The sequence below is a fragment of the Giraffa tippelskirchi genome, chromosome 1 (genome assembly GCF_054371585.1).
Source record: "Giraffa tippelskirchi isolate mGirTip1 chromosome 1, T2T-mGirTip1v1.2.pri, whole genome shotgun sequence".
Classification (NCBI taxonomy): Eukaryota; Metazoa; Chordata; class Mammalia; order Artiodactyla; family Giraffidae; genus Giraffa; species Giraffa tippelskirchi.
The window spans coordinates 216,613,698-216,899,049 of NC_137275.1; the positions used below are offsets into that span (position 1 = coordinate 216,613,698).

The 285,352-nt window shown below is 43.3% G+C and overlaps 10 protein-coding genes, 2 long non-coding RNA genes and 3 pseudogenes across 47 annotated transcripts; 7 read left to right on the plus strand and 8 right to left on the minus strand.

Moving 5' to 3' along the window:
* Positions 1–6,274: 6,274 nt before the first annotated feature.
* ZFP37 (ZFP37 zinc finger protein) lies at positions 6,275–20,916 on the minus strand. 4 transcript variants are annotated; one of them, XM_081527266.1, is made up of 5 exons: positions 20,767–20,916; positions 17,669–17,671; positions 16,616–16,697; positions 16,171–16,305; positions 6,275–9,668 (listed from the first exon to the last, which is right to left on the minus strand). In XM_081527266.1, the coding sequence occupies exons 1-5, from the start codon at positions 20,896–20,898 to the stop codon at positions 8,161–8,163; spliced, it is 1,860 nt and encodes a 619-aa protein (XP_081383392.1). In that variant the 5' UTR covers positions 20,899–20,916; the 3' UTR covers positions 6,275–8,160. The 4 variants fall into 4 exon arrangements, with proteins under 4 accessions (XP_081383392.1, XP_081383382.1, XP_081383372.1 ...); XM_081527256.1 differs by lacking the exon at positions 17,669–17,671; XM_081527246.1 differs by lacking the exon at positions 17,669–17,671 and having other exon boundaries at positions 16,616–16,742.
* A 5,091-nt stretch (positions 20,917–26,007) lies between these two features.
* LOC145516557 (uncharacterized) lies at positions 26,008–28,208 on the minus strand. The gene is made up of 3 exons (XM_081517789.1): positions 28,013–28,208; positions 27,421–27,582; positions 26,008–27,104 (listed from the first exon to the last, which is right to left on the minus strand). The coding sequence occupies exons 1-3, from the start codon at positions 28,206–28,208 to the stop codon at positions 26,680–26,682; spliced, it is 783 nt and encodes a 260-aa protein (XP_081373915.1). The 3' UTR covers positions 26,008–26,679.
* A 6,917-nt stretch (positions 28,209–35,125) lies between these two features.
* Positions 35,126–43,777, minus strand: LOC145520578 (uncharacterized). The gene is made up of 3 exons (XR_014064606.1): positions 43,662–43,777; positions 42,094–42,622; positions 35,126–41,129 (listed from the first exon to the last, which is right to left on the minus strand). It is a non-coding gene; the product is annotated as an uncharacterized LOC145520578 (long non-coding RNA).
* On the plus strand, positions 42,509–60,424 carry LOC145520576 (uncharacterized). 2 transcript variants are annotated; one of them, XM_081527318.1, is made up of 6 exons: positions 42,509–43,173; positions 43,673–43,966; positions 45,049–45,125; positions 58,342–58,469; positions 58,903–59,064; positions 59,381–60,424. In XM_081527318.1, exons 2-6 carry the CDS (start codon positions 43,922–43,924, stop codon positions 59,803–59,805), a joined length of 837 nt encoding a protein of 278 aa, XP_081383444.1. In that variant the 5' UTR covers positions 42,509–43,173; positions 43,673–43,921; the 3' UTR covers positions 59,806–60,424. The 2 variants fall into 2 exon arrangements, with proteins under 2 accessions (XP_081383444.1, XP_081383434.1); XM_081527308.1 differs by lacking the exon at positions 42,509–43,173 and having other exon boundaries at positions 43,778–43,966; positions 58,175–58,469.
* A 20,491-nt stretch (positions 60,425–80,915) lies between these two features.
* Positions 80,916–81,491, plus strand: LOC145516563 (heterogeneous nuclear ribonucleoprotein A1-like 2; annotated as a pseudogene).
* A 7,019-nt stretch (positions 81,492–88,510) lies between these two features.
* On the plus strand, positions 88,511–98,136 carry SLC31A2 (solute carrier family 31 member 2). 2 transcript variants are annotated; one of them, XM_081527612.1, is made up of 5 exons: positions 88,511–88,614; positions 89,600–89,797; positions 93,853–93,919; positions 95,835–96,024; positions 97,088–98,136. In XM_081527612.1, exons 3-5 carry the CDS (start codon positions 93,853–93,855, stop codon positions 97,254–97,256), a joined length of 426 nt encoding a protein of 141 aa, XP_081383738.1. In that variant the 5' UTR covers positions 88,511–88,614; positions 89,600–89,797; the 3' UTR covers positions 97,257–98,136. The 2 variants fall into 2 exon arrangements, with proteins under 2 accessions (XP_081383738.1, XP_081383727.1); XM_081527601.1 differs by lacking the exon at positions 89,600–89,797.
* A 2,310-nt stretch (positions 98,137–100,446) lies between these two features.
* On the minus strand, positions 100,447–154,954 carry FKBP15 (FKBP prolyl isomerase family member 15). 12 transcript variants are annotated; one of them, XM_081527347.1, is made up of 28 exons: positions 154,873–154,954; positions 148,979–149,094; positions 143,166–143,250; positions 142,557–142,626; positions 138,758–138,832; positions 138,280–138,378; positions 136,220–136,369; positions 135,270–135,338; positions 132,996–133,142; positions 130,364–130,506; positions 129,749–129,806; positions 126,755–126,862; positions 124,654–124,756; positions 124,048–124,151; positions 122,340–122,454; positions 120,524–120,633; positions 119,785–119,892; positions 119,255–119,349; positions 118,343–118,415; positions 112,309–112,480; positions 110,213–110,349; positions 108,447–108,602; positions 107,626–107,778; positions 106,549–106,671; positions 105,692–105,799; positions 104,739–105,397; positions 103,589–103,685; positions 100,447–101,084 (listed from the first exon to the last, which is right to left on the minus strand). In XM_081527347.1, exons 1-28 carry the CDS (start codon positions 154,923–154,925, stop codon positions 101,007–101,009), a joined length of 3,564 nt encoding a protein of 1,187 aa, XP_081383473.1. In that variant the 5' UTR covers positions 154,926–154,954; the 3' UTR covers positions 100,447–101,006. The 12 variants fall into 12 exon arrangements, with proteins under 12 accessions (XP_081383473.1, XP_081383479.1, XP_081383467.1 ...); XM_081527353.1 differs by having other exon boundaries at positions 112,309–112,474; positions 118,337–118,415; XM_081527341.1 differs by having other exon boundaries at positions 118,313–118,415.
* Positions 154,955–155,270: 316 nt separating this feature from the next.
* Positions 155,271–190,376, plus strand: SLC31A1 (solute carrier family 31 member 1). 6 transcript variants are annotated; one of them, XM_081527575.1, is made up of 6 exons: positions 170,208–170,306; positions 173,911–174,061; positions 183,473–183,629; positions 184,481–184,553; positions 186,020–186,188; positions 187,093–190,376. In XM_081527575.1, exons 3-6 carry the CDS (start codon positions 183,522–183,524, stop codon positions 187,292–187,294), a joined length of 552 nt encoding a protein of 183 aa, XP_081383701.1. In that variant the 5' UTR covers positions 170,208–170,306; positions 173,911–174,061; positions 183,473–183,521; the 3' UTR covers positions 187,295–190,376. The 6 variants fall into 6 exon arrangements, with proteins under 6 accessions (XP_081383669.1, XP_081383691.1, XP_081383701.1 ...); XM_081527543.1 differs by lacking the exons at positions 170,208–170,306; positions 173,911–174,061 and adding an exon at positions 155,271–155,358; XM_081527565.1 differs by lacking the exons at positions 170,208–170,306; positions 173,911–174,061 and adding an exon at positions 155,271–155,358 and having other exon boundaries at positions 183,508–183,629.
* A 1,401-nt stretch (positions 190,377–191,777) lies between these two features.
* On the minus strand, positions 191,778–207,597 carry CDC26 (cell division cycle 26). Of its 6 annotated transcripts, none has more exons than XM_081527643.1 (4): positions 207,524–207,597; positions 200,511–200,620; positions 199,916–200,009; positions 191,778–192,211 (listed from the first exon to the last, which is right to left on the minus strand). In XM_081527643.1, exons 2-4 carry the CDS (start codon positions 200,561–200,563, stop codon positions 192,035–192,037), a joined length of 324 nt encoding a protein of 107 aa, XP_081383769.1. In that variant the 5' UTR covers positions 200,564–200,620; positions 207,524–207,597; the 3' UTR covers positions 191,778–192,034. The 6 variants fall into 6 exon arrangements, with proteins under 6 accessions (XP_081383769.1, XP_081383752.1, XP_081383775.1 ...); XM_081527626.1 differs by having other exon boundaries at positions 207,409–207,597; XM_081527649.1 differs by having other exon boundaries at positions 199,916–200,037; positions 207,409–207,597.
* Positions 207,598–207,677: 80 nt separating this feature from the next.
* On the plus strand, positions 207,678–228,293 carry PRPF4 (pre-mRNA splicing tri-snRNP complex factor PRPF4). Of its 8 annotated transcripts, none has more exons than XM_081527449.1 (14): positions 207,678–207,783; positions 208,489–208,666; positions 210,256–210,442; positions 217,311–217,398; positions 217,807–217,886; positions 218,056–218,149; positions 218,654–218,748; positions 220,160–220,218; positions 220,667–220,790; positions 223,137–223,226; positions 225,975–226,097; positions 226,208–226,315; positions 226,406–226,524; positions 227,403–228,293. In XM_081527449.1, exons 1-14 carry the CDS (start codon positions 207,751–207,753, stop codon positions 227,594–227,596), a joined length of 1,572 nt encoding a protein of 523 aa, XP_081383575.1. In that variant the 5' UTR covers positions 207,678–207,750; the 3' UTR covers positions 227,597–228,293. The 8 variants fall into 8 exon arrangements, with proteins under 8 accessions (XP_081383575.1, XP_081383596.1, XP_081383586.1 ...); XM_081527470.1 differs by having other exon boundaries at positions 210,259–210,442; XM_081527460.1 differs by having other exon boundaries at positions 207,678–207,777; positions 208,486–208,666.
* On the plus strand, positions 212,765–213,289 carry LOC145520655 (U6 snRNA-associated Sm-like protein LSm3 pseudogene; annotated as a pseudogene). The gene has a single exon (XR_014064698.1). The product of XR_014064698.1 is annotated as a U6 snRNA-associated Sm-like protein LSm3 pseudogene (transcript).
* Positions 228,294–230,200: 1,907 nt separating the features above from the next.
* On the plus strand, positions 230,201–230,660 carry LOC145539318 (small ribosomal subunit protein eS19 pseudogene; annotated as a pseudogene).
* Positions 230,661–233,394: 2,734 nt separating this feature from the next.
* On the minus strand, positions 233,395–233,961 carry RNF183 (ring finger protein 183). The gene has a single exon (XM_081575039.1). The coding sequence runs from the start codon at positions 233,959–233,961 to the stop codon at positions 233,395–233,397; it is 567 nt and encodes a 188-aa protein (XP_081431165.1).
* An 18,995-nt stretch (positions 233,962–252,956) lies between these two features.
* Positions 252,957–258,263, minus strand: LOC145520689 (uncharacterized). The gene is made up of 2 exons (XR_014064724.1): positions 257,446–258,263; positions 252,957–254,383 (listed from the first exon to the last, which is right to left on the minus strand). It is a non-coding gene; the product is annotated as an uncharacterized LOC145520689 (long non-coding RNA).
* Positions 258,264–261,086: 2,823 nt separating this feature from the next.
* WDR31 (WD repeat domain 31) lies at positions 261,087–280,139 on the minus strand. 2 transcript variants are annotated; one of them, XM_081527754.1, is made up of 11 exons: positions 280,046–280,139; positions 277,462–277,556; positions 271,709–271,852; positions 271,132–271,261; positions 267,906–267,980; positions 266,824–266,968; positions 266,618–266,718; positions 265,422–265,489; positions 264,294–264,435; positions 262,734–262,896; positions 261,087–261,291 (listed from the first exon to the last, which is right to left on the minus strand). In XM_081527754.1, exons 3-11 carry the CDS (start codon positions 271,822–271,824, stop codon positions 261,131–261,133), a joined length of 1,101 nt encoding a protein of 366 aa, XP_081383880.1. In that variant the 5' UTR covers positions 271,825–271,852; positions 277,462–277,556; positions 280,046–280,139; the 3' UTR covers positions 261,087–261,130. The 2 variants fall into 2 exon arrangements, with proteins under 2 accessions (XP_081383880.1, XP_081383869.1); XM_081527743.1 differs by having other exon boundaries at positions 271,132–271,264.
* Between the last annotated feature and the right edge of the window lie 5,213 nt (positions 280,140–285,352).

Genomic DNA, 285,352 nt, shown 5'->3' on the forward strand with positions numbered 1-285,352 from the left:
TTCTGCTTTATTGACTATGCCAAAGCCTCTGACTGTGTGGATCACAATAAACTGTGGAAAATTCTGAAAGAGATGGGAATACCAGACCATCTGACCTGTCTCTTGAGAAACCTGTATGCAGGTCAGGAAGCAACAGTTAGAACAGGACATGGAACAACAGACTGGTTCCAAATAGGAAAAGGAGTACATCAAGGCTGTATATTGTCACCATGCTTATTTAACTTATATGCAGAGTACATCATGAGAAACGCTGGGCTGGAAGAAACACAAGCTGGAATCAAGATTGCCGGGAGAAATATCAATAACCTCAGATATGCGGATGACACCACCCTTATGGCAGAGAGTGAAGAAGAACTAAAGAGCCTCTTGATGAAGGTGAAGGAAGAGAGTGAAAAAGTTGGCTTAAAGCTCAACGTTCAGAAAACTAAGATCATGGCATCTGGTCCCATCACTCCATGGGAAATAGATGGGGAAACAGTGGAAACAGTGTCAGACTTTATTTTTGGGGGCTCCAGAATCACTGCTGATGGTGACTGCAGCCATGAAATTAAAAGACGCTTACTCCTTGGAAAGAAGGTTATGGCCAACCTAGATAGCGTATTTAAAAGCAGAGACATTACTTTGCCAACAAAAATCCATCTAGTCAAGGCTATGGTTTTTCCAGTGGTCATGTATGGATGTGAGAGTTGGACAGTGAAGAAAGCTGAGCGCCGCAGAATTGATTTTTTTGAGCTGTGGTGTTGGAGAAGACTCTTGAGAGTCCCTTGGACTGCAAGGAGATCCAATCAATCCATCCTAAAAGAGATCAATCTTGGGTGTTCATTGGAAGGTCTGATGTTGAAGCTGAAGCTCCAATACTTTGGCCACCTCATGCGAAGGGTTGACTCATTGGAAAAGACCCTAATGCTGGGTAGGATTGGGGGCAGGAGGAGAAGGGGACGACAGAGGATGAGATGGTTGGATGGCATCACCGACTCGATGGACATGGGTTTGGGTAGACTCCGGGAGTTGGTGATGGACAGAGAGGCCTGGCGTGCTGCAATTCATGGGGTCACAAAGAGTCGGACACGACTGAGCGACTGAACTGAACTGAACTGAACAACCCTATTGATGGCAGCAATACATGTAAAGAAATATGGATCAATCAAAAGTAAAGTGACGGGAATAGAACACAGAAAAAAAGAGATGCAAAAAATGGAGTCTGTTACTATTCATACACAACCTGGAGGAGAAGAGATGAGCATCAAATATTAGCTAGATCTGTTTATCTCAGTAAGCAGGTAGAGTTTATTGTGGGGCTAGAACTAACAAGATAATATCTAAGACCTTCACAAATTTGCATCCCACAATTAACTCCCTTTAGGATAATTTCACTCTTGCCAAGCAGTATTAGGTTTTGCATCCACAGATTTAGCAACCATATATCAAGTAGCATTTACTATAGAAAAAAGATCTGCATATAAGTGGACCTATGCAGTCCACTGCAGTCTGCAAAGAGTTGACTCACTGGAAAAGACCCTAATGCTGGGAAGGGTTGGGGGCAGGAGGAAATGGGGATGACAGAGGATGAGATGGTTGGATGGCATCACCGACTTGATGGACATGGGTTTGGGTAAACTCCGGGAGTTGGTGATGGACAGGGAGGCCTGGCGTGTTGCAATTCATGGGGTAGCAAAGAGTCGGACATGACTGAGCGACTGAACTGAACTGATACAGTCCAAATCTGCATTGTTCAAGCTGATATATATATCAACTGATGTTGATATATATGTACACATATGTACATATATACATATGTGTATAATTTTGGACTCCCCCCCCTTTTTTTTCCTACTAAGCTACTCCTATGCCAATACTATACTATGTCAATTACTGTTATTTTTGACATAAGTTTATCAGGTAGATAAATTCTCTGTGAGTGTTCTTTACAGAAATTTTTGGGCAATTTTTTGTATTTTAAGTATCAGGTGAAGTTCAAAATAAATGTGACCACTCCATTCTTAAAAATCCTGTCGGGGAGTGGGGTTGGAGATTAAGAATTACACAACCATCCATGATGGAATAAAAGAAACTGGATTCACCCTCTTATCTTAAAGAACTCAGAAACTGGACAACAACATATAAAACAATGGTTTTAAGACACTGAATAACAGTACAGAACCATGATACTTGAAAAATAGATTCAGTGAGCTCTACGATTGCCCCAGTCTGCATCCTGGAGGAAGACTTCAGGATAAAGTCTCAGGGAGGAATATTTCAAAGAGAGTCCAGGGGCTCACTGACTTGAGGAGAAAGAGATCAGATAACAGGAAGGCCGAAGAGTTTACAGTATTCAAACCAGATTACTCAACAGGAATGAGCTGCACAACAACATATAAAAATAATATATGAAAAAGCAGAGTTTATGTCAGGAATGTAAGTTGGATTAATGTTTAAAAGTCAGGAAATAAAACTACTAAAAGAATAAAAGGAAAACCCACATGCCACAGATGTAGAAAAAAAGCACTTGATAAAATTCAATATGCTTTCATGATAAGAAAGCAAAAAGAAACCTCTTAGACTAGGGATAAAAAGGATTTTTTCAAACTAATAAGGGATATCTTATTAATAGTGGCGGGTGGGCTCAGTAGTTGTGGTGCATGGACTTAGATGCTCTGCAGCATGTGGGATCTTCCCAGATCAGGGATCAAACTTGTGTCTCTTGCATTGGCAGGCAGACTCTTTACCAGTGAGCCACCAGGGAAGCCCTTTAAAATAATAATAATAATAATAATTTTATTTATTATAAGTTTTGTTTTAAATAACCCTAAGTATTTTAAGGAACTTAACAGGTTAGAATAGTCTTCTATATTTGCCATTTCTGATGTTCTTTAATGCTTCCTTGAAGAACCAAGTTTCCATCTGGTATTGTTTCCCTTCAGTCTAAAGAAATTTATGGTATTTGGGGATAAATTCTCTTAATTCATTTATCTAAAATGTCATTATTTCACCTCCATTTTTTTAAAGGATATTTTTGCTGGCTATTGAATTCAAGGTTGAGGTTGAAGGTTTTGTTTGTTTTTCTACAGCATTTTAAGGATACAGATCCACTGTCGTCTTCTGGCTGCCGCAGTTTTTGATGGTAAGTCACCAATCATTAAAATTGCTTTTATCACATAAAATGTGTCATTTTTTCCTCTGGGTTCCAAGATTTTATTTCTATCTTCAAGTTCCAGAGAGTGTTTAGGATGTTTCTAATCATGGTTTTCTTCATTTTTATCCTATTAGGAGTTTGCCAAGATTCTCAAATCAGTATATTTATATCATTTACCAAGCTTGGGGAAATAGCCATTATATCTTCAAATATTTAGTATGTCCCATTCTCTCCTCACTCTCCTTTTGGGACTTCATCTACATATATGTAAGACATTTTTTTTTTGTCCCACAGGTCACAGGTTAATGACTTGTCATCATTTTTCTCTCCCTTGTTTGATCATTTCTACCGATCTATTTCAAGTCAATGACTCTTCCCCTGTAACTTACATTTGGTACATTTACCTTGTGAATTTTAAATGTCAGACATTGTGTTTTCAGTTCTAGAATTTCATTTTGGTTTTTCTTTAGTTTCCATTTCTTCCCTGAGTTAAAAAATCTTTATTCATTTGGAGCATATTTTATTTCATTAAGCATAGTTATAATATCTATAATAATATCCTCGTTTGCTATTCCAATTTCTGGGTTGATTGTCTGTTTTCTTGAAATGGGGTCTCATTTTCCTAATCTGAATTTTCTTGTATCCTAGATATCACGAGTGATAAATCATGGCAATTCAGGATTCTGTGTATTTCTTGGAGAAGTGTTAATGCTTTTGTTTTATCAAGTAATTAACATTGTTGAACTCAAACTTTAAACTCTGTCTCTGCAGTAGCAGCACAGAAGAAAGCTCAGTTCAAAAGACAAAAAGATAGTAGTCATGCCATACATGCACGGTTTAGGTGTCAGCTGGAGACTAGGGCAGAGTTTATTCACTTAATTTGAGGTCCCCCTCTTTGTGTCTCTTTTCTGGGATTCTCCCCTCATTTTCCAGTAGCTGTGGTTGCTATAAACTCAGTCTCGTCGTTTTTCATATTAAACAAACAAAAAAACTGTGTGTTTTCTCTCAAATTATCTTCCTCTGCCACATCAAATTCTATCTTATGAGGGTGTCATACTTTATTTAATCAATTAATTGGCAGTTAACTGCTTTATCCAACTTCTCTGTGTTCTGTGATCATTATAGCACACCTTAACTGTGTATCACAGAACAGATCCCTGGAACTTGGAGTGAAGGGTATACTGTCAGATTTACATTTAAATAAGTTGTACAGACTTGACTATGAAAAGCAGTGTATGAGAGATCTTTTTTTTTTTTTTTTGCAAACCATGTGTCTCAGCCAAAAAAAAAAAAATTTTTTTTTTTTCAAATGTCTTACTTGGAAAAGGAAATCCTTTAAAAAAAAATAAAAATGAAAATCATCTCTTTACTACACGCCTCCTCACCAGAGAGGATGCCCATACCCTTTTTCTCAGAGTATGTATTTCTGCCTTGCTTCTGACTTAAATAAATAAACTGCTTGTCTGTGTGCTCTCCCATTAAAAAAAAAAAAGAGAGAGAGATCTTGCTTTCTACCTCTCTTGTAAACCTGATTATTTAAAATTTTTGATTTAATAGAAAATTTTCTTACTTTTTCCTCTTCTGTATGTTCAGCATCTTTCTCTTTCCACAACTTCAGATTCTAAAAGATATATGTCTGGAAAGCTCTTTCATCATATATATATGACTTGCCTTTGCTCTCTTCTAGACTGTGTCACCGCTAAGTGAGATTGAGCTCACTCCATCACCACTACCATCAAATTTAAAATTGCATTCTCTTACAATTGCATTCCCCTTCTCTGTTTTGCCCTTTGCCATACCACTTGTCACCCTCTGTCATGTTCTGTATTTCACTTACGGTTTGAACTGTGTGGGTCCAATTATACATGGATGTTTTTCAATAAATATATACAGTATTACACAATCCATGGTTGGTTGAGTTCTTGGATATGGAGGATTTGGAGGGCCAACTATTGGACTTAAGCATTCTCAGATTTTGGTAACTGTGGCTGGTCCTGGAACCAATCCCCTGTGGGGCGACTATATTTAGATTTACTGCCGGTCTCCCACTCTAGAATTAAGCTCTCTGAGGACAAGATTTCTTTCCTTCTTGTTTTGTTGACTGCTATGTCCCTAAGATTTCTAACAGTGCCCAGCATATAATATATACATGATCAAAATTTCATCAAGAAATAAATGTTTGAAAACTGTTAATATAATAACTAACTCCATGGATATATGCCCTTCCTCTTCTTTATATTGAAGAAATATTTCAGGAACATTTTTAAATATTTTAAAATTTTACTTAAACAATTATTCAGATTAGTGATTCTCAAAGTGTGGTCCCCAGACCAACAGCATCAGCATCTTCTGTAAACTTATTTAGAATGCAAATTCTCAGGCCAGATCACAAACCTACTGAGTCAGAAATTTTGTGGGTGGGGCCCATTTCTAAAGTCTTTCTATTAACAAGCCTTCTAGGCCATTATGATACCTGCCCAACCAACTGTATCACTGATTTGGACTCACATCTATATGTCTATTTTCTTTCACTGTTTGCCTCTAGTCATTTTCAAACATTATTTCCTCATTCATTGATGCTAAATTTTAATTCGTTTTTTACTGCACAGGATGACTTTCAGCATTCATTTTTAATATTCAGGCACACTATACTCTTGACCATCCCAGGTGTGGCACTAAGAGTTCTCCAAGAGATGTAGGAAAGTTAATCTAGTCATACATGCAACTGCTTTATTCTTCTAAAAAGTGAGAGTTTTTACAGCTCTAGACAGTGATGAATTCATTCTGCTTATAGTGCCAGATTTTCATTTGGTAATAAATTACTGATGGAAATGACTTTTAGATTTCATTTTCTTCACCTGAGAGTAAATAAGTTACTTGGTAATGAGTGCATAATATTCATGAGTTGATCTTTCAATACATGCATATGCACATGTACACACACAAACACAAGTTCTATTTTAAATATGTATACCTTTTAATTCTCAAAAAAAATGAGGTCAGTAAGGCAGCCGCTGGGACAGGAAATATTTGCAAAGATAGCATTTAACCACATATTATTAAGGGTCTATAATTATGCTAGACCAGTACCTATTTATTTGAAATATTTATTGAGAAGTATTGACCATGACTAGAGAAGTCTTTCTTACCAACTCATGTTTATTCTGAGGAACAAATCAGGTAATGTAGTGAATGTGGTATGAAAAATGTAAAAGATGACATATATACCAAATATTATTATTATCTTATATTACAAAACCATTTTTTGTCCTTATGTTACTGTTTTTAATGGAACAACTTACATTTCAGAACAGTTCAGCTGTATTTTTTAATCTAACTCATGAGGAAAAATAGGAAAACAGGTTTCCTGTGCAAACTCAAATTGATTAACAGTACCTTCTGTAATGCATGCTTGAGAATATTCTGAGGCCAAGTCTAGATTCATTCAGAAAGAGTGCACTGATCCATTCACAAGGTCTGCTATTGGGCAAGAACAGGAAGTAGTGCCATTTGTTGCAGTACATCTGAAATCCCAGATTGAGGTATTTGTGTAAAAGCACTTTGAATATGAGATAAAGTGGAGTGATTGTTCAGAAAATCCCTTTTATTCAGCTGCAATCATAGTTCATCTTCAGTCTTTAAAATTATAGTAAATAAAAGAAACAGCTCCAAGTAATAGAGTCATTATTTTAATGAAAGACTATGTTTGATAAGAAAAGCCTTTGTGAATTCAATATCAAATTTAATACCATATCCTCATTTATGAATAAGCCTAGAAACTTTTACTTAGTCAAATCACATCATAGAGTAGTTTCAGTGAAAATTTTCATTAGTGTTGATTTATACATATTAAAAGGATTTTAATTGTGAAAATAATATATGTACATGATTTTAAAATTTAACCAGTATACAATAAAAAGGAGGTCTCTCTCCCATCCCAGACCTCATTCCTATATGCCTGTGCCCAAAGGCAACCCCTAAGTTTCTTCTGTGTTTTTTCAAACCAATCTATTTACATAAAAAATATGTATATACACACATACACATACATACACACAGATAAATATATGTATACAAACATATTAATACATACATACACACAGACAGACATGCAAACAGAAACACCCTTTGTACACACATGGGAACAAACTATATACATAGTTGAGCAACCTGCTTTTTTCACTTAACAATGTATCTTTGATAGCATTCCCTATTGGCACCTGTGTGTCCTCAGCTGATTTCTTTCATTTTCTCTTAATTTTGCATTAACATTTTTATATAAATAATAATCCTCTTATAAAGTTTTCTGATAATACAAAGACCTGTGTGATAGCATCAAAGATGAAACTTATACCAACAGTCACAGATGTTTATACATGGCACTAAACAGATATGCAAACTTAATTCTCATATACGGTGCTTAAGGACACAATACTCAAGCCACTGAGGAATTGTCAGAATATGTGATCTGGTTCTCTAGTGTCCTGATTATTTAATTTATTAACAATTTTTAAAGCTATATATTTCAGTCTGAATATATAGATCATTTATAACAATATTTTATATAAATGGTTTAGTATCAAATTTAAACTCTCCATCCATTTCTTCTATGTGAAGATTCATTTTCAAATTCTCTCATGTGTAACAAGGTGTGACTTCTTATTAAAGGCTTTCTAACATCCTTTACAGAGAAGGCAATGGCACCCCACTCCAGTACTCTTGCCTGGAAAACCCCACGGACGGAGAAGCCTGGTAGGCTGCAGTCCATGGGGTCACGAATAGTCGGACACAACTGAATGACTTTACTTTCACTTTTCACTTTCGTGCATTGGAGAAGGAAATGGCAACCCACTCCAGTATTCTTGCCTGGAGAATCCCAGGGACGGGGGAGCCTGGTGGGCTGCCATCTATGGGGTCACACAGAGTCGGACACGACTGAAGCGACTTAACAGCAGCAGCAACATCCTTTAAGTTCAGATACTTATAAGTTTAAATAAAACCTTTTGTTCAGATTTCCCACACTAATTTCACTCATGAGATTTCCCTTCTGAATGAGTTTTCATATGTTTGGTAAGGGATGCATTTTGTTTGAAGGCTTTTCCACATTCATTACATTCGTAAGGTTTCTCTCCAGTGTGGGATCTCTGATGTATTACAAGCTGTGACTTTGCATTGAAGGCTTTTCCACATTCATTACATTCATAGGGTTTCTCCCCTGTATGAGTTCTCTGATGTACAATGAGGTGTGACTTTTGGCTAAAAGCTTTCCCACATTCATTACATTCATAGGGTTTCTCCCCAGTATGAACTCTCTGATGTTGAGTAAGACCTTCAATTTGTTTGAAGGCTTTCCCACACTGATTGCATTCAAATGGACTTTCACCTGTATGAGTTCTCATATGGTAAGTAAGAGATGAGCTATGCCCAAAGGCTTTTCCACATTCATTACATTTATAGGGTTTCTCTTTAGTATGAGTTCTTTGATGTATAATGAGGTGTGACTTCTTGCTGAAAGCTTTCCCACATTCATTACATTCAAAGGGTTTCTCACCTGTATGAATTCTCATATGTTTAGTAAGGGATGAACTATACTTAAAGGCTTTTCCACATTCATTACATTCATATGGTATTTCACCTGTATGTGTTCTCACATGTTCAGTAAGAGATGAGTTATACCTAAAAGACTTTCCACATTCCTTACATTCATAGGGCTTCTCCCCTGTATGAGATCTCACATGTTGCATAAGGTTTGAGCTATGTCTGAAGGTTTTCCCACATTCAGTACATTCATAGGGCTTTTCCCCAGTATGAACTCTCAGATGGTCAGTGAGAGCATGTTTATGACCATGGGCTTTGCCACACTGAACACACTCATATGGTTTTTCTCCAGTATGAGTTCTCTGGTGTACAACAAGGTGTGATTTTTGGCTAAAGGCTATCCCACATTCATTACATTCATATGGTTTTTCCCCTGTATGAATTCTCTGATGGTCAACAAGTCCTTGTTTATGGCTGAGAACCTTCCCACATTCATTACATTCATAGGGTTTCACTTTATTCTGAGTTTTTTCATGCTTAGTAAGAGATGAGCAATGGCTGGATGATTTCTCATGTTCTTCTCCAGTTTTAACTTTGTCCTGTTCAGTACATTTCTTGCCAGTTTGAGTTTTGTCAGGCCCATTAGATGAGCTATAGGTAGATGATTTCTCACATTTTTTTCCAATTTGATTTTTGTCTTTCTTTGTATCAGATAAGCTACGACTGAATGATTTCCTATGCTCTTTAACTATATCAGATTTCTTTTCTGCACAGTTTCTTATGTCGCCAGGTAAGTCTAAATTCTTTCCATGTGAATCAAATTTAAGAAGCTTTTTTTTTGAAGGAATATATTTTGTACTCACATTTTTTTTCCGCAATGAACTATGTTCATGGCTCTTTTTCTTAGTTAGAGCTGTTTTCTTGAATGCAGCTTCCCTAAGGATTTTGTTTTGAGATTTCTGGTGGTTCTTTAGCTGGTCATCATCTTGATGGACTTCTTCTAAAGTGAAATTCAATGAGACACTCTTGTGAATCTTTGCACTCTCATATTTTGGAATATAACTTATAAAGAAATGCCCTGTTGTGGAGTTGAATCTTTATTTGAGCCTAGTATCCTAAAGGTCTTGGAAAAGACCTTGATCCTGGGAAAGATTGAGGGCAGGAGGAGAAGGGGATGACAGAGAATGAGATGGTTGGATAGCATCACTGAATCAATGGACATGAGTTTGAGCAAACTCCAAGAGATAGTGAAGGACAGGGAAGTCTGGCATACTGCAATCATGGGGTCAGAAAGAATCAGACATGACTTAGCAACTGAACAACAACAAAGTTTCCTAAAGTGAATGAAATATCAAGTGCAAATATTCCTGTCATTTTGGACTTGAGGGGGAAAGTGCTATAGTAAAGACAGAAAAAGAAAATTGACAATAGTGATTAGAAAAAACTTTGACTGTTTATAAATATGACCTTGCAACCTGGGATAAAAGATGAAATAAACACAAAAAGCAGTGAATAAAAAAGAGATGAAGCTAAAAGAGTTGGTAATTTTAGCTGACACTTTTTGAAGTCTCTCCTCAGCCCAAACTTCCCAGCATTAACAACTGCAAATCCATGCATAGTGCTTGTCTCCAACAGCCTATACTATATTCATCCAAATCTCCACAGTCACAGTCAGGGACAGCTGGCTCAAGCCAAGATGTCCAATAAGAGTATACCTTGTAAAAATCTGGACTCTAGTCAGTTTCCACTGGGTGCTAAATTTTAAAAAGATATAAGACAAGTGTTATAAAGCCATATCTTTCCTATGTAAACAGAAAGTTCATCAGCACAAAGAATAAAGCATATATCCACAGAAAAGCAGAGATGTAAGATCATGTGTCCTCAAAGAGACCATTTACATAATCCAAATTCCTAATGGCTTTCCAGTACTGGCTCTAGTCCCTGGCTGAAGTACCATCCCTTAGGTTACAAAAAGCCTTATAATAAATTCCTCCATTTACTTAGGGTAGCACAAGTAAAATTTTATCATTGCTCCCCAAAGAGCCAAAATAAGAGAAAATAAGTAAGCTCATCAAAGAGTACTGAATATAGGTGACTGAGGGATTAAGTAGAAAAGGATTCTACTGCTCCCACCTACAAATCTGATTAATATAATGACACTCCTGTACTAAAACACATCTGACTCTTATGTTAAAGAATGTCTGACTCTTTGCAACCCTATGGACTGTAGCCCACAGGCTCCTCTGTCCATGGGATTCTCCAGACAAGAGTACTGGACTGGGTTGCCATTCCCTCCTCCAGGGGTTCTTCCCGACCCAGAGATTGAACCCATGTCATCTGCATTTCCTGCACTGCAGGCAGATTCTCTACCACTAAGCCACCGGGGAAGCTCCTTCTCTGAGTTACCTGAAGCTTTTACCATATTATAAAATTCACAGTAATGAGATTGGCAAATAAACTTTATGACACTGGATTTGCAGTGTACACAAACACTTGTTTTCCAATAGTTTGCTCTGGAGCACACCTTCCTGTTACTCTAATTGTCAATTATTAATTTTAAGCTAATTCCTAACTCTGAGCAATTGCTCACATTCTTTCCTCCATACGCTATACAAGTATACGTTTTGAGCTATCTTCTCAACCCAGGCTTCTGTTCTCTGAGACCACTCAAACTGACAGATGTAAGCAGCCATGTTTTTAGTATATGATCCAACTTCTGGTTGCAAGCAACTGATTGGACAACAGTAAACGTCAACCCTAGCTATCCAACAATTTTCCTAAGAACTTAGAATTGAAGCTTGAAGACTTCTGTTAGCTAGATATGGACATTACATTTGTAAAAACCAAACAACTTAGGAGCTAGGACCACCATTTTGGGGTGGCCTTTATCAACTATGGACATGGAAAAACAGAAAAAGTTTCAGGATAGGGATTAAAGAGACTCAAAGGGAGAAACAGATATAAGAGTCCCCATGATTTCAGGGAAAAAAAAAAAAAACAGATATAAGAGTCCCCATGATTTGCATTCCATGGGGTTGCAAAGAGTCAGACACGACTGAGCAACTGAACTGAATTGAATAGCCCCCAAATTAGCAGAATATCCACAATATCTTTTTAAGTTTCTTCCAACTCTGAATTTTCAAGACTCCATGGATTTCTCAAGGCCAGAGGAACCAGTCTGTCAAGTGACAAATGAAGACAATTCATAGTTTTTGATTCATCCATTCAGGGCTCCAGTTTTGGCTATCTTCACTTTTCTTCACTTTGCTGATGCTTGGTGTTACAACTAAAAAATATTCCTAAGTCATTTAAATGTGCATTTTTGTCATTGCTACAGTGACTCTATTCTTGGTTCAAATTCTCACTATTATCCTCGGAGGTTCTTCAAGGAAGGACTATTTTCTATTCCCTCCAATGATTGCTTGTTCTAGTGAGTTCTATGCCTTGGTTTCTGAAGTTACAGTCATCTTAGCTTAAAATTTATGTCTTAATTACTGTCTCAAATTCAGGACAGGCTTATAGCCTTAAATACATGCTCTGCCAGACCAGACTCCCCTAGTATTATCCTACCATTATACCAGTTAACTAGTTAAGAGTCTCCTCTCCTCCCTCATGGTAAATTTCTCTTGTGGTGATACATATCTTTTCCAACTGTCAATTGGGACCAGCCAAATCATCATTATAAGAGGTTCTTATAATGTTACACCTCAAGAGGAAAGGTTTGAGTTTTGATCCCTTTCTTCCCAGGAGGTGATTTGCCTCCATCTCTCCCAGCATCTTTGGGCATTGGAAGATACAGCCTTTGTCATGCTACAGAAAAGTTCTTGTTATACTTTTTCTCTCAGGATGCTTGCATCACTTAAAATTTCCTAAATGAAAAAACAGCTGGCAACTCCAGTTCTTCCTACTATATCTATACCACTACTTTATGCATACTTATAAAAATTGATCTACTCTATGGGAACAAATCTCTTAAAAGTTCTCCATAAAAGTAATCTCTTAAAAGTTCTCCATAAAAGCAATGGTATTTCCCAGCCATATATTCAAACACAACTCCTTTCTGTTTGAACCCAGTTTTTACTTTGTCCATGTAATGTTCTTTCACTACTAAAATGACTATTTACTTTTTCCTGAAATAGTGACAGACTTTATTTCTTTGGGTTCCAAAATCACTGCAGATGGTGACTGCAGCCATGAAATTAAAAGACACTTGCTCCTTGGAAGAAAAGTTATGACCAAGCTAGACAGCTTATTAAAAAGCAGAGACATTACTTTGCCGACAAAGGCAAAAGCTATGCCTTTTGCTAGTCAAAGCTATAGTTTTTCCAGTAGTCGTGTATGGATGTGAGAGTTGGACCATAAAGAAAGCTGAGCGCTGAAGAATTGATGCTTTTGAACTCTGGTGTTGGAGAAGACTCTTGAGAGTCCCTTGGACAGGAAAGAGATTCAACCAGTCCATCCTAAAGGAAATCAGTCCTGAATATTCATTGGAAGGACTGATGCTGAAGCTGAAACTCCGAAACTTTGGCCACCTGATGGGAAGAACTGACTCTTTGAAAAGACCCTGATGTTGGGAAAGATTGAAGGCAGAAGGAGAAGGGGATGACAGAGGATGAGATGGTTGGATGGCATCACTGACTCGATGGACATGAGTTTGAGTAAGCTCTGGGAGTTGGTGACGGACAGGGAAGCCTGGTGTGCTGCAGTCCATGGGGTCGCAAAAAGTCGGACATAACTGAGCGACTGAATTGAACTTAATCGAACTGCAAGGGTTAGGGAGGAAATGGAAATAATGATGGTGGTATAGACCATGGGTCTAGAGCATTTCACAGAGAAAGTGGGGAAATGGAAAGTAATGAGGGGCAGGAGCATCATGCCAAGTGATTTGGAAAGAGGACAGATTTAAGAATGTCTGAATACCTAAGGAGAGAAACTTGATACTATGGGGTCTCAGAATGTGGGTGAACAAAGGGAGAAAAGCTGAGGATATTAGGAAAAGGGGGATAATTTTAAAAAGCATTGCTTTAGAGAGGTAAAGGCTCCCTTCATAGCTCAGTCAGTAAAGAATCTGCCTGCAATGCAGGAGACCTGCTTTCAATTCCTGGGTCAGGAAGATCCCCTAGAGAAGGAAATGGCAACCTACTCCAGTATTCTTGTCTGGAGAACCCCATGGTCAGAGGAGCCTGGTGGGCTGCAGTCCATGGGGTCACAAGAGTAAGCAGAAATGGGATTAGCTAAGAAAACAGTTAAAAGGGTTCACTGCTCTTTCTCAAAACTGAGCAATGGAAAGCCTAGATGAGGAAAGATGGCTATATATGGATGGGTCAGTTAGGCATCTGATTGTCTGGTGCCCAAGGTTTAGAGCTCTGTTTTTCACCATTTTTCCTAACATAACCCAAGTAGTGTAGCAGACTGCATTATTGTTCCTTGTGGATTACTCCTCCCAGCCCCACTGCATGACCATTTAATCCTCCCATTCCTACCCAGTTGAATTTGGGAGTGGAAAGGTGACTTGCTCTGACTAAAGAACCAATAAAATGTTAAGAAGAAAGAGATATCTACCACATCCAATGATTTTTAACTCATCATATGGTTCCACTCCTTTTTTCCCTCTGTAGTGAGATCAGAATTTGCCAAATAGGGACTGATCTTTCAGTGTAGGTCACAAGATAATGTGGGAAAAGACTGCAGCTTGAGCAAGAAACAAATCTTTCTTTTTGTAGGCCACTAAGATTTGGGGGGTGGGGGGGTGGGGTCTTTCTTTAATGGGGCATACCTTAGCCTAAGTTGACTGATACAAGTGGTATAAGCAAATTCCCATAAATCACACTGGCTCACAGCTATAGTGAATCTCATATGAGGACCTCTCATGTGAACAGGGTCACAGAAGGAAGAGATATTAGAATCTTAAGGTTAGAGAATCTTTGTAGTTTGAACTCCTATTCCCCCGGGAGATTTTGATATTTTTCTACTGCTACTTCCTGGTTAAGAAAGAAGAGTCTAGGATCTTTAAGAAGAATTTCAGAATAAATTTTCTTTGAAGAATTCCAAACCTAGGCACCTATGGTTAATTAATGTATGACAAAGGAAGAATGTACAATGGAGAAAAGAGAGTCTTTTCAATAAGCGGTGCTGGGGAAACTGGAAAGATACATGTAAAAGAATGAATTTAGAACATCTTTAACACCACATACAAAAATAAACTCAAAATGGGAAGAAAACCAAATACTATAAAACTCCTAGAGGAGAACACAGGCAGAATACTCTTTGACATACTGCAGCGATCTCTTTTTGGACTTTCTCCTAGAGTAATGGAAATAAAACCAAAAATATAAACAAATGGGACCAAATTAAGTTTTAGCACAGCAAAGGAAACCATAAATAAAACAAAAAGACAACCTACAGAATGGGAGAAAATTTTTGCAAATGATGTGACTGACAAGGGCTTAATCTGAAAAATATACAAACAGCTCATATAGCTCGATATCAAAAAAACCAAACAACCCAATCAAAAAAAATGGACAGAAGATCTCAATAGACATTTCTCCAAAGAATACATACAGGTGGCATATGAAAAGATCCTTAACACCACTATTTACTAGAGAAATACAAATCAAAACCACAATGAGGTATCACCTCACACCAGTGAGAATGGCCATCGTCAAAAAATCTACAAACGCTAGAGAGGATGTTGAGAAAAAGGAACCCTGCAACACTGTTAGTGGTAATGTAAACTGGTACAGCCATTACGGAAAGCTATATGGAAGTTTCTTCAGAAACTAAAAATAGAGCTACCATATGATCCTGCAGACCCGCTCCTGGGCACACATCTAGAGGAAGACATAATGAGAAAAGATACACACACCTCGTGTTCACTGCAGCACTATTCACAATAGCCAAGACATGGAAGCACCTAAATTCCCATCAACAGACGGACGGACAAAGAAGATGTGGTGTATTTATACAACAGAATATTACTCATCCAATAAAAAGGGTGAAATAATGCCATCTGTGGCAACATGGATGGACCTAGAGATTATCATACTAAGTGAAGTCAACCAGACAGAGAAAGACAAATATCATCTGATATTGCCTATATGTGGAATCCAAGAAAAAAAAGATACAAATGAACTATACAAAACATAAACAGACCTACAGACCAAAGGGGAAAGGGGGGCGGGGATAATTTAGGAATTTGGGATTAACATAAATATACTACTCTATATAATATAGAAAACCAACAAGGACCTACTATATAGCACAGGGAACTTGACTCAATAATTTGTAATAACCTATAAGAGAAAAGAATCTTTTAAAAAAAGATATATATATATATATGATACCTGAATCACTTTGCTGTACACCTGAAACTAACACAACATGGTAAATCAACTATACTTCAGTAGAAAGAAAAGATATATATTTTAAAAAATAATAATAATAAAAGTGTGGGGGAAAGAAAGAACTCCAAATTTATCATCAAGAAACTAGGAACTTACTTCCATTGGCTCCTATTTCCTTGGTTCTTGCTATTTCACTTGAGCCACCTTGTTTGGGTCTTTTTCCCTTCCCTAGCCATGGCTCTTCTCCTTTTTCCAACTTGGATATCATGTCTGGTTTGAGAGCCTGATACCCTACTCATGAGAAAAGACAGAAATTGAGTGTTAGAACAACAAATATTCCAGAAATCAATCCCTAACATCTGAGTGTCAGAGCTTGTAAAGGATAAAAGAATATGTGGCTTCAGAAATTTCACAGTGCAATGCCCATGTACCCCATCTGGGTAGATCCTCCATTTTCAAGGCAGGAGCACATGTATTCTGCCTAGTACCCAAAGGGATTACAACTCTTTGATTCATAAAAATCAAGGATAAACTTATCAAGGGCATCAGAGAGAAGGCATCACACTAAGTATAGTTTGAACTACAAAGGAACTGTCCTTACCCATTGAGGTTAGGTTGCTGTAATTCTCCAGCATCACATCCTTGTACAGGCTTTTCTGAGCAGGATCTAGTTGCTTCCATTCCTTCCTGGTAAAGGCCATAGTCACATCATTGAGTGTTACTGATCCCTGTAAAATAGCACATTCCTAGTTCAGTCTAATGCTATCCACATCAGTGAGAGATTTGGACAAGATAATAATGACTTGTTCTTACCTTGTCCATTCACTGTTGGTCATAAAGTTATTTTTTTACTCATTTTTGTTTTTGAGAGACAAAAACCACATTAAGAAATGTCCCTATAATGGAATGAATGCTTGTGTCCCTCCAATTCATGATTGAAACCTTGCCTTCCAATGTGATGATATTAGAAGACAGGGCCTTTGGGAGAAAGTTAGAATTAGATGAGGTCATGAGAGTGGGGTTTTCATGAATGGGAATATTGCCCTTATAAGAGTTATGAGAGAGCGTGCTTCCTCTCTCTGCTCTTTCTGCCAAGTAAGGATCTAATGAAAAGTCTGAAACCTGGAATAGGGCCATCACCAGATCCTAAAGTGCTCTCAGACATGTAGCCTCCAGAACTGTCAGAAATCAACTTCTGCTGTTTATAAGCCATTCAGTCTAAGGTACTTTGAAAAATACCATATGATTATCAGAGAGAAAGACAATTACAACAAACAAACAAACATATTAGAATCAGTCTTCATCTTTATAACTCAACACTACAGATATAGACTTCTGAGGCAGAAGAATTGAGACCCTCGGTTTTTATGAGCAGTCAAAAAATCAATTATGTTTGGAAGCAAAAGTAAGATATTTAGGCATGCAAGTATTTGGAAAGTATATTACCGATGAACTTTAAAAATAAAGGGAAGAAGGGAGGGAGAAATTGGGAATGTGGTAGGAAGAGGAGAGAGAGAAGAGGAATCATTTTTAAAAGAAGGAAAATTGGGTCAGAATAATTTAGAAATTGAGAAAGACTTAATAATACACAAGAGAGAACTATGAATAATAAAACGAGTAAAATGTCTAGTTACATCCAAGTCACTTGATAAACTTTCTTGTGCAATTGTTATGAAAATATCCTTGGACTTCCCTGGTGGTCCCATGGTAAAGAATCTGCCTGCCAATGCAGGGGACACAGGATCGATCCCTGATCCGGTAAGATCCCACATGCCACAGGACAACTAAGGCCATGTGCTCCAACTACCAAGCCCACACTCTGGAGTCAGAGAGCCACGACTACTGAAAGTCACATGTCCTAGAGCCCACGTTCCTCAAAAAAGAAAAGCCACCTCAGGGAGAAGCCCATGCACTGAAACCAGAGAGTAGCCCTGGATCACTGCAACTAGAGAAAGCCTTCAAGCAGCCATGAAGACCCAGAGCAGACAAAATAAATTAATTAATTAAAAAAAAATTTAATCCCTAAAATCAAGAGGTATGATATAAGAAAAATAAGCAGGCATATGATTGGTTGTGGGTGGGGAGAAGGAATTAAATAAAGCATGTTAAAGTTCTCCTCTTTTTAGAATTTTGAAGAATTTTTGTAGAATTTTGAAGCTAATAAATATGTATTCAAACATTTCTGTTTAACATTTAAAGATCACCCCCACTGCCATAAACCACCAATCAATTATCTGCGTGTGTCACCAATCTCTGAGCTCACAAACTTGCAGTCACTGATTCCTATAACTCCTGTCACTAATTGTTACTGGCTTCCCAATCACTGAGCCAGCATGGTCCTTCCTAATTCCAAAATGACTAATCCCAGCAAGCCTTGCATTACTAACAGCAAGACATCTCCGCAGTTACTTGCCCTCATAAACACTCTGATCATATATTGCCACAGGTTCCTCAACTATTGATACCAATGGAACATATTAATCTCCATCTCAGATATGACCCCCGAATACCATCAATCCCCAATCATTGACACCAACAGAACCCTCACACAGTGGCCTTTACAGAAATCCTAACCACTGCCAACAAACTGCAGTACACACTCACCCTTTTTAGCTATTTTCTTCACCTGCTTGCTTTTTTAAATTTAATATTTATTTATTTGTCTGCACCAGGTCTTAGTTGCAGCATGTGAGATCTAGTTCCCTGACCAGAGATCGAACCCTGGGCCCTTTGCATTGGAAGCATGGATTTATAGCCACTGGACCACCAGGGAAGTCCCGTCGCCTGCTTGCTTCAACCAAAACCTACTTGTCACCTGAGGATTCTGCTCCCTTACAGTGTTCCCCAATAGAAGTTGTTTCCCCACCTCCACCCCAATCTTAGAGCCTTAAGATGAAGTAAATTACACTTTCAACTGTTTTTCATTCATCCTTCAAAACCCCTATCTTGTTTAGAGTATCACCAGGCTTTAACCCATTAACATTCTGGTTCAATGATTCACTAGAAGGACTCACAGGGCTCAGCATATAGCTGTATTTATAGCTATGATTTAGAACAGCAAAAAATTCAAAGCAAAATAAGCTAAGAAAAAAGGGCCATGATGTAAAGCACAGAGGAAGCCAGGAACAAATTTCTAAGAGTCCTCTCCCAGTAGGGGGTTTCCCTGGTGACTCAGACAATAAAGAATTTGCCTGCAACGCAGGAGACTTGGGTTTGATCCCTGGGTCGGGAAGATCCCCTGGAGGAGGAAATGGCAAGCCACTCCAGTACTCTTGCCTGGAGAATCCCCATGGACAGAGGAGCCTGGCAGGCTACTCCATAGTGTCTCAAAGAGTCGGACAGGACTGAAGTGACTTAGCACGCCTTTCTCACTGACACACAAAGTTGTCTCAATATCATTCATCTGAGGAAAATTCTCTCTTAATCTCATGTCCCATCCAATATCCATTTCTTTGCTCCCCTTATCAGGGGATAAACTTTAAAACTCTTAAAGTTGTCCATACTTGCTGTCTCTACTTCATTACCTCCCATTCTTTAACTCTCCCACCAGATTTTACCCCTATCATTCCACTCTAAGAGCTCTAATCAATCGAAATAACCATGGAAGTACAACTTGCCAAAGTCAAATTCTCTGTAGTCATACTCTGGGGACTGAGTACTCCCATTGCCTTGAAAACCTTGATGCTTCTTTGACAACACATTTACACAGTTTTCCTCCTACCTCAGTGGTTACCTCCTACTGCCTACCTCATTCTTCTTCTCCTCCCCTCTCCCTCTCCTCCTCCTCCTTCTCCTCCACCAGAACTCAAAACATCAGATTGACCCAGAACTCGGACTTTTTGCCCTCTTTTCTCCCCTACCTGCCATCTCTTCCTAGATGATTTCATCCAATCTTACGACTTGAAATGCCATCTTTATGTTGATCCCTTCCAAATAAGGATTCTTCAGTCTAAGTCTCTCCTAAGTTCTAGATTCATATATCTAACAATTACTCAACATTTCTACTTGAACATGTATGTAATGGGCTTCTTGCCACTGCTCAAACAGAACTATGGCTTATCCACCCTGGCTCTCCTTTAAGCCATCAAATAAGGTCTTCTCCAACACAACTCTTTCTCAGGAAATCCAATCTACCGGTTCCAAAAAGCCTAGGTGTAAATTTTGATTCTTCTTTTCCCTCTTGCTCCATATCATCAGTAAGTCCTACTGGCTCATCTCCAGGCATATTCTAATTCTGATTTTTCATTTCACCTGTAAACCCCAATCATCATCTCTTACCTTTAACTACTGCAGTAACTACTAACTCACCTGCCTGCACCTCTGCACACAGACGGGAACAATTCCATCTCTAACAACCACAGACACCGTAATTGCTGACTCCCGTAGCCATTCCCATTTGCGCCCCCCATAGTCCTCCCCAATCTCCTATACATCACAAAGCCCTTATTTCTGATCCCCGCGGCCTTCCAAACTCTGACTTTTCGGTGACTGCCGCAGGCCCCTCCCTGCCACCACTGTCACCGCAGATCCCTCAAACAACGATTCCCTTAAACTGCACAGACAGCCCTCTAGCACTATTCCTTAGCTCTCTGAGGATGCTAAGATCATCCTCCCGCCCCTGTAAAAGGCCCTTCCGCATCGACTCCAATTCCCAAATCACCTATTTCACAGACTACAGTAACCCTCCAGCCACTGATGACCGATTAAACCACAGCTGACCACCAGACCACCCCGCCCCGTCATTGCGCTCACCGCAGCGCTGCCGCCGGGCTCCGACACAGCCATCTCCAGAAAACACTCGGCCTCTTCAGCTGTCCCGCCACTCCTCCTCCGGTCCACGGTCGCTGGCTTTGTCGGGAACTGGGCGCAGGCGGTCGCCGACATGGCGACCACCCGGAGCGCGGCCTCGGCGGGTCTGGCGGCTGCGATGGCGGCGCCCTTGGGTGTGGGCCATGGGCGCGGCCATGTTGACTGAGGCTCCGCCGTACAGCGGAGACGCGGCTGTCGCGGAGGGGTCAGGAGGTCGGAGGTCCGCTCCCGGGCTTGCTTAGCTCCTCTGGCGGTGGTGAGATGCGCGCAGGCAGAAACCGGGCTCGCAGAGTGCTACTTGCAGAGTGCTTCACTGTGCGTGACACCCCACTCCCGGTACTCAGAGGTTTCAGTTCTTGAGGACAGAATTTGGAGTTGCTTTTCCCAGTTAGTGCAGCCAGCTGCGGGGAAACAAGGAATTGCCCTGACTATCGCAGACTCCAGAGAGCTGGGATAATGAGACAAACTGGAGGGAGAAAAAGTAAATGCCCAATCGGGCAGATGCCATAGATATTTTATAGAGAGAGAACGCTAATCTTGGAAATATATTTCATTTATGGTATTAGAGCAATGAGAAAAACTGACGCACCAAATTAAGTGAGCACATCGCTCCTCAGTGAGAGCCGGAGCTCGACGATGATGTTTCAGTCCAATATTGTAATCAAGCAATTGGAGTAGAAATAATTTCTCATTGGGCCATTTCATGTACAAACGTCACTCATTTAACAGTTATGTGTTGCGCTTTTATCATGTATGCAGATTGGATTGCTTGGGTTTGCTAGGTAATGAGAAAACAGTGGAGATTGAGACACAGCGTTTATTCACCCTCTTGTCGAATTTACAGTGGGGCAGGGGGCTGGTAAAATTATCCCAAATATTTTATTCTTTATTCCTGAGAAATACATAGCCTGTTTTGCACCTTCCACTTATATGTGCTTTAAAAAAAAGAAAACCAATGGAGTAAATTTTAGAATATCTAATTGACTTTATTAAAAGGTTCATGAATGGGACAGCATTTCATTTAGCAAACAGAAACACCATCTGAGGAGCTGTGCAGAATGGAGTATTTTTAAAGGTAGAAAAGTGCTGGGACAGGGGAGTTAGGATTATTTCAAACGAGGTCACTTTCCTTTGAGGGAAAGAAGGGGATGTCCCCAGTCCCAGCAATGCCTTCCTAGTCTTCTGACATCAACTTAAGAGCAAATTATGTTGTAAATATTGTGATGCCTAGAATTCTAGCATGGGTCCCATTCATTATCTCTGCTCCCTAGTGTTATACCTTAGTGAGAACCCCTAACTTTCAGTGCAGAAGGAACCTATGGTTGCATGGAATATTACTCCCATGATTAGATCCCAAATCAGTTGACTTTAAGTTGATAAAAATGGAGATAATCAGAGGGAATATTACTCCCATGCTGCTGCTGCTACTGCTGCTGCTAAGTCGCTTCAGTCGTGTCTGACTCTGTGCGACCCCATAGACTGCCAGGCTCTGCTGTCCCTGGGATTCTCCAGGCAAGAACACTGGAGTGGGTCGCCATTTCCTTCTCCAGTGCATGAAAGGGAAAAGTGAAAGTGAAGTCGCTCAGTCGTGTCCGACTCTTAGCGACCCCATGGACTGTAGCCTACCAGGCTCCTCCGTCCATGGGATTTTCCAGGCAAGAGTACTGGAGTGGGGTGCCATTGCCTTTAGATCCCAAATCAGTTGACTTTTCAGTTCAGTTGTTCAGTTGTGTCCAACTCTTTGTGACTCCATGGACTGCAGCACACCAAGCCTCCCTGTCCATCATCAACTTCCAGAGCTTGCTCAAACTCATGTTCATTGAGTTGGTGATGCCATCCAACATCTTAGCCTCTGTCTTCTACTCCTGCCTTCAATCTTTCCCAGCATCAGTGTCTTTTCCAATGAGTCAGTTCTTCACATCAGGTGGCCAACGTATTGGAGTTTCAGCTTCAGCATCAGTCCTTCCAATGAATATTGGAAGAGAACCCCGTGAATATTGACTTGAAGTTGATAAAAAATGGAGATAGTTGTGGTAGGCCTAATTTAATCAACTGAACCCTTAAAAGTGGCTGGACCCTTCTAGTAGTCAGAAATTCCAAATATGAGAAGGTCTGTGGATGGAGCTACATAGTAAAGACCTGAAAGCCACATCTGAGAACTGAGAGTGGTTTTTGGTCTACCACTAGCAAGACAGTAGGAAATGGCAACCCACTCCAGTATTCTTGCCTGGAAAACTCCATGGACAGAGGAGCCTGGTGGGCTACAGTCCATAAGCTCGCAAAGAGTCAGACATGACTGAGCACGACAATAACTAGCAAGGAGTTGTTACTCCTACAGCTGCAGAGTAAATGATTTCTGCTGAAAACCTGAGGGAGCCTGGAAGCATGTATTTCTCTAGTGGAGCCTGAGATTAGGACACAATCACCCAACACCTGAATTTCAACTTTGTGTACCCTTGATGGGAATCCAGCCATATCATGCTCAGATTTCTGACTTGCTGAAACTCAGATAATAAATTTGTGTTGTTTTAATCCAGTAAAGTTAGTGATAATTTGGTCTGCAGCAGTAGAAAACTAAAGATTCAGCAAAAATTGAAGGATAAATTGCAATTGAGATTCCTCTTCATCTACTGGAAACAAGCCCCTCCCTCTGTGTCCCAGATAGAGCATCTTTGAGCCTCACCATCTGAGTATAGCAATTGCTGCCCCTCAGCTGGTAAAGAATCTGCCTCCAATGGAGGAGACCTGGGTTTGATCCCTCAATTGGGAAGATCCCCTGGAGAAGGAAAAGGCTACCCACTCCAGTATTATGGCCTGGAGAATTCCATAGATTGTATAGTCCGTGGGGTTGCAAAGAGTCGGACATGACTGAGCAACTTTCACTCCTCAAATAAAGTCCTGATTTTGTCCCTAGAGCACAAGCCTAAGAGGTCCACTAATTATGTTTAAAAAAAAAAAAAAAGCTCTCTGCTTTCTATCTCCTCTCAGCTAGTTTTAAAAGGAGACAGGCAGACCAGTTTCTCCAGGCTTTGCTTGAACATTAGTGTTTCCTCACAAGTCCAAACAAATTCCAACATATCTCTAAACAAAAGGCTGTTTTCAACTGTAACAACTCTCCAAGCCCTTGATTCTGAGTAATTGTCTAATTATCCTCATAGAGCCCTTGGGAGGAGGCAATATTCAGAGACAGAACTGGGTGGAAAAGTATAGGCAAGGCAGGGTATGGATATTCTCTGCACTGAAGAGGAGGAAGGGAAGCAAAGAGGAGAGGAGAGAAATGAAGAATGAAGGAGTTTGGTAAGAATAGGTCATGGATTGGGGACCAGGAACATTTCAATTTACCCAGGAAGTTCCATCCTTTCTCTACATGGAAGAGTCAGTCAGTTTCCTAATTCAGAATAAACAGTAAAAGAGTGAATTTTTTTTTTTCTTTTTTGGCTATACTCAGTGGCATGCTGGATTTTAGTTTTCCAACCAGGGATCAAGTGTGTGCGCCCTGCAGTAGAAGCACAGAATCTTAACCACTGGACCACCAGGGAAGTCCAAAAGAGTGAATGTTAAATGTGAATCAACTTTGTAAATATTACAAGGATCAGTGTGTGAATTAAATATTACATGTGAATTTTAGTAAATGTTTAGGCACTTTCAACAGAGTATGATAATTGTCAAATCAAAGAAACCCCAGGAAATTGTCTCTGCTTCAGATAATCTCTGTTACCTCCTCTTGTATCATCAAACTCTATCTTCTATACAGTCTTAGGTACCTGAGTTAGAAACTCTGTTCCCTCCATTAGCCTGTAGTTTGGCTCTTGACTGTGTAGACTTTCTTAGAGTTGTCTCTAGAAAATGTCCTACAATTGGCCTTCTCTAAGACTTATTCACAAAAATAAAGAGAACTGTGTGATCCCACATGCAATGTTTTCTCGTTCATGCATTCGGTAATTCATTTTCTACCTGGAAATATCTATTGCACATCTGTTATGTGCCAGGAACTATGCCAGGTAGTATGAATACAAAGTGGGAAAAATCCTTAACCATGGGTCCCATTTAAAGAGCTTAGGATCCACGGGAGGAGACAAGTATTATTCAAATGAGCACACAGAATTAAAATTAGGACTATGATAAGTGCTGCAAAATGATACATGGTGCCATGAAAGCATGGAGTCTAGTCTTAGAATTATGTAAATCACCCAGAAGAAAGGATATGTCAGTTGATATTTGAAGAATAAACAGCAGTTTACTTAGCATTTCAGATTGATGAATGGCGTATGCAAAGCTTACTGCCGCCTCCCAACCGTGATCTTCACAAAGAAGAATCTGGAACCTTCCTCATCTCCTCGAGAGTCCTCCTGGGTCTCAAAAACCTCTGGCTCCATCCTTGATTGGGTCTCTATCCTCCTCCATTCTCTTGAAGGGACAGGTTCCCTTGGAGAAGATACCTTCATATTTTAAGTTTAAGGACACTGACTGTCACGGTTCTCACTGCCAGGGCTCTTGCCATGCAGCCCATCTCTCATCATCCATATTTATCATTCTATATTATGAAGAGTAAATGATGAAGTGAGACTCAAGAAGTGTGAGTCAGAGCAAGTGGAAAACCTTATGGATAGGCACAACACATCTGGGGCTTCCCAGGGGCTCAGCGGTAAAGAAACCGCCTGCAATGCAGGAGCCGCAGGTTCGATCCCTGGGTCAGGAAGATGCCCTGAAGGAAGATATAGCAACCCACTCCAGCATTCTTGCCTGGAGAATCCCATGGACAGAGGAGTCTGGTGGGCTACAGTCCATAGCATGGCAAAGAGTCGGACACGACTGAAGTAACTTAATGCACACACACACACGATACGTCCAATCAGTGAGACACAAAGTTCAATACAATGTTAAAAAGAACTTCTTTTTAAGAAGACATGACTTCAAGTTTTCATATTGGTTGGTATAAAGGTTGCAAAGGCATGACAGAAATACTGCATGTCTTAACTGAAGTGTTGGTAACATAGGTTCATATACTTTTGTGAACATTTTCTTGATGTGTGCACTTACATTGCTGTGGAATCTAGCATTCTAAGTAAAATCTCTTTAAAGTTGATACAGTGAATAGAGGGAATATGAAAAGGAAGGCTAATGAAAGATTCCAGACCCTACAAGAACACCTGCAAGGACACTTATAAATACACAGACAAAGGATTGTAATATTAAATTATTTATTGCAGTACATGTAGAACATTGTAGTCCATAAGTAAAAATGTAATTTTAATATCAACACCAAAAATCTACAAAGTTCATCATATAACCCAGATAGCTCATTTGATAGAGTTGTTCAAGGCAGATTTCTAAGCATAACCTTGAAGAAACCCAATCTCTGGTAAAACCCAAAAAAGACAATTGTTCTTTGCAGTGGAACCCACCCCTAGGAATCTACCTATTTCTACATCTATCTCTACATCAATCTCTACCTCTATCTCTACATCAATCTCCACATCTAGCTACCTGTAAGTCTTCCTCCTCCTCCTCTTCGCTCTCCTTTCCCTCTCTGTGTCCCTCTCTCTTTCTCATTTCATTTTTTCAAATAAAACAGGAAAATATGGACGGATAAAAAGACACAAATCACATCACTAGGGGACCCAATCTGAACTGCGGGATTGAAGAAGTGTCCTCTGAATGCATCTCCAGCAGACTGACTTCTGGACACGGTGATACATCTCCCTGAGCTGGGATGCAGCAGGAGCTGAAAGCTGGTCGCTGAACACCTTTCCCGAGACAGGAGGATTTCTGTCCTCTGTGGGGGAAACTCGTCGCCTCAGGGTACAAATACCTCCCCAGAGCCTTGCACTGCTTGAGGAATGGCGGGGAGCGCCCCTAAGGCCCAGGCGCCCAGGGCGGGTAGGGCTGCGTGCCCGGAGGTCGGTGGTGCCCGGCGAGCAGGGAATCGAGCGCCGTCAGTGCCCAGTGCAGGGCCGCGCCCGCGTGCGTCAGCTGCCAGGTGAGCCAGGCGCGCTGCGAGGCCGTGGGCTCCGTGCGGTCGGTGGCCATCGGTAGGAAGGCGCCCCCGGGGGCCCGCAACTCATCCAGGACCACATCAAGGGCTCCCATCTGGTTGGAGAGCTGGCACGTGAGCGCATCCAGGGGCGCGGCAGCTTCAGGTGACTGGGTTCTGCGAGGGCGCTTGGAGGAGGTGGGCCTGGACTCCGGGTTGTACTGGCAGCGTCTCTGGCCCCGGGCCCACACTGGCGATCGGAACCGGGCCCCTCTGTGCTGGAGACCCCCGGAAGTATGGGCAGAACCTAGGTAGGAGACAGAACAGGAGGGGTTCCTGTGATGTGCGCTGCCCCTGAAATTTCTCCTCAAATTCAGCATCGCCCCTTGCCTGTCCCAACACCTCCACCCGGCCTCACACCGCACCATACTTGACTCTGCTGGCCTCTTCCAACATCTGCTGGCACCCCGGGACAAGTCCTGGGTGCTTTCCTCTCGGCCTGTTCCCACTTCATGGGCATCTCACCAGGGTCAGAGGCTCTCTCCGCCCTCTGGGGGTCCAGTTTGCCCCTCAGGGCCTTTGCCCACATCCCCACCTCTACCAAGCCCAGCCCAGAAACCTACCTCCTCTGTGGTAAAGTCCTGCTCTGCAGCCGTTTGGATGCTCCTTAGCTCTCCACTGGGCTGGGGGTGGTCGTCCCCTCACCTTCTCTTCTCCACGGCTGTTTCTCTTGTGACTCTCGGGGGAGCTATCCTGGCTTCTGCAGCGCTTGTGCCTGGTGACCTCTGTGGGTGGAGAGGACAGAGTGAGTGTTCCCTGACCTACCTCTGGAATCTGGGGAGAGTGGGTTAGAGAAGGTTCCAAGTCCCACTGCTCCTCCACCGCCATGCCATCCCCTCCCCCAACTCTGGTTTCCTCCAGCCCCCCTCTCCCTCCACGAACGTCTCAACTGGACAGAATAGTTTCTGAGCTGCCTGGCAGGCATGCCCCAGGAAACCCTCTCTCAAGGTCAGACCTCAAGATTGGCATAGCTGGTAGAGCCCCGGAGCATGGGGGATCGGGACTTCACCCTGGGTTTCTCTCCCCCTTTTCAGAGGTGTCAAGGTCATATCTGGCACCGGTTCCTCTGTCCCGCAGCCCAGTCTCTACGGTCTCCCAAATTCTCTCCAGGATCACTCAAAACAGATGTCTGCAAACAAGACTCTGGCATCTTACCTGCTTTGCTCTGAGAGCCCTCTTGTGTCTCCGTGCTTCGTTTCTCTCTCTGTCTTTCTGAGGGATGTCCATCTCCTCCCTTCTCTTTTACAGACAGGTTTTCCTTGGAGGAAATCCTTCCATTTTCCCTGTGGGAGACACCTTGTTTCTGCTGGCCAGGTCTTCTGTCGCTTGCAGCCCCTTTTATTGTGTCCATGTCTCCCATCTGCAGCACACGTCTGGATGCCTCAGAAGTGGACTAGGGAATGACCAGGTGAGCAGAGGGTGTGGCCTGGTATAGCTTCCGGACAGCCCCCTGGGAATCACAGATTGGTCCTCAGGAGGATCACACCCCCGAGGGCATTTGCATGATGAGGTTAGCCTCTTTGGTACATCCCACTGACTTTCTTGGTCCTCAGGACATTGTAACTGTTAATTTCAGAGCATTTTGATTCTCTGCTCTATACTAATGTCCGAGAAGGACAATTTTTTAAAAATTTAAGGTTTTTTGATGAGGACAAGTTTTAGTCTGGATTGAATTTGTTAAAATATTGCTTTGTTTCTGTTTTTTTTTTTTTTTTTTTTTTAGCTGCAAAGCAAATGGGAACTTAGCTCCCCATCAGGGATCCAACCCACACTCCCTTCATTGGAAGGTGAAGTCTTAACCACTGGACTGTAGGGAGATCCCATGTAAGGGCAACTTTGTCTTATTTGTTTCATGCTGTTTTTTATCTATTTGTTTTCAACAATTTTGTGTATATGTATGTCTGTCAGCATGGGTCACTCTATGCCAGGGGTCAGCAAGGTGTTGGTATAAAGGACTAGAAAACCTTTATGGTTTGTTTTACTTGCATTCCCTTTGGCCCCTACTCAGGTATGCTGTCCTGACACAAATGCCACTAGAGACTGCAGCTGAAAAAACATATTTAAGCTCCAAATTACTGTTGTTTTTTTTTTAAAAAAAAAAAACATTGGTTGGACCTCTGCTCTCCGCATCATATCGAATTTTGAATTTAATTTTTCTTATTTTTCTCACTCTTGTTTCTTCTTTTGTCTGGATATGGACATATTTTTCAACTGGGATCAAAAGGTACAAAAAGACATAATAGGTGAGTGACAAAAATAACCTAGGACACAGCTTTGAGAGCATTGGTTCATGAATAATTTGAAGCATGTGATGGATATATTCACTGTCTCTAATTGCAAACAGTGTACTTGTGGGTGGAATAATTTCTGTGAATGAGCAAGAGGGAGCATATGGAGGGAACCACATTGTCTTTTCACAGAGCTACTCTTGTATAAAAACCGCCTCCAGCAGGTCTATGGGACCTCTAGTTAAGGTTGTTACTGCTGATGGCTGAGAAAACCAGCAGAAGCCAATCAGAATCTATTCTTATTAGACTCAAGGTATCCAGGCCTCAGAGTAAAGAGCTGGGTCACATTGAGACCCAGAATGAGAATGTTCACTCTGCTATACAGCTGAAACTAACAACATTATTCATCAGCTATACTCCAATGTAAAATAAAAAGTTAAAAAAGAGAAAAGAATGTTCTGTGGCTGTTGGGGCTTACAGGGTCCTTATCTGTTCTGAGTCTTCATTAACTGATCCTTGGATCCTGAGATGTAGCACACTATTTTCACACTAGTTATCTTTGGACACATATTGATATAAAGTATCACATATTCCTGGAAAGGGTACATGTTACGAGAGTGGGAATTAATTCCAAGTGCTCAAGTGCATGGAAGGCCCTGATCTCCCATCATCCTGGAGTCACTGTTGGGATTGTTTAGGTTTCATCTTTGAAAATAAATCCTTCAAGTGTAATCATGCTGATTGGCCTGGTGCATGCAGACTTACTGAAGTTTTCAAATCCAGTGTGGCTCCCCAAATAGGTTCACACAGGGGAGTCTGTATTCTTTATAATTTTGTTCAAAATATACAAAATTCCTGTACCCCAAAGGCTTGCATTCAGTGGACAGAGAATTTAGATTTCTAGAGATGTTAGACAAAACCAGTATAATGATTAAGGCCTGATGTGCACTCAGGAAAGGTGCTATCCTGTGACCTGAGTGTTGTGATTTATAGTAAGAAATATGTATTTGGTGTTTGTCCTGCTCTGGCACAGCTACTAAAGCCACTGGAATTTCTTAAGTGTGAAAGTGATCAATGGGCTTTGTTATGTTAATGAGGTGACCTTTGGAGAGCATCCCAGTGACCAAAGAATAGGGGCTGCCTGACCTTATCAGAACCCCATGTTACAGGGAGGAGAGAGGAGCTGGAGATTAAACCCATCACCAGTGTCTAATGAGTTACTCACATCTCTGTAATGAAGCCTCTGTAAAAACCCAAAAGGACTGGTCTGGAAAGCTTCCAGGTTGGTGAACAGGTTGCAATTTGGGGAGGAAACTCATGCCCTTTCCCTTTACCTTGCTTGAGGCACATCTTCCATCTGGCTGTCCCTGAGGTACAGCCTTTTATTACAAAATGATAATCTAATCCATAGAAGATTTCTCTGAGTTCTATAAGCAAATTAATTGAACCCAAGAAGGGTCATTGGAACCTCCACACTCTAGTGGATCCACCAGAAGCACAGCTGCTGACCTGGAGCTGTGAGTGCATCTAAGGTGGGGGAGGGGCTGTCTTGTAACCCGGAGCCCTGAACCTGTGGAATCTGAAGTTTTCTCTGAGTACAAAGTGTCAGGATTGTCAGACACCGAACTAGTGTCGGAAATTGCTTAGTGGTGTGGGGAAAACACACTGTCACTTTGAACTTGTACTGGAATCTTACCACCCTTCCCTGGCTCCTGTCACTGCCCACTGCACGTGGGGCTCTTGCACTCATAGGACCCTCTGGGTTCAGAACTGGCAAGATGTCAGGCACTGTAAGGGTCAGGGAAAGCAGACCAATAGCAAGTATAGCCAGTACGGCTGACTCTTCTTTATTTACCATGAACTTATACTTCTCAAAGGAAGATAATTGAATTATTTTCCCATGACTCATTCTGGAATCTGGTGTCTTCTGATGTTTGATTTACTTGGTATCCACAGCATTGGGTCACTTTGCTGTTACTGGTAGCTCCTTTCCTTCAGCTCAACCACCCATCATGAGCAGCAGAAACCCTTTCAGAAGAAAATAGTTTTTGATCACTTTCTCTAAGGCAGTTATGTTGGAACACCAAGCGTTGCTTTTTTGTTTGTTTGTTTTAATTGTCCCTACTCAGAGCATTTCTAGGTAGAAAAAAGACCATCTAGTCTGTGCTAATGTGAAGATAGAAAAGTTTTATACTGGCCACTACATTTCCTATTGAGAGGCTCCCTGACCAGATATCTTGGACCATGTGAAATGAGTAACCTCAAGGAGAATACACCTTTGCCTTTCTTAAGTTTTTTTGTGGGGGCCACGCTGCTTGGCATATGAGATCTCATTTCCTGGATCAGGGATGGAACCTTGGCCCCATGCAGTGTAAGCCTAGAGTCCTAACTACTGGTATGCCAGGGAATTCCCACATTTCTCTTTCAAATTCTACCAAGTATTGGGTTGACCAAAAAGTTCCTCAGCTTTAAAAAAAAAAAAAGACACTTTTTTCATTTTTATCAAGAACTTTATTGAACAAGGTATTTGCTGTTTTGTTCCATTGCTGCTGCTGCTGCTGCTGCTAAGTTGCTTTCAGTGCATGAAAGAGAAAAGTGAAAGGGAAGTCGCTCAGTCGTGTCCGACTCTTAGCGACCCCACGTACTGCAGCCTACCAGGCTCCTCCGTCCATGGGATTTTCCAGGCAAGAGTACTGGAGTATGATGCCATTGCCTTCTCCACTACCTTCTTTCATTTTTCAGGTAACTTCATAATTTCATTTTCCCAAAACTTTTTATCTTTCTGAGCAAAGAACTATTCTGGGTGCCCTTTACAGTCTTCCAGGGAATTGAAGTTTTTTCCAATAAGAGAATTTTGTAATGACTGAAATAAATGTAAATCCAAATGTGCAATGTCTTGTGAATATGGCCAATGAATCAGAACTTTCAAGCCAAGCTATAACAGCTTTTGCAAAGCAACATGCAGTCTTGCATTATCCTAATGGATGATTGGCCTTCCCAGGTGGCTCAGTAGTGAACAATCCACCTGCCGATACAGGAGATGTGAGTTGGATCCCTGGATTGGGAAGATCCCCTGGAGAAGGAAATGACAACCCACCACAGTGTTCTTACTTGGGAAATCCCAAGGACAGAGGACCCTGGCAGCTACGGTCCCTGGGGTCTCAAAGAGTCGGGCATGATTGAGTGACTAAAACAACAACAACCAAGATTATGTATTTTCTGTGGACTAATTCCAGCCGATTTTCATTGAGATGCTGTTTTCAGCTGGACTGATTGGAAGCAGTGTTTGTTGGAATTAATGCTTTGGTTTTCTGAAAGGAACTCATAATAGAGGACTTATTCCAACGCCACCATATACATAACATCTCCTTCTCTGGATGAGACCAACTTTCATGTTGTTGTCAGTGTCTCATTTCACCGGCCCCATAATCTCTTCCATTCCACATTATTGTACAATAACTTTTCTTCGTCCACCACAATTTTATTTAAAATCAGAACAGTTTTATTACGTCTCAGTAGAGAATCACATGTGGGAATGATCAAGAAGGCTTTTTTCACCTAACTTATGTGGAACCCAAACATCAAAGCAATTAATATAACCAGGCTGGTGCAAATTATTTTCAACACTTGATTTGGATATTTTGAATGTGTCTGCTCTCTCCCAAATGGCATAACTTGATTGTCCTCAGTTAATGTCTCCATTTGATTGCTATCAACTTCAACAGGTCTACCAGATCATGGACCATCACCCAGTGAGAAAACCCCAGCAGTAAAATTTAAAAACTACTATTGACACATTTGATCAGTCACAGCACCTTCTCCATATACTGCACAAATCTTTTTTATGCATTTCAGTTGCTTTTTTATCTTTCTTGAAATAATAAAACGTATATACCAAAAATGCTGTCTTTTCTTGCATCTTTGATATTATAATGCCTACACAAAAATTCACCAATTTTGATGTTTTGTTTAATGAACAGTGATATGAGAGCTGTAACATACAACAAAATTGTTTTGAATAAAGTTAAAAACAGCCAGGCCCTGCAAGAGCCATCTTACAGAAAAAAAAGAAAAAAGAAGCTTTTGGCTAACTCAATATGTGAGCAGTTCACAAATTGTGGTCCCAGGACAAGGGCTATCACCCATTTCAGAACTTGTTAAAAATGCAAGTATTAGGCTTCAATCCAAACTTACTGGGTCAGAACACTGAAGGTAGGGCAATGCAATCTGTGTTCCACATACACCACCCCACCCCACCCCACCATGTGATTCTGATTCAGGTTCCAGTGTGACAAGCACTGAAAGAGAATATTCAGATCAAGAGGAGAGAAAGATGTCATTCATTTAAAACTGGTAATCAGCATTGTAAGGGAGCAGTCTGGATCAGGTACTTTTACTATATCTCCCTTTCAGTTCAATTCAGTCACTCAGTTGAGTCCGACTGTTTGCGACCCCACGGACTGCAGCATGCCAGGCTTCCCTGTTAATGTCAACATAAAATAATTTTGGGATGTTTATGCCATTAATGGTTTTAGGGGAAAAAAACAATTTTCTTGCTTGTACACATTTTATCCTGTTATCTTATTCAAGGTGTGAATTCAGAAATTAAACACAAAGGAAGGAACTGAAGAAGGCTCCATCATCGATGTCACTGAAATATTATGACAGTCAATATTTTCTAATCATTGCAGATTTTTAAGTAATAGTAATTTGATATTTTAAAAATTAAGACTTTCCTTAGTGCAGCTTAAGGTTCAGAGAAGAAATCAGGGCAAGCACAGAGATTTCCCAGATGCCTCCTCTCCCCCTCATATGGGCACACCTCCCTCCCTACTGTCTATAGTCCACACCAAAGCTGTACCTGTGTTACAGCTGAGGAGTCTGCACGGACACATTGCAATCATGAGTTCATTCTTGGTGTTGGACATTTTGTGGGTTTGGACCTTAATTTTTTGAAAATATTAATATTAGTAAAATATCTTTTTTTCAGTTGAAGTGTCGATTTAAAATCTATTAATTACTGCTGTACAGTGAAGTGATTCTGTTATACATGCATTTATATTTTTTCACTTTCTTTCCCATTATGGTTAATCAAAGGATATTGAATAGAGTCCCCTTGCTTACAACAGGATCTTGTTTACCCATTCTCTACATAATAGTTTGTATCTGCAGATCCCAAACTCACAGTCCACCCCTCCCCCGCCCACAGTCCCCTTTGGCAACTGCCAGTCTTCTCTGTGTCCACGATTCTGTTTCTGTTTCATATGTTCATTTGTGTCATATTTTACATTGCATATATAAGTGATATTGTATGGCATTTGTCTTCTTACGTACTTCACTTAGTGTGATGATCTGTATTTACATCCGGATTGCTGCAAATGGCATTATTTTGTTCTACTTTATGGCTGAGTAATATTCATTGTGTGTATTTGCCATGTCTTCTTTATCCATTCATCTGTTGATGGATGTTTACTTTGTTTCCATGTCTTGTCCGCTGTGAACAGTGCTGCTGTGAATATAGGGGTGCATGCATGTTTTTGAATTATGCTTTTGTCTGGATATATGCCCAGAAATGGGAATGCTGGATCATATGGTAATTCTATTTTTAGTTTTCTGAGAAAATCCATACAATTTGCTACAGGGGCTGTGCCGACTTAAACACCCACTAACCATGTAGGTGCGTTCTCTTTTCTCCACACCTACACCTGCGTTTCTTACTTGTGGACTTTTTACTGATGGCCACTCGGAGCAGTATGAGCTGGAATGTCATTGTACTTTGGATTTGCATCTCTTTAATAGAGATGTTGAGCATCTTTTCATGTACCTACTAGCCATCTGTATTTCTTCTTTGGAGAAATGTCTCTTCAGGTCGTCTGCCCACTTTTCCATTGTTTGTTGTTGAGTTGTGTCTAGACCTTAATATTATATAATATTACATTATAATATATATATAATGTATTATATATATATTATATAATATTATATATATATATTATATAATATTTTGTGATATATCCTTATAATAATTTAAAGACAAATATAGTTTTTAAAATGTTTTATTCCAAATTACCTTTTAAACATTTTAATTAGATATAACTTTTACTGTGTATAGTATTTTTACAACCATGGTACATGTGTATATGATAACTGAAATAACAATAAACATATCAGGTAGCTTTTCCAATTTTTCCAAAGGGGTACAGCAAAGGAGGATTCCCGGGTTCATGTAGCATCTAATATGCAGTACAGACACAACCCTCTATGAGTTCATTCAAGTTCAACCCCAACTGTTGTGGTCTTTTACAGACCGGAACCTGGGGACTGGAGTCAACGAAAAGAAAGAGAGGAAAAAGAGAGAGAGACAGAGCAATATTCTTCGGGTTACGTGGAAAACCAATAAAGCCCATACACGGGACTTGTACCACTCACGAAGGCACAGGGCGTCCTCTCAAAGAGGTCTTGAAAGCCCGGGTGAGAAAGTGAGCTCAGTAGGCTTCCATGCTCCAAAGAACTAGCCAGAGACAAACAGAAGGAAGCGGGAGACCCAAGTCTCTAGTGGAACAAGGGTATTTTATTAGCAGAAATGCATGCTTATATATCTTCAGTAAAATGATTACTCAGCCATTAAAAAGAATGAAATTCCACCAGTTGCAACAAATAGATAGTCTATTAAGTACAAGGCCACTGAAAAGAGTCGCTGAAGGGAGTCGCTGAAGGGAATCCAGGCAGGTGCTCTTTCCCATGATCTCAGTGCTGAGAACTGCAGGCAGCTCTACTCATTCCTGTATTCCAGGAACTGATAAGGAACAGAGAGTCCTTGACAAACGGCATACATAGGAGGAAAATGCAACATATTGGATCCGTAAAGTTGAACATCCCTTGACATCAACCATATGCAGAGGCAAGCCTTCTGGAAAGAGGACTCATGTAACCCCACCTTGCCACATTTCCTGCTCTCTTTCATCAAATGGAGAAAAAAATAACAGTCCCTCACTGGCCCTGGCTCAAATCTGACTCTGCCACTTAGTAGCAGTGGCCTGAGGACAGTCCCTTCCCTGCTCAGAGCCTCATACCTGCCAAGGATCCAAAGCATGCAGAGAGGAGAGAGTTCAAAAGTGTGTGTGAACCACCCCCAGTACTGCTGCGGGTCACTGCCGGTTTTCAGCACCTCTGCCTGCACTGAACTGGCCCGGTGTCCAGGCTGCCAGGCTATGTTCCCCAGCATAGTTAGTAGGTGAAGAAGATGACACTGCTGGGGGGTCCCTGTTTGGACCCTCGCCCGACTTGTCCCAAGTCATCACCCTGACTTCTCTCCTTTCGTCCCCTGTACTGTGGGAACCATCATCACATTGGTCTCAGCGGGTTAATGTGAGGTGAAAATGACAACACAAGAAAGGCATAAAGCTGTGCCTCTGGGATAACCAGTGCTGCTAGAGGTCAGGAGAGGTCACTGGGGAAGGCTCAGAGAGCTGGGCCTAGTGACAAGTGACTGCAGGGAGCACCAAGGAGGCGACCAGGGTTGGGGAAAACCAGTCTGTGACACACTTGGTAACTTCCAAGTGTGTTCAGAGTGTGAATGTCTGTCACCCTGTGCTCTGAAGATATGGGCACTCGGTATCTGGATTGTATTATCCAAAGCTGTTTTTTGTTAACATTCTCATGGGAATAGGAAAAATTCTGAAAGTTATTCAACCTCCACAGAGGAAAAGGAACCATCCAATACTGGACTTCGAGTGGACTAAGGAGAAACTGCACTGGGCGTGTGTGTGGGCTGTACATACATATACTGAAAGATTGCAGGTAGAAAAGAGGAAGCCACAGAGAAGGGAGAAGAACCAGGTGACCAGGAGGGTGGTGGCTGACAGGCTGGATGGTGACAGAGCGGCCTTGCCATCAGGGTCCCTTCTGTCCCCGCCCCTCAGTCAACCTTTGGTGCCTGTCCCACAGCTCTGTGACGTGGTCCTGGAACCGCACAGGGACACACATTCTCTAAGCTTGATGCCTGAGGAGAAGCGAGTGTCAGACAAGGCAGGACTATGCACCGTCCTCTGCCTTCAATCAGACTGGGGTACAGGGTTCTTTCCTTCATTTTTCTGTGGGCTGGGGATCTTCTTCCTGTCTCATTACGCAATGCAAGAACAGCTGCCTTTTCCAACACATGGGAAATAACCACAGCATGAGTGAGTGACGGGATCCTGGGCAGGACCCAAAATTTAGTGGCACTTGTTTTCCTTCTCCTGTTGCCTCTATTTTAAACCAACACTGGAGTCGGTGGGAATTCTCAGGAAGCATTAGATCCTGACTCCAGGGGAACAGCTTGGGTCCCCTGGCACAACAGTGGGAGGGGGCTACCTTCCAAATGCCCCAGGTCCTGAAGACTCCAGACAGAAGCCCTGCTCCTGCCTTCAGCACTGGACCTAGGCCAGAGCTTCCCTACCTGGACAGACCCCGAGAGACCCTAGGGCAGCACAGGATCAGCCTTCTCTGAGAAGAGCTGATCCTTCTCCTCCGTGACTCAGGTGTCCCCCTTCCCATCTAGACCGCAGGGTTCTGGTGCAGTCTGGCCTTGCCACCAATGGGAGAAACACTGGGAAGGGGCTGTGAAGCCAGGCATAGGGGAGGAATGGAGTGGTCATGAAGGCAGTGATGGGGGACCTGGGTCCCTGCTGTCCCCGTGATAAGGGAGGATGCACCCGGCAGCTCTTGTCTCCTGCAGGCACCTGCACCAGCCTTCTCTTGAAGGTCACTGTCTGGTGAACTTACAGCAGATCTCTGCTCTGAGAGTGTTAGAGCACCTGTGGAAGCAGACATTCCACTCTGGGGGGATGCAGGAGGGTGGGCTTCCTGTGTGCCTCCTCGCGCCCATGGCATCCTCACTCACTCTGGCGGCCAGCTCCCTGTCCACCCACCCCCTCATTTCGGACTCATCAACTCCACCACAGAAGCTCCTCTGCCCAGATCCATCGTTACCACTGAGTCCATGCTGATCAAGGACCACTTGTCACCCCACACCTGCCTGTTCCCTTCCACCCCCAGACCGCAGCCAGATTCTGAAACGGAGTCCTCATTTACCTCCACTTGATCTCTGGGGCCTCTCTCCTCACCTGGCCCCACACTCTCTGTGCGTCCAAATTCTCACAAACATGTCCCCGTCTCAGTTACTCCAACACTTAAATGGGTCACATAGCCAGGACAGGGACCCCGCATATTGGTCCAGGCTCTCAGAGGTCCCTCTGAATGGAGAGGACAGCAAACTGGACAAGAATCTGTCACCAATTCAAGAGAGAGAGACACCCCAGGAGACCCTCAGCAGGAGTGGGTCAAAGAAGAGAAGCAGGACTCGGGACCAGCACCTCAGGAAGAAGACACCCTGGTGCAGGACAGGGGATGAGAACAGAATCCTGGGAAAAACATCCCCCCCCACCTGACTCCAGATTGACTGAAGGGCACCTTCCAAATACCTGAGCTCTTGTCCAAGGGCTTCTCAGCTGGAATTTGGCGGGTGGGGTGGGCTCCAGAAGATGCACGTCACGGAGCCAAGAATGTGTCTGACTCTGTGCAGAGCCAGGCCCCCCAGAATCAGAGGTGTTTCCAAGACAAGGAGGGTGATAAAACTCTGAGGAACAAGTCAGTCATGGACCGGATGCTAAATTACAAAACTGGGGTAGCTTGTGCAACTAATGCAATGAGAAACGTCTTCCCAAGGATGTACTCACAGCCCAGGGGAGAACCAAATAAACAGAGATCTTGCGATTACAAGGCTCCCTTCTTCCCTAAACAGGGTAGGACCTCAAATCCACATCTGCAGACAAGAGCAGCCTCAAGGTCACAATCCCCGAATCTGCACAAGGAAGGTTAAGACAAGGACATGAATGGTGAGACCCGAGAGGCTCACCTCTCGGGATCAACACCTGTGCTGGAGGGAACCACCTTCTGCTCCCCGTGGGTCTCCTGCCTCCCAGAGAAGAGGCTCTGGGACCAGACTCAGAATCAGCAGAGGCCCCTGGGTCCAGCCCTGGTTCTCCTACAGGTACTGTCCAAGGGTAAAATAAATACAAAACGAAATCCTTTTTTAGGGGCTTCATCCACTGAGAAGAGGGAAAAATCAAAAAGAGCCATGGTCCAAACCAAGACAGGTCAGGCTGTGTGCAAAACTCACTCTTAGGCATCAGAGCTGCCTCCGTGAGCAAAGGGCCACGGCCGCCAAGTCCCTGGCCACTCCAGCTTTGCCTCCTGGATCTGGGGGAGGTTTCAGTCACCAGCACGGAGTCTTCCTCCCCCACCCCTCATTCCTCCAGAGGCCAGAATACCGTTTGCTCCATTTAGAGGGCTGTGCTGGGTATCCTTTGAAGAGGAATTTCCCCATGACCACGAGCAGGGAGGTGTGGAAGTATTTTTCCTTCGAATATCCCTGTGCTGTGCCCTGCCTGGGCTCAGGTTGGGGCTAGAGGTTGAGGGTATCCAGGGCTGGGGGCTCAGAGCCTGGAAGGGGCCTCTTCAGTCTTCCTGCAAATCTACTTTGGATCCTCACACTGGATCGTGGGGGTGGTGGCAGGGGACCTTCACACCACCCGTTTCTAGGCCTCCTCAGTGCACCTGCTCGGAGGTCCAATGACTAAATTTCATTGTTTCTTATTAAATGTACGGAAGGATTAATGAAAATATTACACAACATTGGAAGCTTCTACTGGTGAGAAGTAGCAGACTCCACCCAAAGACATAGATAAACCAGACTTTGTTCTGTTCCCTCACCACCTGGCATTCACACAGCTGTGGGTCAAGGTCCTGTGAGGAGGTCACAGCGGGCCCTCCTCCACCCTTGGGCCACCAGCACAGAAGGGACGAGAGCCCCAGCTCTGGTCTGGGCAGTGCGAGCACACAGGGAGGCGGCTGTGGCTGCTCCTCCCCGTCTGTCCAGGGGACAGGCAGCGCTTTCAAGGTTCCCAAACATTCTTTCCTCTCAGCGCTCCAGAGCGAGGTCTGGGAAGCCTGGTGTGCCTGGCACAGAGGGGTGACTACTGCGGAGTGAGCGTGGGCTTCCCGTGTGAGCTCCACACCCTAGGGTGCAGCTGGAGGGGGCCATCAGAAACCCCTGCTCCTCTTCCTCTCCCTACAAGGGGGCAGGAGCCTCTTATTAGCAAAATTGAGAAGGGAGATGCCCGGTACACTGACAGCTTCACAAAGATTTCCACCTGCCCCCAAGCAGATCAGGTGACCTTCCAGCCACTAGTGGGGACTTCCTTCGGAGCTGGGGACACAACAGTAGCCCTGTGCACAGGGCACATCTCCCAGCCATTCCTGCCCCACAAGACTGTCTGGAACAGGAACAATGTGCAGTGACGCTCAGATGCATTGCTGGGTCATGGTCTAATGACTCTGGTCCTAGAATCAGGCCAGGGTCCGAGGAAGTATCTGCCTCGTCTGTGGTTTATCTTGACCTTGACGATGAGATCTCCCCACTGAGAGTGTACCTTCAGGGAGGGACTCCTGCCCCACACAATCTTCACACTGGCTGGATGGCCTGATCACAGGTCAAAAGGACCCCGAGTGGTCAGTGGTGAAGACGTTCCCCTTGCGGTCCCACCTGCACTTGGGAAAATGAGGTGGAGAGAGAGAGAGCAAGGTTTTGGGGGGCCAAGTCCCCTGCTCGTGAGAGACAAGGACACGGAGGACAGGGCTCCATCCTGGCCAGGTGCCCCGGTTCCCTCCTCGGAGAATAAAGTCTTCAGGCTGGAGGATCCCGCGCCCTCCCTAACACTGTTCTTCATGACATCCTGCAGGAGTTCATCCTTGCTGCCAACAGCTGGCCTTCAGGGTGGGGGCGCCCCTGTGATTTTCCATCTGGGCGCAACCTGGAGAGACCTTCAGGGACAGGCACAGCTCGCGTTCCAGGTGGGCCCGCCCTCTGTAACAAGGGCAGTTCCTCTGGCCTTGGTCTGGACCACTGCCCAGCCCAGATGAGCGACTCACCACCATCCCAGTGAGCCTCTGACACCAGCACATCCTTGCTGTCTGCTAAGCGCCATGGAAGGGCAGCGGAGGCACTGTGAAAGACAAGAGTCATGGGAGTGAGTCAGTAAGAAGAGGCACAAGCGTCCTGGGAATCCCCAGGAAATCAGCAGAGAAATGGACCTAGGGGCAGCCAGAGAGCCCTTTATGCCACCAGCTGGGTGCAGCGTATGTTGTCCTAAGTTAGTTGTTACTAGGATAACATAGTATTATTATCTAATAATACTAGATGTTACTAATACTATTATATAGTATTATCGTAGTAATTACATATGATAATTGCAAGCACTAATTACATCATTTTGCACATTTTGAAGAAATTTTGAGGGATTGAAGAAGTTTGCACTGAGAAGGCAATGGCACCCCACTCCAGTACTCTTGCCTGGAAAATCCCATGGACGGAGGAGCCTGGTAGGCTACAGTCCATGGGGTCGCTAAGAGTCGGACACGACTGCGCGACTTCACTTTCACTTTTCCCTTTCATGCACTGGAGAAGGAAATGGCAACCCACTCCAGTATTCTTGCCTGGAGAATCCCAGGGACGGCGGAGCCTGATGGGCTGCCATCTATGGGGTCGCACAGAGCCGGACACGACTGAAGTGACTTAGCAGCAGCAGCAGCAGCAGAAGTTTGCAAATTACTGGTGAAATCTGAATTTACTAATTAACCCACGTGGTCCTCATCTCTATAACCCCGGTGTAAGGACAGAGAAGCTGTGTGTGTGTTGGAGGTGTAGTGGGCCCTCAGGGTCAGGCACATGGACATCTCCCAAAGGACACCTCTGGGAGCCGGGACCGTCTGGAGGACTGAAGCAGAAGGAGCAGGGCCCTGGTTCATGTAAGAAAGTCAGAGCCTGGCCCAGATGAGGAATTTACAGCACCTGGGGATGTTTCAGGGACTAACTGGAAAGCCCCATATTTGTGTATTTGCCGCCATTGTAGATAGGTATTCCCTTTCTCTGGGTTTTTGTCGGCATATCTCTCAAGAAACAATACTGACCTTGGAAATACCCACCGTCTGTGCTGATTTCCGGTGTCAATAAATTCATACTTTTATAAAATACTTTTCGCTATATTGCGCTATTACTGTTATATGAGGAAGCGTGGGAGTGAGAATGGGAGGTTCTACGCTCAACATCTCCGCCATGGCGGAGTTCCCCCGGGTGGTCCGGGGCCCAGGAAAGGTCACTTTTTAACTATTTCCTCAGCCCCCGGGATGTCACACAGGCGGAACAGCGACAAACTAAGTTGGCTTCTCACACTGGAAATCTCAGAATATCGGGGAGCTCGGGGAGCACGAGTTTCCGTCAACTGTCCAGGCGCCCGTTGATCCCAAGGAGAGTCGGGCGCCGTCTGCTGGCCGTTGGTGAAACGGCAAACGAAGCTGTGTCTCGCGGTTAAGGGACGGGCCCCGCGCTCCTCTCTGCATTCCTGAAATGAAGGATATTTGCAAGGCTCCGTTCTCTGCTGATGGCCAGGGGGATGCTTTGACCCAGCCAGGGTTATTCTCTCCATCATCACCGAGAAGACTAAAGAAAAATGGAGAGGGTATCTTGAAGAAAATATGCTTGTCATCAAATGGCTGTTTTGTTTTTAAGACTCATGATCTTCATTTATAATTTTCTTGCAGAGACATGGAAAACTAAAATGTATCTTTACATGAACTATCTTTCTTTCAAATCACCTATATCTGCTATATATGTTGGTATTATTCTTTTATTATTATTGACATGGTTATTTAAGTATATTGCTGCTGCTGCTAAGTCGCTTCAGTCGTGCCTGACTCTGTGTGACCCGTTGCCATTTCCTTCTCCAGTGCATGAAAGCGAAAAGTGAAAGTGAAGTCGCTCAGTCGTGTCCGACTCTCAGCGACCCCATGGACTGTAGCCTACCAGGCTCCTCCGTCCATGGGATTTTCCAGGCAAGAGTACTGGAGTTAAGTATATTGAGAGTCACCCAAATGGTATTTATGCACTGGATGCCAAGAAAACACAGACAGGTGAGGTATTCTCTCTCCCCACAGATATCTATGGAGTCTCGGGGAGCTGTTCTAAGGATTCATCAGATCAGGTCATCAAAGGTAATAATATCACTGGCAGTGAAGAGAGAGAATATAGCCATACTTATTGTATTAGTAAGAGTGAATGGATTAGTGGGCAAACAGAGTAGACCCAGCAACACTCATGATCCAGCTTTTCAAGCTTTCGGTATCTGGATTATTATATATAATTTTGGCAGTTCATATGCAAACACAGCCCAAATGCCACACCTTGAATGAATTCATAAGAACAAGAAGCAGTACCATCGTTTATTAGCTTTAAAAATATTAATAATTTGTTGAAGTACACTTCACAAAGCATACAAGTAATAGTTTTAAAGCATACAACTCAATGATTGGCATATTCACAAGTTGTACAATCTTCACAGCTATCTGATTTCAGGCTATACTCATCACCCCCCTCCCAAAAAACCTTACACCCATTAAACCATCACTTCTCATTCTTCCCTCTGTTTAGCAACAAACAGCCATTACTATAAATTCTATTTCAGGATTTGCTTACTACGTACATTTACTATAGATGTGATCAAAGGCTGGTTGCAGGAACGAGCAGGAACAGTCGGAGGGGAGCTTCCCTGGGGCCATCAGCAAACAAGCCGGTCTCAAGAATCTCGGTGATTCCACTAGACCGCCTCGAGAGGATGCGCGCACAGCTTCGTCCGCCACTCACTAACGGCCAGCAGAGGGCGTCTCAACCGACGCAGAAAACTCCCACAGCCAGGGTCCCTGCGCTCAGGCACCGCTTCCAGGGTGAGAAAACCATCTTAGTATGTCGCTGTACCAGCTGTGCGACACTCTGCGGGCTGCAGAAATAGTGAGTAAAATGTGGCCTTTCCTTGGTCCTGACCATCAGGGGAACTTAGCTGTGTGTGTTCAGTGGCTAACTTGTTTCGGACTCTTTGCGGCCCCATGGGGCTGCAGCCTGCCAGGCTCCTCTGTCCATGGGGTTTCCTAAGCAAGAATACTGGAGCGGATTACCACTTCCTACTCCAGGGGATCTTCCTCACTCAGGGATCGAACCCGAGTCTCTTGCATCTCCTGCATTGGCAGGCAGGTTCTTTACCTCTAGCACCACCTGGCAAGCTGCGGCTGAGATCTCCTCAATTTCCTGGAGTACTGAACGCACAACCTCTCGTTCCAACTTACTCTCAATTTCCTCATACAACATTTAGGGAGATTTATTTTTATAAAATAAAATCCATTTATTGAGATCTTTGGAGGCTGGAAGTTACCACATACTGTGTGATATTTCCATATTCAGGATTATTTCTTGAGAGATATGCCGACAAAAACCTGGAGAAAGGGAATACCTATCTACAATGGGGGCAAAATACACAAATTCCGGGGCCTTCCAGTTAGTCCTTGAAGCATCCCCAGGTGCTATAAATTTCTCATTCTGGGCCACGCACTGATTTCCCTACATGAACCAGGGCCCTGCTCCTTCAGTCAGCAGACGCTCCTCTCTCCCAGAGGTGTCATTTGGGAGGTGACCGTGTCTCAGACCCTGAGGGCCTCCTCCCTACCATCTGCACAGCCTCTCTGTCTTTGAACCTGGGTTGTAGAGATGAGGAACACTTGGGTAAATCAGTACCAAGGCCAGCTGTCGTTATTCAGATTCTCCCAAGTAATTGCAAACTTCTTCAATCCCTCAAAATTTCTTCAAAAGGTGCAAAGTGATGTAATTAGTGCAAGATAATTGTAGTTATCATATGTAATTACTAGGATAATGCTGTATTATCCTAGTAACTAACTTAGGTCAACATATATTGCATCCAGCATGTGGCATAAAGGGCTCTCTGGCTGCCCCAAGGTCCATTTCTCTGCTGATTTCCTGGGGATTCCCAGGACGCTTGTGCCTCTTCTTACTGACTCACTCCCATGACTCTTGTCTTTCAGCAGTGCCTCCGCTGCCCTTCCATGGCGCTTAGCAGACAGCAAGGATGTGCTGGTGTCAGAGGCTCACTGGGATGGTGGTGAGTCGCTCATCTGGGCTGGGCAGTGGTCCAGACCAAGGCCAGAGGAACTGCCCTTGTTACAGAGGGCGGGCCCACCTGGAACGCGAGCTGTGCCTGTCCCTGAAGGTCTCTCCAGGTTGCGCCCAGATGGAAAATCACAGGGGCACCCCCACCCTGAAGGCCAGCTGTTGGCAGCAAGGATGAGCTCCTGCAGGATGTCATGAACAACAGTGTTAGGGAGGGCGCGGGATCCTCCAGCCTGAAGACTTTATTCTCCGAGGAAGGAACCGGGGCACCTGGCCAGGATGGAGCCCTGTCCTCCGTGTCCTTGTCTCTCACGAGCAGGGGACGGGGCCCCCCAAAACCTTGCTCTCTCTCTCTCCACCTCATTTTCCCAAGTGCAGGTGGGACTGCAAGGGGAACGTCTTCACCACTGACCACTCGGGGTCCTTTTGACCTGTGATCAGGCCATCCAGCCAGTGTGAAGATTGTGTGGGGCAGGAGTCCCTCCCTGAAGGTACACTCTCAGTGGGGAGATCTCATCGTCAAGGTCAAGATAAACCACAGACGAGGCAGATACTTCCTCAGACCCTGGCCTGATTCTAGGACCTGAGCCATTAGCCCAGGACCCAGCAATGCATCTGAGCGTCACTGCACATTGTTCCTGTTCCAGACAGTCTTGTGGGGCAGGAATGGCTGGGAGACGTGCCCTGTGCACAGGGCTACTGTTGTGTCCCCAGCTCCGAAGGAAGTCCCCACTAGTGGCTGGAAGGTCACCTGATCTGCTTGGGGGCAGGTGGAAATCTTTGTGAAGCTGTCAGTGTACCGGGCATCTCCCTTCTCAGTTTTGCTAATAAGAGGCTCCTGCCCCCTTGGAGAAGGCAATGGCACCCCACTTCCGTACTCTTGCCTGGAAAATCCTATGGACGGAGGAGCCTGGTAGGCTGCAGTCCATGGGGTCGCGAACAGTCAGACACAACTGAGCGACTTCACTTTCACTTTTCACTTTCATGCATTGGAGAAGGAAATGGCAACCCACTCCAGTGTTCTTGCCTGGAGAATCCCAGGGACGGGGGAGCCTGGTGGGCTGCCGTCTATGGGGTTGCACAGAGTTGGACATGACTGAAGCGACTTAGCAGCAGCAGCAGCAGTCCCCTTGTAGGGGGAGGAAGAGGAGCAGGGGTTCCTGATGGCCCCCTCCAGCTGCACCCTAGGGTGTGGAGCTCACACGGGAAGCCCACGCTCACTCCACAGTAGTCACCCCCCTGTGCCAGGCACACCAGGCTTCCCAGACCTCGCTCTGGAGCGCTGAGAGGAAAGGATGTTTGGGAACCTTGAAAGCGCTGCCTGTCCCCTGGACAGATGGGGAGGAGCAGCCACAGCCGCCTCCCTGTGTGCTCGCACTGCCCAGACCAGAGCGGGGGCTCTTGTCCCTTCTGTGATGGTGGCCCAAGGGTGGAGGAGGGCCCGCTGTGACCTCCTCACAGGACCTTGACCCACAGCTGTGTGAATGTCAGGTGGTGAGGGAACAGAACAAAGTCTGGTTTATCTATGTCTTTGGGTGGAGTCTGCTACTTCTCACCAGTAGAAGCTTCCAATGTTGTGTAATATTTTCATTAATCCTTCCGTACATTTAATAAGAAACAATGAAATTTAGTCATTGGACCTCCGAGCAGGTGCACTGAGGAGGCCTAGAAACAGGTGGTGTGAAGGTCCCCTGCCACCACCCCCACGATCCAGTGTGAGGATCCAAAGTAGATTTGCAGGAAGACTGAAGAGGCCCCTTCCAGGCTCTGAGCGCCCAGCCCTGGATACCCTCAACCTCTAGCCCCAACCTGAGCCCAGGCAGGGCACAGCACAGGGATATTTGAAGGAAAAATACTTCCACACCTCCCTGCTCATGGTCATGGGGAAATTCCTCTTCAAAGGATACCCAGCACAGCCCTCTAAATGGAGCAAACGGTATTCTGGCCTCTGGAGGAATGAGGGGTGGGGGAGGAAGACTCCGTGCTGGTGACTGAAACCTCCCCCAGATCCAGGAGGCAAAGCTGGAGTGGCCAGGGACTTGGCGGCCGTGGCCCTTTGCTCACGGAGGCAGCTCTGATGCCTAAGAGTGAGTTTTGCACACAGCCTGACCTGTCTTGGTTTGGACCATGGCTCTTTCTGATTTTTCCCTCTTCTCAGTGGATGAAGCCCCTAAAAAAGGATTTCGTTTTGTATTTATTTTACCCTTGGACAGAACCTGTAGGAGAACCAGGGCTGGACCCAGGGGCCTCTGCTGATTCTGAGTCTGGTCCCAGAGCCTCTTCTCTGGGAGGCAGGAGACCCACGGGGAGCAGAAGGTGGTTCCCTCCAGCACAGGTGTTGATCCCGAGAGGTGAGCCTCTCGGGTCTCACCATTCATGTCCTTGTCTTAACCTTCCTTGTGCAGATTCGGGGATTGTGACCTTGAGGCTGCTCTTGTCTGCAGATGTGGATTTGAGGTCCTACCCTGTTTAGGGAAGGAGGGAGCCTTGTAATCGCAAGATCTCTGTTTATTTGGTTCTCCCCTGGGCTGTGAGTACATCCTTGGGAAGACGTTTCTCATTGCATTAGTTGCACAAGCTACCCCAGTTTTGTAATTTAGCATCCGGTCCATGACTGACTTGTTCCTCAGAGTTTTATCACCCTCCTTGTCTTGGAAACACCTCTGATTCTGGGGGGCCTGGCTCTGCACAGAGTCAGACACATTCTTGGCTCCGTGACGTGCATCTTCTGGAGCCCACCCCACCTGCCAAATTCCAGCTGAGAAGTCCTTGGACAAGAGCTCAGGTATTTGGAAGGTGCCCTTCAGTCAATCTGGAGTCGGGTGGGGGGGGTGTTCCCAGGATTCTGTTCTCATCCCCTGTCCTGCACCAGGGTGTCTTCTTCCTGAGGTGCTGGTCCCGAGTCCTGCTTCTCTTCTTTGACCCACTCCTGCTGAGGGTCTCCTGGGGTGTCTCTCTCTCTTGAATTGGTGACAGATTCTTGTCCAGTTTGCTGTCCTCTCCATTCAGAGGGACCTCTGAGAGCCTGGACCAATATGAGGGGTCCCTGTCCTGGCTATGTGACCCATTTAAGTGTTGGAGTAACTGAGACGGGGACATGTTTGTGAGAATTTGGACGCACAGAGAGTGTGGGGCCAGGTGAGGAGAGAGGCCCCAGAGATCAAGTGGAGGTAAATGAGGACTCCGTTTCAGAATCTGGCTGCGGTCTGGGGGTGGAAGGGAACAGGCAGGTGTGGGGTGACAAGTGGTCCTTGATCAGCATGGACTCAGTGGTAACGATGGATCTGGGCAGAGGAGCTTCTGTGGTGGAGTTGATGAGTCCGAAATGAGGGGGTGGGTGGACAGGGAGCTGGCCGCCAGAGTGAGTGAGGATGCCATGGGCACAAGGAGGCACACAGGAAGCCCACCCTGCATCCCCCCAGAGTGGAATGTCTGCTTCCACAGGTGCTCTAACACTCTCAGAGCAGAGATCTGCTGTAAGTTCACCAGACAGTGACCTTCAAGAGAAGGCTGGTGCAGGTGCCTGCAGGAGACAAGAGCTGCCGGGTGCATCCTCCCTTATCACGGGGACAGCAGGGACCCAGGTCCCCCATCACTGCCTTCATGACCCCCTCCATCCCTCCCCCAAGCCTGGCTTCACAGCCTCTTCCCAGTGTTTCTCCCATTGGTGGCAAGGCCAGACTGCACCAGAACCCTGCGGTCTAGATGGGAAGGGGGACACCTGAGTCACGGAGGAGAAGGATCAGCTCTTCTCAGAGAAGGTTGATCCTGTGCTGCCCTAGGGTCTCTCGGGGTCTGTCCAGGTAGGGAAGCTCTGGCCTAGGTCCAGTGCTGAAGGCAGGAGCAGGGGTTCTGTCTGGAGTCTTCAGGACCTGGGGCATTTGGAAGGTAGCCCCCTCCCACTGTTGTGCCAGGGGACCCAAGCTGTTCCCCTGGAGTCAGGATTTAATGCTTCCTGAGAATTCCCACCGACTCCAGTGTTGGTTTAAAATAGAGGCAACAGGAGAAGGAAAACAAGTGCCACTAAATTTTGGGTCCTGCCCAGGATCCCGTCACTCACTCATGCTGTGGTTATTTCCCATGTGTTGGAAAAGGCAGCTGTTCTTGCATTGCATAATGAGACAGGAAGAAGATCCCCAGCCCACAGAAAAATGAAGGAAAGAACCCTGTACCCCAGTCTGATTGAAGGCAGAGGACGGTGCATAGTCCTGCCTTGTCTGACACTCGCTTCTCCTCAGGCATCAAGCTTAGAGAATGTGTGTCCCTGTGCGGTTCCAGGACCACGTCACAGAGCTGTGGGACAGGCACCAAAGGTTGACTGAGGGGCGGGGACAGAAGGGACCCTGATGGCAAGGCCGCTCTGTCACCATCCAGCCTGTCAGCCACCACCTCCTGGTCACCTGGTTCTTCTCCCTTCTCTGTGGCTTCCTCTTTTCTACCTGCAATCTTTCAGTATATGTATGTACAGCCCACACACACGCCCAGTGCAGTTTCTCCTGAGTCCACTCGAAGTCCAGTATTGGATGGTTCCTTTTCCTCTGTGGAGGTTGAATAACTTTCAGAATTTTTCCTATTCCCATGAGAATGTTAACAAAAAACAGCTTTGGATAATACAATCCAGATACCGAGTGCCCATATCTTCAGAGCACAGGGTGACAGACATTCACACGCTGAACACACTTGGAAGTTACCAAGTGTGTCACAGACTGGTTTTCCCCAACCCTGGTCGCCTCCTTGGTGCTCCCTGCAGCCACTTGTCACTAGGCCCAGCTCTCTGGGCCTCCCCCAGTGACCTCTCCTGACCTCTAGCAGCACTGGTTATCCCAGAGGCACAGTTTTATGCCTTTCTTGTGTTGTCATTTTCACCTCACATTAACCCGCCGAGACCAATGTGATGATGGTTCCCACAGTACAGGGGACGAAAGGAGAGAAGTCAGGGTGATGACTTGGGACAAGGCGGGCGAGGGTCCAAACAGGGACCCCCCAGCAGTGTCATCTTCTTCACCTACTAACTATGCTGGGGAACATAGCCTGGCAGCCTGGACACCGGGCCAGTTCAGTGCAGGCAGAGGTGCTGAAAACCGGCAGTGACCCGCAGCAGTACTGGGGGTGGTTCACATACACTTTTGAGCTCTCTCCTCTCTGGGTGCCCTGGAACCTTGGCAGGTATGAGGCTCTGAGCAGGGAAGGGAGTTGCCTAAGGCCACTGTGGCCAGGTGGCACAGTCAGGTCAGGTGAGTCCAGGCCAGGTGAGCAACCATTGTTTTCTTTTCAATTTGATGGAGAGCAGGAAATGTGGCCTCGTGGGGTTGCATGAGTCTTATCACCTCCTTCTGGAAATCTTGCATCTGTACATGGTTGGGATTGCATTTGAATGTAGTCATAGAGGAAGCTGTGTCTTACTGCATATTAAATACTCTCTGAACCCTGTAATCCTTCACCTTTGCTGTACCCCTTTTGCAAGAAATGGAAAGGTTACCTCTGATATGTTTATTATTATTTAAATTACTATATACATATGTACTACAGTTGTAAAATACTATACATATTTGTTATATGCTAATTAAAATGTTAAGGTGATTTGGAATCAAACATTTAAAATTTTGTTTTTAAATTATTATAAACATATGTCATTTACCCTCAAAATATTTTGATTAAATATTAAGGTCCACATACAACTCAACAACCACAAAAAAATAAACAACCCATTGGAAAAACAGGCCAAAGATGTAAAGAGGTATGTCTCCAAAGAAAAATACAGATGGCCAATAGGCACGTGAAAAGATGCTCAACATTGCTGATTATTAGAGAAATGTAAATCCAAAGTAAAATGATGTACCACTTCATGCTAGTCAGAATGGCCATCAGTAAAAAGTCTACAAATAAGAAATGCTGGAGAAGGTAGGGAGAAAAGAGGAGCTTCCTGTACTGTTGGTGGGAATGTAAGCTGGTACAGCCACTGTGGAAAAGAGTACAGAGTTTCCTCAGAAAACTAAAAATAGAATTACCATGTGATCCAGCATTCGCATTTCTGGGTATGTCTAGAAGAAATTATAATTCAAAAAGATAGATGCACCACTATGTTCATAGCAACACAATTCACAGTAGCCAAGACATGAAGACAATCTAAATTCCATCAAGAGATGAATGGATGAAGAAGATGTGGTAAACGTACACAATGGAATATTACTCGGGCATAAAAAGAACAAAATAATGCCATTTGCAGCAACATGTATTCAACTAGAGACTATTTTAGTAAGTGAAGTAAGTCAGAAAGAGAAAGACAGATGCCATACAATATGACTTATAAGTGGAATCTAAAATATGACACAAATGAATCTATATATGAAACAGAAGCAGAATCATGGACATAGTCAAGGCTAGCAGTTGCCTAGGAAGAGAGAGTGTGGGGAAGGGATGGATTGGGAGTTTGGGGTCAGCAGATGCTAAATATTACATAGAGGATGAATAAACAACAAGGTCCTACTGTACGGTACAGGGAACTATATTTAATATCCTGTGATAAACCAAAATGGAGAACATGATAAAGAATGTATATATATATATATATATATATATATGTATAACCTGAAACACTTTGCCATATAGCAGTAATTAATACAACATAGTAGATCAACTATACTTCAATTGAAATCAATTGAAAAAAAGTACTTTATTAAAAAAAAATGAGATCCAAACACACAGGATGTACAACACAAGTGTGAACCCACGATCACGATGTGAGTGCAGGTCCTTCACTGGTGGCACTGGTGCCTCTTTGGTGCAGATACAGGGGAGGTGATGCCCGTGTGGGGAGGAGGCGTCTGGGAAATCTCTCTGCTTTTCCTCACTTTTGCTCGGAATCTTAAACTGCACTAAGCAGAGTCCTAATTTTAAAAATATCGAATTACTATTACTTAAAAACTTGAAAGGATTAGAAAATACTGACTGTCATAATATTTCCGTGACACTGATGATGGAGCACTCTAGGTTCCCTCTCTTATGTTTAATTTCTGAAATCACACCTGAAATAAGATAGTTATGGTCAAATGTGTACAGACAAGAAAATATTTTTTCCACCTAAAACCATTATGGGCACAAATATACAAAATTATTTTATGTTGAAATTAAAGGGAAAAATAGTAAATAACCTGATCCAGACCACTCCCTTAGGATGCTGATTGCTGGTTTTAAATGAATGACATCTTTCTCACCCCTCTATCTGAATATTCTCTTTCAGTTCTTCTCATATTGAAACCTGCATCAGAATCACATGGTGGGTTGGGGGTGGGGCATGAGGATCAGAGTGCACTGCCCCACCTCCAGTGTTCTGACCCAGTAAGCCTGGATTGAAGCCTAACACTTATGTCATAAACAAGCTGTGAAATGAGTGATGCTCCTTGTCCTGGGACCACAGTTTGTGAACTAATCACCTACTGAGTAGGCCAAAAGCTTCCTTCTTTTTTTTCTTCTGTAAGGTGGCTCTTGCAGGGCCTAGTTCTTTTTAACTTTATTCAAAACAATTTTGTTAGATTGTATTGTGACAGTGCTCATATCACCATGCATTAAAAATATATATATATCAAAATTGGTGAATTTTTGTGTAGCCATTTTAATATCGAAGATGCAAGAAAAAACAGCATTTTTCAGCACAGTATGCTTTATCATTTCAAGAAAGGTAAAAAAAAGCAACTGAAATGCAAAAAAAAGATTTGTGCAGTATATGGAGAAGGTGCGGCGACTAATCACATGTATCAAAAGTAGTTTTCAAATTTTGTGCTGGGATTTCTCACTGACGATGATCCATGGTCTGGTAGACCTGTTGAAGTTGACAGCAATCAAATGGAGACATTAATTGAAGACAATCAACTTATGCCATTCAGGAATAGCAGACACACTCAAAATATCCAAATCAAGTGCTGAAAATAATTTCTATCACCTTGGTTATGTTAATCACTTTGATGTTTGGGTTTCACATAAGTTAGATAAAATCTTCTTGACCATTTCCACAAGGGATTCTCTACTGAGATGTAACAAAAATGTTCTGATTTTAAATAAAACTGTGTTGGACAAAGAAAAGTGAATATTGTACAATAATGTGGAATGGAAGAGGTTGTGGGGCCAGCGAAACGAAACACCGCCAACCACACCAAATATCGGTCTTCATCCAAAAAAAGAGATGTTAGGTATATGGTGGGATTGGAAGGATGTCCTCTATTATAAGTTTCTCTCAGAAAACCAAACCATTAATTCCAGCAACTACTGCTTCCAATTAGTCCAACTGAAAACAACACTCAATGAAAATTGCCTAGAATTAGTCAACAAAACACATAATCTTCCATCAGGATAACTCAAGACTGCATGTTTCTTTGATGACTGGGCAAAAACTGGTACAGCTTGGCTTGTAAGTCCTGATTCATCGGCCGTATTCATCAGACATTGCGCATTTGGGTTTACATTTATTTCGGTCATTACAAAATTCTGTAATTGGAAAAAACTTCAATTCCCTGGAATACTGTAAAGAGCACTTGGAATAGTTCTTTGCTCAGAAAGATAAAAGGTTTTTGGAAAAAGAAATTATGAAGTTGCCTGAAAAATGACAGAAGGTAGTGGAACAAAACAGCAAATACCTTAATAAGTTCAGTTCAGTCCTTCAGTCGTGTCCAACTCTTTGCGACCCCATGGACTGCAGCATGCCAGGCCTCCCTGTCCATTACCAAATCCTGGAGTTTACTCAAACTCATGTCCATTGAGTCAGTGAGGCCATCCAACCATCTCATCCTCTGTCATCCCCTTCTCCTCCCGCCTTCAATCTTTCCCAGCATCAGGGTCTAAATCTAAAAAAGGAGAGGCAAAGGTGCATTCCCCATGAGGTTACTCATCTCACATGGTCCTAAGATATCTGGTCATAAGGGAGCCTCCCAACAGGAAACGTAGCAGCCAGGATAAAACTTTCCTATCTTCACATTAGCGGAGATTAAATGGTCTGTTTTCTTCCTAGAAATGCTCTGAGTACGGATGATTTTAAAACAAATAAATAAATAACACCTGATGTTCCAACATAACTGCCTTAGAGAAAGTGATCAAAACATTTTCTTCTGAAAGGTTTCTGCTGCTCATGATGAGTGGCTGAGCTGAAGGAAAGGGGCTACTAGTAACAGCAAAGCAGCCCAATATTATGGACTGCAAGTAAATCAAACGTCGGAAGACACGAGATTCTAGAATAAGTCATGGGAAAATAATCCAGTTATCTTCCTTTGAGAAGTATAAATTCATGGTAAATAAAGAGAAGTCAGCCGTACTGGCTATACTTGCTATTGGTCTGCTTTCCCTGACCCTTACAGTGCCTGACATCTTGCCAGGTCTGAACCCAGAGGGTCCTATGAGTGCAAGAGCCCCACGTGCAGTGGGCAGTGACAGGAGCCAGGGAAGGGTGGTAAGATTCCAGTACAAGTTCAAAGTGACAGTGTGTTTTCCCCACACTACCAAGCAATTTCCGACACTAGTTCGGTGTCTCACAATCCTGACACTTTGTACTCAGAGAAAACTTCAGATTCCAAAGATTCAGGGCTCCGGGTTACAAGACAGCCCCTCCCCCACCTTAGATGCACTCACAGCTCCAGGTCGGCAGCTGTGCTTCTGGTGGATCCACTAGAGTGTGGAGGTTCCAATGACCCTTCTTGGGTTCAATTAATTTGCTTATAGAACTCAGAGAAATCTTCTATGGATTAGATTATCATTTTGTAATAAAAGGCTGTAACTCAGGGACAGCCAGATAGAAGATGTGCCTCAAGCAAGGTAAGGGGAAAGGGCATGAGTTTCCTCCCCAAATCCCAACCTGTTCACCAACCTGGAAGCTTTCCAGACCAGTCCTTTCGGGTTTTTACAGAGGCTTCATTACAGAGACGTGAGTAACTCATTAGACACTGGTGATGGGTTTAATCTCCAGCTCCTCTCGCCTCCCTGTAACATGGGGTTCTGATAAGGTCAGGCAGCCCCTATTCTTTGGTCACTGGGATGCTCTCCAAAGGTCACCTCATTAACATAACAAAGCCCATTGATCACTTTCACACTTAAGAAATTCCAGTGGCTTTAGTAGCTGTGCCAGAACAGGACAAACACCAAATACATATTTCTTACTATAAATCACAACATCGAGGTCACAGGATAGCACCTTTCCTGAGTGCAGATCAACCCTTAATCATTATACTGGTTTTGTCTAACGTCTCTAGAAATCTAAATTCCCTGCGCACTGAAGGCAAGGCTTTGGGGTACAGGAAATGTGCATATTTTGAGCAAAATTAAAAAGAATGCAGACTCCTCCATGTGAACCCGTTTGGGAAGCTACACTAGATTTGAAAACTTCAGGAAGTCTGCATGCACCAGGCCAATCAGCATGATTACACTTGAAGGATTTATTTTCGAAGATGAGACCTAAACAATCCCAATAGTGACTACAGGATGATGGGAGATCAGGGCCTTCCATGCACTTGAGCACTTGGAATTAATTCCCACTCTCGTAACATGTACACTTTCCAGGAATATGTGACACTCTATATCAATATGTGTCCAAAGATAACTAGTGTGAAAATAGTGAGCCACATCTCAGAATCCACTGATCAGTTAATGAAGCCTCAGAAAAGGTAAGGACTCTGTAAGCCCCAGAAGCCACAGAACATTCTTTTCTTTTCTTTTTTTAACTTTTTGTTTTACATTGGAGTATAGTTGATGAATAACGTTGTTAGTTTCAGGTGTAGAGCAAAGTGAACATTCTCGGGAACATGACTCAGCTCTTTACTCTGAAGTCTGGGTACCTTGAGTCTAATAAGAATAGATTCTGATTGGCTTGTGCTGGTTTTCTCAGCCATCAGCAGTAACAACCTGGACTAGGGGTCCCATAGACCTGCTGGAGGCTGTTTTTATAGAAGAGTAGCTGTGTGAAAAGACAATGCGCTCCCTTCCATATGCTCCCTCCTGCTCATTCACAGAAATTGTTCCACCTACAAGTACATTGTTTGCAATTAGAGACCGTGAATACATCCTTTCAGTTCAGGCGCTCAGTCGTGTCCGACTCTTTGCAATCCCTTGGACTGCAGCACGCCAGGTTTCCCAGTCCATCACCAACTCCCGGAGCTTACTCAAACTCATGTCCATCAAGTCGGTGAGGCCATCCCACCATCTCATCCTCTGTCATCCCCTTCTCCTCCTGCCCTCAATCTTTCCCAGCATCAGGATCTTTTCCAATGAGTGAGATCTTCCCATTGGGAGGCCAAAGTATTGGAGTTTCAGCTTCAGTCCTTCCAAGGAATATTCAGGACTGCTTTCCTGTAGGACTGACTGGTTGGATCTCCTTGCTGTCCAAGGGACTCTCAAGAGTCTTCTCCTACACCACAGTTTAAAAGCATCAATTTTTTGGCACTCGGCTTTCTTTATAGCCCAACTCTCACATCCATACATGACTTCGACAAAAACCATAGCTTTAATTATACGGGCCTCTGTTAGCAAGGTAATGCCTCTGCTTTTTAATATGCTGTCTAGGTTTGTCATTGCTTTTCTTCCAAGGAGCAAGAGCCTTTTAATTTCATGGCTGCAGTCACCATCTGCAGTGGTTTTGGAGCCCGAGAAAATAAAGTCTGTCACTGTTTCCCTTGTTTCCCCATCTATTTGCCATGAAGTGATGGGACCAGATGCCATGATCTTAGTTTTTTGAATGCTGAGTTTTAAGCCAGCTTTTTCACTCTCCTCTTTCACTTTCATCAAGAGGCTCTTCAGTTTCTGCCATAAGGGTGGTGTCACATGCGTATCTGAGGTTATTGATATTTCTCCAGCAATCTAGATTCTAGCTTGTGATTCATCCAGCCTGGAATTTCCCATGATGTACTCTGCATATAAGTTAAATAAGAAGGGTGACAATATTCATCCTTGATATTTCTTTCCAGTTTGGAACCAGTCCGCTGTTCCATGCTCGGGTCTAACTGTTGCTTCCTGACCTGCATACATATTTCTCAGGAGGCAGGTCAGGTGGTCCGGTATTCCCATCTCTTGAAGAATTTTCCACAATTTGTGGTGTAGGGCCACCCAAGATGGACGAGTCATGGTGGAGAGGTCTGACAGAATGTGGTCCACTGGAGAAAGGCGTGGCAAATCACTCCAGTATTCTTGCCTTGAGAACCCCACGAATGGTATGAATATATCCATCACTTGCTTCAAATTATTCATGGACCAGTGCTCTCAAAGCTGTGTCCCAGGTTATTTTTGTCACTCACCTATTATGGCTTTTTGTACCTTCTGATCCCAGTTGAAAAGTATGTCCATATCCAGACAAAAGAAGAAACAAGAGTGAGAAAAATAAGAAAAATTAAATAAACTCAGTATGATGTGGAAAGCAGAGGTCATGCCTTTAAAAAAAAAACAGCACAGTAATTTGGAGCTTAAACACGATCTTTCAGCTGTAGCGTCTCTGGTGGCACTCGTGTCAGGACAGTCTACCTGAGTAGGGGCCAAAGAGAAAGCAAGTAAAACAAACTACAAAGCTTTTCTAGTCCTTTATACCAGCACCTTGCTGACCCGGGACATAGAATGACCCATGCTGACAGACATTCAGATACACAACTATGAAAACAAATAGATAAAAAGCAGCATGAAACAAACAAGGGGAAAAAACTGCCTTTTTATGGGACCTCCCTGACAGTCCAGAGGCTAAGACTTTTCCTTCCAATGCAGGGAGTGCAGGTTGGATCCCTGGTGGGGACCTAACATACCACTTGTGGCGAAAAAGCCAAACCATAAAAAACCAGTAGTAATATTTTAACAAATTCAAAAAAGCCTTTAAAACTTTTCCTCATCACAAAAACTTAAAATTTTTCTTTAAATTGTCCTGCTCTGATATTAACGTTTAGCAGAGAATCAAAATGCTCTGAAATTAAGTTACAATGTCCTGAGGACCAAGAAAGTCAGTGGGATGTACCAAAGAGTGCTAACCTCATCATGCAAATGCCCTCGGGGGTGTGATCCTCCTGAGGACCAATCTGTGATTCCCAGGGGGCTGTCCGGAAGCTATCCCAGGCCACACCCTCTGCTCACCTGGTCATTCCCTGGTCCACTTCTGAGGCATCCAGACCTGTGCTGCAGATGGGAGACATGGACACAATAAAAGGGGCTGCAAGCAGCAGAAGGCCTGGCCAGCAGAAACAAGGTGTCTCCCACAGGGAAAATGGAAGGATTTCCTCCAAGGAAAACCTGTCTGTAAAAGAGAAGGGAGGAGATGGACATCCCTCAGAAAGACAGAGAGAGAAACGAAGCACGGAGACACAAGAGGGCTCTCAGAGCAAAGCAGGTAAGATGCCAGAGTCTTGTTTGCAGACATCTGTTTTGAGTGATCCTGGAGAGAATTTGGGAGACAGTAGAGACTGAGCTGCGGGACAGAGGAACCGGTGCCAGATATGACCTTGACACCTCTGAAAAGGGGGAGAGAAACCCAGGGTGAAGTCCCGATCCCCTATGATCCGGGGCCCTACCAGCTATGCCAATCTTGAGGTCTGACCTTGAGAGAGGGTTTCCTGGGGCATGCCTGCCAGGCAGCTCAGCAACTACTCTGTCCAGTTGAGATGTTCATGGAGGGAGAGGGGGGCTGGAAGAAGCCAGAGTTGGGGGAGGGGATGGCATGGAGGTGGAGGAGCAGTGGGACTTGGAACCTTCTCTAACCCACTCTCCCCAGATTCCAGAGGTAGGTCAGGGAACACTCACTCTGTCCTCCTCTCCACCCACAGAGGTCACCAGGCACAAGCGCTGCAGAAGCCGGGATGGCTCCCCTGAGAGTCACAAGAGAAGCGGCCGTGGAGAAGAGAAGGTGAGGGGACGACCACCCCCAGCCCAGTGGAGAGCTAAGGAGCATCCAAACTCCTGCAGAGCAGGACTTTACCACAGAGGAGGTAGGTTTCTGGGCTGGGCTTGGTAGAGGTGGGGATGTGGGCAAAGGCCCTGAGGGGCAAACTGGACCCCCAGAGGGCGGAGAGAGCCTCTGACCCTGGTGAGATGCCCATGAAGTGGGAACAGGCCGAGAGGAAAGCACCCAGGACTTGTCCCGGGGTGCCAGCAGATGTTGGAAGAGGCCAGCAGAGTCAAGTATGGTGCGGTGTGAGGCCGGGTGGAGGTGTTGGGACAGGCAAGGGGCGATGCTGAATTTGAGGAGAAATTTCAGGGGCAGCGCACATCACAGGAACCCCTCCTGTTCTGTCTCCTACTTAGGTTCTGCCCATACTTTCGGGCGTCTTCAGGACAGGGGAGCCCGGTTCCGATCGCCAGTGTGGGCCCGGGGCCAGAGACGCTGCCAGTACAACCCGGAGTCCAGGCCCACCTCCTCCAAGCACCCTCGCAGAACCCAGTCACCTGAAGCCGCCGCGCCCCTGGAGGCACTCACGTGCCAGCTCTCCAACCAAATGGGAGCCCTTGATGTGGTCCTGGATGAGTTGCGGGCCCCCGGGGGCGCCTTCCTACGGGTGGCCACCGACCGCACGGAGCCCACGGCCTCGCAGCGCGCCTGGCTCACCTGGCAGCTGACGCACGCGGGCGCGGCCCTGCACTGGGCGCTGACGGCGCTCGATTCCCTGCTCGCCGGGCACCACCGACCTCCGGGCCCGCAGCCCTACCCGCCCTGGGCGCCTGGGCCTTAGGGGCGCACCTCGCCTTTCTCCATCATTTCTCTGGTCTTGCAAGGCTCCGAGGCAGCATCTCAGTACCCTGAGGCGAAGAACTTCCTCCACAAAAGACAGAAACCCACCTGTCTGGGGGATGGTGTTCCTCAGTGAGCAGACCTCACCCCTGCTGCATCCCGGCTCACGGAGACGTGTTCTGTGTCCAGAAGTCAGCCTGCTAGGATGTGCGTCAGAGGACAACTCTTCTTTAATCCTATGGCTCAGATTGCAAACCTTAGTGATGTGATTTGTGCCTTTTCATCCCTCCATATTTTCCTGTTTTACTTGAAAAAGGAAATGAGAGACAGGTGGATAGGGGATGGCGAGAGAGAAAGATGGATGAGATGTAGAGATAGAGATAGATTCGTAGGAGTGGGTTCCACTCTAAGGCACAATTGTCTTTTTTGGGTTTTTCTAGAGATTAGGTTTTTTGAGGTTATGGTTAGGAACGTACCTTGAACAAATCTTTATATCAAATGAGAAATCTGGATTGTATGATGAACTTTGTAGATTTTTGGTGTTGAAATTAAAACTACATTTTACTTATTATAGAACATTGTGTTCTACATTGACCACAATAAATTTTTAAAAATTGCAATCTTTTGTCAGTGTGACTTTATGAGAGTGCTAACAAGTGTATATATACAATGGATAGACAAAAGGTCTGCTGTATAGCACAGGAAAGTATATTCAACCTTGTGATAAACCGCAATGGAAGAGAACATCTAAGTGTGTATATATATAAACTGTAAATCAGTTACACTTCAATTGAAAACAGATATTTTATTGTAAAAACATGAAAGTTCAAACACACAGGATATCCAACAGAAGCGTGAACTCGGGATCATGATGTGTCAGTACAAGTCCTCCAGTTGTAACACAGGGACCTCTTTGGTGTGGACAAGGGAGGTTATGCCCGTGTGGGGAGGCAGTATGTGGGAAATCTCTGTGCTTTCCCTCAGTTTTGCTCTGAACCTTAAACTGCACTAAAGAAAGTCTGAATGATAAAAACATCCAATTACTGTTTTTAAAATTGAAAAAATCAGAAAATATTGACTGTAGTAATATTTCAGTGACAAGGATGATGGAGCATTCTTCAGTTCCCTCCCTTGGGTTTAATTTCTGAATCACATCTGAAATAAGATATGGTTAGGATAAAATGTGTAAATATAAGAAAATTGGCTCCCCTCCAAGCCCAGTATTGGCATAAACTGAAAAAAATTATCTAATTTTGAAATTAAAGGAGAAAAAAACAGTAAAATGACCTCATCCAGAATGCTCTTAGGATGCTGATCACAGGCTATAATTGAGTGAGGATGCTCCCCCACCTCTGTCTGAATATCCTCCTTCAGTGCTTCTCACATTGGGACCTGCATCAGAATCATTGAGGGGGTTTGGTTCACATTTTTAATTTTAAAATGAGCAGGATGCTCCTCTGGAAGTATATTTCTCATTTTATTATACCACAATATTGCTGAGAAAAGGAGTTTTGGAGAAAATAAAGGCAATGATATCATCAACTACGATGCCAAATATAATGTATTATTAAGAAAACAATAAAAACTGTTGTTGAATGTGAAGAAAAGAATCACTTGTGGAGCTTGTGTAACATAGATAGCCTGGCCCTGCACACAGCACTCTGAATTGAAGCCTGATATTTGCATTTTTAACAAGCTCACGAGTGATGGTGATGCTCCTGGTCCTGGGAGACACTTTGTGAACCAATCACCTACCCGGTAGAATTTAAAAGACAAAGGCGGGACTTTCCTGGAGGTCCAATGATTAGGACTCCAGGCTTACACTGCATGGGGCCAGTGCTCCACCCATGGTGCAGAAAATAAGACCCCATTTGCCAAACAGCATGGCCAAAAAAAAAGCTTAAAAATAAAGGCAAAGGCACATTCCCCTTGAGGTTATTCATCTCATATGGTCCTTTGGTATCTGATCATAGGAGAGCCTCCCAGACAGGAAGCGGAGGCCAGGACAGTCCTTTCCTCTCTTCACATTAGTACAGATTAGATGGTCTTTTTTCTACCTAGAAATGCTCTGAATAGAGATTGCTAAAAAACAAATGTCTGACATAACTGCCTTAGAGAAAGTGATCAAAGCTTTTTCTAGAGGAAAGGTTTCTGGTGATCATGGCATGTAGTTGAGTGAAAGCAACATAGCTCCTATAGCAAAGACACAATGGCCCAATGTTGTGGACATGAACTATCAATAAATCAAACCTCAGAAGACAGGAAATTACAGAGTGAATGACGGGAAAATAATCCAGTGATCTTCCATTGAGAAATATAAATACGTGGTAAATAGGGAGAAATCAGCCTCACAGTAGCTGTACTTGCCACTGTTTTGCTTTCCCTGAAGCCTATAGGCTCTCCCCAGCTTGACTGCTCTGAACCCAGAGGGGTCCTACAAATGCAGGTGCCCCATGCATAGCCGGCAGTGACAGTAGCCAGGTAAGGGTGGTAAGATTGTATTAATAGGACAAGTTCCAATGTGTCTGTGTGTTTTCCCCACACCACCAAGCAATTTTTGACATTTGGTGTCTTACAAATGTACACTGACAGAAAATTTCAGATCCCACAAGTTCAGGGCTCAGTCTTAGAAGGCTGCCTGCCCCTCCTCCACCTTAGATGCACTCACAGCTCCAGGTCGGCAGCTGTGCTTCTGGTGGATCCACTAGAGTGTGGAGGTTCCAATGACCCTTCTTGGGTTCAATTAATTTGCTTATAGAACTCAGAGAAATCTTCTGTTGATTAATTATCATTTTGTAATAAAAGGCTGTACCTCGGGGACAGCCAGATGGAAGATGTGCCTCAAGCAAGGTAAGGGGAAAGGGCATGAGCTTCCTCCCCGAATCCCAACCTGTTCACCAACCTGGAAGCTTTCCAGACCAGTCCTTTCGGGTTTTTACAGAGGCTTCATTACAGAGACGTGAGTAACTCATTAGACACTGGTGATGGGTTCAACCTCCAGCTCCTCTCTCCTCCCTGTAACATGGGGTTCTGATAAGGTCAGGCAGCCCCTATTCTTTGGTCACTGGGATGCTCTCCAAAGGTCACCTCATTAACATAACAAAGCCCATTGATCACTTTCACACTTAAGAAATTCCAGTGGCTTTAGTAGCTGTGCCAGCAACCAGGAGAAATACCAAATATATATTTCTTAATATAAATCACAACATTGAGGTCACAGGATAGCTCCTTTCCTGAGGGCAGATCAGCCCTTAATCATTAAACTGGTTTTATCTAAGGTCTCTAGGGATCTAAATTTCCTGCCCATGGAAGGCAAGGCTTTGGGGTACAGAAAATGTGTATATCTTGAGCAAAATTAAAAAGAATGCAAACTCCTCCATGTGAACCCGTTTGGGGAGCTACACTAGATTTGAAAACTTCAGGAAGTCTGCATGCACCAGGCCAATCAGCATGATTACACTTGAGGATTTATTTTCAAAGATGAGACCTAAACAATCCCAATAGTGACTCCAGGATGATGGGAGATCAGGGCCACTTGAGCACTTGGAATTAATTCCCACTCTCGTAACATGTACACTTTCCAGGAATATGTGACACTCTATATCAATATGTGTCCAAAGATAACTAGTGTGAAAATAGTGAGCCACATCTCAGAATCCACAGATCAGTTAATGAAGCCTCAGAAAAGGTAAGGACTCTGTAAGCCCCAGAAGCCACAGAACATTCTTTTCTTTTCTTTTTTTAACTTTTTGTTTTACATTGGAGTATAGTTGATAACATTGTTAGTTTCAGGTGTAGAGCAAAGTGAACATTCTCGGGAACATGACTCAGCTCTTTACTCTGAAGTCTGGGTACCTTGAGTCTAATAAGAATAGATTCTGATTGGCTTGTGCTGGTTTTCTCAGCCATCAGCAGTAACAACCTGGACTAGGGGTCCCATAGACCTGCTGGAGGCTGTTTTTATAGAAGAGTAGCTGTGTGAAAAGACAATGCGCTCCCTTCCATATGCTCCCTCCTGCTCATTCACAGAAATTGTTCCACCTACAAGTACATTGTTTGCAATTAGAGACCGTGAATACATCCTTTCAGTTCAGGCGCTCAGTCGTGTCCGACTCTTTGCAATCCCTTGGACTGCAGCACGCCAGGTTTCCCAGTCCATCACCAACTCCCGGAGCTTACTCAAACTCATGTTCATCAAGTCGGTGAGGCCATCCCACCATCTCATCTTCTGTCGTCTCCTTCTCCTACTGCCTTCAGTCTTTCCCAGCTTTGGGATCTTTTCCAATGAGTGAGATCTTCCCATTAGGAGGCCAAAGTATTGGAGTTTCAGCTTCAGCATCAGTCCTCCCAAGGAATATTCAGGACTGATTTCCTTTAGGACTGACTGGTTGGATCTCCTTGCTGTCCAAGGGACTCTCAAGAGTCTTCTCCTACACCACAGTTCAAAAGCATCAATTCTTTGGCACTCGGCTTTCTTTATAGCCCAACTCTCACATCCATACATGACTACGGCAAAAACCATAGCTTTAATTATACGGACCTCTGTTAGCAAGGTAATGCCTCTGCTTTTTAATATGCTGTCTAGGTTTGTCATTGCTTTTCTTCCAAGGAGCAAGAGCCTTTTAATTTCATGGCTGCAGTCACCATCTACAGTGGTTTTGGAGCCCGAGAAAATAAAGTCTGTCACTGTTTCCCTTGTTTCCCCATCTATTTGCCATGAAGTGATGGGACCAGATGCCATGATCTTAGGTTTTTGATTGCTGAGTTTTAAGCCAGCTTTTTCACTCTCCTCTTTCACTTTCATCAAGAGGCTCTTCAGTTTCTGCCATAAGGGTGGTGTCACATGCGTATCTGAGGTTATTGATATTTCTCCAGCAATCCAGATTCTAGCTTGTGATTCATCCAGCCTGGAATTTCCCATGATGTACTCTGCATATAAGTTAAATAAGAAGGGTGACAATATTCATCCTTGATATTTCTTTCCAGTTTGGAACCAGTCCGCTGTTCCATGCTCGGGTCTAACTGTTGCTTCCTGGCCTGCATACACATTTCTCAGGAGGCAGGTCAGGTGCTCCGGTATTCCCATCTCTTGAAGAATTTTCCACAGTTTGTGGTGTAGGGCCACCCAAGATGGACGAGTCACAGTGGAGAGGTCTGACAGAATGTGGTCCACTGGAGAAAGGCGTGGCAAATCACTCCAGTATTCTTGCTTTGAGAACCCCATGAACGGTATGAATATATCCATCACTTGCTTCAAATTATTCATGGACCAGTGCTCTCAAAGCTGTGTCCCAGGTTATTTTTGTCACTCACCTATTATGTCTTTTTGTACCTTCTGATCCCAGTTGAAAAGTATGTCCATATCCAGACAAAAGAAGAAACAAGAGTGAGAAAAATAAGAAAAATTAAATAAACTCAGTATGATGTGGAAAGCAGAGGTCATGCCTTTAAAAAAAAAAACAGCACAGTAATTTGGAGCTTAAACACGATCTTTCAGCTGTAGCTTCTCTGGTGGCACTCGTGTCAGGACAGTCTACCTGAGTAGGAGCCAAAGAGAAAGCAAGTAAAACAAACTACAAAGCTTTTCTAGTCCTTTATACCAGCACCTTGCTGACCCGGGACATAGAATGACCCATGCTGACAGACATTCAGATACACAACTATGAAAACAAATAGATAAAAAGCAGCATGAAACAAACAAGGGGAAAAAACTGCCTTTTTATGGGACCTCCCTGACAGTCCAGAGGCTCAGACTTTTCCTTCCAATGCAGGGAGTGCAGGTTGGATCCCTGGTGGGGACCTAACATACCACTTGTGGCGAAAAAGCCAAATCATAAAAAACCAGTAGTAATATTTTAACAAATTCAAAAAAGCCTTTAAAACTTTTCCTCATCACAAAAACTTAAAATTTTTCTTTAAATTGTCCTGCTCTGATATTAACGTTTAGCAGAGAATCAAAATGCTCTGAAATTAACAGTTACAATGTCCTGAGGACCATGAAAGTCAGTGGGATGTACCAAAGAGTGCTAACCTCATCATGCAAATGCCCTCGGGGGTGTGATCCTCCTGAGGACCAATCTGTGATTCCCAGGGGGCTGTCCGGAAGCTATCCCAGGCCACACCCTCTGCTCACCTGGTCATTCCCTGGTCCACTTCTGAGGCATCCAGACCTGTGCTGCAGATGGGAGACATGGACACAATGAAAGGGGCTGCAAGTGGCAGAAGGCCTGGCCAGCAGAAACAAGGTGTCTCCCACAGGGAAAATGGAAGGATTTCCTCCAAGGAAAACCTGTCTGTAAAAGAGAAGGGAGGAGATGGACATCCCTCAGAAAGACAGAGAGAGAAACGAAGCACGGAGACACAAGAGGGCTCTCAGAGCAAAGCAGGTAAGATGCCAGAGTCTTGTTTGCAGACATCTGTTTTGAGTGATCCTGGAGAGAATTTGGGAGACAGTAGAGACTGAGCTGCGGGACAGAGGAACCGGTGCCAGATATGACCTTGACACCTCTGAAAGGGGGGAGAGAAACCCAGGGTGAAGTCCCGATCCCCGATGATCTGGGGCCCTACCAGCTATGCCAATCTTGAGGTCTGACCTTGAGAGAGGGTTTCCCGGTACATGCCTGCCAGGCAGCTCAGCAACTACTCTGTCCAGTTGAGATGCTTATGGAGGGAGAGGGGGGCTGGAAGAAGCCAGAGTTGGGGGAGGGGATGGCATGGCGGTGGAGGAGCAGTGGGACTTGGAACCTTCTCTAACCCACTCTCCCCAGATTCCAGAGGTAGGTCAGGGAACACTCACTCTGTCCTCCTCTCCACCCACAGAGGTCACCAGGCACAAGCGCTGCAGAAGCCAGGATGGCTCCCCCGAGAGTCACAAGAGAAACGGCCGTGGAGAAGAGAAGGTGAGGGGACGACCACCCCCAGCCCAGTGGAGAGCTAAGGAGCATCCAAACTCCTGCAGAGCAGGACTTTACCACAGAGGAGGTAGGTTTCTGGGCTGGGCTTGGTAGAGGTGGGGATGTGGGCAAAGGCCCTGAGGGGCAAACTGGACCCCCAGAGGGCGGAGAGAGCCTCTGACCCTGGTGAGATGCCCATGAAGTGGGAACAGGCCGAGAGGAAAGCACCCAGGACTTGTCCCGGGGTGCCAGCAGATGTTGGAAGAGGCCAGCAGAGTCAAGTATGGTGCGGTGTGAGGCCGGGTGGAGGTGTTGGGACAGGCAAGGGGCGATGCTGAATTTGAGGAGAAATTTCAGGGGCAGCGCACATCACAGGAACCCCTCCTGTTCTGTCTCCTACTTAGGTTCTGCCCATACTTTCGGGCGTCTTCAGGACAGGGGGGCCCGGTTCCGATCGCCAGTGTGGGCCCGGGGCCAGAGACGCTGCCAGTACAACCCGGAGTCCAGGCCCACCTCCTCCAAGCGCCCTCGCAGAACCCAGTCACCTGAAGCCGCCGCGCCCCTGGAGGCACTCACGGGCCAGCTCTCCAACCAAATGGGAGCCCTTGATGTGGTCCTGGATGAGTTGCGGGCCCCCGGGGGCGCCTTCCTACGGGTGGCCACTGACCGCACGGAGCCCACGGCCTCGCAGCGCGCCTGGCTCACCTGGCAGCTGACGCACGCGGGCGCGGCCCTGCACTGGGCGCTGACGGCGCTCGATTCCCTGCTCGCCGGGCACCACCGACCTCCGGGCCCGCAGCCCTACCCGCCCTGGGCGCCTGGGCCTTAGGGGCGCACCTCGCCTTTCTCCATCATTTCTCTGGTCTTGCAAGGCTCCGAGGCAGCATCTCAGGACCCTGAGGCGAAGAACTTCCTCCACAAAAGACAGAAACCCACCTGTCTGGGGGATGGTGTTCCTCAGTGAGCAGACTTCACCCCTGCTGCATCCGGGCTCACGGAGACGCCTTCCTGTGTCCAGAAGTCAGCCTGCTAGGATGTGCGTCAGAGGACAACTCTTCTTTAATCCTATGGCTCAGATTGCAAACCTTAGTGATGTGATTTGTGCCTTTTCATCCCTCCATATTTTCCTGTTTTACTTGAAAAAGGAAATGAGAGACAGGTGGATAGGGGATGGCGAGAAAGAACGTTGGATGAGATGGAGAGACAGAGATAGATTCCCAGGGGTGGGTTCCACTCTAGGGTACAATTGTCTTTTTTGGGTTTTTCTAGAGATTGGGTTTTTTGAGGTTATGGTTAGAAACGTACCTTGAAGAAATCTTTATATCAAATGAGAAATCTGGATTGTATGATGAACTTTGTAGATTTTTGGTGTTGAAATTAAAACCACATTTTTACTTATTATAGAACATTATGTTCTACATGGACTGCAATAAATTTTTAAAAATTGCAATCTTTTGTCAGTGTGACTTTATGAGAGTGCTAACAAGTGTATATATACAATGGATAGACAAAAGTTCTGCTGTATAGCACAGGAAAGTATATTCAATATTGTGACAAATTGCAATGGAAGAGAACATCTAAATATGTATATACATAAACTGTAACTCAGTTACACTTCAATTGAAAACAGATATTTTATTGTAAAAACATGAAAGTTCAAACACACAGGATATCCAACAGAAGCGTGAACTCGGGATCATGATGTGTCAGTACAAGTTCTCCAGTTGTAACACAGGGACCTCTTTGGTGTGGACAAGGGAGGTTATGCCCATGTGGAGAGGCAGTATGTGGGAAATCTCTGTGCTTTCCCTCAGTTTTGCTCTGAACCTTAAACTGCACTAAGGAAAGTCTTAATTGTAAAAACATCCAATTACTATTTTTAAAATTGAAAAAATCAGAAAATATTGACTGTAATAATATTTCAGTGACAAGAATGATGGAGCATTCTTCAGTTCCCTCTTTGCAACCCCACGGATTACATAGTCCATGGAATTCTCTAGGCAAGAATACTGGAGTGGGTAGCCTTTCCCTTACTTCTCGAGGGGATCTTCCCAACCCAGTGATCAAACCCAGGTCTCCTGCATTGCAGGCAGATTCTTTACCAGCTGAGTGACAAGGGAAACCTAAGTATACTTGAGTGGGTAGCTTATCCCTTCTCCAGGGGATCTTCCCAACCCAGGGATCGAACCGGGGTCTCCTGCATTGCAGTTGGATTCTTCATCAACTGACCTATGAGGGAAGCCAAGAAAAAGTATAATGGTAGTTAGATATTCAATTTTTCTGTATTCAATGAAAAGGAAAATACGTAACCGATAGGGCTCAGCTCTGATTTACGTGTTTGATTGTGAAGCAGTCATGGGGTGGTATACTCGCCGAATGGCCCAGTGTGTCCCTTCCACATTTACTCTACTCCTTCCTTGGCTCCTGTCCTTGCCCTAGTATTCTTCCTGGACATCCTCTCAGGCTTTCTAAAGAGACCACAGATCTGTTACATAGGCAACAAGACTAGAAAAAGAGGAAGCTATTTATGCAGTTTGGAAATTTGTGTGAAATTTGTTTAAAAGAAAATACTGGAAGGTATCCTGTTGTAATAATCCTGTATAATTATAAGTAAAAATATCAAGTCCTAAGTGTTGAAACTTCATGAACATTTTGAGCCTTCTGCTTCCCATGCCTGTGTGAACCAGAAGCTCATAACGCAACATCTTTCCTACTAAGAGCATGGCCCTGGGGCTGAATGCTTTCTGCTGCCTGTTTGGTAAAAAACAAAACATTAATTTGGAGCCTAACTACTTTCTTTCATCCTGTAGAGTCTCCAGTGGCATTCCAACCAGAATGGCAGAACTGGAGTAGGGGCCAAAGGGAATGCAAGTAAAACAAAACAAAGGGTTTTCTAGTCCTTTAAACCATTTGTTGGCCACTGACATAGAACGATCCATGCTGACAGACATGCAGACACACAAAACTGTTGAAGCAAATAGATAAAAAGCCCCATGAACAAAAAAGATGTATGTAGTAGATAGTATGGAGTAGATAGTATTATCCTCATTTTTGAGACGATGTGGAAGACATAGACCCTAAGAAACATCCAGGATCACAGATAATATGTGGCAGAACCAAGATTGGAATGCACATCTCTTTGACCTTGTCTTTGACCATGCTGTCTCCTATATCTCTGTCCAATTTATAATCCTATCATCACTGATTTCCCTCATCTATGTTGACAATGAGACTTTTTTTACTCCTGATATAAGAAGCAGAACATAAAGCCTTTTGTTTTAAATGACATGTCTTTAAGTTACATGGAATAATTTTATCCGTGGGTGTTAACTAGTATTTTTTCCTTCATGAATTATATAGCTCATTAATTTTAAAAGTTAGTATTTATTTTCATCATCCATATATATGAACCACAGTTCAAAAGCATCAATTCTTTGGCGCTGAGCTTTCTTTATAGTCCAACTCTCACATCCATACATGACTACTGGAAAAACCGTAGCTTTGACTAGATGGACCTGTGTTGGCAAAGTAATGTCTGCTTTTTAATATGCTGTCTAGGTTGGTCATAACTTTTCTTCCAAGGAGCAAGTGTCTTTTAATTTCATGGCTGCTATCACCATCTGCAGTGATTTGAGAGCCCCCCAAAATAAAGGCTGTCACTGTTTCCACTGTTTTCCCATCTATTTGCCAAGAAGTGATGGGACAGATGCCATGATCTTAGTTTTCTGAATGTTGAGTTTTAAGCCAACTTTTTCACTCTCCTCTTTCACTTTCATCAAGAGGCTCTTCAGGTCTTCTTTGCTTTCTGCCATAAGGATGGTATCATCTGAATATCTGAGGTTACTGATATTATCCCGGCAATCTTGATTCCAGCTTGTGCTTCATCCAGCCCAGCATCTCTCATGATGTACTCTGCATATAAGTTAAATAAGCAAGGTGACAATATACAGCTTTGACGTACTCCTTTCCCTATTTGGAACCAGTCTGTTGTTCCATGTCCAGTTCTAACTGTTGCTTCCTGATCTGCATACAGATTTCTCAAGAGGTGGGTCAGGTGGTCTGGTATTTCCATCTCTTTAAGAATTTTCCACAGTTTGTTGTGATCCACACAGTCAAAGGCTTTGGCATAGTCAATAAAGCAGAAATAGATGTTTTTCCTGGATTCTCTTGCTTTATCAGTGATCCAACAGATGTTGGCAATTTGATCTCTGGTTCCTTTGCCTTTTCTAAATCCAGCTTGAACATCTGGAAGTTCTCAGTTCACATACTGTTGAAGCCTGGCTTGGAGAATTTTGAGCATTACTTTACTAGTGTGTGAGACGAGTGCAATTGTGTGGTAGTTTGAGCATTCTTTGACAATGCCTTTCTTTGGGACTGGAATGAAAACTGACCTTTTCCAGTCCTGTGGCCACTGCTGAGTTTTCCAAATTTGCTGGCATATTGAGTGCAGCACTTTTACAGCTTCATCTTTCAGGATTTGAAATAGCTCAACTGGAATTCCATCACCTCCACTAGCTTTGTTCGTAGTGGTGCTTCCTAAGGCCCACTTGACTTCACATTCCAGGATGTCTGGCTCTAGGTCAGTGATCACACCTTTGTGATTATCTGGGTTGTGAAGATCTTTTTTTGTATAGTTCTATGTATTCTTGCCACCTCTTCTTATATCTTCTGCTTCTGTTAGGTCCATACCATTTCTGCCCTTTACTGAGCCCATCTTTGCATGAAGTGTTCCCTTGGTGTCTCTAATTTTCTGAAGAGGTCTCTAGTCTTTCCCATTCTGTTGTTTTCCTCTATTTCTTTTCTCAAGTGCTGAGCAAAACGGGTAACACCTCCACCCAGTGGCCAATCCCCATTAAAGCAGCATCACTTCTCTCGCAAGAGGCAGTTATCTAGTATGGCAGCCCTTGGCCACATGTGACTATGAATTACTTGAAATGTGGCTAGACAGGAAGCAAACCCAGGCCGAGAGTGGGGCCCAGGGAGTGATGTGACTTTCTTTTCTGTTTTTGAGCACCTTGATGCTTCAAGAAGAACTGACCCAGGGCTGCAATTCCAGCTCTTCCCTTGCTCCATAAGGTAAAGCACTACCTTTGCTGGCATCAGTTTTCTTGTCTGTGGAATGGAAAGTATTTAATAAGCTGATCCCAAGGTCCATCGGGGCAAGGGACTTCCCTGGAGATGCAGTGGTTAAGACTACACGCTTCCACTGCAGGGGGCACAGGTTCAATCCCTGGTCAGGGAACGAAAATCCTACAGGCCCTGCAGTGCTGCCATAAATAAATAAATAGTCCTATCAAGGCAAAATGTCACATAATCTCTATTGTCTCTTCTGTCTTCTCCTGACCAAGTAAATGGGGAACCTGGAACAAAGTGGCTGCTTCCTGCTCATCGTGGGTTCCCACCATTTCCTAGGGGCTCAGGGGCCCTGAGGAGATAGCAGAGACATACACTCAGCATCTCGGCACTGTTCTCTCTTCACAGCATGAGGTCACAGCAGCCCTGCGGGGAAGACTAGCCAGGTGGTTATGGCTCTACCCCTTCTACAGATGAGAAAATAGTTGAAGGGCTGCTTGACTCATCCAGAATCAGACACGGGCTCACAGGATACTGATGCTGGAAAAGGCATCAAAGATTAAAGGAAAGTAGTCCGCACTCTCATTTTACTGATAGGGAAACCGAGGCCCAAGATCATGGGACCTGACAGTAGCCTTGATTAGTGACCACAATGGAATCCTCAGGTTCCAAGACTCCTAGTCCTTCCTCATCTGTAAAGTAATAATAGTGCCCAGCTCATAAGATAGTTATGAACACGTAGCCCTCAGAGGTTAAGTTCTCAGTAAATATAGCTGGTATGTGACATTGCTTGTGTTCATCTTTTATCTCCACTTAAGATGTCTTCTTGGTGTTTTTGGCTAGAACTAGCCCGAAGAGACTTTCTATAAAACAGTCACCCTTAGGTTATACCTTCAGTGGTGGACCAAGAATGAGTTGCGTGGTAAGATTAGAGAGGGACAAAATTGTTGAAAACATAGTGTGTGGAGGGTGGGGAGATGGCTGTGATTTGGGGAACAATTCTCCTGCAAGTAAAGGAATAAAGAAACTGGTAGTCCTCTACTGCAGAGATGAACACAATGCAGAGAGAGATCCGGGTCCAGTTGGAAACTCACAAAGAGTTATTGTCACTGTGTATCTGACTTTGCCCGAAGTCCCCAGAAAGAAAGGCAGCCAAGTCCTCGTGGCAATGGATACGAGTCATCAGAGCACAAAACGACCTCTGTGTCTGTTCCTGCTTCTCTCCACATGGTATCATCTCACACTGCATGGCACTTTACAGTTTATCAAGGTGAGACTTGGGTAAAGTTTATCTTTGCTCGTCCTCACAGCATCCCTAAGCAGGGGGCAGAGAATGTCTGTCTTTGTGTCACAAGGCTTACCTCTCATTTTACAAGCTAGACGCTGAGATGCAGAGATGGTTGTGCAGCTCTGCGTGAGGTCACACAGCTAGGACATGGCTTAGCCAACACCCACCTAAACAGGGTCTGGGCATATCTCTAGTCCTATCCAAGTCTTTACTCCGAAGTTCTGCACTGACCAAGTGATTTTAGTGTTTTCCATTGCTCTATTCAAACCATAAATGCTCTCAGAAACTTTATACAGTTCTGTGAGGTCATACTCTTTCTTCGTTCTTTTTTCTGAGCCCTGAATATACTGCCTAGCGTACCAATTAAAGGAACACAAAGCATTCATGCTCCAGGAAATTTCCAGGCCCTAAGATGACGATGTGATGTTTTAAGTGGTCACATTTCTGAAAAATATTTTTTTCTAACACTTACAACGGACTCTGGGTATCAAAGAAAATAGCCTGACACAGCAATTCCACTTCTAGGTATTTACCCAAGAAAAATGAAATTGTAAGCCTACAAAATCACTTATACATGAAGAATTCATGTTCACCCCAAATATATATCGATATTTGATATATATATTTCCTAGAAATAATATATCCACACAGTGAATACTACTTCAGCTATGAAAAGTATGAACTACAGACAACATCATGGATGAACTCAGTGACACTGGGCTTACCAAAAGGAGCCACATATGAAAGAGTATATATTGTATGATTATATTTAGATGACATTCTAGAACAGACCAACTAAACTATAGTGATAAAAATCAGAGCAATTTTTGTAAAGGAAAGGGTACAGAGTAACTTTTTAGAATGTTGAAAAAGTTTATATCTTCTTTGCAGTGATGGTTTTATAGGCATATGTATTTGTCAAAACTCATTGAAGTGTACATTATACCTCATTGAGTAAATTAATAACAGATTATTAAATTATGTGTAATTTCTGAAGTCAAAATTGAAGAAAGACAGAGCTGTTTTAGGAAAATGTGTTTTCCCCGTGACTCTACTTACACATTTTGTTTTGTATATATGATTCCGTGGGTAAGTGGTTTTATATATGTTGATTATGTGGTCACTTCGGGGGCATTTTCAGAAATGACCCTTGGCTTTTTACTAGTCAGTCAACCCAGCATTAATTGAGCACCGTCGTTCAGTTCAGTTCAGTCACTCAGTCGTGTCCGACTCTTTGTGACCTCATGGACTGCAGCACTCCAGGCCTCCCTGTCCATCACCAATTCCCGGAGCCTGCTCAAACTTATGTCCATCGAGTCAGTGATGCCATCCAACCATCTCATCCTCTGTCATCCCCTTCTCCTCCCGCCTTCAATCTTTCCCAGCATCAGGGTCTTTTCCAATGAGTCAGTTTTTCACATCAGGTGGCCAAAGTATCGGGGTTTCAGCTTCAGCATCAGTCCTTCCAATGAATATTCAGGACTGATTTCCTTTAGGTTGGACTGATTTGATCTCCTTGTAGTCCAAGGGACTCTCAAGAGTCTTCTCCAACACCACAGTTCAAAAGCATCAATTCTTTGGCGCTCAGCTTTCTTTATAGTCCAACTCTCACATCCATACATGATTACTGGAAAAACCACAGCTTGACTAGATGGACCTTTGTTGGCAAAGTAATGTCTCTGCTTTTTAATATGCTGTCTTGGTCGGTCATACCTTTTCTTCCAGTGAGTAAGCGTCTTTTAATTTCATGGCTGCAGTCACCATTTTCAGTGATTTTGGAGCCCTAAAAAATAAAGCCTGTCACTGTTTCCATTGTTTCCCCATCTATTTGCCATGAAGTGATGGGACTGGATGACAGTTGAGCACCTACCATATGCCTAAAAACTTCTAGGTGGTGGATTGGAAATACAGAAGTAGGTAAGATGCAAGCCCATCCTGAAGGAGTCCACAAAGTCCTGTAGGAAGTAAGTTAGAGATCACTAAGGTAAGAATAAGGAAAAAGCATCAAAAATTGTTCAGAAAAAAAGGTATCCACAAGACAGTGTCTTGTCCTTATTATGAGGCAGGAAAACTGAGCCCTGAAAAAGGATTTGACAGACTGGGAGAGGGAAGGCATTCAACTGCAGGAAACAGCTTCTTTCACTCAACTAGTATTTAATCCTCATTTATTGAGCACCTTAATATCCCTCCTAAGGAAGGCAAGTTTGATTTTGCCCAAGAGGGAACCTCAGGAATCAGACTGCTTGGAGCCTTCCCTTTACCAGCCGTGTACCCTGAGCAAGCTACTGCGCCTCTCTGAAAAGACAGAGACCATCACGGATCCACATCATCGGTTATTGTGCTGATTAGAAAAGATAATCCATGGGAAATGATCAGCATAGAATCAGGTACAGGAAATGTACTATAACTGTCAGATTCTATTATTGCTATTGCCATCTTTAATATGGGGCTTCCCAGGTGGCTCAGTGGTAAAGAATCCACCTGTAATGAAGGAGACGTGGATTTGATCCCTGGGTCAGGATGATCCCCTGGAAAAGGAAATGGCAACCCACTCCAGTACTTCCTGGGAAATCCCATGGACAGAGGACACTGGCGGGCTGTAGTCTGTGGGGTGGCAAAAGAGTCCGACATGACTTAGCAACTTAACAACAACAACATGCTTAATATATGCTGGAAACTTGGGCAGGCCCTGGAAATACTGAAGAAAACTCCACACATGCATTCGTCAGCTTGGGCCGCTATAACAGAATACCACAGACTGGGTGGCTTAAACAACAGATTTTTTTATTTCTCAAAATTCTGGAAGCTGAGAAGTCCAAGATCAAGCCAGCAGATCTGGTTCCTGGTGAGAATTCTCTTCCAAGTTTCCAGACAGCTGCCTTCTAGCTGTGTCCTCACGTGGCACAGAGAGAGAGAAAGAGCACTGTAAGTCTCTCTTTCTCTTATCATTTCATTAATCCCATCATAGGGACCTTACCCCTCATAACTTCATCCAAACCTGATTATCCCCCAAGGGCCCCACCTCCAAAAGCCATCATGTTGAGGGTTAAGGCTTCAACATATGAATGGGGATCAGGGGGACAGAAACAGTCCATTGGGTTCTAGTAGGGGAGATAGAACAAGTTTACTGATCATTAAAATACCATGTGCTAACCACTTGGAAAAGAAGAAAATTTAGAGATTCTGTGTTATAGATTATCTTTATCCCTTCAGAGGCCCAAGGAGAGAAATGACTTCCTAGTTCCTAACACAATAGCACGGTCTGGACTCAGGCCTCCTGAGTCTCAGTTCAGAGGGGACATCCCCTGCTGTTGATCTCTCTGAAAGAAAAAAACATATCCTTGCTCCTTCAGATTCCCTAGAGCTCTGATTATAGTTGTCTGGAAACAGAAATCTCTCTGGGACTGTAGAGACAGGCCAGGTGACCTCTTTACCTGGTTCTTGTGCTCCATCCATTTATACAGAAGCAACTCTAGGCTGCTTTCTCGAAGGTAACAACCCCCATCTCCTCCTTTGCAAAACATGCCAGGGCCTGCAGGTGGAGACTGTCTACCGAGGAGGGGTTTCGGGGCATGAAGAAATAAGAGGAAGCTTTCAAACGCTTCTCTGAGAGTAGGAACCCAGACAGACTGACCTTGGGTCTAGAAACGCATGTTGCAATCAACCCTGGCTCCAGCTGGAAGCAGTGCCAGCCTTGGGGCTTGCCACATCAGGGACCAAGGATGTGGTTTGCCCATCAACCCTGCAGCATTCGTGTCCCAGACTTACTTCCTCGGGACTTTCTCATGACCAACAGGGGGAATTCACCCCCTTCATTTTTCCCCTGTCCCTTGAAGTTGCCTACATGTTCACAAACACACACACACACACACACCATTCCAACATTTACCCACATTCTCAACTCACACATTAGCTCAGACAAACTCAGACTCACCAATCACTCTCAGAAATACAGAATCAAACATCTACCCAATACATGTGCACACTTACACACGTGCTCAACCACATGTACTCTGACATATATACACACACTCTCCATACACACATCACATCCTCATCCACGTACACATTGCCCCTCACTCACAATGCTCTGCTGACTTCTCCCTGCCAATCACTCGCGACTTTTCAGAGGGGACATTCAGATGTGTTTGGGAAAACTGCCTGGACGCCTAGGTACTCACAGCAGAAAATCTTTCTGAACTGTCAACTTCCGTGTGGTTGGTTCTTTGTTTAGCAATACCAAACAGTAGAAGGTGTCTGTTGAGTCAACTGAGGACCAACTGCTTATCATATGGTTCTTCCATTTGCCTCTGAGTCACTGTTGTGGTATGACATCATGGCTAACATCAACCTGATGGAAACTCTTTGGGGGCCCTCAGTCTTCCCGTAGGAGGCAAGTGTGCAAGGCCTGGGAGCCCTCGGCAGCTAGAATGGACAACCTCACAGAGGTGTCAAGAGTCTGTTAAGACAACCCCAGGGTCCCTGTGAAGTCAGGCAGAAAGCCTGTACCTAAGAAGTCTTAGAGGCAACCCTGGCTTCAAGAATGAGCACGTCTATGTAGAATACCTGCTCCTGTTGAGGCCAAAGCCAACCATTCTTTTCTTTAGCATCTGTCTATAGTCCAGTGGCCCACTCTAGTTTGGCTAAAGGCCCTTCTAGACAAGCAGGAAAGTCGTAAATATTGGTGCTCCCTTTGATAGGCTGAATAATGGCCCTAAAAATTATCCAGGTCATACTGGTGGAACCTGTGAATGTTCCCTTATATAGCAAAGGAGAATTTTGCACATATGATTAAGGATCTTGAGATGAGGAGGTTATCCTGGGATTATCTGCATAGATCCTAAATGTAATCAAGAGGAGGGAGGCAGAAGGAGACAGAGGAGAGAGAAGGCAGTGTGAGATTTGACGATGCTACACTGCGGGCTATGGAGATGGAGGAAGGTGACTTCAAGCCCAGGAATGAAAGGAATACAGTTCTAGGAGCAGGAAAGACAAGAAGGGACTCTGACCTAGAGCCTCTGGGAAGAGTAACAGCTTGAGTTCATCTCAAGGAAATTGATTTCAGTCTTCTGACTTCCGGAACTGAAAGAGAATAAAGGTGTTGTTTTAAGCTACTCACTTGGTGGTCATTTGTTCCTACAGCCATAGAAGATGAAAGTATCCACCATGGCAGATTGGCTGGTCCCTTCCCTCCTCCATCCTGCAGGCTTCAGAGGTAGAGATGATGGATGGGGAGGCCAGAGGCACTGAAGTGCAACCTGTATTCCTTGGGGCTTTCTACTGGAACATGGGGGCACAGAGACCTGGGGGATGCAGCATGGGAAGTGCCCCAGCAGGGAGAAAGAGCACCAGTGCAGCCCTGGCTCCCTGAGAACTGGGAAACAGGTCACAGAAACCCCAGGCAGCTGCCTTCTGGGTGCTCACTGACCCAGGATGAGTAGGGTCATGTTCAGGAGTGAAGAAAAACCATATGGTCCTGGCAGTGACAGAGCCAGTGCAGAGAGATGTCTCAGACAGGGAAGAACTTGGGCTCTGACCATCACTCTGAGGAAGAACGGGGCCTAGAACCACAGCTCTCAGACTCCGGAATGGGCAGTCCCCAGGGCTGAAGGTCATGCACAGCTGCCCACATGTGACTCCTCCCAGAATATTCCCTACTGCTGGCCTGTGAGTCCCTGCTGGGGTAGGCTTCTGCAGGGTCTGGGAGCCCACATCACAACCTCATTACAGCTGCTGGCTGGTGACACCCCGTGTGTGCTCAGAGCTAAAGTCACTGTCCCCGTGGGCTCTTTTGAACAGCTCCATTGCTTTTCCTCCCAGATCTTTGTGAATCTTTCTCTCACTTATTTTATTTTTTTTATCTTTTATTAACTTTCTCTGTGAACTGCCTCAAAGCCCCTGTGTGGAGGAAGGACATGTTAGTAAATAAACAAATGGTCAATTAAAAAACAAAACCAGGGACTTCCCTGGCGGTTCAGTGGTTAAGACTGCTCCCAATGCAGGGGGCACAGGTTCGATGCCTGGCAGGGAACTAAGATCCTGCATGCCATGCAGAGAGGCCAGAAAAAAACTAGACAAAAACTAAAACAAAAAAAAAAACTTCAGAAAATGTTAAGGACACTCTACATCCCTGGCCTCACCTCATCTCCACAAAATGAACCCAAGGGATGAAGCAGAAATCAACTGTGTCATAAGTGTTCCAGTTTTTTATTAATGTTTAACAGATTACACCCCAACTTAAAGTAGAACAACTGTTTCATTCTGCATAAGATCTTGTGGGACAGGAATTCAGAAAGGGCCTGGCTGGACAGTTCTTGTTTGGCATCTCTCCTGAGCTTTCACTGAGATGTCCACTGAGGCTGCTGTCATCTGAAAGCTCAACCCAGCTGGACCTCGAAGCTGGCTTCATTCACGTGATGCTGTTTGACAGCTGGGAGGTGAAGTGGGCTGTCAAATGGAGCACTTATCCATAGCCTCTCCATATGGCTTGGACTTCCTTATAAAATGGTGGCCTCGGGCAACTCAGATTTTTTTAATGCTTGGCAGTTTAGAGTCCTGAAAGACACCTAGCGTACAAAGTGGAAACTTCATAGTTTTTTATTAATAACTTTATTGAGATACAATTTAATACCATAGAATTCACCCTTTTAAAGTATACAATTTTAGAATAGTCATAGGACTGTGCAAATATTACCACTCTCCAACTTCAGAATGTTTCATCACAAGTCACTCCCCATTCCTCCTTCCTCCCAGTCCCTGGCAACCAATGGTCTATTTTTTTTTTTGCCTATTCTGGACATTTGATATGTACTCAATCATATGATGTGTGGCCCTTGTGACTGACTTCCTTCATTTATCATAGTGTTTTCATGGTTCATCCACATTGTAGCATGTATCAAAACTTCATTCCTTTTTATTACCAAATAATATATTATATGAAAAGTGCCTAATTTTTTAAAAAATTGTGGTAAAATACATATGACATAAAACTTACCATCTTAACTGTTTTAAAGTATACAGTTTCACAGTGTTAGGGATATTTATTGTGTGCAACCAAGCTCCAAAACTCTTTTCATCTTGCAAAACTGCATTTTATGACCTAGGCTCAGAAGCTGTATAGCATCACTCTGGCTGCATTCTGTCGGTAGCGGGTCACGAAGGTTGGCCCAGAGAGAACAGAGACCTCTCACCCACCGCTCAATGGGAGGAATGTCAAAGTATTTACGGTTTTAAAACCACCGTATAAGTAGAGATACATTCATTAGATTTCTCCTTTCTGCCCTGGACACCACTGAGGATGCTTCATTAAAGTATTCCCCATCTACTGCCCTCTTGTTTAAGTCAGAGTCTCCCGAAGAGCCTGAATAGTCGTGAAAGCTTTCCATTGTAGGTTTGACCTTTGAAACAACCAATGAGAGTCTGAGGAGCCATTTTAGGGTGTTTTTTTTTTGCAGGGGGTTGGGGGTGCAGTGCTGCCAGTGTCGTGGAGGATCTTAGTTCTCTGACCAGGGACTGAATCTGTGTCCGCTGCAGTGGAAGTTCAGTGTCTTAACCACTGGAGCACTAGGGAAGTCCCTGAGGAGCCATTTTGAGCAATGGGGAACGCTCACAGACTGTGTGGTAATGAAGAATCCAAACACCAGGCACTCCAGAGGCTTCAAGTTTGTCATGTGAGCCACTGTCGAGGTGAGTGAGGCCAGGAAGGCAAGGCCACACAAAGTGGATGGGAGAGTTATGGAACCCAAGAGGGCTGTCTCAAGAGAAGATTCTCAAAGACCTGATGGCCACTTTCCTGTGAAAATGATTTTTGTTTTGTGGCATTAAGAAGACACTGAAGAATATTGCCTAAGAGGTTAATTTGAACAGTATGGGAAAATTGAAGTGATTGAAATCATGACTGACTGAGGCAGTGGCAAAAAGAGAGGCTTTGCCTTCATAGCCTTTGATGACCATGACTCTGTAGACTAGATTGTCATTCAGAAATACCATACAGTGAACAGCCAAACTGTGAAGAAAGGAAAGCCTTATCTAAGCAAGAGATGGCTGGTGCTTCATCAGGCCAAAGAGGTCAAAAATAGTTTCAGAAACTTTGGTGGTGGTCATGGAGGTAATATTGGTGGGAATGACAGCTTTGGTCATGGAGGGAACTTAAGGGGTCAAGGTGGCTTTGGTGGCAGCCATGGTGGTGGAGTGGGATGGCTAGAATGGATTTGGTAGTGACTGAAGCAATTTTGGGGGTGATGGAAGCTACAAGGATTTTGGCAATTACAACAATCAACCTTCAAATTTTGGACACAGGAAAGGAGGAAATTTGGAGGCAGAAGCTCTGGCCCCTAGGGTGGTAGAGGCCAACACTTTGCCAAACCATGGAACCAAGGTGGCTATGGCAGTTCCAACAGCAGCAGTAACTATGGCAGTGGCAGAAGGTTTTAATTACTGTCAGAAAACAAAGCTTAGCAGGAGAGGAGAGCCAGTGAAGTGACAGAGAAGCTACAGGTTACAACAGATTCGTGACTCAGCCAAGCGCAGTGGCAGCAGGGCCCAGCTGCTACAAAGAAGACACGTTTTAGACAATACTCATGTGTATAGGCAAAAAAATCCCTTGAGGACTGCATTTGTGACTAACTGTGTAACAGGTTTTTCAGTTTCTGTTCTGTGGAAAATGTAAAGCATTCCAACAAAGGGTTTTAAGGTAGATTTTTTTTCACCCATGCAGTTGATTGCTAACTGTAATAGTCTGATTATAATGCTGAATATTGTTGCTGTTCAGTCGCTCAGTCGAGTCCGACTCTTTGCAACCCAGTGAACTGCAGCACAGCAGGTTTCCCTGTTCTTCCCTATCTCCCAGAGTTTGCTCAAACTCATGTCCATTGAGTCAGTGATACCATCCAACCATCTCATCCTCTGTCACCCCCTTCTCCTCTTGCCTTCAATCTTTCCCAGCATCAGGGTCTTTTCCAGTGAGTCAGCTCCTTGCATCAGGTGGCCAAAGTACTGGAGCTTTAGCTTCAGCTGAATAAATGTGTCTTTTTAAAAAATATGCTGTGTAAAGTTAGCCTACTCTGAAGCCATTTTGGTCAACTACCCCAAAGGTGTGAAGTTAGAATTCCTTCCAGGTGATGCCAGGCTCCATTCAAAATCTATTTACATCCTGCTTTAGTGGAGAAGCCATCGTCTTCAGAAATCTTAATGTAGCTGGACTGACAATCACTGTGTTGTCACCTGGAATTCACTGTTAAAAGGGTCACCCAAGCAAAGTCACAGAGTTTTTTAGTTATTAATATAATTATTGCCACATTCTAGGCAATATATCTAATATGAAAATTGATACCAGATAAAGTTATAGATGGGAATGAAGCTTGTGTATCATCTATTATCATGAATAATCAAGAAATGATTTAATACCTACAAAAAAGCTACTGCAGAAGTAAGGCGTGAGATCTCGGGGCCCTGTTTAGGGTTTTCCCAGGAAGCATCTCGGGTACATTTGGGTAAAATATGTGCACTTTCCTAGGGCCCCCTTTCCCACTGTAGCTGGTGGGGGTGGGTGGGAGGAGGCGGTCTCATCTCCCATCCTGCACACGTTAGTGTGAGGTTGTAACAGCTGTCCACAGCCTTCTAGAGGTGGACAGTGCTGGACCAGCTGCAAGTTGAGGGGCCTGAGTCTGCTACTGACTCAGTATCAACCCTGGGAAGTCTCGTCCTTTCTAGGCCAATCCAGGTGGCCACATTGGTCCCTCTGGCCCCCAGATTGCTGCAAGAATCCAGACAGCTCTTGACAGCAAGAGCCTTTGCAAACAGAAAGAAAGTGATTGCAGGGGTAACTGCTTGATGTTCACCCAGGAGGAATCAGGCTGATCTAAATGCCAACGTGATCAGTGAAAGGTATTCACAACCTAGACAGGAGTAAGGGAGAGGGCTGAAAGGTAGGCTGCCCTCCAGGAATCTGTCTCCCACCTCCCTGTCCTCTGTTTAAGTTTTCCTAAGACTTCACAACTCAAGATAAGGGTTTCCTGAAGACACTCTCACTTTTTTGCGTGTGTGCGTGCTAAAGCGTTTCAGTCGTGTCCGACTGTTTGCAACACTGTGGACCGTAGCCCGCCAGGCTCCTCTGTCCATGGGATTCTCCAGGCAAGAATACTGGAGTGGGTTGCTGTTCTCTGCTCCAGGGGATCTTCTCGACCCAGCAATTGCACCCATGTCTCTTATGTCTCCTATACTGGCAGGAGAGTTCTTTATCGCTAGTGGCACCAGGGAAGCCCCTCACCTTTTTAACCCCCTCTAAACAGACTGGTTCCAAATTGGGAAAGGAGTACTTCAAGGCTGTATATTGTCACCCTGCTTATTTAACTTATATGCAGAGTACACCATGCGAAATGCCAGGCTGGAGGAAGCACAAGCTGGAATCAAGATTGCCAGGAGAAATATCAATAACCTCAGATATGCAGATGACACCACCCTTATGGCAGAAAGTGAAGAAGAACTAAAAAGCCTCTTTATGAAAGTGAAACAGGAGAGTGAAAAAGCTGGCTTAAAGCTCAACATTCAGAAAACTAAGATCATGGCATCCAGTCCCATCACTTCATGGCAAATAGATGGGGGAACAGTGGAAACAGTGACAGACGTTATTTTCTTGGGCTCCCAAATCACTGCAGATGGTGATTGCAGCCATAAAATTAAAAGACGCTTGCTCCTCGGAAGAAAAGCTTTGACCAACCTAGACAGCAAATTAAAAAGCAGAGACATTACTTTGCTGACAAAGTCCGTCTAGTCAAAGCTATGGTTTTTCCAGTAGTCATGTATGGATGTGAGAGTTGGACTGAAAAGAAAGCTGAGCACAGAAGAATTGATGCTTTTGAACTGTGGTGTAGGAGAAGACTCTTGAGAGTCCCTTGGATTGCAAACCAGTCAATTCTAAAGGAAATCAATCTTGAATATTCATTGGAAGGACTGATGCTGAAGCTGAAACTCTAATACTTCGGCCACTCGATGGGAAGAACTGACCCATTGGAAAAGACCCTGATGCTGGGAAAGATTGAAGGCAGGAGGAGAAGCGGACGACAGGATGAGATGGCTGGATGGCATCACTGACTCAATGGCCGTGAAGTTTGAGCAAGCTCTGGGAGTTGGTGATGGACAGGGAAACCTGGCATGCTTCAGTCTATGGGGTTGCAAAGAGCTGGACACAACTGAATGACTGAATTGGACTGAAACAGGTTGTGCGTTTTTTGGGATGACTGCTAGTCTCTCCACCTTTGCTCTGTGAGTTTGGGAGGAGGGGCCACGCTTGGGTTTGCTACCACTGTCATGGGCTGCAAGGCCTCATGACGTCACAGCTGCTCTTTTCCAGAGCTGGGGCATGGCCCTCTGTCTTGTCTGTCGCTGTTCCTCCCCTGATGACCCAGAGGCCCCTCGCTCCAAGCTCCCTCTTCTAGGCTGAGGTATTCTGTGGGTTGGGGGGAGGGTATCCCTGCTTTTCCTTGTGCTTCTTCACAAATTATTTTCTAACTGCTCCCACAAACCTCCCCAAACCTGCCACAGTCTCATGGGAAACAAAACCATCACATCCAGAGGCTGTCTCGGTTTCTACCACTTCCTTCCACTGAAGCAATGAAGCACATGCCTGCTGGGGTGTGTTGATTCATTCAACGAATGCTAGCAGACAGTGCGTGTTGTAACATGAGCTCTTGTAGGGACTGGGAGTGCCATTTGAGTGCAGAGAAAGGAACAATAGATAACCAAATTAAACAGGATGCTTACCCAGTGATGCATGCCATGGAAAAACAAGAAAGCAGAGTAAGATGGGGCGAGGGTGTGTGTGGGGGTGCTCTTGGTGAGGGATACAAAAGGGATTGCAGTTTTAAATCGGTGATCAGAGTAGACCTCACTAAGAGAGTGACATTTGGGAAAGAAAAAGGAAACTGCAGGGAGAAAAGCATACATTAAAAGCCACTTTGGGGAACTTCCCTGGTGGTCCAGTGGTTAAGAATCCATGTTACAAATGCAGGGGTCATGGGTTTGATCCCTCATGGGGGAACCCTGCCCAGTGGGGCAAAAAATTTTAATTTTTTGTCACAGAATAAATTCCTGAGTTTATTATTATTATTTACTTATTCAGTTGTGCCAGGTCTTAATCGAGGCATGCTGGCTCTAGCTCCCTGACCAGGGATGGAACCTGAGCCCCCTGAACTAGGAACTCGGCATCTTAACCACTGGACCACCCGGGAAATCCCCAAATCCTGGCTTTAAACATGGACGTCAGGTTGTTGATGGCCTGGCTCCTGCTTTCCCCAACCTCATCAACACAAAGTCCACATCATACAGAAACACACAGGCACACTCTGTCTCCATATTCTGATCAACCTCCAGTGTGCATACTCCCCCTATGCCGTACAGCCCAGATGCATAATGTTGTGCTGTGTATTATGTATCTATTATACATTATGCTACTCAGAGCATATATATACACATATGTATATATATATAATAGCAGAGGTTTGTGGAAGAACAAGGGAAGTTAACTGAATGGAGCTACATGGAAAACATGCAAAAATCCTAGCCATAAAGTATTCAACCCCAACCTCAATCTCCCTTTTAACTGTAGATCATCAGTATATGAAGGGGCAGTTAGAGGTCATCCATTCCAGAAAGGCCCAGAGAGGGATAGCAGTGCCCATGGGGGTCACACAGGCTTATCTGCATATCAAAGCTGGATGTTCTGCAGAAGTAATATTTTGTAGACTTTTCATGAGACATGAAGTTCCTCTACTGAACCTCAGCAGGAGAAATGACTGGTTGGATTTTCCCTCCACCAACTGAGCAGGCATGAGCTGAACACCCAGTTTAAAGGGGCCCTGGCTGATCTCTGTGACAACTGAGGCAGCATCATCTTTTCTGACCGCGATTCTGTCCTGTCCTGGGGCTATAGGTGTGCGCTGGAAAGACAAGGGCAGATTCTCTGCTGTTTGTCAGGAGAAGGGGAGCCTGTGAGTACAGAATCCAGAAAGAATCTCTTGCCATGGACTGAGGCTTGGCTGTCTATGGTGTTACCTTTATGAACTGGGATTCTGTTCTCTGCCTGGGCGCTGGAGGAGGGGTGTCTTTGGTGGTTCAGGAAGTAAAGGGGCACTTTAGAACTTTAGGACTGTTACAATCATAACACACATGAGGAAGTGAGAGCTAAGTGTGAAGTTCATCAGATTGTAACAAAGCCAGCAAAAATAGTCAAATGAATAAAGCTGTGTTGAAAATCCTTCGATGGAAGGTGGGGGAGTGCATGGGAGCCTGCTAGTGTGAAGGTTAAGTCCTCTTATTTCTGTTGCCCAGGTGAGACCCGGAGAGGTGAGAAATTCCACCCAAATCACCAAGCTCTGGAGGCCCAGATGCTTCAAGAATACTTCTTCTCCCCATTGCTTCCTCCTTGGGGCCTGGCACATCCCTGACAGCCAAGGCTGTCCCCTGCAGACCCCCTCACAGTGCTGGCCCCATGCTCTTCCCTGAGGCTGCCCGACCCTTGATTTCCCTTAACACTCACTGTCTTTCAGACTGAGGCCCTTAGAAGCTGTGTGACCCTGCGCAAGTGGCTTGACCTTTGAAGTGGCTTCCTCTCATAGTGTTGTCGAACCCAAGTTCATGCGCCTGATGCACAGTGAAACCAAACAAACAGAAATGTCAGAGTTTGGAGCAGAGAAAGGTTTATTGTAAGGCTGAGCATGAAGAACAGGGCAGGTAATGTTCAAAAGGACTCAAAATCCCTAACGGGTTTCAGCGAAGCATTAAAAAAAAAATTATTTATTTGTCGGCATTGCATCTTAGCTGTGGCATGCAGGGTCTTCCATGTGTCATGTGGGATCTTTCCTCTCTATTTGTGACACACGGGTTCCAGACCACAGGCTCAGTAGCTACGGCATTCTGGCTTAGTTGCTCCGTGGTATGTGGGATCTTAGTCCCCCAACCAGGGTTCAAACCCATGTCCCCTGCATTGCAAGGCAGATTCTTAACCCCTGGACCACCAGTGAAGTCCCTTTGGGGAAGCATTCTTAAAGACAAGGTGAGGGAGAAGAGTTGCAAGGTGTGTGATCAGCTTGTGCACAATTCTCTGACTGGTTGATGGTGAGGTGAGAGGGTGGTGTCACAGGGGTCAACAATATTAATCCTCAGGCTCCAGCGGGTCTGGGGGTTACACACTCACGGTCATCTAATATTAACTTTGTCTATTTAGTGGGTTTTAACATCTGTAAAACAGCTCAGGAAATTTGCATCAGATACTGTTATCTAGATAGTTCAGGAAGGAACGTAAGATTCTGTGACTGCCATATGGCCAACTTATTTTTTAAGTTCTTACCAGTTTCTCCTGGCTCAATATCCAGTTTTTGTCACTACATGTTCACCCTTTCAGTCACTAATTCTTGAGTCAGGTTTTTGTGGCTCAGGAGAGACTTAGGAGATGAACTTTTCTACAAAGAAGAAGCAGGCAGAGGACGTGGGGAGGGTCTGTCCCAGGAAGGAACCACAGGATCCTGTTCAGTTACAACAGAACGGAAATATTTGCTGCTAACAATGACAATGGCTACCATTTTTTGAGCAAGCTCCCACTGCCAGGTTCTCTGATGAGGATTTAACATGCAAGACTTCACTTAAGCCTTACAATAGCTCTATGACATGCTTCTATTATTCTTTCCGTTTTACCCACCAGGAAACCAAGGCTCAGAAATGTAAAGTCATTTGCTGGAGGTCCTGCAGCCAGTTCTTGTTGGCGCAGGATTTGAAATGAAGTCATATTCCAGGTTCAAGGTCTGCTAGTGCTGCCTCTGGTAAGGTTTCTCTAAGAAGCCACTTTCCTCCTAGAAGGAAGGACGGGCAAAGGGTTACTAAATATATTTTAAATTAAATATTGTTAAAAGTCCCTCATCCCCTATAAAACTCTCCTCACCCCAAGGAGGATGGATGAAATGGACAGAGAATACAGAAAAACGGCTCCACCAATAAGAAGAAAGTTTACCATCCTAGTTATTAAAGAAATACAAATTAAATTAAAATTACAACCGTGTATTGCTTTTCGTTTCAGAGTGGAAAAGACAAGAAGGAGGAGAAGAAAAAGAAGAACGATAGTTACATGAAAAGCTTGGGGCATGATTTCTTTAATTTACTTCTAACTTGTTATCACGTCCAGAAGATGGACTTAACAGGTGTTAAGCTGTTTATTATAACAAGCAATAAATCCTTTTATGATAATTGAAAGACAAGTCAAGTGCAAAACAGGAAGGGGCCCAAAGGGAAGGCAGAAGGGACCCCGCTGTGCTGGCGGCTCTGGCCCAGAGGCCGGCTCCGCTCCCTTCTTGGAACTCGGCAAGAGGTCCGGCCGGTGGGTGCGCCCGAGGATGCGGGGAGCACTGTGGGGACCACAAGTCCCAGGCGCCCGCGCGCGCGCCTCGCCCGGAGCACGTGACCGCGCAGCCCCGGTCGCGATCGCAGCGGCTGTCCGGGCTCGGAGCCCCAGTCCCGAGCGAGCAGACGCGGCCCCGGCGCCCGGCCGCCCAGCACGCTCACCATGGCGGTGAGTCCGGGCGCCTCCTGGAGGAGCGGACGCGGGGTGGGCGCTGGGACCCTCCAGCGGGCGACCCCGGGCATCCCGAGGTGCCCGCCGCCCCTGGCAGGGGGCCGGTGAGGGGGTGTGCTGGCAGCAGTGTCAACATCGGGAACTGGAGAGCTGGCCGGGGCTTTGGGGTTTTCTTTTTATTTGCTCCTCCTGCTGGGAGTCAGTTCGGCTTGACTAGCAGTCACTACGCGCTGGTGTGGCGCGGATGAGGGTCGGGGTGCGCTGGGTGAAGACAGTCGGGCGGGGGTTCCCCCTGCTCTGGATGCGGTGACTTGGGGGAGATTGCGGGGAGGCGCCCATGAGGAGGGAATTCGAGCGTTTCAGCCGGCGGCTGGGCGCGCGTACACACCCCCGGGGCGGTTCCCTGCCTTCGCAAGTTCGTGATCTGATTCTTTTGGGGAAAAGACAAACAAACAGACCTTGCCACTTTCCATCCTCTTACACTTGGGTTAGAAATAGCGTTTCAGATAAACTAGTTTTCTTGGTAGAGTTCACCTGGGCTGGAGAGAATGACAGCTTGCAAAACTCTTCGGTCTATGAATAAACCATGTACACAGTTTTCTTCTTCCAGGAAGAATGTCATAGAATTGAAGATTCAGGAAGCCAACGCAGGTCATTTAGTCAAACGCGCACACCCAACTCCCGACGGCCCCCTAAAAGGGGAAACAGATGGGAAGGGTTTATATGAAAAGTTCCCCAGCCAGGCAGTGGCGGGACTGGGACCTTAATCTGCCCCTAAACTCTTTGGCTTATAAATGAGGGCGCTTTTCTGGAAGTGTTTGTTGTCGTTGTTCAGCTGCTATGTAGTGTCGGACTCTTTTGCGAGGCAATGGACGGTGGTTCTCCAGGCTCCTCTGTCCTCGGGATTCTCAAAGTGTGAGTAACCCCAAATGAGAAAAGAAAGAAGAAACAAGTCCCGTGATTGCTGTCTTCTTCCCCATAGCCCCTCCCCGCAGGGTGGGGCCCTGAACCAGACACAGATAATTTAGCTACTGGAGGCCCTGGTTTATCCTAAGCTGTGAAACTGGATGAGAGGCCCGACCCTTGAGTGTCTGACCACGGGGCTCTTTGACTGAAAACTGCAGCTCCAAGTCAGGGTGTGCTGACTTGAATCTTTTTCTCCTGTCAAAAGGCAAGAGAGGTGAGTCTTTGTCCCTCCTTCGGGCCCCTCACTCCCCAGCGGGGTGGACGCTCTGTAGGGACGCTTGCAGCTTGGAAAACCTGCACTGGCCATCTTCTCTCGACTGCTTCCTGCTTCAGAAGACAGCCTAGCCACCCGCCTCCCTGGCTGGGTTAGGTGTCTTCCAGGGACCTTCTGTCCCTAGTACCCCCAGCCGCCCCCCCGCCCCATGCCTCCCCCTTGCTGAATACACACACCCCTTTGTACTGTCTGTTTGCTGCCTCTCCCCTAATGAACATTCGCTCCTTGGGGGCCAAGGACTTGTCTCATTTGTCTATCTCCAGCACCTGCTCCCCTAGCACAGCTTTCGGGGGTGTTCCGATCTACTGCGAAAACTGGGGTCCCTGAGATAGCTGACCCAAGCCTCAGGATGACAGAAGGAACCCAGCTATGGAACCTCTCTGATTAATTAGCCACAGGGGACATTCCAGTCATGCCAGCTGCTTTATCAAATGAACGCGGAGTAGGGGTCAAGGTGCCACACCTCACGCCACCTGCAGAGATGGTGCTGTAGGCTTCTGAAATTCCATGAGTACAATTCCAGTGTAAATGCAGTTTCACAGGATTACTTGTACCTGTTTGTTTTTGCATATCAATTTTTTTGTGAACATTTTGCCACCTCAACTGATACTCTTTTGGAAATTGTGACATAGGGTATCTCTGGGTAATAGGACTCAAAATAATTTTTTACTTTCTTTTGGTACTGTTTCGGCTTTTTCCACTGAGCAAGTATCACTTTCATATTAGGGAGATAAAAAGCTATCTTTATTTTAAAATTATTCAACATGATTTTTAAAAGACTGTCTAGGTTTCAGTTTTCAGTTTATGAGGTCTTGGACAAATCCTTTCCCCTTTTGGAACTCCTTTTACCCATTTGCAAATGAGAAGTGGTTAGAAAGGGACAAGAATTGGACTAGATCAATGTTTTTCACATTGAATTTCAGCAGAGCTCAGACCTCTCTCCCTTCTTCACCAAAAGCCCTGTGTTTTATATCGTGGAGTTACAAGGAAGATTTTATTTGTCAGTGTTCTGTGGGAAAAAAAGGTGAAAACCAGAGGACTAAAAATTCTCTGAGAAAATGTTCTGGAGATGTAATAGCATGGTGACTAGTTAATAATGCTGTACTGTAGATTTGAAGGTTGCTAAGAGTAGATCTTTAAAGTTCTTATCACTAGAAAGAAACATTGTAATTGTCATGATGGATGTTAACTAGACTTCTTGTGGTGACCATTTTGCAATATACACATATATGGAATCATATTGTACACCTGAAACGAATACATTATTTGTCAATTATGTCTCAATTTAAAAAACTTTCTGAGGACACTCGTTACTCTGGCATTTGAAGATTCTAATATTTGGCCATTGTCTTTGAAGGCAAAGTCTTCCACCAACTGATCCCAACACAGCCAAGATCTGCTTAGCTATAGTTGGGCACTGACAGTGCTTCTGCTGGTTGAGGTCTTACCTGGTGACAAGAGGGAAACATCCCTTCCTTGGGAGTGTGAACTGATTGATTTCTCTGGCTTTAATCTTGCCAAACAATCATTAAGCCTGATGCAGGCATTTAGAATCCCCATTCAGTTCCCATCTTGGCCTCTTCTCTTGGTCACTCAGAGGCAGCATAGATGGATGGGGCTTTGGCATCTAACTAGACTTGGGTTTGAATCCCAGTTCTGCCAACTTATTAATACTAATAATGTGACCTTCAGCAAATTACTTTTCAGAGCCCAGTCCCCTGTTTTCCTTCTTATACGATGGGCCTAATTGGCCCTGCGACACGGAAGAGTGTGGTGAAGTGAGATATCATATGCAAAGCTCTTGATGCCACCCAGAACGCAGGGTGGACCAGCTGCTCTTTTGAGAAGAGCCTTCAGACAGGTGCTGCGTGCTCTTTGCTTCTACCTTCATTCTTTCCGTAAGACTGTGAGCTCATCAAGGGCAGACACATTAACCTCTCTCCATATGCTGGGCACAGAATTAGGCTCAGCAACTGTTTAGTGAATTTTGGGTGAACAGGTGTGCAGTACCCACTAAAGACAGCTGACCCTGGGCTCATCCATGATAAACACTGCTGGAGCAGAATGGCTGGGGCCCTGGGGATAAGAAGAGGCAGTCATTCCTCAGTCTAGCACGTCCTCATTGGCTTTCAAGGGCACAGAGTCATCATCTCAGAATGACTGAGAGCACTGTGACTGGTTGGTCCAGTGAGGATGGGCACCCCCAAGCACCTTACTTCTACCAGGAACTCTGCTGTGCTCAGTCGCTCAGTCATGCCTGACTCTGCGTCCCCATGGACTGTAGCCCGCCAGGCTCCTCTGTCCGTGGGGATTCTCCAAGCAGGAATACTGGAGTGGGTTGCCATGCCCTCCTCCAGGGGATCTTCCCAACCCAGGGATCGAACCCAGGCCTCCCGCATTGCAGGCAGATTCTTTACCATCTGAGTCACCAGGGAAGCCCCTACCTGGAGCAGGGCCAGCTCAATTCTAGCTCTACTGCTCACCCACTGTGGGACCCTGGGCAATTCCCTTCCCTGTCTGGCTTCAGTTGGCTCTGATGGCTTCTAATGGCCTTTCCAGCACTTAAGTCCAGTGACCTTGTTTTCCTGGGCCTTTAGAAGAGGTTGCTGGAGAGCAATCGGGAACATGATTTCCACTGCCCTAAGCCCCGGCAATGCCAAAGAATGCTCAAACTACCACACAATTGTACTCATCTCACATGCTAGTAAAGTAATGCTCAAAATTCTCCAAGCCAGACTTCAGCAATACGTGAACCGTGAACTTCCAGATGTTCAAGCTGGTTTTAGAAAAGGCAGAGGAACCAGAGATCAAATTGCCAATATCCGCTGGATCATCGAAAAAGCAAGAGAGTTCCAGAAAAACATCTATTTCTGCTTTATTGACTATGCCAAAGCCTCTGACTGTGTGGATCACAATAAACTGTGGAAAATTCTGAAAGAGATGGGAATACCAGACCATCTGACCTGTCTCTTGAGAAACCTGTATGCAGGTCAGGAAGCAACAGTTAGAACTGGACATGGAACAACAGACTGGTTCCAAATAGGAAAAGGAGTCTGTCAAGGCTGTATATTGTCACCCTGCTTATTTAACTTATATGCAGAGTACATCATGAGAAACGCTGGGCTGGAAGAAACACAAGCTGGAATCAAGATTGCCGGGAGAAATATCAATAACCTCAGATATGCAGATGACACCACCCTTATGGCAGAAAGTGAAGAAGAACTAAAGAGCCTCTTGATGAAAGTGAAAGAGGAGAATGAAAAAGTTGGCTTAAAGCTCAACGTTCAGAAAACTAAGATCATGGCATCTGGTCCCATCACTTCATGGGAAATAGATGGGGAAACAGTGGAAACAGTGTCAGACTTTATTTTTTTGGGCTCCAAAATCACTGCTGATGGTGATTGCAGCCATGAAATTAAAAGACGCTTACTCCTTGGAAGGAAGGTTACGGCCAACCTAGATGGCATATTTAAAAGCAGAGACATTACTTTGCCAACAAAAGTCCGTCTAGTCAAGGCTATGGTTTTTCCAGTGGTCATGTATGAATGTGAGAGTTGGATGGTGAAGAAAGCTGAGCGCCGCAGAATTGATGCTTTTGAACTGTGGTGTTGAAGAAGACTCTTGAGAATCCCTTGGACTGCAAGGAGATCCAATCAATCCATCCTAAAGGAGATCAATCCTGGGTGTTCATTGGAAGGACTGATGTTGAAGCTGAAACTCCAATACTGTGGCCACCTCATGCGACGAGTTGACTCATTGGAAAAGACCCTAATGCTGGGTAGGATTGGGGGCAGGAGAAGGGGATGACAGAGGATGAGATGGTTGGATGGCATCACTGACTCGATGGACATGGGTTTGGGTAGACTCCGAGAGTTAGTGATGGATAGAGAGGCCTGGCGTGCTGCAGTTCATGGGATCGCAAAGAGTCGGACACGACTGAGCGACTGAACTGAACTGAACTAAAGCCCCCTCTGATGCAGTCCCTTCTCTTTCAGATGCATTTCATCTTCTCAGATGAGGTAGTGCTTCTCTTTGATTTCTGGAGCGTCCACAGTCCTACAGGTAAGAATTGGGAAGCCCAGACTTGTAGATTGAGACGACTTGTACCTCCAGGCAGTGGGAACCCAGGTTCTCATTATTGTTATGCTCTGTGGACATTTTAGGGAGCCTGACTCTTCTTGCATAAATATTGAGCAGTAACTTTGCATTTGTAATTCCACGTGGAATCTCTGCCCTTCGGACTGCAGAGGGCTATTTGTGAGGCCCCAAGAGACGCACGAGTGTGCCGCTTCCCCGTACAGGGGAAAGAACTGATACCCAGAGAGGGGAAAAGACTTGTCCAGGGACACACAGTGTGCATCAGAGCCAGAACCAGATCAGATCCCCTTGTTGCCTCCTAGCACCTCCTTCATACAGCATTCACTGTCCAGCATCAGCTCAGAAGCCCAGGGTAGCTGCTGCAGCCTTTGACCTCAAATAAGACATACATTTGAAAGAGACGAGTATTCCTTTGACTTGAAAAGGCAGAGTTGGGCACTAATTCATGATGGAGTTGTGTTTCCACTTAAGTACTCACATGTTAAAAATAGACTGCTGAGACCAGAGCTTTCACTCCAGGGATCCAGTTGTCTCTGTGAGGAGTCCACGTCTCCCATCTGCCCATTTTCTCTGATCCTTCTCTCTCTCTCCAGCTCTTTATACTTTCTCCCCCTATATGTGTTAGACCTGACTCATATTTGTTTTCTTCAGCCTTTCACCATTTTTAATTTCTGGGCTTATAATCTCTGCTGGCAACCTATGGATGGAAATTGCTGTGATCACAATACCTACCTAGAGCCTGGGATAGACGATGAAAGGCACCCTAACATCACAGAAGGAACAGAAACAGAGCCAGAGGTGTTGTTTCCTAGTTGAGTAGCTTTATTTAGTTACCAAGTCTGTTATTACCTCTGTTAATCAAAATAATACATGTTTCTCAAAAAGTTACTTTGAAATAGGACATGTGATTTTGTTAACTCTAGCTTGGTAGGCAGATTATAAAATAAAAGTGACAAGAGGACTGTTCTTAGATCAACAATGATAGTGGCAAAGGCAAAGATGATGAATAATCCAGTTCTATAGAGCGCAGGTCCATTTAAAACAATTTAAATGGCAGGAAACAACAAAATTCTGTAAAGCAATTATCCTTCAATTAAAAAATAAATGAATAATAAAAATAAAACAATTTAAAAATTGCTGTGTTTCACTGCAGGTATTGATCAAAACTGATGCTGGTTGTTAGCTAGGACCTCAGCAGGGGTTGTTGGCTGAGGTCTTTGTGGCAGAGGTTCCAAGAGTGAGGTTCCAAGAGTGAGTGTCCCAAGAGAAAAAGGTAGGGAAAAAAAGGGAGAAAGGGAGAACAAGGTAAAAAAAAAAAAGCCTAGTTTTTAAGACCTAGCTTTGGAAGTCAGAGCGCGTCATTCCCACCTTTATTGGCTGAGGCAGTCACAGAGGTCTTCTCGGACTAAAGGGGGGGACACAGACCCCGCCACTCGACGGCAAGAAAGCGGACGCTCGGAGACGAGCACGTGGGGCGAGAGTGAGGTGGCCATCTCTGGAGAATCCAGTCTTTCACAGACATTATGAAGCCACAGAAATAAGGTAGATCTGTGTGAACTAAAGGGAACCCATGCACCATGTACAGAGGACGCACAGTGCTGCCTGCTAGGGGTGCAGCTGGGGCAGTGGGCGCGGTGGGCATGCTCCCTGCCACGCCCAGCGTTGCCAGGTGGCTTTTCCTGCTGTTCTTAAAGCCACACTCCAATAGGCCACTCCCACCAACAATGGGCTGGAAGGGGAAAGCCCAGCAAGAGTGGGGAAGAAGAGGCGAGAGGAAGCGAGAAGGAATGGATTCAGAGGGAGGGTGGGGGGAGCGAAGCTGCCAGAAGGGGAGCAGTGTTTGCCCGGCTGGGCTCTGTAACTCCGTCTCCTTTGACAGGCATGGCCGTTTCCGTGTTGGTCATCCTGCTTCTGGCTGTGTTATATGAAAGCATCAAGGTTGGCAAAGCCAGGCTGCTGTACCAGGCCCTGATGAACCTGTCCATCCCCACAAGCCAGCAGCTTATGGAAGCGGCAGACCAGGATTCTTCAAGCTCAGACTCCCTGCCTGTCAGCAGAAGCCCTCTCAGGTAACAGACATGGGTTGGGCGGGGGGGAGGGACGGGCAGAGTCCTCACATTCACCTGGAGAGGTAGGCTGGACCCACAGGACACTTAGCCCCACTTCATCTAAGGGAAACCGAGGCCCAGGGATGGACCAGGACTTGCCCAAGTGCTTCCAGTTAGTTAGCAGTGACGTGGACTACAGCCAGGTCTCCTGACGCCCAGGCTGGAGCTCTCTGAACGCCACATGGGAGGTTCCAATCTTTTTGACTCCAGTGCAAGACTCAGTCCAGCAACAAGGGTGTCTATTCAGCCCACCCCCAAACGTCAGCAGATTTTCTTAGGTCACTAAGGCTTCCAAACCCAAGATGGTACCTGCAGCTCTTCCTATACAAACGATAAAAATTGTTGTCAGTAGCGTACCAGCTTGGTAGAGGGCAACCTCTTGCTCCTTCCTTCCCTCCCCGTTCTGATAGCCACTGGGGATCCCCATTCTGTCCTCTCTGCAGCTCTGGCTGTGCTGTGTCTGTCTGCTCCTTAGGTTGGGGCCTTGAACAGTCACAAACCTGCTGCAAGGGAGGTGTTTTCATATTGGTCTTACTAATATATGTTTTACTGATGAGAACATTTCAGTTCAGGGAGGTTAAGACACTTGTGCTGAGCCACAGTTAGTACGTGACACAGCTAGAAATTAATCTGTTACCAGGGTCTGTGCTCTTTCCATTGTGATACTTCCTTTCACAGCTCACAGTTGATTCAGGGGGAAAAAAAGTCTGCCTTACTGATGATTTTGTATTATCCTTTGTCGGATGTGATTGATCACATATCTTATTTTCCCTTTTTGCCCTGGATACCAGGAAGCTCAGAGCTCAATGTGGTGGAGAAATGATTATCCCAAACTCCTTGTACAAGTCCCTCTTCCCTTCTCTAGCACTGGTTTCTGACATGTCTCTTTAAAAATAAATCTCTTCTGGGTTAAGCATACGGATTATAAATAAGCTAGTCCTGTAACGCGGTTGGTCTTTCCACCTGACGCCGACTCCTAGCCTCCAGCTCACTGCCGGCATTAACTCGGTGTCTGTTTATCTAGGTGGTTTTTGTGTCACTTCGGCCAGTCTCTGCTCCATGTCGCTCAGGTGGCCATCGGCTACTTCATAATGCTGGCGGTTATGTCCTACAACACCTGGATCTTCTTTGGCGTGGTCCTGGGCTCGGGTGTGGGCTACTACCTAGCCTACCCACTTCTCAGCATGACGTAGCTGGTTGAGGGTGAGGGCTCTGGGGGCTGGAGAGACCTGGGGCGCCTCGTTCCAGACTGTGAAGTGCCCGCCCCACCTCTCCTGTTTCTTCTGCTGGCTGTTCTCAAGGCATTGCCAGCTCCTGGAAACTTTCAGCGAAGCCAGCGCTTGCTCCCTGGAGTTCTGAGGCCATTGCCGCTCCTCAGCCAGGCTGCAGAGGGCCCTGGAGAAGTCTTTCTGTGCCTTTAAGGAGGCTGCTGTGACAGGAGGGAGGGTGGAGTCCAGAACCTGGGGGCAGATTTCATAACCGTGGCAGCATCTGCTGGGACCCCTTTCCCTCTCTCGGGGGAAGAGTGAGTGACAGCTGACTAAAGGCAAAGAAGCGGATCGTTACCAGGGCTGTGACCCACCCTCTGAATACAATGCGCTCCTCCCACTGGACGGCACTGCCTACCAGAAGGTGATAGTTAACTGGCTGTAGGTGTCGGGGAGCTCTTCGTGGCCTTAATCTTATCCTGATCCTCCTCCTAATGCAAAACCAAGAATTCACTGAGTACTATTCAATACTGATGTTTTCTATTTATTACTTACTGCTCACCCACAGTGATCTGGTGGGGAAACATGATTCGTTCAAATACTGAGTAAGCAAGCCACAGGGCGTTATCGACTGAAGATGTAATAAGCCGTCAAGCCAAAGCCTTACATGAGTAGAGTTAGGTGGGGGCTCTTCAGATATGGAACCTTTTTGCTTTAAAGAAAAAGAAAGAATAGACCCAGGGAGAGAAAATCACTGCTGTATACTGTAATGTCTACACTCAAGTACCTCATGGGCTAGAGGAAAGATGGTCTGAAGCTTTGAGAATTAAAAAAGAAATTATTTTAATAAATATATATTTTTAAATAGTCTGTGACTGTCTTCTGTTTCTCCTCATTCAAACAGCAAGCTCACGGAACCCCGAGAGCAACTGCAGGAGCTGAGTAGGGCTGTCCAAGGACTGAGTCTGTCTGTCTCCCATGAAGACAACTCTGTGCTCAGCAAAACCCAGCCTGAAATGCTGTTCCCTCAGCAGACACCCTCAATGCCAGCCTAGTCAACAAGCCACTCTTCTGTTCATATAACAAATAATGATGGTGAACCTGCTATTAGAAAAAGAGCTGTCACATGGACTATAAACGCCCATGTTGGCACCGTTGTTAGCACTTTCTCTCCCTGAGGGTAGAAGCAAAAATATATCAAAGGCACTTTTTAAAATTTACAATAAGAGCTGACACAGAAAGTATAGTATGTGACGCCTTCCGTACTGATCGGTGTATTCTCCCTGCGTAAGCAGGGAGCTGGCAAGCTGCTCAGTGTCACAACAGGTGTTAAGATTTGTAGTCTTGTAGTTGGATGGTCAGGGATCCACTTCTGTGTCCAGCTGAGGCCCCTCCCCTGCCCTGAGGCACTGCTGAGATAATCTCTGTAGGTGATCAGCAGCCTCTTTAGTTTGATGGTCTCCTTAAATAGCTTTCATAGCATGGAGGGCTTTTTAAAAAAATCTGCTGTCTAGAGAAATGGATTATATGGCCAGGTTAAGTAGGCATTTCAACAGTCTTCAGAACCAAGTCACAAAAGGTGGTATTTTCTCTACTTGAATTTTTGTTTTTAATAAACACCTATATAATACTTATGTGCCAGACAGGCCGTGTTCTAAGCACTTTACCGTATTAACTCATTTAATTCCCACAATAAAGTAGAAAGTATTTCTGCCCTGGTCTTAGAGATGAGGAAGCTGCTGCTGCTGCTGCTGCTAAGTCGCTTCAATCGTGTCCGACTGTGCAATCCCACAGAGGGCAGCCCACCAGGGTCCGCTGTCCCTGGGATTCTCCAGGCAAGAACACTGGAGTGGGTTGCCATTTCCTTTTCCAATGCATGAAAGTGAAAGTGAAGTCGCTCAGTCGTGTCCAACTCTTCACGACCCCATGGACTGCAGCCTACCAGGCTCCTCCGTCCATGGGATTTTCCAGGCAAGAGTACTGGAGTGGGTTGCCATTGCCTTCTCCGATGAGGAAGCTAAGGCAGTTAAATACAGTCACCCAGCTAATAAGTGGTTAGGCTCCCTGGCCTGGAGTCTGCTCATAACTCAGATGAGGGTTGTGGCTGAGAGAGTAACTGGCTTTGGCCACACGGCATCCAGTGGAACAAGGGTGTGAATGCAGACAGTGGAGACTGAAAAGTCTACGCTGTGTGTATTTCACCCTAACAGGGCAGAAATTCTGTTTCAAGGGATCTGGGGCGGGGCTCAGGAGCCTGTATTTTTGACATACAACACTGCCCTCCTTCCTCAACTCAAGACAAATGCTGCTGGGCTCGCCGAGAGCCCTGGCTCCAGAATCCCATGGCCAGGATTTGCATCCCTGTTCTGTTGCTTACTAGCTATGTAACGTTGGATGGGTGACTTTACCTCTCTAAGCCTCAATCTCTTCTATGAAAGGAGGATAAATATCTTCTGTGAGGGCCGCTGGAGATGAGACAGTCTGGGTAAAGTCCCCCACAAGAGCGCCTATTTGTTAAACAACAGAATTTAGTAAATGGTAGTTCTTACTGCCTCCCAGGCCCCCAAATGAAGACAGGCTCAAAGCAATCATCAAAAAGGATATGTCTGATTGTCAGGTGAGAGGGAGTGGAATTTGGGTTCCTATCTTATAAACATTTTAAGTCAGGGAACATTTTTATTAAAGTTATTCTACTTTTTAAAGACTGCTTACATGGTCTTTGGAAAATGCTGGAATAAGTAAAATGACAATGAGTATTTTCTCACTACTATTCCCTGCATTAGTCCTGGGGCTGAAGTCGGAATGGAAGCTGCTCTTCAAGTGAAGGCTCAGTCTCTCAGGTGCCATCCATGATGGATGACAAGAGGACACAGGGACCCTCCCCATCTTCTCTGCCTGCCTTCCTAGGGTGTAGGACCTGCAGGAGTCAGTGGACGACAGGACTGGTCCTAACCCTGCTGCCCTGAGCCCGAAAGCAGCTGGGATGCTGGGATAGCAGAGTGGTGACTTTCTGGGAAAGCCTAACAGTTCCAGGGTTAAGTACCAAAGGAAACATGTCACAGTGCTTTCATGCATTAGTTAACCAACCCAGATCTGTTACAACCCCTACCCTCACATTCCCAGAGAGCACAGACTACTCTTAGAACCAAATTTGATTTCACCCCAAAAGCTTGAGTCAGGTTTCATCGCAGACATTTATTTTAGTTTTGTTAATTTCAAATATTCATTGACCTCTTATATCAGATTTAAGGCAGAGAAAAGATATACGTCCCACTACTGCAGGCAAGGCCGTTAACTGGGTTTAGATGGGGTACTTTACCCTCTACCAGTTCTACCAGGGAGACCTCACCGCAGGTGACAGTACTGGTGCTGGGACACAGTTGAGCACTGAGAGGCAGGTCAGTCTGGGAGTTCAGAGAATAAAAAGCTTGGGAGAGGGCAGGACTCTCATAGGGACTCGCTGGAGGGGAGCCCCCCTGCCCTTTCTCCACGGGGGACTCTAAGGCAGGACCAGGGTGGGCTGCTGCCAACCCCAGTGTTCTGAAGACAGGTTCACACTGCTTCACCTGGTCAGGCTGGGGCTCGGAGGCTGGCTAGCTCAGGTATCTGAACTACTGTCCTCAGCATGCTCACCTTCACCTCACCCCGCGGCTCGTCTAAAGCCAGCGCTGGCTGTGCAAAATCATGCCTAGGGAAGGATTGGTAGAGAAACCTTTGCACCGGTTTCCTGGGTCTTCATCCCAGCCAGTCAATGTCATCATCATCGTCATCATCTCCAAAAAGGGGTGTTGGGGGCGGGCGTCCCTTCATGCTCTGACAAGACAGGAAAGAGTAGTCAGTCCTCACTTGTCCCTGCACCAGATGGACTTCTTGCCTGGGCAAGATGAAGTGATCAGCATCGGTTCCTGGCTCCAGGTTGAAAAGGAGACTGCTGGTTAGGGTTTAACTGAAGGGACTAACCCTGAGGCCAGCAAACCCCAGGCTTCCAGAAAAGCTGAGACAAGCAGTCAGAGAAGAGAGGCAATCTTTCAACACGGAGACAAGAAGACCGACTTTGTTCGGCTCGTTTCGTCATTTATTTGAGAAACACATGTATTGACTGGACAGGTTTTCTCCAACGTGGTGACTTGTACATTTCGTGCGGGAAAAGCAAGGGGGAGCAGGATAAGGAACCAGAGAAGCAGAGCAGCCCTCAGGGCAGAGAACACAGGAAGAAGGAAGCTGGGAAGAATACAATCACGTCTGAAAAAACGTTGTTGTGGCCCGAGGTAGCCTGTCTGGCTCTGGACGTGGCCCCACCATTTGGGAGAGAGTCGAATTTAAAGTCTTGGCCACCCTACCAAGTGGCAAATCCCAAGATGAAGGAAACCCAGGAACGCAGGCTCATATCCCTGGTCTCATTGGCCCTCCCTCCCTCCCTCCTATCAGGCAGGAGGATAAGGGAGATTAACGCCCCAGAGGAAATTCTGCCCCCTTTTCAGGGTGACTTGAGCCTCTGGCCTTTTCCCTCTAGACTGGCGGGGAGAATCCCACAGGTTGCTGGGACTGATGCTGGAGACAGGCGCCCCCTGGTGTTCTCTACTAGGTAAGGCACCTTCTGCCCTGGGGAACCACTCTGGCGCGGGACTGGACTCCCCAGCGCCAGCCAAAGGCAGGCAGTGTGACGTGCTCAGAGGTCCCTGGGCTAATTCCATCTCCACCACCGACTAACAGACCTCATACCTCTCCCTGGGCATCAATGAAGTGATCTCTAAATTCTGATGGTACGGGATCTTAAAATGTGGCTCACTGCTTCTGTTTGGTTCCAGCTGAAGTTCTCGTGTGCATCTACCAGCTATGTAACCTTGGATCAGCTATTTACTCTTCCAGAGCTTCTTTCTACAAAATGGAATAAAAGTGCCTACACTTCACTGCACTGGCAGAAGATTAAATGTCTATAGTTTTCAGAGTACCCAAAAAACAGACATTAACTTTGATGATATTAGTATTAACACCAATAATATTCTGCTAAAGTCAGAAAACTCCATCTATATATAGGGCAGTCACTTGAGATACTCAATTGACTTTTTGTTCATATTCAGAACTCTCAAATGAGAATGTAATTCTTGGGAAGAAAGAACAATGGAAGAACCGGTGTGCTTTCCTGGGGAACATAGGCAAGAGAGAAGGGTTCTGGTACAAAGGAGACGGATCCCAGCTCTGTCACAGCCATTTTCCCAAGGTCTCGGCAAAAGGCAAAATCCATTTTGGTTGATACAAAAGGGGAGAAAATCTGCCCCCATTCACCTCATATTTCTGTTCCTAGGATGGACTGAGCCTGACTCTGATCTGTGTTCTCCACCCACATTTTACCCTAGTGGAATTATCACAATAGTCAAACGTCCTAGGGAGAGCCAAGAACACTTGTAACTTAGCACAATGGGGACCACGAATGCAAGAAACGGGGTTCTGATACAAGCTTAATCAGCAGCTCACCTTCCCAGCCTTCACTTTGGAGTTCTGTAAAGTGAGGCTACCCTATCAGTTGTTGCTGTTGTTTTAGTTGCTAAGTTGTGTCTGACTCTTTGTGACCCCATTGACTGTGGTCTGCCAGGGATTTCCCAGGCAAGAATACTGGAGTGGGTTGCCATTTCCTACTCCAGGTGATCTTCCCAACCCAGGGATCAAACCCGTGTCCCCTGTGTCTCCTGCATTGCCAGGCAGATTCTTTGTCACTGAGCCACCAGGGAAGCCCTACACTATCAGTCCCTAACCCATTATCTGCCCAGGGACAGTGTGATAACAAAACAAGGCAGCAGGCTGGAAAGCAGGCTGATGAAGCAGAAAATGCTTAGAAACAGGTGGTCTGAGTAGGAGGAGCCTGGGGTTTGAGTCCCAGCTGTACAATTAACTCACTCTGTGGCTTTAGGTAAATCATCCTTCTGAACCTCAGTCTGTCTATGAATATACATGCCAGACAAGAAGATCTTCAAAGTCCTTTCCAATTCTAAAATAAAACACCTTAGCCGAGCTGAGGTCCGGAAACCTGAGGCTTCGGCATTCTAATATGGGACTAAGCAGCCCAACTTTCTTGAAGTAGAAGTTACTGCTGCATGAGTGGAGACCGTGATCCCTTTTCAAGAACAAAGTGGTATCTGCCCATCCCCACCAGGCTTACAGAGCTGCCCCGTCCCAGCCCCAAGCCTGCTCGCACAGGGCCCTGAACACAGAGCCCAGGGGGTGGGCCACCAGCAGACCCCCTTCCTCTTCTCACAGCCAGCGGGGAGGGGCCCCCAGGGGGCGGCGTGAGGACTTGGCAGGGCCTGGGAGTTCCTTACCACTTCGTCTTCATCCTCCTCCTCAGCCTGTGCTTTGGGCTTCGGAACTTTCAGAGCTGCCCCTTTAAACAGTTCATCCTCTTCATCCTCAGAGAGGCTGAAAGAAAAATCAAGAAAATCAAGTCATAGGAAAATGTTTCTGCCCCAGGCCACAATGCCCACAGGCTCTGGGCTAAATATCCAACAGCTGCGGTGACTGCCCACGAATCCCCCACTTCTCCACACTTACCCCAGCACTCTTGACTCCCTCCATAACCTACAGCCAGAGCAATCTTTTAAAGCCAATAAACCAGCCACGTCACTCCGGTGCTTAAATCCCCTTAACAGCTCACTGCACTTAAAGTCCAAACTTCTAACATTGACAATAAAATCTCACATGACTTGGCTCCTACTGAGTTTAACCTTGGCATAACACCACCCTTCTCCCACCCGCTGTGCCTTCTTCCTTGACTGTGTCACGTCCCTCCTACCGCAGGGCCTTCCATGTGCTGTTCTTGCTTTCTGCAAATGCTCCTGCCCACTCTTGGCAGAGAAGGCTCCTATCCATCCTTCAGGTCTCAGTTTAAATGTCACCTTCTCGGAATCCTTCCCTAGTCACCCTACCTGAAGTAGAATAAGTCCCCCTTCATTCTCTATTATAACCCTGTTTCTTTCTTTTTTTAGAAAGCATTTATCATGCATTTATAACATACAGTTGACTCCTGAAGAATACATGTCTGAACCATGCAGGCCCACTGATATGTAGACTTTTTTCAACAAACATGATTTGCAGTTGGGTGAGTATGGGGATGTTCAGTCGCTAAGTCGTGTCTGACTTTTTGCGATCCCATTTGAACCTGGAGATGAGCCACCTGTAAAGTTACACACACAGGGTCAGCACCCTTAACTCCTGTGTTGTTCAAGGTCAACTGTATAAGCATTTGTTTGTCTTCCCCAATAGACTGTAAGCTCTTCAAGTCAAAAACCAACTCTGCCTTGCCTCCCACACTCCCACAGAGCCTATTACATGGTAGGTACCGAATAAATACATGAATGAATGAGTGAACCAGCCAGCCAGTCAGTCTCTGCGGATGAATCACCTGCCCTGGAAAAATTAGAGACAACCTCCACAGGCAGCCGCCCTGCTCCTGAAACTGCTCAGGGGACACACCTGGGACGCTGAGAACAGTGTTCAGATCCAGGTGCTGCTCCTACGGCTGCCGAGGCTGCCTCTGTGCTACACGGTTCCCGGGAGGGAGCAGCCAAGCTTGTGACATCCCTGTCTTCCTGGAGCTCTGGAGGCTGAGGCTCTCCTCCTGGACTTTCAGGCCCCACGACCAGTAGGTCCGCTTTCTTGGGGTCTGAGGTCGGGGACAGTCTCGTGGAGCTTTCCTGCTCCCTGACCTGGGCGTCTCCTGGTGGGCTGGTTGCTGGTGCTTCCTCGCCCTCGGAGTCCACAGCCACGGGGCCTGGAGGCCTGGGGGGAATTGAAGCTGGGGGCCCCAGAGCTCTTCGGGAGGGGAGGCAAGTCAGTTCGGGAGGGACCGGATGTTCTTGTATCTCTGAGCTCGCCTCTGTTTCTGAGGGCTCCCCTTCCCTTCTCCGTGCGTCATCCTGGGGAGAGGGACAGCCCTGAGGAGACCGTGAGGCATCTTCCTGGACCACCCGCTCCGACCGCGCTGCGGGGGGCTCCCGCCTCTCCCCGTCCAGGGGTGCCTGAGACTGTCCCAAAGGGCTCCGAGGTTGTGCCTCGTCTTCTTCCTCTTCCTCTTCATTGCTGCTCTCTCCTTTCTCTTGCTCGTGTTGGTTTAACAGCTGAAGGGTCACCATCTGTTCAAAAGCCAAGGAGGAGGAGAGGATCACTGACCGGAAACGGAGGCCCTCCTAGTTCTTCAGTCCCTATTAACACAACTGGTCGTTGAGTTCAAGTAACTCTGTTTTTCTGTTTGTTATTTTTCAGTACAAATGCCTTTGTTTCTTCCTCTCAAAAGAAGCTGCCCATATCTGTCCAGACATCCTAGTTACTGATCAACAAACTTGAATAATTTTTCACTCAGGATCCTTTGGACAGCACTTAAGCAATGAGATACCCATCTCAATGAAACAAATGACAGCTGGCTGTACCTTGATGGTGTTCATGATGGTCCCCAGAATGGTCCTGCCATTGTAAGACTCCTCCAGCTCAAACTCTCCCCGCAAGGAGTGAAACACCTGGTTCATAATCTTCTTGACCTGCATGACCATGTGAGGAGAGAGAAACAATACCAAAATGTATGCTGCCGAAGTCAAGTGACTAAGGGATGCATGTAAATCTACAGAGAGGGGCTTCTGTCTGGTGGTTCAGTAGCTAAGACTGGGCTCCCAACACACGGGGCTCGGGTTCCATTCCTGTTCAGGGAACGAGATACCACAAGCCACAATAAAGACTCAGCACGGCCAAATAAATTAGATGTTAAATAAATAAATTCCAGAGAGAGGTCTGGAAGGCTTAAATGAAGCCCTCTTAGAACTCCACAGTGGGACACGGTTGGTCAGGAACTGAGACACCAAAGGCTGTCACTGTGGAGACGACAATGTTGAATAATGAGCAGCACTTGACAGAAGGGCTAGGAAGGACGGGTAAGCTGTGGCTTGTGTGCTTAAGACTCTCAAAGACTGATGCCACCCTCCCACTGAGGCCACCACTGGAGCTGCCACAGGCTACGAGGATTAGTGGCTAGAAGCTGGCATGCTTCCCACTCCTCTCCTGTCATTTAGAAACATTTCCCTCATCGTCAAGACCTCGGCATGGGGCTCTCTGGGGTTTGCCACCAAAGAGACAGGTTCCGATGGGTTAACTCTGATTTAAGTCAGATGGTGGTGGATCGGAAAACATGCTAACGACACAACAAACTGACAGACAAAAATTCTTTCTGAAGGCCTGCTATGTACATGCGATTCCCCTATAAGACACAGTTCATGTCTTTGAAACGCAAGCTCACCTTTTCTGAGGGGTCAGCAGCAGTGGCTTCGACCCCAGACATCTGGGCCTTGCTCTCTAGGTCCTTGATGTGCTGTGCATTTTGCTCTCTCAGGGATGTGACTTGGGCCTGGAGGGCCGAACACTGCAAAAACGAACAGGCTGTGGCTGTGGCCTGGGAACCTGGACTTCCAGGAAGCCCAGGAGGAGGAGAACCACCCTAAGCTTTAAGTGTCAACCTCACGTCGGCCTGCTGACACCCACACCCTCCACCCCCACCCCAGGCCTGCTGACCCAGAGCACTCCATTTCCTCATCACTCAGTCCCAACTCACCACTTCATCTCCTCTTTCCCAACAAGGTCACTTGCCTTGTTCCTAATTAGGTCAAGAATATAATGAAGAGTGGGATGAAGGGTCTGATAACCCTAGTCACACAGACAAATGGATGGTCACCACCAAGACTGCCTTCCTCATCTCTGAGTGGAAGATTTTCAACTGGATACTTTAACCGACCTCCAGATATGAGGACTTCCATACATGGTGCTAAGCCATCCCTGCTTCTCTTTCTCGTTTTATGCCAGATGATCCCAGCACACCCGTGCTCCAGCCCATCTCAGGGCCTTTGCCCAGAACACCTGCGGCCTTCCCCACCTCATCAAAGCTCCTTGTCCCCCTTGGCTCTGCTCCCCTGGGCACTTCCTCTTCTGGGCCTCACAGCATTTAATGCTTATCTTTGTTTCTCGGTCTCCCTTTCTTGATTGTGAGACTCCTGAGGAGTGTTCTTTGTAAGCCTTTTCCCTAACACAGTGCCTGAAACACAACTGGCACTCAATAAGTATTTGCTTAATAAATGAAGGATCAAATTATAATGGAAAACATAGTCCAGAACATGAATGCTGCTTTTTCTTTTTCTAGGTCACTGACCTGTCATCCCAAATGAGTACGTGAAATATGACCGATAAACTGGAGAGCTGAACAAGTATGATTCTGTTTTCAAAAGTGATTAACATCTTTCGGGTATAAAAGGACCTACAAGACTTGAACAACCTGTTTGCCTTAAATTGCCTGGGCTGCCTAAGTCCAAGGGAACACCCTCACCTTCTCCTCAAGCTGGAACAGCTGCTGCTGATTGGCATCTCTCTGTGTACACACCTCCTGGTACCGCTGCAGGTGTTCATTCTTGGCAGAGGCCAACAGCTGCTCACACTTGGCTTCCCACTGGGTCTGCAGCTCAGCCTGTACTAGAGACAGCTGCCAAGAGAAAGTAATCACTGTATCCTGGGGGGTCTAATCGCATCTGGGGAAACCCCATCTTTAACAAGGCAAAAAGCTAAGAGCCCAGGTTTAGCAGAGAAACAATCATCTGGAAGACCTTGGTTGTCAGGACTCTAAAAGGTACTACAGCCAGATAAAGGGGTGACTGTCTATAGACAGGTCCCCAGGGCCATAATATGATCATATTTTCCAGGATCTGGACCCTTAGACCTTTTTAAACAGAAGAAACTTATTTCCCTCCAAAGTTCCACAGATGATCAAATGGAGGACACCAATTTACTCTAATTAAAGAACATACAACATATAAACATAAATGCAGAAACTTACAAAAAGAAAGGCTGCTGTCAAATGACTAGAGATTAGCTGTGTCCTGCCACTACCCTTGATTTCCCTGCCTCATTACCTAAATAAGTCCCTTCTTTTCAAGGACGATGCCCGAAGGATGGTGTCTGGTGGGTGAGGACTTTGGTCTTGTCATGTTTGGAAGACTTTTTGCCTTCACGTTTTACTTATAATAAGATTTTGCCCAAGTTAGAGCATCAACTATGAGAAACGTCATCTGAAAGGATCAAGAAGAAACGAGAAGCTTTTCTGAGTCCTTCGTGCCTCCCTTTTATTTCCAAAGTGCTTCAGTTTCCCATTACCTGCTCTGCAGCTGCTTGGTCGGTGGATACCCGAGCCTTCTTCAAAAGCTGTCGAAGTTTGTCCAGTTCCTCCTGGTGTGATTTGCGAATTTCGTCTATCTCCTCCTCAGCCTGGCAGCGCTCTTGAGCTGACTTCTTTTTCCTTTCTGAGAGGTTCTTAGGAACAAGAGAACCGTCATCAGCTCCAGTTGTTTGGAGAAGAGAAATGGAGGTGGTGATGGTGGTGGTAGTTAGTAACATCACTGGGTCCTTACTTCGTTAATGGAAACAATTCATTTTTTCAGTTTAGCTTCCCCAATATATTTAACATTCTCAACTACTGGCAGGAAAAAAACAACAACTGCGACAAGAAGATGGTAAACTAGAAGAGCTTTATCTACCACTGTATTAAGAGATGAGGAACATCTTAACAGCGGTAGGTGTACAGGGAAATAAGAAACTTTCACAATATGCTGGTAAGAAAGTCACAAAATACATACACATACCCAGAAATTACACAGATTAGAATTTAAGGAAGCAGTAGATGATAAAGATCGTGTGTTACAAGGACGGTCACTGCAGGAGCATCGAGAACATGAAAAACCGAAACAGCACTTAAAATCAGAGAGAGCTATTTTTAAAAACCTGATAAAATTATGGAAGAAACAAAGTACAGACCAAGATTTATCCTCTAAAAGGGCACTAGGCCAAAAGGGCTTTACTAGAGTTTTATTAAAAGCTCAGAAACAGGCTGCTCTTTTCATATCTAAACTGTACCAAAATATACAGAAAGACAGAAATGTTCCCAATTTGTTCAATGGGGCGAGTATTATCCTAGGGTTAAATTTATAAAATAACAAAAGATACCATTAAATAAGGTTAAAAACCATCAAACTAGAAAAATATTCGTAACATCTATGACTAACAAAGGATTAGCACTTTAATAGTATTTATAACAGAGGAAATACAAACAGGTGTTAAATATATGAAAGCTTTTCAACTAACAAAAACACACCTAAAGACAAGATAAGCATATTTCACCTATCATGAAAGATTGTAAAAATTTATACAGGCAGAGTTGGAAGAATAATGGAGAAATAGGCTTGCTTATACAGCGCTAGAAATGTAAGCTAACATACTCTCCAGGATAATCTGGCAATATCTGTTTTAAAAATTTAAATGTTGAGAATTTTCTCTGATGCAGCAATTCAAATTCAAGCAATCCATTTTATGGAAATGCTCAAATGAATTTGCAAAAAAAGTTATATAGTACAAAGATATCCACAAAAGCAATGTTTGAAACAGTGAAAACTTAGAAACATAAATATCCATCAACAGGTGAATAGTTAAATATAATTATGGTACAGCCTTGCAGTAGACTACTATGTAGTAGTTACAAAGAATGAGAAAGTTCTCATTCTTCTTAGTATAATGGCCACAATACAATCTTTAAAGTATTAAATATGATCACATTATTATTAAAAATGTTATCAGTGTACACATATGTATAAATATACATATACTTTATACATACACAAATGCGTGCTATGTGCATGTATATATTATACACAAAGGAAACAATCTGGAAGAATAATAATACTTTTTTTTATAGTTCTTGCCTCTAGTGTAGAGAAGAGGAAAACATAAATTTTATATTTTTCTGTATTATCTGTATGTTACAGTGAGCACACGCTACAGTACTTTTTAAAAGGAAAATAAAAACGTTTATGAAACAGCCCACTCTGGCCACCTGGGTACAACAGAGAAACTTCAGATGAAGAGCTTACCTTTTCCAGAGACTCCTTCTCAGTGCGAAGGTCAGTCAGCTCCTCCTCCAGGGAGGTCACTCTGAGTTCCAGCTGTCTGCGGCTTTGCTTTTCACTCTTGAATTTGGACTGTGCTTGCTGGGAGGTTTCTTGGAGCTCTGAGATATGACAGCACAAAGACCTGGCTGTAGAACCAGAGCTGCCATGGGCTGTACGGCATCCTGACAGCTCCTTCAAAACTGCGTTCCTTCATCTTCCAACCCTCCCACACGAGCCTCTTCCACTCACTTCTTCCAGCATCACCTCATTGACCAGCAACAGGCTTATGAAGCCATAAACTGACTCACTGACTTTCACACCCATCCATATTTATCTCTGTACCTACAGGTCACCTCCGACACATACAAAATGGAAGAGAAGTGTACCAAGCAGTCAGAGAAATGTATCAGTCCTTCATTCCATGTCAGTCATCATCTCGACACACTGGACTCAACACATTCAGATCTTTGTTTAGTAGTGGTCCAGGCCCTTTCTCAATGCCTGGTAAGATATTCTCAACTTTCTTGGTAGCTGGGACATTCTACCAATAGTCTGTTTTCTAAACATTTCTTCTCAAATAAAGCTATTTGGAATATTTCTTTAAAATGTAATGTATCAAACAACAAGGTCCTACTGTGTGACAGAGGGATATCTGTGCCATAGGGGTATCATAGGGATACTCAATATCCCTATGATAAACCATAATGGAAAGGATTTTTAAAAAAGAATGTATATATATATATATATATACATACATATATATATAACTGAATCACTCTGCTGTATAAGTAGCAATTAACACAATACTGTAAAACATTGTAAATCAACTATACTTCAATAAGAAAATAGTAACAATTTTTAAAATGTAATGCATCAAAATTAATTTTGTTGGAAAACTTTTGAGACCTTTATGGTACCCTTAAGGTAATTGTCACAGGGCACCGTGTAAATAGGAAAGAAGATATCAGTATGACATTCGAATCTAAGATTTTCCCTCAAGTTTGCTCAAGTGATGCTCTAAAAAGGAAAGGATTTATCTTCAAGGTTATCACTTCACCAACTGACATCAGTGTTTTTTAGCTTTCTTTCTGGGCAAGTGAATTTTGCTTCTTCCTAAAACTGCTGCTGTTCTTGCCACACCTGACCCACTGGTCCCGTCTGTGCCTTCTACATTTATTTTTACACAAGGTGGTGGATGAATCAACATGCCAGTCTTCACAAATCTGCTTTTCACCATGTCTCGAGCAGCACCTTTGTGCCAGGCACTGAACTAGTACTAAGGGAAGGACTTTACAAAGATGAGCAAGGCATCATTTTTGCCCTTCAGAAGCCTGCATTATAGAAGGGAAAACAGACATACAAGTAGTGCTGATCAAAGGCTAACTCTGAAAATAGTCATAATAATGCACTCAGAGATGCAAGATTTTAAAGGAGATCAAATATTCTAGGGGGAAAAAAAGGGTGAAGTTTCTGAAAGAGGCAGTTTTTGGAGAGAACTGGAGGTAAATCTTGGTGATGGTGGGAACACCAAGTCCGGAGAATAATATGGATAAAAAGCAAGACAAGAAATACAGGATGTGCTGAAGCAGCAGGCTGGCTAGTATGCCCAGAGCTACAATGAATTAAGCAACATAACAGGAAATAAGCCAAGATGGAAGGGCCTTGAGCACCAGGCTGAAAGACTGCAATCCATCCTCTAGGAGAGAGGCAACCAATGCAGGAAGCACCTTCTTCTTAAGCCTCTACTGAGTCACAAGTTAGAGGAACCCCTCAGTTAGATTAGTCACAAGTTAGATTATCTCTTCAAGGCCTATGAGGCCAATCCTAAGTACCAAAGATACTGAACACCTGACCAAACAAAGCAGAACTGTGGCCACTTAGTGCCCACTAAATGGATGGTCAGTTCTCTTGTCATTTATGTCAAACAGTCATGTAGGTTTATACTGGTTCACCTTAATTTCTGGCTTCATCCTTCATAACCTTCATGAGCCTTCTGTCAAATGGACCGAGAGGAAGGAAATAGTGTAATTCCTTACGTTTACTTGATCACAGTCCCAGCCCCCTCCACAAGGCCATACCTGAGAGCTCTGCCCGCAGCTGGGCGAGCTGACCCCTGAGGAGGTCTGTCTCCTTCATGCTCTCTGTGAGCTGGACCTGCAGCTCTGTTTCTTTCTTTTGGTGGGCCGTCATTTTCAGGTGCAGATGAGAGACCTGTGCAGTGGCAGCAGCTAGCTCCTCTGTCACCTTGGCCTGAAAAGCGACAAAAAGTACAACATCACTTTAAACATGGTGATGCCCCAACCTCACATACTCTGTGCTGGCTGAACTGGTGGGAAGAGAGCCAAGGCCACCTTCAACCTGCATTGAGTCAAAATCAAGCCCTCAAATGTGCAAGGTCTCTGATCTGGGAATTACCTTATAAAAATAGTATTCCTGCCATTTTCTAGTTTTCCTATAAAGAACAATTTAAAAAAAAAAAGAAGAAGAAAAAGAAGAAGAAAAGAGTATTTTAAATTTTAAATTGAATGCTTTCAACGGCAATCCACTTCTCAGTCTATAACTTCTCCTGAGCACTATGGTACTAATGGTACTATAAAGATCAGTCATATCAGAGTAACTGTGTTGGGGGTTCATGGAAGAACAGTGGTGATAAAAGAAAGGAACATTCCAACTTCTTTGACTGCTCAATGTATTTTAAATGGTGCTCGTACTGGCCAAACAGGAGCTAAATATTCTCAAGTAACATTCGATGAAACCAAAATGACACCCTGGAAAAATCATCTACTATGTTTTGTGTATTCAGGGTGATGATGGAAATGAAAGGATGGTCAGTGAAAAGGAATGGTAAACAAATGACAAATGCCACGTTCATTTCACCTGAACTGATGAGCTATTGTAAAAAACAGGAGAAATCAGATGACAGGAAAGGCAGCGCGTGATGGCTCCGATGGTCGTGACTTCTGGACAGCAGGGTGTATCTGGGGTTGGACCATCTGTCCATTCTACTGTATTGCTACCACCATTATTCCTCCCTAGACCACTGTACTTCACATGCATTTCTACTGCTGTCTACTTTCTTGGTACCACTTGTTCCTTCTTAGGTTTGTGACTGTGCCCACCTCAGTTTTGTTTTTTTTCTTTAATAAATTTATTTATTTTAGTTGGGGGCTAATTACTTTACAATATTGTAATAGTTTTTGCCATACATTGACATGAATCAGCCATGAGTTTACATGTGTTCCCCTTCCTGGACCCCCCACCCACCTCCCTCCCCATCCCATCCCTCTGGGTCATCCCATTGCCCCGGCCCTGAGCCTTTGTCTCATGCATCGAACATGGAATGGTGTTCTGTTTCACATATGATAATATACATGTTTCAATGCTATTCTCCCAGAACGTCCCACCCTCACCTTCTCCCTCAGAGTCCATAAGACTGTTCTATGCATCTGTGTCTCTTATTCTGTCTCGCATATAGGGTTATCGTTACCATCTTTCAAATTCCATATATATGCATTAGTATACTGTAGTTGTTTTTCTTTCTGGCTTACTTCACTCTGTATAATGGGCTCCAGTTTCATCCATCTCAGTAGAACCGATTCAAATGTATTTTTTTTTTAATGGCTGAGTAATATTCCATTGTGTATATGTACCACAGCTTCCTTATCCATTCGTCTGCTGATGGACATCTAGGTTGCTTCCATGTCCTGGCTATTGTAAACAGTGCTGCGATGAACATTGGGGTACACGCGTCTCTTTCAATTCTGGTTTCTTCGGTGTGTATGCCCAGCAGTGGGATTGCTGGATCATATGGCAGTTCTATTCCCAGTTTTTTAAGGAATCTCCACACTGTTCTCCATAGTGGCTGTACTAGTTTGCATTCCCACCAACAGTGTAAGAGGGTTCCCTTTTCTCCACACCCTCTCCAGCATTTATTGCTTGTAGACTTTTGGATAGCAGCCGTTCTGATTGATTTGAAATGATACCTCATTGTGGTTTTGATTTGCATTTCTCTAATAATGAGCGATGTTGAGCATCTTTTCATGTGTTTGTTAGCCATCTGTATGTCAGTTTTAAACTTTATTCCAAAGCCTTAATCTGTTTTTTAGCTTACATTTAAAATCTGATATTTTGGCTCTCTTAAAGGTGGAGGAAATAAAACAAATTGTACACAAAGTAAAAAGAAATAGGCTATGAATGAGCATCTGAGTGTCCACAGGCAAAGGCTCTCTCTCTGGCCAAACTTCAAGTCAGGGCCTCAGAGCACTCAGCCTTGGTCTCCCCACCCTGTCTTTGGCCTGACCAGCCCAGTTTTAGCAAGAATCCTGCTATGTCAGTTTAGAGAGAATCTCTACCCCTGATATCTGATCACAGCTCTTCATCCCAACCTTTGCCATCTAAGTCCTTGGCCTGTCGTTAGCAAGAATCCCTCTTCCTATGATTCTCCTCTTAGTAATTTTCCACTCACTGACCCTCTCACTCTGCTCCTTGGCTGCAAATTTCCTACTTGCTCTCTTGCCCTTATTGTGTTTAGAGTTGAGCTCAATCTTTCTTACCTACTGCAGTAGTCTTTTGATTTTTGGCTGTGCCTTGTGACTTGCGGGATCTCAGTTCCCCGACCAGAGATTGAACCCAGGCTACAGCAGTAAAAGCCCAGAATCCTAACCCCGAGGCTACCACAGAACTCTCAACTTTAGCAACAGTCTTGAACAAAAGTCTCCCTTACGGTTTTAGTAAGTGTCAGAATAAATTTTTTAACAACATCCTTCAGAGTGAGCTCTAAGATACTTATTTTTACTGTTCAGCAGCCTTACGTTTTCATCTGTTAAACACAGAGGACAATGGCAGCTTGAATTTCCAGACAGAAGAGGGTTTTCACCTGCACAAGTAGAATAAAAGTTTTACTCACTGTCCTGTCCCAAGTGGCCTGACAGAAACTGAACTAACACAATGCTCAGAGAGCTCCGTATCCATCATAGCTCCAGAGCTCACTAGTATCAGAGTGAAGACCGTTCACATAGCACCTCGGAGCAGCTAAGACCACAGGAGGGGACAAATTCCAGAAGGGAGGCAGTGCTCACTCTCACCAAGAACAAGCAGAGTGGAAGACCACTCAAAAGCTCCTGACTCAGGTCCTAATAGAGAAAGGCCTATTACAAGCAAGAAAAGTAATACTCTCTCCCAAACACACACCTAGCGAAAACCGTGAAGGGATGAATGATATGCATAAAAATTATCTTGAGTGTGGGGCTTCCCAAGTAGCTCAGTGGTAAAGAGTCCACCTGCCGACGTAGGAGATGCAGGAGACGTGGGTTTGACCCCTGGGTCAGGAAGATCCCTCGGGACTAGGAAACGGCAACCCATTCTGGTCTTCTTGCCTGGAAAATCCCATGGACTGCGGAGCCTGGCAGGCTACAGTCCATGGGGTTGCGAAGAGTCTGAGCACAAGGGCATCTTTGAGTGGAAGGACTATTTGTGAGTTATATTTTATGCTTGCTTATCTGTATTTCCTGAAAGAAACAGAGGCAATGTTTGTAATCAGAAAAAAATGTGTGAATATATATAAATATGTACATGTATGTGCATCTGTGTGCACATGTGTGTGGGTGTGTATTTAATTATGATTGTTTTAAGTAAGGGTTTGCAATATCAAGTGAGAGAGGAAAATATCAAAAACCTACACAGTGGAGAGGACAGCTCCCTGGTTCACACCTGGGATCAAACTCCACCGCTGACATGGAGAGCTGGGAAAAGAAAGCCGTGACAAGAGAGACGGGAAAGAACCAAGAATTCAGAAAAACAAGGGAAAAAGCATTTGGGATAGGAGGAGGAACATGGTACCAAAGAAAGATGGCCATCTGGCAAAGGAAAAAGGACACAGCTGGCTGCAGCTGAGGAGACCCCAGGCAAGTCTTTTACTCTACCTGGGCCTCAGCTTACTCTTCTGGAAAAGAATATTAAACTAGATGAACTGTAACTTCTCCCCAGTTTTAACCATTATTCCACGGTTTTATGTGGAAATATTAATACTGCCATAGAGAAAAATAATTTCTTTTACCAAACATTCATTGAGCATATAACCATAGGTTTCTGAACTGTGCTTGCAGGCACAGAAGTACCTCCAGGCATGAAAGGACCTTGATGATTTCCATTTAAGAGGAGCGATACCACAGGGAAGACTCTTAAGTAAGAAGTGGATCAAAAGAAAAATGGGAGAGTCAAGGCCTGAGAAGTTTCACTGGAATAAAGGAGAGCAAGTGAAACCTGTAAACGGTACCTGACTCATCAAGAACGGTGACACTCAGCCCAGGAGATGTCCTCAGACACATCTGCATAAAGCATGGTGCCTAGGAGCGGGGAGGTGTTTGACAGGTGAAGAGGGCGGCAGAGGGTAAGATGGTTAGATAGCATCACTGACTCAATGGGCATGACTTTTAGCAAATTCCGGGAGATAGAAAAGGACAGGGAAGCCTGGTATTCCAGTCCACGGGGTCACAAAGAGACAGACATGACTTAGTGACCAAACAACACCACAAGGCCGGTAGTACTGTTTTTGTTATTATCACTACCGTTTTGGCTATTGTAAGTAGAGCACTGACCAGGTTCGTGTATCGTACCAGACACTTTTGGAGTTTATCAATAAATACTTGGGTGGATTAGTTAGCTAATTCAGATGATTGGCAAGTTATCACCTGCAGGTCAAACTGGCTTGCTATCTATGTTTGTGAATAAAGTTTGACTGGAATACACACACACACGCATACACACCACTGATACTCAGCATGGAGTCACATAGTGAGCTTGCTAAAAACAAAGGTGTGGCAGCTGCCACCTCCACAGACTGTGACAAGAGAAATCACTGATAAGAGCAGTGCTTCCTACCTGGCTATGTCTCAGAATCAAGGGGAGCTTTTTAAAAGTTCAGATTCAGACCTCAACTAGAAATGCTGGATTAGAATCTCAAGGTGAAGCTTACACGTGTGTATTTTTGATCAAGCTCCCTAAGTGATTCTGAGGCAGCCAAACCAGTATTTGGGAACCACTGATCTAGAACAAGTTATGTAATCAATTGTAGACCTGAATAATAGTTAACAGCCACAACAAGTAAGGTATGTGGGTGCCTTGTTAGGAAAGAGAAATAGTAAAAAAGTAGACTTCACGGGGAGTGGGGATCCGGGCTTTGGGACTCAGCCACGACAAACAAAGGGCGGTGTCAAGTAGCGATGGGGAAGATTCGGGGTCAAGACTGGGCCGGGCAAAACACTGCTCATCAGAGGGTAAGGTGTCCACTTTTAAATTATTATTATTATTACTTGACTGGATACTAGCTAAGAGAACACAAAGAATAATAGCCATGAGACCCAAGAAAGGAATCCTTGTCATTACCGGAAGGTGAAAAAGTGTGTAAGTTATAAAGTGCATCCTACTTAACTTTTTGTGTTTTCAAAAATATTCAAATACAGAATATAAACTACTTCTTAAACCTCTGAGAAAACAGCAGATGAAGGGTTGTGATCTCCCAGCTGATGAGGGAGAGGCCAAACAGGAACTCTGAGGCCAAACAGAACTCATTACAGATAAACAGTGTCACTGCAGCAAAGACAGGAGGAATGGGGCTTCCAAACCAGTCTTCCTTACAGCTACTTCAGAAACAGGTCAAAATACATAATTCTGAGCTGACTGAAGTCAAACAGCAGGACTTTAAAATGCTCTGGCAGACACAGATGAAGGATTGTTTACTTAAACAATCTCAAACTTCACAATAAATACGTGTTACGTGGTGTAACAGAAACTGTTGCTGATTTCTTCAGCAGAATAGGATTACTTTCTAATAAACTGTGTTAATCCTCACCTTAACCAAACTACTAAGATCAGTGATTGCTTCTGAGTCAACTACTTGTAATGACTTTAAAAAAACAGAAATCTGGATGGTGGATATATTAAAAATCTGCTGGGAGAGTTCTAGTTCTCTTCCCGACAATGGCAAAAACTCAGCTCAAAAGCAGACTGGTAAGTACGTACAGAGGACACGCGCCTTGGCTCTGCACACCCTGACCTGGGCTCTTCTCTCCCCAGTTTCTTTACCTTCTCTTGCTCGGCATGCAACACTCTTGCCTGTGTGTTTTCTGTGGCAGTTTGAAGTGAGCTGTTCCTCTTCTCCATCATCAGGTTACTCTGCTCAACGTACCTGTGAAATAAACAGGGAAAAAGAAAGCACGTATCAGGCACTCCATGCATAGCAGGAACAACCCGATGGACCTTCAGTCGGAGTACTGCCCTATTCCTTCATCAGCAACAATCGGAAAGCATTTTCTTTTCCTAAGATCTGCAGTGATCAAGTTTGGAGGCAGGAACCTGGGCCAGGGGAGAACGGCTTTGAATGTGCAGAACGAGGAGAGGAATTCGAACAGGTGTCGTGAGGGGAAATGAGAGAAGAAAAGATAGGAATATGAAGGCTGCAAGGAAGAAGAAAACCAATTCTCTCCCCTCCTCCATGTGGGAGATAAGAGACACTGGAGAAAAGAAACATGGAAAACGGTATTTTTAAAATGAAATGCTATATGCTGTGACACGTTCCCCTGACCACTCTCCAAAAAATTTTTTTTAGAAGGATCTAGAAAAATTATACAATGCTTGGGTTTATGTGGAAATCTGTGAAGTTCTGGTTGATAAAACAGAGTCAGCCCACACAGAAGACAGAAGAACTGACATCAGAGTTTTCTAGGCATTAACACTACTTCTACAGATGAGGAAACTAGAGCCAGAAGGAATAAATAAAATCCCCAAAGCCACAGGACAAATGAGGGGCAGAGCAAGGACTCAAACACAGGTCTGTGTTCTGTCGAAGCCTCCTGAGCCCTATCTCCTGAAATCCCTCTCAGTCACCAAGAAGTAATTCACAGGACAGGCAGGAAACAGAGCAGAAACACACATAAACTCCCTGAACAAACATGTTTACTGAACTTGGGCATTTACAAGCTAACCCTTTTCTGTCCATCCTAGCCAGTGCCCCATACCTGTCCTTACCTCTGATTTCGTTCAATTAGTTCACTAATCTTGTCATTCTGTTCTTCTATCCGACTGCTCTTTTCAAGGATCTCTTGCTTCAACCTTTCATTTTCCTGAGTTCAAAAATATGTGATGTGTAAAACTGAAGTTTTTAAGAGAAAAGCATCAGATAAAAGGGAATCAACTTGAACTGACAGGTGATACTGTTGAAAAAATCTAGAACTTCTGTCCAGATAAATATAAGTACTTACAACAACATATCAAATTCTACTTGATGGATACAAATCACTATATATAACAGACTAAACACATAAATGGCTATAAAGTGAAGTGAATTTTTGATATGGTCAAAAAAGAAATGCTTCCTTCTGATTACAGAGTAATAAGTCACTTGGACTAGATTAAGCCACAGTGGATTTTCCAGAATTTCCCAATTCCATGGAGTGTGAGCATTTATTACACGTTCTTATTCCTGGAGCGGAGGTTTTAAAGGGTAGTACATCTCTGGACAGAGCACGGGAAGATCTCCAGGCTGAGACCACTCTCACCTGAATAATTCGTTGTATGTTGCTCATAATCATGCTTGTTTCCATGGTCACTGACATGCTGGGAATGAGCTGGGAATTGCCAGCATTATGCTTTTGTAACTCTTCAACCTACAAAATGAGTGCCAGAAAGACTTATTTTAATGAAATTTTTGCAAGTAGAAATACCACGTATCCAAGATCTGACCACTGAGGGGGTTAATAAGTTTCTGAGACAATCTCTAACGTAAGCAGGAGTTTTCTTCTGCTAACTGCATCCCTAAATAAAACAACTCTTTTGGGAAATAACTACTAATCACTATCAATACAGGGCTTTACAGGTGGCTCAGTGGTAAACAATTTGCCTGGACGGAAGAAGCAGGTTCAATCCCTGGGTGGGGAAGATCCCTTGGAGAAGGGAACGGCAACCCACTCCAGTATTCTTGCCTGGAGAATCCCAAGGACAGAAGAGCCTGGCAGGTTACAGTTCAAAGGGTCACAAAGAGTCGGACACAAGTGAGTGACTGAGCACGCACTATGAATACAGAAAACGAGAAAGAGTTTACCTATAGTACTGGTTGCTCCCTTTTTGTACTCCCTTTTTATACCCCCACTTTATTTTTTCTGGATGCACCATGCACGGCTTTCCAGATCTTAGTTCCCCAACAAGGGACTGAATCAGTGAAAGTAATGATTCCTAACCGCTGGACCACCAGGGAATTCACTTTATACCCCTACTTTCAAAATGAGATGACTCCGTTACCTTAGTCATTAGATGATCCATTTTATCGGCCACTTTGCTGACTGCCATCCGAATTTCAGTGTTATGTTGCCGTGCTTCAGTCATGAGAAATGAAGCCATGTCACCTGATCCTAAATAGATGAAAGCCAAGAAGAAACTTATGAAACTGTAACAGAGAGTACTGAATGAGGAAAAGCCAACAGATCTATCATCAGAGGAAAGAAAGAAATGAACATTTCCAAATACTAGGAAAGGCTGGCGGTGAGTCACACTGTCAGAAGATGGAGCAGCGGTAAAGGTCAAAGGGCTCCAAAGCTAACAATAACCACGATGTGCTCCTGTGGCATGCAACCAGCGGTACAGTCTGGTTCCAGGGCACACATGGGGGCATTAGCAGCTCAGATTACTTCTCTGTTCACCCAACTGCATAGGCACTGGACCAGGTACCAGGGATACAGCAATGAATGAAACACCGTTCCTGCCCTTGATAAGCTCAGTCTGGTGAGGTGACTCACATGTAAACAGATCACTATAACACAGTGTTTGTTGTAAGTGCAAAGAATGAACCATGTACCAGGTTACAAGGTACAAAAAGGAGCACAGAGAACAGCAACATTAACTTTTTAGTGACACACATACATTTACATCTCTGGAAGGAGAGGAGAGAGGGACGGTAACAGGGAAGGCTTCTCAGAAGAGATTACAGATTTAGTAGTTTCCCAGATGGAGAAGAGCAGGGCTTCCAGACCAAGGATGCACACAGGAAACTCTTAACCACTCCCGCACCTTACATTTCGTTGGGGATATACTTGCTTCTTTCTACCACTGTCCTAATACTCAGTGATCACTATGCAAAACACAGCTGCAGAACAAGAAGGCAGGATACCATCCCAGCTGCACACATTTATTTTGCTTCGTATTTACACAAGGCAACCATACTGTACATGTATGCAAGATACCTGAAAAGTTACTCAAGTGACTGCTTCCTAAGGTCAAGGGGGTTTAAAGATGGAAGACAGTAACACTTCATTTCACACTCTTTTGTGTTAACTTTTTATAAAAGTGTATTCTTTTCACAACTTTAAAATTGTAACAAAGTAGCTCTCATATAAGATACCGAACAGTTATGCTTTCTCCCAATTTCCTCGGATATTTTCCTCTTTTACCATCTACTAAGAACTCTACAGAGCAACCCTGAGAGAGGAATTTAAAGCGCTGGCAGGAAAAAGAGCAAGAAACAAAACACTGAAAGTGGTCAGAAGGGCTTTGAGGGGGGATGCTGGAAATGTTCTAAAGTTGGATCATGGTGATGTCTGTACAACTATGTAGACTTACTGAAAAAAAAAAGTCATTGAATTGTACACTTAAAACCAGTCAATTGGGGGGATGACATGACACGGAGGAGTCAGTGCATGTGGGGTACTTTTCTCTCCATGGATTCATTAGGGGTGCATCTTCAGATATAGAGGATCTCACACAGCACCAGCTGACAGCAGGCAGGAGTCCCTGACCACCAGAAAGGAACATACGGATCCACACAAAACTCGCAAAGGTCAGTGTTCCAGAGAGTGCCTGCTCCAGGAACCTCCTTCCAGAGTGACGACCAGGCATGACCCAACTTCCAGTCTACCCATAAAGGACATGTAGCATGCACAAGAAATAAATCTTCATTACATTTTAAAAAGAAAGGAAAAAAACTAGTGAACTCCATGGTATGTAAGTCATACCTCAACTAAGCTGCTTAAAAGACAAAAAGGGCAGAGGTCTACTGGAGTCAAAATGAGAACGGATGGGAGACGGGGAAGCCCAGCAGGAGCAGAAGATGAGAAATGCCTACCTTGAAAATGAGGAGGCTGCGAGAGTGGTGCGGGGTACAAGGGCCGAACGGGCTGCAGCTGGGAAGCAACAGCTGGTGCCTGGGGGTAAGCGTAGGCCTGCATACCTGCATAGGGCTGAGAAGATGCCAAATTACAGCCGGTTTATAAAACATTCATCTCTCTTTTCTGCTTAGTTTGTCTTTGATGGAATAAGGTAGGTAAACTGGAAGGAGACTCGAAAGTATTGAAGCTGGAGATGGATAGACCAGGGTTTGGTATTGGACAGTAACTGCAGCAGGAGAGTGATGATGTAATTCTGTGATGCCGGTCACTAAAGCCCTATGGGCGTCTCAGGTTACTCCCCAGTCCTCTTGTGATGATTTAATTCAGTAGGAATTCATCCCTTAGCCATTGGGCCAATGGATGGTCTGAGACATTTTAAAACTAAGCAAACTCTACTTGGTTTCATTAAAGTAAAAAAAAGAGGCGTTCTGATTCCGAACTAAATCCACTAGTTTTCAAAGGATGCTTCTGTCTAGCTAGATTCTGATGTTTATCGGTATGACCAAGCGCTCTTATTTTCCTCTCAGCGAGCCTCAGTCACCTCAACAATTAAATGAAAATATCAATACCACTTCTCACGGTTGTTGTATGGACTAAATGAAGTGATAGATAGCTAAAGTTCCTAACCCCCTGGTAACTAAGTGCCTGGAAGACAATTAATGTTCAATAAACAGCAGCTATCATTTTAATAATGATGGTTATTCTTCCTTGAATTAAGGAAATACAGCTCATTTCCAGGGACGGGTATAACTACCCACTCATTACTAAAAAAAGAATCTGAGTATACAGGATATAACTCTCCATTAGGTCCATTCAGCAGTGAGAGAGGGCAAGGTAGGACTTTTCTCATTTCTGATGCACCCGTTACTAATAAGACATTGCCTGACCACCATTGCTCTGACCTCTTCGCCATCACCCCCTTGCCCCCCTACATGAAGAATCACCAAGGAAGTGAGAGTTTTTTATCATGGGGAATTAAATCTTATCCATCAGATGTGTTGGGCAAAAGAAGAGTCTACTGTCCTGGCAAACTGTTGTCAGAGGCAGACAGCCTGCTGCCACTGCTTCCTATGAAAACAGAAAAAAAAAACCCAAAAACCCTACTTTTAAGAGCTCACCTCTGGAGGATAACTAAACAATTAGAGTTCAGTTGTATTTGTATATGCCTCCCCCACTACCCTCCACCACAACCATTCTACTGAGTGCAGAGCAGAATCTTAGCCTATCAGCTGTTTGATAGGGGAGAACACAGAAGACTTGAATATATATCTCTAAATTAGACATGTGTGAAAAGGAAGGGAAACAAACATCAACTGGGCTCTCACTATGTGCCAGGCCTCGTACCAGGTGTTTTGCTGGTTCTCACCTTTAATCTTTTTTTTTTTAATTCATTCACATATTTATTATTCATTCATATATTCATTGGCTCGGCAAGTATTCATTAAGCACTTTTTTTAAAAAGTAAATTTATTTATTTTAGTTGGGGTGCTGGTTCTCACATTTAATCTTGACAACAACCTGTTAGACATGAAAAAGTGGTGGTTCAGGAAGGGGAAAAATTATAAGCTCTGTGGGGAACTGCTGCTGTACAAATTGAGCAAAAAGAGACTGAACAGAACAATAATAAATGACAGCATATAACTGACATGGTTTTAAAAATGTTACCTGAAAGGACTGCGCATTTCCAGATACAGCTGAGTGGGAATCAAGAGATGCAACTTGCATCAAAGCAGCAGGTGTTTGGAGACCAGATACAGATGGCTGAGGTGCTAAGACAGAGCAAAAAGTTTTCACTGTTAAACCCACTCCCCACTTCTTGGTACAAGTCTGGACTATCACCTTATATACCATCACCCTTCACATTGACCACTTCTCTCACCTAATTCTCCTAAAACCAGACCTACTGGATCCCAGCAAGTAGGATCTAAACCTACTGGGCTAGTGAAAGGAAACTGGGTGTTTCCAGGTGCACGAGACTCAGACCTATGATCCCATCAGCTGACAGGAAGTGCAGAATCACACACAGGGAGAGGGCTCATCAGCTGAGTGCCGATTTCCAAACCTGACAATGCAACAGAGCAGAAGACACAGCAGGCAGACCGAGCGCACCTCAGGCTTGAAAAGGCCCTATCCAGGGACAGTCTGGGAAGTTTTAGACGCTAGTCCAGTTCTCAGTACTAAAACAATACAGGCTAACATTTTAGGGTACAGTGATGATAATTTTGGTACCAACCCAATTTAAGGCCACAGAGCCTCAGAGGGGTTGCTTACCTTGTGAGGTCATCTGTGGGAGCACTGGATGGGCTGGCTGAAGAGAGGGCTGGACGGATGCGGTCGCCATGGGCTGCCCAGCTCCTCGAGGAGCATTCATGTCCTGTAACAGGCACAAGCATTTTGGTTATTACATCTACGGGTCCTTAGTTGAAGACTGAGACTGACTGTCCACCCTAAACCTGCTTACAACCAGTGTTTTTGGGCAAAAAAAAAAAAAAGAAAGAGGAAGGAAAGGTAAGCAGAAAGGCACGAGTTTAAGGCATGGGCTCTGGGAGGAAAACACTCTATTATGTACCAGAGTAGGATCCCTCTCCCTGTAAATTTTATCAAATAATTATAGTTAAATTTCCAGTGTACATTGATGATGTAATTGTATCTGAAGCAGCTTGAGTGAGTGCTCCCCACAATGAATAGTTTTCCAAACCGGCAGCTACCTTAAGACCGACCTAGTCCGCTTCCACAGAATTAGGGCCTCGCACAGGAACCCCAGGGAATAACGTGACCTTTCTCTTCTGCCAAATACTCTCCACAGACCTCAAGGTACTCACAGAACATCACACACAGTAGGATTCACTGTGTCTCATTACCAGGCTATTTTTGACAATATACTTTTAGAGTGTCTTCCCTTCATTCTTTTTCTTCATAAAAGCAAAGCAATGCTGGTCCTACTGTAATTCTAAATAAAGTTAACATTGCAGGGAGCGTGGGTTCAATCCCCAGTCAAGGAACTAAGATCCTGTATGGAACACAAAGTGGGCAAAAACAAAAAAAAAGAATGTCTAAACAAAGTTACTGTATAGACATCTTCCTGATTCATACAAGGAAAAAAAGAAACTTTAGGCGCAATATACAGTGACTGTGATCTGCTATGCTACAGTTCAAGGGCTGAAATCTCTTCGACATTCTTTTACTTTAGAACTCCCTCTTATTTCCTGAAATTCTCAGAAATGTATTATGCATTTCTGGAAAAGCATTCCAGTTTTACATCATTACATAAATCAACCTAACTATCTAACAACAGAATGAAAAGAATTACCCTATAAGTAGCACTTAAAATTTTTAATAAAAATATTATCTTACCCAAATTTTATTTCCAGAACCCAAATAAAAATCAATTTTATAACAGGTCCCAGAAATCTTATCTTTGTTTAAAATGTTAAATCTGTACAGAGCTTTTCCATGAAGAAATAAAATAAAATTATGAAAAAATAAAACCTTTTATGAGTTTTTTTCTCAAGATCATCACCTTTGCTTTGTTGTGCATCAATGGCAAAGAATCCTAAAAATTAATCACTGTTAAGTGTTTCAATTCAGTTGAGAAAGCATTATTTTATTCACTAAGGAATTAACCAATGGTTAAAGAACTGAATAGGAATTGTTACTTCTTGTCATTCACCAAATTCCAGATGGACTAAATATGAAATAATAGATCTAAATATATAGTAATAAACATTTTAAAGACACATGTAATCTTTACAATATCTGAAAGTGAGAAGGCTTTCTAAGCATACTGTCAAAAGCAAAAAACAAAGGGAAAAAATTGATAGATCTGATTGCAATAAAATTTTTAAACTTCAAAAATCAACATTGCCCAAGAGAATCTAAGCAATTTGATCAACAAATATGAATTGAGCATTCTTTATGGATTGAGCATCATATGGTCTAAAAGGTTTGATTTTTACTAACAATAGAGATTTCAGTAGAAAACTAAATTAACCACTTAAAACCGCCCAGTTCTTGTGACACATATACAGAATCACTTCCATTTCTCAGGGGAAGTGCCAATTATAGGAGAAACACATTTGACTATAAGCTCTCTAAATAATGATTCTGGTTAGAGGCAGGAAAAGCAATAATTTCAATTAAAAGAAGAGAGGGGAAAAAAAAAAAAAAGAAGAGAGGGGGACTTCCCTGGTAGTCCAGTGGCTAAGACTCTGCACTCCCAATGCAAGGGGCCAGGGTTTGATCCCTGGTCAGGGTACATCCCACATGCTGCAGACCCAGGGCAGCAAAATAAATAAATATTAAAAAAAAAAAAAAAAGAACATAAGACAGCAACATCTGCACTATTCATTCTAAGACAGCCAGTGGGACATACTTCAATTTCTGAATCATTAGAATCCAGCTGTGGTGGAAGAATGGGCAGCATGGGCTGGCCCATTTTAGCCATCCGAGAGATCAACTTGGCCTTGACTGTATCAGGATTCTAAAAAGAAAGGAAAGTCACAAAAATCACTGTAATCAAGGTTCATTACCTTCAGTCAACTCTATGTCTTTGACTCTTGGGTCAAATCTTTCAGTAAGTCCCCCTGTCACATTTATTTGAAAGTACTTTTTCTATAAAATGAGAATTAAAGATTTCTTTCCTAGAAGCATATATGGGTCACAATTAATGATAGTAGAAAAAATAATTCCCTACATGTTGGAATGGACGAAGTGGTTCCATCGGTATTCCTTCATTTCAATCAAGTCTCCTTACCAGGCATAAGTGTTCTCATTTTACAGATGAAAAACTCAAGTACAAATTAAGGGAGGGAGGTATTTTAGATAACAGTACCTTCTCAAAAGCCCAAGAGCAACTCAGTAGGTAAATATTCAGAAGAGATTTAGGGAGAAAGGTAAACCGGAACTCTGTGTTCTAAATTCAGGTTCATTTAACACTGATTTGGCACTGATGACATACTAGTCCCTGAGCTGGATGCCTCTGTATTCATTAACTGGTTCAAAGTGCAGTTTTCAGAGCAGAGTGTATACCCCTAAGAGTACTCAAGATAATCTCGTGAGTGTAAAATGAAATGACCATAGCCTCTATTTTAAAATTATTTATAAGCTACAGTATTATTGTTTAGTCGTCCAGTCGTGTCCAACTCTTTGCGGCCCCATGGACTGCAGCACATCAGGCTTCCCTGTCCTTCGCCATCTCCCAGAGCTTGCTCAAGCTACTGTATACATAAGACATTAAACCTGCTTACAGGGATGGACAATACTTCATATAATTTGTGAACAAACATATACTGAGAGTGTGTGCTCATCTTTTTTTAACAGTGGAGGCACATCAGCAAAAAAGATCCCTCAAAAGAGGACTAATTATATAAACCAATATCCACACAATGGAACACTGGGATCTAAAGATAAAAAAAGAATGAGGAAGTTTTCCATACACTAACATGGAAAGACACTGTTAGTATAAAAAGCAAGGTAGATAATACACATAATATGCTATTTTTTGTGAAAGGGGGGAAATAAAATATACCTTCCTACTTGCTTGCATTTGCATTAAGAAACACTGAAGGAAAACATGAGAAACTAATAAAAGCATTTACCCAAAGTGCAGGGTGGGAAGGGGGGTAAGATAAAATAAGGGTACATGAGGGAAGGGGTAGGAATGAAGTTTTCTCAACATATATCCTGTTATATTGTTTTGCTAACTGTGCCCTATGAATGTAATTATATATTCAAAGCAAAAGATAAAAACTTGGGAAATTCCCTGGTAGTACGGTAGGTTGGGACTTTGTCTTCCAAAGAAGGGGGTACATGTTTGATCCCTGGTAGAGGAGCTAAGACCCCACATGCCTCGCAGCTAAAAAACCAAAACATGAAAAACAGAAATATTGTAACATATTCAATAAAGACTTAAAAAATGGTCCATATAAAAACATTTTTTTAAAATAAAAACTTCAATGGAAAAAGATGGTTAAAGTTTTATGTTATATGAACTTTGTCTCAATTAAAAAAACAAAATTGCAAAAAAAAGAAAGGGGAAAAAAAACATTGTAGACCACTAACTTACCAAAAGTTACTGAAGTTTAGAAATATTTGATAAAAGTAGCTGTGTCTAGAGAGTACAAAAGAACTAATACTGAACAATTTTGTCGGCATGCAAAGATCTGAGATTTTACACTGTTTTCCCATTTTCTTGATTCCTTGGCTTAGCCTTCTGGGTTTAGATCACTTTTTATAATATCAGATCAATTATTTTCTTAAGTAATTCCTACTTTGGACTGGATACAAACAAGTAAACTAGAGTTGGAGGGAAATTAATCATCAATTCCAGTCCACACAGTTATGCTAATGTGGCAGGTGAAAGCTACAAAGCTTTAGAACTTCAAGCACTTCAGCTATCATCCCATCCACATGCAGCAAACTCAGATGCCTTCATGGAGCAGGCAGGGCAGCCTCCCACACAGTGTACATCCTCCAAAAGGTCTTCAAATCCAAAGTTTACTACAACAGTTTGCTAGTCTCCTTATCTCATAGTTTGGGAAATACAGAAGCCCAGTAACCTGCTCAAAGCCAACTAGCTGGTGAGTTAGTGTAGAATTCCTCTGAGAAGATGAAAGTATAAAGACATGTAGTGTTAGCAGTAATTATGATAACAAAAAGCAATGTTAACTGAGCCTTACAATATTCCAGACACAATACTAGAAACTCTATAGGCATTATTTAATTTAAACCTCATGGGCTTCCCCACTGGCTCGGCAGGTAAAGAATCCACCTGCAATGCAGGAGATGCAGGTTCAATCCCTGCGCTGGGAAGATCCCCTGGAGAAGGAAATGGCAACCTGCTCCATTATTCTTACCTGAAAAATCTCATGGACAGAGGAGCCTGGCGGGCTATGGTCCAAAGGGTTGCAAAGAGTAAGACATAACTGAGTGCACACACACGTGCGCACGTGCACACACACACACACACATGCACAGGTACACACGTAAATCTTGAGAGATTACTGAAGACATGTTTCATGTAGGCTCTGAGCTTAGGGCTTTATAAACATATCACAAAAACATATCACAAAGAGGGGCTGTGAGAATTATTACCATTTTAATAATGAAGAAACTGAAGATCAGGGAAATGAGATAATTTTCTCAAGGTCACATGTTTGTAAGAACAAAGATTTCAATCCAGGTCTATGCAGAAGCCCAGGCTAATTTAAACTGACTCCCAAGTAAAAGACAGTGGATCAAGTAACCACTGATTTCTACCCTAAATCAACATTTCTCATTATTTTTTTTTTCTCTAACCTACCACACCCGAGGCACATGAAACCTTCCTAGCAAACTGGGGTTAAGGAGATAAGACATATATACTCACTGTATTTACTGTAAGCTGTTCACTAAGGGAGTTAGATTTGGAACGAAGAGCTGACTCCCTGAAAGCAAATAAGACATAGCCTAAGATAAAAACAAAATCTATAATCACGAGTCCAGATTATACTGGTTAAACACTGTTTTTTAAGATGTTTGATAATTTGACAGCTGTAAAATAGAATTTTAACTGTTTTTTAGTTTGCATAATTTCTGAAAGCTACTGAAGATAATTTTCCATTCAAATGGAAAAATTTACATTTTATCCTTAGAGATAAGTGTTTTTATGGCTTTTGCCCAATTTTTCTCCAAAGTTTGGAGGGTATTCTTTTATATCTGAGTTAGTGCTTTTATAGACTATGAATATTAATCCTTTGTTAGAAAATCTGAAGCAATTATGTTTCCCATTTCCCTTATCCCATTTCCCCCCCCCAATTATTTAAAATTATTTCAGTTTTCAACTAGTGCGTTGGCCCCAAAGTTCATTTGGGTTCTTCTGTACGATGCTATGGACAAACCTGAACAAACTTTTTGGCCAACCTAATATATCCCTATTGCTGAACTACCCTAAGAATCATGTTTCTGGACAATAAAAGAGCTTGATACAACTGCAGTGTCTTACCCTGATTTGAAAGGTACCGACGTGGATGGTGACACAATAGGGTCAGCAGAGATGCTGTCAGCAGCAGGGATGGGAGAAGGGGCTGCAGAATCCCGGGAACTAACACTGTGCCCATCAGAGCCAGAATCTCTAGCGAATTTGACCTAAGGAAAGATCAACCACAGGTTGAATAGGCTAACAGACCACAAAAACGGCCCTCTTCCCCCTCCATTCTCCTTCCATCTTACTTATTCTTCATCATACAAAATCATTACCTGTTCATGGTAGGCAAAAGAGAAAATGGAGATAAGCCAAAAGAAAAAAAAAAGATTATTACTGGCAATTCAACTATCAAGCAGCAATATTGTTAGGATTTCAGATGTAATATTTCACATTTATATTATGTGTGTGTGTTTTACAAAAACGGGGCCATACTGCCTTACTCACTCACTGATTAACATATTAATAGTTCCATGTTAACTAAATTATTAATCGACAACATCCTTTTTAACTTCTAACTTCAAAGGTCACACCCTTAACTGCTATCAACTACAGGAAAAAGTCTCCAAAGGACTTTAGGGACAGAAGTCACAAATATCTATGTTACCACAAAATATATTTCATCATTTCCCACTTGTTGGACATTCAGTTTATTTCTCATTTCTTCCATACAAACAATACTTCTATGAATAGTTTTATCTCTATATCTTTGCACATAATCTTTTCCAAAATACAAATTCCCAGAAGTTAAGTTGCAGGATAAAAGTTATACTTACTTTTAAAACTTTTGATATATACCATTAAATTTCACACCATAAAGGGTGAACTACTTTATACTCCATATGTGTGCTCAGTCGCTCAGCCATGTCTGCCTCTTTGGACTGTAGCCCGCCAGACTCCTCTATCCATGGAATTATCCAGGCAAGAATACTGGAGCGGGTTGTTATTTCCTACTCTAGGGGATCTTCCTGACCCCCAGGGAACAAACACAAGTCTCCTGCCCCTCCTACACTGGCATGCGGATTCTTGACTACTGCACCACCTGGGAAGCCCTTATACTCCAAAAGTAGTATATAAATCCTTCTCAAAACTCTTGTCACACTGGGTATTACCATTCTGTATCATCCTTGTCATTTTTTCTTTTTCTTTGCCATGTCTCATGGCTTGCAGGATCTCGGTTCTCCAATCAGAGGCTGAACCCAGGCCACAGCAGTTAAAGCCCTGAATCCTAACCACTAGGCCACCAGGGAACTCCGCCAGCCTTGTCAGTTTAGTAAACAATTTGTAATACTTTGATTATTGGTAAAATAGGGTATTTCTTTCTTATATTTACAAAAAGTCTTAATGGAGTCAAATTGATTTGTTATCTATCACAGCCACGATTTCCTCAAAGGAAATGGATAAAGAATATAAAAGCTGTGAAAGAGGCAGCTGGAAGCATGTCAGTCAAAGAGGGCTGAAACGCCCACCAGAGATAAGGGTGGAGAAAGTTACTGAGAAACAATGCATATCCTTTGCTGCAGCAGGAATAACAGCCACAATGAAGATGACCATAATATCTATTTGCATTGTATCTTATAGTTTATAGTCTCAAACACTATCACATCTGGACCTAATAATCAGTGTAAAGCAAACAGAGTATTTTTTGGGGTGAGGGGGCAAGGATTGGAGGGGGAACATTAATTAACCACAGTTGTTATAAACTTTATTTGGGCTTCCCTGGTATCTCAGACAGTAAAGAATCTGCTTACAATGCAAGAGACCCGGGTTCGATCCCTGGGTTGGGAAGATCCCCTGGAGAAGGGAATGGTTACCCACTCCAGTATGCTTGCTTGGAGAATTTCATGGTCAGAGGAGCCTGGCAAGCTACAGTCCATGGGGTCGCAAAGAGTTGGGACATGACTGAGTGACTAACATAGAAATTATTTGTAATAAAATCTTTAAATAGTACAAAAGGGTAGAATGTAAAAAAGTAAAAGTTTCTGAACTCCACTCCCATCCTCCAGAGAAAAATCACTACATTTTTTTAAATGCCTCCAGAAATTTCATATGAATATATGGGCATATATATATATATATTTATTTGTATATATATACATACATACACACACAAGATCATACTACCCATACTGTTCTTCAACTTGTTTCTTTCACTTAAAAACAGATTTTCGATATTCTTTAAGAAACAAACAGATGTTCACTCTCTGAAAAACCATAATTCAACCAGTCTCATAATGACAAACATTTAAGCTGTTTTCAGTTCTCCACTATCACAAACAATGTGGCAAAAAACTATGTATCTATCTCTAGCTATCTATCTACATACAGGTATACATGCACACGTATGTAAACATATTGATAGGATAAATTTGTAGCCATGGAATTACTAAATCAAAAGGTATGAACACTGGGTAAGAATCACTATTTTACAGAAAAAATGACAAGAGAAGGGACTATAAATACAGAGCAAAGAAGGACATAAACCTTGTCCTTTAGATTCCAAAGCTGTTGTTCTTTCCAACTATACCATTTCTACTTAAAAGGAAAAAAAGAGAGAGATAGCTGTAGAATCTTCTCCAACACATTTATTTATTCATTTTACTTAACTAGCAAAGAGGACTCATCACACACAACACAGCACAATTTCACTCACCCGCCTAATCTCCACCTCGAACACCAGGATCGAGTCTGTTGAGGGAGTCCATCCTATTACCCCTTCAGAGCCAGCAGCGCAGGCTGGGGGGATGATAAGCAACCGCTTCCCTCCTTTCCTCATGCCCACCATTCCATCCTCCCAGCTCTTCAGGAATCAGAGAAGAGGAAAAGTTCATCAGATACAAACCTTCTCATAAGACAAAACACAGTAGAGGATCATCAGTTTATGTTCCCTGCTCCCACACAACAGTCATAAGAACATCTAGAATACTTCTCGGCTGACTTGTCAAACCCAGCACATCCAGGGCTAAATGAAATATCTTACACGATGAGAGAAATTGGGAGGAACAGAATGGCATTAAAAGAGAAATAAAAGCTATCATTTATTAAACACAGTTTTTTCTAAGTACTTTGCTAAGTGCTTTACTTCCACTATGTAGTTTAACTCCTAAAATAACTTCATAAGGTTAGTAGCAATAGCTCCATTTTACAGAAGAGAAAATTGAGGCTTAAGGAAGTAAGGTAACCAGCCCAAAATCAGTTAGCAAATTGTTAAGCCAAGATTCAACACTAGATCAGTCTAGCTTTAAGTGTCATGCCCCAACTACTATGATCTCCAGGAAAAAGTTTCCAAAGGATTCTGAGAAAAAGAGTCATCAACAAAGCTATGGAGAAAAACACTCTGCCACACGGATGAATGAGTACTAAACAATGCATCAATATGTCCTGACACAATGATACCTCACATGTGTAAAATATTCTTTTTTTAAAAAAACTTCTTAAAAAAAAAAAAAGAAAAACAAAAAGAACTTCTCATTTTATATTGGAGTATAGCCGATTAACAATGTTGTGAGGGACTTCCCTGGTGATCCAGTGACTAAGACTCCATGTTCCCAACGCCGGGGGCCTAGACTCAAACCCTCATCAGGGAACTAGATCCTGCATGTCGCAATTAAGATCTGGCGCAGCCACATTACTTTTTTTAAAAAAGAAAAAGAAACAAAAAACAATGTTGTGATAAGTTTCAGGTGGACAGCAAAGGGACTCAGCCATACATACACATGTATCCATTCTCCCTCAAACTCCCCTCCCATCCAGGCTGCCACGCAGCCTTGAGCAGAGTTCTGATGCCCAGCAGGGCCCTGTGGAGCTCCTGGGAACGGAAGTCTTTTTGTCTCCCATTCCTCTTAGGCAAGATTCCAGCCTGCATGACCTTCTCTGAGCTCCAGGGACTTGACTGAGCAACTGAATTGACTGAAACAAAGGAGAAGCAGCAAAGAAACCACCTGAGGCAAGGTTAAAGGGACCAGAGAGGCTCATCAAGACCGGGAGATGAGACCTAAGACCCTGCACACAGCCTGATTTGTCAGCAACCCCACCCTTTTGAAACAGTGCACAAGAAGGAATGAAGATTGTTGAGGGAATGAAGATTGTTACTGCCTTGATCCTTATCTGTGCCCTAACGACATGAAACCTCTCCCTACTCACCAGGGAGGGGGCACAGGTTCTTGAGGGGCTAGTTTACTGCGTTCCCCCTTTGCCTGGCCAAGTAACAAAGCCACTCTTTTTTTTCTCCATAATTCTGCCTCCATATTTCTGTTTGGCACTAGTGCACAGACAGCCAAGAACCTGGCAACAGTTTCCTGTGCTATACAGGACTTTGTTGGTTATCCATTTTAAACAGGAGAGTGTACACGTAGATCCCAAATTCCCTAACTGTCTCTTTCCCTCCCATTCATCCCCGCTGGCAACTGTAACTTTGTTCTCTAAGTCTGTGGGTCTGTTTGTTTTGTAAAATAATCTTTACTTTATAAAATACATCCATAGTTGCTAAAGAAAAAATTTACAATGTGAACCCAGGTCCTTGGACTCCAATCCCAATGTCGCTCCTGCTATGCTGCAGTTGCTTCCCGGCATGATTCAAAGCATCCCAGACAAATCAGAATCACTTGTTAATGATACACTTCTAGAAGAAACAATTTAATCTCTTTCCCAAGGAGGCAATAGGAAGAATTGAATAGTTCCCTCAGAACCACAGAATGAAAAATAAAAGGCAGAGACCACAAAAAAGAAATGCATCCTTCTTCAATATATTGTCTCACAGGGGAAAGTCTCTCAAATCCAGATAACGTAGCACATTTTTCTGTATTTTATAACCAAGCCTTTCCAGATTCTTAGAAAATAAACCCAGCTTAGAAATTTCATAAAATTCAGTCTAAGTTAAGCACACTGCAACTGATAAACTCTTACAAGAACACAGTTAAGCCTTTACCTTGATGACTTTTCCTGACCCTAATTTCAGGCGAAGAAGCTTATCTTTGTTAGCAGTGGAATCAAAAACCTGAAAGTTGATCAAAATAAATGTCAGCCAACTTCACAAATAATAATAATCATTATGATGTTCAACTTAACATAGAACAGCACAGTACTTCTGAAATAGGAAATGTCAAATATACTGGAAAAATACTTCTGACCTTAAAAAAAGGGGCCACATCATGGCTAACGGTGTTATCACACTGAGTATCTCCGAGGCAAGGATTTTCCAGGTTTAGAAAAAAATAAACTTCTACCACCATGTACTTAAAATTATTTTAATCTATAAAGAATTTTCAAATAAATTATCTCATTTGATGCGACGAACAACCATCTGGCCAAGAAAGTAGATAGAGCCCTACTAAGTAAGCTCAATTCATAGGAAAAAAAAAAAATTAAGAGCTTAAACGACTTGACAAAGTCAAGTTAGGATAAAACTGGGACTTGAATCCACATTTTTGGACTCATCATCTAAAGCTTTTTTATCAAACCATACTACTTTTGAGGGCTTAATAATACAAAAACACAACAAGCCCAATCTATTCACACTATCTAGTATAAGAAAAACAGAGAAACACAACTGTGAAGAAAGTCTAAAAAGTTTAAGGCCTAATCCCATAAGAATCTATTCAAATTTATAATTGGTATAGGAGGACATGAACAATTACCAAAAATAACACTGGTGCAACTGTTTTCCACTTGCTCTAAGCAAAAGACACAGTGGCACCGAGCAGATTTTATACACAAGCATTTCATGGCTATGCCTCAAAAGCAGCTGTAGAGATTAAACCAAGGCTCCTAAAAGATTTCTATTTGCTAACAACAGCAATTCACAGTAATATACTGTACATTTGAATAGCTCTCATGCTATTTAAATTACAAAAGAACTTGCAGGGTACTTTTTCTTACCTGGCCCAGAACGTGATTCTGAAAGAGCCAGCTGGTATAGGCCACTTCTAAAGAATCTCCAACTTCTACAGCAGGGCCTTCCACTACAATAAGGTCCTGTGACAGCACTGAATCCAGGGAAGAGGTGCTGTTGCACTTGGCAATGCAGACCTGCAAGGTGAAATTGAAGCAGCATGAACCTAGTTTAAGCTCAGTTAAGGACTCACTCAGTTATTACTAACTGCTCTTTTCCAAACAGTGGTGCCCACTAGCAAAACAAATTACATGTTTAGAAGCAAACTATCCCAAAGTCAGTAATCTTGCCAGGAATCAAAGTGACTAAGAGTATGGCTTTGCAGTCTGACTGCCTGAGTACAGATATGGGCACTGCCACTTAGTAACTTGTGATCTCAGCCAAATAACATAACTCCTGTGAACCTTATTTCAGAGGTTTTTTTGTAAGATGGAGATAAAGGCTTTCCATATTTCCTAGGGTTAGCTATGAAGACTGAACTAATAATACAAGAAGAGTACTTGGCACAATGCCTGGCAAATAACAGTAAGTACACAATAAACACTTGCTATCATTACTATACTAATTTACTGCTTCAGTGTTTGGGAGCCTATGAAAGATAGGGGAGCATCTAAAAAAATGTCAAAAGGCTATTTAAAGACATAAAATAAAGGCCCTTTACAAAACCATGATGTATTCCCAGAATTCATCTCTACCACCTACAGATGTACCCATATTATGTTAGCTGAGATCCTAGATAAAGAAGTCAAACATATCTTTATGAATAATTTTTCTATAGCCAATGTTTGAACATATATACCTTAGAAACTTGCTACTCATTTTCTTTAAAAAAAGTTTCATTATTGCAATCAAATAAATGCTAGCTAAAACAATAAGAAGTCATTTTTTATCAAGCAAATAAGAGTAAGAAGGAAAAAAAGCTATAATAAATCTAAATGTTGGCAAAGGGGCTTCCATGGTGGTCCAGTAGCTAAGAATCCACTAGGCACTGCAGGCGACACTGGTTTGATCCCTGGTCCAGGGAGATCCCACATGCCCCGGGGCAACTCAGCCTGTGTGCCACAACTACTGAGCCCAAGCTCTGGAGCCTGTGTGTTGCAAATACCGAGCCCATGCACCACAACTACTGAAGCATGAGTGCCCTAGAACCTGTGCTCTGCAACAAGAGAAGCTTGTTGCACTAGAGAGTAGCCCCTTCTTGTAGCAACTGGAGAAAGTCCAAGCATGGTAACGAAGACCCAGCACAGTCAAAAATAAATAAATGTTGGCAAAGGTATAGTGAGAGAACTGATATGGATGTAAAATAGTACAATTTATACAGAATCTAAAAATATATGAACTCTTTGACTCCATCTTTCACTTATTCTAGCCTAAGGAAATAATCAGAGACCAATGCAAGAGACATGGGTTGCAGTCCCTGGGTTGGGGAGATTCCCTGGAGTAGGAAGTGGCAACACACTCCAGTATTCTTTCCTGGAAAATTCCACAGACAGAGGAGACTGATGGGCTACAGTCCACAGGGTTGCAAAGAGTCAGACATGACTGAGCGACTGAATACGCATGCACGCTGAAAGGACTATAACTATTTACGCACCTCATGCACTGAAAGGACTATAGCTATTTACGCACCTCATGCATAGGAAAAGAAAGAAATGTAACATGTTAACAGTGATTACTTTAGGTAGTCAGATTATGAATGTTTTCAAATGCTTTTCTAAATTTTCTATAATGACAATGAAATAACTTTTTAAAAATTCTTTTAAAATAATATTTTTAAAAAGAATAGTTGTATTTATTCCTTAAGATAATTTATGAAAAGTGTTTAAAGATATAAGTTTATATTTAGCCTTTTTTTTCTCCTTTCAAGCAATAAGTATTATTATTATTTCCCTAAAATACAATAAGTTCAAGTGATGAATTTACTGGGGGTTTTTTAGGTTTGTAACTAACAATATAGCAAGTTATGAGTTTTCCATATATTTTCTTAAAATCAAGGGAAATTCAGACTAGTGTTTGGCTCTTCACAGAATGAATAAAATAATCTTACCTGTTTATTGAACTCCACGGCAGCCTTTTCCGACTCAAACATGATGGACCAGTTTTGTCTCTGGTCATCATAAAAGGTGCTGTAGTTATTGGGCTGAACCTGGAGAAAGGAGAAATGTTGAGATAACTCAACAGCAGGCAGCACAGTGGATAAATGTGACTGCCTAAGCTCATATAAAAGGGCCTTGCCTCAGGTGGACCCAAGGAGAGTTATCAGGGAACTTTCTTCTTCCTTCCCATCCTCCACCAATCACCCCTTAGTCCACATTCCCAGAAGGTAATCAAGAGAGCCTTCCGAGAGATTCTGTTAAGATATTGACTCTGGAGAATTCCCTGACAAGCACAGCCAAAAAAAAAGATACCTACCCTAGAGTTCAGAGTGAAGGTAGTGGATCTAATATCCACCAGGTATGCACAGACCTATCTCTCCTATAAACCAGTCCCAAAGGAGCTACTGATTCCAATAGGGAAAGTCTTACCATCAGCTCAAAGTTCAGATGAATCCTGGCAACTGTTACTGGCTGTTGCTGACTGATATAAAGAAGAATCCTATACTGTACTCAAGCAAAGATGGGCAGAAAAAAAAGAGAGAAGTTAAAGAACAATACAAAGATGTCAGGGCTCATGCTTCATGCAGGTATAAAACTCAAACCTCAGTTAACCCATTAAAGTTTACTTTATCTTCTCACCATCTACTTTAATCTCTTCTCATTTTGACCCTACTCTTTTAACTGTAATTAGCAATGTCTTTATTTTGTTGGTGTTTTTCTTTGAATGAGAGTGACTAAAGAGATATGCAAATGGCCCACAGGTACATAAAAAAGATGTTCAACATCATTAGGCATTAAGGAAATACAAATTAAAACCATAATAAGGTACCAGTTCACACCTATTAGAATGGCTATTGTAGAAAAAGGAAAAAAAATGAAGTGTTGGCAGGGTAGTGGAGAAACTGGAACCCTCATACGTCACTTATGGGAATGTAAAATGGTATACATGCTGCAGAGAGAGTTTGGCAGTTCCTCGAAAAGCTGAACAAGGAATTACCATATGACACAGCAATTTCCCTCCTAGTATACATGCAAAAGAACTGAAAAGAGGGACTCAAACATACAGTTGTACATCAATGTTCACTGCAGTTATTCACAATAGTCAAAAGGTGGAAACAACTAAGTGTCCAGCAGATAATGAACGATAAACATTAAAAGTGTGTTTTATATATATATATATACAATAAAATATTCAGTCATAAAAATAATCAATTTCTTATACATGCTAAAACATGGATGAATCTTGAAAACATTTTGCTAAGTGAAATAAGCCAGACAAATATTTTATGATTCCACTTATATGAAATACTTAGAATAGGCAAATTCATGATAGTGTGGGACAGGGAAGCCTGGTGTGCTGCAGTGCATGGGGTCGCAAAGAGTCAGATACGACTTAGTGACTAAACAACAACAGAAAGTAGATTAGGGGTTACCAGGGAATAGGGAAAGGGGAAGGGGAGTTATTGCTTAAAGGTTACAGATTTTGTTTGGGGTGACGAAAAAGGTGGAAATAGTGATGATGGTTGCTCAATACTGTGAATGTAATTTATGCAACTGAATTGTATACTTAAAAATGATTAAAATGGCAAATTTTATGTCTCATATATATTTACAACACACACACACACAGAAATTAAAATTCAACCCTAGAAGGGAGGGAGGGACTGACTACAGGAGCTCATATACAATCTTATACTAGAAAGGACTTCCCTTATACTATGTGAGGCAGATACAGCAGGGACTGATTACCTCATGCCAATCCAATTATACACTGAGCTGCTCAGGGAAGGGTCATAGGTATATGAAGAGCTGGTTTACTTCTGGGCTGTCCCTATTCTCGAGCACTATCTATGAAGACTTTTGACTGAGAGCCTGGATGGCCTCTGACTCTTTGGTCCTGAAGTTTTCTGCCCATCAGAGAAACTGAGCTGAGATTCTTTAGTCTCTCCCCCATGAAATTCAAAATCTAGCGAATGTATTGAGAGGAAGGTTGTTGCTTTCCAACCCTAAATAGGATTTTATCTCCCATGAACCAAAGGCAATCTTTCTCTCTGCTTTTCTGGCATAGTCCACGGACTTCCACACCAAACCCCAATTCATCAAATGTCCCTTGGGGAAAAACCAATCTTGTGTTTGAAGCATCTACAGTTTTTGCCAACAGTTTTTGCCAATGTCTCTTTCCCCCAGTAGTCTCTGCTTGGGGTACACCTGATGCTTAGTCTACTCCTAAGTATCAGCAAAGGTCTCAAGGCAAGGAAACGCTCAGCTCATTGGCTCTTTCCTCTCAAAATTTTAGTTCATCTACTCATCATTTCCATAGCTCCCTAATGAATTTTAAAATACCACTTTTTCACTTTGTCTTTTTATACTGTTGCCTGCCACAACGTAAGACATTCTATCTGGAAGTGAAGGGTGGTAAGGTCCCAATTGGCCTGTGCTAACTCACCTTAGTCATGTCCAACTCTGTGCGACCCTATGGACTGGGTAGCCCATCAGGCTCCTCTGGCCATGGTATTCTCTAGGCAAGGATACTGGCATGAGTTGCCATGCCCTCCTCCAGGGGATCTTCCCAAGCCAGGGATCGAACTCACATCTTTTAAGTCTCCTGTATCGGCAGGTAGGTTCTCTACCACTAGTGTCACCTGGGAAGCCCAAAATCCCAATACCAGATTTTTAAAATCCAAATGGCAATCTCTAATGAATTAACAAAGTTAGATAATAATCAACAATGGCTGGTAACAGGGACCTCTCTGGGAGTCCAGTGGTTAAGACTGTATGCTCCCACTGTAGTGGGTGCAGGTCTGATAATCTGGTCAGGGGGCTAAGATCCCATATGCTTCCCAGCGGGTCCAAAAAGAAAAAAAAAACAAACAATGGCTGCTAACATGACAAAATGAGAGGCAATCAGACATTATGTATCTCCCAATGGGAGAATGAGAGATTTAAGGAAGACAGTAACAAACTGCAATGCATGGACCTTATTAGGTTAAAAGTAACTGTTAAAAAGAAAAAAAAAACAGATAATCAGGGAAACCTGAATACTAACTGGTAGTGTGCATGAGATCAAAGAATTATTCTGGGTTTTGTTTAGGTGCGATAATGGTTATGTTTTTTAAAATCTTTATCTTCTTGAGATATGTACTAAAACATTTCCAGCTAAAACTGTATGCTGAAGATTTATCCAAAATAATCTGAGCAGGAGTATAAGGAACACAGGTTGGAGTTGAGATGAAAAAGATTAATAACTGTTAGAGTTCAGGAATGGATATGTGGGTGTTTGTCATTTTAGTCCCACTGTTTTTACATGTGTTTTGCAAATCTCCAAAATTAAGCTTTTTGTTTTTCATATACATGAGTGTTGTCCATTACTTCAGCTACCCTGAACAGGTAATCTTCTCTCTCAGTGTCTCACAGTTTCTGAGGTACCTGGACTGCATGTCATCTGGACCTCTGAAATTCTATTGTTTCTTATGTGTATTTTAACAATGTTCAAAACCTTCTGGAGAAGAATTTGAAGCTAGATACAATCTACACTGGCCACCTGATGCAAAGAACTGACTCCTTTGAAAAGACCCTGATGCTGGGAAAGATTGAACTCGGGAGGAGAAGGGGACAACAGAGGATAAGATGGTTGGATAGCATCACCGACTCAATGGACATGAGTTTGAGTAGGCTCCAGGAGTTGGGGATGGACAGGGAAGCCCGGAGTGCTGCAGTCCATGGGGTCGCAAAGAGTCGGACACAACTGAACAACTGAACTGAACTGAACTGAACAATCTACACAAGGAAATCAGTCTCTGGCCTTCTAATCACATCGTTTTGACTCAAATCAGTATTTTGCTGTGTGATAAACTGCCCAACTCACTAAACTTTCAAAAAAGATACACACACACACACACAAGATAAACAGTGATCATGCTCTAAGCATTGCTCATTACCTAACAAAAGAATGAACTTGGTAAATGAATGACTCTAAGATTCTACAAATTCTTAAGCTAGATCCATATCACAAAGGTCAAACTTAAGGAATTTGAGTGGTTGAATTTGTTTTAATGCATAACAGTAAGCAAAATGTGACTATAAATATCATTATACAGCTAACATTAAAAATTCACATTAAGTACAATCATTCTAATCCTCTGATATATAAGACAAGTCCCCATAAAAACCAGTTCGCTGGTATGACCTGGGACACCTGAATATACATGAGACCAGGGGGCATTCTCACCTCTCCGGTTGTGTGATTTCCCAGGACTGCAGCACCAAATTTGCCCTGCTTTACATATTGACCATTTGTGCTACAGAAGTAAGAAAAACAGGTATTAACACTTCCTTCAAATAAGTAGAACCAGCTTTCAGACATTATATATCTCCCAATGGGAGAATGAAAGAGATTTAAGAAACACAGTAACCAACTGTAATGCATGGACTTTATTAGATTAAAAGTAACTGTTAAAAAGAATTCTAGAAGTAGGGAATCTAGTCATTCAGCCTCTAGAAAGGGACAGACACAGTTTATAATTTAAAGTTCTGACGCAACTTCTTTATTCTTTAAACATCTACTATTTATCTTTTAGTGGAGTGGCTTTCTCTGAACTTTTAAAAAGGCTGCTGCTGAGGCTATAAGCACTTCATAGACAGAGTACACAAGGAAATGGCTCTTCAAAGTTTTGTGTGCAAAACTGCGCAACTGAAACATTAAAAAGCATTACTAATACTTTGTCTATGGCAGGACTGAGTAGCCCTTTTACAATGAACAGAGGCCTATCGTGAAAAGACAGGAGCTTATCCCGCACCCCCAGGCAACTTCAGAAAGCGGTCCTTCTCAGCTACTTACTAACGATAAGCATGGACTGCTGTGGCAACCAACACTGTGGAAGTGCCTGTCGTGGTAGGCGCTGTTTTTGGTGTCCCCTGATTTCCTGATGAAGAGATGGAGAAAACAAAAGTTGTCATTCATTTCTTGCTTGAAACTGATTTTTAACCATTAAAGCAGCTTCAAAATTCTTCTTAGAGTTGATGTTATAATGCTTTCACGACCTTTGTCCTCATCTGATCCACAAAAGGGCCCCTATGGTTATGGCTGGGGATGAAGAGACTGAGCTTTACATGATGACAGCAGCAAGCCTAGGACTAAAACTCAGGATTCTGGCTCCATTCCAAACAAATCTTTGCGCTGGACAAGAAGCACTGTCTAGAAAGCAAGATCACATTCCATCTACTGTCTCTTCTCCTTCCAATATTTTAACAGCAATAATTAGTAAAAATGAAGTTGTTTCCCCTTCCCTTACTTTCAGAGTTGAAAATTTTTGATATTAAGATTACATTCATTACTTTCGCAGTGGTAAAGCAACACTAACATTTAAAAATAGTACATTTAGAGTAAATCATATATTCACACCCACCACAAGAACACACTGATGGAATAGTGAGAACACAGGTGTGGACACAGCAGCTAAGAACTTATTTTCAAAAGAAACCTCATTTGATTCTTTTTGTTGTTGTTAAAAAACAAGGCAACAGGCCCAAAATGGAATCACTGAGCCTAAGCTCCAATCCACTAAACGGAGATTCAACAAAATCACAGTTTTGGCTCTTCAAGAAATGGAATCTTAAACCAATCAGGAATGGTCTGATCAGAACCAGATAGATAATGTGTGATAGATCTCTATCTCCTAAAGGAAACTGACCTTGTAATAAGCAACCTACTGTTTTGCCTAGCATGATACTAGAATCCCTTATGCCTTGTTTCTGCTCCTTTCTGCCCATAAGAGACTTTCATTTCATACAGCTCTTCATCGCTCCTATCTACTAAATTGGATGCTGCTCAATTCTAGAAAGGAAAGGAAAGGAAAGTGAAGTCGCTCAGTCGTGTCCGACTCTTTGCAACCCCATGGACTGTAGCCCACCAGGCTCCTCTGTCCATGGGATTTTCCAGGCAAGAGTACTGGAGTGGGGTGCCATTTCCTTCTCCAAGGGATCTTTCTGACCCAGGGATCGAACCCGGGTCTCCCTCATTGCAGGCAGATGCTTTACCATCTGATGCCACTTAATTCATGAACTGCTGAATACAGCCAATAAAATTCTTTAAAATTTAGTCAGTTGAATTTTATTAACAGTATTGACACATTTTTTCCTGTTTATATAGAGTACACGGACACTGTAGAAAACTTGGTAAATTCAGAAACACACAAAGAAAATAAAAATGATCTATAATCTCACCACCGAAAAATAAACATCAATAGTATGATGTATTTATTCCTAGCCCTGTTTCTATACACATAAACTTGTCAGCTTTTTCATCTTTTTTTTTAAACAAAATTAATGATATGATTTGGCAATCTCCTTTTCTCACTTAGTATACACATTTCCTTATATTCTTCAAAAGAGTCTCCAAAACAAACATAAAATAGTCCTGAAAACGCTTTTTGATGGTTAAATTACTACAGAGATTACATTCATAACTTTACTTTCACAGTGGTAAAGCACTAGACTCCACTAGAATTTATCCAATTTCCTACCGTTTGACATTTTTTGGGGCTGTTTCTGATTTTTCTCTATGATAAATAACACTGAGGATAAGCATCCTTAAAACATGCATTTTTGCTATGTACCTCTAATAACTTTCTTAGAATTTCCAAACGTGAAATTATGGAGTGTGGAAATTTTTAAGGTTTTGTTACAACCTGCCCAAATGCCCCTGAGAAATGCCACTGCTAGTTTACACTCCCACTAGCAGTATGAATATACCAGCTTTGCATCCTTGCCAACAAGAGGAGATGAGCTTTCTAAATCTTTACCAATGGGATGGGGGCGTTAAGGAAAGGGGAATGCCATCTCACGGTTGTTTCCATTAGCATTTATTGATTACAGGGAAGCAGAAATTCAACATTTTCTATAGATCTGTATTGGCCATTTATTTTGTTTGATTTTGATGAATTGCCCATTTTAGGTTGTTGGTTTATTTTCCTAGTCTGTGGTGTTCTTGTTCTGATTATTTTGTAAAAACCGACAACAGTACTTTCCAGTTGTATGTATGTGATGCTACAGTAAAACTTCTCTCTGGAGAAGCAGTAAATGACCAAGAAAAAGAGAAACTCAGGCTGCAGTTAACACTGAAAAAAAAAAATTACTGTCTCTCCAAGGCTCTCATCTCCCTACCTATCATCCTGAAAATGGAAGGCTGTTCATGGATTTGCTAGAGGGATAAGCAGTCAGATGTCACAATCATAGGATCTTCTCATTGGGTAAGCATTTCTTCCTCTCTGAAATCAGGATTGTTCAGATTCTTGAATTCCCTGCTCATGACGATTGCTTTTAATATGTGATTTGAAATCTTTTTCTCCAGCAAGGTTTTTTTGAATTATAGTTTTAGGTATCCGTTTTGTTTTCTTCTTCAGAGAATATATATATATGTATATTCCCTATGTTGAATCTTCTGTTATCTTCAATATGTCACTATCCTTTGAAAATATTTTATCTCTTAAATTTTTTAGTTTAAAAATGTCCTCTTATCAGCCTCCTATTTCTCTTAAGGCGTAACCTGTTGTGTATATTCATACTGTGTTCCTTCTAGTTTAGCCTTCATTTCTGAAATAATTTTTCTGATATCTCTAATTCTTGCCTGAGTCCTGTCACTTACTTCTGGGATTTTAAAATTCTCATTCATATTCTCATTTCATGTCTTTATGTTACTTTCCTAATGGTAATAGGTGGCTGCAGTTTTGACCTAGTCGTTAAGAAACATTCTCACAGAATAGAGCTCATGTTGTAGGGATATTAATTCTGTTCCTTGCTCTTGTAATAACTTTGCATGGAGTTTGATACTTTTCTATTGTTTATTTTTATGTGAAATTTGCTTTTCTGAACTTTTAGACAAAGGCATGGTCCAGGGTGGCTTTCTTAACTTCATGCAACTCACTTCTCTGTTGTGAGGATTCAAAAAAGCAGGGGGGCTTCTGCCTGAGACTTCCTGATTCTCTTCTAGCCCTACTTTTATCTGAATCTTCTCTCCTTTGCTTTTTCCTTTTTTTAAAAAAATGTATTAATTTGGCTGTACTGGGTCATAGTTGCTGCACTTGGGATCTTTAGGTGCGGCTTGTGGGATCAAGTTCCCTGACCAAGGATCTACCCCGGGCCCTCTGCATTGAGAGCACTGAGTCTTAGCCACTGGATCACTAGGGAAGTCCCTAACCTTCACTTCTAATATCCTTAACCTCCTCAATTTTAATTCCACTCCCAGCAGGTTCTTCTCAGGGTGGGGACCTCTCTGAGAAGGTCATCATAGAGGGTGCGTCTCAAAGTTCATAAAAGCAAGACTACTCCAGTTCTTCTAGTCCCCATCATCAACCCCTTGTACTCGGCCAATTAAAACAGGCAAAACGCTTTGCAGTTCCAGCTTGGCCTGCCGTATTTCCCATGAACACCTGTTGGCTACTTTGGGGTTCTCCCATTCTCAGAGGCAGATATTATCCCACTGCTTCCTGGTTTTCTCCCACGCAAATGTTGATACCATGCAAGCTGTGTCCATACCAGCTTATACTTGGGAGGTTCATGAAGATCCTTTTTCAATTGGTTTTATTGTAAATATTATCCATAAGTTTGTCTATTTTATCTAGTTGCTCTGTTTCTGTAGAGCTCTGAAGAGATTCAAGAGCCATGCTGCAGCCATCTCCTTCTCTACAATAACTTGTTACATAAATACTCCTTGAACAGAGAGCATCTCCTGTATTACTAGTTTTTATATTATTTGTGAATGCCTACATAAGACAATATAGTTAATTTTTCATTTTAAATACCTCTATAATTCCCCCTTTAAAAGTATAATTAATTCACAGTTGTTGTTTTCTAATTTTAAAAAAATCAAGTTAATTCACTGGGTAGGGACTGAGGGTATTTGTTTTTTTTATCCACATTCATTAACTCAATCACTATAAATTGAGTCAGAAGTACACTGCTAATGAAAAGATGTGCCAGAGGAAATGTAAAAAGCACAGCCTACTAGAAATCTGGCTAGATTATGGCTTGGAGAATAGGACCCACAATCCAGGACAAAGCTGTCAAAAGTGACAGGTAAGACTTAGAGCAGGGGTCTGCAAACACTGTATGTAAAGGGCCAAACAGTGAATGTTTTAGACTACAGGCCATACAGTATCTGTTGCAAGGATTCAACTCTAAATATCCTAACAGCACCCTCAGTGTCAGCACTGTGCCTAGCACAAAAGACACTCAATAGTTTCCTTTCTTCCAACAAAAATTTAATATAATGTCTCTTACCACTTGTTCTGCTCTGGGTTATTTCTTTCTTTTTTAAAAAATATTTTAACATCAACTGTTGTTTGCTAATTTATTTATCTACTTGTTTATGTTTGGCCACACTGGGTCTTCATTGCTACATGGGCTTTTTTTAGGTGCGGCGAGCAGGGACTGTTCCCTAGTTGTGGTGTGCGGGCTTCTCACACGCACCTTGCGGTGGCTTCTCTTGCGGAGCACGGGCTCTAGGCACACAGGCTCAGCAGGTGCAGCACGCAGGTCAGCAGCTGCAGCACACAGGTCAGCAGCTGCAGCACACAGGCTCAGCAGCTGCAGCACACAGGCCAGCAGCTGCAGCACACAGGCCAGCAGGTGTAGCACACAGGTCAGCAGCTGCAGCACACAGGCCAGCAGCTGCAGCACACAGGCCAGCAGGTGTAGCACACAGGCCAGCAGCTGCAGCATGCAGGTCAGCAGCTGCAGCACACAGGTCAGCAGCTGCAGCACACAAGTCAGCAGCTGCAGCACACAGGCTCAGTAGTTGCGGTGCGGGGGCTTAGTTGCTCTGCTGCATGTGGGATCTTTCCCAGACCTGGGATTGAACCCGTGTCCCTCGCATTGGCGAGCGGACTCTTATTCATCACTGGACCACCAGGGAAGTTCCTGGGCTATGTCTATCAGTCCCTCACTCCTCTTCAGACTCTTACACAAAGACAGAAAGTGCATAGGAGGGCAGAAAAGTTTTGGAGTAAGTCAGATCAGGGTTCAAATTTCAATTCTGTCACTTACTGCTTGTGACCTTAACTGTGCCCCTAAACCTCTCTGAGCCTCTAAAATGGTGGCAGTCTCACCTATTTCACAGAATTGTTAAATCAGACAATCCAGGTAAAGTGCCTGAGACCAGACATATGGCAGGCATTTAAAAAATATTAGACTCTTCTTTTCTCTTTTTATTCAACAAATGTTCATTCATTATTTCTTGTGTTCATCATGATGAAAGGTATAGGTGATACAGCATTGAGCATCATTCTCTAGTTGGGAAAAATTCACTGTCGGCATATATCTAACCCATCCAGGTGAAGGATGTGAAAAGCAGCTCTTCCTTCTTGCCAAAACATTGGACAGTGCCAACTTAGAGTGCCCTGGGCAGAGTTTTGGACAGTGGTTTCCACGTGGAGCAGAAGAGCTTGCCTGTGACCTTCCTCCATCAGATTCCAAAAATGAGCATACTACCTAGCTGCCAGAATTCAGAATCTGAGAGCTCAGAACAGTATGTACCTCACTGGTGGTGAGCCTGGTCAAACTGATTAAGGATGGATGACCTGGCATGTCACCTTTGGAAGGCTGTTTATTGTTCCAACTAGCCTGTCAGAGGTCAATCCTAACCTCTTAACTTACCGGTTGGTGCTGTTCCCTGGCTTTTCTTGGGTTGCTTTGGAGCTGTGTACTGGAAGAATTCATTTCCATGGCCAGCAGCTGCCTGATCCAGTCCAAAAAGAGAGGCCAATCTGGTACTGTTGCAGAAAATGAAAATGACATTTCATTTGACATATTTCAAACCTGGGATTATTATAAAAGCTGCTCATGCTACAACCTTGAACAGATCCCTCCTTGACTATATATCCCACCACTCAATATCAGAAGTAGCAGCTAAGTATCTTTGAAATCAAGTCTTTATTTCTGATCTGAGCAGCAAAAAATGGCCTTGCCCATTCACAGGACTTTGGTCAAGGTGTCTCTTTTTTCTGGACCTCTGTTTCTTCACATGTAAATTAAGGGGATTAGTCCAGCTGTCCTCTATGGTCTCTTCAAACTGTACATTCTTACCTTTAGCAAGTCATAGTTTCCTATTTTTTACTAGTTTATTACACTGAAGTAAAATTGTATTACAGAGAATTCCTGGTGGTACAGTGGTTAGGACTCTGAGCTTTCAAAAAAAAAAAAGAAAGAAAAAGAATATTATCACCTTTTAAAAAAACTGTATTATAAGTTTACTCCATCAAACATAGTCCCATCTGTGATTCCATCTTTCGTGGCAGAATCATTCTTTTATCATCCCTTGTGATGACTCTTATGCCCCAGCTATACCACTGAAACTGCTCTTACTAAAGTCACCAAAAATCTCTTTGTTAATAAACAGTTTGTTTGTCTTTATCTTATTTGGCTTTCATGCTGCCTTTTTACACTGTCAGCTAATTTGTTCTTCTTTAAACAAACTCTTCTTTTGACTTCTGTGGGGATATCTGCAAGGGTGGGAGGAGGGACTGGCCCAAATAAGAGGTCAATAAATGTTAATGGGATCCCTTTCTTATTGTCTTTCCATCTCTCTGGCTCATTTAACTACTTGGTCTCTTCTACCACTGTCCAACTTTAAGCATCCATGCTCCAAGATTCATTCTCTCCTTTGGCAATCTAATTTATTTACCTTGATATCAGTGCTATCAAAATGTTGATGATGCTCAAATCTGTATTTCTAGCACAGAATTTGTTCTGAATGCCAGACAACACAGATACTCCACAGGGAACACAAATGCAACATGGCCAAACCAAAACTTGTATCTTCCAATGCCCACTGCCCAATAAAACCTGTATTTACTCTTGTGCTTCTTCTCCCTGAATGACATTTTGTGTCAGGGTCCTCAAGACCACCTTCAGGCTCAGTGATTTGCTAGAAGGACTCGCTGGGCTTAACACATAGTTATAGCATAATATATATAATATTATACTCAGGGCTAAGGTCTATTAAAACAAAAGGATACACAGCAAAATCAGCAAAGGGAAAAGGTGCACTGGAGCAAAGTCCAGAGGAAACCAGGAACAAACTTCCAAGAGTCCTCTCCCAATGGAATGATACAGAACATGTTAAATTCCTCCACCAATAAGTTGTAATAAGGTGTGAGTGTGGTCTGTCAGGAAAGTTCATTAGACATTCAGTGCCCAAGGTTTTTTATGGTGGGCTAGTCACACAGAAGGGGCTTTCCTGTGGCTCAGCGATAAAGAATCTGCCTGCTAACACAAGAGACAGAGGTTTGATCCCTAGGTGGGGAAGATGCCTTGGAGAAGGAAATGGCAACCCATTCCAGTATTCTTGTCTGGGAAATTCCAAGGCCAGAGGAGCCTGGTGGGCTACAGTTCATGGGGTTGCAAAGGCTGGACACAACTTAGCGACTAGAGAGCAACAGTCACACAGAAACCTTCTAACATGTACCAAAATTCTAGACTCAGTGTCGGCAATTATGAATAAAGCTGCTAGAAATATTAAAAAAAAAATTCTAGACTCCCAGAAGAAAGGCAAGGTTCAGTATAAACCATATAATTTGCACAAACAGTTGAGGCACAGTGAGCTACTCTTATCATTTGTGGAAAGCTTTATATCACTGTAGCGAACTGTCAATCAAGTTCCCAGCTGCCAGACAATGGTCAATCTTGTAAGCAGGACTTTCTAAGGATAACAGTCTCAGGTTCAACTGCAGGCTACGGTTACACTGTGGAACTTTTAATTTCTCATATAAGGCACAATCTTTCTAATCTCCAGTCTTTGGATATGCTATTCTCTCTGCTTGAAACATTCTTCCCCTGGAAGCTGCTCCTTAATCTCAAAGACTAGGTTAGCTGATCTTCCTACAGGCTCTTCATTCATTCAAGAAATATGCACCAGACCCTATGTTACGTGCTACATATATACAAGTGAGCAAAACTGGGTTCTGTTTTCAAGTAGCTTATATACTGTATGTAACAAAAGACTTAGATACACACTATATAACTGTAACTTATAACATGAGATATATAACAAGTGGCTATTATATGGAGTATAACATATAGATCATGTTAACATACTATGGAGTATAACATAGAGATCAATAAAAGTTATTCAGCCGTTTATCATCTAACATGGTAATTGATTATTTATTATGATCACTACTTGACTGTATGGGTTTCATAGGTGGCTCAGTGGTAAAGAATCCTCCTGCAATGCAGGAGTCATGGGTTTGATCCCTGGGTTGGGAAGATTCCCTGGAGAAGGAAATGGCAACCCACTCCAGTATTCTTGCCTGGAGAATCCCAGGGACGAAGGAGTCTGGTGGGCTGCTGTCTATGGGGTCGCACAGAGTCGGACACGACTGAAACGACTTAGCAGCAGCAGCAGTGCCACAAAGTGAAAATATAGGTCACTAACTACAGACCACCAAAGGGTTCCATTTCCACTTAAACCAAGGTCATACACTTTATATCTGAACTTTTTTTATTTTTGTCTTCATTCATATCTTGGTAGTTTTCCCTGCTTTCCAATAAAGTTTTTCTATGAGGGCTATTAAAAAAAAAAAAAAAAGAATCCTCCTGCAATGCAGGAGTCATGGGTTTGATCCCTGGGTTGGGAAGATTCCCTGGAGAAGGAAATGTCTACCCACTCCAGTATTCTTGCCTGGGAAATCCCATGGACAGAGAAGCCTGGTGGGCTACAGTCCTTGGGGTTGCAAAAGAGTCCAACATAACTTAGCGACTAAACAACAAACTTGACTATATTCTCCCTATGGTCTGGTATGTAACAGGCTCAATAATTGAACTCAAAGTCTAATCTAGCTCTGAGCTCCACTTCTCCAAAGCCATCTTTAGTTTAGGTAAAGTAAATATTGAAGCTTCCCAACAACTTTTTTTGGCTATTTCCCGTGGATAATTTTAATGTATAATACATACCAGCATTTTACAAAATAAATTTAATGTGATTTTAAACTAATACCTTGTTTTCTCAAGGTAGTGAGTATACTGTGAGTTTCCTGTAAATAGGGCCAGCAATGCCTACTTTAATGGGCTAAGAGGTTTCAATGAGATTACAAACAGAGAGAGCAGTGCTGGCCTACTCCACATTAAGATATCAACAAATGCTAATGAAATTTCGAGAAGACCAAGAGATCTCCTTTTACCTAGGGCAATCAGAGCAGGTTCCCTAAAAGAATTTTAAGATCTTAGGAGAGTTGAACAATGTCTTTAACTTTGTGAAAAATTTGCAAAGCTTAAAACCTTGTTAAGATTAACAGATTATGCACAAATCATTTTGCCCCAAATAAAACTTAACTTGCAACTCTCATGTTGTGCATCTTTTTTAGTGGAGAATACTTAGAAATTATAAGTAATATACAAGAGGAACTGAAAAGCAGCCACAGTGCTCACTGTCATATGTTCTACTTCCTTATAGGGAATCAGAATAGTAATAGCTGAATCAGGAAATGCTGGTCAAACTTTCTGTATTCTCAACCTTAACTTAAAAGTTCTCTGTATGCCTTTGTTTACTAAGCCTTTTTTCACTCAATTAGCTGTTGTCTGTGCTTAGGGGCAGAGTCTCATGCCTCCAACTAGCTTCTCAAGTCCTTGAAAAGCCTGCACAGGAAAGCAGCATAGCTGAGCCACCAAGAACTTATCTCAGGCCAGGAACTTGGGGAAGAGCACATGACTGTCATTATCTATCCAGGAATTTTCAGTCAGCAGTGTACTGCTTGTTGCACCCAAGTTGGAAACCCTAAACTCTACTCAATATTCTAATTTAATAACCTATATGGGAAAAAAATCTGAACAACATTGTCAATCAACTATACTCCAATATAAAACAAAAATTAAAAAAAAGTTGGGAACCCTAACATTCATTTAAACTTCCCTCCAACACTTTCACCTAGTGAAGAATGTGAACCTAAAGCACACTTCGTAAACTTTCAAAAGGTACAGCCATTTAAAAAACAGATTGTTAAGAAAAAAACATTCATCCAAATGGCTGACTACACAATCAACAGCAACAGGCTGGATGTGTGGAAATATTAGTAAATGCTTTGGGTGGAGTAGGGAAAAAAGGAACCAAAGATTGCTTAACTCTAACTGAGCAACCGAAAGATGAAAGATGAGACTAAGTGGATGCAGGCCATCCAAAGTGAGGGCAGGGGCGGAACAGGGCAGTGAGAATGAAAAGGGAACTTAGGATGGCTAATAGAGAACTAGTCACCATGCAAGTCAAAAGATCCTATTTAAGAGCAAAACAGAGCCAGTGCCATTTTATGTCAATTATGTACTGAACTCTCCACCAGGACTAGAAGCAATCTGAGAGCACACAGAGAAGCTTACTCATCTCTGTAACCTCTAAGCATTTAGTAGAATAAGGATTGTAGGATTGTCTGCTGGTGTTTTCATCATTCCTCGGTACCTTCTTAAATTGGTTAAACAGATGTTCAAAGAAAGTGAAAGTGAAAGTCCCTCAGTCGCGGATTCTTTGTGCCGACTCTATACAGTCCATGGAATTCTCCAGGCCAGAACTGGTTAAACAGATGTTCAAAAAAAGGCTCTGCAAACATCAGAATTAGGCAGTTCACAAGTCTGAAGGGAGTCAAGCTGTCTACCGACACACCACAAGGGAAAAGGTTAAAATGATTACTGGAAGAGACAAGGCCCTGCCTCTTGAAGTCCTGCACCCCAGACTGGTGTGTGTATATATATATATGTATATATATATATATATGTATATGTATATATACATATATATATATATATGTATATATATGTATATATATGTATATGTGTATGTATTGACTGGGGACAGGGGACAGCAACTGCAGTTTCTTACATGGGCTCTAAGCTTTACAGAGCAATTTCACAGTTATTATTCATTCAGTAGGTACATCCTAGAGCAGTCACTCACTATGTGCCAGGTACTGTGCTGAGCGCTGGACAGCAGGAACAGACTGAACAGTCCGTGTTCTATTAGGGCTTATAATCTAGTAGGTTCGGTGTGCAAAGATAAAGGTAAACACATCTAGCTGTGGGGATAAGAAAAAGAAAGCAAATTATTCTGCCTGGGGCCGTGGGAGAAGAGAAAGCAGCGAAAAGGTGACATCCGAGCTAGGCCTTGAAGGAAGCTGAAGCTGACCCACCAGGGCCAATTCTGAAGGGTCAACGTCTGTCCACGGAGCAGAGAAAGTCTCACATCGGCACCGGTGGACTCATAAAAATTCTTAGGTATTTTTATCAATAATCATACCCATTTCACAGAAGGAGAAACTGTGACCTAGGAAGCAAAAGTTCCAACGCTACGGCCATATTGCGCTTCAGGGGAGATGTCAGGTCCAGAATCCGGGTGGACAGACTCAGCACAGTTTCAGTTCTGCCCAGATTCTGGAAACTTCAGAGCACCGGAATGTGGCAAGGGTCGCTGGACCCGGAAGTTGCGAAGAGGTCTGAAAAGAGAGCGACCCCCTCCGACCGATCTGCCAGGCTCTCAGCCACGCCCTCTTGCCCCACGCTTCGGCACTCACCCGCCGCTAGGCGAGAGGAAGTCGGTGTCGTCTTCGTCGCCCGCACCGAACATCTCGCCGCCTTTCGCTCCGCGTCGGGGAGGAAGTCGGAGTGTTTCCAGAGACTTTCAACGCCGACGTCGTAAAATGCCGCGGTGGCGTGCTGCTTTCCGGCAAGACAAACTCTCGCATGGTTAGTGGCCGGGAGGAGACTAGGCTCTGGAGAAGGTGGAGCAAAGGCAAATGAGAGGACCTGGCGGGCGAGGCATGATGAGTGACGTAAGCTTCTCCAGCCCTCAGAGGCGGTGAGATCCGCAGGCGCTCCGAAACCCTGGACGGCGATTGGCCAGCGAGTCAGGGGGAGGGGTAGGGGCGGGAATCGACGCTTCGGTGGCGGTCTTGGACACGTCGCGAGGGTCAGAAGTGGAGGGGCTTCTGAAGAGTCCTGGAGGTGTGACGGACTAAGGATCTGAGAGAGGCACAGGTGGCGGGACTCGATCTGGGAAGGTAAGGCCTCTCCTGCCCCTCTCGCAACCCGGGCACGAACACAGTCCTTTCTTCTCCGGGACGAGGACCTCCACGCCACTCTGCTCTGCTCCGCGAAAGGAGAAAGGGCCCGGGACCGGAGGTCTGGAGACCTGAGCTTTCGGCCCAGCCCCCATTGGGACATAACTGGAGTGACCTTGGGTCAGGATGTTCCGTGCCTCCGTTTCCCTGTCTATAAAACGCTTCTGATCCCCCTCCCGCTTGTTCCCTGTGGCCGCCCTCGCTATTTGTTCAACGAGCTGTTTGTCCAGTGCTTCAGTGTGCTGGCTGGTCAAGAAGCTTTAAGACCTCAGAGGTCATCCAATTCAATCCCAGTCTCCTCGTAATCTCAGACTTCACAAATATGGAAAGACAGGAACTCAGCACTTGGATGACTAGTCCGAGGTCACACAGAGTAAAGGGCTGACTGGGGCTGGATCCCTGGTTTCTTGATTAGGGACTTAGCGAGCTGCCTGGTCAACAAGAATGTTATCAACCCTTAAGTACTGTGTTCTCTCACAGAGTGGGCATATCTCTGGAGAGAAGCTCCTTCTCTAGAGTCCACCTATGCAGGTGAGGAGCAGGAGAACTGGGATGTTCTGGGGGCTGGTGATGGAGAGGAGGAAACTTAAGAAGCTGAAAATCCCTGGCCCCAACCTTGGCCTGGGTTTTGCTTAATCTTCTTGCCACAAACCTAGGTCAACATCATTTGTTGTTGACTTCTCTCCAGTTTGCACTCTCTCTATCTGATATAAGCATTTCTTTGGTTAACCTGGTGTCATTTTTGGAACAATTCCTGGGTAGGCCTAACTTAGCCGAAGGAGGTGTGGATAAGCAGATCATGTCCCACCTTAGCTTCTTTACACAGATCTCAATCATATTAGGACAACACCCTTACCTGAAAGTTTTAATCTGTTAGCATGAACTCGGAGTGAAGTGGTTAGTAACTCCTTCCCAGAGATTTAATGCCTCTTAGCACTTAGCTTGTTCTGCTTTTTATTATAATTTGTGTGCCTCTATTAAATAGTAAACTCCTCAAGGCTGGTGATGGTTTTATTCATCTTGGTGTCTCCTGTGATGCAGAGCACTATGCCCTCTTGCCTGTAATGGGTTCTCCTTTACTCTTTGTTAGACTGAGTAGTGTAATTCAGCCTTGTTTCCTTATTCCTTAATTTGCTCTCAGCATATTTTTTTCCCATGTGACCCAGAGAGCCCAGCAATGGCTCTTGCCTTGTATAAGTAGCTTCCAGAAAGATAAAAGTGCTGTACTAGCCGTGAACTGTCTGGGTAGCTTAGTCTCTTTTGTCAACTGAAGATGACTTTAAAGTTGTTTAAAGCTCTAGGGAGGGAGAAAAAGAGGAATGGGAAAGCTAGATATTATATGTAGGTCTAATTTTTGTTTGTAAAGTATTCCTCTGTTAAATGGAGGGACAGGACTGTTGTCTGCTTCCTGTGTTTATTTTACAGATTAAGATGGTTAAAGCCGAGAAGGCTGACAGTGTTAAAGCAATGATGCAACTGGAGTCTAAGCACTGGAACTGGAATCCTTTGTGGTAGCTGTCTTTTGAATGTGAACTTGGCTACTCTGGGTGCAGGGGAAGAATAATCTACATAAGTAACAGCTCTTTCTTCCCCATCTCCCTAGGACTGGTTATTGTCATTCCATCACTGCAGCATCTGAATAGTGCTTTTTAAAAATGCTGAAGGGGACCAGTGAGCACTTATCTTGTGTTCTTGAGCTGGGAGTGTTTTTCAGCAAAACATTTTTTTTTTTAAACCTTTTAATTTTGTATTGGGATATAGCTGATTAACAATGTTGTGATAAGTTTTAGGTGAACATCGAATATCCAGGGTGTTTAAGTTGCCTTTCTAGATAGGCAGGAATCCTAAAATCTGAATCATGGATCAGCCTTTTTAGTGGTGGAGACACCACAAACATGCATGCCCAGTTTGCCCTTGTAGGACACAGCTGCTAGTTCTGATTGGCAATGGGAGAAAGGAGAAGACAGTGGTGAGGCTTCCTCAGTCTTCCAGGCTTTGTTTGTTTTTTTTAAAAAAAAGATTTATTTATTTACTTTTTTTTTATTTTTGGTTGTCCTGAGTCTTCATTGCTGCACACAGGCTTTCTCTAGTTGTTGCGGAGAGCAGGGGCTTCTCTTGTTTTGAAGCAGGGGCTCTAGGTGTGTAGGCTTCAGTAGCTGGGGTTCATGGGCTCTACAGTGTGGGACATGGGCTTAGCTGCTCCATGGCACATGGGATCCTCCCAGACCAGGGATCGAACCCATGTCCCCTGCATTGGCAGGCAGATTCTTAACCTCTAGACCACCAGGGAGGCCCAGTCTTCCAGGCTTTGGACTGTAGGATTGAGTGCACCTAAAAAAGCCACTATCTTCCTGAAGTAAAAAGTGGACTAGGAATCAGGAAACCTGAATTCCCGTCTCAGCCCTTCTAACTCTCTCTGAGCTTGGGCCAGGCTCCCTAAACACTACCAGACATCTATGAAATAGTACTGCTGGGGATACAGAGGTAAATAGGCACTACCTTGTCTCAAGTTTGAATAAAGCGTTTTTGTTTGTTTTGCTTAAGTATATAGCTTTTAGACATATTTGTGAAAGGTATTGACCCCGCTGAAGATTAATCAGAAAGCATTAATTTTAACAATTCCTTTAGAATTATCAACAGTTTTCCTATAGAGATGACAGTGTTTATATACAGGTACACCTATATTAATCTGTTCTGGTGAATGATTTTAAAACTAATAGTTTAAAATTATAACCAAGTTAGATCTTAAGTGTGGTGTTAGGATTATGAATTGAATGTAGGTTTGGGATTGGGATTCCAAGTGGAAGTGAGGAGGCAAGCCTTTCCAAGTTTAAGACAAGAGTTGCACTCTTATCTGATGCAATTAGGGCTAGTAACTGGCTAGCTGAAAAAAAAGTAAATTAAAGCAGGGAACGATACAGGTATTAGTTACCTGTAGACTTTAAGTATTTTATTTTAACTACATCTTTTTGCCATTTTTTTAACAGAAGTCTTTTCTTGGAATGTGGGTCTCAGGGATCTGCAAACTATAGTGTAAGGGCTAAATCTTCCCCTGGCCTGCTGCCTGTTTCTGTAATAAAGTTTTATTGGAATATAGCCATACTCACTTGTTTATGTATTCTCTATGGCTACTTTCATATACAAGGTAGAGTGGAGTATAGTTCTATCAGTATGACTCATCTTTACCTAGTCTTGCCTTAGCTTTCAGCTCGGTTTTCATAGACAACTTCTTGAGAGTCTGTATAGCATAGTAGTTAAATTCTTAATCTCTGGAGCCAAATTGTTTAGCCACTTATGAGTTGTGTAGGCCTTGGGTACATTGTTCAATGTACCTCCTTTGTAAAATAGAGACAATAATAGTATCTAGTTCCCAGGGTTCTGGTGACATTATATGAGGTCATTCTCATGTAACCTAAAGCATATAACCTAAAGCACTTAGAACAGTGCCTGGCAGGTAGTAAGTACTCAGTTAGTAATAGCTGCTGCTGTTGTTTTCCTCTTCTCATTTTTACTTCATTGCTTTACCTAATATTTTATTAAATTATATATTTAGGATAATAAACGCAATTGCGGTACATGGGCTTGTGAATAAACACAACCGAACCCTCAATCAACACAGTTTCACTGAGAGAGACAGCTAAAGTGTTGCTCCCTTGATACTGGAGAATAGCCTAGCTAATGTGTCATTAGTTAAATTGATTAAGAGAGTTCTGTGCAATAGTTTGCTGAGAGTTTAAGACAATAGTATATAGAAAAGGAGACCAGGACCATATTTGTCAAATACACTGAAGGCCAAGCTTGTACTTAGCCCAGTAGGAAATGGAATTTTTTATTCTAAATGACATGGGTGATATTTTAAAAAATGCAAATGGTTTAAGATGTGGAGCTGATGTGAGGACTGAGGGCAACATGGTAAACATTACTCAGGGCACTAGTATTCATCTGTTAAAAACCTCAATCCAGTGCTTCTTCGGATTATAATCTCAATTTTGAATTGAGAAAAATAAATGTTCTAGACTGAATTAAATGGCTTCTCTAAAGGTAACAATTTATACCGTACTCCTAAGAATCTGTTTCTTAAGCCCTCTTCCTCTCCTTGTTCCAGTTTACCTCTGCTGTTGATTCTTCTTTTTGCCTTCCTCACCAGACATGCTGCAAAAGAGAAAAAGATGACAAAGTTCTCACTGAAAAAGCAAGTGTTTCTACTGACAAGATGACTTCAACTAGTGGAATATGTCAGATAAGTCAGTAACCAGGCAGCACCCAGATAACTCTGCCATTTAAAGTTGGCAAACCAGGCATGGTTGAAAAGGGAGGGAAGAGAGAAGGCAGGTTGCTGACTGATGCCTGCAGTCTCACATGCAGATTTTAGCATAATAAAGCCGTCGAAAAAAAATCTTTTCTGTAGTTTGTGACTACGTATGAAAAGTGAGCAAGGGTCTGATTCTTAATCCTATTAGAACAAGCAGTTTATGCCAAGAGAAATCTTAGAGTAGGCACTGGGAAGGAAGTGCTTTTGAAGTTTCCATTGCTTTGAGTAATATCATTTCATGATTTAGGTAACATCCCCAAGCAGAGGAGGGGCCCATCCTTAGAAATACAAAGCCCTGCAGAGAAGGAAAGGGTTGAAAAGGGTCCACCCTACCTCTTTTCCTTTGCACAAAGGACCTAGGTTTTTGTATACAACCTGCTTTTGTAGGCTGAGGACATTGTGCAATGCAGCATAATGAGATGGAAACCTGCATGACAAAAGTAAATAAGAGAAATGATTTGGGGGGAACACGTGAAGAGAGCAAAACTCCAGCAACCAGTAAAATGTTAGCAGACCTTTTTTTTTCCAGCCAGTTTGAGTCTGTCCCTAAATAGGTAGTAGAGTTATTATAGAACTATGCAGGGTTTTTATGTAATTTTGAGCAGTTTAGAGCATCTAGAATGTATTTGTTCAGTTCATGAAATGAAAGAGGAATGCTGCTAACTGTGTCCCCACAGGTGCCCATTCCTCTCTCCTGCCTTTTCCAATGGCTTTTTATCAGTTCCCATCACCCTGTGCATCACCCACATCTTGGTACATCTCCTACTGTATTTTAATTATTTGTATGTATCCCTTCTTCATCAGACTGAGGATAGGGTTTCGTCATAGTACCTTCACTCAATAGGTGCACAATAAATTTGAATGAATGAACAAAAACTATATGAACAAATGAATGAATGAAGACACTGAGTTTCTCAGGTCAGACAGGTAATAAGCCCCAAGAGTCAGATATTGAACCCAGGTCTTCTGATTCCTAGAACCCCTGTCCCCTGCATTAGCAGGCAGATTCTTAACCACCAGGGAAGTCCCAAGTCTGTATGTTTTCAGTGACATGAAAGTGAGCCCTGTGTGTGACTTGGATGTCTCCTTTCAGAGATTAATTTTGTCCTCTAATGAGAGAGCAAGCTATCATTAATAATATCTCATATTTACGATACCTTAGAATTAGGAGGTATTTTGACTTATTTGATCCTTACAAACCTGTGAGATGGGTAGGGTGGGTATTTTTATATCCATTTTGAGTTCAGGTGATTTGCTTAATATAGCTGATATATGGCAAACTAATGTCTATAGCTGAGAGCCTCTGCTGCCTAATCCAGGGCTGTCCCCACTGTTCTCACACTTTTCATAAAACACTGAGATCTTAACATAAATCATACTTAAGCATTCATGGTTAGCATGGTGGAAATGTGTTTAGACTGCAAAAGGGTCCTATAAGAGGAGTTTGAAAGGGTGCATCTCCTGAGTGCTTTATTCCAGGATGTGGCTTAGCCAACAACAAAAGGTATCAGAGAAGTGGAGTATAGTAACTGGGAGATCCACTCCCCACTGGACTTAGGCCCTTCTATCATTGCATAACTAAAAGACCTTTTCAGTTTGTTTGTTTGACATATCAAATTTGAGTTGTCCTATTCGGTCCAGGCAAATAAAAGCTTTTCGAAAGGCTTTTGTGAAGAATGTAGTTGTATACTTGATCTTCTTTGTAGAGAAAGGTGAGAGTGGGCAAGAGAAACAAAAGAGCTTATATATTATTTGTCACTAAAACAGGATATGTAAAGCTCAGAAACTCCTCCTGCTGCTGCTTCCCGGCAAACTGTCTGGAGAAATCGTGGGGGTTGGGGAAAGTAGCTAGCCCAGCGTTACAGAAGCTGGATCGAGAAGCAGATGTTACGGGCTCAGGTGACTAAAGAGTATATTAGCATCATTGGGACTTTCTTGACTGTCCAGTGGTAAAGACTCCAGGCTTCCATACTTCTACACTTCCACTGCAGGGGGTACAGGTTCAATCCCTGGTTGGGGAATAAGATCCCGCATGCCCTGTGGCCCCCAGTTAGTATCAATCAGTTCAGTTCAGTTGCTCAGTTGTGTCCGACTCTTTGTGACCCCGTGGACTGCAGCACGCCAGGCTTCCCTGACCATCACCAATTCCTGGAGCTTGCTCAAACTCGTGTTCATTGAGTCGGTGATGCCATCCAACCATCTCATCCTCTGTCGTCCCCTTCTCCTGCCTTCAATCTTTCCAGAGTTAGTATGGGTGTTTACAAACAATATGCATATACTCTTTTCCCTTTAAAAAATTTTTATAAATGATAGTATACAGCATCCCGTCTTTTTTCATCTCATAGTATACCCTGGAAGTCATTCTCTATCAATATGTAAGAGCTTCTTCATTGTTTATGGCTACAAAGCAGTCCATTCTATGGAAATTAATTTACTTCATCAGTGCCCTATCAATGAATGTTTAGCTTGTTTTTTCAATATTTTTTGCTGTTAAGGATAGCCCTGCAACAAATATTTTTGTTCATATAACATTTCACATATGTGTCAGTTTATCTGTAGAATAGGTATTTAGAAGTGAAATTGTAAATGAACAGTGAGAGAGATGAGAAGGTATCATTTCCTTTAAAATATCTTGATTTAAGTAAGGGCCAAGTATAAGCAGTCTCATCAAAATGATGTTGAACTGAGAACTTACCAAAAGTCACCACATCACAATGTCTAAATCAGGCTTTAGTGTTATTCAGTGAAGTATTACTCAGGGTATTATTACACTGTAAGGGGAATGTTATAAACTAAGGACAAAAGGGGACTGTCTCCTAGCTACTTTTACCAGTATTTGCCATGTAGAAGATTAGCTGTTTTTTACAGTCCATGTATGGACTGAAAGTGAAAAAAAAGAGAACCTAATTCTGTCTGTTTATATGTGTTTTTTTTTTACTGGCTTCCCAGTTTTTTGTTTTTTGTTTTTGCTGATTGTGGGATGAGTTATAACTTTGTAAAATGGGTGATACCACAAGAATCTCTTGCCTTTTAGAGGAGCTAGAAACCTCAAAGCAGACCAGAATTAAATCATCCCCTCCTACCTTCTTGACCAAACCCACTCACCTTTCTTCCCTCCCTTCCACACCTCCATCCTTCTTTCTCTAGGTGCCTTAAGCCATTTGCGAAATCTGCTCCATAAATAGCAGGTTTCAGCTAGAATCTCCATCCTCTTCATCTCTAAATTTCCTATAACCCCTGGGGCAGGAGGAGAAGGGGACGACAGAGGATGAGATGGTTGGATGGCATCACCGACTCAATGGACATGAGTTTGAGTAAACTCCGGGAGTTGGTGATGAATAGGGAGCCTGGCGTGCTGCAGTCCATGGGGTCACAAAGAGTCAGACACGACCGAGTGACTGAACTGAACTGAGAAGGTACTTAGTAAATACTTCCTGAGTGGAGTTTGGGTAGATGTCAAAGTCATCTAATCTAGCTTCAGCTTTGCTACCCTCTCAAGGTGACATCTTCCTTTTACCTGCACAGTGTGACACACCCTCCAGCCCACCAGTATGCATACTTGATATGATTCAGGAAGAGACAAAAGACCAAGCAAATTATCTTGGAGAGGAGTTTGTGTCTGTGTATGTTTAAGGAAAGGTACACACACACATCAGGTTTCCCTGCTGGCTCAGACAGTAAAGAATTTGCCTACAATGCAGGAGACCTGGGTTTGATTTCTGGGTGGGGAAGATCCCCTAGAGAAGGGAATGGTAACCCACTCCAGTGTTTAGGGAATGGCAACCCACTCCAGTGTTCTTGCCTGGGAAATCCCATGGATAGAGCCTGGCAGGCTACAGTCCATGGGGTCGCAAAGAGTTGGGCAACTAACACACACACACGATCCTTCTGGCTCCAGGTGCCATTGTTTGTACTGCAGTTAAAAAATTGGAGCCTTATTTATTAAGCTACACACAAGTGGTAATTATGGATTTAGACTTGAGAAAGTGAAAGTGTTAGTCATTTAGTCATGTCCGACTCTTTGTAACCTCATGGGCTGTAGCCTGCCAGGTTCCTCTGTAATTCTCTAGGCAAAAATACTGGAGTAGTTAGCCATTCCCTTCTCCAAGGGATCTTCCCCACCCGTAGATCGAACCTGAGTCTCCTGTATTGCAGGCAGATTCTTTGCTGTCTAAGCCACCAGGAAAGCCTGATTTAGACATATTCAGTAGGAATAACCTACTTATTTTTAGTCTTCATCTCAGAATAAACATGTATTTTTTTATTCCCGCAGATCTCATTTTATGTGTATATAATCATAAAGATAAACATGAATATTAGATGAACACAAACCCTGTCAACTTATGATTTTAGAATAAAGAAACTTGTCTATGGGCCATGCTTTAAGTACTCATAAATTCTCTGTGGCACAGCTCTGATAATCTCTGTGGGATAGAAGATGACTAGGCTTACTTACGGACTGTAACTCCTGTAGTAAGGTGAGAGAAGTATAGAGCCTAGCATGTAAGTTACCCAGATGGGTCCCATCTTTTCAAATACAAGCTTTTTTTAATGCCAGATTCCCAGGGAAAATTACTGCTAGGGAGTGTCAATGAGATGCCTCACTAGATTTCTTTCTGCCTGTGATTTGGACAACTTGTAAAACGCCCACGAACTTTCTGGAAACTAACCATGAAAAGAGTTTCGTTTATTATGGCTTCAAAAATAGCCAAGGTGTATGGTGCTGTGTTATAGCTTAGAATTAAGGGGTAGAGTTAACTACCTCTTACCTATTCTTGAAAAACTTAGAATGTAGAAAATATAAGATGGGCAAAAACATCTTATAATGTATATATTTACATTTCAAGGTTGCTCTTTGAGCAGCCTTTTTCCTTCTCAAAATCCTAATGAGATGTCTTTATAAATATAAAAACAAGAGAAGATATGTTGTCATGATTTACAATAAATATTTGATCTTCATCCCATTTCTGGCTCAGAGCTAAAACCCTTGGAATTTCCTAAGTGGCTAGAGTTGGGTTTCCCTGGTGGCACTAGTGGTAAAGAACCTACCTGCCAGTTCAGGAGACAAGAGACGTGGGTTCGATCCCTGAGTCGGGAAGATCCCCTGGAGAAGGAAATGGCAACCCACTCCAGTGTTCTTGCCTAGAGAAATCCATGTACAGAGGAACCTGGCAGTCTACAGCCCATCGGGTCTCAAAGAGTCAGACATGACTGAAGCAACTTAGCACAGAATTATCAAGGTGTCTGTTGTTAGATTAATAAGGTGACTTCTCTAAGGATGGGGGCTAGTTGCCTGTGAAACCAGCTACAGTGACTAGAGGGTTGGAACTTTTGGCCCCTGACTTCTTGGTAGGAGGAAGGGGCTGAAGATTGCGTTTAATCACCCATGGCCAATGATGGAATCAATCATGCCTATGTAATGAAGCCTCCATAAAACCCCAAATGGACAGAGTTCTGAGAGCTTACAGGTTGGGGAACCAGAACGCTAATATGTATCACCATGCAAGCCCCAACCTACAAAGAGAGAAGTTCCTTTGTTCAGAACTTCATCCTGTATATCTCTTCATCTGGCTGTTGATTTGTCTGCCTTAATATACTTTGCAATAAATTGGCAATCTAATGATTAAATGAATTTCCTTAGTTCTGTGAACCATGTGATGCTAGTGGTAAAGAGCCCACCTGTCGATGCAGGAGACATAAGAGACACAGGTTTGATCCCTAGGTCTGGAAGATCCCCTGGAGGAGAAAAAGGCAACCTACTCCAGTATACTTGCCTGGAGAATCCCATGGACAGAGGATCCTAGCGGGCTACAGCCCTTGGGGTTTCAACGGGTCGGACACAACTGAAGCGACTTAAGCACTCACCCATGAGCCACTCAAGCAAATTTTATAGAACTCAAGGAGAAGGGATTGTGCGAGCCTCTGACTTATAGCCTGCTGCTGCTAAGTCGCTTCAGTCGTGTCCGACTCTGTGTGACCCCCTGGACTGCAGCCCACCAGGCCCCTCCGTCCATGGGATTTTCCAGGCAAGAGTACTGGAGTGGGGTGCCAGTGCCTTCTCCGCTAGCATGTGAAATGAGTGCAATTATGTGGTAGTTTGAGCATTCTTTGTCATTGCCCTTCCCTAGGTTTGGAATGAAAATTGACCTTTTCCAGTTCTGATATGCTCATATACAACTTATTCTAAAATTCTAGAATTGATTAAACTGTTCTCACACTTCAGATTAGCTCACTACTCTTACTTTTTGATATTTTAAAACTTATACTTATAGCCAGTGGATCACAAACACAGGCTTGCAATTGACAATCTAAAGTGAAAGGCAATCTTGTGGGACTTTCTAATCTGCATAATCTGATGCTATCTCTGAGAAGATAGTGTCGGAATTGAGTTGAATTGTAGGACACCCGGCTAGAGTTGGAGAACTGCTTAGCAGCAGGGAAACCACCCATTAAAAAAATCATCTTTTATCATTAGAAAATAGAGATTAAAGAAGCCTGAAACTTGGAGACATTTCAAAGACTATAAATGCAGATTGGAATCAAATTGAAGCAAATTACTGACCACCTGATTCAACATGGGTGAAGAACATCCTTCCCTGTGAAGTGCAGTGGATAGGGTTCACGGGCACACCCTGAACACTCCCGAAATGAGAATAACAAAGGTTAGAAAGAAAAGTTAGCCATGGAGTAGCTACGTGTGCGCTCATGTGCGTGCTCAGTCGTGCCTGACTCTTTTGCGACCCAATGGACTGTAGCCCGCCAGGCGTCTCTGTCCAGGGGATTTCCCAGGCAAGAATACTTGAGTGAGTTGCCATGCCCTGCTCCAGGGGATCTTCCCGACCCAGGGGTCAAACCCGAGTCTCCTGCATCTCCTGCATTGCAGGCAGATTCTTTACCCACTGAGCCACCTGGGAACCCAAGCGGGAAATGGACGAAGGACAAATCAAAGGATTGGAGGGGATTATACCTATGCAAAATTTAGAAAGGACAGTAGATTAAGAAGTAACAGTAATGACTATTGAGGGCTTACTGTGTTTAGGCACTGCGCTAAGTTCATGTTTTAGTGCACACTGTCACAAAGTAGCTGCTGTTCCCATTGCCGTCTTCATGGAAACTAAGTATACTACTGCCTCAGTGAGCTCTTCATAACAATCCCTATAAGGTAGGCTACTTTTATTACCTGATTTTAGAACTGAGGCCAGAGATATTGAGTAATTCACCCAAGGGCCCACAACCAGCAGGTACAGTTTTACCAGTTAGAGAATGAGTATAACTTCCTTGCATACTTGGAGAGCCGCCATAAAACAGAAGAAGAAAATATCTCTTCTGCCCACAACTTCCTCCTCATGTTTTTTGTTTATTTTTAGTGGTCTATTCAGGATCTCAAACTGAACCCCCATTTTCAGACAAGCAGGAGCTGATGATTAGGAACAAGCCCTGGAGTGCTCAGCTGGGAGCCAATCTTAATTTCATTAATCACTTTGGGAACTATTCCCACAGTGTGTGAAAGAAACTGCTGTCAGATTCCAAAGATGAGCCATTTTGTATTAAATTTAGTGTTAACCCAGAAAGTTCTTTGATTATTAGGTGGTTCAGTTCAGTTCAGTCGCTCAGTCGTGTCTGACTCTTTGTGACCCCATGGACTGCAGCATACCAGGCTTCCCTGTCCATCACCAACTACCAGAGCTCGCTCAAACTCATGTCCATTGAGTCGGTGATGCCATCCAACCATCTCATCCTCTGTTATCCCCTTCTCCTCATGCCTTCAATCTTTCCCAGCAATCAGGGTCTTTTCCAATGAGTCAGTTCTTCTCATCAAGTGGCCAGAGTTTCAGCTTCAGCATCAATCCTTCCAATGAATATTCAGGACTGATTTCCTTTAGCATGGACTGGTTGGATCTCCTTGCAGTCCAAGGGACTCTCAAGAGTCTTCTCCAACACCACAGTTCAAAAGCATCAATTCTTCGGTGCTCAGCTTTCTTTACAGTCCAACTCTCACATCCATACATGACTACTGGAAAAACCATAGCTTTGACTAGACCAGACCATTGTCGGCAAAGTAATGTCTCTGCTTTTTAATGTGCTGTCTAGGTTGGTTATAGCTTTTCTTCCAAGGAGCAAGCATCTTTTAATTTCATGGCTACAGTCACCATCTGCAGTGATTTTGGAGCCCAAGAAAATAAAATCTGTCACTGTTTCCCTTGTTTTCTCATCTATTTGCCATGAAGTAATGAGACTGGATGCCATGGCTTGGAATGAAAACTGACCTTTTCCAGTCCTGTGACCACTGATGAGTTTTCAAAATTTGCTGGCATATTGGGTGCGGCACTGTATCAGCACCATATTCGGTGGTGGTATGTGTAAACTTTAAGTGAGACTGGACTACCTTTGTGCCCTTTTGGGATATCACAATAAAGAAATGCTTTAGTTTAGTTCCTGGTCGAAGCTTAACATTCTTTCTTTCTTTTTAGCTCCCTTGTTTAAATATGTTGGGTTGGCAAAAAAGTTCATTCGGGTTTTTGTAACATCCTGTGGAAAAACCCGAACAGAGTTTCTGGCCAATCCAGTACAATCTTAGATTCTGTGCACTGTGTCTATGTTGTCTTGTGCTTGCGCTTATTCCCTTAGTTGTGTTTATAACCCCATGGACTGTAGCCCACCAGGCTTCTCTGCCCATGGCATTTTCCAGGCAAGCATACTGAAGTGGGTTGTCATTTTCTTCTTCAGGGGATCTTCCTGACCCAGGGATGGAACCCCATCTCTTGCGTCTCCTGCATGGGCAGGCGGGTTCTTTACCACTGAGCCACCTGGGAAGCCCTTATCTATGTTGTACATCTTTATAATTCAGAGTTTTGGTTCTCAAATTTTAGAGTACATAAGAATTGCTATATATTTGGATATATGTCTAGATTCTGAGGCCCCGTTCCCTGAGAGGAGATTTGGGAGTCTAGAGTGGAGTCCGTAATTTTCATTTTTAGCCAAACTTCTTGAATAATTCTGATTCAGGCAGTCCTTAGACCACACTTTGAGAAACTCTTGAGTTAGGAGGATAGTCATTAACATTTATTATTTTCTATGTATGTTATTAATGTGTCAGTCACTTTCATATGTATCTTTATATTTGGTGTTCAAAAAACAGTGAGATTTTATTATCCCAGACCTATGTGTATTATCTCCACAAAATTTTAGTAAACTTGTTCTGAGCTCCAAAGATGGCATTGCCTTGTGATAGTCAGCGTCTGACTCCAAGAACCAGGAGAGCTCTTGCTCTTGGTACTTTTGCTTCAGCAAGGTATCTCAGAATTTCTACTCTTTTCTTTCAAGCTGTAATAATTATAAAGGCACAGGGGGGCTATAATCCATACATTGCCTGAGAATACCTCAGATTTTTGAATCAGTGGTTGGGAGTGATGACTCTTTGTGACAACATTCACCATTTGAAAGTTCACACAGAGGCATAATAATCAGAGGTGTTCTGGTGTTTTAAAGGAGTACAATAAACGGTGACTTTTTTGTTGGTGACATTTTTATGAGTTTTTTAAAGTTCTGTTTTTGACACTGAAAATATATAGTAGAATGGCATTTGGGACTTTTGTTAATTTCAATGGGATGCTGAAATGTGGCCTGGAGCTCAGGCTATGTGGAAATCCATTTACTTAGAGCCACACAGAGGCGAAGCAGCCTAGAGTACTGCAGTTAATCGTTTTAACACAAAGCACAGCTACTCTGGAGGTGGATAACAACTAGATCTAGCTCCTCCTCGACAATTTAATGGACATGCCTGGTGGCTCAGACGGTAAAGAATCTGTCTACACTGCAGGAGACCCGGTTTCAATCCCTGAGTTAGGAAGATTTCCTGGACAAGGGAGTGGCTACCCACTCCATAATCTTGCCTGGGGAATTCCTTTAATGCGCTTTACAGACTTGCCAGGGCCCTTAGATAACGATATTGGTTTACCCTGAGTATAAGGAGTATTCATTTCTTCCTCCCAATAGAAATAGGTCTGTATTTCTTTCCAAGCTCCCTAACAACTACAACTTTGTTTCCTTATCTCAATTTTTCAGAATTGCCTCCAGAAAGTAAATAGCTGCCTTTGTTTTCTGTTTGCTTTGTTTCCTTTTGACTGCCCTGTGCAGCATGGGGGTTCTCAGTTTCCTAGCCAGGAACTGAGCTCATGCCCCCTGCAGTGAAAGCATGAATTCTTAAGGACTGGACCACCAGGAAAGTCCCTAACACCTTTATGTTAAGAGACAGGGACATGAGACGTTGGGTAAAAGTCCAATGATACGAGTAATAAAATGATCACTGGACTTGAGGTCAGAATCTGGATTCTAATTGCAGACTGCCACTAGATTGACTGCCACATGACCTTGACTAGTCAGTTAACCTCTTGTACCTCTATTTTCCAGCTATGAAAGTAAGTAGCCGTTCTTGTTTAATCCAGTCCTATCTTTCACATGCGGTTAGGTCTAGCAACATACTACACTGTGCTTGCTCAGCAGGAAAACCTGGACACGTGCTGAAAAGAAAGTTTACTATTGATTGGACCCAGACTTAGAAGCATTCAATCAACAGGTATTTATTGAATACCAAGGTAAATGGTATATTAGACTCCACATAGTCTAAAGTAGGCCTTACTATGCATTCCATGAACAAGATGTGAGTAGTTTTCTTCAGCCTTGTTATTGAGCACTCATAGAACATAACCCACAAAGTAATAATAATGCTTTTATGTATGTTATATGGTCTTTTTCTCTCAGTATTTCTTGCCATTCATTATCTTATTTTAATGATAGAAAAGCCCTGAAAAGGAACAAGACAGATGTTATCTCATTCCCCTGAGTTTCAGATGAGATGCCTAAACTCAGAGATCAAAAGTGATTCTCAGAGACTACCCTAGTGGTGCAGTGGTTGAGACTCTGTGCTTCCAAAGCAGGGGCTATCAGTTCGATCCCTGGCTGGAGAACTAAGATTCCAACATATCATGAAGTGTGGCAAAAAAAAAAAAAGTGGTTCTCAAAGAAGTAGGGTGATTCTGCCCCCGAGGGGATATTTGGCAAAATCTGGAGATATTTTGGATTGTCACAGCTGGGATAGTGGTTCCTACAGTGCACAGAACAGCTCATACAACAAAGAATTGTTCAGCCCCAAATGTCAGTGAGGTCAAAATTGAGAAACTGGTATTGGCGTTTTACCCCCAAAGAATACAGAGTGATGGAGTTGGATGAAGCAGAATCCAGATCTTGGACTCAGTCTAGTATAGTCTCCACTGCCCTTAGCATTAAAAACTGGAGTCACATAAATTCTGGATTTATTGCTAGTGTTTTGTGGAGTGAAAAGTGGGATTTGTCAAATATCATGGCTGAAGATTTCCATGTTTAGTACAGATTGTATAATCCAATAACAGTCTACTAGGCACATGCTGTCCAGGGAACTTAGTCTACCTTCATGATATTTTTTACCTTACTGAGCACCTACCAAATTTGAGTAAGTTACCCAAATGCTATTGAAATCTGAACACAGCCCCTATAGCAGGCTCTGCATAGTACCTACTGCCTCTGGAAAGACTCATGAGACTTTTGTAGGAAATGTCACCAAGATACTCAGAGAGAAAGCAGCAGAGCCAGGAGTTGAATCTTACCTGACTCATGCTCTTAACAGTATTCTGTAAGCTTAACTCCCTCCTACAGAAGTTGACCTGTGACTTTAGAAGATCTTACAACCCAAGATAGTCCTTATAGAGTATTCTTCAGTTTTGCCCCTCAAACCATTAAAAAACCCAGAAATTAGAAGGCTCGCCTAATCCTTTGAAAGTTCTAACAGATATCTTTCTGGATTTGGGGAAATTAAAGGATTATGGCCCATGGCTCTGTAAGGAATTTGTTTTTTTCCATCTGTGAATATCTCACAGAAAACTAGAGCAGAAAATATTATTAGGTAAGAACAAATAAAGGCCAGTTATTCTGCACAGCAAAATATTCTATTAAAGTCTAAATCTGGTCACATCACTCCCCTGTTTATTACCCCTAAATAGCTTCCAGTTGCCCTTGGAGTAAGATTTAGTCTGCTCTAAATGACCTGTAAGGCCTTCTTCACTGTCCCCTTCTGCCTGTCTTCAGCTTCATTGGCTTCTCTTCCTCCTACTCACTGTGTTCTATTCATACTGACCTTGAATGACCTTGATTCTTTTCTTGCCTCGGGGGTTCTATTCTCTGCCCATCTACCCATCTCCAGTAATTTTCAGTCTACTTAAATGTCACCTTAAGAGGGCTTCTCTGTTCTCTCTCCACCTACCCCTGCTGCGTCTGTTAGTTCTTCTACTGTTATTCTCCTACCACAGGACCATGTTTACTTCCAACTATATACTTAAATGCATTTACTTATTTACATATTTAACTAGAGTTTCCTCCTCTAGGGTAAGTTTTGCAAAGGCAAGAATCTTGTCTTGTGCACCTGGGTCCTTGTAAGTAGATATAAAACCTACATGGGTTTTGTAAGAATTAAATACATTTTGAGTAAATGAATATTTTGTTCAGTGCTCTTCCAGGTGCAGTAAGGAGGTATGAATTAGTTAACTTGCCCTCTAAGAACTTTGCTGTGTATATATGGTGTTTTTTATCTTGTATTTTAGGAACTGTAAGTCAAATGTTCCATAAGAGAAGATTGCTAAAGATATCCAGTAAAAAACAATCTCTTCTGTCAGGAATTCAAGGAAAACCTCATAGAAGAGGTGGCATTTTAACTCAGCCTTAAAGAATGAGCTAGATTGTACACTCAAAACAGCAAGGGCCATATTTTAACTTTATCCTACTTCTGGCTTCCCTTGTGGCTTAGCTGGTAAAGAATCCACCTGCAATGAGGGAGGCCAGAGTTTGATCCCTGGGTTGGGAAGATCCCCTAGAGAAGGGAAAGGCTACCCACTCAAGTATTCTGGCCTAGAGAATTCCACGGACTGTATAGTCCATGGGGTTGCAAAGAGTCAGACAGGACTAAGTGATTTTTACTTCGCTTCACTTACTTCTGACACATTTTAAGTGCACTATAAATGTTGAATAAATAATGATAGGATTTTCACATGTTCAGAAAATGGGATGGGGACTACAGAGCCAAAAAAGCGTACAACTATCAAAGTACTAAATTTATTCAGGAAGAGTGAATGGATGACTTTCAGTGGAATATCTGAATGTGAAGAGGATTAGATTGGGGTAAGGCTGGGAAGGAAATCTATAACAGAGACATAAATAAATGCCAGTGAAAGTCACTCAGTCATGTCTGACTCTTTGGGTCCCCATGGACTATACAGTCCATGGGATTTTCCAGGCCAGAATACTGGAGTGGGTAGCCTTTCCCTTCTCCAGGGGATCTTCCCAACTCAGAGATCGAACCGGGTCTCCTACATTGCAAGCGGATTCTTTACCAGCTGAACCACAAGGGAAGCCCAGAAATACTGGAGTGGGTAGCCTATCCCTTCTCTAGCATGTCTTTCCAACCCAGGAATCGAACCGGGTCTCCTGCATTGCAGGTGGATTCTTTACCAACTGAGTTATCAGGGAGGCCCCAAATGCCAGGTAGTGGACATAAAATAAATGATGAGAAGGGTGAGGTGAAGATACTTCTGTGTCTCTTTGCAGACAGATTAGTTCGTGGGAGTAAAACCTAAAATGCAAATCATGGTTTGAGAAATACATGCAAATAGTATCTGGATACTGGTTTCACTGGAACTACTGGTTCTATTATCGACACCATCACCAAAAAACAGCAAAATGCAGGCTCCTATGAAACACCTCCTGTGCTTGGTTTGGCTGGAAAGAGAGTGTTTGCATCCTTATATTTCTGGAATGGAAACATCCTGAGGGGTGTTATAACAGTTGTTACAGAATTTGGTTATTACTGAATAGCTGCATCTGATGACTTCTAAAGTCCTTCCAGGCTTGTTTTTTTTTTTTATGGGGGGGGCGTGGGGGGCACAAGGATCTTAGTTCTCCGACCAGGGGTTGAGCCCATGTCCCCCTACAGTGGAAGCATGGAGTCTTAACCACTGGACCACCATGGAAGTCCTAAAGCCCTTCCAATTCTTAGTGAGACTTCTGTGACCCACAAATTGAGAGGCAGGGCACTAGGTTTTATTTTGAGGTGGTCTGCCAATAGATGAAGAGACGGCTCATTCATCTCTTTCTAGGTCTACTTGTTGAAGCCAGACTTCTCTCCTTAGCTGAGTCAGGAGGATAACCATCCAAGAGGAACTTATTAAATGTCTGCAGTTAATGAAGATGAGGACTTGGAGAAACACTCCATTCAACTGTTTCTCTTACATTTTCTCAATGTATCAGGTGATGACTAAAACCGACAGATTGAAAGAGCATTAAAAAAAAAAAATCGGGATATTTGAGACCTAGTCTCAGTTGGAGTCATGAGGAAAGGCACATTGTGGTATGAATAGTCAGAGGTTTTAGAACTAGACCTTGCAAGAGGAGGAAGATTTGTTGCATTTAGAGATTGTAAGGATGGGCCTTGCAGACTAGAGAAACAATGTCAGCGAAGACACCAGACAGCAAAGTGTGGTAAGAGTAGAAACTGGGCTAATTAGACTTGTTTGGCTGAAAGACAAAGTACCTATAGGCAGAAAGGTAGGTTGAGGCCTTTATTTTAAAAATCTGTGATCTTAGAACAGGGGGGTTTAATAGACAATGGAGAGGTTGGTAGGCAGTGGAATGTTGAGGACAGATAAGTAGAGCCATGCTTTAGGTAGATTCATTTGTCATTGATGTATCACATAGGATGAGCAGAGGGCAGAAGTACCATGAGAAAAACCCATGTTTGTAAGAGAGTGATTGTGAAAACCAGAGGCAGGCTGAGTGAGTCTTCTAATTTATTTGGATTAGGAAAAGTGACCAAAATTTGACACTGAATAAATAGTAAGGCAGATTTAACAGAGAATAATCCCTGGGCCAGGAGTGAGGATACATAAGTTCTTGCCAGGGTACTTCCACAACTTTCTAGAATAACATTGAACAGGTTCCTTAATCTCTCCATGCCATGGGCTTCGCTGCTGGCTGAGCAGTAACGAATCTGTCTGCCAATACAGGAGATGCAGGTTTGATCCCTGGGTCAGGAAGATTCCCCTGGAGAAGGAAATGGCAGCCCATTCCAGTATTCTTGCCTGGGAAATCCCATGAACAGAGGAGCCTGGCGGGCTACAGTCCATAGGGCTTGCAAAGAGTTAGACACTATTGAGTGACTAATACTTCCACTTTTCACTTTCTGTGCCTTGGTTCCTCTGAAACAAGAAGAGATACTGTGAAGATTTGTTGTTGTTATTCAGTCAGTCAGTAAGTCGTGTCCGACTCTTTGTGACCCTGTGGACTGCAGCATGCCAGGCTTCCCTGTCCTTCACTATCCTATCTCCTGGGGTTTGCTTCAGTATCAGTGAATATCCAGTGAATATTCAGGGTTGATTTCCTATAGGATTGACTGGTTTGATCTCCTCGCTGTCCAAGGGTCTCTCAAGAGTCTTCTCCAACACCACAGTTCCAAAGCATTGATTCTTTGGCGCTCAGCCTTCTTTAGGGTCCAACTCTCACATCTGTCCATGACCACTGGAAAAACCTATATAGACCTTTGTCAGCAAAGTAATGTCTCTGCTTTTTAATGTGCTGTCTAGTTTTGTCATAGCTTTCCCTCCAAGGAGCAAGCATCTTTTAATTTTGTGGCTGCAGTCATCATCTGCAGTGATTTTGGAGCCCAGGAAAATAAAATCTGCCACTGTTTCCATTTTTTTCCCCATATATTTGTCATGAAGTGATGGGACTGGAGAAGACAATGGCAACCCACTCCAGTACTCTTGCCTGGAAAATCCCATGGATGGAGGAGCCTGGTAGGCTGCAGTCCAAGGGGTCGCGAAGAGTCGGACACGACTGAATGACTTCACTTTCACTTTTCACTTTCATGCATTGGAGAAGGAAACGGCAACCCACTCCATTGTTCTTGCCTGGAGAATCTCACGGATGGTGCAGCCTGGTGGGCTGCCGTCTATGGGGTTGCACAGAGTCAGACACGACTGAAGCGACTTAGCAGATGGGACTGGATGCTATGATCTTAGCTCTTTGAATGTTGAGTTTTAAGCCAGCTTTTTCACTCTCCTCTTTCACCTTCATCAAGCGGCTCTAGTTTCTCTTTACTTTCTGCCATTAAGGTGGTGTCATCTACATTCGGTATTTAAAAAATTAAGTTTGTCCTTAGCATGTTTTCTCTTCAAAATGATAACCCTCTGTTATTATATAGCTGTATAGTTTGTCTTGTAATCAGTTCCTCCAGGACAAACAAGATTCTCATCTCCTTTGCTCAGCCTGAGCAGATTAACCATTAAGTGGAGTGGAGATATAGAAAGATAAAGTTTATGATAGAAGGGGGTGACCTTGAATCACCTGGAAGCAAAGCCTTTCTTGTCTTACTCTGATTAGAATCAAATTATGGGTTTGCTTTCTGTCTTTTCCATAGATAGTTAGAATGAGATTCCCAGAGCATCTCCTGAGTTACCGTCTTTCTTACTAAAATGGGTATTCTTAGCCAAGAACTTCAGTATAAAAGATCTACTCCCACTAATTCATAGCTCTTTTGTTCTTCTAAAAACTTTCAGTCCATGTAGCATTTCATGTTTGCCTAGATCATTGTGTGTGTGCTTAGTCGCTCAGTTGTATCTGACTATTTGCAACCCCAAGGACTGTAGCCTGCCTCTGTTCATGAGGATTCTCCAGGTGAGAATACTAGAATGGGTTGCCATGCCCTCCTCCAGGGGATCTTCCCAACCCAGGGATCGGAACCCAGGTCTCCTGTATTGCAAGACAATTCTTTACCTTCTGAACCACCAGGGAATTGGCCACTCATAAATGGAAGCCCTTTAAGTTTTAAGTGTAACTGTTTGAAGTAGTTTTCCCCTTTGTCTCTGGCAGTTGGTTACTATTGATGCATCCGATTAGTCTGATGTATGAGTGATAATACAGCCACATAGACTCTGCTATCACTTGAGTGTGTCGAGTGTAGTTTGGTTTCTTTCTCCAAAAAGTGCTTTCAAGGAATCCTGCAACAGACTTATCATCTTTGCTATTTTTACTTCTTATGTTCCCTTAATATCGTTATTACTGAGACCCTGTTCAAGGGCATGCATGGTAGCCAGACTTAGATCACAAAATGGCTTAGGCCTAAAATGGCTTCTCTTATATCAAAAAGCTATACCTGCTTCTTTTCCTCGGGGACCCCCTATGCTTCAGCTAAGAGCCAGTTTTGTCTCAAGGATGGATCTGTTTCTTTGACTTTAACTTTTGTTTTGCATTGCTCTTGTTATTATGTTGTTAGTTGCTCAGTTGTGTCCAACTTTTGCAACCCCAAGGACTGTAGCTGTCAATGGGATTCTCCAGGCAAGAATACTGGAGTGGGTTGCCATGCCCTTCTCCAGGGGATCTTCCTGACCCAGGGATCAAACCCTGGTCTAGTACACTGCAGGTGGATTCTCTGAGCCACCAGGGAAGCCCCTTTGTTATTATAATATTACATAATGACCTGCCTTGGGGAAGACTGCACCTCTGCTGGAAAAGATTGATACATCACCTCTGGGGGTTGGCCATTCCAGGAGATATTTGCAAGATAATGGTCTTGACTTCCTCAACTTCTACCTGTCTCTGTCCTACAGAGAACCTGGCATCCAGACCCAGACAAGATGGTTATTTTGAGACATTAGTCTGCTATCTTTGTCAGCCAGCTTTCCCAATAGAATCATATTCCTTGCCTCAATCTTCTGGTTAATTGGCCTGTCCAGCAGTGAGCAGACTGAGCTTGGGCTCGGTAATACTTACACTATCAGTTTACAGTAGAGCTCACTTTGGTATTATCAACAAAGGCACAAACTTAGAAGAGAAAATGGTAGCTTTCGGTTTTGTTTGTTTTTGGTACTCTGCCTCATAGCATATGGGATCTTAGTTTCCTGACCAGGGATCAAATCTGTGTCCCCTGCATTGGAAGCTCAGAGTCTTAACCAGTGGACTTCCAGGGAAGTCTTGGTAGCCTTAGTTTTATTGAAATTTTTTTAAAGGATAAAATCTAAGTTTTCTTTCTTTCCTTTTCGTTTTTTTTTTTTTTTTTTTAGTGGTAAGGGCTTCCCTGGTGGCTTAAATGGTGAAGAATCTGCTTGCAATTCAGGAGACCCAGGTTCAATCCCTGGGTGGGGAAGATCCCCTGGAGAAGGAAATGGCAACCCACGCCACTATTCTTGCCTGGAGAATCCCATGGACAGAGGAGCCTGGCAGGCTTTAGTCCATAGGGTTGCAAAGAGTCAGACATGACTGAGCGACTAACACAGTGTTAGTAGTGGGGTTTTGGAAATTATTCTCCAGAGTTCTGTCTTTATAAAGCTACAGTTATAGCATGTGCCCTATCCCCTCCCATCACCTGCCAAATTTAATCTGGGGAGAACTCTGTGATTTTAAGGTCTTTACCATTTCTTTTTTTCTTACTGGCCTGACTTATTTTCTTGCTACCTCTACTGTCTCATTTTCCTAAACTGTTATTTAATACATTGATATGGCAGAACTCTGGGAGTCAAAAATTTTTGCCAGTTCTGGCTAGAACCTGTGTATAAACTTAAGATTTACTCACGCCTAATACTCTTTGTAAATAAAATTAGTTTAAGTATCCTTATGATTACTGTACCCCAAGGATACAGGCCAAGGAAAGAGACTTAAAATATCCAAAGCATGGTGTGGGTATATTCAAACAATTATGACCACATTTCTGCCAGTCAGTTTGGAGTAAAAATGTGAGGCCAGGGCCTAGAGGATGAGTGAAACAACATCATAGCCATCAAGGGAAAGGGCCTTCCCCATTTCTATTCATCAAATTATATTTCCCTTCCCTAGAAACTACTACATTTTTTTTCTAAACAACTTCAGTATATTGGCCTGAAATGTCAGGTTATAGGGAGGCACCAAGGCCTGATTTGTTACTGCATTATATCAAGATCTCTCCTTTATTCCTACATTCCTTTACCACTTCCTGCAAACAGCGTAAGCGCAGGATTCATAAAACATCATGTTAGTTACTCAGTCGTGTCCAACCTTTTGTGACCCTATCCATGGACTATAGCCCACCAGGCTCCTTTGTCCATGGAATTCTCCAAGCAAGAATACTGGGGTGGGGAGCCATTTCCTTCTCCAGGGGATCTTCCCAACCCAAGGTTCCAACCCAGATCTCCTGCATTACAGGCAGATTCTTTATCATCTGAGCCATGTATAGGAAAATTTCAAAGTTCACCCATGGAGGCACTTGAAATGAACCCAGAGTCATTCCTCAGAATATCTGCTGACCCCATACAGGTCATGAAAAGGCAGGATTAGTCCAGTTAAACTTGTTGCTTAATCACATGAACATAGTCCATATGCAGGAATCCTTGTTTATGGTAGTGTATGGTTTTTGATGTTGAATTTCCCGTCTGTGCTTGCCAAAAGCTTGTATCATCAATCATGACTATTGACTCCAGAAAGCAGAAGAGTGACTAGATAAGAGTTCCCTTTGTTAAATGTTTTTACAAATCTAAAAAAGAACGTGACCCTAATCATTTTAAGAATAAAAGCTTTCTTCCTTATCATGAAAGTCAGGAAAGACTGGTGGCAGTCTCCAAAAGAATTATCTGAGGCTCCAGATTACATCCGACTAAGCTGGAGGAGAGGGACCATATGGCAGATGTGTGACCACTTCTGTGTAGTCTTTTGTGGGATCTAATCGTAGTCCTTATAGACTATTGTTTCTCATTCACCATTGTGAAATACTAGGAAAATAAAAGAGGATTTAAAGTTTAGATGTAAGGTCAGTGCTAAGACTCAGAATGGGCATCAGAATTTAACCTGCTCACTAGTTCCCTATTTTCTGTCTATAAATTGATATATATTTTGGAGAAGGCAATGGCACCCCACTCCAGTACTCTTGCCTGGAAAATCCCATGGACGGAGGAGCCTGGTAGGCTACAGTCCGTGGGGTCGCTAAGAGTCGGACGCGACTGAGCGACTTCACTTTCAGTTTTCCCATTCATGCACTGGAGAAGGAAATGGCAACCCACTCCAGTATTCTTGCCTGGAGAATCCCTGGTGGCCTGCCGTCTATGGGGTTGCACGGAGTCGGATACGACTGAAGCGACTTAGCAGCAGCAGCAGCAGAGATGCTAGATTTTGCAAAAAAGAGTCTGGCCCTCTAAGCTTTACAATGCATGTGTTTGGGGGAAGTGTTGGCAGGAACAGAGGAAGCTTCTTTTTGATGATTCTCAAAAGTAGACTGAGAAGGAATTAGATCCTTGAATCCAAGGAAGTTTTGAAACCTATTTTTATAAATACTGCACCATACTTATTAAATGGGGAAAAGGGGAAGGTAGAAAATGCAAAGCTATATGGTATTCAGTGTTATTGTTGTTCAGTCACGTCTGATTCTTTGTGATGCCATGGACTGCAGCACACTAGGCTTCCCTGTCCTTCACCATCTCCTAGAGCTTACTCAAATTCATGTCCACTGAGTCGGTGATGCCATCCAACCATCTGTCCTCTGTTGTCCCCTTCTTCTCTTGCCTTCAGTCTTTCCCAGCATCAGGTTATTCCGTATAGGATGTGTCATTCATTCTAATAGTATTCCAAGCAATACAAACAAGTTGGCATATAGCCAACCTCAAGTACCCAGCTGAACATGAATGTTCCCTAGAAACTGAATAGTGTAAAGCCTTCCAAAGAAATAAGCTTCTCACCTATTTTTATATGAACTAAGTTTCATAGAAATTCATACTCGATTTTTTTTCTCTTGCCAATTCCCAGACCATTTCTGCTCTATTTTCTTAAAGAGCAAAGAAGTTTTCTATGCTAAAAGAAAGAGCTTTTATGAACCATCCACATGTGTTGATAGTCATTTTGTGGCCTCAGGAGAGAGGATAGGCAGAAAGGGCTTGAAAGTGGTCTTAGCTAGAATACTCTGCAAGAGAGAAGCTAATGGAAAGCTGACTTTTACCTGGGATTCCACTATAAGAAATCCATTGTGGGCTTTCCTGGTAACTCAGTGGTAAAGAGTCCACTTGCCAATGCAGGAGACAGGGATTTGATCCCTGGTCGGGGAAGATCTCACATGCCATGGAGCATCCAAGCCCTTGAGCCACAACTCCTGAAGCCCACATGCCCTGGAGCCTGTGCCCCACAATGAGAAGCCTGAGTAGCAGAGCTGGAGAATAGCCCCTTCTCTCCACAACTGGAGAAAAGCCTGCACAGCAACAAACCCCCAGCACAGCCAAAAATAAATTAATTAATTAAATTATTAAAAAAAAAAGAAATCCATTGTGAGAGTTTGCTGGTGGTTCGGTGGTTAGGATTCAGTGCTTCCACCATTGGAGGCCTAGATTCAATCCAGGATCGGGGAATTAAGATCCTGTGAGTCACATGGTGAGGTCAAAAAAAAAATTAAAGTTAAAAGAAAAAAAAAGAAATTAATTGTCCATTGACAGTGGAAGGAAATAGATTCAGTTCCTACTCTGTTCTCTGGTATATTTCAGTGTGAAATGCATCCTACAAGATGATACTTCAAAACGGGTGCATAACTCGAAAGATTTGAACATATAGAACACTGGTACGTCTGAAGAGATTTGATTGAGTACCTTCATTAAGTAGGTGTCTCTGATTGGTAATGAGATAGCTGGACAATTAGGAACCCGTGGGTCTTCAAAAGAAACCTGGTGACAGGAAGAACATGTAAAAGTTCATGAGGAAAATCAAGGGTGCAAATCTTAATTAGTTTCTGATGCTAACTATGTTCTTACTTTTTAAATTGTCCTTTACATGTCATCTTATGCCCCAAACTGAGTTATGACTGTTCAGTTTCCCCTTCTAATTTTTAGCCTTGAAGCTCCATGAGGAAAGAGTCTATGTCTGCTCCATCTCTGTATGTCCCTCACTCGCTGACGCCAGAAGGCACACCACAAACATTCATGTGTGTTCTCTCTTGTTGATTATTTTTGTGTGTACTCTTTTTTTTTTTTTACCATTCACTATAAATACACCCTTGTGGACAAAGATCTTATTATGTATTTCTTTGTACCTCTAATCTAGTCTCCTTATGGCAATGGTATTAACAATACTAGCTTGTCGAGTTCTCTTATGACGAAGCAATACAGTATCTGCCATGAAAGTTATTTAAATTCATAGTTGAATTTTGATTATCTGTAATGGATGCTTTGCCATTTCCTTTGCTGGAACCTATTTTTTAAGCTTGCTATCATTAGAATCATGGGATAGAAGTTGAAGAGGGGAAAATAAATGGTGGACTATTTGTGCTTTTGTATCTAAAGTATGCCTCTTTTCAGCCTCTTAGTAATCCTGCCATATTCCCGTTTCTTTCCTTCACAGCAATAATCACCACATGAAACTGTTCTGTTTTTTGTTCCTCCATCCTGTGCTTTGTTTGTCTTATTCACTGATGAATTATTAGCACTTAGCTCAGAGTTTGGTGAAAGCTGGATAAATATTTGTTGATTGGATTAATAAAAGAGGCACACAGGCTCATGAACATGAATACCTAATTGGAATTTCTAAAGCACTCTTTCCTCCACAAATTGGCATTGAGGCATACATAAAGAGAATCCTACCACCTCCCTCTCTGCTGTCTTCACCTTCCCACTCCCCACCCCAGCTACCAGAGTTTTTGCTCTTTGGATCACATCTTGGATGGACTTTTACAATAAAACCGTTAAGGGGTAGTAAACATAGACACAAGACTGATCGTGCAGTTGTCTAGACTTAATTTAATAGAGAATATCTAATTTATACCTTTTTTTGTCCGTGTTCCCAGGTCTAATGCCCTGCTGATATTGATAGTGTATCAAATTCTGTACATACTGCTTGCCTAGGGCAGCAGTAGACCTTTCCTTCTAATTTAAATTAGCTGAAGGCTGGTGGTCCCATATGTGAGAGAGTGTATTTGTAATATCCTGTTTGAACACAGGCCATCCAATTAGATGAATTATCTTGAAACACTGGCTTTTTATCTACTGACGTTTGTGATCAGAAAGGCTGTTAAATTTCATCCATGGCATCAATTTATGCATTATTACAAATTATTTCCTGCCACCCAGAGAAGCTACTTTTCTTCTCCTTATCTCATATTTAAGTTTGAACATACATTGACTGTATCTAGAAGAACATGAATTCTTCAGAGTAAGAGTTAGGTTTCTGATATTGTATAGCTGATTCACTTTGTATTGTATTGTATAGCAGAAACTAACATGACATTGTAAATCAACTATACTTCAATAAAAATGAATTAAAAAAAAAAAGAGGTTTCTGAAGCCCTATGTACAAATCCCTTCTGCCACAGTCTCCAGAGGACATTTCTGTTGGTGCAGTTACTCCTCTCTGTGTCTGTAGATAATTAAAAAATAATTCTGAGTAAGATATTAGGGAGCATATATTTATTGGCTGAAATCCCACGTAGACTAAGTATTTATCAAGAAACAAGATTTGGGGAATTCCCTGGCTGTCCAGAGATTGGGACCCTGTTCTTCCAGTGCGGGGGATGCAGGTTCGATCCCTGGTCAGGGAACTAAGATTCCACATGCCACACAGTGTGTCCAAAAGAGAAAAGAAGACAAGATGAAACATTGTGAAGATTTAAAAAAAAAAACTGAAGATTTTGTGTTTTTAATTATTGTATATAATTCTTTTTCTTAAAAGAATCTTCTGCTGACTCAACTTTTCCTGGAAAATAGGCCATTCCCACCACATGGGGATGAACATGGATATGAGTGATGGAGTCAACAGTACCATGCCTCCTCACCATCACCCGACCACTTCATCCGACCACTCCCATGATCACATGATGATGATGATGGTAAGTGCCAAAGGAGAGGCAGCCTAGGCCCTTTCCCAACCCACCTGGGTCATAGAAATAAACAAATTTTAGGACTGGAAGATGATTATGTTTGTTGTTCTCATTCAGTCACTTAGTTGTATCCAACTCTTTGTGACCCCATGGACTGTAGCACGCCAGGCTTCCCTGTCCTTCACTATCTCCCAGAGTTTGCTCAAATTCACGTCCATTGAGTCGGTGATGCCATCCAACCACCTCATCCTCTGTTGTTCCCTTCTCGTCCTGCCCTCAATCTTTACCAGCATCAGGGTCATTTTCAATGAGTTGGCTGTTCACATCAGATGGCCAAAGTATTGGAGCTTCAGTTTTAGCATCAATCCTTCCAATGAATATTCAAGGTTGATTTCCTTTAGGATTGACTGGTTTGACCTCCTTGCAGTCCAAGGGACTCTCAAGAGTCTTTTTTCAAGATTAAAGATCAATTTACTGATGAGGAAAAACTAAGGCAGACCAGGAGAAGTCAAGTGATTTGCCCAAGATTATGTGGCAGGTTAATTTCAGGGCTACACCAGAACCAATATTTCTATGGTTCTTTCTTCAGTATGCCTTCCTTTCAAAATTGACCCTTTTTTGGATTAATTTCTTATTCTTTGTGTAGAAGAGAAAAAAACAAAATTTGACAGTGAGGGCAAAGGAGAGTACATGTGGAGAAGTGCCTCTGTTAGTGATGCTAAAATGAAGAGAAAGCTTTCCACTTCAGTGAATGCTTATTACCCAGAACTGCTGCTTATAAGTGTCCTAAGCTTCTTGACCTGAGATTCTCATGTAGAGACTTGATCATTTCTAACTGACATGTCTTGGTTTCCTGGCAGCCTATGACCTTCTACTTTGGCTTTAAGAACGTGGAACTGTTGTTTGCCGGTTTGGTGATCAATACAGCCGGAGGTGAGTAAGCCATCAGGTGGTGTTTGAAGTTGACACTCACAGGAGAGACAGTGACAAAGAATCTGGAAACCTAGCACCACTTCCTGCCAGAATTACTGCATCATGAGGGTTGCGATTATAACCGTCTGGTTTCCTATTTCCTACCTGGAAGATAAGGATACACAATGACTATTTAGGTCCTACTGTAAACCTCTCTTAAATAACATGTGTATGCTTTAGAGTTTCTGAAACATAATTTAGATACAGGTCAGAGTCTTTTGCATACCATTTTCTTTCACCCTTTTCCAGATTGTTTCCTTGTTTGATTGGTCTTGGACGTGTGCCTTAAATTCAAATTGCACAAGGTCAGTGGTCAGGTGGACCACTTTAGGTATAAGATAAATCTTTGGACCCACAAAATCAATTTGTTTTGGGGAGAAGGAAAGCATTTAATTCAGGTAGTATGTTAAATCAGTTTTGAATACATTCATATTGTTACCCACAATTCACAGTGTGAAAGACTTAGAACTGAAATGCCCATTCAAGAAATAGAGTTAACACTTTTCTGAGGGGCAAGCAGGGCACACTGCACAGCATGTGGGGTCCCCAATCAGGGATGGAACCTCTGCCCCTGCACTGGGAGGTCAGAGTCTTAACAATAAGTGTTTATTTCTCTTTCATGTATTCTACATTGTGTATCTCTGTGTGAGAAACTAATTTAATGATGTCAAGCTGCTGCTGCTGCTGCTGCTAAGTCACTTCAGTCGTGTCCGACTGTGCAACCCCATAGATGGCAGCCCACCGGGCTCCGCCGTCCCTGGGATTCTCCAGGCAAGAATACTGGAGTGGGTTGCCATTTCCTTCTCCAGTGCATGAAAGGGAAAAGTGAAAGTGAAGTCGCTCAGTCGTGTCCGACTCTTAGCGACCCCATGGACTACAGCCTACCAGGCTCCTCCATCCATGGGATTTTCTAGGCAAGAGTACTGGAGTAGGGTGCCATTGCCTTCTCTGAATGATGTCAAGCAGCCAGACCAAAAGGTTATTGTTGTTCTGATTATTTTTTTGTTATCTTAATCAGAAAATGAGTATGTTCTTTAGTAGAAACTGTAGTTTTCACTAACACCATCTTAGTCCTTCTCTTCCATCCATGGGGGTGAAGAGGTAACTATGTAACATTCTGGAATTAACAGCAGAGAGTAGCAAAAAAAAAAAAGAATAGAGAGTAGCAGTTTTTTTTAATTCCCTGGCAGTCCAGTGATTAGGACAGGGCGCTTTGACTGCCCGGGACCTGGGTTCAGTGCCTGGTCAGGGAACTAAGATTCTGCAAGCTGAGTGGCAAGGCCCATTCCCACCCACCCCCACACCCCCAAAAAATTAAGAAAAAAAAGAGGAGCAGTTTTTCTATGTTTTCTTTCTCACTTGGAGAGCACACCAGCTAAGCATTTTGCATGTTTGACATTACTGCCATCTTTTCCTTTCCTACTTAGAAATGGCTGGAGCTTTCGTGGCAGTGTTTTTACTAGCCATGTTCTATGAAGGACTCAAGATAGCTCGAGAGGGCCTCCTGCGCAAGTCACAAGTCAGCATCCGATACAATTCCATGCCTGTCCCAGGACCAAATGGAACCATCCTTATGGAGACACACAAAACTGTCGGGTAAGAAGATTGAACAGATCCAGATGAAAGTTCTGGAGAGCTGAATTAGCCAAATAGCAAAGTGGCTATTTTCTTACCAACAGCCCTTTTCTTGAGTTAATGATTCTATGTCACCTGGATCAGCACTCTTTGGAGGCTTGGAGTTGTGAGTCATTAGCAGGCCCAAAGAGGAATGATATTAAGGTCTGTATTTCACTTAAGAAAGTATTTGGATGACTATTGGTTTTTTCCACAGATTGGCAAGTGCTTTTTAAAATTCAGTTATAATAGAAATGTAGATCTTAAAGCTAAATTGGAATTCAAGGAATCCTATAGACCAATGTCTTACTCTGAAGTAAGCACAATATTATTTATTCCAATAGTACCCATGATTGGGCTTATTGAGGGCCAACCAGACTGTGACTCATCTAAGGTGACAGAACTAGTGAGTGACAGAGGAGATAAACAGCCAGGTCTCCTGATCCCTAATTAAGAACTGTCTACTATACCAGCCCACCCTCAATTCTGTTTCCGAGTTTTTAAGAGTATGAGCTTTGCAAAGGTGGAAGGCCTGAAAATGTTCACAGAAATAAGTGTGGGAGGGTGTGGGTCATCCCTTTCAGGTTCCAAGGTGGAGATGAGTCACCTTCCACCCTCCCTCTCCCCTCCTCCTGAAGAGCTTTCCTCCTGCTGCCTTAGAACCATATCTGGCTGATGTCTATCAACCTCATAGCCCTATCATTTTTCATTCCAAGGACCAATAAACAAAACTTGCGTAGACACAAATACCCTTGAGTTGCCAGGGTGGCTGTGAGCGAGGGCAGCTCAAGCTGAGCTCGTGACTACAACTGTTCCCCTTTCTTTCACCTGAAGCGCATGCTGAGCTGCCGGGGCCCTAACTCTTGTATCCCTGTTTACTCTCCAGGCAGCAAATGCTGAGCTTCCCGCACCTCCTGCAAACAGTACTGCACATCGTCCAAGTGGTCATCAGCTACTTCCTCATGCTCATCTTCATGACCTACAACGGGTACCTCTGCATTGCTGTAGCAGCTGGGGCTGGCACAGGGTACTTTCTCTTCAGCTGGAAGAAGGCTGTGGTAGTGGACATCACAGAGCATTGCCATTAACGTCCAGCTCCATGGTGTGGCCTTATCGATTGCAGTGGAAAGCAGTTCAAGACTGGAAGACAGAATTCCATCTTCTCTTCTTGCTCCTTATCTCCTTACGACACACATACACCTGCTCCACAGAGGTTTAGCTTACACTCTCTGAGCTAAAGTGGTTAACCTCCTTCCCCACACACACTTTTTTCCGTAATGAGCTGAGTTTCCTATTTCTCTTGAGGTGAAGCCGCTCAGGAGACGTCCTCTCCTCCCTCATTGTCTTAGATCCGAGTTACATGTTCTCACCTAATCCGGGTAGCTTTCTGTTCAATGGCTTGATCGCCTGCTTCCTTTTTTAGTCTCGTGTTCTTTCTTTTTCTTTTAAACAGACAGTTTGTGAATTTGGTGGGTTTTTCCTGGGTCAGTGATGGAAATGGGTTAACTTTAGCCAGGACTGATGGCAGGTGAGGGAGTCTTGCCCAGCTAAACCCAGAACCCAAACATGTTTTAGTCTATGGACTCAATGAGTGGGAGATAGGTTATGCCTTCCCTAGATGTAACGTGTTGCACTGAAATCTTTGTAGGGGGCAGAGAGATGGTTTGAGACTGTATAAATACAGGCCCAGAACTTGCAGGACAGTGCATTCTTGGGTGGCTGACTAATCAACTTATGTTCCCATTTAACATTTTAATTAGAATGAACTTGTTAATCAAGAAAAAAAGTGACAATCAATTTGAGAAAATAGATATTTTAAAATGAAACCATTGACATTTTTACTTCGACTTGGTACCTTAGTATGTCACAGCTGAATGAAGCAAGCATTTAAACATTTTCTCCTGTTATTATTTTCATGTGTCTGCCTCTAAACCAGTGATTTTCAAACTTTAACATGCATCAGAAAATCACCTAGAGAGCTTATTAAAAACCCGGTTGTTGGGCCTCGACCCAAAGCTCCTAAATCGGTATTTTTAACAAATTCCCAAGTGACGCTCCTGCTGATGATCAGGGGACCATACTTTGAGCATCTCTGCTTTAAACTAAGGGAGTATCACCTGGTGGGTGAGCTACCTGGGACTGGGCACGGGAATTTGACTTGCTATTAGTAGGTGGTGTGTCTGGGCTTAACTCATGTACTAAATGCTGCTGGTCAATACTTAATCATTCCACAAACATTTATTCAGCCCCGGCTGTGTCTGTGTGCCCAGGTCCACATGCACGGAAGGGCTGGAGCCAAAGTAACTTTTCTTAGCATGTATGAAATCACTAGTCCTTATTTTTAAAGATCTGTAATTTCTTGGAAGTAGCCTGAAGGTTGAGAAAGACCTTTGATCTGCAATATAAATCAGCCAGTCTTGGGTTGGAAGGGCAAAAGCCCAGCCCTCTCTTTGAGAGGCTTAGGGTGTGGTCGGCTGATGGGCACCCAAAGGCGTACCAGGCAGATCCTCATTCTCTGCATGACTATCTTTGTTACTTGGGGTGGGGAGAGCTTAATTAGATCACAAGTGGCCAAAAATTACTTTCCTCAGTGAAGAATCGTATTGGATTTTTATTCTCTTGTTAGTCTACGCTGCAGTCTTGTTCCCAGTCCAACCTACCTCTGTATAGTGACTCTTCTTGTGCTGGTCTATTAAATCCTGCCTCCTTGGTGCTAGACTCCTTTTGTGCCTCAGGGCAGGAGAGAGAAAACACAGCTATCCTGTTGGCCTCTGTTGTGGTTTTGAAGTTTGTACTTTCTCTGTTGATGCCAGTTAAATATTGGAGGGCGAGAAATGTGTACTTGCATGGCTTTGAACCAAGAGAGGGTTATGAGCTTACCGGATCGAGGTTAAAACCTAAGAACCAACATTTAGAATTTTATGTTTTTCTCTCATTCCAACCCCTTGTAGCGCTGATACTTGGTATAAGCAAAGGGAATGACAGGTACTGATAAAAATCCAACATTAAGGTACAAATAGCCTGTACTGTCTCAGAAGCCAATGAATAATAAAACCCTGAGAAATAAAATAAGAATCAATGTTTGGTAGTAACCCTGGTACTCTCTAGACATCTTGTCATGATCTGCTATGAAATAACCTCAGGTTATTTCCAAGGTATGAAAAATCAAGGCCAGTTAAGACAAAATGCTGTGAATTTCAAATTCTCAGAGAGAAGCAATTTGGGATACATCTTTGGGTATTCAAGACAGAGTCTCATGAAAAACCTGAATTCTGTGATCTTGAGCTAGGTTGCCAAAGGAAGAAACTAGTGAAGGGAGGAAAAAAAAAGTAAACCTTAAATGCTGTCTTTCTTGAGCTGTTGGACTGTGTTAATATTGATAATCTTGTTGATTTTCATATCTGTACCCCTGTTCATTTAGGATTTTAGTGCCTGACTTCTTTGTTCCTTTTGGATCCAAATTGCTCTTTTCCTTCTGTTCACAACAAGTAGAAGCTGTATTGCCATGTCTTTGGCCCCTTACTGTCTTTCAATCTTTTATCCCATACATCTAGTCTATTAATCTCCCTAGCCCTCCCAATCCACTGGACAGTGCTCTGCAGTGGGTTTGGATATTGATACCAACTGGAAGCTGTAAAACTCGTTCGAGACCCTAAGCACACTTTGAGGAGCAATTGTCCTCTTGGAATTTCTGAGGCTGGGTAAAGGGCTACCTGATACTATCCAGTAAGTTACAAAATCTTAGGTACCGTCTCCAACCTATGCCAGAGGAACACTCAGCCCCTCACTGCCCACAGACAGAATCCTCTGTCCACCAGGGAATCAGAGACTAAGGTTTCTTCACTACTTCTATGGTAGGGTTGTCTGGAATTCCGTTTTAGGCTGTGGCGCACTGGTTTCAGGTTCCCTGTAGAAGCTGGAAGGGGAGGTGGTAGGGAGTATACTTTCATGTCATTTACTGTTGGTCCTGCCCTCTCCAGCTGCTTCCTTGAGAAGATACATCTAAAGATATAAAGTCTGCATTTGATATAATGCCTTAATCACTGGGTCTACAATTAATGTTGACTGTTTTAGATTGTAAGCTCCTGGAGGGCAGTATTGCTGTCGTAGGAATATTCTAACAGTGTCATGTACAAAAGAACAAATAAATATTTTGATTTTGTGATTCTATGTATGTCTTCCACCCAGAGTGATATCAAAATCAGTGGTCTCTTCATTGTCCACATGGACTCTGGCCATTATCATTAGTTTTTAAGATGTCTGTCTTTCAGGTGGCGTGATCCAGTTATATTTTCATCTCACTATCCTCCTACTTTACTTGAAACGACAGGCTTTGTACATGCCAGAAGAGTTCACATGACCTTTTGCACAGGAGACAGTCTTTATGAAGATGCAATATCTCAGTACACCAAAGATTTTATCATATCATAATCGTTTCCCTGTGTTTATGCTGACACAACACCCTCTTGAGTATGGCTATTAGGAGGGAGGAAGAAACTCAGAAGGCACTATGTTTTTGTGCTTCGGTGCCCACTCATGCTGGGAAGCCACGGTGACTGGTTGAGGCAGTCTTGTGTGACATTTTTTTTTTTTTCTCTTTGATCCTGGCCTTTGTAGCATTCAAAATAATTGAACTCAGTTTCCCTATCTGGGGCCACTGTTGCTGTGTTTTCAAGATAAAAGAATGGAAAATCCCAGATAAAAGTGGAAGAATAAAACTATTGTAAGAATGGTAGGGAAGACGTGAAACTATACATCCTCTTCTCTTCCTGCCTCCCACATTGTTATTACCCAGACTTACCAAACTACCCCAGAAAGGCTGGGTAAAATCCTGCTGGTGGGTCTCTACAGAACTGATGATTCCAGAGGTTCTTTTCTACTACAGTTGGCAGTTCCCAGTAGTTGAATTAAACAGTGAAAACAACAGGACATAATTCTAGTCTCTGAGCTTCCTCTCAGAGTGACTCATTAGGAAAACTCTCAGGCAATTTGGGAAAGAAGGAAAACTGGGATGGTGGGAATGCTAACACTCCACTGCCTATCCTCTCAAACTAGTTACAAACCCATTCTATAAAGATTCTGGAAATCCACAACTTGATGAGGTTTGTACAAAATCGTGAGATTCTAATCTCCACAAGGGCAAGGATCTTGATTTGTTCACTGATGTTACTAAGTGCCTAGAGTGGGACCTAGCACATAGGAGGCACTCAATAAATACTTGTTGAATAAATGAATTAAGTGAAAATCAGTTACAGGGATCAACTGGATGTGGTGTGTTTGTTGTGTAGTTGCTAAGTTGTGTCCAACTCTGCAACCCCGTGGACTGTATCCCACCAGGCTCCTCTGTCCATGGGATTTCCCAGGCAAGAATACTGGAGTAAGTTGCCATTCTTCAGGGGATCTTACTGACCCAGGCATCAAACTCTTGTCTCCTGCAATGGCAGGGGGATTCTTTTTACCACTGAGCCACCTGGGAAAGCCCATTCTATGCATAGGGTCTTTTAATAAAGATGGGAAGACTGATGTAGCAATTTAATGGTGCTATTGTATTTCATTAAGGATGTCACACACTTTCCCAAAAATATATTTATTTTTAAAAACAAAAATCAGACAAGTTTTATCGAGTCAGATTTTCCAGAGACAAACCAGAGTTTGAATTTCAGCTTTCAGAGTGAAAGTTAAGCATCCGTAATCTCATGCAGAAGTATTTCTCTGCAGGCGGTAAACCATTCTGCCTGACTGCGAGCACTCCATTTTCTAAATCTTGTTTGTCTTTCTGCCATCATTGTACTCCATTCCAGGGCTCTGGCACGCAAGATAATCCACCTCTAAAACTCAAAATTTCCAAATTGAGATGAACGACTGTTGGGCTTTGGTTGGGGTTTATAACCAATTCGATCATTAATCATTTGTTCCCGGCTCTTGGGATCACTGCTGAGTCCAATGGCACCTTCTCCATCACTGCCTCCTACAATGTCCACATCTTCTTTTTGTTTCTTACGGGTCTGAAAGTTTACATGTTTTAGTGTTAAGGCAATATTCTATTCATTAACAAACACTTCTTTAGTACCTACCATGTATTGGGCAGTAGGGTAAAGGATAGGGTTTGTGATTACACAACAATAAGCTGAAATCCTAGGTTTAGATGGTTAGGGGTACGAGAGGATATAATAGGATGCAGTGATAAAAGATGTAAGCCCTATCTTCTAGGATGTCACAGTCTAAAAGGGAAACAGACCATTAAAATAGAAGATGGATCAGGGCTATGACAGAGCAAAGTCCACACAATAGATGGAAATTAAAGTGACTGGCAAAACAATAACCACCAGAAATTAACAGGTGATACCATGAGATTAAATTTAACACAGGAATAGAATGTTCTGTGCTATCTTATCATGAGGTCTGTCTGATTTGGGGAATTCATTTTTGTTTTCAGGTTTGGCTCCAGCCACCAGTTACTACAGAATTCACAGTCAATGTCTCAGTTTGATCATTTTCAAAGAGAGAAACTAACATCCCACAGCTACCCTACCTGAGAGTCCCTTATTGGAAGAATGGCTCCACTACACCAATCCCTGGAATCACTGCTATTCTTCACCACTTACTGCTGAACTGGGAGCATTTAAATGCCAGCGTCAAAGTACTATAGTGCATCCATGAGGTATAACTTTATATATACATATATATAAACATAATGACCTTCCTGAGTTACTCTCTAGGTTATACTACCTAACATAACATTAGAAAGGCTCTCCCTAAACACCTTTGTGAAGACAAGTTCTAAAAGGCACAGGATGGTATCATTTTATAAGCTGTGAGGAACTCAGAATATCCAAGTAAAATTAAATCATTTAAAAGGCTTCCCACTGTGAACAATGGCTGACTCTTTCAAAATCCAGAGTCAGCAAAATGTAATCAAACTAATTTTAGTAACAAATAAGACACGGTTTCCATAAGATACTGGTTTCCTGTTTCATTTTAGCAGGACAAAAACTATTCCTCCCTCCAAAGTTGCTCTAAAACAAGTGAAACCCACTAAATAACTGTCTGTAGTAAAAAGATTAAAAACAACAACAAAAATATCAAGGAATAAATTTATATCTAGGAATAAATTTGACCAAGGAGGTAAAAAGACCTGTATACTTAAAAACGAGACACTGTTGAAAGAAACTGAAGACACAAAGAAATGAAACGGTATTTCACGCTCATGGATTGGAGAGTTAAAATGTCTATACTCCCTAAAGCAATCTACAGATTCAGTGCAATCCCCATCAAAATCCCAACAACGTTTTTCACAGAAATAGAACAAAAATTCCTAAAATTTGTATAGGACCACAGAAGACCCTGAGGATCCAAAGCAATCTTGAAAAAAAAAGAACAAGGCTGGAGGTATCACATTCCCTGATTTCAAAGTACACTACAAAGTCACAGTAATCAAAACAGCATGGTATTGGCAGAAAAAAGAGACACAGATCAATGGAACAGAACTAAGAGCCCAGAAATAAACCTTCACATATACAGATAATTGATTTACAACAAAGTAGCAAAAAACATACAATGGAGAAAGGACAGTCTCTTAAATAAATGCTGTTGAGAAAATTGAACAGCCACATGCAAGAAAATGAAGCTAGACCACTATCTTGCACCATACACAAAAATTAACTCAAAATGGATTAAAGACTTTAATATAAGGCCTCCTGAAACAATAAAACTCCTAGAATAAAACATAGGTGGCATGCTATTTGAATCAGTCTTATCAGTCTGAGTATGGTTTCCTCAGGCAAGGGAAACAAAAGAAAAATAAACAAATGGGACTATATCAAACTAAAAATCTTTGGCACAGCAAAAGAAACCATCAACAAAAGGAAGACAGGATACTAAATGGGAAAAAATAGCTGCAAATAATTTATCTGATAAGGGATTCAGTTCAGTTCAGTTGCTCAGTCGTGTCCGACTCTTTGCGACCCCATGAACCGCAGCATGCCAGGCCTCCCTGTCCATCACCAACTCCCTGAGTCCACCCAAACCCATGTCCATTGAGTCGGTGATGCCATCCAGCCATCTCATCCTTTGTCGTCCCCTTCCCCTCCTGCCCTCAATCTTTCCCAGCATCAGGGTCTTTTAAAATGAGTCAGCTCTTCGCATCAGGTGGCCAAAGCTTTGGAGTTTCAGCTTCAACATCAGTCCTTCCAATGAACACCCAGGACTGATCTCCTTTAGAATGGATTGGTTGGATAAGGGATTAATACCCCAAATATATAAAGATCTCATATAACTCAACAACAAAAAAACAGATGACCCAAGAATCTGAATAGACATTTTTCCAAAGAAGACAGACAGATGACCAACAGGTATAAGAAAAGATGTTCAACGTCACTAATTACTAGAGAAATGCATATCAACACCACAATGCGATATGATCTCATGCTCATTAGAATGGCCATTATCAAAAAGACAAGAAATAATAGGTGTTAGAGAGGACGTGGAGAAATGGAAACGACATGAACAGTATGAAAAGGCAAAAGGATAGGACACTGAAAGATGAACTCCCCAGGTCAGTAGGTGCCCAATATGCTAATGGAGATCAGTGGAGAAATAACTCCAGAAAGAATGATGGGATGGAGCCAAAGCAAAAACGATACCCAACTGTGGATGTGACTGGTGATAGACGCAAAGTCCGATGCTGTAAAGAGCAATATTGCATACGAACCTGGAATGTTAGGTCCATGAATCAAGGCAAACTGGAAGTGGTCAAACAGGAGATGGCAAGAGTGAACGTTGACATTCTAGGAATCAGCGAACTAAGATGGACTGGAATGGGTGAATTTAACTCAGATGACCATTATATCCACTACTGTGGGCAAGAATCCCTTAGAAGAAATGGAGTAGCCATCATGGTCAACAAAAGAGTCCGAAATGCAGTACTTGGATGCAATCTCAAAAACGATAGAATGATCTCTGTTCGCTTCCAAGGCAAACCATTCAATATCACGGTAATCCAAGTCTATGCCCCGACTAGTAACGCCGAAGAAGCTGAAGTTGAACGATTCTATGAAGACCTACAAGACCTTCTAGAACTAACACCCAAAAAAGATGTCCTTTTCATTATAGGGGACTGGAATGCAAAAGTAGGAAGTCAAGAAACACCTGGCGTAACAGGCAGGTTTGGCCTTGGGAGTACAGAATGAAGCAGGGCAAAGGCTAATAGAGTTTTGCCACGAGAACGCACTGGTAATAGCAAACACCCTATTCCAACAACACAAGAGAAGACTCTACACGTGGACATCACCAGATGGTCAACACCGAAATCAGATTGATTATATTCTTTGCAGCCAAAGATGGAGAAGCTCTATACAGTCAGCAAAAACAAGACCGGGAGCAGACTGTGGCTCAGATCATGAACTGCTTATTGCCAAATTCAGACTTAAATTGAAGAAAGTAGGGAAAACCACTAGACCATTCAGGTATGACCTAGATCAAATTCCTTACGAGTATACAGTGGAAGTGACAAATAGATTTAAGGGACTAGACCTGATAGACAGAATGCCTGATGAACTATGGACAGAGGTTTGTGACATTGTACAGGAGACAGGGATCAAGAAAATCCCCATGGAAAAGAAATGCAAAAAAGCAAAATGGCTGTCTGAGGAGGCCTTACAGATAGCTGGGAAGAGAAGAGAAGCGAAAAGCAAAGGAGAAAAGGAAAGATATTCTCATCTGAATGCAGAGTTCCAAAGAATAGCAAGGAGAGATAAGAAAGCCTTCCTCAGCGATCAGTGCAAACAAATAGAGGAAAACAACAGATTGGGAAAGACTAGAGAGCTCTTCAAGAAAATTAGAGATACCAAAGGAACATTTCATGCAAAGATAGGCTCGATAAAGGACAGAAATGGTATGGACCTAACAGAAGCAGAAGATATTAAGAAGAGGTGGCAAGAATACACAGAAGAAGTGTACAAAAAAGATCTTCATGACACAGATAATCACGATGGTGTGATCACTCACCTAGAGCCAGACATCCTGGAATGTGAAGTCAAGTGGGCATTAGAAAGCATCACTACGAACAAAGCTAGTGGAGGTGATGGAATTCCAGTTGAGCTATTTCAAATCCTCAAAGGTGATGCTGTGAAAGTGCTGCACTCGATATGCCAGCAAATTTGGAAAACTCAGCAGTGGCCACAGGACTGGAAGAGGTCAGTCTTCGTTCCAATCCCAAAGAAAGGCAATGCCAAAGAATGCTCAAACTACCGCACAATTGCACTCATCTCACATGCTAGTAAAGTAATGCTCAAAATTCTCCAAGCCAGGCTTCAGCAATACGTGAACCGTGAACTTCCAGATGTTCAAGCTGGTTTTAGAAAAGGCAGAGGAACCAGAGATCAAATTGCCAATATCCGCTGGATCATCGAAAAAGCAAGAGAGTTCCAGAAAAACATCTATTTCTGCTTTATTGACTATGCCAAAGCCTTTGACTGTGTGGATCACAATAAACTGTGGAAAATTCTGAAAGAGATGGGAATACCAGACCATCTGACCTGTCTCTTGAGAAACCTGTATGCACGTCAGGAAGCAACAGTTAGAACTGGACATGGAACAACAGACTGGTTCCAAATAGGAAAAGGAGTACGTCAAGGCTGTATATTGTCACCCTGCTTATTTAACTTATATGCAGAGTACATCATGAGAAACGCTGGGCTGGAAGAAACACAAGCTGGAATCAAGATTGCCGGGAGAAATATCAATAACCTCAGATATGCGGATGACACCACCCTTATGGCAGAAAGTGAAGAAGAACTAAAGAGCCTCTTGATGAAGGTGAAGGAGGAGAGTGAAAAAGCTGACTTAAAGCTCAACGTTCAGAAAACTAAGATCATGGCATCTGGTCCCATCACTCCATGGGAAATAGATGGGGAAACAGTGGAAACAGTGTCAGACTTTACTTTTTTGGCCTCCAGAATCACTGCTGATGGTGACTGCAGCCATGAAATTAAAAGACGCTTACTCCTTGGAAGGAAGGTTATGGCCAACCTAGATAGCATGTTTAAAAGCAGAGACATTACTTTGCCAACAAAAGTCCATCTAGTCAAGACTATGGTTTTTCCAGTGGTCATGTATGGATGTGAGAGTTGGACGGTGAAGAAAGCTGAGCGCCGAAGAATTGATGCTTTTGAACTGTGGTGTTGGAGAAGACTCTTGAGAGTTTCTTGGACTGCAAGGAGATCCAATCAATCCATCCTAAAAGAGATCAATCCTGGGTGTTCATTGGAAGGTCTGATGTTGAAGCTGAAGCTCCAATACTTTGGCCACCTCATGCGAAGGGTTGACTCATTGGAAAAGACCCTGATGCTGGGTAGGATTGGGGGCGGGAGGAGAAGGGGACGACAGAGGATGAGATGGTTGGATGGCATCACCGACTCGATGAACATGGGTTTGGGTAGACTCCGGGAGTTGGTGATGGACAGAGAGGCCTGGCGTGCTGCAATTCATGGGGTCGCAGAGAGTCGGACACGACTGAGCGACTGAACTGAACTGAACTGAAACCGGTACAGCCACTATGGAAAACAGAATGGAGATTTCTCAAAAAGTTAAGAGTACCCCAACTAAAATAAATAAATTTATAAAATAAAAAAAAAAAAAAAAAGGTTAAGAGTAAAACTACCATATGATCCAGCAATTCCACTCCTGGGTATATATCCAAAGAAAATGAAAACACTATTTCAAAAAGATGAGTTCACCACCATGTTCATCACAGTATCATTTACAATAGCCAACATATGGAAACAACCTAAGTGCCTCGTGACTGATGAATGGATAAAGCAGGTGTGGTATATATATCTATATAAATAGATAGATAGATAGATAGATTTCCATGAAATGCTACTCAGTCATAAGAACTAACTCAATTTTAAAAAAAGTAACTCAATGGTGACCTGACTCTGCAAGGTCAAATTTCAGTATGAGACTAACACTTTATGAGACTTATTACAACTGAAGTTTAAACCATAAAGGGCATTTCAGGGAAAGAGCACAGAGTGTTTATTGACAATGAAATTAAAGATAACTCATCAGGAGAAGATAAAGTGGAGAGATGACCGAGGACCAGATCAAAAGGGCCTTTTATGTCATCCTAAGGAATCTGGACTTTATTCTGAAAGCCAGTAAAGAATTTAAGTCTTACTGATTGACATGCAATACTGCGGGGTAAGGCTATGCTTAAAAAATACATATTGAACTCCTACTAGATGCTGGGAACTCAACAGTGGAGAAGACAGACATGATTGTTACAATCAGCATTCCTAATGTAAATGATTTTACAATAAACAAACACATCATTATAAATTATAATAAATGCTATGAAATAAAAGAATAAAGTGTTCTGAGAGACCCTAATGAGATGGAGAGAGCATGGGTAGGAATGAAACACTGAAGCTGGACAGGGTCAGAAGAGGCCTCTCAGACTGAGGAGGTCACATTCAAACTGAGACATGAAGAAAGAGGAAGGACTCCATGCAGAGGAAAATAACATGTGCAAAGGCCATGAGTTATAAATAGTTTGGCATGTTCAAGGAAATAAAGGAAAACCAATGTGCCGAGGGTACAGAGGGCAAGGCAGAGAGTGGCAGAAGATGAAACCCGAGAGGGGCCAGAACACACAAAAACTTGCAGGCGTGACGAGGAACTGAGGTTTGATTCCAGGTTCAGGAAACCACTGAGGAGTTTAAGCATGAGGATAACATGAGCTGAAATTTTTTAAAGATCACTCTATATACATACCTAATGGAGAAAGGATTGAAGACACAATAATGGATGTAGCTCTCTACGTCAACTTGGATGCTACTCAAATTGTACAGTGAGATAATGGTTATTGGAATAGGGTTCTAACGGTGGAGATAAAAAAGGTATGGGTAGATAATAGAAATATTCTGAAGGTAGAACCAAAGGATTTATGGAAAAATTGAATATAAAATGTGAGGGAAAGGGAGAACTCAAGATTGACTCTCAAGATTATGGCGTGAGCAACTATATAGATACTGACATAGAGTATACTGAAGTGAAAATGGTTTGAGGAAGAAATAAAGAGTTTTTTGTTTTAACATATTAAGTGTAGTACACTGAATAATGACCTCCAAAGCTATCAGGCCCTAATCTCTGGATCCTGTAATTGTTGCCTTGTATGTGAAAACAGTCTTTGTAGATGTGATTCAATTAAGGATGTTGCTATGGGGACATTTCCCTAGAATATTTGGGTGGGCCCTTAATGCCAATGCATGTATCTTGTAAGAGAGGGCACAGGGAGGCTTCACAGGCAGAGAAGACAATGTGATCACAGACGGAGACACTGGACTGATGTGGCCACAGTCAAGGAATGCCAGCAGCCACCAGAAGCTGTAATAGTCAAGGAACAGAACTGTCCCCTACAGTCTCTGGAGGGAGCACAGTCCTGCTGACATCTTGATTTTGGATCAGTGATACTGATTTCAGATTTCTTACCTGCAGAACTGTGAAAGCCTAAATTTCTGTTGTTTGAAACCACCAAGTTTGTGGACATTCATTATAGCAGACACAGGAAGCTAATACATTATGTTTAAGATGCCTGTAAAGCATCCAAATAGAGATTTCAAACGAGCTGTTGGTATGAGAATCTGGAGTCCAAAAGTTCAGGGTTACTGTTTTAAATATTTCTAAGGGTTTGAAAGTTGTACTCTTACCTCCAGGTCCTTTCGAATGCTCTCAAACTCCTCTATATCATCAAGTTTCAGCTCCAGGCGGGTTGGTTTTCGTCGCAGCATAATGAAATCAACACTAAAGGGCAGATCCAGTAAACTATTAGCTGTTAAAAATGGTAGAGAGGAGAAAAAATTGTAAGGCATAAATCTCAGCTACAAACATAAGATCAGTTTGTAAGCATGCACACAAAAACAAATGGTGATACAAAAGACTCATCTGGAACCATACACTGGCTTCTAAGTCCTTAGGGATATAATTATTATGTTTTTATTACATGATGCAGATCCACAACTCTGTAATTCCAAAAATCTCTTTTTTCCAGAACTTAAAATAGCAAGCTGCCTATAAAAGAGGATTCTAGGCATCAATCACTTTAATCTCATGTCCATTCACAGAGAAATATTCTAGCTAAGAGAATAAAGCTAAAATATCACATTTTAATTCAGTATAGTTAGTAGGAGAGTATACAAACCAATAGATTTGACCAACACTATGTGGGAATTGTGAGAGATTTGTGATCACTCCTGAATGCTAAAATCAGTTTGCTAAATCGTATGAAAACTCCTTCTAACTCACCAGTTCACAGGGTTATCCTCAAGGTCTAAATAGGTCCTCAATGGATAGGTCATTCATTCATCAAACAGTTCCTGTGCTCCAGCTACTGAGTTAAAAGGCATAGTCACAGTCTGTGGGGAAAACAAACATAAGTAGAAAACTGCAATATACTGTAGTAAGAACTTTTATGAGGGTAATGTAATGGCATCACACAGGCACCCAATCCAGTGGGGTGAACAGGGATGTGGAGGAGATGATGTCTAAGTTGATTTTTGAAGGACAGGCAGAAAAGAGGGATTAAAGGCATCCCAGGCAGAGAATAAGTATGCATAGAGGTTCAAGATAACACTCTGGAATCTGAAAACCCAAGGTAATGTTTACGCTAAAAAAAAAAAGAGAAGCTGTTTTTTTTTTCTTTTAGAAGAAAATAAAACTCCTCAATTTAGAGTTTAAAACCTGTTGATGGCATCATCTTTATATCCTCATGGTATCCAGTAGAGATCATCTATAATAACCAGTTAGTAAATGTTTTGTTGAGTAAACTGAGAGATCCAAACAAAAAAAAAGTGAAATGAACTTTTCTTGAGCACTGTGCTACACTCTTCTTTTTACATTTCAGGTTTACTTTAACACAGAAATACCATGATGCTAGCAAAACTACCCCTATTTAGATAAAGCTAGCTCAGAGAAAGTCTTAGCTGCTCAGTTTGATTAATAAATGTCAGCCTCCTGGGAAATTCCCCGAGAGTCCAATGGTTAGGACTCTGTGTCCACTGCAGTGGGCACTGGTTTGATCCCTGGTTGGGGAACTAAGATCCACATGCCTCGAGAAGGGGCAAAAAAAAAAGTCACCCTCCTATAAAAATTGTACATAGGTCACAGGGAGAGGATTAAATGAGAATGATATAAGTGAAAGCTCCTTTAAAATATGTATAGGCCCCTCTTGCCTTCTCAGATGGCCCACACTCTGTCTGTGGAGTGTGTTTCTCTCTAAATAAATCCACTTCTTACCAAGCAAAAAACAAACAAACAAAACCCAAAAATATATGTACAGATATAAATTATTAATGTATGTATCTAGGATATAGACAGGACTTTGAAATACACAAAGAAATGTCTCCTCCTCCCATGAAGCTTGCGACAGACACAAGTGATGTTATCAATACAAAACACCGGCACATCACATTTCAAATTGTTTTGTACTAAATCAGATATTATTTTGATTCCAATGTAGACAAAAAAGTAGAGGAGGCCACAGTTCCAAGGGTGGAGAATGCTTAAAAGAAAAAAAGAACTGAGACACATTTTAACCTTTCTGCAAACTGTGCAAAGCTCACCACTAGGGAGCAGTATAGAGTAACAGATAAAAGTGCCTGCTCTGGAGGAGAAGGAGCATGGCCTTGCCCGCCAGAACAAGACCCACTTTGCCGCGCAGCCAGTTCCTCCCATCAGGAAGCTTGCACAAGCCTCTTATCCTCATCCATCAGAGGGCAGAAAGAATGAAAACCACAATCACAGGAAACTAACCAAACTGATCACGTGGACCACAACCTTGCCTAACTCAATGACTCTATGAGCCATGTGGTGTAGGGCCACCCAAGACGGACAGGTCATGGTGGAGAGTTCTGACAAAATGTGGTCCACTGGAGAAGGGAATGGCAAGCCACTTCAGCACTCTTGCCTTGAGAACCCTATGAACAGTATGAAAAGGCAAAAAGATAGGACACTGAAAGATGAACCACCCAGGTCTGTAGGTGTCCAGTTGCTACTGGAGAAGAGCAGAGAAACAGCTCCAGAAGGAATGAAGAGGCTGACCCAAAGCAGAAACAACGCACAGCTGTGGATGTGTCTGGTGGTGAAAGTAAAGTTTGATGCTATAAAGAACAGTATTGCATAGGAACCTGGAATGTTAGGTCCATCAGTCAGTTCAGTTCAGTCGCTTAGTCATGTCTGACTCTGTGACCCCATGGACGCCAGCACGCCAGCCTTCCATCCATCACCAACTCCCACAGCTTGCTCAAACTCATGTCCATTGAGTCGGTGATGCCATCTAACCATCTTATCCTCTGTCATCCCCTTCTCCTGCTGCCTTCAATCTTTCCCAGCATCAGAGTCTTTTCTAAGGAGTCAGTTCTTTGCATCAGTGGTCAAAGTACTGGAGCATCAGCCCTTCCAATGAATATTCAAGACTGACATCCTTTAGGATTGCTTGGTTTGATCTCCTTGAAGTCCAAGGTCCATGAATCAAGGTAAATTGGAAGTGGTCAAACAGGAAATGGCAAGAGTGAACATCAACATTTTAGGAATCAGTGAACTAAAAGGGACCAGAATGGGCAAATTTAATTCAGATAACCACCATATCTATTACTATGGGCAAGAATCCCTTGGAAGAAAATGGAGTAGCCCTCACAGTCAACAAGAGTCCGAAATGCAGTACTTGGGTGCAATCGCAAAAATGACAGAATGCTCTCTGTTCATTTCCAAGGCAAACCATTCAATATCACAGTAATTCAAATCCATGTCCCAACCACTAATGCTGAAGAAGCTGAAGTTGAATGGTTCTATGAAGACCTACAAGACCTTCTAGAACTAACACCAAAAAAAGATGTCCTTTTCATCACAGGGGACTGGAATGCAAAAGTAGGAAGTCAAGAGATAACTGGAGTAACAGGCAAGTTTGGTCTTGGAGTACAAAATGAAACAGGACAAAGGCTAACAGAGTTTTGCCAAGAGAACACCCTGGTCAGAGAGACACACCTGGTCACCCTCTTCCAACAACACAAGAGAAGATTCTACACATGCACATCACCAGATGGTCAATATAGAAATCAGATTGATTATATTCTTTGTAGCCGAAGATGGAGAAGCTCTATAGAGTCAGTAAAAACAAGACCAGGAGCTGACTGTGGCTCAGATCATGAACTCCTTATTGCCAAATTGAGACTTAAATTGAAGAAAGTAGAGAAAACCACTAGGCCATTCGCATATGACCTAAATCAAATCCCTTACAATTATAGAGTGGAAGTGACAGGTAGATTCAAGGGATTAGATCTAATAGACAGAGTGCCTAAAGAACTATGGACAGAGGTTTGTAACACTGCATAGGAGGCAGTGATCAAAACCATCTCCAAGAAAAATAACTCCAAAAAGACAAAATGGTAGTCTGAGGAGGCCTTACAAATAGCTAAGACGAGAAATGAAAGGCAAAGGAGAAAAGGAAAGATACACCCATTTGAATGCAGAGTTCCAGAGAACAGCAAGGAGAGATAAGAAAGCCTTTTTAAGTGAACAAGGGAAAGAAATAGAGGAAAACAATAGAATGAGAAAGACTAGAGATCTCTTCGGAGAAGGCAATGGCACCCCACTCCAGTACTCTTGCCTGGAAAATCCCTTCAAGATCTCTTCAAGAAAATTAGAGATACCAAGGGAACATTTCATACAAAAGTAGACACTATAAAGGACAGAAATGGTATGGACCTAACAAAAGCAGAACATATTAAGAAGAGGTGGCAAGAATAGATAGAAAAACTATACAAAAAAGATCTTAATGACCCAGATAACCACAATGGTGTGATCACTCACCTAAAGCCAGATATCCTGGGTCTTAGGAAGCATCACTACGAACAAAGCTAGTGGAAGTGATGGAATTCTAACTGAGCTATTTCAAATCCTAAAAGATGATGTGTAAAGTGCTGCACTCAATATGCCAGCAAATTTGGAAAACTCAGCAGCGGACACAGGACTAGAAAAGGTCAGTATTCATTCCAATCCCAAAGAAAGGCAATGCCAAAGAATGTTCAAACTACCACATAATTTTATTCATTTCACATGCTAGCCAAAGTAATGCTCAAAATCCTTTAAGCTTGGATTTAACAGTATGTAAACTGAGAATTTTCAGATGCACAAGCTGAATTTATGAACAAACAGAGGAACCAGGGATCAAATTGCCAACATGCCTTGGATCATAGACAAAGCTAGAGAATTCCAGAAAAACATCTGCTTCGTTGACTGCACTAAAGCCTTTGACTGTGTAGATGACAACTGTGGAAAATTCTGAAAGAGATGGGAATACCACACCACCTTAGCTCCTCCTGAAAAATCCATATGCAGGTCAAGAAGCAACAGTTAGAACCGGACATGGAACAGACTGGTTTGAAACTGGGAAAGGAGTACATAAAGGCTGTATATTGTCACCCTGCTTATTTAACTTCTATGCAAAGTACATCATGCCAAATGTCAGGCTGGATGAAGCACAAGCTGGAATCAAGACTGCCAGGAGAAACATCAATAACCTAAGATATGCAGATGACACCACCCTTATGGCAGGAAGTAAAGAGGAATTAAAGAGCCTCTTAACGAAGATGATAGAGGAGAGTGAAAACCTGGCTTAAAACTCAACATTCAGAAAACAAAGATCATGGCATCCGGTCCCATCACTTCATGGCAAATAGATGGAGAAACAATGGAAACAGTGACAGACTATTTTCTTGGGCTCCAAAATCACTGCGGATGGTGACTGCAGCCAGAAATTAAATGACACTTGCTCCTTAGAAGAAAAGCATGACAAAATTAGATAGCATATTAAAAAGCAGACACATTACTTTGCCTACAAAAGTTCATATAGTCAAAGTTACAGTTTTTCCAGTAGTCATATACAGACATGGGAACTGGACAATAAAAAAGGCTGATCACCAAAGATTTGATGCCTTCAAACTGTGGTGCTAGAGAAGACTCTTGAGAGCCCCTTGGGCAGCAAGGAGATCAAACCAGTTAATCCTGGAGGAAATCAGTCCTGAATATTCATTGTAAGGACTGATGCTGAAGCTGAAGTTTCAATACTTTGGCCACCTGATGCAAAGAGCCAACTCATTAGAAAAGACCCTGATGCTGGGAAAGATTGAAGGCAGGAGAAGAAGGGGATGACAGAGGATGACATGATTGGATGGCATCACCAATTCAATGCACAGGAGTTTGAGCAAACTCCAGGAGATGGTGAAGGACAGGGAAGCCTGGCATGCTGCTGTCCGTAGGCTCACACAGAGTCCGACATGACTGAACAACTGAACAACAACAACTGGAGGCAGAGATTCTAATCCCATCCCCACTGATCTTGGACAATTGGCTTCACCTGTCACTAGATCTTGGTTTCCTGGTCTGCATCTGTTGTTGTATGGATTGAATGTTGCATTGCAATCTAAATTCCTGTAACAAAACCTGGAGTTTAGTAAACGCTGAATCAGTTCTGTTCAGTCGCTCAGTTGTGTCCGACTCTTTGTGACCCCATGGACTGCAGCATGCCAGGCTTCCCTGTCCATCACCAACTCCCGGAGCTGACTCAGACTCATGTCCATTGAGTCAGTGATGCCATCCAACCATCTCATCCTCTGTCGTCCCCTTCTCCTCCCGCTTTCAATCTTTCCCAGCATCAGGGTCTTTTCAAGTGAGTCAGTTCTTCGCATCACGTGGCCAAAGTATTGGAGTTTCAGCTTCAGCATCAGTCCTTCCAATGAATATTCAGGACTGATCTTCTTTAGGATGGACTGGCTGGATCTCCTTGCTGTCCAAGGGACTCTCAAGAGTCTTTTCTAACACCACAGTTCAAAGCATCAATTCTTCCGGCACTCAGCTTTCTTTATAGTCCAATTCTCACATCTATACATGACTACTGGACCAAAGCTTTGACTAGATGGACCTTTACGTCTTTTAATTTCATGGCTGTATTCACCATCTGCAGCGATTTTGGAGCCCCAAAAAATAAAGTCTGACACTGTTTCCATTGTTTCCCCATCTATTTGCCATGAAGTGATGGGACCAGATGCCATGATCTTAGTTTTCTGAATGTTGAGTTTTAAGCCAATTTTTTCACTCTCCTCTTTCACTTTCATCAAGAGGCTCTTTAAGTCTTCTTCGCTTTCTGCCATAAGGGTGGTGTCGTCTGCATATCTTAGGTTATTCATATTTCTCCCAGCAATCTTGATTCCAGCTTGTGCTTCATCCAGCCCGGCATTTCGCATGATGTACTCTGCATAGAATTTAAATAAGCTGGGTGACAATATACAGCCTTGACTACTCCTTTCCCGATTTGGAACCACTCTGTTGTTCCATGTCCAGTTCTAACTGTTGCTTCCTGACCTGCATACAGATTTCTCAGGAGGCAGGTCAGGTGGTCTAGTATTCCCATCTCTTTCAGAATTTTTCACAATAAATAGCCATTATTATCGTAAAGAGTCCTGGGGGAGTCGAGGGGGCTCTTTCCAGCTCTGGAAACACCAATATTTTGAGCATCTCCACCCCCTACAAGGAGAAGGAAATGGCAACCCACTCCGGTACTCCTGCCTGGAAAATCTCATGGACAGAGAAGCCTGGGAGGCTACAGTCCATGGGGTCGCAACGAGTTGGACACGACTGAGCGACTTCACTTTCACTTTCACCCCCTACAAGAGGGCAAAAATCTTGTCTTGTCTACCTCTGATGCCCCAGCACCCAGGGCACTAGGGTTGTGCAAAGTTGCTTGCTTGCAGTTTACCTGACGCCTCACATTCATCATCTCACTCAGAATAAGATAGAAAGACCGGCTGAAGACAGCAAAAGCGGGGCGTGGCTCCTCCGCCTGGTCTTTATTTCACTTAGGCGCTAGAGGGCTCTTTGAGCTTATTGTTTCACCACTGCCCAAATCCACCTAAAACCCACCCAGCTCAGAACAAACTGCCAAGAGAACTTGACAGCCGAGGAGAACAGCACTGCTGCCGCAGCTCCCGGGCTGCACTCAACGTTCCAAGGCGAGAGTTTCCATGGCAACATGGGCCTTGGCTCCAGGAGGACTTAGAGCTCCGGCCGGGCCGGGAGCGACAGCAGGCCCCGGAAACCCTCGATTCGCTCCCTGAGTTCCGTTCGCAGCCGCGCGATTCGCCGCACCTACCTCTTTTCAGGCCTGTTCAGCCCCTTTCTGGAACCTCGGCGCCCACCCTGAATCGTCCGCTAAGCCAACCGAACTACAGTTCCCACACTGCTCTGAGTCGCCCTCTTCGCCGAACCTTGTCCTCCGCGTGCTTTTCTCGGAGGCTCTACGGATCACATCTCTCAATTCGCCCAGACTCCCTCCTACTACGATTCCCATAATGCTCCACGACGCCCAAGATGCTGCGTCGGCCTTCAGACCACTTCCGGTCGGTGACGTAGTTCCGCTTTGCTGGGCGCGCGGTGGACGGTCTGAAACGTAGAGCACGGCTTTCGCTGGGACTTCTCGGCCCCGGAGCCCGGCATGGCTTCCTCACGACCCTCCTCCACGGTACAGGTCTCATTCTGGCAGGGAGCGCTGAGGGGTGGGGGTCCCTGCGAAACAGGGCCGTTAGGGAACGGGCTACGGCGGTGGAGGGCCGAGGAGGAAGGCTGCAGTGTTTTCCTGATTCTTGAGTGCTTTCATCTGTTGTAGCTCATTTTCGCCTCTCACTACAGCTCCGAAATGTAAATATCTTTTCCGTCTGGTTCAGAAACGGAGCTCTGAAAGGGAGTAGAGTCTTGGCCAAGATTTATGACACTCTCGGAACTCTTTAATTGTAACGAGGCCTCCTAACTTAGTATCTACCGCTTCATGTCCGAAGCGTTTGAAATGTATGAACAGCTTTCTAACTTGTCCCCCGTACCATCGCGTTGGTTATTTAAGTTATCCTTGATATCCCCTGTGATGAGCAGTAATTCTGGAAGCAACCGTATGAGATAAACATGTTCGAGAGAAAACCTTTGATAGAAAAATCAGCTCGAGAAATTCACTAGTTTTATCCATCTCTTCCTGTCTACAGAACTTAAGTGATTAAGAGACTGGAACCACTCTCTCCCTCCACCCCCAGATCAAGGAAGACACATTTTAACTGGTGTCTGGTTTGTCCTTTGTGTGGGGGAAGAAATAGGTTTGCAGCTCTAAATAAGCTGCGTTCTGCTGGGAAACCTATTAGATTGCTAAGATTAAGCTTGAGGTTAATCTAGGTCTTTGTTTTAGCAGGCAACCAAAACTAAGGCACCAGATGACTTAGTGGCTCCTGTTGTGAAGAAACCACACATCTATTACGGAAGTTTGGAAGAGAAGGAGAGGGAGCGTCTGGCCAAAGGAGAATCTGGGCTTTTGGGAAAAGAAGGACTCAAAGCAGGAATTGAAGCAGGAAACATTAACATAACCTCTGGTAAGATGCAGATTGTGAGCACCTTTGGTGCTCAAATTTTCTGTAATAATTACCTGCCTCAACTTAAATATCACTAGTTTATGTCAAAAAATTTCAAATAATAAGCTTGCACCTATCGAAGGCCATATTCTCTGCCTACCTGACTTGGTATCATCATCCAGAGAACTTTTTCTTAAAGCTTTTTATACAGATTTTCTTCAGTGAATTCTTAGTAATTTTACTAGGAATTTATTCAGTGTGTATCTGGATTCAGAGTGATTCCCTTTGTGTTCTGGAGATCTAGTGTAGTTTTGGCGTTGGCTTGGAGCTACTGCGTTTCCTAATCTCCTCTTTTTCGTTTTCCAGTTGTTTTTCACCCAAAATGAAATTATCTCTTTTAAATTTTAAAATGGTAGCCATCTTTATTTTGAAAGCAATTAAACAATACAGAAATATATGAAGTAGAAAAACCTGTAATCTTTATTAATTGAAGCTGTATTTCAAGAACTTAATAAAGCTGTAAAAACACATTTTTTTTTACATAAATGAAACCACGATAAATTGCTTTGTAACCTGCATTTGTCATTCTGAATACTGTTAAAGGGGCTTTCCCGATGGCTCAGTGGGTAAAGAATTCACCTGCAATGCAGGAGACACAGAACACAAGATGGGTTTGATCACTGAGTGGGGAAGATCCCCTGGAAGAGGAAATGGCAACCTACTCCAATATTTCTTGCATGTAAAACCCCATGGACAGAGGGAACTGGTGGGCTACAGTCCACCAGGTCACAAAGAGTTGGAAACAAGTAAGCCAATAAGTATGCACACACTGTTGAGGGTATTTTTTCATGCCAGTAACTAGTAGTCTACTATATTTTTAAAATAAAATCATTCATGTTTGTCATAAATTCAGACAGTATGGAAGGGTATAAAAAGACTTCTCTGCAGATAGCACTTCTGTCAAGTTTCTCATCGACCCTCCCACACATTTTTTTTTTCTATACACATGTACTTTTGATGAGTTTTAAACCTTTTATGTTATTTTAAACATGACTGCATCACTGCTGTACTTCTCACTTCTCATCCAAATGCTTGTATTTTATGTGAGTTTTAAAACTAGCTACTAGATTATCCAAAAAGCCTGAATAATTATCATTTTCATGGTAATTATTTCCAGTTTACTGTTACATTTGTTAGTGTTCCTATACTGAGACTGTTTCAGAGAGTAGCTTTGGCAACTGTTAAAAAAATGTTTCTATTTTGCCATGGATAGAAAGCCTAGTTAACTTGTTAAAAGTGGTCTATAGTCTCATTGTCTCATGAAAGCTGTTTGTTTCTGTAAGTGTAAGTTGCCAAATGAAACAAGATGACTTGAACCAGTTTCTGGCCTTTAAAACCTCCTTTAGTTTTCTGTGTTTGGCATACTTTAATAAACTGAGAAACTAAAGTTTCTAACAGATTAGTTAACTGTCCCTAGAGGCAAGCAGACTCCAGTTGTAAGAGCTGCTTTCTCTCTCCCTAATTGAAGAAGGTCGGTGGTTATGCTGATGTTGCTTGTTCTATGTATTGAAGGTCGGTGGTTATGCTGATGTTGCTTGTTCTATGTATAGGAGAAGTGTTTGAAATTGAAGAGCACATCAGTGAGCGACAGGCTGAAGTGTTAGCAGAGTTTGAGAGAAGGAAGCGAGCCCGGCAAATCAACGTTTCCACAGATGACTCAGAGGTCAAGGCTTGCCTTAGAGCTTTGGGAGAACCCATCACACTTTTTGGAGAAGGTCCTGCTGAAAGAAGAGAAAGGTACCCTTTCTAAGTACTTGCTCTTTTTAAATCACAGGGTTATAGTTCCAGATTTTAGTTGTTGTTCAGTCACTAAGTCATGTCCAACTCTTTGTGACCCCATGAACTTCCCTGTCCTTCGCTGTCTCCCGGAGCTTGCTCAAACTCATGTCCATTGAGTCAGTGATGCCATCCACCTGTCTCATCCTGTCCTCTTCTCCTCCTGCCCCCTATCTTTCCCAGCATCAGGGTCTTTTCCAATGAGTTGGCTCTTCACATCAGGTGGCCAAAGTATTGGAGCTGCAGTTTCAGCATCAGTCCTTCCAGTGAATTTTCAGGGTTGATTTCCTTTAGGATTGACTGGTTTGATCTCCTTGCTGTCCAACGGACTCTCAAGAGTCTTCTCCGACCCCACAGTTCAAAAGCATCAATTCTTCGGTACTCTGCCTTCTTTATGGTCCACATCCATACATGACTACTGGAAAAACATAACCTTGACTGTACTGATCTTTTTCGGCAAAGTGATATCTCTGCTTTTTAATACACTGTCTAGGTTTGTCATAGTTTTTCTTCCAAGGAGCAGATATCTTTTAATTTCATGGCTGCAGTCACCATCCACATTGATTTTGAAGCCCAAGAAAAGGAAATCTGACACTTTGCACTTTTCCCCTATCTATTTGCCATGAAGTGATTCAACCAGATGCCATAATGTTCATTTTTTGAATGTTTAGTTGAAGCCAGCTTTTTTCACTCTCGTTCACTTTCATCAAGAGGCTCTTTAGTTCCTCTTCACTTTCTGCCATTATTTACTTGGTATTTGTAGCTAAAACTTTAATAGAATGTCTCACATAATGTTGACAGAATGTCTTATTAAGTTGTGTGAATATGATTTAGTCCATAATCTAAGTCTTAGGCCAGTCTATTCTCCACTACTAATTTTTCTTTATAAACTGTGAAGATGTTAACATGTTCCCTCCCCTTCCTCTCCTTAGTGTGTAGTTTTGAGTTGGGTAAAATTTGTCACTCAACTCTGAAAATTTAAACAGCAAATGCATTTTTTGTCATTAACATAAAACATGATGGTAAGTGTTTTTTGGATGTTATTGAAAAGAGGTACTGTCCTCAGATAATGCTACTCTTGTGATTCTGAAGTTCCAAAATCTCTCAGTGACAGGCTAGTCGTGTGCAGTTAGGAGGATGTGACCTGCCTGCCTCTTCAGGACTTGGGGCTCAACTATTCCTCACTTACTACATTCACCCTCTTGAGGCCCTTACCACTGTTCAACCCAGCGCAGACTGACTGACCACTGCCGCATTGACATGGCTGTTCATTAAGGTCATCAGCTCATCTTTGCTGAGAAGAGCCCTAGTACACTGCCAACTATTCCATCCTTCAAACACTCCCTTTCCTTGGCTCCCATAAAACCCAGTCCTCCTGGTTTTCCTCCTGTTTCTTTAGCTAATTCTTCTAAACCTCGTTTTCCCCCTGTGTAACCTTTATAAACTGCTGTTGTTTGTCCTTGTCCTACACCAACCATGAGGGATCAGATCCATTCCCATGGCATGGTTCATATGGAGTTTATATGGACTCCCATGGCATGGAGTCTGATGACTCCCAGGTCTCTGTAGCCTAGGTACTTTATAGTGTCAAATTTGACATCTCTAAGTTGTTGTTGTTGTTCAGTCACCAAATCATGTCTGACTCTTTGCAACCCCAGGGACTGCAGCACACCAGGTCTCCCTGTACCTCACCACCTCCTGGAGTTTGCCCAAGTTCATGTCCATTGAATTGATGTGCCATCCTACCATCTCATCCTCTGTTGCCCTCTTCTCCTGCTATCTTCAGTCTTTCCCAGCCTCATGGTCTCTTCCAGTTAGTTGGCTGTTTTCATCAGGTGGCCAGAGTATGGAGCTTCAGCTTCAGCATCAGTCCTTCCAATGAATATTCAGGGTTGATTTCCTTTGGGATTGACTGGTTTGATCTCCTTGCTATCCAAGGGACTCTCAAGAGCCTTCTCCAGCACCACAGTTTGAAAGCATCAGTTCTTCAGCACTCTGCCTTCTTTATGGTCCAATTCTCACGTGCGTACGTGACTACTGGAAACACCATAACTGTGACTGTATGGACCTTTTTCAGCTAAGTGGTATCTCTGCTTTTTAATAGACTGTCTAGGTTTATCATTGCTTTCCTTTGAAGAAGCAATCATCTTTAATTTCATGGCTACAGTCACCATCCGCAGTGATTTTCCTCATCCCAAGAAGAGGAAATTTGTCTCTGCTTCCACCTTTTCCTCTTTTGTTTGCCATGAAGTGTTAAGACCAGAGGCCGAAAGAGCGCAGGGTTTGAAAGATGGCGGATGACGTGGACCAGCAACAAACGACCAACGCTGTGGAAGAGCCCCTGGATCTCATCCGGCTCAGCCTGGACGAGCGCATCTATGTGAAGATGAGAAACGACAGAGAGCTTCGAGGCAGGTTACATGCTTATGATCAACATTTAAATATGATATTGGGCGATGTGGAAGAAACTGTGACAACTATAGAAATTGATGAAGAAACATATGAAGAGATACATAAATCAACAAAATGGAATATTCTGATGCTCTTTGTACGGGGAGACGGTGTTGTGCTAGTTGCCCCGCCATTGAGAGTTGGCTGAAATGGAGAATTTATCCCGTGTGGAAGATGGGCTATACAGTGTGAGTGCCTCTTTGAATGTGGAAGATATTCAAAAGAGAGACCAACGTACATCTTGATACTAAGAAATAACCAAGAATTCTTCCACTCCTGAAATAAGTTGATTTGTAGATAACTCACAAATTCTTCAGCTAAACAGCATTTTTATTTTTCTCCAACCCTTCCAATAAATGTGATCGCCGCGATACAAAAAAAAAAAAAAAAGACCAGAGGCCATCTAATTAGATTTTTTAATATTGAGTTTCAGGCCGACTTTTTCACTCTCTCTTTCACCCTCATCAAGAAGCTCTTTAGTTCCTCCTCGCTTTCTGCCATTAGAGTGGTATCATCTGCATATCTGAGGTTGTTGATATTTCTCCAAGCAATCTTGATTCCAACTTGTGAGTCATCCAGCCTGGCATTTCCATGATGTACTCTAAATATAAGTTAAATAAGCGGAATGACAGTATACGGCCTTGTCATACTCCTTTCTTAATTTTGAACCAGTCATTTTTTCCATATAAGGTTCTAACTGTTGTTTTCTTGACTCGCATATAGGTTTCTCAGGTGACAGGTAAGATGGTCTGGTATTCACATCTCTTTAAGAGTTTTTCACAGTGTGATCCACACAGTCAAAGGTTTTTGCATAGTCAGTGAAACAGAAGTAGATGTTTTTCTGTAATTCCTTTGCTTTCTCTATGATCAGTGAATGTTGGCGGTTTGGTCTCTGGTTCCTCTGCCTTTTCTAAACCCAGCGTGTACATCTGGAAGTTTCCATTCAAGTACTGCTGAAGCCTAGCTTAAAGGATTTTGAGCATAACCTTACTAGCATGGGAAGTGAGTGCAATTGTCTGGTAGTTTGAACGTTCTTTAGTACTGCCCTTCTTAGGAATTAGGATGAAGATTGACCTTTTTCAGTCCTGTGGCCATTGCTGGGTTTTCCCAAATTTGCTGACATACTGAATGCAGCACTTTAATAGCATCATCTTTTAGGATATGAAATAGCTCAGCTGGAATTCCATCACCTCCACTAGCTTTATTGGCAGCAGTGCTTCGGAAGGCCCGCATGATTTCACACTCCATGATGTTTGGCTCTAGGTGAGTGACCACACCATCATGGCTATCCAGATCATTAAGATCTTTTTTGTACGGTTCTTCTGTGTATTCTTGCCACCTTTTCTTGATCCCTTCTGCTTCTATTAGGTCTCTACTGTTTCTGTCCATTATTGTGCCCATCTTTGCATGAATTATTCCTTTGATATCTCCAGTTTTCTTGAAGAGATCTCTAGTCATTCCCCTTCTGTTTTCCTCTGTTTCTTCTCATTGTTCGTTGAAGAAGGCCTTCTCTCTCCCTGCTAGTCTCTGGAACTCTGCATTCAGTTGGGTATACCTTTCCCTTTCTCCCTTGCTTTTCACTTCTCTTCTTTCCTCAGCTATTTGTAAGGCTTTGTCAGACAACCACTTTGCCTTCTTGCATTTCTTTTCCTTTGGGATGGTTTTAGTCAGTGCCTCATGTACAGTATTGTGAACCTCTGTCCATAGTTCTTCAGACACTCTGTTTACCAGATCTAATCCCTTGAATCTGTTTGTTACCTCCGCTGTATGATCATGGAGGATTTGATTTAGGTCGTATCTGAATGGCTTAGTGGTTTTCCTTGCTTTCTTTAGTTTAAACCTGAATTTTGCTATAAGGAGCTGATGATCTGAGCCACAGTCAGCTCCAGGTCTTTTTTTTGCTGAGTGGATAGAGCTGCTCCATTTTCGACTGCAAAGAATAAAATCAGTCTGACATTTGGTGATGTCCACATGTAAAGTTGTCCCTTGTGTTGTTGGAAAACGGTGTTTACTATGACCAGTGTATTCTTTTGGCAGAATTGTGTTAGCCTTTGTCCTACTTCATTTTGTACTCTAAGGCCAATCTTGCCTGTTACTCCAAGTATCTCGTGACTTGCTGCTTTTGCATTACAATCCCCTGTGATTAACAGGACATTTTTTGTGGTGTTAGTTCTAGAAGGTCTTATAGGTCTTCATAGAACTGGTTAGCTTCAACTTCTTGGGCATCAGTGGCTGGGGCTTAAACTTGGGTTACTGTGATGTTGAATGGTTTGCCTTGGAAATGAACTGAGATCATTCTGTCATTTTTCAGATTGTACCCAAGTACTGCATTTCAGACTCTTTTATTGACTATGATGGCTACTCCATTTCTTCTAAGGGATTCTTGCCCACAGTAGTAGATTTAATGGTCATCTGAATTAAATTTGCCCATTCCCATCCATTTTAGTTCACTGATTCCTAAGATGTCGATGTTTATTCTTTCCATCTCCTGCTTGACCACTTCCAATTTACCTTTATTTGTGGACCTACGTTGAATGAAATTAAAAGACGCTTACTCCTTGGAAGAAAAGTTATGACCAACCTAGACAGCATGTTAAAAAACAGAGACATTACTTTGCCAACAAAGGTCCATCTAGTCAAGGCTATGGTTTTTCCAGTAGTCATGTATGGATGTGAGGGTTGGACTCTAAAGCAAGGTGAGCGCCGAAGAATTGATGCTTTTGAACTGTGGTGTTGGAGAAGACTCTTGAGAGTCCCTTGGACTGCAAGGAGTTCCAACCAGTCCATCCTAAAGGAGATCAGTCCTGAATATTCACGGGAAGGACTGATGCTGAAGCTGAAACTCCAATCCTTTGGCCACCTGATGCGAAGAACTGACTCACTTGAAAAGACCCTGAGGCTGGGAAAGATTGAGGGCAGGAGGAGAAGGGGACGACAGAGGATGCGATGGTTGGATGGCATCACTGACTCAATGGACATGAGTTTGAGTAAACTCTGGGAGTTGATGATGGACAGGGAGGCCTGGTGTGCTGCAGTCTATGGGGTCACGACTGAGCAACTAAACTGAACTGATGTGGAACTCATCTATTTTCCATCTTTTTCCTATTCTCCTTGCAAATAATGCAACCATTCATACAGTTTTCAGTTAAAAACCTGCCTCACCTTCTGTGTAACACATCAGCAAAATCTTGTTTATTCTACTTCTGAAATGTACCTCCAGCATGTCCTCTTTTCTCTCCTTCCACTAGTTTCAAATTTAGACTATTGTAATAACCCCAGATGTGCTGTATTAATTGTTTGCTTAAAATCCTACAGTGTCTCTTACTAAACTTAGAGTAAAAAACTCCTAACATGCTCTTCATCCTTACCTTGTACCACTCTTCCCCAGTTTACTAGACTTAGTAGCCATAATGGTCCTCCTGGGATACTCGAGCTTTTTTTTCTTTCGACTTAATTTTCCTTTTTCTGTTCCCCTCTCTTGCCTTTTGTGTTGTGATTTAGTCGCTAAGTTGTGTCTGACTCTTGTGACCCTATGGACTGTAGACTGCCAGGCTCCTCTGTCCACGGATTTTCTAGGCAAGATACTGGAGCTCTTGCCTTTTAGAGCTTTTTAATTCTTTTGGTTGCAGCTTAAATACCACCTCCTTAAAGAAGTCCTTCCTAACCTCTGATCCCTGGTAAAGTAGCCCCGACATGATGCTCTGTCATGGTACGTTACTTTGTTAATAGCCTTGCAAAGGATATACTTTTACTGTTTGTTGTTTGTGTCCCTTAGGTGAATGTCTTGAGTCTCCCCACTGTCTTACTCAGTCCATTAAGACTCAAGTGGGAGGATACCACAGTGTACTGAGTTCCCGCCTTTGTTCTTCCCTCTTTAATCCATTCTCCATACTTTTCCAGGAGTCTTTCTCAAATGTTAACCCTCCTCACCATGGCATTAGGAGCGCATTGTGACCTGGTCCCTACTTAGATTCGCAGCCATTTCTCTCACTCAGCCTTTCCCAGTAGCTCATGCTTCAGCCATACTGAACTGTTTTGATTCCAGGCTCAACATGCTTTTCTTGCCTCCAGACCTTCACATTTGTTGAACCCTCTGCCTTAGCTGTCCTTTCCGAACATTCTTGACCTATGACCTGATTGGTTGAGGTCTCAGTTTAGAGAGCATCTCCTCCATAAGGCCTTCCCTGCTTCCCTCCAAGTCTAGGTTGTTTACTCATGATTCCCCTTAGCACCCTGTGAAGTCAAGGGCTGTTTCTTAGTCATTTTTTATACTGTGTGTCAAGAGTATCCAGCACACTGTGGCACTGAGTGAAGTAAGGGGAAGGTCTTACTTTACCTTATCTCAACTCTATTTAAATTCTGATCTTTTTTGTTACAGGTTAAGAAATATCCTCTCAGTGGTTGGTACTGATGCCTTAAAAAAGACCAAAAAAGATGATGAGAAATCAAAGAAGTCCAAAGAAGAGGTAAAATACGTCCTTGGCTGCATAGTGTAAGCATGCTGGAAACAAGGGGGCAGTTCTCTTGTTTTCTGTTTGCCTAGGATGAGGGGCAGAGCAGGGGTTGGCGACTGCTGCTCAGGAATAGTTGTTGGCAGTTGTTTGTGGTTCCTTTGTAGATATAAGTGGAGGTAAGCGAGTTTCCCATTTCAGGAAAGAAGCACAGCATTCCTCATTTCCCTTTTAAAAAGGAACCAGAAACCATCCAGTAAGAACTCATAGAAAGAAACACAGCAGAAAGTGCATATACCGTATTTCATCATATTATACTGAACTAGTTCACCTGTTTTCTGGGCCGTTACAGTAGGGGGTTGATAACTGTGAAAGAGGCAGAGATGCTTCAGACTTGACATTTCTGCTCTACTTAACTTTCAGTATCAGCAGACCTGGTACCATGAAGGACCAAACAGCCTGAAGGTTGCCAGACTGTGGATTGCTAATTATTCACTGCCCAGGTAAGGAGAAATCTGAGGAGGAAGAAGCATGCTTCTTGTTTCCTCTCAGGGACTGAGGATCTGCTTTATAAGGACTGTGGTTGGTAGTGGAAGTGGAGTGGCACAGAGCCTTCTGTGGACCTTGCTTCCAGCCTGTTTGCCCAGGGCGGTGATGTTTTCTGCGTTACAGGGCAGTGAAACGCTTGGAAGAGGCCCGTCTCCATAAAGAGATCCCTGAGACAGCCAGAACCTCCCAGGTGCAGGAGCTGCACAAATCTCTCCGAGTAAGATGCTCTCAGCGACTGCCCAATGTCTTAAAGATTTCTGCAGTATTCATTAAATGTTCTACCTTGGCCCGCCTCTAACAAATAAAAGCAGCTGTACATCTTCTTCTTTGCTTGCACTGTTGCTGCTTGGGAGGACCCATCAGTTAAGGTGGCAGGGAACCTACTGTACTTTGTACTAGGCAGAGGCCTATGGTTCCTGTGCTTTAATTCTCCCTTCTAGTATGTTAGACTGTACTTTAGATCTTGCCATGGCTTTCTGGTTTATATTTAGCTGACAGAGAAGCTAGCGACACAGACTTTCCATGACAGCATGGGGGAGTTTCAGATAAGCCTTGACTCTGTTCATTCATTCATTTGTAGAAGTGTCTCCTGACAAAAAAGGAGGGGTGGGAATCCTAGGCTGGGTTAAAACTGAAAAGGTTTTTTTTTTTTTTAATGGTGGAAAAGCCAAGAAAGTCTTGGTTTAGCATTTAATGATTCCTTGTTTGTCTTTTTTTTAAGTCTTTGAATAATTTCTGCAGTCAGATTGGGGATGATCGGCCTATCTCCTACTGTCACTTTAGTCCCGATTCCAAAATGCTGGCCACAGCTTGTTGGTAAGTCCCATTTTACAGTGTTTTGTTTTGTTTTGTTTTCCCTAAATGGGGTTCTGGGGGAAAAGTCAACATTTGTTTTATAAGCCCATTTCTTGGCTTCCCTGGTGGCTCAGCTGGTAAAGAATCCACCTGCATTGTGGGAAACCTGTGTTCAATCCCTGGGTTGGGAAGATCCCCTGGAGAAGGGAAAGGCTGCCCACTCCAATATTGTGGCCTTGAGAATTCCATGGACTCTATAGTCCATGGGGTCGCAAAGAGTCGGACACGACCGAGCTATTTTCAGAAAAAAGGTGAAAAACAAATAGAAGGCCATTGCTACCCCATTTTCCCCTGCTACTCATGATCACATCAAACTAGAGATGGTGATGCACACCCATTGTAGTTTATAATAGAGCTTTCAGTTAGCATGTGTCAGTCATATTTTTGGCATTAGTATCATTTTGGAGCAGATATATTAATACAGGGAGTTTATAGATTAACTATACACACCTTGATACAGCTTTTCCTTTTTAGTTATGTGACCTAAGCAAGATACTTCATCTCTGTAAGCTTCAGTTTCTCTATCTGTAAAGTAAAGCAGATTACCATTTTTGTGTTTATTCTGTTTGCCATCACATGTGCAAAAAACTTTTAAGATATGAAAACTTTGTTGTTTTGTTCTGTTCAGTTATTTAGTTGTTCTTGTGGGACATTGTCATCTAGTGAGGGGCAATCTTCCTTACATTGTATACACAGAAGCTACTTAACTAGGCAGAAATCGAGACTGCGATTCAGGAGAAAACCAAGGACCTTCATAGATCCATCCACCTCTTCAAGCCTCAGCTCTCTTTATTATAAAGTAGAAATGACTCACTTTGTTGTGCAGCAGAAACTGACACAACATTGTAAATCGTCTATGCTCCAATTTAAAAAGTTAATTACAGAAAATAAAATGAATACACAAGTAAAGTAGAAATGATCATTCCTGTCTTATGTACCTCACAAGTCTGTTATAAGGATCATTTGAGATGATAGATATGAAGGTAATTTGTTGGAATTTTTCAAAATAAAGCAGTTTTTTAATTTAATTACTTTGTAAGTAGTACTATGCTATTCATATTTAAGGAGCTAGTATCATTATTAATATTACAGTTAGATAGTTTAATTTGTCCTACTTTCCCTAGAAATTGGTCCAAAAGTTAAGGCGAAGAGCAACTTGTGCTATAATATTTATAGTCCAGTAAAGGCCTTTGCATCAGACCTGGCTGTAGCTTTCTTACATAACCCTTCAAATGATAAGTCTTTTCTATTTTATCTGCCACTGTAACAGTTTTGGGGGGGTAAGAAGAAATTGTCCTTTAGTAGTGTTACCAAGATACCTTTTCCTTCCCAGACCAACCCTGGCTGAGATGCTTTCCTTTGTATTTGATAGGAGTGGGCTTTGCAAGCTCTGGTCTGTTCCCGATTGCAACCTCCTTCACACTCTTCGAGGTGGGTTAGACTCTTACCTAAATCTTGGTCTTTTTCCCAATTTGAACTCTATCAAGCAGTATAACTCTTAAAGTTCTACCAGACACTCAAACCCAGTACACACATGATTAATTATTGATATTATCTGACTTGGTTTGGTTTTCTTTGACTGCAAGGCTGAATGATAATGACGTCCTATGCATATTTCTCTCTCATGTCCGGCCCCACTCTGGCATTTACAGTCTCTAAACCAAGAAACATTTTTTGTGTGTTTAGCTTTTTTTTTAATGTAATTTATACGTTAGTTTAAATTTTAAAATTTCAATTTTTTAGTAGAATAACTACTTTAATACTTTACAGGTTCACGTTTTCTGAAATGTGTATATATAATATTCCTCATTGTGTATATTTACACTTAAGTTATAACAGGACAGCAGCCCTTTAATTTTCATCTCTTACACTCCTTTAGGCCATAACACAAATGTGGGAGCGATTGTATTCCATCCCAAATCCACTGTCTCTTTGGACCAAAAAGATGTCAATCTGGCCTCTTGTGCTGCTGATGGTTCTGTGAAGCTTTGGAGCCTTGACAGGTGAATATTACTGTTCTGTTCACATGGCAGTCACTAGAGTAAATAGTTGATTGGTTGGCCCTAGGGACCTAGAACTCTGTACCTTGGTTTTTGCCTCTAATATAGTGACTGCTGTTTCCTGGCTCCAGTTATTCTGGAATGATCCATTATACCTGCCATGCAATAGATTGGCATTGGAGAAATGCGCTATTTGGTAGATTGACTGAAAATAATACTCCAGACAGCACATTGGTTCTTAGCAAACAGCCAGAGGGGAGAGAAAGAAGGTTATGTCTAGCAGTATTGCCAAGGAAGTGATGTCTCCTCCCAATATCGTTATCCTTTACCTAAACCATATTTTCCAGTTACAACAGGTTTGTTTATTGTAATGTGTTTGTGATTATTTATTGTTTTCCAACAAATAGTTAGAAATATGCATATTGTTGCCTAAAAGACTTCTGAATTCAGTTGCTTAGTTTTCCTTCTTTGGGAAAGCACATGAGGCTTTTGTTCTAGGATTTTATGAGGAGCTAATTAGTGTCTCTACTCCGCTAGACAGGATCTTACCTGTGAGCACAGCAGGTTTTAATTGGCTTTGGTAATACCTAGCAATATTTGTTCCCCTAGGGCTTTGATGAGTTCTGTGTATGCGCATTAACAGTGTTCCCTCTTTAATTGCCCTCTTTAGGGTTTGTGTTTATTTCCTTTCACTGGTGTTTCAGATCTTCTTTCTGCTGTTGCTGGTAGTAGAATTTAATGGCCACTGAGAGGAAACAAAGCCTCTGTTTAGGAGTTCTTCTTTCATGTGGATCCTTGAACAAGCTGAAGTTTGAGATAAAATTATCTGTAATCCACTTGCACCAGAACTGTTTGATATCGCCCTCATCTCTATCAAAGTATGTTTCTTTCTAGAATCTCACCAGTCCTTTGGTTCAGAGAAATTATTTTGCTTGTAGGTTGAAGTATCTTTTATTTTTCTCTTAATCTTAAGTGGTGTAGAATTAAGAGTTTGTTGACATAGTGAATTGAAATAGAAGGACAGTGTTTACTGAAGTGCTATGGCATCTGCTTCTGGTTCATTGACTACGCTAAAGCCTTTGACTGTATGAATCAACAAATTGTGGAAAATTCTGAAAGAGATGGGAATAGCAGACCACTTGACCTGCCTTCTATGAAACCTGTATGCAGGTCAAGAAGCAACAGTTAGAACTGGACATGGAACAACAGACTGATCAAAATTTGGAAAGGAGTACATCAAGGCTATATATTGTCACCCTGCTTATTTGACTTACATGCAGAGTACATCATGAGAAATGCCAAGCTGGATGAAGCACAAGCCAGAATCAAGATTGCCGTGAGAAGTATCAATAACCTCAGATATGCAGATGACACCACCTTTATGGGAAAAAGCGAAGAGGAACTAAAGAGCCTCTTGATGAAAAGTGAAAGAAGAGAGAGAAAAAGCTGGCTTAGAACTCACATTGAAAAAACAAAGATCATGGCATCCAGTCCCATCACTTCATGGCAAATAGATGGGGAAACAGTGCAAACAGTGACAGACTTTATTTTCTTGGGCTCCAAAATCACTGTAGATGTCAACTTCAACCATGAAATTAAGACACTTGCCTCTTGGAAGAGCAATAACAAACCTAGATAGCATATTAAAAAGCAGAGGCGTCACTTTGCTAACAGAGGTATGTATAATCAAAGCTATGGTTTTTCCAGTAGTCATTTATGGATGTGAGAGTTGGACCATAAAGAAGTCTGAGCACCGAAGAATTGATGCTTTTGAATTGTGGTGTTGGAGAAAACTCTTGAGAGTCCCTTGAACTGCAAGGATATCAAATCAGTCAATCCTAAAGGATATCAACCCTGAATATTCAGTGGAAGGACTGATGCTGAAGCTCCAATACTTTGGCCACCTGAGGAGAAGAACTGACTCACTGGAAAATACCCTGATGCTGCGAAAGATTGAAAGCAGAAGGGGACGACAGAGGATGAGATGGTTGGTTGGTATCATTGACTCAATGGACATGAGTTTGAGCAAGCTCCAGGAGATGGTGAAGGACAGGGAGGCCTGGCGCGCTGCAGTCCATGGAGCCGCAAAGAGTAGCACACAACTGGCGACTGAACAACCAGAAATGGGCAGTTCCCCCTGTGGACGCATGTAATAGTCCCGAAGCTTTTATAACCTTGGGAGGTGATTAGATTATCATTGGCCCTAAAATTTTAACAAATTACAAGTTACAATTTGGCCTGTCAACCCATGCAGAATGTATGCCTGTATGCTCAACAATTCAAAAAAAATTCAGTGAATATTTGCATGACTGTAAAATGGTTTACTTAGAATATTTGGTTCCTTTTCAGTGATGAACCGGTGGCAGATATTGAAGGCCACACGGTGCGTGTGGCCCGGGTAATGTGGCATCCATCAGGACGTTTCTTAGGTACCACCTGGTAAGCCATCCTCTCATTCTGTCCATACAGGCCTGTGGCACCTTGTTAACCCTTTATGGATAACTGCCAAGTAAATTTTTGGAGTAGAGATCTTCAAGTAATATTTTCTTGGACTGCAATGAATCAGAATCAAAAAAGACTATATGATACAGTGTAAGGCTAAGTGTATTTGGCTTTAAATTGCAGTTAATCTGAAATTTCAGTCACTAATTGCCAGAAAGCTAGAGTTTTTCCCTCTTCTCTTTCTTGGCCAATACTAGAAGTGCATTTTTGGTTGAGGGGGGCGGTGGGGTGGGTTATACGTTGTATTATAACTTCACTGCTTACAGATCAGTCTCTTTTCTTGGTTCTATAAATTAAGTGAGGCCTGAATCTATTAAGGAAGTTTTTGAGATACAATTTACACACAGTGAACTGGATTTAAGTGTATAATTTAGTCAGTCTTGACAAATGCATACATTCACATGACCCACATCCCTGTTGTTGGAGGTCCAAGGGAACAAAAAGTGCCCACCAGACTGAGACGTCATCTTTTTTTTGTTTTAATTTTGGTTGCACTGAGTCTTCGTTGCTGCTTATGGGCTTTCTCTAGTTGTGATGAACGGGGGCTGCTTTTGTTGTAGCACACATGCTTCTCATTGCAGTGGCTTCTCTTGTTGCTGACTAAGCTCAGGCTCTAGGCTCGCAGGCTCAGTACTTGTGGCGCACAGGCTCAGTACTTGTGGCGCACAGGCTCAGTACTTGCGGCGCACAGGCTCAGTACTTGCGGCGCACAGGCTCAGTACTTGCGGCGCACAGGCTCAGTACTTGCGGCGCACAGGCTCAGTACTTGTGGCGCACAGGCTCAGTACTTGTGGCGCACAGGCTCAGTACTTGTGGCGCACAGGCTCAGTACTTGTGGCGCACAGGCTCAGTACTTGTGGCGCACAGGCTCAGTACTTGTGGCGCATGGGTGGCCCACGTCATGTGGAGTCATCCCGGACCAGGGACTGAACCCATGTCCCCTGCATTGGCAGGCGGATTCTTATCCACCGTACCACAAGGGATGTTCCTGAGAAGCATCTTGAGATGAATAATCAAGGCAGACAACTCCATCCATATAACCAGTGGATCAGTTTATTATAGGGTCACTTACAGGGTGGAATCTGGCAGTCAGCAATCCTGAAGCATTCACAGCTGCAGTCTGCACCTTCAAGAGGCCATTGTGGCAATTTTATAGTTAACCTAGGGTATGGGGGTCTGTGCTTGGAAGCAGGAAGTACATTCCTAAGTCAAGATTTATGAATGGGTAACCAGTAGGTGCTGGGAATACACAGCAAAGGTCTTCATTGTTTGAGGACTAACAGGGCATGGAGGTCTCCTGGTCCTAATGGTTGTTAAACAATATCTATTAACCATTAATAAAAGCCCTTGACAATAGAAAGTGATTTACCACAGTACCATTCTGGGTGGGGTCAGCAGGAGGATAGGAAGAACTGTACGGGCCCAAGACGGCATCAGTTCTGCTCACAGCCATGCACTTGTTGATAGAACACTTGCATCACCCCAGAAAGTTCCCTCATGCCTTTCCCAGCCAACTCCCCTTTCCAGAACAACCCCTGCCCTGATTTCTGTGACCATAAATTAATTCTGTCTGTTCATACCTTATAAACTCATTTGTGTCTGGGTTCTTTTACTCAGCACAACATTTTTAAGATTCATTCTTGTCGTTGCATATATCAGTAGTTCCTTTTTATTGCTGAGAAGTATTCAGTTGCATAACTGCCAGTTTATCCATTCTCCCATTGGTGGACACTTGGGCTGTTTCCAACTTTTGGCTGGTAAGAATAAAGCTACTATACGTACTCTTGTCCAGTACTTTTTGTGGACCTATTTGTCTTTCCTTTCTCTTGAATAAATACCTTGGAATGCAATTGCAAGGTTATAGGATAGATTATATTTAACTTTTAAAACTTCCAAGTGGTTTTCCATAGTGTTGGTATCATTCTACATTCCCAGCATTCTAGTGTTGTTGTTTCTTTTTTTTTTACATCCTTGCAACATTTGGCATTGCCAGTCTCATCATTTTGCCCAATCTTGCAACTATGTAGTGAAATCTCATGGTTTCAGTTTTTATTACTCTGATGACTGTTGATGTTGAGTCATATGCTTATTGAGCCTTTGTGTATTTTCTTTTGTTCAGTGTTCAGATGCTTTACCCATTTTTTAATTGAGAATTTTTTATTTATTTTATCTTTATTTCCCTATATAGTACAGTTTTCTCATCATTTATTGAGATTTTCACTATTGAAATTGCTTTGGTGGCCTCAGTGAAAATCATTTGACCATGTATATGTGGGCCTATTTGTATACTCTCTATTCTGTTATATTCTGTTGATCTATTTGTGATTGATTATATCCTCAATATTCAATTTAGGACCCAGTAAATACTCAGTGAATGGAAGGACATAACAGTGAAATCGGGGAAGAAAGTAGACAACAGAGTCTTTGTTCTGGGCCATTCTCAGGGAATTCGCCACTGAGGTAGCTTTTTAGGCATAGGCAGTCCACAGTTTCCCATTTAGCACCCAAGACAGATACGCTTAGTTGTGGAGACATTATTTATGCCAGAAAAGAATTTGTTAATATGGTTGTATGAGTAGTTTCAGAAATATAACTTGAGCTACAACTATTTACAGCACTTGGTACATTGAAGCACTTTGTACACTTTGAGTATCTGCTGGTTGATTGTTAGCTTGACTTTTTAAGCTATGACCGATCATGGCGCTTATGGGATTTGGAAGCTCAGGAGGAGATCCTGCATCAGGAGGGCCACAGCATGGGCGTGTACGACATCGCCTTCCATCAAGATGGCTCTTTGGCTGGCACCGGGTAAGGCTTCTTCCACATAGCCGGGGCAGCTCAGTCATCTCACCTCTGACATCTGCCTGCTTCCACAGAGAACTGGGTTCAAAGTACTCATTCATGAATTGTTTTGTCAGGGGACTGGATGCATTTGGTCGAGTTTGGGACCTGCGCACAGGACGTTGTATCATGTTCCTAGAAGGTCACCTGAAGGAAATATATGGAATAAATTTCTCCCCCAATGGGTAAATAAGCTCACAAAATGAGGGGTGCACTGGGTTGTTGGTCAGAAAGTGCTCTGTGTTTCTCACTTCATCGCTATATCTGATCCACAGCTACCACATTGCAACTGGCAGTGGTGACAACACCTGCAAAGTGTGGGACCTTCGACAGCGACGTTGTGTCTATACCATTCCTGCCCATCAGAACTTAGTGACAGGTGTCAAATTTGAGCGTAAGTTTTCCTTCTGTTGTAAGCCTAACTACAAGACAGACAGACTGCATTTGCGTGGAATGCAGGCCAGGTGTTAGCTTAACTTGAAAGGGGAACATGAGAGAATTTGGACCCTGTTGAAGGAACAAATGATAATTTCCTTCCCTCGACCACCCTTTCAGACAGAACTATGACTGCATACTTCTTGTTGCTAGGAAGTGAAGATTCCTGTGCATATTTTATTTTCCATGGAAGGTCCAAGCACTTAATTCTTAATATTATTCTGCATAGGTTGTCTGTCAGGGAAAGAGGCAAAAGACCCTAATAACGTTATTTGTTTCCCTAAGTCTGTCTGTAGTTGTCCTCTGTTTTGTAGAGGCCTAGTAGACATGCAGATTGGAGTGTTGGCATTGTGTGAATGCTGAAATACCATCTTTTTCAAAATAGTATATTCTAGTAGATTTGGGGACTTCCCAGGTGGCACAGCGGTAAAGAATCCACCTGCCAGTGCACGAGATGCAAGAGGCATGGGTTTGATCCCTGGGTTGGGAAGATCCTCTGGAGGAGAAAATAGCAACCCACTCCAGTATTGATTGCTTTAGATTTTTTTTCCCCCCTCATGTGGCATGTGGGATCTTAGTTTCCCAACCAGGGGTCAAACCCATGCCCCCTGCAGTGGAGGCATGGAGTCTTAACCACTGGGATGCCAGGGAAGTAACCCACTCTAATATTCTTGCCTGGGAAATTCCATGGACAGAGGAGCCTGACGGGCTACAGTCCATGGGGTCACAAAGAGTCGGCCACGACTGAGCACACACCTGGCAGATCTGGGTTCTTTTATTTTCTTACACTCTTCTGAATATGTCAATTCCTGAAGTAGTTCCTGTTCTCTTTTGTAGCTATCCATGGGAATTTCTTGCTCACTGGTGCCTATGATAACACAGCCAAGATCTGGACTCACCCAGGCTGGTCCCCTCTGAAGACTCTGGCCGGCCATGAAGGCAAAGTGATGGGCCTAGACATTTCCTCTGATGGGCAGCTCATAGCCACTTGCTCCTACGACAGGACCTTCAAGCTCTGGATGGCTGAGTAGGCGGGACCGTTGAGGAAGGACTCGAGCCTCACTCTCCCTTTAGAGCCATTTTCAAAAGAAAGGAATTGATGTGTTTTGTTCTATCATGTATTTTGCCAACTACCATGTATATAGATCCTCAAAAGAATTGAATTTCTGTCTCAGCACCCACTTGAGGCGAGCAGCCCAGTCCCTGGGAGCTGGTCAACCTCTTCCATGGTTGAAAAATTTTAGTTTTCATCTTCAAGCCCCTCCATGAACTTTGTAGACATTGTTTTTATTAATCTTTTGTTGGAATGTCCTCTTGCTTCCCTCAGAGCACTCAGGATTTTTACTTCTTGAAGCCTGGCTTTCCATTACATGGTACATGTTTCAGGACTCCATGTGACCCAGAGAGCAAGATGGCTGTGCTCTGTGCAGGAAGCCCTCAGGTAGAGAGGCACATCTCACTGTGCGCTGGCTGAGCAGTGCCTGACAGAGCGAACCCTGAGAGTGGAAGGCGAAGACGCAGACCACAGCTGTGTCCCGGGTTACGCAGTAGAGGTTTGACCTCATCCTCTTGAGTTCACTTGGAATGCCAGCTGCATCGGGAAGTTCAGAAGTGAGCATCTGCCTCTTCAGAAGATGTCTTCCATTTTGCTTTGAAGTTTGGCATCCTTTGTGTTACCCCAAAGCTAGGCCATTGTGTCAAGATTCAATGAAATTTTTAGAAAGCAAACATGATGTCTCTGTTGTGCAAGTTCTTTTCTGTTGGTTATTTATATGTACCCTTCATGTGGAGATAACTCTGGAAAAAAAATCCCTAATGGGTATTCCTAAACATAAACTTTTTTTTATTACACATTTGCTACAGAGTAAAATCCTATTTAAAAAACTGTCCTAAAGAATTATTTTGTATAGTGAAGCATTTCCTGAGTCCCAGCCATTGGTCCACAGAGATCCCTTTTCTTAAGTTTGGGATATAACAAATGATCTCAAGTATGGCTTATTCCAGTTCCATCTCCTTAGTAAGCATTCTGTCAGTCATTTATAACCAAGTGGTTGCACATCCTGTGTACCTCTGGAGCTTCTGGATTATCAGCTCTGCCTTCCATTGGGCACTTCATCCTGTGTACCTCTGGGGCTTCTGGATTATCAGCTCTGCCTTCCATTGGGCACTTCACTGTTTTCACTGTCTAACTATTAATGGGCTCTATTTCCTCCATAGTTGTGATGGTTTAGTTGCAAAGTTATATCTGACTCTTGCAACCCTATGGACTAGCCCACCAGGCTCTTCTATCCATGAGATTCTCCTGGCAAGAATACTGGAGTGGGTTGCCATTTCCTCCATAGTTAAGCCATGAAAAATTGTTTTTTTCATAACTACCTTCATAGTGTGTTGAAACTAATAATGAACCTTAATATATTAGCAGGCAGTTTTTAAATATAGTGTGCTCAAGATTTTCTCAAAGTGAAATTTTACTATCATTCAAACTTGTCTTCTTTTTGGGGGGTTCCAAGTGATTTAGAAGTAGCAACTGAGTGAAAATATTTCATCAAAGCCTTTGGCAAAAGAAATGTCTTGTGGAATATACATTTCCTCACTGGAAATATTGTTAGAAAGCCTTTGGCTGAGGAGCGTATGCTAAGTATGGCATTTCATGATACTGGTGAGGTAAACACTACCGCCATCACTTACGAGGACACTTGTGTCTGGACACCGCCAGGCAACACTCAGGCATCTTGTTTAATCCTCACAGTCTCACTAGTTAATTATTCTTGCCTTTTTTACAAACAGAACTGCAGTTCAAAGAAGTAACTTGCTTCAGATTACCTAATTAGTAAGTGGTAGAGTCTGGTCTCTGTGACCTTAGAAGAGGTTTCACAGGACTTGAGTATGTTGGCAAGACTGACGAGACCAAAAAAAAAACCAGTCCAGCCAGCACCGCCTGTTCCCTGTACAAAGCCTGAACTTTTTAACCGCTCTACCTTGTAATTATTTGTTTATTTTTTACTTGCATTTATTTTTTTGGCAGCATTTATCCCCAGACCATTACGTTTTTGTTTCTCCATTTTCTTCTGGGGTATGTTTTTCTTCTGTGCCACCTCCTCTTCCAGTTTAGGAACAATCCCCTTTTTCAGTGAGAATTTCTGTCCTTTTTTCAGTGTGGCAGGGACAGTGAGGGTCATCTCAGTGTGGCAGGGAGAGCTGGATTGGGTGAACCCACCATGAGCTCTGTAAATCCTGCGCCACCTCTCGGGCTTTGTTCACCTGGATGTGCTCAGTGGCCAGAGCATCTGCATCTAAGCCCTTCAGTTCAGCATTGCTCTCTGCATCTTTGAGCATGTACAGTAAAAACTCAGCCCTCTGGACCACCGACCCTGCGTCCAGCCCCCGTTTGGCCTGAGCACACCTACAAACTCTACCATTGTGATGACAGAATGGCATGGCACGCATTCTGTAAAGGGACATCCTTCAGATACTTGGTGGCTTTTCAGATACGCATACCCTAAATGGCCTGGACCGTTTCACAAGTGTTCTTAAAGCGAACACGTGAAGATTTTGAACCTCTTGATTTGTATGATTTTGTGGGGGTTTCTGGGTCAACTGAATAGCAAACCATTTTTAGAAGTCACCTTCTTTCCCCTGGCTGGCAGCGCGGAGGCTGCATGATGCCTGGAGTTACTGGACAAGACGTGAACCAGCAGGAGTCTGTCAGAGCGCTGGCCGCCTTTCTCAAAAAGCCCAGGAAGCTGAAAGTCCCTGAATGGGTGGACACTGTCAAGCTGGCCAAGCATAAAGAGCTCACTTCCTACAATGAGAACTGATTCTACACACGAGCTGCTTCCACTGCACAGCACCTGTACCTCCAGGGGCGCTGGGCTTGGCCCCCCGACCACGATCTCTGGGGGGCGTCAGAGGAATGGCGTCATGCCCAGCCACTTCAGCAGAGGTTCCAAGAGTGTGGCCCATTGGGTCCTCCAAGCCCTGGAGGGGCTGAAAATGGTGTAAAAGGACCAAGATGGGGGCTGCAAACTGACATCTCAGGAAAAAGATCTGGACAGAATCGCCAGACAGGTGGCAGCTGCCAACAAGCAGCATTAGAGCAAACGATGCTGGGTTAAAGAATTGCCTCATTCCTTAAAAAAAAGTCACCTCAGGTCACTTACTGGAAAAGCCTGTTTCACCTTTTATACCACATCACTGCATCTCTTACTCTGACTTCATGCCAAAGGGAGTTAATTTCATCACTTGTACCTGTGAACTTATAAGGAGCCTGCAGTGTTATTCAACAGGAAACTATTTGCATTTTGGGTCAGATGATGCTTTGTTCTGTAGAAGTGTCTTCAGCATTGCAGCATGTCTTAGCATCCCTGACCTCTGAGTACCAACAGCCAGAAACAAAACTCACCCCTGCATTGAAGGACCAAAGATTTCTAAATGTGCTCTAGAAGGATGGCACTGCCCAGTGTTAGAACCATTAATATTAAATGTGAAAACAGAAGATGCTGCAGTGTTATGTATAACCTTCCCTATTCCAAAACACTCAAAGCTGAGTCTTGCTTGGTGAATCAGCCACTCCAAGAGTAGAAGCTCTGTTTTGACTGAAAGGCCTCTACCACATGCTAGCTGGGTGACCTTGAACAAGGCAGCTAAACTTGGGGAGCCTCAGTTTCATCTGTGAAATGGGGTGAGACCTCCTGAACTCGGGAGCAGTAGGCCCTAGTACAGAGGCACGTGTTCCTTCCTGAGCTTCCCCCAGCTCCTCTCTCTGTTCCTCATGGCTCTGAGAACATGAGCTCGTTGCCTAATTTACCCGCCACAAGGTTAAGAAGCAAGAATGTGTAAAGAAATGAAGTCAGTGGGGAGAAGTGTGGAGTTCCAGCTTTAGTGTAATTACCTGATGGCGCAAATGGAGAGGTAGATGCTAGTCCCCTGGCAGGATATGAAGGCGGCTTTCCAATTTCGTAATGGAGAACTTTTCCTTCACAGTGGAGCTTAAGGCTTTGGTGTTGCTAAACATGAAGTCTGCATGTCTTGGCAATTTGGGAATATCTTATACATTAAGACCCATAAGAATTTATAGAAGCTACCTTCATTAAACTCACAAAATGTTATATAGAGCAAATGAAACCAACTCAGTTTCTGGCCTCTGAAAGCTTATTCTACAAATTCCTCCCTCCCCAAAACAAAATGTTGTCATTTTGTGATGGTGTTCTAATTTGCTTTGAGGTGGTTTCAGAGACCTGAGTCACCAGGTAGTATTAAAAGTGGGGAAACAGGGTGGGGGGTCCAGGAAGGGGAACACATGTAAACCCATGGCTGATTCATGTCAATGTATGGCAAAAACTATTACAATATTGTAAAGTAATTAGCCCCCAACTAAAATAAATAAATTTATAAAAAAAAAAAAAAGTGGGGAAACAGAAGTCAGGGTTTTAGATACTGCAGAGGTGGCAACTGGCAGTCAAGCAGCATCCAAATTCTATCCAGTTTTCCTTTGTCCCTAGATGCTGTCATACAAAATAAAAACCAGGGTCCCCTGGCTGTGTCGCCTGGGATGGGAGCTAAGGCTTTTAATCTCTCCCGAGTTTCTGCCTTACCTCCTTTTATTTTTTGGCTGCTCCTCATGGCATGTGGAACCTTAGTTCCCTAGCAGTGGACTCGGGATGTCCTAACCACTGGTCTACCAGAGAATTCCCTGTCTTACTTCTTTTTTTTTTAAACATAATTTTATTTATTTTTGCCTGCACTGGGTCTTCGTTGCTTTGCGAGGCCTTTCTCTAGTTGCAGTGAACGGGGGCTTCTCACTGCAGTGGCTTCTCTTGTTGCCAAGCTCAGGGTCTAGGCACACAGCCTCCATAGTTGCAGCTTAGCTGCTCCTTGGCATGTGGTATCTTACCCGACCAGAGATCAAACCTGTGTCCCCTGCATTGGCAGGCGGATTCTTATGCACTGTGCCACGATGGATGCTCTGTGCCTTACCTCTTAAGGCCGGAATTACAGTGGTAGAAGGAAGGGAATCAGAACTCTACCCTGCACCTACGAGGAGGAATAAGAATCTTTTCCTCCAAATCCCAGATTTCTTTTGATCCACTGACTGGTTTCTTTTCCCTTTAAACTTTTATGCTCTTAACACTCCATAAACCACATACTAACAAGAGGCCATCGTGAACAAGAAGCAACTGAGTGGGCCTGCCCTCCTTATTGATAAGGACTCTGCCACTCCTGGTTAATCCTACCCTTCTCTCCCCCTAGTTCTGACAGAGGACCAGCCAACGGGTTGTTGAATAGTGAATAAATTAATGAATGCAGGCCATTTTTACCGGGACTGGTGGCAAGATAGCCAAAGAGAAAACTGAAAGAAGACAAACACACTTGTTCCCAATTGAAGTTCACTCCCAGATTTTTTTTAGCAACAAATAGTAAAAAGAGCAACTCAAAAAACAAAACAAAACAAAAATTGTGAACTGAGTTCAAAGCAGCTCCAGTAAGAAATGCAACCTGCTATTTGGGCTGGACAGGTTCCTGGGTACCCTCATCCAGCCTTTTGGCACAACTTGCTTCTGGCTCTATAATTACAGGTCTGCTTCTCTACCCTTCCGTGAACCACAGTTCACACCCAGAGGTCTCTTCACATCTTCCCCCGGTCCGTTACCTTTCAGAGGTTCTCATTATAGTAGGACTCTGTTGCTAGAAGCAGATGCACAGCCTAGCCGACCCCCGGATTGTAAAAATGAACAATACTACGAAGGAAGGCCAACCCCAAGTGGCACTCCGCAGTCCCCATACCCAGCAGCAGCCAGGAAGGGTTTGGTTCTTCGTCTGGAACAGACGATCACCCCACCCCCCAGAAAAATCGTCTGGTGCAAAAGAGGGAGAAGATGAACAACCCGGTACCGCAGAGGATGACCGCCATCATGTAGGCAAAGATCCGGAAGTGCGGGTTGCGGAAACACTCCCGCAGAGAAGAATGGCTGGGGATGGGGATTGGCCTGGCGCTAGGGCCCACGTCCTGTGGGTGCCCAGCCTGACTCCCAGGCTCAGGGCCCAGGTCCAGCGTGTAGACCCGGGGCTGGCGCAGGAAGTAGCGGCTCTTGGGCTGGTCCTTGAGACAGAGCTGGTGGCCTTCCAGGATGATGTGGTGGGGCTCCAGGCGGAGCAGGGTGAGCACGGCGGTATCCGTGGGCAAGTCAGTGACAGGCTGTCCGGAGGCCAGCATGGTGGGGTGGCGACACAGCGGGCACAGCAAGCGGCGCTGCGTCGGAGTCACCAGGCTGATGTGGGCCAGGCATTCCACGCAGAAGGAGTGGCAGCAGTCCAGCACTTTGGGGGTGTGGAATGTGTTGTTGAAGGGGTTCCAGCAGACAGGGCACTCGGGCTCCCGGCCCTGCTGCTCTGCCATCCTCAGACCAGACACTGGGGGGTCTGACAGGAGACGTCCTGGCAGAAAAGGAGCAAAGGAACACCCCTTAATCTCCGTGCCCGTGCTTGGCCCTAGGCTGTGTCTTAAGGGTTGTTGAAAGGCATTATCACCCACATTTATTTCGCAGATGAAACTGAAACTTACATTCAAAAAGATGAAGTGAAATGAGCTTATCTATAAAACTGAAGTAGATGTAGAAACAAACTTGTGGTTCTGAGGGGGTAGGCGGGGAAGGGATAAATTGAGAGATCAGGACTGACATGTACACAGTACTATATATAAAATAAATAACTAATAAGGACCTATTGTATAGCACAGGGAACTCTACTCAGTACTCTGTAATGACCTATATGGGAAAAGAATGTAAATAACAGTGGATATATGGAAAGTTATGACCAACCTAGACAACATATTAAAAAGCAGAGACATTACTTTGTCAACAAAGGTCCTTCTAGTCAAGGCTATGGTTTTTCCAGTAGTCATGTATGGATGTAAAAGTTGGACTATAAAGAAAGCTGAGCTCCAAAGAATTGATGCTTTTGAACTGTGGTGTTGGAGAAGACTCTTGAGAGTCCCTTGGACTGCAAGGAGATCCAACCAGTCCATCCTAAAGGAGATCAGTCCTGGGTGTTCACTGGAAGGACTGATGTTGAAGCTGAAACTCTAATACTTTGGCCACCTCATGCGAAGAGCTGACTCATTGGAAAAGACCCTGATGCTGGGAAAGATTGAGGGCAGGAGGAGAAGGAGACGACAGAGGATGAGATGGTTGGATGGCATCCCTGACTCAATGGACATGAGTTTGGGTAAACTCTGGGAGTTGGTGATGGACAGGGAGGCCTGGCATGCTGCGGTTCATGGGGTCGCAAAGAGTCAGACACGACTGAGTGACTGAACTGAACTGAACTGAATATGTATAACTGATTCACTTTGCTGTACACTTGAAACTAACACAACATTGTAAATCAACTATATGCCAATAATTAAAAAAAAAAAAAAAGCGATTGTTCCAGATCACCAGGTTCCTAAGCCTGGTGCTCCGGCAGCATCCCCTCTGCTGGGCAAAGGCCTGAGCCACCCCAGCATCATTGAGCTCACACTGGAGGAGACAGCTCTCCAGCCTTGAAACCAGATTAAAATGCTCCCTGTGCTGCATGGGATTGCCCTTGGTTTCCTGGACTCCAGGGAGAGGGAGAGGAACCACAGACAGTGCTTCCTGTGCTGAGTGTGCTAAGTCACTTCAGTCCTGTCCGATTCTTCGCAACCCCATGGACAGTGGCCCACCAGGCTCCTCTCTCCATGGGATTCTTCAGGCAAGAATACTGGAGTGGGTTGCCATGCCCTCCTCCAGGGGATCTTCCTGGAGGATGAATATTTCCCTACCGGCTATCTCACATCCCTGGCTAGGGCAGAGATGGGCTTTGCCAATACCTGGTCTACCCCTCCTCTGGGGACAGATGCCAGGCCCTCCCTTCCTCATCCCCTTGGGCTGCAGGGCCAATCCCCGCAATCCATGGGCCCAGTCTTTGTGCAGGGCGCCATGCTGGCCTGGCAAAGGGACCTCTGTGAAGGCTTTTCCCTTTGACCTGAAATCATAGCCAGGCTCTTCCCCCCCGCCGGCTCCCAGATCAGCCCTTCCAGAGCCCTCTCCCAAGATCTGGTCTCCCCTGGCTCCTCCTCCATCCGTTTGTCTTAGAAACCCTCAAAGCACCCACCTGGGCTTTCTTGGCACTAGGGTAGTAAGGCAGACTGCCCTGGAAGATCGGAGGCTCCAGTCTTTTCCTCTCCAGTATCCACGAAGCCTTTGGAGACTGCCTTCTTGCCACCAACCCCGGGGCCCGTCTCCATGGCAGCGCGCACACAGTACCTGCAGCTGCCAGGTGGCCCAGGCTGCAGCCTCTGGAGCGCACCTGCCTGCAGCCAAGGCCAGAGTGTCAGGTGGGGAGGTGGGGGACCAGCGTTCCACTGGGGCGTGGCAAACAACCAACCCTGGAAGCCAAGGATCTGCGAGATTGTGGGCGGTCTCCTCAAGGCCTGGGATCCCTGGCCTGGAAAGGCAGGGGTGGCAATTTCCTTTTTCTAGATTGTGGAGAGGGCAAATGAGCCTTCTGGGCTTCCTCTCTCCTGGGCCCTCATTTCTTTTCTAAAATGGCTGAAACCTCCTTCTCACACAAAGGGGCTGCCAGCCCTGCTCTTCAATTGCTATGAAATTCACTTGCTGCCCTGCCTAAAGTCTCTGACTACTCTCTCAGTATCAGATTCAGCAAGTGCCCTCCTGATCACTTAATGGGCCCAAGGAGCTACACCCAGAACATGCAGGCCTCGCTCCTCCTTTGTTCTTAGAACACAGATGGTCAGCCGGCAGGCACTGACTACTGAGTTGAGTCCCAAGACTTGACCCTCCCACCACCCTGGGGACTTCAAAGGGGGAGTCATGGAGGAGGAGCAGCACTCCAGCCCCACGTCTGTATTTCAGCTGGAAACACTTGGCTTTCCTCATATTAATCATTTGAACAAACTGAAGATTTGAGCTTCTGAGGAAAAAAAAAAGTTTAAAAACCTCTTGTCCAACCTAAGCCCTCACTTTGCTGATGTGTGTGTGTGTGTGTGTGTGCGCACGCTCAGTCATGTCCAAGCCTATGGACTGTAGCCTGCCAGGTTCCTCTATCCATAGTTTTCCCCAGGCAAGAATACTGGACTGGATTGCCATTTCCTTCTCCAGGGGATCTTCCCAACCTAGGGATCAAACCCGTGTATCCTGTGTCTTCTGCATTGGCAGGTGGATTCTTTTATCTCTGTCGCCACCTGGGGAGCCCTTTAGTCTCCCCCAGTGTCACCCATGGGCTTCCCTCATAGCTAAGTGGGTAAAGATCTGCTTGCAATGCAGGAGACCCAGGTTCGATCCCCATGTCAGGAAGACCCTCTGGGAAGGAAATGGCAACTCACTCCAGTATTCTTGCCTGGAGAATCCCATGGACAGAGGAGCCTGGTGGGCTACAGTCTATGGGTTCGCAAAGAGTCGGACACGACTGAGTGACCAAACCACCACCGGGGTCACCCACTGGTGACCTCGGGACTTCTAGGCCACCACCAAGTTGCTGTCAGAGAGGCAGAACCCACCATTCGCTTCACCTGCTGGATATGTGTTACTGACCAGATAGTGAGAGTTTGCATTTCACTAGAGAGTTCTAGCAGCCATAAATATTCCTCTCATGATAGGAATCCAGGAAGTGTGCAGGGGGGATTTGGGGACAGTGAGTCTCCCTTGTGCCCTAAACAGGACATCATCTACCCTGACTGAAATGGCACCTGAAGCAAAACCTGCTTACACTCTCAACCATGGCTTCCTGGTTTCCTGCTAGACCCTAGACCTCTGTCACTGCCTCGTGTAGGGAAGAGGAAGACATGCTGGGGGAGGATGGACTAGCTCTGGCCAAAGCTGGGATAGTTTGCCAAAGATCCCTACCAATGAATGCCTCCTCCTGTGGATCTTTCGTCCATCCTACGAGCAGTCATTGAATTAACGAGAGCTCATCACAGGTCTCGATGGACGTGAGTTTGAGTAAACTCCGGGAGTTGGTGATGGACAGGGAGGCCTGGCGTGCTGCAGTCCATAGGGTTGCAAAGAGTTGGACACGACTGAGCAATTGAACTGAACTGAACATCACAGGTCAGGCACTGTGCTAGACACTTGGTAAATAACGGAACAAAATAGACATAGCTTCTGACCTCACGACATTTGGAGTCTAGTGAGGGAAGGAAACATTTAATGAGTGAGTGATGGGCAATAAATAAACACACAATTTTAACGAATGCTATAAACAAAAAGGAAAGTGAGCTTAGGGGACTGGCTGCTTCAGATGAGATTACCAGAGAGGGGATATGAGAAGAACCCAACCCTGTAGAGGGGAGTAGGAGCATCCCAGCTCAAGAGAACAGCCTGTGCCAAAACTCTAAGGTGAGAAGCAGCTTTGAGGAAGTGAAAGGAGGCTGGGTAACTGAGGTGTAGTGGGCGGGTCTAGATTGGAAAGTGGCTTAGGAAGAATCCTAAGAGAGGACTTAGGAGAATCCTAAGAGAGACTGCCCTGGAGGCTGGGGAAAACATCTGGGTTTTTTATTCTAGGGCTGAGTCTATGTCTGTGTATGCTTGCCGGTGGTGCTGGGGAGTGGGGGCTGACCTGATCCTATTTCTATTTTAAAAACACCATTTCAGCTGCAGAGCAGAAGACAGACTGAAAGGGATGAGTGGAAATGAAAGACCAGATAGGGGCTCTAGCAGTGGTCCACGCTAGGATGGTGGGACTTGATGCAGGTGAGGCGATGGTGGAGAAGGTCAACGGGATGGGCAAAAGATATCTTTGGAGACGGGATCAAATGTACTCTCTGAGAAGCAGTGGACAGCAGAGATTCTAGAACCAGATTGTCAAGGCTATTGATCCACCTCCGAACTACTGCTTATTAGGGCTGTGATTTCAGCTGAATTGCTTAACCTCTCTGTTCTTCCATTTCTTCTGAAAAGGAAGCTAAAAGTGGTGCCTCAGAAGGTAAAGCTCTTAGACAGAACCTGGCACCTGGGAAAGACTGTATATGAGGTGGTTGAATTATCCCTGCAAAGGGATTTGAGAGAGAGAAAGGCTCAAGGAAGACCCTGAGGGCTTCCCAGGTGGTGGTAAAGAATCCGCTGGCCAATGCAGGGGACACGGGTTCGATCCCTGGTCCAGGAAGATCCCGCACGCCACAGAGTAACTAAGCCACCATGCCGTGACTACTGACCCTGTGCTCTAGAGCCTGGGAGCTGAAACTACTGAGCCCAAGTGCCACAGTTACTGAAGCCCTTGTTATCTAGAGCCTGTGCTCTGCAACAAGAAAAGCCACCACAATGAGAAGCCCATGCACCACAACTACAGAGTAGCCCCTGATTGCGACAACAACAGAAAAGTCCCCACAGCAACGAAGACCCACTGCAACCAAAAATAAAATAAAATTAAAAAAGGCTGACTTTGAAGCCATGAAGTTTTCTGCATTGAGCTTTGAGAAGCCCCTGAATTCCAGAGTGTGTCAGAAGCAGACCTTAAAATGTATATAACCTTGATTCAGCAGTCCCCCCTCTGAAAATTTATACTGTGTAAACAATCCAGGTCCTGTGCAAAGATCTGAGCACTGCTCTAATGGTGAAAAATTGAAAACTGCTTCATTATCCAATAGTAGGACACTGATTAAATAAGTTCTCTCCATCCATACAAAGAGACGTTCTGCAGCCTTTAAACAATGTCCTAAAACATCTATTGATACGGAAATACGTTCATGACATGTCATTAGTGAAAAGAACCAGCAGTAAGACCATATTACAGTACAATCTAATTTTCCAATCGATGTGTGCAATGGGAAAAACGCATGGAAAAACAAACAATGGTTTGTCAACAGTGGTTATCTCTGTGGGTAAGAGTATAAGTTTGTTTGTTGGCTTGTTTTTGATTCTATCTGAAAATTCAAACTTTACTGCGCTAAGCTTTTATTACTACCCTTAAAGAACTTCCCTCCCCACAAGCCAGACTTCCATTTTCTGAAGTTCCATGGCTAAATCTGTTAAGGGCTGTGAGGAGGGATGGTTACGGTTGAATCAGCACCTGAGCCCTTATCCGCCATGGTCCCCTCAGGCCTTCGCTGTGGTTTCAGAGTCTGTCTCCAGGAAACAGGGGAGACTGGCCACTTATCCATCTTGGACTCACCCTCAAGCTGGGATATCCCAATACCACCCAAGACATCACCTCCATCTGCGACCCGCTCACTCAGCCAAATATCGGTTGTCTGTAGCATCACCCCAATGCTTTCAACTTGGAGAGAGGAAAGAGGTGAAGAACTAGCATTTTCATAAAACTTCCCAGTTTACAAAGGGCATCAGTTCTGGCCAGGGTCTGAGTGGAGTGACTCCCATCTTGCTGGTATAATGGCCTTTTACAGTTTTTTTCCATTTGCATAGATCATTTGATTCTGTAAAACCACCCTCAGAAGAAAGCAGGATCAAGAGTTGAAAGTATGTAATTTTAGAACCAGACTTCTTTGCTGTGAGGTCTTAGACAAATGGCTTAACCTCTCTGAGCTTTGTTTTCCTCTATGACATAGGCTAATGAACCCACCTCACGAGCTTGCTGTGAGGAATGGATAATGGCTATTATGTGCCCAGCAAAGCATAGCAGATGCTCAATGCGTAATTAACATGACATTTTTACACTCATTTTATCGATGAGAATGTCAAAACTCAGAAAGGTGAATTGACTTGCCCAAGGCTTCACAGCTAAAGAATGGTTGAACTTGAAAGATGATCCCAGGAACCCTGCCTCCCAGGCCGGTGTTCACCCCAGGGACCAACTGCCTCTCCAGAACGCAGGGCCCTGTGACCCTTCCCTCCACGACCCTCCCTGACTCCTTACCTGCTCCTCAGAGCCTCCTCCACCTCCTCCTCCTCCTTGGCTGAGCGGCCCTGCAGCGTGTTCTCTGGGCTCTGCCTTCTCCTGGCGCGCAGTTTCCGGGCAGTTGTGGGCGGGCCTCATTTGCATGGTCTTCAGGAAGCTCTTGGCCAGCTTTCAGCCTCATGTTTTCTTCTTCTTTCCCTCTGATGACTTTGGACAGCCTGAAAGCTCTGGTTTTATCCTCCTCCTGTGAGTCACTCTTGCTTTCTCTCTAAAGGGGTTGAAGTCCACTCGTCTTTGCAGGCCTGTGTTCTGTACCAGCTTGGTCTGCTGCCATCATGTCTGACTGCACCGCCTAGGCTGACACACCGCCTTAGGGGGAGCTGAAGGCCAGGCAGGGTGCTTCTTTGAAGTCACTTCTGCCCCTTGGCCCAGATAGATCCTCCCCTACTCTGAGCCTTACCACCAAATTACAAAGGGCACTTGCAAAATATTAGGAAAAGGCAAATAATGCAAAAGGAAAATGATCAGGGGGAGGATCTTTGAAACCAAAGCCTGAAGAGCCTAGATTCTCAGTCAAGTCAGATTTCTGGGTCGGAGTAAAGTCCTCAATCACAATCCGGACTCTACTTACTATTGATGGAGACTTGAGCAAATTGACTTCTCTAAATATTGGTTTTCTCAGCTGAAAATGAGCATAATAATTTTACCCATTTGATCTGCAGGTTAAATGAGATAATTCGGATAGGGATCATAACACAGTGCCTGGTACACAGTAACATGCAGTAAATGTTAACTATTATGAATGATCAGGCAAATCACAGAAAAAGAAATACAAATGGAATAGACATGTAATTATTCTAACTCATTTATAATTGTTGTTCAGTTGCTAAGTCGTCTCTGACTCTTTGCAACCCCATGGACTGCAGCATGCCAGGCTTCCCTGTCCTTCACCATCTCCTGGAGATTGTCCAAACTCATGTCTGTTGAGTTGGTGATGCCATCCAACCATCTTGTCCTCTGTCAAACCCTTCTCCTCCTGCTTTCAATCTTTCCCAGCATCAGGGTCTTTTCTAATGAGTCAGCTGTTTGGATCAGGTGGCCAAAGTATTGGAGCTTCAGCTTCAGCATCAGTCCTTCCAATGACTATTCAGGACTGATTTCCTTTAGGATTGACTGGTTTGATCTTCTTGCAGTCCAACAGACTCTCAAGAGTCTTCTCCAGCACCACAGTTCAAAAGCATCAATTCTTTGGTGCTTAGCTTTCTTTATAGTCCAACTCTCACATCCATACATGATTACTAGAAAAACCATAGCTTTGACTAGACGGACCTTTGTTAGCAAAGTAATGCTTCTGCTTTTTAATATGCTGTCTAGGTTAGTCATAACTTTTCTTCCAAGGAGCAAGTGTCTTTTAATTTCATGGCTGCAGTCACCATCTGTAGTGATTTTGGAGCCCAAGAAAATAAAGTCTGTCACTGTTTTCATTGTTTCCCCATCTATTTGCCATGAAGTGATGGGACCAGATGCCATGACCTTCATTTTTTGAATGTTGAGATTCAAGCCAGCTTTCTCACTCTCCTCATTTATAGTTCATGGAATTCTCCAGGCCAGCCTTTTCCTTCTCCAGGGGATCTTCCCAACCCAGGGATTGAACCCACGTCTCCCTCATTGCAGGCAGATTCTTCACCAGCTGAGCCACAAGGGAAGCCCCATTTACAATTAGAGAAATTCAAATTTAAATAAGATACTGCTATTTTTCCTATCAGACTGACAAAGATTGAATTAATAATAGCTTAAATGCTACTATTATTAAAAGTAATAGTAGCAGTCTATGTACTTTATTAAATCCTTCTGATCCTTAACAACGAATCCTCCCAGTATTCCCACAAGGCACAATATAGAACACAGAACATCAGTAACTCATCCTTACTCTTCCACAGATAAGGGATCAGAAGCTCAAAGTAGTAAGGGATTTATTTGCCCAAGAGCTCAGGAGAAACAAGTTAAAGAGCTGGGACTGAAAGTGTGACCTGAAATCTGTGCTGTTGCCTCATACTCTCCCCAAATCATGTTCATATGACCTACTTTTTGTTCCCTCTCCTATTCTCTGTACATATGGTTCTCTTCTTTTATTCCTTTTTGTTTTTGTTATTCAGTCGCTAAGTCATGTCCAAGTCTTTGAGACCCCATGGACTGTAGGGGTCCGTTCCTTTACAGACCCTTTAAATTAGGGTTTGGAGAAAAAAACAGAAATGAAAGTATTTGGTGATGTAATCAAATGCCCTAGTTCCCTTAATTTATGTTTTACAATTTTTATTTTAGAATAGGTGACACATTCATGTGTTCAGCACAATGAGAGATCTGATTTGGCAATGGAAATGTTTCTCTCTCAGCTACCTAATTTCCCTAAAAATCAGCATATCATACTATCAGTTTCTTGTGTATCTTTCCCAAGATGCTTTATGAATACACAAGCAAAACTCCTGTTAGAATGTCTATGTACTTCTTTTCCTCCCTTTTACACAAATGTGCATATGGTACATTTTTACATCTTGCTTTTTTCATTTAATGATGTATCTGAGATATCATTCTTTATTAGTGTATAAAGCTGCTGCTGCTGCTAAGTCGCTTCAGTCATGTCCGACTCTGTGCGACCCCATAGACGGCAGCCCACCAGGCTCCCCCGTCCCTGGGATTCTCCAGGCAAGAACACTGGAGTGGGTTGCCATTTCCTTCTCCAACGCATGAAACAGAAAGTGAAAGTGAAGTTGCTCATCGTGTCTGACTCGTAGCAACCCCGCGGACTGTAGCCTACCAGGCTCCTCCATCCATGGGATTTTCCAGGCAAGAGGACTGGAGTGGGCTGCCATTACCTTCTCCGATTGCATAGAGTTTTTTCCTTTTCAAAAAAATAATTTTATTTATTTATTTATCGATTGTGTTGAGTCTTCTTTGCCGCATGAGCTTTTCTCTAGTTATGGCAAGAAGGGGCTACTCTCCAGTTGTGGTGTGCAGGCTTCTCATTGCACTGGCTTCTCTTGTTGCAGAGCACAGGCTCTAGGGCACTCGGGCATCAGTAGTTGAGGCGCTCGGGCTTAGCTGCTCTGTGGTATGTGGGATCTGCCCAGACCAGGGATTGAACCTGTGTCTCCTGCATTGGCAGGCAGATTCGTTACCACTGAGCCACAAGGGAAGCCCCTTCAGTTTTTTAATGGCTGTACTGGATTTCACTGAATGACTGTACCAGAAATTACTTAACCATTCCCTTTATCAAGGTATAGTGAAGGGGAGAACAAGAGACATACCCCTTGGTGTAAGGACACAGAGGGGCAGGAGAAGGATAAGCCTCAAAAGGAGAGGTGGTTCTATTTAGCCAGCATTTATTGTAGTAAACTATTCTTCATAAATTTCACTCACCACTTACAAATGTTCTGGTATGCATTCTTTATACTGAAGTGTTACTACATCACATCTTATTTATTTTAGCAAGTCAGTATATCTTCTGTACTTAATTATAAAAAGTTAGTTTTTGAATTTTATTTGCAAATACATTTTTTTTCCATTTGGCTCTATGGTTTGTTGCCTGTTTAGCTGAATATATAATGTCAACTTATCCTAAGGCTGTCCATGTACTTAATTTACTTAAGTATTAGTCTTAAGTAAAGCGCTCACTGTGTATCAGTTCAGTTCAGTTCAGTCGCTCAGTTGTGTCCTACTCTTTGTGACCCCATGGACTGCCACACGCCAGGCTTCCCTGTCCATCACCAGCTCCCGGAGTTTACTCAAACTCAATGTCCATTGAGTCGGTGATGCCATCCAAACATCTCATCCTCTGTCGTCCCCTTCTCCTCCTGCCTTCATTCTTTCCCATTATCAGTGTCTTTTCTAGCCAGTTCTTTGCATCAGGTGGCCAAAGTATTGGAGTTTCAGCTTCAGCATCAGTCCTTCCAGTGAATATTCAGGACTGATCTCCTTTAGGATGGACTGGTTGGATTTCCTTGCAGTCCAAGGGACTCTCAAGAGTCTTCTCCAACACCACAGTTCAAAAGCATCAATTCTTCAGCACTCAGCTTTCTTTATAGTCCAACTCTCATATCCACACATGACTACTGGAAAAACCATAGCCTTGACTAGATGGACCTTTGTTGGCAAAGTAATGTCTCTGCTTTTTAATATGCTGTCTAGGTTGATCATAGCTTTTCTTCCAAGGAGTAAGCATCTTTTAATTTCATGGCTGCAGTCACCATCTGCAGTGATTTTGGAGCCCCAAATATAAAGTCTGTCACTGTTTCCACTCTTTCCCCATCTATTTGCCATGAAGTGATGGGACCAGATGCCATCTTTTCTGAATGTTGAGTTTTTAAGTTTCACTGTGTATAGGAATTTGTATTTTGGAGGTGCTTTATCTATCTGCAAAGAAAAATTAAGAATTATTAGTACTTTATTATAAAATGTTCCTAGAAGTCTTAATTGTGTTTATTAAAAAACAAAAACAAAAAAAAACTGTAATGTTAGACTTGTATGCCTGGAAGTAATTAAGGTATATCATTACTATAGTTTAAAAGTTGTGCATGATAAGACATATTTTATTTTTACCATATGTTTTTACTGAAAGATCTATTCTCTATCCCAGGGCACTCATATGCTCTTGAGGGCCACAGAGTGGCCACTGTGGGGATCATGGGCCTTGTAGACCATCCCATAGGCACCAACACTAATCTCAGCGATTGGCTCATATCGAAGGGTAGCCATTCTCAAACCAGAGAAGACCCCCGCCCCATGTTGAGAGGTACAGGGGCAGCCTGTTATCAGGGCCCTGAAGTCAGTTCCTGCGGTGCCATACACTTGAGCTCTGTCCTGGGCAAGCAGTTGGATGTTCAGTTCAGTTCAGTTCAGTTCAGTCATTCAGTTGTATCCGACTCTTTGCAGCCCCATGGACTGTAGCTTGCCAGGCTTCCCTGTCCATCACCAACTCCTGGAGCTTTTTCAAACTCATGCCCATGGAGTCGGTGATGCCATCCAACCATCTCATCCTCTGTCGTCCCCTTCTCCTCCTGCCTTCAATCTTTCCCAGCATCAGGGTCTTTTCCAATGAATCAGTTCTTCACATCAGGTAGCCAAAGTATTGGAATTTCAACTTTAGCATCAGTCTTTCCAGTGAATATTCAGGACTGATTTCCTTTAGGATCGACTGGTTTGATCTCCTTGCAGTTGGAGATCAACTATCACCCCTACGGGCCGACTATAGACACATGCCAAAGCTAAAGCCCTAAAGCCGTCCCCTTTACCACCACCCTCACCAAGTGACCAGCTGCCCAACCATTCCCTTATTGATCTAACTCCTTTGTTTTTGTTTTTGGCTGTGCCTCAAGGCATGCAGGATCTTAGTTCCCTCACCAGGGATAGAACCTGGGCCCCCTGCAGTGGAAGCTTGGAATCCTAATCACTGGACCCCAGGGAAATCCCCCTAATCCTTTCATTTTAAATATATAAACATTGGATGGAAAAATAAATGCCAAAATGATTGGAGGATTTAGATAAGCCTAGAATTGTCTGAAAAGTAGTTGTGTTCTTTGGGAAGCATTTTTCCTCTGTCTGATCAGGAGACAGAGGGATGTCTCATGGCTTGACCTGGTGGCCTGGAATTCCCTTTCAGCTCTGGAATGCCCTACTTTCCATTTCTGGTTAACTAAGTTTAGTAAGAATTCAAAACACTGATTAAGCCCAGAAGACCTGGTTTGTATTTGAAAGGTTGGAAGCCATGCTTTCCGGTTTGGCAACTCTTGCAAACCATGAAGTTTATACAATTTGACATAATAATATAATTTCCTGGAAGTATCCAAAAGATATGCGTGATATTGTGATTTATAGTAAGAATTGTATATTTGGCCTTCCTTCTGTTCCTGGTGCAGATTGCTTAAAACCCTTGGAATGTCCTAAGTGATTGAGAACAATAAAGGTGTCTTTGTTATGTTAATGATGTAACTTTCAAAATACCAGAAGATAACCTAAGGATGGGGGCTGGTTGCCAAGGGAATCAACCTTATGATTTCATGTCTGAATTTTCAGTCTGGTCCTTAAACCCTAACTTTTACCTTCCACCTCTTGGGAGGGGAAAGGAACTGGAGATTAAGTTCCATCACCAATGGCCAATGATTTAATTAATTATGGCTGTGTAATGGGGCCTCATAAAAATCCAAAAGGATAGAGTTCAGAGAGCTTCTGGACTGATGAACACATCAAGTGCTAGGAGAATGGTGTGCTTTGAGAGGGTATGTGAGTTTCACAGCCCTTCCCTCATACCTTGTCCTTCCCTCATACCTTGTCCTACGAAACTCCTCCATCTGGCTGTTCATCTGTTGATGTTGTTCAGTCGCTAAGTCACATCTGACTTTGTGACTAAATAAATGGACTATAGAACGCCAGGTTTCCGTCCTTCACTATCTCCCAGAGTTTGCTCAAATTTATGTTCATTGAGTCAGTGATGCCTTCCAACCATCTCATCCTTTGTCACCCTCCTTCTCCTCTTGCCCTCAATCTTTCCCAATCTTTTCCCATGTCTTTTCCAATGAGTCGGCTCTTTGCATCAGGTGGCCAAAGTATCAGAGCTTCAGCTTCAGCATCAGTCAGTCCTTTCAATGAATATTCAGGGTTGATTTCCTTTAGGATTGACTGGTTTGATCTCCTTGCTGTACAAGGGACTCTCAAGGGTCTTCTCCAGCACCAAAGTTCAAAAGCATCAATTCTTTGGGCTCAGCCTTCTTTATGGTCCAACTCTCACATCTGTACATGACTGCTTGAAAAATTATAGCTTTGACTAGATATACATATGCTCATCTATATCCTTCATAATATCCTTTATAATAAGCTGGTAAATGGAAGCAAATATTTCTCAGTCCTGTGAGCTGCTCTAGAAAATTAATCAAACCCAAGGAGGGGGTCAGGGGAACCTCTGATCTATAGCCAATTGGTCAGAAGCACAAGGAACTACGTGGACTTTCAATTGGTATCTGAAGTGTGTGTGGAGGGGAGGCAGTCTCCTGACACTGAACCTATAAGCTGTGGTATCTGATGCTTTCTCCAGGCAGGTAGTGTCAGAACTGAGTTGAACTGTACACCCAGCTGGTGTGAGAACTACAGACACATCAAAATCAGTCACAATTGGAATATATCTATATCTTTTGGTTAAGTGAGGATGTTCATTGCAGTTTTAACTACAAATTAATAAAAAAATAATAATAGAGCCAACCATAGCACATCAGTTAAGTGGAAAATTATACAATCATTTAAAATGATATCATGGAAGAGTTTTTATTGACTTGTGAAAATGGTCACAATATACTATAAATGGAGGGGGCAAAGTGAACCAGTGAAGTTGCTCAGTCGTGTCCAACTCTTTGCGATCCCATGGACTATAGCCTACCAGGCTACAGTCTATCCATGGAATTTTCCAGGCAAGAGTACTGGAGTGGGTTGCCATTTCCTTCTCCAGGGGATCTTCCTGACTGAGGGATCTAACGCAGGTCTCCCACATTGCAGGCAGACGCTTACTGTCTGAACTACCAGGGAAGCCAGTTTACAAAATGTTATATGTGTGAGTCAGATTTTGTAAAACAAAACTTGTAAAGGCTGAAGGCCATGAGACAAAATGTCACAATGGTTATCTCTGCATGCTAGGCTTACAGGTATTGTCATTTTCTTATCTATATTTTTTAAACTTTTATTAATAAATATGTATTACTTTTGATAGGGACAAAGTAAGATAATCAAATAGTTAGCCCAGAAATTTCATTAGGGGATCATTGATACAGAGGGAATTTTAAGGGGCTTTGGAGGACTATAGTAAGTTAATGATCACTTAAGCAATCAGGTTTGATTAATCGTAAAATCAGGTTTGATTAATCATAAAATCAAGTAGGCTTGCGTAGCAACAGAAACTATGTGACAGAAGCATGGCCAAAACAATACAACAATGGTGGCATGAGACCCACATCTTGCCCAGTGAGTTCAGTAAGTTAATGACTCCTAGGACATGCTCTTTGCACACATTAAAAAAAAAAAATTTATGGAAAGGTGACAGTTCAAAGTGAAAGACCTTCATTGTACTGAGAACTGAAGTAATTTTTCCGTAGTGCCAGCTTGACCATGCAGGGACAAGAAAATTCCCCTACCCAACCTGGAGGAGGAGTTGATGATGGAAGTGTGACATCTATTCAAGAATGGGAAAGAAAGCGGTCTTTTTCCCCTCCCCACATTTCCGTTGATTATAAAAGCATAAGTCACTGAGTTGAGGTAGCACCCTCTCACCAACCAATTGTAAACCTCGTAAGAGCCCTATTCTAATAAATCACTTTTTATCTATTACTTTGCCTCTTGCTGAATTCTTTCTGTTCTGAGCCATAAAGGACTGGAGCGGAGCCCCCTAATGGTTTCACTTCTGGAGTAGGGGAATTCACTTGGAAAATAAGTAAGTCTGAGTTTTCTGCAACCAGGGAATCCAGAACTTAAGGAGAAAAGGAAGGCGGGTATGTAAGAAATCAGGGCATTGCAAGCGTTGACACAAAAACATCTCGTCTAACCAAGCCCTTTCCTGGGTCACTTCTTGTCTAGTGAGCAAATGCGCTATCACAATGTCTCTGGGTGGTCGGGGCTAGGGAGTACTTTGCAAACAGTGGAAAATTTTCTGGGGAGATACCCAGGAGAGATAGTGAGGCATCTCAGGAATTTGAGAGTTGAACAAACTTAGTTCATGCTTGGGAAGTGAGGTCAGTCAGCTGGAAAAGCACCTTGTCTAAGCAGTCCGTTGAAACTGGGTGAGTGAAGAGTCATGAGACGTGGTGGAGTCCAGCCAAGATCTAGAGTGGAAGCAGAAGGTGGCATGAACCACGTGGGGAGGAAGAGGCAGCAGAAGGCAGTAAACGGGCAGTGGAGGAGGGAGTAAAGGCGGTAAAGAGGCAGGTTTTTGTCCGGTGATCAGGGTTGAGTGAGACTCCACCCCACCAGGGCAGGGGCAGCTCTCCCTGTGGGGCACCAGGTGGTTGTCACTTGGTGCTTGGCCTTAGGCCCGCCCAGAACCTAGAAGAGTCCCAGGTGCAGAGGCCTCACCTGGAGATTGAGAGGAACGCCAAAGCTCAGGCCCACTCCAGACCTACTAAGTCAGAATCTGCACTTTTACAAGATCCCCAGGGAAATTCAGACACACACACACACACACACACACACACACACACACACACACACACACACACACACACACACACTGGAGTATGAGGAGGACTAATTTAGGGAAAAATTCAGACACACACACACACACACACACACACACACACTGGAGTATGAGGAGGACTAATTTAGGAAAAAATTCAGACACACACACACACACACACACACACACACACACTGGAGTATGAGGAGGACTAATTTAGGAAAAAATTCAGACACACACACACACACACACACACACACACTGGAGTATGAGGAGGACTAATTCAGGAAAAAATTCAGACACACACACACACACACACACACACACACACACTGGAGTATGAGGAGGACTAATTTAGGAAAAAATATCCCCAATACATACTCCTCAACTCATCCTGAGTACATTCATCTTCAGATTCCTGAAGACTTCCATGGACCTGACACCAAGAAGATATTCCAGACAGGGCTGGGTAAATCTCAGCGTGGGAATGGACATCTCCCCTGAGTCTCCTTTGTGTAGCATCTGAATCTGTTTTACAAGCCACAATCCTTATGCAAAACCCTTGGGGGCAGATGTGTTTTAGAATTCAGAATTTTTCATATTTTAGGAACATAATATGATGCACTGACCACATACTAGTGAGATCTGAGGCAGCACACTGTAATAAAATGTACTAATATTCTGCAATTTATTATAGAGTGATAGCTGAAAGGATAAGCACCATCAGGTCAGGTCAATTTTGGCACCAAATTTAATGAGAAAACCTTTGGAGAAAGAAATGGAAACCCACTCCAGTATTCTTGCCTGGAGAATTTCATGGACAGATGAGCCTGGTGGGCTCAATGGGATTGCACAGAGTCGGACATGACTGAGCAACTAACACACTTTGTCTCTAGAGTGTGGGAATTTTAGGATTGTGGCTAAGGATTATGAACTATTTTTTTAAGGATTTTTTTTATGTGGATCATTTTAAAGTCTTTATTGAATTTATTACAATATTGCTTCTGTTTTATTTTTGGCTGCCCCATGCAGCTTGCAGGGTTTGTCATGGTCTGTGTGTGGGCTGGAAATAATTTCCAGACATGAGGTGGAATGAGAGGAGAACAGCATTTATTAGAGCGGGACATGCTGTTAGAACAGTGGATTGGCTCAAGGGAGAGCCGATCAATATTGCTTCCGTTTGATGGTTTGGCTTTTTGGCTGTGATGCAAATGGGATGTTAGTTCCCCTACCAGGGATCAAACCCGCACCCCCTGTATTGGAAGGCAAGGACTTAAACACTGGACCACCATTTTATTTTTAAAATGTACCAGTTGAATAAAGCTAGAAACATTGATTTGCACTATTTCCCAACCTTCATTTACCTCAGACTTAACAGGAACTACACAAGATCTAGATATTCTTTCAAATATAAAGTAGTTCATATAATTACTCTTGCCAAACCGGTCACATCTGGCATTGTATTCCCAGATCAACTCGAGGAGTTCTGTAAGGAGTGATTGGATTTTGAGGAAATTGAGAATTTTTCCCAGCTAACATCAGTTTTTGAAATGTGCAAGCTGAGGCTGGACCCCAGGGCCTCCAGCTCCCAGTCCTGGGCTTTCTGCCCCTCCCTTCATCTGTCTTCCCCTCTCCTCTCTGTCCCCAGGCAGAGGGCTCCTCCTGGGGACACAGGACAGCAGGCCTCCTGCCCATGCTGCCTGGTGTATTTAGAAACTCAAAGCTGCAATTGGACAGTTCTTTCTCCAGCTGGGCTGTGAAGCATCTCATTTTCCAAACCCCTAGACCTTCTGCCACATTGGGGTGGCAGTAATGGCCCCCCGAATCTCCTTGGTATGAGTTGGGGTGGGCACAGCCAGGTAAGACCTCACACTTACTCTGAAACCTTTCCTCACGTGACCCCTGCCAGAAAGACAGTGGCAAAGAGTTGCAAGAGGCTTTTTGTACAAGGAAGGGGCAGGGGAGTTTCCAGGAAGGTCTCAAAAGCCTTCTCCAAATGCCCAGAGAGAGATGGCCAAAGTCCATCTCTGCTCTTGGAGTGCTCAGTGGGGAGCACTGGTAAAGGGACCCTCTCACGGGGCTGTCAATCAAAACCAGGAAGCCGGGCCCCGCCCTCCTTGCTGGGTCCACCGGGCCTCATGGTCTGCGCTCTTTTCTGTGGCCCTTTCTCATTGGTTTGCCTCTACATCTGTTTCCCTTCTCTCATGGGAATTTACTCTTTAACTTCTATTGTAATACATGTCCAATATGGAAAAATTAGGTGGCTCAGATGAATAATGATACGATACTCAGGAACAATGCTAGGCACTATTTCAGGGGCTCTACCTGAATCTGTGACATTTCTGATGACACTCTGTGAGCAGGTGTTACCATCATATAATCTCCATTTCACAGGTGAAGGCACTGAGACACAGGTAAGTCCCTAGCCCCAGGTCCGTGAGGCTAAGAGGAGGCTGCTGCTGCTGCTGCTAAGTCGCTTCAGTCGTGTCCGACTCTGTGCAACCCACCAGGCTCCTCCGTCCATGAGATTTTCCAGGCAAGAGTCCTGGACTGGGTTGCCATTGCCTTCTCTGAAGAGGAGGCTGACTGGGATCCAAACCAGGCATTGTGGTACTGGAGTCCACCCCCTAAACCCAGGTCACATCCCGCCCATAAGGAGAAAATAAACTCACCCAAAATCCTATACACAGAAGTGACCACCAAGACATTTGGGTATATAGCCTTTCGGTATTTTAAATATAAAATTTTTTTCATAAATTATTGTAAAATAAGTGCTTCCCTTGTAGCTCAGTTGGTACAAAATCTGCCTGCAATGTAGAAGACCCACGTTTGATTCCTGGGTTGGGACGATCCCCTGGAGAAGGAAATGGCAACCCACTCCAGTATTCTGGCCTGGAGAAACCCATGGACAGAGGAGCCTGGCAGGCTACAGTCCATGGGGTCACAAGAGTCAGACATGACTTAGCAACTAAACAACCACCATTGTAAAATGTCTTACTGTATGCACTGTTTTGTAGTCTTTCTACTTATTTTTCCACATCATGACACATTCTACAACTTTTTCTTCAAAATGAAAATAGTCTTTTTTATCATAAAAGTGACAGAAGAATTAAATTTATGTGTTTGCTTGTAGTGTATGTGTGAAATGTCTCTGAAAGGGTTCTGCAGATGCTGGAACACTGGTTACCTCTGGAGGGAGCCAGATGGAAGGCAGACGTGATGAGGAGACTGCTGTGTATGTAACCTCTTGTACTTTTGACTGTGACTATATAAATGTATTATTGATTTCAAAAATAATTAAACTTTAAAAATGAAACTGATTCATCCTCATTATAAAAAAATATAGGCATAAAGTAGAAAATAAATTCATCTTTAAGCTCAATACCCAGAGATAACACTGTTAACATTTTTGCTCTATTTCTTTCAGAACTTCATCTATGAATGTATAGACATATATGCAGATATATTTTTACCAAAATAGGATGAGGCTGTATGGGGCTGTTTTGTCACCTGTGTTTTTCACTTAGGGTGAATCATGGACAACGTTCCATGCAGCCTCATTTTAAATGTCAGCAAGGTTATTAGTCATGTAAAGGTGGTCGGTTTCCAAAGGACTATTTCTGGATGGACTGAGTTCAGCACCTAGATATGCAGTGCTAGTTGATACCAGGGTTATTTTATTAGGACACTCAGATGAAATTATGGTTTTGAAAGTGGTTTGTAAAGTATAGAGCATGTAAGATTCTGTTTTAAATTCTGGCCTCTTAACTGGCAGTGTCAGGAAGAATGGTAGAATCAAAACCAGTTGGTCCAGCTTCTTTCTAATGTTGGCTCACGGAGCTGACACTTCCCTAGTGCAGTCTTCATTTACACGCTCATTTACTTTTTTATATTTTGAGTCTTAGCTGGCGGCATGTGGGATCTAGTTCCCTCATCAGGGATTAAACCTGCATTGGGGGTGCAGTCTTAGCCACTGGACCACCCGCTAAGTCCCTGCACTCATCTTTAAAGCTGAAGAGTTTTAAGGAAAGTTTAAGAGCACAAAGTGTTAGCAAGGATATGGGACTGAAACTCTGCTAAATGTCTTACAGCTGGTGGGAATGTGAACTGGGGCAAACTTTTTGGAAAAGAAGTGGTATCTACTAAAGCTGATCATGTGAGATACCCTACGGCTCAGAAAGGCCTCTGCTGGTTATACAGTGAACACAAATGCAAGCAGATTCCATCACATGACTTATTAATAGAATGTTCATAGCAGCACTATTTATAAGCATCCCAAACTAAAAACTTCCCATATGCCCATCACTAGTTAAGTGGATAAATTACAATGTTGTCACACAATACAATACTATCCAACAATATGAATCTATCTCACAAACATGTTGAACCAAAGAAACTTGGCTAATGATTAGAGCACAAACTGTTTCACTTAGCTCTACTACTACAAAACAAACTGTTCCCACACTTAGCATCTTTAAAGAACTGATTGAGTGGCTAGTTGTCCAGTTTCTCTTCTGTGGCTGCATTTGGCTCTGGGTTTGGCAGGGCTGGAAGGTCCAAGGAGACCTTGTTCACCTGTGTGGTGGTTCTAGGTTCTCTTCCACAGGGCCTCGGTCACCTCCCTGATACGGAAGCCACGGAGCAAGTTCCAAGAGGGTGAAAGTGAAGCTGCAAGCTCTAAGGCCAAACTTCAGACTTGCATAGCATTTGTTCCTCTGTATTCTGTCGGTTAGCCAAGTCAAAGGCCATCGCAGATTCAAGGGGTGGTAAATACAGACTCCATCTATTAATGATAATAGATCACCATTATTGCCAAATTCAGAATAGTATTGCCAAATTCAGAACAGTATTCCCAAATTCAGACTTAAATTGAAGAAAGTAGGGAAAACCACTAGACCATTCAAGTATGAACTAAATCAAATCCCTCTTGATTATACAGTAGAAGTGACAAATAGACTCAAGGGATTAGATCAGATAGACAGAGTGCCTGAAGAACTATGGACGGAGGCTCGTGACATTGTATAGGAGGCAAGGATCAAGACCATCCCCAAGGAAAAGAATGAAAAAGGCAAAATGGTTGTCTGAGGAGGCCTTACAAATAGCTATGAAAAGAAGAGAAGTGAAAGGCAAAGGAGAAAAGGAAAGATATACCCATTTGAATGCAGAGTTCCAAAGAATAGCAAGGAGAGATAAGAAAGCCTTCCTCAGTGATCAATGCAAAGAAATAGAGGAAAACAATAGAATGGGAAAGACTAGAGATCTCTTCAAGAAAATTAGAAAATACCAAGGGAACTTTTCATGCAAAGATGGGCACAATAAAGGACTAAAATAGTATGGACCTAACAGAAGCAGACATCACCCTTATGGCAGAAAGTGAAGAACTAAAGAGCCTCTTGATGAAAGTGAAAGAGGAGAGTGAAAAAGTTGGCTTAAAGCTCAATGTTCAGAAAACTAAGATCATGGCATCTGGCCCCATCACTTCATGGGAAATAGATGGGGAAACAGTGGAAACAGTGTCAGACTTTATTTTTGGGGGCTCCAAAATCACTGCTGATGGTGATTGCAGCCATGAAATTAAAAGATGCTTACTCCTTGGAAGGTAGGTTATGGCCAACCTAGATAGCATATTTAAAAGCAGAGACATTACTTTGCCAACAAAAGTTCGTCTAGTCAAGGCTATGGTTTTTCCAGTGGTCATGTATGGATGTGAGAGTTGGATGGTGAAGAAAGCTGAGCATCGCAGAATTGATGCTTGTGAACTGTGGTGTTGGAGAAGACTCTTGAGAGTCCCTTGGATTGGAAGGAGATCCAACCAGTCAATCCTAAAGGAAATCAATCCTGAGTGTTCATTGGAAGGACTGATGTTGAAGCTGAAACTCCAATACTTTGGCCACATCATGCGAAGAACTGACTCATTGGAAAAGACCCTGATGCTGGGAAGGAATGGGGGCAGGAGGAGAAGGGGATGACAGAGGATGAGATGGTTGGATGGCATCACTGACTTGATGGACATGGGTTTGGGTAGACTCCAGGAGTTGGTGATGGACAGGGAGGCCTGGCGTGCTGCGGTTCACGGGGTCGCAAAGAGTCAGACACAACTGAGCGACTGAACTGAACTGAACTGAACAGAAGCAGAAGATATTAAGAAGAGGTGGCAAGAATACACAGAAGAACTATACAAAAAAGATCTTCATGACCCAGATAACCACAATGGAGTGATCACTGGACTAGAGTCAGACATCCTGGAATGTGTAGTCAAGTGGAGGTGGTAGAATTCCAGTTGAGTTATTTCAAATCCTGAAAGATGATGCTGTGAAAGTGCTGCACTCAATGTGCCAGCAAATTTGGAAAACTCAGCAGTGGCCACAGGACTGGAAAAGGTCAGTTTTCATTCCAATCCCAAAAAATGGCAATGCCAAAGAATGCTCAAACTACCACACAATTGCACTCATCTCACACCCTAACAAAGGAATGCTCAAAATTCTCTAAGCCAGGCTTCAACAGTATGTGAATCATGAACTTCCAGATGTTCAAGCTGGATTTAGAAAAGGCAGAGGAACCAGAGCTCAAACTGCCAACATCCGTTGGATCATCGAAAAAGCAAGAAAATTCCAGAAAAACATCTACTTGTGCTTTATTGACTATGCCAAAGCCTTAAACTATGTGGATCACAACAAACTGTGGAAAATTCTTAAAGAGATGGGAATACCAGACCACCTGACCTGCCTCCTGAGAAATGTGTACGCAGGTCAGGAAGCAACAGTTAGAACTGGACATGGAACAACAGACTGGCTCCAAATAGGGAAACGAGTACGTCAAGGCTGTATATTGTCACCCTGCTTATTTATCTTATATGCAGAGTACATCATGAGAAATGCTGGGCTGGATGAAGCACACGCTGGAATCAAGATTGCCGGCAGAAACATCAATACCCTCAGATATGCAGATGACACCACACTTAGGGAAAAAAGCAAAGAAGAATTAAAGAGCCTCTTGAAGAAAGTGAAAGAGGAGAGTGAAAACGTTGGCTTAAAACTCAACATTCAGTAGACTAACATCATAGTATCTGGTCCCATCACTTCATGGCAAATAGATGGGGAAACAGTGGAAACAGTGACAGACTTTATTTTTGGGGGCTCCAAAATCACTGCAGATGGTGACTACAGCCATGAAATTCAAAGACGCTTGCTCCTTGGAAGAAAAGTTGTGACCAACCTAGACACCATATTAAAAAGCAGAGACATTACTTTGCCAACAAAGGTCTGTCTAGTTAAAGCTATAGTTTTTCCAGTAGTCATGTATGGATGTGAGAGTTGGACTTTAAAGAAAGCTGAGTGCTGAAGAATTGATGCTTTTGAACTGTGGTGTTGAAGAAGACTCTTGAGAGTCTCTTGGACTGCAAGGAGATCCAACCAGTCCATCCTAAAGGAAATCAGTCCTGAATATTCATTGGAAGGACTGATGCTGAAGCTGAAACTCCAATACTTTGGCCACCTGATGGGAAGAACTGACTCATTTGAAAAGGCCCTGATGCTGGGAAAGATTGAAGGCAAGAGGGGAAGGGGATGACAGAGGATGAGATGGTTGGATGGCATCACCGACTCAACGGACATGAGTTTGAATAAACTCCGGGAGTTGGTGATGAACAGGGAGGCCTGGCATGCTGCAGCTATGGGGTTGCAAAGAGTCGGACACGACTGAGCGACTGAACTGAATTGACTGATTAATGATAAGTTACTTGGCAAAGGGTCACACGTACAGGGATGGGAGAAATTTGTGGCCATATCTTCCATCTACTACAATATGATTTTATATCAAATAGAAAAGCAGACAAAACAAATTTACGTTGTGACAAATTCCTGAGCAGATACTACTGGAGGGGAGTATGCGGGAGGCCATCTGGGTCCCTCGATGTATCATACTTGTTCATCTAGGTTACCAGCGTGTGTTCAGTTCATGAAAATTCAACCAGCTGTAAATTTAAGACATTTGAAACTTTGTGATGGCTAAACTTGAGCTGAAAAAATTTAAATATATATACATATATAGTGACTTAAAGAGAATGACATTCTCTTTCAAGTTACAGTCCAGCTAGTCAGGCTGTTGGAACAGATCAGTTCCTGGACGTTATTTGGGGCCCTGGTTCCTCCTTTCTTGCTGTTCCATCCTATCCTTATCCAAACAGCTGAAGCTGTTCCTGGCAGTCTGCATCATACCTAGTGGGAAGGGACCCAGAGAGGAAGTCCTGGAAAAACATGTGCCTTTTGTGCTAATAAGCTGGAAGCTACACACACACATCACTGCCACTCCCAATCCACTGACACCAGCTTATCTCACGGCCATGCCTAGCTGGGAATGCTATGGAAACCCTGTGTCAAGAAGCACCCATTTCAGGAACAAGTAGCACTCTGCTGTGTTTTTAATGATGAAACTGCTCTTTAATAATTATTCTTTCAAAAGACCGATCAGAAAAATCTAAGTTCCTTTTTCTCAGCATTAAAACATTTAAAAAAAAAACAAGTGACTTGAGTTCTATACTTGCAATTCCTGTTTCAAAACGAAGGTCCTTATAGACTGAAAACAATCTCTCTCAATACCAATGTTGAAAACACACATCTGAAGGCACATTTCTGCTGCTGTCCTGAAAGATCAGATACTATTTCTGTTTCCGTGAATGTAAACTCAGAATTCTTCAGGAACCTTCTTTAATAATCATTGTTCAGGAAGTCAGTGACAATGGGGACTTGTCTGATACTATGGGGCTACCAATGATGTTCACTGCATCACAATACTTGCAGGTAGCTATTTTAAAGAAAACACCCTTTTCCAGGTTACTTTTAATCATTTAGAAAAAATAAAGGTCCTCATAAGGTAGTTTAAGCCACCAAAAAAAAAAAACAAATAAATATTTTTAAAAGAAGGTCATTAATAATCACTATGCATTTCCCTTAAATATTAATATATAAATATTTTCAACTTATATAAGTAAATATATGAATTTTAAAAAAATTTCACAATATAATTGGTCAGATTCCAAGGGCTTAAATACTTTCATATAAAAAAGCTGGGCTTTTCTGGCAGTCCAGTGGTTAAGACTCCACAGTTCAACTGCAGGGGACATGGGTTTGATCCCTGGTGAGGGAACTAAGATCCCGAATGCCACGTGTGTGGTATGGCCAAAAAAGAAAAAAAAGTCAACTGTCTTTGGAAGGTTCCCTTATATGATTTTAGAGGAATACCCTCTAAAATGAGATGTTCAATGAACAAATGAATGCGTTAGGGCATATAAGACTGAAAAATCCTGTAAAAATATCTGCATTTATGAATCTATTTTCTACCTAAAATGCACAGATAAGGAATTCTTACATCAAGCAGGTGTAGAGTGTAGGGAAATGATTTAATTGGTAATAGAACTGGGCTTGTCAGAGCCTTTTAATTTTCTCACACACATTCCCTCTAATTCATGTTCCCTGGGACCCCTTCCCAACCCACTCCCTTAGATTCTCTGTCTTCTTCCTAGAAAGAAAGGCTCAGTTGTAGCACTAATAGTTTAAGACTTGCTAGGACTTTCCCTGAGACACCTGTCTACTATTCCCAGGCCCCTTGTCAGGAGGATCTCCTTGGAGCCAAAAAGTTGATAACTGGTCTAGAAAAGATACAAACAATGTCATGGTCTAAGAATTTCTAAAATGGACTTTGTGACATCATGCAGAGGTTAAGGGGTGAGGCAAAGGGCTCCTCCTCTTCCTCCCCATGTGTGTAACCTCAGGCAAAGGACTGCATGTCCCCAGGCCTCAGTTTTCTTATCTGTGATAGGGGACTAGCAGAACCACAGTGGGAATATGTGTGCTGCTGGTGCTCAGTGAGGCAGCTTCCTCTCTCACCACCCACTCTGTCCTTCTAGGGATCAAAGATCTGTAACTTAAGGGACCACAGGGAAGCTGAACAATGACTGAAGGGTTAGAAATCACAATCTAAAGAGAATGGGTAAAGGAGTGGTGAATGTGTCACATGGAAAGGACAGCATTTAGTCTGGGCAGAGAGGGTAGTGAGGAGCTGGGGCTGCCATCTGTAAGCATCCAACAGCTTGCTTGGCATTTAACATTGTCCAATTCTCAAAATAGCCCTGTGAGCAAAGTAGGATTATGAGCTCCATCTTCTAAGTGAGGAAACTGAGGCTTTATAACTTTCCCAAGATCATCCAGCTGAATGGGGAAATGGAGAGTCCAACTCGGGTCTGATGGTTTGCATCAGCTTAAGATGCTCCTCTCCAGTGGCTGGAGACAGCATTTGGGAGCTGGCCCCAAAGAGGAGCAAGAGGCGGACATGGAAGACGGCTGTCAGCCACTGGTATCGGGGACAGGCAGGGGCCAGAGAGGACTCTTTGGGACTCATCAGAAAGGGACTTTCCTGGCCTCAGCTGCCTTATGTGTGGGCTTGCCTGGAGGCAGGAGTGAGTCTACTTTCCCTGGAGGAAGCAGGCTTGTGAGCACCAGGCTCAGACCGATCTCCTGGGGACCACCCAGACGGATGGGAGCACCCTGCTCCTCTTCACCGAGCGGGGCACGGTGGCTGGCGCAGTTGAGTCCATCTTTCTACTTCTTTCTATGTGTTCCATTGTCATTGCAGACATTCCCTTTGCCTCGCTCTGGCCATGTCCCAGGAAGGGTTATATAAAACTAAGTAAAAATATTAAAATACACAGATGAAATTCTTCTTCGCCTTAATCTCTCCATTCCCTTATCCATGGAATGGGTTTGATAATCCATCTAACTCCGGATGAGGCACTGTGGTTGTCAGCTTCTTTGCCTGGCATCTCAGGTCCCCTGATCATGTAGCGCTTGCCCTGGCGGCTGTTGCTTCCTGGCCCTAACTTTGATTCTTCACATTGGGAAGGGGCTGTGATTAGAGCTTAATCTCATGTCTGCAATCCATTTCTTCCATGGAGCTGCACTAACCTTTCCCATCTAGATAACTGTGAGGCAACCAAAACAGTTTCTCTATCTGCTACACTTTTTTCTTTTGTGGAGACAAGGAAAAGTTCAGTTCAGTAGACTCAGACCTGTGTTCTGACTCTCACAGATGGAGGCGTATCACTCTTACACCCACAGGTCATCATTCTGAGCTATAAACTTTTTTTTTAAAGAGAGATACACATTCCATGAACAGAATGCAGTCCACCTCAGAAGGTAAGATGGCCTTGGGAGAAACACTCCACAAAGAGTGTGGGCCATCTCAAAAGGCGAGAGGCCCATAAACTCATTTTTCTTAAAGAGTAGTCTCCAAGCTCACTAAAAACTGTACTTGGATTTAATTTTGATTGAGAACCATATTTGAGTCCATATTTCTAATCTCTGCACCTGACTGTGACTTAAATTGACTTCTAACACTGACATATCTTCCAAGGGAACCTAAGCAAAGAACATCAGCTCCACATCGCCCTCCCCTCAAGAGAACATGAAAAAACACAAAGTCACACTGAGAAAGAAGGGGCCACAGTTTGCTTTTGTCCAGTGAAGGTCTCTTGGCCTCAGAATGCTGCCACTTCCCGCAGTTCCAGCCCTTGGCTGTGGTCCACCCTGAGTAAGTGAATTCCTCTGCTGAAACTCGCACACAATAAGGAGATGGTGTCGGCCACCGCCAGGGAAGTCAAAGGTCCTGATCCATCCAGAGACAAGGTGAAAAGGCAGGCTGGGGACGAAGGGGGAACCAGCACGTTAGACCAAGGATGCCATATCATGAAAGGCAGCGTCTTTGTAAGAAACCTACAGAAATAAAGCACGTGCTATGTATATGCATCTAACCCAGGTAAGAGAAGCACCCGGTGCCTCAGAGGAGCATTCACCAGTGGGGAAGTCAACCCCAGATCTTCAGCACAGGACGTATTCCACCTGGAAGTACACTGGACAACTGGGACCTCACTGCCAGGCCATGTTAAAACGCTGCCCTCGGGCGCCTGCCCAGAGAACAAAGCTCAGGGCAAAAGATAAGGATACGATCTGCAGCCGCGTGCCCCGGGGTCTCACTTTGTCCTTTCAGGACAAAGGCTGACAGGGGACCTGCAGGGCGGTCTGGGGCTGCCGGCTGACCCACTCTCCTCTGTCAGCGTCCTGCAGGCCGCTCTTCTAAGAGCACGAGTGCGCACCTGGCGGGCAGAGCAATGCTTTCACACCAGCTCCTCCCTGGTCTTGAGTTTTGATCCCTGAATCTAGAACAGCTGCTCCTCCCACAAGCCCAGGTCAGGGTACCTGACTGCACTCACTGTGGAAGTCTGGCTTGTGAGCCGCTAGACGTGACCCCACACGTCTGACGGGGGCGACCCTATCCTCTCCTGCTGGGAGCTGAGTTTCTGGGAGATGACTGTTGAAGGGATTTGGCTGAGGGTCTCTAAATGAATGCTAGCCCTGTGTCTGCCAGAGGCCAGTGTCTAGGACAGAATAGTATGGAGGCAGTGGGGTGCTGGTAAACTGGCTTTTTGAAAAGAAAAAAAAAAAACCCTTCATTCACAGCATTTGTCAATTTCCATGAGGTAAATACTCTTGCCATGACCATATTAGATACTGCTGCATATTTAACCATCAGCGAGCAGAAGCTGGCTCCAGCACAGCACCACACGGAGGAAACTGACAGGAGCTTGTTCCCTAAAGCATGTCTTTCTCTGGTGCTTTGCACGACCTTTCTACGATCCCAAACCTTAGCTGCAGAGTCAAGAGAGGGCAGTCTTTCTGAGACTATCCTTACCCCATACCTCACCCCCACCAAACTGAGGCTCTCATTTTAGCCCTTGAAAAGGATTTTTAAAGTGGCAATTCTTATTCTCTTTTCCAGACATTTTGAGCATCACAAGTTAAAACATGATGAGGAACTTCAGGTAGAAAGAATGAAAGAACCAAATACATTTGAGCTTTTAGGAAGGCATCTGTACAACATGATACCAGGGGTTACGTGGTGACAGCTTCTAGCCAGAGGTTGGACAGGAAGTCTGGTCTCTTGATGTCATCTCTTAACCACTATGGGAGTGGACAGTGGCAGGACATGGGTGACTTTGTATATGCTGAGCAATGGAAGAACGAGTTTTAAAGAAACCTGTAGGACTATGTATCTTTGAGAAGCACCAGAGGCAGGCTCCTTACCTCCAGTGTCTTGATTCCAGATCTTCACCTTGCAGTCATGTGATGAGGTAGCAATTGCAGGCATCGAGGCTAAAGCTCTGGGTAGAAAGATACAGGATGCAACGGTCTGGAAGTGCCCCCTGTACTCACAGATCCTGCTCCGTGTCTGCCTTAGGTCCCACAGCTGCAAAGTAATGACAGGGGCTGGCTTGCATACATACTTCCCAGCTTCAGACATGCTTCATTCTCTAGCATCCTCTCCCCAGCCTCGCATGATGCACCTTCTCCCTCAACCCACCTCCTCACACAGACACCCTTATCTTCATCCCTCCCATCCATCCATCCAGTCAGGCAGCGACTATGTCTCAAACAAGCCAGGTTAAAGATGTGCCAGGGGTTGTTGCCTTCTTCATTATCATCATGGTTAGTGAAAGCTCCAAGTCCTGTGGCACGGTGGGACAGAAGGGGGTTGGCCTATTTTCTACGACAGCTCAAGAGCAGCCTTATATCAGCCTCTTGCTCTTGGCATCTGTGGGTCCCATGGGGACCCCACAGTTAGGAACACCTTCTCATAAGTATATACAGGTGCAGACCTTTTGATTTAATACCAAGACACTGACTCTTGGTATAGGAAGACTAGATTCTATAACAAGGGAGATGACAGTTCTGTCAGCCCACTCCTGTTGATACTAATCAGACTACACCTAGAGAATAATGTTCAAAGACAGGACCACATGGAATTGTGTCCAAAAAATAATGAAATCTCTGGACACTGAGTCGCTGTCCAAGGAACAATTGTAGGAGCTGGAAATACAAATGCTTAGCTTGGAGAAGAAATGCTACATCAGAAGCCTGGGACTCAACACCTCAACCTACCACTTATGAGAAGTGTGGTCTTATACAAGAGATTTCAACTTGTCATGCCTCTATTTCCTCATCTGTAAAATGGGAACTATAATAATACCAAACTAGCGAGATTGTCTTAAGGATTAAATGAGATAACGCACATGATGTGCTCAGCCAAGTGCCTTGCACATAATGTCCAATAAAATGGGAGTTGTAGTTGTCCTATTTGGATACTAGATAAACCTTTTAACTAATATTTTACAGTGAGAAATCCAAGGTACTCTGGAGGAGCCAAGGCAATCTATCCTGAAATTAACTGCAAGGAAAGGTATATGGGTTCAGGATGGGGTGGGCCCTTGACCAACACTAGAGCCCCAAACTTCCCAAAGAACTTGAATTCCTTTACTGTGACCACATGCGCAATGGGAACACACTTGATGCTTCAAACAGTTCATCCCCTTTCTAAACTCTACTGGGATCAGGGACATTAGCAGGTGGTTCTGTGTTTAACGCCTTCCTATCTTGACTCCCATCACATTTCTCTTTTCTATGACCAATGCAGAGAGCTTAGACAATGGAGCTTTCTTGAAAGAAGCATCCAGAATGCAAAGGATCACATACAGTATGCACTTGGAATAGGCCTGAGACTTTAGTAGAGCCTGCCTGTGTAGCCCAGGACAGGGAGGAGGCCAGAGGAAGTCATTTCTCAAACACCCGGACCCCGCAGTCTCTCACCGTGGCTTCACAGCCTTCCCCTCCAAAGCCGCTGCTGCAGGAGACACATTTGTGTCCATCCTCACTGACCTCACAGTACGTCTGGATGTGCTGCTTGGCGGAAAATGTATGAGCTACCTGCAGCCCCCGACTGTCCCACAGTCTGAAAGAAATTACGGCAGGGAATGAGTTTGCAGTAAATGTGCTGAAATGCACCTGAAATTGCCTCTGTCAGAACGCTGTGATTTACCTAAAAACAGCAACATGAACCAGATCAATCTCAGAGACGCTAAAGCTGTCAGGAAATAACCAAACTGAATGACATCTGAGTTCTTTCTATTTTGAGATCTAATTAATAGGAATTTAGACCAAGCATCTTAATTGTTCAAGTTAATTTGTTCATTTGGTCCTTTGGGGTACTACTTTCAACAGACGAGAGAGAATAATTCTGTGCCTGTGATTTAACAAAAATTTTTAAAGATACATATCATGATGGAGAGAAGCAGGCATCATTCCAGAGTCAGACACAAAAGATTTATAGGCCTTGGGCAACTGACCCATGGGGTCAATTGGGGACCGTTTTGTTTTACCTCTTGTCTCAATTTTACTTCGTTATCTTCTTCCTACCATTTTCTTTCTTTCTTTTTTTTTTTAAATAAATTTATTTATTTTAGTTGGGGGCTAATTACTTTACAATCTTCCTACCATTTTCTAAGAAGAATCTCTTGAGATCCAGTGTTTCTGGTCATGCTTTCTAGTCTAAGAAGGATTCACTTCATTTGACTTCCCTGACGGTGATTCTGAGGGCTGGGTGACTGGGGACACCTGGAGCCCAGTAAGGGCCACTTGAAGGGGTGGGACAAGCAAGCGACTGACCCTGAGGTTAATCTGAACACGTTCCCACAGTCAGGGCTGGCAGAATCAGCTGCTTCTAAAAACCAGCCGGAACAAGCCGGCTTCCTGCCACTCAGCCTCTATCCACGTGATCCGTGGGGCCAGATCAGACACCAGCACTGGCAAAGGGCAGAGGAGTGGAGGCCCTGGGAAAGGCACAGCAATGCGGAGAAGCAGAGTAGGAACAGACTCAAGTGGGCACGGGAACCACAGACCTTCACCAGAAACACCTTCACTGCTGCGCAGTAAGCCCACCTGATGGTTTTATCCTCGGAGGTCTGGAGTATGTAAGGTTCCTGGGGGACCCAGCACAAGTGAGTGACCTGGAAAAAACAAAAGTTGCAAAACTTCTCCACACCATGTCATTCCTCCACTGTAATTTCTGTAAATGTCACTAAATAGCATCTCTGTCATCACTTCTCAAGGATGCTGAGCCTAGCACATCTGACTTAAGAGGGATTTTATGTGGTGCAGAGGCCCACCGGTCATGCTCGACTTGCAGCTTCTAGGTTATCAGCAGCAATGGACCAGGCGTGAGCCCTGAAATGCATGCAGCAGTCTTACAGTGTCTGAAACCCAAACACGGCTGGCCGAGTGGCAGCTAAGGAGAGCAGCCTCTGCTTTCAAGTGGGACCAGTGAAACCCTAACTTGAGGCCTCCTCGGGTTCAGGAAGAGTGTCCTTGTTTCCCTTTATCCCTGTAGCCCCCTGCTGGATAAGCGTGAAACAGTTTTCAAAACAACTCGAGGTAACACGGTTTTCATTTCTTCCAGCATCCTGCACAAATACGGAGGGCATAGGGCAAGCACATCTTGCCACTGGCAGCTGTCTTCAAAACTCGAAAAGATCACGACTAATATCTGACAAGCACTGAAGGACACTGCCATGTCAGGTGATATAATTCTCCACATTTTATAAATGAAGACACCAAGACTTCTAGTAACTTTCTTGGGTTAATACAGCTAAAAAGTGATGTATCCATGCTTTAAACTCAGGTATGACTAACCTCATAGGCAGTGGAGTTGACTTATCAGTCTGCTACCGGAAAACACTGGTCTTCATAAGCAGATCAAATTATACAAATAGCAAAAGGTCATGGTTACTTCTCTGCATAATGTTACATATACTGAACACATGATAAGCATAAACTGTGAGCTTCTGGAGGCCAGGAACCAAGCCGTGGGCCACTAACCCTGCTTCTAGCATAGAGCCTGGCCCACAGAAGATATGGAATAACTATGTTTTGAAGGCATAAGTGAGGACACCATTTAAAACTCCAATATAAACTAGTGGAGTTGTTCTCTGGAGCAGAAGACCTTAGTTAGGGGTGAGCAGTAATTAGGAGCCAAGACTCTAAGGCCTGGTCATTGGGTCGCCAAGTCTCTCTCCTAGGCTCTTTCTCACCCCAGGCTCCCTTCATTGCCCTGCTTTGGACCAAGTTTGAGTTCGTACCAGGTTCCTAGAGACTGAAGCTCTCTCTGCACACTGTCCAGTCCCCACATCCCACAAGAGCAGGGTGTTGTCACGGGAGCCGGTACACAGTTGTGATGAATCTTAGGGAACAACGGCAAGAAGATGGTCCATGAGACGGACTTGGGAGAGGACTTTTCAGAAAGTACCACAGTGCTGGTGTTGGGAAGACATTGGCTTTACTTCACCTGGACTCACGGTCAGTCCAGTGACCACCATGGTGTGGCCAGAGAACTGCTGCCTTGGTTGTGAGGAGTTCTGCAAGTCCCACATCATGACCATCTTATCGCGAGAGGCGCTGAAGAACTGGCTTGATTTGTAAATACACGCTATCTGCTCAAAATAAATAAATAAATAAAAGCTCTAGTGTGCTTGTTTAGACGTTAAAAATGGAAAAAGCCTGGAGATAAAAGTGCTAGAGCCTGCTGTTCGCTCTCAGTCTGGTTCAAAATGCACTGTAGCCGGCAGGTAAATAGAGTCTGTGCTATGTGACTGTTGCCAATACTTAGTCTCATTATGATGGAGTTTGCTTCTGAATTTTTGGTTCATTTAGGTGGACTTCAGAGAGGGGAGTTATATAATCTGACATTCTCTATCATTTTTGCTGGAATCTCAGTCTACTCTGTAATGCTCTTTAACAAATTAATTTTTATTTAACTGTTCCTGGCTTTTAAAAAATTTCCCCAACTAGACTAAAAGTTTCCTCAGTATGGAGAGTTTGTCATTTTCTTACCTAGAGTAAACACTTAGTAAGGCTTCGATACATGACCCTGGTAAGTTAGGACAGGGCAGGGGGAGTTAATCTCAGCTGTTCTTTATTTACTACCTGTGCTGTGCTACCTGCTAAGTCGATCCGGTCATGTCCAACTCTGCAATGCTATGGGCTGTAGCCCACCAGGCTCCTCTGTCTATGGGATAGTTCAGGCAAGAATACTGGAGTGGGTTGCCATGCCCTTCTCCAGGGGATCTTCCCAACCCAGGGATCGGACCCATGTCTCTTACATCTCCTGCTCTGGCAGGTGGGTTAGCGCCACCTGGGAAGCTATGAAGGGCTTAACGATGAAACAAAAACTGTGTCTCCTATACCTGTAACAACAGCTGAGTGAATGGGTTGCTCTGGTGTGAGAGGGGCTTCACACAGTGACATCCAATGAAACCTCTGCATTTTTCCTTAACACTGAAATATTCAACCACTCTTACTACCTAGAGCTACAGGCATTCCTTTCTTCAATTCCAAATTTCCTTGTGATGCTAATCATATGACAATTACCTTGGTGATTTCACGCTCATGTCCTTTGAACCTTTTCACCACATTTCCAGTTCTCCAGTTATAGGCCACAACTGTCTGCAGAGAGTCATTAGAATATTTTAGTTTAACTGATTTTTTTTTGTTTAGCTGAAACAACAAGCCTTTACCTTGTTCTCGACCTAATTTCTCCCTCTCTACCAAGGTTTTATTGTAGTGTCGCGCCTCATGCTCCCCTAGTTTGAGCTCTCGGTCTCTTCCAGAGTCACTGGGCCACTCCGCTGAAGCATCTAGGCCTTAATGACGGGTTTGGGGTAACACTCCCCAGGGGCATCTGGTTTAAGTTGAGGTTCTGGGTGTAGATGCTGAAGGAAAATCTACATGGGATTAGATTTTTTTTCCCTACTTAAAAAAAAAAAAATTTTACCATCTTAATCATTTTTAGGTGTATGGTTAAGTAGTGTTAAAAGTATATTCAAGGAATTCCCTGGTGGTCCAAGGGTTAAGATTCTGCACTTCCAGTGCAGGGGGCATGGGTTTGATCCCTGGCTATTTCAAATCTTAAAAGATGATGCTGTGAAAGTGCTGCACTCAATATGCCAGCAAATTTGGAAAACTCAGCAGTGGCCACAGGACTGGAAAAGGTCAGTTTTCATTCCAATCCCAAAGAAAGGCAATGCCAAAGAATGCTCAAACTACCACACAATTGCACTCATCTCACACGCTAGCAAAGGGATGCTCAAAATTCTCCAAGCCAGGCTTCAGCAATACGTGAACCGTGAACTTCCAGATGTTCAAGCTGGATTTAGAAAAGGCAGAGGAACCAGAGATCAAATTGCCAACATCCATTGGATCATCGAAAAAACAAGAGAGTTCCAGAAAAACATCTATTTCTGCTTTATTGACTATGCCAAAGCCTTTGACTGTGTGGATCACAATAAACCGTGGAAAATTCTTAAAGAGATGGGAATATCAGACCACCTGACCTGCCTCCTGAGAAATCTGTATGCAGGCCAAGAAGCAACAGTTAGAACTGGACGTGGAATGACAGACTGGTTCCAAATAGGGAAAGGAGTATGTCAAGGCTGTATATTGTCACCCTGCTTATTTATCTTATATGCAGAGTACATCATGAGAAATGCTGGACTGGATGAAGCACAAGCTGGAATCAAGATTGCTGGGAGAAATATCAATAACCTCAGATATGCAGATGACACCACTCTTATGGCAGAAAGCAAAGAGGAACTGAAGAGCCTCTTGATGAAAGTGAAAGAGGAGAGTGAAAAACTTGGCTTAAAGCTCAACATTCAGAAAACTAAGATCATGGCATCCGGTCCCATCACTTCATGGTAAACAGATGAGGAAACAGTGACAGACTATTTTTTGGGTTCTGAAATAACTGCAGATGGTGACTGCAGCCATGAAATTCTGACGCTTACTCCTTGGAAGAAAAGTTATGACCAACCTAGACAGCATATTAAAAAGCAGACCTTACTTTGCCAACACAGGTCCATCTAGTCAAAGCTATGGTTTTTCCAGTAGTCATGCATGGATGTGAGAGTTGGACTATAAAGAAAGCTGAGCACCTAAGAACTGGATGTTTTTGAACTGTGGTGTTGGAGAAGGCTCTTGAGAGTCTCTTGGACAGCAAGGAGATCCAATCAGTCCATCCTAAAGGAAATCATTCCTAAATATTCATTGGAAGGATTGATGTTGAAGCTGAAACTCCAATACTTTGGCCACCTGATGGGAAGAACTGACTCATTGGAAAAGACCCTGATGCTGGGAAAGATTGAGGGCAGGAGGAGAAGGGGACGACAGAGGATGAGATGGTTGGATGGCATCACTGATTCAGTGGACATGAGTTTGGGCAAACTCCAGGAGTTGGTGATGGACAGGGAGGCCTGGCGTGCTGCAGTCCATGGGGTAGCAAAGAGTCAGACACGACTGAGCAACTGAACTGAACTGGGGAACTAAGATCTCACATGCTATGTGGCACGGCCAAAAAAATAAAAAGTATATTCACACTGTCATGAAACAGATCATACTTTCTTTTAAAAATATTTATCTATTTATTTGGCTGTGACAGGTCTTAGTTGAGGCATGTGCGATCTTCAATCTTCATTGCAGCACACAGGATCTTTAGTTGCAGCACATGGGATTTAGTTTCCAGACCAGGGCTTGAACCTAGGTCCCCTGTATTACGAGCACAGAGTCTTAGCCACTGGACCACCAGGGAAGTCCCCATACTTTTTCAATTTCAAAAAATCTCATTCACAATCCCATCTGCCAGAAAGAATCATTATGAAAATTTTCTTCCCGTGTTTTTTCCAGGAATATATTTTAGTATTTTGTTGTATTTCTCCCCCTAAACAGGATTCAAAAGCATTCTCTGGCCCAATCTCTGTAGTTCAGTACTATGACCTAGTTAAATCCAGTTTCATAACCTGCAAAACAGAGAGGCTAATCCTTGCACTATCTACCCCTTACAGGTGAGGATCATAGAAATATAATTTCATATGTCTAGATGTTAAAACAAAATGCTGCCAATTAAATGATGTTATTATCAATTTCTAGATGCATCCTGATTTCAGAGGCGTTAAAATGTGGAAACATGCGCATCTTAGAATCAGTGAAATACAGTATGAAAATGGAATCTGAAGATTCTAAATGGCTACTGAAAATCAGAGGTATTATTTATTATGAAAGAATCAGCATTTCTGCTAGCAAGAGCCTAGGTCTGAGTGCTACAACAGATCCAAATAGAGGGAGATAAAGCAACCAGATTTACACTGAAAATGGCAGCAGTCTCAAAGTATGGTAGATATTTTGGCAAAAGAGAGGCATAAAAGAGACTAGAATGTTCCTTTTGCTGATAAATAACTCCTGTGTGCATGCAGGTGTAAAAATGGATAGGCTCAAGTAATACTTGTCATTTATAAAGAGCATGTGGGTGGTCTTGCAGAGTGCTGAGGGTCTTCCCACTTAATCCTCACAACTATCCTGGGTGGTTGGCATTACTACCCCCATTTAATAGATAGGGAGCCTGAAGCTCAAGAAAATGAAAAGACTTGCCCAAAGTAACAGGAAGCAGTGAAGTAGGAATTTAAACCCAGCCTTTTTAACTCTAAAGCACATATTTTTACACTATTCAACTCTGCTGCCAGAAATGCAAAGCCAGCACTTCCTTTTCAAACATCTGCCCTTCTCTGCAATAAGCTGGTTCCCTGGGAAGTACTGCAAACCCCACCTTATCTTTTCCTCCGGAGACACAGAGGTCTGAGTTCAGAGCAGCAACAACAGAGACGGTATCCACGTGAGCCGGGCTATACTCTTGAAAGGCTTTAGTTTGAATCCTCTCTTCGATAAATCCATCTGGCCTGCTAAAGAGAGGATGGACAATGAGGAGCCCCATGGTGTAGGATGCACAGTGGAGCAAGGGGAAGAGAGTGTGGACTACGGGCCAGGCTGAGGAGAAAGAAAGAAAGGGAGGAGAGAAAAGAGACACACTGGCATCATCAGAAATGGCATTATTAACTCTGTAAATGTTCAGAATGAGTGAATGACTGGGATCTGATAAAGGAAGAAACCCAGATTCTTTGCTTACTCTAGAGATGCTTCCCAAAAATGTGGGAATCATCGCCATGGGGCCCCTCACCATGGGGCTGTAGGCACTAGCAACTAAGATGTTTCTTATCCAAAAGGAAACAGACAAAACTGACTGTTCAGGGGGGCATCAACGATGGCTCTGGGTCTTCTCATTTTATAGGAGACAATTGTCATGGGGCACAAAACTAGGGATCCCACCCGAGGGCAGACTGCTGTACCTGTATTTGTAAGTGCTGTGTTTGAATTTGCTCTGCAGTTTCCCCATCACTGCACAGAACCTGCACGAGACTTTCTGGGGAAGAGCTCGTTTCAGATGGCACCTGAGTAGCAGCATCCCTTGTGGCTGCTAGAAGTTGTGTTCCCTGTTTGGTAAAAAGAACACACAGTGTTAACTCTGTGAGTCACAAGAACGATAGGTAGTATGGTTATGCTAAAACCTTTTTTTTTTAAAAAAAAAAAAGACTAACTGTAGGCATTTGGTTTTCCTCCTTTCCCTGCCTCACTCTTATGGCCCTGGGAAGACACCATCCCTCCATATAGCATTTGCAGATAAACAAAAACAAAACTAATTTTAAAAATATTAAGACGCTCCCCAGTAAGTCAAACATAGAATTACTATGTGATCCAACAATTCTACTCCTGGGTATATAGTCCAAAGAATTGAAAACAGGTGTTCAACCCAAAATCTATACATGTCTGTTCAGAGCAGCACTGTTCACAATAGCCAAAAGCTAACAACAAACCAAGTGTCCATCAGTGGATGAATAAACAAAATGTGGTTTATGCATACAATGGAATATTCAGCCATAAAAAGGAATGAAGTACTGGGAATTCCCTGGTGGTCCACTGGTTAGGATTCAGCGCTTTCATTGCCGTGGCCCAAGTTCAATCCCTGGTCGGAAACTGAGATCCCATAAGTTTTGAGGGAAGGCCAAAAAAAAAAACCAAAAACAATCTACACCAGTAAGCTTCTTGGAAAAGAGCTTTAGTTATTCTAAAAGGCTATAACCTTCTTAGCTTGTGGGACTGCTATTAAATACTTTCCAGGGTCATGAGGTTATTCTGTAATAAGAATGAGATGCGGGAGATAGTGACACTAAGTGAGACAATACAGGTAATGACCTGACCAGCAGATCTCAAAGTGTGATCTCAGGACTGCTGGGGATTCCTGAGACCCTTTCAGGGAGTCTGTGAAATCCTTTTTCCAACTATGTCTCTATGTGAGTCCTGACTTTCTTCTTATACTACAATGCAAACAACATACTGCAATAGACTGAATGCAGAAGCAGATATGAGAATCCAACTGTCTTCTGTTTAAGCCAAACAATAAAGAGATTTGCAAAAATGTAAAACAATACCGCTCTCTTCCAATCAAACATTTTTGTGTATTTTCAAAAGTATATTTATTTTTCATAAAATTATTTATGTTTACAGGCAACAACAGGAAAAGGAGTACGTCAAGGCTGTATATTGTCACCCTGCTTATTTAACTTATTTGCAGAGTACATCATGAGAAACGCTGGGCTGGAAGAAACACAAGCTGGAATCAAGATTGCCGGGAAAAATATCAATAACCTCAGATATGCAGATGACACCACTCTTATGGCAGAAAGTAAGGAAGAACTAAAGAGCCTCTTGATGAAAGTGAAAGAGGAGAGTGAAAAAGTTGGCTTAAAGCTCAACATTCAGAAAACTAAGATCATGGCATCCGGTCCCATCACTTCATGGCAAACAGATGAGGAAACAGTGACAGACTATTTTTTTGGGTTCTGAAATAGCTGCAGATGGTGACTGCAGCCATGAAATTCTGCCGCTTACTCCTTGGAAGGAAGGGTATGACCAACCTAGACAGCATATTGAAAAGCAGAGACATTACTCTGCCAACAAAGGTCCGTCTAGTCAAGGCTATGGTTTTTCCAGTGGTCATGCATGGATGTGAGAGTTGGATGGTGAAGAAAGCTGAGCGCCAAAGAATTGATGCTTTTGAACTGTGGTGTTGGAGAAGACTCTTGAGAGTCCCTTGGACTGCAAGGAGATCCAACCAGTCCATACTAAAGGAGATCAGACCTGGTTGTTCATTGGAAGGACTGATGTTGAAGCTGAAACTCCAATACTTTGGCCATCTCATGCGAAGAGTTGACTCATTGGAAAAGACCCTAATGCTGGGAAGGATTGGGGGCAGGAGGAGAAGGGGATGACAGAGGATGAGATGGTTGGATGGCATCACCGACTCAATGGACATGGGTTTGGGTAAACTCTGGGAGTTGGTGATGGACAGGGAGGCCTGGCATGCTGCGATTCATGGGGTTGCAAAGAGTCTAACACGACTGAGCAACTGAACTGAACTGAACATGCAATAAGGTTTATTATTTTTAAAAGAGTTAATATGTAAATATTTTTAAAATGTCTCGGTTTTAATGTTGAGATCAGAATATGTGGCCAGTGTGGACGTCTGATGGGACTGAAGGTACATGACTAGGACCTAATCTCAACTATTCTGGTTAATGTTTGTCTGCTACTCAATTAGCTGTCCCCTGAGATGGCAGAGGGTAGAAGTGGGAGTACCTAGTTGCCATCTCTTCCAGGGCTCTGCTTAAAGAAATTCTAGGAGATGAGTTTCTAATGGGAATGATGAGCCTACCTAGTTCTAAGAAGAATAGTCTATAATGAGAAATAGCAGCTAAAACTCACCAAGTATTCTCCATGCAGGATCTTAGTTCCCAGACCAGGGATCAAACCCAGGCTCCCTGTGGAAGTTGGAAGTCTTAACCATTGGACCACCAGGGAAGTCCCATATCATTACCTTTAAAAAAAACCAGTTTTCCACTCTATGGAGGTCCCTCAAAAAATTATAAATAAGAGTTGCCATGTGATCCCGCAATTCCATTCCTGGGCATATGTATGGAGAAAACTATAATTTGAAAATATAAGTGTACCGTAATGTTCACGGCAGCACTATTTATTTATAATAGCCAAGACATAAAAACAACCTAAATGCCCCCTGACATATGAATGCATAAAGAAGATGTAGTACATATATACACAATGGAATATTAGTCAGCCATAAAAAAGAATGAAATAATGCCATCTGCAGCAGTGTGAATGCAACTAGAGATTATCATACTTAGTGAAGTAAGTCAGAAAGCGGAAGTGATACCATATGTTATCACTTATACATGGAATCTAAAATATGACACAAATGAACATACCTACAAAACAGAAATAGACTCACAGACATAGAGAATGGACTTGTGGTTGCCAAGGGGGCAAGGTGGAGGAATGGACTGGGAGTTTGGGACTAGCAGATGCAAACTATAATATATAGAATGGATAAACAACAAGGTCCTGCTGTATTGCACAGGGAACTATATTCAATATTCTGTGATAAACCATCACGGAAAGGAATATGAAAAAGAATGTGTGTATATATATGTATAACAATCACTTTACTGTATAGCAGAAATAAACACAACATTGTAAATCAACTATACTTCAATAAAATAGATTAAAAAAAACAAAACACTTAAAAAAACAACAAAAAACCCGCCACAGTTTTCCAGAATTTCAGCCTACATTTGAAAGCTGCCAGAATTGACCTCCTGAAAAGAACAGGTAACCAGTGAGAAATGGACTATTTCCTGCCATATCAGTAAACAAAGGATGTCACCATCATCAGGGATCGCAGCCAGACTATGGTGAGCTAGTGAGTCCTGAGGAAACTCAGGATATGAAAACACAGGACTCTGGCCCCAGTATCCTGCACACCAAAGGAATGATTTCAGTGAGCCCAGACTCTTGCATCTTCCCATACATAGAAAAGTGCTAAATTCCCTAACTTGATGCATCTAGTTTTCTGTTTTTGTTTGCTTGTGTGTGTGTGTGGTTTTCTTTAGTTAACAATAATTTTTTGATGTTCAGACTACCTGCCCTTTATTGCAAAACTCCTATATATCCGAGCTCACCTCCTCACCTCCTTGGAATAGTTCTCTTGGGGTTTCTTGAGATGTCGCCTCCCGAGCATGAAGTCCTAAAAATTCCTACCGAATAAAGCGTTAACTCTCAACTGTTAGGTGGTGAATGTTCTCTAAGCTGACAGGAACAGAAGCAAATGCAGCGGAAAGAACACGATGAGTGGCGTCCAGAGCTCTGGGCTCCGGTGCCAGGCCTGCCTCATCTCACCCGTGTCGTGCGTCGGTGAGCCCCTCGACCCTCCGCACTGTGCCTCAGCCTCCCCTCTAACGTATAAGCACGGACACCAGATTCCAAGGTTCCTAGCAGACTATACGCTCCATAAGAAGAGGGGCTCTCATATCCCTCTCTGTTGTAATTCAAGCGACTTGCACAATGTGACAAACACATGTGTTGTGAAATAGCAAACCTAAGAGCTCTTCTAGTTCAGACACTGTAGGGTTCTCTGTAACAAGCACAATTGTTGCCAGATAGAGCAGAGGGTTCCCAGAGGAAGAGAACCAGACGGAACTTCTTTGACATAAGAGAAGCCATTATAGGCCTAGACATGTTGTGATCTAAGCCTGGCCAGAAGGCTCGCTCTTGACCACATCCAAGTGAGTGAAGTCGCTCAGTCGTGTCCGACTCTTTGCGACCCCATGGACTGTAGCCTACCAGACTCCTCTGTCCATGGGATTTTCCAGGCAAGAATACTGGAGTGGGTTGCCATTTCCTTCTCCAGGGAGATGATAAATCAATTGTAAAAATTCCCAGTTCTGGGGCTTCCCTGGAGGGTCAGATGTAAAGAATTCTCCTGTCAATGCAGGAAACACAGGTTTGATCCTTAGTCCAGGAAGATCCTACATGGCATGGAGCAACTAAGCCTGTGCATCACAACTACTGAGCCTGTGCTTTAGAGCCTGGGAGCCACGACTACTGAAGCCCAATAGAGCCTGTGCTTCGCAACGAGAGAAGCTACTACCATGAGAATCCCATACACCGCAAGTAGAGAAAGCCCATGCAGCAACAAAGCCCCAGCAGAGCCAAAATACTAGATAATTTTTAAAATTTTAAAAAAGGACTCCCAGTTCTGTTTCGAAGGTAAAGGATAGCAAGAGGCACATTCTTGAGCTATTTTGCAGGATCCAAACCCCCTCAAACACTCAACCACAAGACTATCTGGTACTTAAGGAATGATGATGCTGACCTCTGCAGACCCTGGTGACTTAATGAACTAAAGCTGTGACTCTGACAACCTGAGTCCCAAATCGATGGTGAACTCTCTTCTACTCAAGCCCCTCATGAATATGCATACATCACCCGAGCCCTTTCATAAATATGCATACACTCTTATCTTAAAGGCTTCCCTGGTGGCACAGACAATAAAGTGTCTGCCTGCAATGTGGGAGACCTGGGTTCAATCCCTGGGTCGGGAAGATCCTCTAGAGAAGGACATGGCAACCCACTCCATGCCTGGAAAATTCCATAGACAAGGAGCCTGGTAGGCTACAGTCCATGGGGTCGCAAAGAGTCGGACACGACTGAGCGACTTCTTTCTTATCTTAAAACTTCCCCAGTTTTGCTGTTCCAAGAGACACAGTTTGGGCAAATATCCCTGTTCTCCCAGCTTGCTGCAAGTACTAAATCCTTCCTTCTTCTCTTTGGTTTGCTTGTGTCTTTTTGGCTTGACACCCACCAAGAGGGGAATCTAGTTTTTCAGTCACCACAAATATGACCCCAGGAAAAACTCCAGGATAGTTTTCAAAAAGCTTGCAATGTTGTACTGTTGTAGTTAGAGAGAGGTTGCCGGGCTTCCTATCTTCCAACCTAACCCATTTTTTAACACTGCCATCAAACTAAGGACAGATGCCACCCACAGATCTAGGTCACTGATGCTATAAATGGATTGGCTCTGCTTAAAACTGATTGAATTTTTAGCTGGTATCTTCCGAGAGCCATACTTCCTATCTGAAGCATATTCATAGGACAATCTAAGGAAAAGAAAATCTTGAGAATTACTTACGCCCAAATCAGTAGGATCTTCTTGGTGAGCTGCTGTATTCAATGCTTTGTAAAATTATCCTTTGGAAAATAGTTCAGGCAGCCACCTCCTAATCTCTGTAATTAGTGAAAAGGCAATTAGATTAATCTCTTCTCTAAGCATATGTTTGCACTGAAAGGAGATTCACAAGGTAAATAAGAAGTTGTTAATTAAAGAGATTGTTAAGTGTCATTTCCCCTCACAAAGATTTATCTTTTGCAAAATTCAAAGATTTTATAACTTGCACATTTCCATAATTAGGGAAACTATACCATAATGTTAATTATACAACTATTCTTAAATATGCAAAATAAGATATATTTATACTCATCATTAGATATTTTTATTTTACTCATAGTAATATTTTCATTCATCAAAAATCTTCAGGAGTGACTGCTTACTTCCAAACTTACTGTTTTTGTGAGAAAGGCAAATTCTCCTGTTTAAAATAATACTTTAAGTAAGAATTTTTAAAATAATACTTTAAGTAGAAAGAGTTTCTCAAAATCGTCACATATAAACTCTTTATTTAAAGATCTGCAGAATATGGGCAGAAACATCATTTGCTCAAAATTCTAACTGGGTAGAGTTCTTAATTTCTAGCCCAGAATTTCCATTATAAACATCTACAAAGAAGAAACAGTTTTACTGCATTTTGACAACTCAATTTTAAGAATTCAAATAAACTCTAATTATTGATTGACAGCATGGCTTATTCTAATTATTAAGAGCAGCACAAAATAGTCAGAATAATATTTCATTAGGTGCATTAGCCTTGAAATGAGGCCTAGGTCTGAATTATAGTTCTGCTTTGTTCGGTCTAGGGCAAGTTCCTGAACCTCTCCTAGTTTCCTATGTGTAAAATAGGATAATAACTCTATCATGCAGCTTCTGTGAAGATTAAAAATAGCATTTAGGGACATCTCTGGTGGTCCAGTGACTAAGACTCTGAGCTCCCAATGCAGAGGGCCAGGGTTCCATCTCTGGTCAGGGAACCAGATCTCACACGCTGCAGCTAAAGATCCTGTGAGCCAAAACTAAGACCCAGAGCAACCAAATAAATTTGCTGTTGTTCTTGGGTAGTAGCGAGGTTGGGTCCGACTCTTTGTGACCCCATGGACTACAACTTGCTAGGCTCCTCTATCCATGGGATTTTCCAGGCAAGAATACTGGAGTGGGTTGCCATTTCCTCCTCCAGGGGATCTTTCTGACCCAGGGATCAAAGACGGGTCTCTTATGTCTCCTGCATTGGCAGGCGGGTTCTTTACCACTAGTGCCACCTGGGAAGTCCCCAACAATATTTGGGTTCTTTAAAACTGTCCAATAACAGATTCTCCAGGTAGCAGTTACTCTGGCCGGTTCCACATATCAGGCCTAGAAATGCTACAGAGGACTTGGGAAACCTGTAATTCAATACAGTTCTCGATGTTTTTGTTGGTTCCAGGTCAAATCAGGCCTAAATCTGAATCCTAGGACCCATTTCTGCCCCAATCTACTTTCCAAAGGCCTTTAAGATCCTCAGTGGTCACTCTATTTTTTAACTTTTATCTTATTTTATTCTTTGGCTTCACCGAGCATCTTGTGGGATCTTAGTACCCTCACCAGAGATCCAACCTGTGCCCCCTGCAGTGGAAGCATGAAACCTTAACCACTGAACTGCCAGGGAAGCCCCTCAATGGTCACATAATTCAGAGAATTCTCTTTTAACTTTCCAGTGCAACATTCCTTGATACACTCCAGCATGTTTCCACCTGTCACTTTCCCTGAAGAAACTGGGACTGGTGGATCAGACGGTAAAGAATCTGCCTGCAATGCACAAGACCCGGGTTTGATCCCAGGTCAGGAAGATCCCCTGGAGAAGGGAATGGCAACACACTTCAGTATTCTTGCCTGGAGAATTCCACAGACAGAGGAGCCTGGGCGGCAGTCCACCCGGCCCCAAAGAGTGACTAACACTTTCACTTTTTTGTCATTTCCGAAGGTCACAAAGGGGTGAAGCTGGGGCACTGGAACTAATTCAGCTGGACTCCTGGTCCACTGTTTATGTAAATGATGATTTCATATCCCCCTTCTTCTCCCCAAATCTCATCTAAACTACACTCTGGAATACCAAGGAATCTAAAACCAAAGCTCAAACAGAAACAAAACCACAGGTAGAAGCAAGTAGGAAATGATCCGATATGATATGACCTTCTAATGGTACAGGTAGGGGAAAGAGAGTCTCAGAGAATAAGAGAGTCTTCCCAAGGTCATATAGGGAATCAGCACTACGTCACAACTCCCAAGGTTGCCCCAAATTGTGGGGACAAACTCTGCGCAGTTTTTCCTTTCAGATCACACAAATGCCCTGCGCCTCTTCTAAGCGTTTGGCCAAAGCTTATTTTTGATGAGGCTGGTGGGTGGGAGTGGATGGAGGGTGTTCACCCAAGACTGGATGTAAGGCCACCCAACCTAAGGCGTGCCCCGGGAACACCCTCCCCTCTTTGGCCAGTCGGGCGGCTTCGGCTCGGAGAGCTCCCCTCCCGTCAGCTGCGCCCTTTCCTCCCGCCTCGGGCTCCATACCCACCGGCGGGCCGGCCGGGCCGGGAGCTGAGGCCCAACGAGGACGCCGAACCCGAGGGCGTCCACAGCCTCCAGGCTCCGCAGCCTCCCGGCGCCTCGGCCCTTAGCAACGAAGTTCGCGTCGCTAGGTCTGGAGTCCTGCGAAAACCCTCCGGGCGCCCTCGCCAGCCGCCGAACCCGGGTTCCGCTCGCCTGGCGTCTTCGGGGGTTGAGCCGAGAGCGCTCCGCCGCCTTCTTACTGCAACAGTGTGTGGACAAGGTTCCAGAAAATAGGATTGATGTGTTCAAGACCACCAATGCCAGAGAATCTGTATAATACAAGGAAACTAGGATCACTGTAATAGCCACGGAGAAAGCACTTAATAAATGTCTTCTTTTTAACTATTCATTCAGATAGGGATGTTGCTTTACTTCGTAGGAGTTTTCCCTGATTCCACTCAGGCAGAGATCCCTCCCTTGTACATTTCTCCAGGTCTCAGATACCACTATTCCTTTCTTTCTTTCATCAAACCTTTACAGCCCAACACCATAGCAAGGAGACCCTGGAGTACTTCTTGAGATCCAGTGGGAAGATGGTTCTAGAAACTAACTACAAGACGGTTTTTGTAGTTGCAGTTGAATTTCTTCTAGATTAGAGTCTTTTCATCTCTCTATTGTACAGAGCACAGGATTTGCTAGTGGCTTGTTGAATGTGTGTTGAATGAATGAACAAATGAATGAACGGCAAGGACCCTAGTCAGCATTTCTTTTGCACCCTAACAGGTGCCTGCTGGAGTGCTGATCTCCCAGCAGAACTGCCTTCAATGAAGACTCGTGCAGTTTCTGAAAGTTAGGTATCTGTGGGATCAGAAGTTGAGATGGTGAGGGAAATTTACCTTCATAGAGTGTCAGGGCTGGCCATGGAGGTCTATCGTCGGACCCAGAGAGGGAATCCCCTCCAAGCCTCTGCATCACAGTTCCTCTAGCCTCTGTTAATGCTCCCTCAGTGACATTCATTACTTTATCAGTCAGTGGTCTGTTGTCAGGAGACTTCCTCCTGACAGGAGCTGGGATCTACCTTCTTGCCATTTACAACATTGATCTTAGTTCAGAGCCGAGGACTCTGCCTAGAAACTTAATCCCTCTTTCTCATAACAGCCTGGCAACTTTCAGCCAGGAGAGACTGATTACTTTGCCTGGGATACTAGGCTAGGCTCAGCGCAGCTACAGAGTTAACTTACCAGATCCCTCCCTGCCTGGTAATATACTCCAGCTCTGAGTTTGCAGACCCCCTGGAAGCTGCCTTGGGTTGAAGGCACCAGAGATTCCCAAACTGGTATCTCTAGCCAGACTTCTCCTTAGATCTGCATATCTACCTGCTTCCTGCCTACTTCCACCTAGATGTCTAAAAGACATTTCACCCTTGACATGACTCACACTGGAAACATTATCTTCCCCCCAAACCTGTTCTTCCTCTTTTCTGAGTACTGGGCACCACCATTCATCAATTACCTAAGCCAAAGGATCTAGGAGTCATTTGTAATTTTACCCTCTCCTCTGTGTTCCAGAACAATCCCCAAGACTTCTCAATTCTGACTCCTAAATATCTGAAAAATAAAAATCTCTCCACTTCTCTCTACCCACCACCCTGCTTCAGGCCAACATCATCCCAGTGTGATAGATTAAAAATGGCCACAAATTCTTTGTAGCTTCTCCTATCAGAGCTGGCCTTGTAACTTGTTGGGTGAGTTTACGCCTCAAAAGGCCAAGTAGTTTCTGCTCTCACCTTCTTGAAACACTGTCACCACAGGAAGAAGCCCAAGCTAGCCTGTTTAACACACACGGCCCATCCAATAGATAGCACCAAATGCCAGCTGTATGACAGAGACTATTTTAATTTAAAAGAATTTTTTCCGTGCACCACATGGCACGTGGGATCTTAGTCATCTGACCAAGAACTGAACTTGTGCCCTCTACCTTGGCAGTGCAGAGTCTTAGCCACTGAACCACCAGGGACATCCCTGAGTGAGGCTATTTTAGACCAACGAGACCCAGCGGAGCAATCACATGACTGCAAACATACAAGCAAACATCAGAAAAACAGCCCAGTTGAGCCCAGCCCAACTTGCCACCCCACAGAACTGTGAGCAAATAAACAGCTGTTATTTTAAGCCGCTAAGCTTTAGGATGGTTTATTATCCACAAAAGATAACTAATATCCAAATTCCTTCATCAGGTTCTATAAGGTTTGGAATATACTTTATCTTTGAATCTCATCTTCCACCTCTACCAGCCATACTATATGCTTCAGTTGTTGAAACCACTTGCAGCTCACTGGCTTATTCAGCTGTCACGTGTGAATCCTTGCACAGGTGTTCCCTCTGTCCAGAGTCCTTACATTGATCACCTGTCTCTGTCTGCCTCGCTATCCTCAGCTTAAAGGCCATCTCCCTCTCTGCCCACAAGTCTTCCCTACCATTCCTCTCTTCCTCCAGACTGAGTTAGCCATCTTTCCTTTGTGCTTGCAAAGCCCCCACACTTGCCACCATCTAGCATAGTTTTTCATTTTCTTGTCTTTCTGACATGATTGGGAGCTCCATGTGGGCAGTGGCTGATTGATCACGCCTGGATCGATTGCTTGTGTTAACACAGCATCTAGCACAGTGCTGCAATAAAACATTCTACTATGATGGTAGTGTTCTGTGTCTTCTCTGTACCATCTCCTAGTCCCCAGCCACTTGTGGTTATTGAGCACCTGCAAGTGGCTAGTGCAAGTGAAGAACTGATTTTTAAATTATATTTAATTCTAACTGTGTGGTGGGGGTGCTCCTTCTGGATGGGTCTGTTCATTAGAAAGCCAGACACTGAGCTTTAAGGTCTGGGTATTCAAGAGTAATTGTCAGGATTTTTTTCCCGCCCTGTTGTTTCTTAGAATTTGTTGGGCTATGAAACACTTATTTCTTCTTTAGAGGAAAAGAAAGTATAGCATTGACTATTTTATGGGTCTTTAACATTTAAAAAAAATTGTCAGATTTTCCTTATAGGTTATGAAGGTCTCTTATGGACTATGAGATAGGCACTAGACAACTATTATTTTGAACCACTTTTTCTTTCCTGTGAATAACATTAAATTTTTTTAAAAATTTTTTATTGAAGTAGAGTTGATTTACAATTTAACTTTAACTTTAAATTTTAGTGCCCATGGTGCTACATTTTTGTGGCTATGGTATTGGGCAGCTCAATTATGCTCATGGAATATTTTTGCCTTGGTTGTATTTTTTCCTTTTTTTCTTTTTAAATAGCCACTTCTGGTCATTTTATTCACTTCTCACTCGCCAAATACTGATGCATCTAAGGACGGAGGTGATCCTTTATGGTGTTCTTTCTCCTGTTTGTATTTCTTTCTTTCTTTTTTTAATCACTGAGTATTTTTGAATAAAAAAACGAGAGCGGAAGTCAGTCATGGACAGCCAATTAGGACACAACATAGAATGCTGTGGGTGTAAGTAAGGCAAATTCACACACTGCCTTTTCCCCCCTGACCTTTTATCCCCTGAGCTTAACGATACCAGTGCCTCTAATTCTGCCTTATATAAATATTGATATAAACCTAGTTTTTGGCTTTTTGCTGCCTTAGCTGGTTATTCTCTCTTGGACTTGTCCAGTTTGATACTGTCTCTCTTCTGAAGTGGGCTGATCCTGAGAGCCTTCTGGAGACAAGACCTGGTCTCATCCAGTCCCTTCTTGGATCTCGTCTGGCCAGAGTGGAGAAGACTGTCTCTGCTCAGAGGCCTAGACTTCACCACACGGCAGCCATGTGGTCTGAGTCCGTCATTCAGCACTGGCAGACGGCCTAGCCCCTCTTAAAGGTGACAGTTGAGGCTGGTTATGCTGTGAATACATCACAGGAGAAAAGAAGCCACAGTGCTGAGAGACTTCTTGCCACTCCTGGAAACCATGCAAGCCCCAGTCAGATGATTTCCAGCCCTGACGTCAGAGACAAGCGGGCAGACAAGGGCCACTGCTAAAGAGCAGGCCTGCAGGATAGTAAAGGCTGGGGATAGTCCTTTTCAACAGAATTTTCTCAGATGTTCACTGCTAAAAAGTTAAAAAAAAAAAAAAAGACCAAAACCAAATATCATAAACAAAAAAGTGAAAAGTTAGATTACAGAGCAGAATGTACAGATAATCCCAGTTTTATAAAAAGAAATACATTCCCACCCATGTCATATAGTAGGAGTTAATCAATATTTTATCATGTGTGTGGGGATCTGTAAAATATACTTGTGGTGCCGTTTCAGAATGTAAATTTGTTACAGGGAAGAACTGACTCCATGTTGGATCTGTTTCTTTTACTTTAACCTTTGCTTCCTCTTGCTTTTGTTCACTAAAAGTATATTGTCCATACATAATGGAGGGGCTTCCCTGGTGACTCAGATGGTAGAGAATCCACCTGCAATGCAAGAGACCCAGGTTTGATCCCTGGGTTGGGAAGATCCCCTGGAGAAGGGAATGGCTACCCACTGCAGTATTCTTGCCTGGAGAATTCCATGGACAGAGGAGCCTGGTGGGTTACAGTCCATGGGGTCGAAAAGAGTTGGACACGACTGATTTGGACCCGACTGAGCGATTAACACACACACAATGGCCTGCCTCAGGAACCCTGCCCTCTGCCTGAATGTTAAACCAAAATGCCTTTGTTCAGGACCCTGTCCATTTGTGGATGGCTACAGGAAGGAAGATATTAACACATCCTCTATCTGAGGCTAGCTATTCCAGGAGATATTTGTAAGATTAATGGTCTTTTTTTTACTTTACCTCCTCACCCTTACTCCCATGTGTAAAAGAACCTGGCATCCAGACCTCGAGATGATGGTTATTTTGAGACATTATTCTGCCATCTTCTTGGTCTGCTGGCTTTCTGAATAAAGTCGTATTCCTTGCTTCAACACCTCATCTATAGACTTATTAGCCAGTCCTCCGTGAGCGGAGTGGTAAAAAGTTGTACAGTGTACAAGCAGTAACAAGTGTACAGTTCTTTGGCAAGGGGAGAGAGCAGAGTTCATGGCATAAAAAGAAATTTTGCCCTTGCTTATCCCTCTGCCTGGAAAGCTTCTTCCCCAGATACTCTCACAGTTTGCTTGCTGTCTTTATCTAGGACACAGTTTCAGTGCTACAGCTCCGAGAGACCTCCTCCTGCATCCTTTCTAGATCAGCACCTCCATCAAGCCTTCTTTCCTGTGATTTGTGAGTCCTTTTCGTCCCTCTTATCACTGACGACATTATATTACATACCCATTTGTTTTATTTGTCCGGGAGAGTAGACTTTGTT

Excerpts from the sequence above, each read along its gene's own strand:
- ZFP37 (XM_081527236.1), bottom strand. The coding sequence starts at position 20,898 with ATGTCGGCGACCGCCTGCGCCCAGTTCCCGACAAAGCCAGCGACCGTG. Across the intron at positions 16,743-20,766 it reads AGCCCGGCGGCAGCGCTGCG|GGATCAGTAACACTCAATGA; the intron begins GTGAGCGCAATG and ends GCTATTTTACAG. Across the intron at positions 16,306-16,615 it reads CAGCAACCTAACCTCAATGG|GGTATCAGGCTCTCAAACCA; the intron begins GTAAGGACAGTT and ends TCTCATGAGTAG.
- SLC31A2 (XM_081527601.1), top strand. Across the intron at positions 93,920-95,834 it reads GAGCGTCCACAGTCCTACAG|GCATGGCCGTTTCCGTGTTG; the intron begins GTAAGAATTGGG and ends CTCCTTTGACAG. Across the intron at positions 96,025-97,087 it reads GTCAGCAGAAGCCCTCTCAG|GTGGTTTTTGTGTCACTTCG; the intron begins GTAACAGACATG and ends CTGTTTATCTAG.
- CDC26 (XM_081527643.1), bottom strand. The coding sequence starts at position 200,563 with ATGACCTATCCATTGAGGACCTATTTAGACCTTGAGGATAACCCTGTG. Across the intron at positions 200,010-200,510 it reads GAGGATAACCCTGTGAACTG|TGTTGATTTCATTATGCTGC; the intron begins GTGAGTTAGAAG and ends TCTGCCCTTTAG. Across the intron at positions 192,212-199,915 it reads GCATTCGAAAGGACCTGGAG|ACCCGTAAGAAACAAAAAGA; the intron begins GTAAGAGTACAA and ends GTAAACTTTCAG.
- LOC145516557 (XM_081517789.1), bottom strand. The coding sequence starts at position 28,208 with ATGGACACAATAAAAGGGGCTGCAAGCGACAGAAGACCTGGCCAGCAG. Across the intron at positions 27,583-28,012 it reads GGGCTCTCAGAGCAAAGCAG|AGGTCACCAGGCACAAGCGC; the intron begins GTAAGATGCCAG and ends CTCCACCCACAG. Across the intron at positions 27,105-27,420 it reads AGGACTTTACCACAGAGGAG|GTTCTGCCCATACTTCCGGG; the intron begins GTAGGTTTCTGG and ends TCTCCTACCTAG.
- SLC31A1 (XM_081527532.1), top strand. The coding sequence starts at position 173,983 with ATGTCTGCAGTTAATGAAGATGAGGACTTGGAGAAACACTCCATTCAA. Across the intron at positions 184,554-186,019 it reads GGTGATCAATACAGCCGGAG|AAATGGCTGGAGCTTTCGTG; the intron begins GTGAGTAAGCCA and ends TTTCCTACTTAG. Across the intron at positions 186,189-187,092 it reads GAGACACACAAAACTGTCGG|GCAGCAAATGCTGAGCTTCC; the intron begins GTAAGAAGATTG and ends TTTACTCTCCAG.
- WDR31 (XM_081527743.1), bottom strand. The coding sequence starts at position 271,824 with ATGCTGCTACTCAGGTGCCATCTGAAACGAGCTCTTCCCCAGAAAGTC. Across the intron at positions 264,436-265,421 it reads TCCGAGGATAAAACCATCAG|ACTGTGGGACAGTCGGGGGC; the intron begins GTGGGCTTACTG and ends AATTTCTTTCAG. Across the intron at positions 261,292-262,733 it reads CTGGAATCAAGACACTGGAG|CCTGCCTTTTCACCTTGTCT; the intron begins GTAAGGAGCCTG and ends CTTCGTCCCCAG.
- PRPF4 (XM_081527449.1), top strand. The coding sequence starts at position 207,751 with ATGGCTTCCTCACGACCCTCCTCCACGGTACAG. Across the intron at positions 217,399-217,806 it reads CAAAGAAGTCCAAAGAAGAG|TATCAGCAGACCTGGTACCA; the intron begins GTAAAATACGTC and ends CTTAACTTTCAG. Across the intron at positions 218,150-218,653 it reads AGCTGCACAAATCTCTCCGA|TCTTTGAATAATTTCTGCAG; the intron begins GTAAGATGCTCT and ends CTTTTTTTTAAG.
- FKBP15 (XM_081527341.1), bottom strand. The coding sequence starts at position 154,925 with ATGTTCGGTGCGGGCGACGAAGACGACACCGACTTCCTCTCGCCTAGC. Across the intron at positions 130,507-132,995 it reads TCGAGGTGGAGATTAGGCGG|GTCAAATTCGCTAGAGATTC; the intron begins GTGAGTGAAATT and ends ATCTTTCCTTAG. Across the intron at positions 122,455-124,047 it reads GAAATGCGCAGTCCTTTCAG|CCCTATGCAGGTATGCAGGC; the intron begins GTAACATTTTTA and ends GCATCTTCTCAG.
- LOC145520576 (XM_081527308.1), top strand. The coding sequence starts at position 45,093 with ATGTGCTGGTGTCAGAGGCTCACTGGGATGGTG. Across the intron at positions 58,470-58,902 it reads GGGCTCTCAGAGCAAAGCAG|AGGTCACCAGGCACAAGCGC; the intron begins GTAAGATGCCAG and ends CTCCACCCACAG. Across the intron at positions 59,065-59,380 it reads AGGACTTTACCACAGAGGAG|GTTCTGCCCATACTTTCGGG; the intron begins GTAGGTTTCTGG and ends TCTCCTACTTAG.
- RNF183 (XM_081575039.1), bottom strand. The coding sequence starts at position 233,961 with ATGGCAGAGCAGCAGGGCCGGGAGCCCGAGTGCCCTGTCTGCTGGAAC.